This window comes from Oenanthe melanoleuca, chromosome Z, assembly GCF_029582105.1.
Source record: "Oenanthe melanoleuca isolate GR-GAL-2019-014 chromosome Z, OMel1.0, whole genome shotgun sequence".
NCBI lineage: Eukaryota > Metazoa > Chordata > Aves > Passeriformes > Muscicapidae > Oenanthe > Oenanthe melanoleuca.
This window is the reverse complement of record NC_079362.1, coordinates 52,690,991-52,975,687: the sequence shown is the minus strand read 5'-3', so window position 1 is coordinate 52,975,687 and position 284,697 is coordinate 52,690,991. Positions and strand designations below refer to the sequence as shown.

At 37.6% G+C, this 284,697-nt stretch overlaps 4 protein-coding genes across 16 annotated transcripts; 2 read left to right on the top strand and 2 right to left on the bottom strand.

The window, feature by feature from the left end:
• The first annotated feature begins 120,206 nt into the window (after positions 1-120,206).
• On the top strand, positions 120,207-146,313 carry POC5 (POC5 centriolar protein). Of its 9 annotated transcripts, none has more exons than XM_056514739.1 (13): positions 120,207-120,317; positions 124,936-125,031; positions 127,276-127,323; positions 129,249-129,399; positions 134,848-135,029; positions 135,392-135,568; positions 137,720-137,824; positions 138,510-138,689; positions 139,747-139,909; positions 142,804-142,922; positions 143,690-143,797; positions 144,290-144,466; positions 145,894-146,313. In XM_056514739.1, exons 2-13 carry the CDS (start codon positions 124,948-124,950, stop codon positions 146,041-146,043), a joined length of 1,644 nt encoding a protein of 547 aa, XP_056370714.1. In that variant the 5' UTR covers positions 120,207-120,317; positions 124,936-124,947; the 3' UTR covers positions 146,044-146,313. The 9 variants fall into 9 exon arrangements, with proteins under 9 accessions (XP_056370714.1, XP_056370716.1, XP_056370718.1 ...); XM_056514741.1 differs by having other exon boundaries at positions 120,223-120,317; positions 127,276-127,317; XM_056514742.1 differs by having other exon boundaries at positions 120,259-120,317; positions 127,276-127,317; positions 129,252-129,399.
• Positions 146,314-146,400: 87 nt separating this feature from the next.
• On the bottom strand, positions 146,401-173,393 carry ANKDD1B (ankyrin repeat and death domain containing 1B). The gene is made up of 15 exons (XM_056514749.1): positions 173,226-173,393; positions 170,352-170,455; positions 168,251-168,349; positions 166,448-166,546; positions 166,254-166,358; positions 164,379-164,477; positions 162,757-162,855; positions 160,892-160,990; positions 159,894-159,992; positions 158,317-158,415; positions 154,541-154,639; positions 152,314-152,409; positions 148,842-149,040; positions 148,014-148,145; positions 146,401-147,694 (listed from the first exon to the last, which is right to left on the bottom strand). The coding sequence occupies exons 1-15, from the start codon at positions 173,299-173,301 to the stop codon at positions 147,636-147,638; spliced, it is 1,563 nt and encodes a 520-aa protein (XP_056370724.1). The 5' UTR covers positions 173,302-173,393; the 3' UTR covers positions 146,401-147,635.
• Positions 173,394-176,630: 3,237 nt separating this feature from the next.
• On the bottom strand, positions 176,631-209,182 carry POLK (DNA polymerase kappa). Of its 4 annotated transcripts, none has more exons than XM_056513353.1 (15): positions 209,096-209,182; positions 199,727-199,905; positions 197,991-198,110; positions 193,443-193,595; positions 192,919-193,050; positions 191,115-191,268; positions 188,749-188,964; positions 186,950-187,074; positions 186,602-186,768; positions 184,616-184,648; positions 182,806-182,902; positions 181,410-181,581; positions 179,618-180,577; positions 178,354-178,405; positions 176,631-178,205 (listed from the first exon to the last, which is right to left on the bottom strand). In XM_056513353.1, exons 2-15 carry the CDS (start codon positions 199,862-199,864, stop codon positions 178,121-178,123), a joined length of 2,604 nt encoding a protein of 867 aa, XP_056369328.1. In that variant the 5' UTR covers positions 199,865-199,905; positions 209,096-209,182; the 3' UTR covers positions 176,631-178,120. The 4 variants fall into 4 exon arrangements, with proteins under 4 accessions (XP_056369328.1, XP_056369331.1, XP_056369329.1 ...); XM_056513356.1 differs by having other exon boundaries at positions 180,344-180,577; XM_056513354.1 differs by lacking the exon at positions 209,096-209,182 and adding an exon at positions 208,788-208,867.
• Positions 209,183-209,387: 205 nt separating this feature from the next.
• On the top strand, positions 209,388-283,857 carry CERT1 (ceramide transporter 1). 2 transcript variants are annotated; one of them, XM_056513357.1, is made up of 18 exons: positions 209,388-209,802; positions 213,149-213,283; positions 231,044-231,160; positions 254,048-254,155; positions 254,959-255,097; positions 256,055-256,138; positions 260,628-260,785; positions 266,537-266,629; positions 269,245-269,331; positions 270,097-270,189; positions 270,767-270,844; positions 275,082-275,177; positions 275,839-275,971; positions 276,098-276,168; positions 277,442-277,570; positions 278,319-278,448; positions 279,673-279,809; positions 280,928-283,857. In XM_056513357.1, the coding sequence occupies exons 1-17, from the start codon at positions 209,707-209,709 to the stop codon at positions 279,798-279,800; spliced, it is 1,875 nt and encodes a 624-aa protein (XP_056369332.1). In that variant the 5' UTR covers positions 209,388-209,706; the 3' UTR covers positions 279,801-279,809; positions 280,928-283,857. The 2 variants fall into 2 exon arrangements, with proteins under 2 accessions (XP_056369332.1, XP_056369334.1); XM_056513359.1 differs by lacking the exon at positions 270,767-270,844.
• The last annotated feature ends 840 nt before the right edge of the window (positions 283,858-284,697 follow it).

Here is a 284,697-nt window from a genome sequence, read left to right as displayed (position 1 = left end):
TTCAGGTGACAGAGAGAGAAAAAAATGTCTACACATTTTCTCAAAGAAAAGAAAAATAATTCAGTTTTCTTTAGTTATGCATGAGATATTGTCTGAATTTGACCCTAAAGATTGTGTATCATTATGTTTAGCAACAGCCAATTGAAAATATTACACAAATATGAAGAAGACTGCAATGAAAGGGGAAAATCTGATATTTCTTTGTCAAATGTTTAAATAGTCTCTGTGGAAGCAATTCATTCCCATGATAAACACCTTTCTTGTGTCCTGATAAAACAAACAAAGAACTGTGACAGGTTAAGGCTACCTCCCATTTATCAAAAGATTCTCTATTTCTTTTAAGATTAAAGGTGAAGAATCACTAAATAAATCTTCACATAATGGAGGAAGGAGCAACCTGATAGCTAAATACTCTACCAACAGGAGGACTATTAATATAAAAATCCTGTTGGTACTTATTCCCATAGCATTTGTTTTTGTTTTTTTCTAAATGTGCTTGTTTGCTGACTAAATTTCAGAATCTGATTTGCAGGAATGAGTGACTTTCTAGATAAGGAATATTAAATATGTGTTTCCTAAATCCTAGCTTAGGGTCTTCTGCTGATCCACTGCACTGTCCTTGAACAGATAATTTTCTCAAGCTTCTGTTTCCTTTCTTGTTCATTAGTGTCTTGTTTATTTAAAATTTTTTGTCTTTGCACAGAATAACATGATCTCACTGCTGTCACGACTGAGTAGTTTAGGTCGCTCAAAGTATCAGCATCAAAGCTATTACAGAAGTTTATATAAAATTGAGAAAGAACAACAAAACTTGATGGTGAGGTTCACTCTTACTACATGGATGAAACATACAAAGGAAAAATGGATTAGAATCAATTTAGAATAATTTACACAGAGTCTAGAACTGAAAAAGGATAAGGATGCAAGATAATCCTGCTGGTTAATGTGGTTCAGAGGGGACTCCCTTGGTTTCCAAACTCCTGGCAGAACTTAGGAGTGGCTGAGTTAATGCCTATTGCAGGCTTGGTCCATGGTTTATGTCTAAAGGATTTGGCAGCACCTAATTATTTGTTAATCTAATATTTACAGAGCAATCCAGTAGGATTTACTACCATCACAAGAGTGGCTTGAATACAGAGACCCAAGATGGCAACATTCATCCTATACATGTTACAGGTTCTCTGAATTAGTTTGTACACACACACACACAGACCTCCCTCGAGTGAAGGTTCAGACCACCACAACTGCATACAGAATTGTTGGCATAGTTGGTAATTTGTAATTCACTCACTGATCTCTCTCAAATGTAAAAGTCTTAGGCCATTATTTCTTAAAGATCATTGAATGATCCTAACTAAGTACTGTATTTTGGTGAACTCCTGGGGAATGCTCTTCATATAAAAGAGTTCTCTTCAGTGCTGTAGATATTTACTGTGTCAAGGCCTAAATTTGCAACAGGATAAATCCTGGTTTACTTCCTATATTGAACTTGAGGTGAGTTCTGAATCATATGTAGTATGCACTTCAAAATTTGTTTCTTTTTTGAACTTCATATGGCTTCTGTGTTTGATCATTCTTCTTAAAGCAATTTCTGATTCTTCCATGTATTGCTTGGAGAGGCTTATTCTTATGGTTTACAGAGCAGTAGAGGCTATATCATACCAAAGTATGTACTGGTATGTAGTGGTCCCAAAACTGGGGATGGTATGGCAGTACTGGTAAGAAAAGTTATTGATCAGAGAACAAAGATATGAGGTAAATCCAGAGAAGGGTGAGTTATTCAAAGTCATAAAAGTGAAAGAGGGATGAAAGGAATGCAAAGTATCTCATGATTTTCAGTTACTGTTTGATAAAAAGAGAGATGAATTTAAAAGTTGATGAATACAATTAAATGTGTGCAGCAAAACCAATGTCTTCTATGTGCAGAGAGGTATGATCCATAATGCCAAACCCTGCTACAGTAGGCTTTCCTTTTAGTATGTGTCATTGATTTTCTCATACTGGATAACTTCACTGGTTTGGGTTTTTAAAAATATATCTGGTTTTTAAAAACAAACAAATAAGAATCTGTTTCTATGGTGTGGCTGATCAATGCAAGCAGTTTTAAAGCTTTTTCACCTCTAACATGGCATATGGACTATGGCATGTTCCTTCTAAATAAAATCCATAAAGTGCATTTCCAGATTTCCAACAGGCAGTGCTGAAGTACCAGAGGTTGTGCAATGACCCCTTATTTTCATTTTTGCACCTGCATCCTCTGAGATATTATTCTCTGAGGCTAGATAAATGGCATGCAGTTACCATGAAATTATCCCAGGACTACCTTTCAAATGAAAAATATACTGAATAACATATATTATAATTTAAAATCTGTAAACAAATCATGTATATAATCTGTTTCTTCAATCACAAAGGTACAGTCTTCCTGAGGACATCTCAATGATGCATATGGTGCCTCTGAGTGTTGATTCTTGCATACGTGTTTAAGGAATAATAAAATCTGTGTAAATCACTACTTGACTTAGATTTCCCTGTAGCATCTGTGAGCATCTGAATAGACTTGGAAGCCTTGTTTGTAGCATGAAGCTGGAACATATCACATAGCTGAAACCTTAGTTGATATGTTAGGTTCAGATAGAATGTGGATATACAGCAAGTTTAATGGCCTACATTTGAGCAGCATTGTGTATTCATCATCTCCTTTTAGATTTTTTTTTTTTTTTCAAATAAGGAAGTGCAACAAGTGTGTTTGTCTTAATGAATTTCTAAGAAAAAAATAATAATCCTGTAACTAACAGAAATTCCACAGAAGATTTTAGGGGCTTGGGGGTTCTTTCCATTACGTATATTGCTCCATTCTTTGAAGGTATTTATAATCAAATTAGAGACCAGAATCAAGCCAGAAGAAACTTCAGTTCCAAAGACAAAACAGTAACAGGAATTATGAAATAGGTCTATATAAAATGCACAGCAGTGTAAATGGATGATTCACTGTGGACTACAACAGAGTTTTTTGTAAGAAGTGGAAGAAAAAAAACACAATTAGCACACATCAAGTGTGCTTTGCACAGGCATTGCTCATTCTGGATTAAGTTAATGAAAAGAATCTGATTTTCCTGGAACTGTTTTAATCAGCCCAGAAACTCCAGGAGTCTCCTTAATTCTTTAGCACCCTGAGTATTAAGCACTTCAAAACCTGTACCAGATTCTTTTCTATTATATCTTTAGAACTATCTTGAAAGAATTTGAAAGTTTAAAAGCACCTGTATATAATAGGTGCTTTTGTGGACCATATTTCAGGAAGTATTTTCATTTGGAAAGAATAATCTATATCTGAAGGCAAACTATTTGATGATTATTTGGTCCTTTAGGGACTCCTCTCCTCTCCTCTCCTCTCCTCTCCTCTCCTCTCCTCTCCTCTCCTCTCCTCTCCTCTCCTCTCCTCTCCTCTCCTCTCCTCTCCTCTCCTCTCCTCTCCTCTCCTCTCCTCTCCTCTCCTCTCCTCTCCTCTCCTCTCCTCTCCTCTCCTCTCCTCTCCTCTCCTCTCCTCTCCTCTCCTCTCCTCTCCTCTCCTCTCCTCTCCTCTCCTCTCCTCTCCTCTCCTCTCCTCTCCTCTCCTTCAGTGTCACTTGACTCCAGTGCATCCCAAGGGATCTACTAACACGAACCTGGATCCCTCCTGCCATTTTGGGATGGGTCACAACCCCAGACAATGAGTAGTGCAAGGCACAGCAACCCTTGGACTGTTTTATGCTTTAGGATCAGGAGTCAAATTTTTGTATTTTAAACTAGCAGAGATTTTGCATTTTGGCAAGAGTAGAGCTGAGCTGAGAATCTGCTTAGAGTACTTGTAGTTGTGTGCAAGTAATGTGTTCCAAGAGGCTGTCTCATTTCAAATATAATTCTATAAAACATTTCAAAAATAGAATGGAGTCTGTAGAGTCCATCCATAAAGCTACTTCTGAGTCAAGGAATAAGGAGAATTCTGAATTTTTAATCTAAATTTCTACCTGAATCACCAACATAAATCCAATCCTCTGGTTGCTGCCACAGCTGGAGAAGTAAGTCTGAAATTTGACCATTTTCCCTGCATCCCAGAGTAACATGAACCACATGCATATATATACATACACACACATACACACAGATATATATATATATATATATATATATATATCTACACACACATATCACACATATCCCTTCTCCCAGAGAAGTGGTCATGGTATCACTCCCAAATTGACAAACCTACAATTATCATGTCATCTTTGAAAGACAGGTTTGAAACATCTTGTTTCTTCCAGTGATCACTTTTTTATATAAGGGGAGGGTGGGAGATGTCTTAATAAATATTCACATGAGTAAAAACTCACAAAAATGACTAGGTTATTCTGAAGGATGTTTATTTTTGAGTCTTCCCCTCTTAATGATGTTTTGTCTTATCTATATTATAAAATCATGCCTGGTGAAATAATTCACAGAATAAATATAAAAATGCTCAGTAAATCTTTTCCAATGTTAGATAATTAATTTTATCATAATGTTCACAATACTTGTATTATGATTATTCTATTTCTGGTCAGTATAATTTATTCAACGTTTTCCTTGAACAATTTTTCTAGCTGTGTTTTGCAGGTTTTCAATTAGTTTTCTTTCTCTGATATTATTTTTGATATCAAGAATGCTTAGTTCCCGAGGAAACTTGTATAAAAAGCTCATCTGAAATCAAATTTATTTTACATCTAGGGAGTCATAACCAAAACTGATGAACTTTTAATGGAGCATTTGAATTTTACATAGGTCTGTACTTTTAAAGAGAATACCAAAATAGTAATGCAAATTAATAAATATTTGGACCAAAAGCACCAAATAGAAAATATTATCCTGAAAGATTTCTGTCTTACGCTGCTGTTTCATAAACAAGTCAAAGATTTTATTTAGATTAATCACTGTTTTTGCAGAGATGTGCAGCTGCAGTTGATCACATCTCCTACTTATCAACTTACAAATTATTGAGCTAATTTCATTTTTGGCTGAGATCACGTACATGAAATATAGTAGTACATAAAGGAGATGACAGGAAGAGAAAAGTCAGCTTTCTTCATCTAATGATATTTTTCTGAAAACACACATTCAAATTACAAATTTTGTTGCTAGGAGCAACACTATACAAAGTATTTTCCCAGCTGCCTTAGTTATTACAGCTCTGTCTACTTATCATCACATGTATTCTCTACATATAATGTACTCACTACTAATTTCATTTTCATACCCTTCCAAGTCAAACATTTCTTCCAGAAAGCCCACAGAGACAAATATCCAAAAGGCTGTTTTGTTCCAGTAAAACATCCGGAAACAGGATGATGTCAGAGGAGAAGCAAGCAGAAAATATCACAGTTAATAAAAATACTTTTTCTTTTTTTTCCCAGGACACTGAAAATAGCACCTCTATGCTCCTATTTGAAATTCTCTGGCTCTAAGATGGAGGAGCTTCTGAAATTGAGTCTGTTGGCAGATATGCTGAATGAATATACATCCAAGAGCTCATAGCCTGAACCAGCAGAGTCAACAAATCTAAGAAAATTCAGACCACTGAAACTGGAGAATTCTGGGGATGAAGTTGCTGACAGGTAAAATTATGTTAACCTCCATCTTTTGTACTTGAAAAATCAGTATAAATCTAATAATTTCTGCCTCTAATTACCTGATTTATGTTCTGCCATGAATTTACTACAAAAGTTCATGTACATGAAGTCATAAAATACTCTGAGTTGGAAGGACCATTGAGTCCAACTCCTGGCCCTGCACAGGAGATGCCAAAAAGTAACACAAGGTGCATGAGAGCATTGTCCAAATGCTTCTTGAATTCAGAAAGGTTTGGTACTGTGCCTACTTCCCTGGGGAGCCTGTTCCAATGACAAACCACTCCTTGGGTGGGTCCTAGGACCTGATATCCAGACTAAACCTTCCCTGATTCAGCTTCGTGGACTCAAGTCCTGTCACTGGTCATCACTGGTCATGAGAGTGAACAGATCAGTGCCTGCCCCTCCTCTCTGCTTCACAAGGAAGTTGGACCTGCAGTGAGGTCTCCCCTCAATGTCCTCCAGGTTGAACAGAACAAATGACTTTTGCTGCTCCTCCTAAGGCTTCCCCTCCAGACCCTGCAGCATTTTTATTGCCCTCCTTTGGACACTCTCTGACAGTTTTATGTCTCTCTCACACTGTGACACCCAGAGCTGCCCCCAGCACTGGAGGTGAGACTGCCCCAGTGCAGAGCAGAGCAGGACAATCCCCTCCCTTGCCTGGCTGGTGATGCTGCCCCTGATGTCCTCCAGGACAGGGGTGGCCCTCCTGGCTGCCGGGGCACTGCTGACTTGTGTGCAACTTGCCACAGACCAGGGCCTCCAGCTCCCATTCCATGTTGCTGCTCTCCAGCCTCTCATTCCCCAGTCTGTGCACACATCCAGGGTTACCCCATCCCAGGTGCAGAATCTGTTACTTGCCCTTGTTAAGCTTTACATGGTTGGTGATTGTCCATCTCTCTCATTTGGTGAGATCTCTCTGCAGGACCTCTCTTCTGTCAAGGGAGTCAACAGCTCCTCCCAGTTTAATATTGTCTGAAAATTTAATATTCTTTCGAGTCCTTCAGATACAATAACATATAGAACTTTGCCTAAACATGATTACCCATGTTTGGATGTTGAATCTGAAGTGCTTCTAGGAATCTGATCATCAAGTTGAGCACCCACAAAGACAAATGAAGGCAAATTATGTCAGTGATTAGGTCTGGATTGAAAAAAGTTGTGATAACAAATGTCAGGGAGTAGTAGAAGCAGGCTGCTCAGCAAGGGAAACAGGAAGATAAACATGACAGTAAGGCAGGCAGGAGCAGAGACAAGGAGCAGAGGCTCACAGCACCCCAATAAGGCAAGCAGGATGGGTCCAGTGACAGTAACAAGGTTCAGCTAAGAATCCCAATCCTCAGACAAGTTCAGAGCCACGAGGTAGGTCCAAGGTCAAGGCAGGAAGTTGAGTCAGCAAGTGAGTGACAGGATCAGATCTGAGGACAGTAAACAAGACCAGCCACAGCTCAGTGACAGACAAGTCCACAGAGATCAGATGGGTCTGGGATGAAGGCAGATTGGCAGGTCAGGGATGGAGTCACAGGGGCATATGGCCAGACAAGTGAAGACACAGTGGAGACTGGAGGCAAGGGTCGGAGCTTGAAAGGAGCTCCTGAGCGAGGGGGACAGGCTGTCACTTCCCTCAGCACTGTCTCACACAGCAGTTTCTCTGGGGCAAGGCTGGGCAGCTGCACTGCAAAGCCTGGCCCTGAGTCCCCGCAGCCATCTCGCCCAGAAGGGAGAACACGGTCAGGTCCCTGCCGCCTTATTTCCAGCCCTACCAGGAAAGTGGGTTTCAGCCGACCTACTGCATCCTATGAGCACACTTATCTTTTGTAACCTTTACTCATGATCTAGTTTTTGGGTTTTAGATATGTGTTTGAGGAAAAAAGGGCTTGTACTATAACAGAGCTTTTCTGGAGAAATTTCCAAAGCATGCTCATCTTTAGCAACACACGTTATTAATATACTTGCAGATTTTATGCATTTGATATACATAATACTTACGTTCATTATATTAAATGCCTAGAAATACATATATATCTCTTTATCTATATTGCTTACTGTACACACACATACATATATTAATGCATAACCTGACATATATCCAATTTGTGTTAAGGTTTATTCTCAGAATTTCAATTTCCATGTACAATGCGGAAGACAGCCCTTCTTTATACACAGAATCCAAAGCAGTATACTTACAGCAGAGAAAAGGTCAAAACAAGGTTAATAACATTTCTTGACATTTCACAGAAAATATGAGCTCTGTGCATGATAAAAGTTTAAAGGAGCAGCTGGCAATACTGGCAGAAAACTAGTTGAGAAAAATAATCAATATATCAACACAAAAGATAAAAGCTATATGTTAAGAGTAATTAGTAGGGCATTGTAAAGTAGTGGGAATGGTACAATTGCAAGTACAATATTAGCTCAATAATGATGAAAATAACCCAACTGTTTGTTTTGTGAAAGTGATCTTTTTTCCCCCCTAAACATACCGTATTTAGCAACTGGAGAGGAGAAACAAAAACAGAAAAAATGATCGTTAATGGCTTTCAAAGCTCTACAGAATTCAAAAGCTTAACAGACAGAAACACATGTAATTAAAATGAATAAGCACATTTAAAAGAGTTTCTCCTATTAAAAACCTAATTTTTGTTTCAACTTTTCTGCACTTTACAGAGTAAAGTTGAATTCAAAGAAAAAGAGCCAAAGGGTAAGACTTGGAAACAGCCATGAAATACCTTTTCCTAAGAAAAAGCCTCAAGCATGTTTTCTGGACTACAATATTTTTGACAATTTTATCTTGGAAAAAACTTTAGGAAAAAAACACAACTGGGCTTCTAACGTATCCTGTTTCATAAAGACCTGTCACTGAGGTCTCCTTTGTGCAACCTGTATTAAGCTGTGATGCTTCCAGATGCCTTTTGATACCATGCTTACCCAGCCTCAATGGCAGCTGACCCTCTGTTGCTTATTGCTTGCCAAATGACCATTTTTATGGTGTTCAAGGCACACTTCTTTCCTCTAACTCTGTAAGACTGTAATGTTAGCAGTCCTTAAACCGACCTCTGCAGCCACTGGGAATCTGGAACACCAAGAGTGGTGTGGCATCCCTTTGAGCAGGAGAAGGGAGAAGGGGCAGCTGGTGCTGGGTGGGTAGGCTGCAAGGACTTGATAACAGAATTGAAGGCTGTCATCCAGTTTCAGCAGTGTGGTACAGTTTACCCTGTCCACAAATTTTTCTGTCACACCTGAAAGTAAGTGTACCTCTGCTTTATATTTCCAAAATGGGGACACCAGCACTGTCCTGAGTGGGTTAAGGAAGTAGGGGCACCATAATGACTGATAAATCCAGACACCACAACGTGTGCTCTGTAAAAGAGAGAAGATTAAGCTCTTATTATTTTGTAGCACCCTAAAAACCTGCACTAGCCTAGTGGATGTGACCCCTGCATTTCTGCACCACAGATGACTAGTGCTACAGCACTGTGATGGGTTATGAAAGGGCTCTGTTCTCACTTCAGGACGTTTAGAGATGTCAAACTGTTACATATCCACTGAGAATTCAGTCTTACCCTTTTTAATCTTGGCAGATACAGTATTTCTTGTTATGGAATTTTTGAAGATTAGTCTGCCTTGCAAAAAGTCAAAACTAACAAAAAGGATCAAAAAATTTTGGGAAAAACTTAAAGCTAAGTGTAGATCATGACACTTTTTATTTTTTTTCTCTATTTTTAAGATCATGTACACCTCCCAGAAGACTAATGAACGCAGCTCCCAGTTTAAACTTTTTGCTGGAATAATGAACATACTTTTCTCCTAATTCTATTCAGTTTTAGTATATACAGCATATCTTTCATAGGTACTTTTTAAACAAATCTAATGCCACACTACAAGATTAATTGCTGAATGGGATTACAATGTTGTTTGTACAGTTATTGAAAAAAATTATTGAAATTAAGATAATTTATTTAATTCCTTATAGCAAAGCTGCAGTTTGTGGATGTGGAATAGGTGGTCCAAGGAAGAATGAGCAGCCAACTACAGGTAAAAATAGAAAATTCTGTTAAGTTTAAATTTATTTAAATTTGTATAACAGACTGCTTGTTATTCTATTACAAAAAACTCAGAATAGAATCTAAATCTAATTCTACCATAAACCAGGAAATTTATCTATAACCAGGCACAAGCTATATTAAAATATCTATTGTGATTTTACCTGCAGGATTACCCACATGGCCTAAGCATCATTAGTACACAAGGTATATGGTGTATTTATTTTGTCTAACTGCACTCAAAATGCTGTGTCGACAGCTAATTAGGTCAAAACAGCTGTGTTCATTAGCAGACAGTCAGGTCTTGGGTAACAGGACTCTAATTACAAGCATTATAGCTGTGTATAATTTATTAAGCTGATCTTAAGGTTTGAACTTTTTAATGGAAGAGATGAACAACTTATTAGACAGGTCTGAAAAGCAACTGACAGATATCTGAGATGACATTGAGAAAAAAAATTAATACATATTAATATACTTGGCTTTGACATTATGACCTTTTCATGACCTATACCTATCTTTTGCATAGTTTATTTCATATCAAGGCTCTTTTACACTTCATTATCTTTTAAACTCTGCTAGTCTAATGTGCTCTGTTGACATGAAGAATTTGGGTCTCAAACTACACAAAACATTCACCCTTTTGGGAAAAAAGTCTGGACCTAGATGTAGCACTGCGGTCTGCAAGATGCCATCCAAAGGATGTCCATAGAGTAAGCAGTGAGGTTTGATACCCTTGAAAATCAGAAATTGCTTTACTGCCCTTGCCCAACTCAAACTTCTTGTAAAGAGTTTGGATTAACATAAAATTTGTAGACAGCATAATACACCTTAAAATAATGTCAGTATAACATCAGAACACTGAATAATAATACTACCATGAAAATTAGAAGTATGGACCATATTTGCAAATTGGCTTAGCAGCACACTGGCATGTTTCTGTCTCAGATTTCCCAGTTTATCCATGCATTCCTCCTTAGCCTATGACAAGCAGCCTTTGAAAGCCCTGACTAAAATAAAATTTGTGTCTTTCTTCAGCACTCACTAAATGTAACCTGCTTTTGTTGATATGACTATATATAATATCAGGCTTTTTGTCCAGTCATAAAACATCTATATTAATCACAACAGAATTCAAAAAACAATCACCATTAAAATATTGACGCCACCAAACCATTAAACATTTCAAAGACCTTGCCTTACATGCTTAGAAACACAACTAGCTTTAGTATTAATTTTGGTAAGCATGTTCATTTCAAGGCAAGTGCTGGACAGTGGAAAGACACCAACATAACTTCTCCAACCAAACATTGAACCATATTGTTCTTAACATGAAAAACATGACCTTTTTTTAATTTGACAATGGGCACCATTATGGAAAGTATTTTGAGAGCTTAAATGCAGAGGCAAGCAAGGTCACATTCTTTTCATTTGGTTAATAGCTGGAAGTGCCAGAGCAGGCTGAAAATGAAGTAACATCATGTTCTTTCCCACTCCAGAGTCACTAGTAGTTTCTTTGATACAGTTTTGGTACACCAAGAAATGCTACAAGGATAAATTTTCATCATACATAATTTTCTTCTCAGTAAAAGTTATACGAATTGGATACTGTTCTGCAGAAGGCAAAAGTCAAAGCCATTCTTGATGAACTAATAATAAAAACTTACCTATTTTTTGCAGTAAATTAGACTTTCTGCAACTAAAAACTCCAACTTTTGCAATTTATGACTTTTTTTTTTTTTTTTTTTTTTTTCTGAATGAATAATTAAGTTACTTTATGCAAATGAAGATCTTACTCAAAGATAACACTGTTGAGCAGCTTCTGGAGAAGTAGTTTGTCATCCCATAAAAACTGGTCTGGAAGCAGCCTCAAGATGTTATCTGATCTTACCTACTACTGTGCAGGATCACAGAATTGTAGAATGGCTTGGGTTGGAAGGGGCATTAAAGATCATCAATTCTTTCCATCAAACCATCCCCCCTGCCATGGGCAGGGACAGTCCTTGCTAGACCAGGCTGCTCAGAGACCCATCCAGCCTGGCCTTATGTGCTGCAGGGATGGGGCATCCTCAGCTTCTCTGTGTCACCTGTGCCTCACCACTCTCACAGCAATGAATTCTTTAACAATATCTAGTCTAAAACTTCTCTTGTGCTGTCACTATCTTCTCTTGTAAAATGTTGCTCACCACCTTTTCTGTAGGCTCCCTTCAGGTACTGGGGGGCTACAACTAGGTCATCATTAAACCACCTCATTTCCAGGCTGCACAAACACCATTATCTCAGCCTTTCCTGACAGGAAAGCTTCTAATCCTGCTGATCATCTTGGTGGCCTCCTCTGGCCTCTCTCCAGCAGGTCCATGTTGTTCCTGTGCTGGGACCCCAGAGCTGGGTGCAGCACTGCAGGTGGGGTCTCAGCAGAGCAGAGCAGAGGGGCAGAATCCCCTCCCTGCCCTGCTGCCCACTCTGCTCTGGATGCACCCAGCACACGTTTGGCTCTCTGGGCTGGCAGTGCCCATGGCTGGGTCATGTCCAGCCTCTCACCCACCAGCACCCCCAAGTCCTTGTGGGCAGGGCTGCTCTGATCTGTCCATCCCCAGCCTGTGCTGGTACCAGGGTGCTCTGACCCTGGTGCAGCACCTTGCACTTGGTCTTGTTAAACCTCATGAGATTCCCATGGGCAAGATCAGTGGGATCTATCTCATTACAGAAATATGCAGGTGAGTCTATTACCAGCAGTAGGCAAGACTCCATGTCCTCCACACAAGCTCCTGGTGAGATTCACTATGATATGGTTAAACCACAAATTATTCCACAAAGGAGAAAAAAAGAACATAAGGTAAAAATAACTTAAAGGAAGACTGAGGATGAACAAGGCAAGAGGTACACGATTGCATCTTTTAACTTAACTATGATATGCTGGCTTATTTATTTACCATTTTTTGATGTTGTGTGTGCCTTGTATTCTTTGAGATTTTTTACAAAAAATTTCCCATGGATGGTATTTAAAATGCAAGTCAAAGTGCATGGAGGAACCTTCACAAACACTTTCCATTTCCTTTGACAGGAGGTTCTGAGGGTCATGTTTCTGTGAAGGTTATTTGAGTTTTACAATCAGGATTTACTTCTTGCCAGTAGTCTCGAATATTTACTTAGTATTTGCTGCTTCCATTAACATTTCAGTCAGCAAGTTTACTTGCTTTAACACTTGCAGAAGCAAATACAAAAAGAGTTTACACTTATTAGCACTTAATTCAACTTTAAAAATATTTGACAAAATTGTCAACATTTACTTACCTCTAACATCATATCACCTCTAAGTTCATATACTGAAAGAAAAACTAGTTCTAAATCAAAATAAAAACAAGGTATTGCAATATATAAACACCTGAATTATTATTATGCCAATGAGATAGATTTAGAAACATTTGCCTGATTTTTTAAACTTCCACATAATGAAGTCTGATGTACTGTGAAATATTTCAGAGAAATCCAAGATGTTACCAACATGGTACTTCTATTTAGAGTATAAACAACATTGATGGGCCCTGTGTTTAAACAACAATAATAGCCTAGTCTACTCAAAATAGACAAGACCTTCAAAAATAATGCAAAAATCAAGAATTAAATTGATCATTCTTGCACCTCTGTAGTAATTCTTAGGAAAGAGTCTTCAAATCGAACAAGACCTATGGAAATACATAAGTAAAGTCAGCCGTAGATAATTTGAAAGTCAGAAAGATATTGTAGTCTTCCCACCAGCACTATCACCAGCAGAAGTATTCAAAGCAATATAATACAACTTCTGTTCTTTTGCCCTTTGTTCACAATCTGGGTAGACCTAAACCTACACATAATCCAATGACTATTACTTTCAATGGGTTAAAAAAAACCCAAAAGAACAAAAATCACCACACTCTATCATATAAAGCCCTAAGATATAACCTGGAATATGCAGAAGCAGCAGATTAAATGAGTTAAGAACTACCAACTCAATATGGTTGCACTTCAACTGGGTTTCATGTTTCCAAGTTAGGCAGCATCAAATCACAATACATTAACCCAATATGCTACAAAAGTACTGTTTAAATGGGGCTGCTACCCACCACAGAGTGCTGCATCTGGTTACCATTAAACCTTAAGTAGTGATTAGAATAATGGAAACCAGAATGTTGGTGGGTTTTTACAGAGACAGAAGATAAAGAGTTGTTGATCTCTAACAGTCCTTTACTGGGAGGCTTGGTGCTGAACATCTGAGGATGAAAACTTGGTTACTGAACACTAAAATGTAGGTCACTCGAGATCTGCCAAACCTGTTACATGCATACATTTGTGTGGTTAAGACTCCAGTTTACTAAATAATTATACTAAATTTATATTCCAGTATCTGAGTTTTGCTGCAGCACAACACTTACTGAAAAAAATATTCTAGTAAGCTAAAAAATTTTAGTCTCTTTTATTAGTGTTTACTTTTGAAATTGTACTGCATAATTACTATATATACCATAACTCAATATTCCATATACGTATATCTTTTCATATAATTTATGCATGGAAGCTACAGTTTATTAATCTAGACCTATTAATCTAGATCTAATTTGTTTTCCCCAGTATCTGAGTATTGCAGTCTCAAACACTGTTTGGTATTGTTCCAAAAAGCTTCTCTAAAAAATTATTCCTGATAAGCTTATAGCTTGGAAAGAACAAAAGCTGAAGATAAACAGTAAAGCATTTAGTCTGAAAATCAGATGCAGGAGAGAGAAGACTAACATTGTAAATCACAGAGATGTTCAAGGTTAGGGGACAGCTTGATGGATGAGAAATGGAGGATGAGTTCTACTATTCTGGAGTGTTTTAATCTGTAGAGGAGATCTCTTGTCTTGGTGAACAACTTGCCTCCTCTTCGTGCTGCAAAGAAAGCCTCTGCAGTAAACCATAAAAAAACATATTGCATAACTCTTAGACCAAAAGTGCTTCTAGCCCACCAACTTGGGCAGTGCTCAGAAGGGAATGCTTAGGAATTTTAAAAGGCTTTTTGAGGTTTAATTCTTCTAAAGTATAAATGGTGAGGGTAACTGAGCACTGGCACAGATTGCCCAGAGTGGTTGTAGAGCTTCCATTCTGTGTGGAACTCAAAAGCTGTCTGCTGGGAGACGCTCAAATGCTGCCTTCAGTGCAACATAGTGTTCTTATCTTCTTTAAGACTTCTCATACTCCTGAATTTTGAGTAAAAAAAATGTAATGAAATTTCTAAACTGATTATTTTTAAGTGTGTTTTTCTGAAAAACCATGCAAAAAGTGAAGTTGAAATTAAATATGTCCTTTCTGAGTTGCTCCTTTGTATTGATCCTTGGTAATGAAAAAAAGTATTATATATGTAACTATATAATTTATGAAAAAACATTTAATCTTCTCAAAGCTATTTCTCAAGTTATTCAAGTGCTGTAAAAATCAAAAAGGTATTACTTCCAAATTCTCTTCCTACCAGCAATTTATTATATATGCTGGATAATCACTATGTCTAACTATGAATAGTGAAAATGATTCAATAATTCCTTGAAATAAAGGGCTTTTTTCCCCCTCTAACTTCACAGTTATCAAGAATATTTTATTTTTTTTAATGAGAATACATTTAGAGATGTAACTAAACATCAGCATTTTGAATTCTCTTTACCTTTACATTAACCCTTTCATTACTCTCTCTTAACTACATGCAGAAAACCTAGATTTTGCATATATTTGGTTTAATATATATGCCTTAGTCATGTATATGTATAATAATCATTCAAATCTAAAAAAAATCCTCATTCTTCCCATATATTGGAGACTAGAAAAAAACTAAGAACTTCAAAAATCATCCTGTTTATCACCATTTTGATAGGGGTATTTTTTGCTTTGACTGTAGCAAATCCCTGTGGAAACAGAGTTCATAGGCCATCCAAGACCAAAAGCCCTCTCAAAATCAGAGGACTGTAATCAGCAACATGTTGAGAAATAAGTGACTGCAGCAAATCTGAAGTGAAATGTGAAGTGTACCACTTCAGAAACTTAATTTTATCCCTATTGTGATTACAAAAGTTTGACATTAAATTTAGTAAATCTCTGAAAATTTAATAAGTTAGCCCAATGAAACATGAGCAGGCAGTCTGTGCCTGTGTAACTTGCTTTCTCCCAGTGGACTAACTCAAATTTCATGGAGCTCATATACATCTAAATGCATATATGTATTTAACAAAATCAAGTCAATTGGAGAAGCAATTTATGAGAATGTTTTTCCTTCTTCTTCTCCACTGTCACCTTGGTTTTTTGCTTTTTATGTCTGTTTGTTTATGAAAACCAACCTTTATAATGGCCTGACCTTGGTCTGAAAATATGAAAGCAGAAATTACTGACATGGTTTCATAAACAGTATGAAAGAAATAAATGTCAGGGATTAAAATTGCTGTGTTCATCACTGAACTGCTATTGCTTATCAGAGATCTGTACCTTGCTTTCAAATTTCCTACAGCACACTTCTGTCATTATCCTACAGCTGTCTCAGATAATACACATTAAAATTGTTCAGACACCAGGACAATTTCCACAAGCTATGGGTACCACAGGAATTAGGCCCCACAGAATTCCTTTCCTGGAGAAGGGAAGGAGCACCAACAATCTCAGTAAAAACTGGCTTGTTTTTTAAAGGGTCTGGGTCTTTTGTAGTGGAACTTACACTGTATTGCACCTGTGTATGTCCCAATAAACAAATAAAATTTCTCTAATGCTTCTTCAGGGTATTTTTTTCGAGCATCATATTATTCATATGCCATTTCAATATTATCCATTTGGAGAAGATATCTGGAAGATTTTTAAATTTCTTCTTACTGGAAAACTTGAAAATAATTGCTACTTTATAAGATAGAGAAGATATTTTCAGTTGTTGTCCTGATGTGTCACAAAGATCAGGTAACATCAAGGGTACAGGAAATTTTCTGAAGCTAAGCAGTCACAGTTTCTCCTGACTGTCCCATGGTTTTATGACAGCACACACTCTGAGGAAGAGCCAGTAAGGCTTTGTGGTCATTCTTACACTCTCACTGAGGAAATTCCAAATTTCCAAATGCATGCAGGGACGTTGTCTCTGCTAATGCCCACTACACTATTTCTAAGGAGAACAATTTCTGTCACTTTGCATCCCCAGCAATCTGGGTATCACAAAAGGGTAGATAAAAGAGAGTCTTAAGGATAAGGTTTCACTTAACAAAGAGTGTCTTAAGGATAAGGTTTCACTTAACATTCAGGTGATTTCTCAATACCTTGGGGAGAACCAGCATGGAGAACATAGGTTGGGCATGATGCATTTTAGCTGCCAAAATGAAACATTGTCCTGTGAGCCATGCATCCTGACAGCTTCACACAGTATTTCTGAAATGTAACTGGGAAATGGCAAACCTCAATGTACCATTGAACAGACATTGTTTTTCAAGACAGGAGGCAATCTACTCACCATTGTCAGGTCATGCTACAAGATCAACAAAAAAATATCTACCAGCAAGCCAGAAACCAAGGAGTTAAAATTAAGTTTCTTTTATCAAAAGGGAAAATATTGTGACCAAAGCAAAATCTGAGATCTTCCTTCTGCCAATCAGCATAATCTATCTTTTGTAGCTTCTGTTGTACCCAGCTGATCTGCTTTCTCCTCTGTTTCTTGGCAAAGTATTGTGCTATATTGGTGATGTTCTAGAATTATTCTGTGTTATAGAAGACAGAAAGAAGCATGCAAATTCACACTCAGTTTATTCACTTCCAAACCAGCACATTCTGTGTTTATGATTGTTTAAAAGGGTCATACAGAAAACTAATCTTTATGAATCTCCAGAGGTAAGAGAGGTACAGTGTCTCAGAATGACTAACACATCTCTTCTCTGCAGACAGCACTAGGAATTTCTCCATCTCTCTCAGACATGTTATTACTTGCTCAGGAATGACTGATTCAGAAAGGTTTGTATACTCTTTTTTTGGGAGAACACCCAACAGTGAGACAAGGTTGCTCCTGTCCTGTGTTTTGATCTTAATCCAGATTTTGCCAAGTCTAGGATATCTCCTGTACTTAGACTCTCAGAATCCTTCCTGTAAGTTTGCTTGGACAAAGGAAGATTTGGCAGTGGCCAGTAATTAACTGAGTCAGGATTCATCTAAATTGATAACTGTTGTTTGTCTGAATTTGATAGAGCCGTTTATTTTGGTGGGAAAGAGCATCATCACTACTTCAATCTCAGTAGAAGGGCAAGAGAGAAACAGCACCCTCCTCAAAAGTTATCCATGAAAGTTTAATGGCTTAGGAAATCGACTCCTTATGCTCCAAGCATCTTCCTAAACATGGGCGATCTCTTTGGCAGATGGATTTTTGATCTTTCCTGTGGATTGCCATATTTCAGTTTAATTAATTTACTTAAACCACTCTGCCAGAAATTATTAAAGAGCTACTTCAAAACCAGAGTAAAAAAATTTCAGTGAATGGGATCTTTTCATAGGCTTAGGCAATTTCTATATTGCAGTGTCTGCTTTTTCTTTAGTTTCACACTTCCATCCTTCTGCTTAGCTCTGGCACAGCACCTCAGAGAAATCCATATAATAACACTCTACATTTTCAACACTTTGATTTATGGATTTCATCTACACTGCAGTGTCTTTTTAAAATCCAATTTAAATCTTAAGCAAGATCAGGTACTAAAGTATTTTTTGATGGAGAAATACTACTAATTTAATTTTCCTCAAGAAAAAGACTGTGTAGAGATAATATCCTGTTGTATGTACAGATTATATAAAAAGACATGTCACAATTGGCACAATATACAAACATATGGGCAACAAGAAATCTATAAGAAGAAGTGAGAAAAGGAATATTTGGACATTTTCTTTGAATTGTTGCGACAAAGATGGTGAAGTCTTTTCAAATTATGAACCTCATTGTTATGACTAAAAACTTTGTGAAATCTTGTTAAGATAGGAATTAAAGTATTAGCTTAGTGAAGCCTCTGATTCAGGGATGTTTTTGATGTGAACTTCCAAAGTTCTGAAGTTAGAAATTCTGGGGATTTTTAGAAGAGTCTGAGTGAACCCAATAACCTACAAAGATTCAAGTTAAAACCACAGCTGTCATGTTTCCTCACCAATTTTGAAGTTTTCTCACTTTACCTGTTTTAAATGCATGGTCACCCACACAGTAAAGTTCTTCCTCATATTTAAACTGAGCTTCCTGTTCGTCAGTTTCTGCCCATTGCCTCTTATCCTATTGCTTGGCACCAGTGGGAAGAGCCTGGCTCCATCCTCTTGGCAGCCTCCCATTAGATACTCGCAGGCAGTGATGTGGTCCAGCCTGCTGCAGTCCTTCTGATGGGCTGCATGGCACTCTGGCCTGCAGGCTGCTCCTCCCAGCTTTCTGCTGTCAGCAAACTTGCTGAGGAGGCATCTGTTCCTTGACCCAAGTCATGAATAAGTTAAACAACATAAGTGACACCACTAGTGACAGTGAAGTGCTGGACGTGACCCAGTAAGGTGCCCAGAAAACCAATTGTTTCCCAGGCTGCATCAAAAGCAGCTGGTCACAGGAAGGGATTCTTCCCAGATACTTTGCACTGGTGTGACCCCACCTGCATCCAGCTCTGGAGTCCTCAGCCCAGGAAGCACATGAACTTGTTGGAGCAGAGGAAAGTCACAAGGATAATGGAAGGGCTGAAGAACCTCTCCCATGAGGACGGGCAGAAAGAGTTGAAGTTGCTCAGCCTGGAGAAGACAAGGCTTCAGGCAGACCTTGTAGCAGTCTTCCAATACTTAAAGGGGGACTATAAGCAGGATGAAAACAGATATTTTAACTGGGCCTGTTGTGACGGGACCAAGAGTGGTGATTTTAAAACAAAAGAGGATAGACTCAGTCTAGATATTAGGAAGATTATTGTGCTCTGACCGTGGTGAAACATGGGGACAGGTTGCCCAGAGAGGTGGTGGATGCCCCCTCTCTGGAAACATTTAAGGTCAGGTTTGATGCCCTGTTTGACAACTCTGAGCAACCTGATCTAGTTGAAGATGTCTCTGCTTAGTTAAAGGTCTGCTCCAGTCCAAACCATTCTGTGACTCTGTGGTTATTCTCTTGCTATAGTCCCCTGGACTTGATTAGATAGTTCACTTAGTATCAAACCATAACATTTAAATAGCAGAAGTCAAGAAGACATCTGGGCAAGTTATTGTTACATGTCAGTGGAAAGTCGTTTTACGATTAAACCCTAATTTTGTATTTGTAAATTAACAAATGCTCTTAGCATAAGGACATTTGGAAAATATTATTCACTGGGGGCATAGTTCAACCCTGGAAGAGGTTGCATGGAAAGGTTGTGTAATATCTATCTTTGGAAATATTTCAAAGCCCTGAGCAACCTGATCTAACTTTGAAGTTAACTCTGCTTTGAGCAACGCATTAAATTCCTGAGGTCCCTCTCAACCTAATTTCTCTCCTTCACTTATTTAAATGAGACATACACAAGCATCTGATTTCCACTTCTTGACCACAATCAAATGTTATTGTGATCAAATATTTTGGGAGGGATTTGCAATAAAGTCTTACAGAGTGCTTACAGGAATTACTTAATTTCTGTTGTTTCTGCTGTTGCTGGTAAAATTCCCAGGGAAATGTGTCCTTATCTTTCTTTGTTCAGCAGATATACTCCTCTAGATGTTAAAATAGGCTGCTACTGTAGTGTTTGCACATGGCAGATTTAGAGTATATAACAGTTGTCACCAAGGCAAGTCTTTGGTTCTTAGAGAAGGCTTATGTAGAAGAGCCTTGGATTCTAGTAGGAAACTGTTTTAGAAACAAGCTGTTTCACAGTAATTGCTGTCTGGTAAAATCGTTTTGCAGATCCATGAAACAGATTCCATTTATGTACTCCTTCTCAAATTCTCTTTGTTGCTGCATTGCTTTTGACAATACAACATAGTATAAACGAGGAAGGTGCAGGGATTGTTTGAGGGGTGAAATTACAATGAAAACTTAAATTGTGAAAAGACAAAGTAGTGCAAATGATGAAATATTCTTTTTTTTTTTTACTGCTTAGCTCATTTGGACTAGACAACTTGAAAGTGCCTCCATTTGTACATTCCACTATTTCACACCTTCTTTTTTTTTTAATTTCTAATCATGTTTTAAGCAAAAAATATCTTGTAAATTATTTTTATTAACTTGCCTTTAGCACAAAGAATTAAACATCACTTTCCAGAGAGTCATGTACATTGAGAGGTAAGGCACTTCCATTTACTTCAGAATACAGCTAAGCACAAACACATTTGTCAGACTGCAGCTGACACACTGCAGCATCGCTCCCAGCATCAATTTCCAGTAACTTTTCTGCAGTGCTCACACTCATATTGCCCAAGTGCAGGTCATACTGTATCTAACTGATGAAGAACAGCATGTACCCACTCAAAGTATGGGCTCAGTCAGCTCAAAGAGGCATTGTTATTCATGAATATGTATTCAATTATTTTGAGAAGTGTTGAATCATTTAACTTCAATTAGACACATTTTAACTATTTCAAAATAAAGCCAATGTGAGACATATTTAGCTTTAATGTTTAGTAAGAAGGGAATAACATTTCCAATAATAATGTAACTAAGTTAAGTTTTAGTGGCAGTTTTACTGGTTTAATGGGTCTTTGTATATAAAAAATATCCTCCTAATAGTGGCTGTTAATTCCTGTGTTTATTACTGGCCACTACTTCACTTGTACTTCCTCCTATAGGTCAGTCCAAGACTATATTGCAAGATTAGATGCCTCAAGTGTTACATAAATCCTGATTTTAACTCCAGTAGGTCTCAGGAAAATTCATACCTTTGCTTCACACTGTCAGAATGCCTCCATGATGTAAACTAAACAAGGAAAAAGGTTTGAATGACTCCTCTGCTCTTGCTGAATATTGCATCCCTCTTCCTGAAATGGAAGGACGTGCTTTGACATCTGATAATTTTCTTCCCAGTTTTTCAAGCTTTATAGGTTTTCAGCTCTGGATACAATAGGTAACTAAGAAGGTGGGCTCCTTTTGATCTTCTCATCCATCTCTCTCCAATTATCTTCTCATCCAACTCTCATGAGATGCATTATAGAACTGGAGATGATTATATTTCTCTATATTCCTGCAGTGGATAGATACCTTAATGCATGTGGGGTGCTTAAATGCTGAAATGCTGTGGGACACAAAATAATTGGTAGCTGGTGGATGACACAAGTCAGGCTCTGCACTGCACTGAATTACTTTCTGTAGTTGGATGAAGTTGTAGATATAAAGTGAATTCTGCATGTATTAGACACCATAGTTGCAACAGCAAGAATGACAGAGGTAAATAAACTAAAACAAGTGTAAAGCATACAAGTCAGAGTCAAAAGATGCCGGGAAGGGCAATAACTCTCAGCAAGGAAATAAAAATCTGCCTGGATAGCGTTTTGTGTACAGAAAGAGATGGTCTGTATAAAACCCTCCAACTATCCTGGTGCCTTGATGCTGAACTCAGTCAGTTTAGTGATGTTCTTTTAGGGAGTAGTCAAATTAGATGCAGTAGTCAGATGTAGTCTAGTAAGGGCCAAGCAGAGGCATAATCCCTTCCCTTGATATATGGGCTGTGCTTCTATGAGTACAGCCCAGGATTCCATTGGCATTCTTTGCTGCCAGGGCACACTGCTGGCTCATACTCATCTTGCTGCCCAAGACTTCCAGGGTGTCATGGTTTAACCCCAGGCAAGCCCCACACAGCCACTCACTCACTCCCCCACCAGAGAGATCAGGGAGAGAATCAGAAGGGTGAAAGCTCATGGGATGTTTAAGGACAGTTTAATAGGGAAAACAAAGGCTGTGCACACAAGCAAAACAAACACAGGAATTAATTCAGTGCCTCCCATGAGCAGGCAGGTGTTCAGCCATCTCCAGGAGAGCTGGGCCCCACCATGCCCAGCTTACTTGGTTACTTGGGAAGACAAATGACATCTCCACAAATGTCCCCCCAGCTTTCCTGCTTCTTTATGTACTGAGTGTGGTGCCACACGGTCTGGAACATCCCTTTGGTCAGTGTGGGTCACCTGTCCTGGCTCTGTCTTCTCCCAGCCTACCACTCCCCTCACCAGTGTGTACAAAAAGCAGAAAAGGCCTTGGCTCTGTGCAAGTCCTGCTCAACAATAAAACAACCATCTCTGTATTATCAACCCTGTGTTCAGCTCAAATCCAAAGCACAGCCCCATGCCAGCCACTGAGAAGAAAAATAACCCTACCCTAGCTAAAAGCAGCACACAAAGCATTTTCCACAGCTTCTCCCATATTAGTCAGCTCCCAGCCTGTCTTCCTAATCAAAATAGTTTGCATTTGCCCTTGCTGATATTAATTAAATACTCTGTCAGCCCATCCCTCCAACCTGTCTGGGTGTTTCTGAATGACAGCCGTGCCTTCAAGCATCTGAACAGGTCTCTTATTTCGGTGCCACCTGCAAACTTTACAAACTTTGCTCTCTGATCACCTTCAGAACATTGATGAGAGTGTAGAAGAGGACATGCTTCAGATAGATCCCCAAAATACATTTAAAGTAGAACTGAAGTAAAAACCATTACCCACCCACCTTAAGTCCTGGTCACTCAAACCTGTTTTTAACTCACTGAGTTCAATATCCATGTAGACTGCAACATTTGAATGCCAGAGTATGGGGAGAGAGTTTCAGAAGCATTCAACATAAAGGTCACCTACTGTTATCACCTCCACTCATGTCAATAATGGTTCATTATTGATTATTTATTCAATCATGTTAAAATAAATAAAAGTTTAGCCAATTTAATTATTAGTAATTTAACTAATAAATGGTTACAGGCACTTTTTTCCTAGGGTGGAGTTATGAGATATACTGCCAGATATAAGAAGCCTTTGCCCAAAGCGATTAATTTGCTTTCTTTACTTTTTTATTCTTCAGATTTCTAAGAGGTTCCTTAAAATTTGGTGCAAGCCAGGATGTAGCAAAATAAAACCCAAAAAGAAAGTATGAAAGGGTGACGCTGCAGTTGAAGTGGAAAAACTCAATTCCACTATGGTATTGAATTAGGTCAAAAGTCTTAAAAATGATGGACATTTTGTTGAGAATGCTGGGCACAATGGCAACAGAAGGTCAATTCTTAAAATGCCATGTTCCCCTCAGTTCATTTCATCATCTACTTTCTAGAAACCAGCAAAGCTTGAAATTAGAGATCCCTGGTAATATCTGCACTTCTGAAGAAGACAGATAACAAGAAATTCAAACACTTAAGGGTTCAAGACTTACCCAATAGAGTCCTTAATACAGCAGTACTTACTTGTTTGTACAACCCAAAACTTAGAGAAGTTGAGAGTGTAACACACCTGAACAACAGTAGTAATATGTGTTAGTAACACTAGAGTAAAAAATTCTCATAAAAATTACTGGCAAATGTGAGGTGACTCTTTGTACAGATGACCTATTGAATTTTGTTACCTGATTCTCTCTGAACACTATGGTACATACAACTTCCTGGAGGCAAAATAAATCTAACTATATCTGAAAGTCCAAACATCAAGTTTCTTTATTCTCCCAGACAAAATTAAATAATTCAGATTCAAAGATCCAAATAAATTAAAGTAGAGAAAACAGTCACAGTTATGAAACCAATCTGCCCATTGCTAGCCCTTATCAGCTGTTAAAAAAAGATGGTGGTGAGAGTGTTTCAACTTGCCATTGAACATATAATTTGAAGAACTGGTAAAAAAATTTACTATCATTCTCTGAAGTTTCTTTTCCCAAGCAGGCCAAGCATGATGCCCAATAATTATGGTGCCCTCTATACCTGGGCCACCACTTACTGTGAGCAGCTGGACACTGTACAAGTTGTCATTCCAGCTCAGGACTCAAATTACAGAACAGAGCAACTTTTAATTGGAAGCTGGATAATCTCCTAGGTTTCAGTGGGATAATGCCAAATTTCACTTCCAAATTCCTTGAAGTGAGACTAGTTTAGTTGGTACCTTGCATGTGTACATGACTGCTTGTGTGTCCACAAGCACATATATTTATGGTTCTGAGTGCCTCTATATAAACTTATTAAGGACCAAAATTAGTTTTCAGACATCATTTCAAAGAATTAGTGAAGTTCACCTCAAAAAAATGTCTAACACACCACATGCTCACCTCTGAAATAATTCTTATGTAAATAATTGCTAAAGTTTATCAAAAGAGATTTTTTCAGATTCGAGGTAGGTAATAAGGAAATCTCTCACTTCTCATATGGCCCTTAAAGATGGTTTATTTTTATAAGCAAACAGACACTGATGAATCTATGCTATGAAATAGAAATTCTACTTTAGCAAATTGGTGTGTAGAAAAGACCAGAGAAGAGCTTGTAAATAAGAAAGGAATAGATTTTTTAATGACCATATGGTTTGTTTCATCTTATCTATAAGTTAACAGATTTGCATTTCCTGTTTCTAAAGAAAGAAAGACAGAAGGGAAGAAGCCCTTAGTTACCTTCTCTTTTTCCAATTCCAGAGGGGTATATGACATTTCTAGAGAGAATATACCACACAACAGGAAACATATTCAAGCCAGATTAATTTGTATTTGCGCTTGTTAGATAATAATCCAAGAATAAACATCTACAAATGTTCATTAAGATGTCACTGATCAATGTTAGCCTTCCAAAATAAAAATTAGTATTTCAAACCAGGTAGGCTCCAAATTACATTAACGGAAGAGAAACTTGATTGCCTTAGAGCTATCTTGGAGTTTATTACTTTTCAAATTATACCTGGCATGATTATTGTGGACAGAGGGGTAAAAAATGAGTGCAAAATAAATTATTGAAAATGTTTCAATGAATAATGTATCTCTTGCTTTCTTATGAAAATTTCAAGATACACCCAGGTTCAAATCAATTCTAGTAATTGTGTGCATTTTCTGCACCCATGTAAGATAACAGCAGTTTTAAAATAGATTTTTGCCCTTTACAAGGCTGCAATGGAAGGATATATATTTAAGTTTTAAAAGTCCTCCCTTAATTTGTTTGCCTGCAACACTTCAGTCATTCTGAATTGCACAATAAAGGAAGAAAAAAGTTATAGATCATTCAGGTATGGAGAAGTTTCTGTGCCAGGATGCACCAGGCAGAAGGGAAAGCTCGTGAAATTTCCTCTCTCAGTTCTACATTTTTCTTGGATAATTCAATAAAAATCAAAATATTTTATAAGTTTTAGGAATAATTGTGGAGACTGGTTTTAGCTTAAAAGAGTTAAATATGAATCTGGACACACCTTTTACATGTCTTGGGCTTTCGTATTCAAGCACTTGCAGCAGTGAAAGGTGAGAAGGGTGAAAGAGGCCTTCTTTCATTTTTAATTAAATGTTCCTTTATTTCACGAAAAGCAGTGAGGAGGATGTAGAGATAGAATCATAGAACAGTTTGGGTTGGGAGGGTCATTAAAGATCATCAAGTTCCAAGCCCCCCTATCAAGGCCATTGGCACTTCTCCTAGTCCAGATCATTCAAAGCCCCATCCAACCTGGCCCTGAATACTCAAGAGCTGGGTAGTCCACATCCACAACTCCCCTGGGAAATCTCTTCTAGTGCCTCACCACCCTCACCAGAGAGAATTTCTTCCTCCTATCTCATCTAAACCAGACCACATTCAGCCTGAGGCCACTGCTCCTTGTCCTGCTGCTACATGCCCTTGTGAAACATCCCTCTCCAGCTCCCTTGTAGGATCCTGTAGGTACTGAAAGGGCTTCCCAGAGCCTTCTCTTCTCCAGGCCAAACAGCCTCAATTGTCTCCTCATAGGAGATGTCCCCCAGCCCTCTGATCAACTTAATGCCCTCCTCTGGGTTTGTCTTTCAGGTGTTGGGAACCACAGAGCTATTTACCTTCAAACATCCCACTAATCACACAGACAGTAAACTAAACTGAGAAGTAGAAAACAAACTTCAGTCTCTTTAGAGACAGATTGAATGGAAATTCAGCCTTAATCACCCACAAGTTTTAAGTAGTTCAATCATGGGTCTTGAGGAAAAATATGGTCACTTGTCCTAGTACAATGCTGCACCAGAGTAGAGTACTCTAAGACACAGATATTACAATCTTTAGTGAGCTTGGGTAGAAGCCAGACAACCAACTTCTTCCCACAGGCAAACTTTGACGTCCTTATGTGAATGCCCACTGACAACTGCCTAAATACTTTGGGAGTTTTCTAAGGAAAATATTAACAATCCAACCAGGTACTCATGAAGGAGATGAACTGAAGCTTGGAGAATCATGTTTTCTCCCTCAGCATTCAATTTTTATTTATACATCTAAGCATTGGTACATAAAATAGGGATAAACATATGGATATTATTAACATGGAGAGTTATGAAGGTACAAGAGGGAAAAATCCATCAGTCATTTTGATAGTAGTGAGTGGGTGATTCTAATACAGGAAAGTGCTCTCTCAATGCAGGAGAAACGGGTGCCAGTAGAAGGGAGACCAAAGGTCAAAGGCATAGTTTTCAGTGCACCAAATGAGAGAATTACGTATTTGGCTTCACTAATTAATACTAATTCAAAATTTCTGCAATAATTGCTGCATACCTCTGTCTTTTAAAATCATTGTTGCTCTTCCCCAGCATCTCTGATGTGCTGAGAAACCTAAATATTAAACTCTGATTTAGTTTTGAGCAGTTACTTTATTTCAAGTTAATTGTTAGGAAGTCGAGTTTGGCTTCCTTCTGAAAAACATTTAATTCCTTTCATGCTACAAACAGCTCCTAACTGAAGAACCACACTGGGGACTGACAAAAACAGTTATGATTTTTCTGGGCATTGCAGGCAAAATGAGGAAAGCATGCTATTCAGTGATGAGGAAAAGATGACTCCCTCTTACAGTTCCTAGCACAATTCCTAGGGCTTGGGGTGTTGGTTTGATATGGATAAAGGCAGCCTTCCCTGAGGATGGAAATGAGGCTTTTATGCTCTAAGGCACTTCTCTCAGTTAAAGGGAGAAGCAAAAGAAAAAAAAAACCTAACAATCAATTTCTGGGTATCAGCCAAGGAAAGATATGCCTGAATCCATTAGGCTAAGAAGGTTTCATTGTGTAGCTGTTCTAAAAGATTAAGTAGCATGGCTGACTTCAGACTAAAGAACCTGTATTAGAAACACAGCATTCATTGATGTAACTGACTGACAACAGGCTGCAGATTGTACTTTATTGGCCAGTATGATATCTGGTCATGATGTAAAGGTGACTCAACAGGCCAACAGCCAGAGAACACAATTTAAATATCACAGTTTGTACTGAGGAAGTAAAACTGAATAGAATTGAAAGTTTGATTAAAAATCAAAATATGAAAAAACTGACTTTCTTTTGCTTAGAGACAGGTCTAAATTTAAGGTGGCAGGGCACAAAAGTCATAAATATTACTGCATTTTTCCATAGCTTAGAGTGACAATGGAGAAAATATCCATAATCTCATCAGACACAACTAAAGATGAAATTTTGAAAATCAGCACTGTTTAACACGATTTTCTCTCTGTCCCCTGACTTTTACAAAAGTAAATAAAACCCTATAAATCTGAAGGCAAGACTTCCATATGTACTAAAATCTCCATCAGCTTCCACAGGAAGAGCAGAGCTTTGCTTTGGAATTCTTATGCACCCTTCCTCACTGTGCTGTGTAATCAAATGCAGTAAATGTGAGAGTAGCAAGAGAGAATACTTCGTATCTTCACTGTATGTCAGTCCAGGGAAGAAGTCACAGCTTGTAATTCCTATGCAGATAGCCAAGGTCAGATAGGACTGGGTCACCTCATCTGATTCAGTGTATCAGAGGATATTGCATTTGAGGTCTTTCAATTTAAGACACCCAACTCAGAAATAATTTCTGTGATGCTTCTCTTTAACTTGTGAAGGTCAGAACCACACTATTCCAGCATCAGTTTCACCAATAATGCATAAAGACAAATAGTCCTTAACTTTCTCCTTCATTTAAATGATGAAAAATTTCATTTGTATTTGATGACACACTGTTATCCCAGGAGTCCATATAAAGATATTTGTCTATGAAGTTCCTCAAATTTCACAGTTAGAGACTAAGCAAATATCAATCCTATTCCCTATCTCTGGATTCATGATATTGTGACTATATGCACGAAACCATATCTTGCTTCAAGATCTACTTTTCCAAGTGATACAGGTGAATACTACCACTATTTACTCTTCCAACGCTTTTAAATAATCCCAGAATGAGATTATTCCTGGTCACAGATAGAAATGTGATAAAGAAATACAACACTTTCAATGGTGACTCCCCCTTATACTTTTTGAGATCCACCAGTCAGTTTTTAATGGTCTCCTATATTTGATCTGTCAATACTAAAGAACAATAATATTTTAATCAGGATTCTATTTAAGAATGAATTAACCCTTATTGATACTTATTTTTCACAGTTATGTCCTTATTTTTATGAATTTAACCTATAGTCTCCTCAAAAAATTCATGCTTGACAAGATATATTTTTATGAAATTCAAATTATGGAAATGATTGCATTCTTTGTCATCTGAACATTGTAGCAGCTTTTCTGTTATTTTGCCTCAGACTGGGAGAACTTCAACTGGATTATAAAAATATTTATATTGTCAATGTATTTTCCTTGAACTGATATAAGGCCTTCTAACCTTCAGTAGTGATTCCTATGGTCAAAAATCAGACAAGTTTTTGGAATAGTAGTTTCCAGAGCTGGTGATATGTTGTTACAAATCAGTTTAAGCAGAAATCCTGCAGTCCCTGAGATATCACTCACTGCCTATACAGAGAACAGTGATTTTAATTTAAAGCAAAGGAATTTGGTATATATGATGTCTTTTATATAAGCTAATACGACATATAAAAATGAGCATCACTCGTCACTCAGCTTTCCTACCTAATGTAGAACTTTAGGGAAACAGAAGACTGGATTGCTAAGGATAAGCAATGAACTTCACTAAGCAGATACAAGTGAAGGTCTCCACTTTAATCCAGCAGTGCTCTTACTACCCCTGCTAGGAAAACAAGTATTCATCTTTCCCTTAGATCAGGTGGCCATGTGATGATGTTGCTGTGCTCCAAACAAGAGTTTAACCCCAACAGAAAAGAGACTCTGCTGAACAGCAGTTTGGGAAGGAGGTGCTAACACGTGGTGCTCTTTGGGGCTGTAATTGCACACATTTACAGAGACAATATTATGGGCAAACAGGGAAAAAATGAGCCTAAGAAGAAGACATTCCTACCATATATCTGTCCTAATGATTCCAATAAAAATAATTTTTTGAGCTAATGGAAGAGAATCTTCAACAATTAAGAATATTAGAGGGTGTCTCATAGACTTAATTAATTTTACAGCATTTTGTGGCAGGTATATGCAGATACCATATGCTGTGAACAAAAACAGGAAATAAAAGCCCAGTGATCAGTAGGCAAAAAATGCCAAAAATATCTCTCTTTGCTCTGAGAGAGTAAGTAACACAAAAGACAAAAAATAGTTATGAGTCATTGCTAACACATCACTACCTCTGTGAAAGCCAGATAGGGATAGAATACATGAAAGTCACTAGTCAGCATGTGTGAGGGAAGCCCACACCAAGATAAAACTATTCCAAAACACAAATTCTGTGAGATGCATAAGGAGAAGCTTGGGTCTTTTGCAATACTTGACAGAAATAATCCTACTTAGCTTATGAAATGTACAGTACTCAAGCTGCAAAAATTTATTTGCTTCTGTAAAGACACAAAGTAGATAAACTAAACAGAAACTCATTTCCATCCCTCTGCAAAAGTGGTGGCAGGTGTGCTACTCCCAGATTGTATGAAGGTGTAAATAAATTCTACATTTTATAGATATATTTTGCTTTTGATTAAAAAATTATAGCAAGCCTGTCTCTTAAGAGACAGAATGATGTTGGTTTGAACTTATAGTAGAATGGATGGAGTGACAGCATTTCACTGTTGTGCTAATATTTGCTTTCTTCTTCTTCTTTTTTTGAAACAATATTTCATAGAAGTAGTATTAGATGAAAAATTTATTGTCTTGCCAAAATGTAGCATGTTATCTGAATTTTTTTCTCTTACAGCAGTGTCCCTTGTACATGGCCTGACTGCCAGAAACTAGACCAACTACTAATAGGTTTTGATTTGATGGTCCTTAAAGATGAAGGGAGAAGTCTCTGGTTTTAGCCTTCATTTAGCTCCTCGCTGAGAAAGTATATCTTTCTCATTAATTCTGCGCTGTGAAAAAGGTAAAAACACACATAGAAGTGAGCTATGCATAACAAACACTGAAGATTCTTCTCCATCTGAAAATGTTTATTACTGCAAAATAGGTTCATAGCCATCTAAGGAACCTGAATGCACCACGTCCATGGAATCTGATGAGGTTCATCCACAGGCCCTGAGGGAGCTGGCAGACAAAGTAGGTAAGTCACTAACCAAACATTTTTAAAAATTGTGGCAGACAGGTGAAGTTCATGATGACTGGAAAAGGGGAATTATAATCCCCTCTAGACAAAAGTGGAAAACCCAGGGAACTGCAGACCAGTCAGTTTCACCTCTGTGCTCTGCCTGGAGCAGATTCTCATAGAAACTATGCTAAGGCATATGGAAAATAGAGAAGTGATTGGTAACAGCCAGCATGGCTTTACTAATGGCAAATCATGCCTGACAAATCTGGTGACCTTCTGTCTGGGGTGACAGCATCAGTGGGCAGGGCAGAGCTGCTGACATCCCCTACTGGACTCATCCAAAGTGTTTGACACTGCCCCACAGGACAGCCTTGTCTCTAAATTGGGGAGACATGGATTTGGGGGATGGACCACTGGGTGGATAAAGAGCTGGGTGGATGGCCAGCCACAAGGAGTTTTGATCAAGGGCTCAAGGTCCATGTCTCCCCAGTTTAGAGACAAGGCTGTCCTGTGTCAGGGACATGGACAGTGGGATCAAGGGCACCCTCAGCAAGGTCACAGGCAGCACCAGGCTGTGTGGGGCAGTTGACACTCTGGAGGGAAGGGATGGCATCCAGAGGGACCTGGACAGGCTGGAGAGCTGGGCCAGTGCAAACCTCATGGGGTCAACAAAGTGCAAGGTCCTACAGCTGGGTCATGGCAATCCCAGACACAGCAACAGCTTGGGCAGAGAAGTGATTGAGAGCAGCCCTGCAAAGAAGGACTTGGGGGTGATGGTTGAAGAAAAGCCCATCAAGAGCTGGCAGTGTGCGACTGCAAGCCAGAAAGCCAGCTGTGTCCTGGGCTGCAACCAAAGGACATCAGAGAACCTGAGCACTTCCCCTACGAACACAGGCTGAGCCTGAACAGTTGTATCTGTTCAGCTGGAGAAGAAAAGGTTCCATGGAGACCTCAGAGCAACCTTCTAGCATCTGAAGGGGCCCACAGGGCAGCCAGAGAGGGATCCTTCATCAGGAACTGTAATGGTAGGACAAAGAATAATAGGTACAAAATTGAAAGATGGAAATTTTAGGCTGGATTTTAGGAGGAAATTCTTAACTGCTCCAACCCTGGCAGTGTTCAGGACCAGTCTGAGTAAGGCCTCAAAAAAACCTGGGTTAGTGGGAGGTGTCCCTGCCCATGGCAGGAAGGGGTTGGGACTAGATGTTTCTAAGGTCTTTTCCAGCCCTTAGTAGTCTCTGATTCCCTGAAATGCAAACCCAAGTCAGACCTGTATGCTAGGTGGTTTATATGTAGTCATCCATGATTCTTTAAGCAAAGTCTAGTTTCAAAACTAGAACCTAACAGAGGAATAGTTGAAGAATTTTTAAAGAACCAGCTCCTATAAATTAAGAGAAAAGGATATTAAGGTAAGCCAATGACAAAATGTGTACAAATTGTAAGAAATTTACTATGTGAAAACATTCTCATACCAGGAAGGGGTTTGCTTCTAGAAAAAAATAAACGTAAATCATAAAAGGTTTCCATCTCATTAAGGAGCAAACTACAATGGTCATAGTGGAATGAATGAGCAGCCTGAATGATTGTCTCTTGTTTCCAGATTCTGAAATTAGGATTTTCTAGTTATTTGGCAATTGAGTCATATTTGATGACTAAGTATTTTGGAAAATTAAGGTCTAATGGCTCTATGTTTCTGAAGACTCAGCTGCAGACGTAACAAGCTGAAATTCCTCACACGTGATTCTGGATGATGCTGCTCTTGGAAGGAGATCTTGATGACCCTAGAAATCTCTGTACCCTTCAGTGAAGTTAGAGAGGAAAAGCTAACCAAAGAATACGTAGAGGAATCTGTCATTGATTTATTGCATTACAGAAATGATTTATTCATTCTGATTCCTTGCTGTGTCTCTTAGATTCTGTAACACAATGCAACAATTCAAACCAAAAACTTTGAAGGTTACTATTAGGGCAATTCTTAGTAGTTCCAAAAATACTCCTTTCACTCCCTAAATGAATTAATACCTAAAAAGGGGATTTTTGGGAGATCACCACACTCATCAACTTGAACCAAAGTGTTGCATAATAATAGGCATAGATATCTTGCCTAATTTTTTTTTTTTTTTTACAGTAGGCATAATTTTCTTATATAATCACTCTGAAGTGTTAGGAAGGTCTTTTCAATATGTAATAAAATAACCCTTTTTTACAGTTTGAGTTAATTACTTTTCATCCTGCTCCTAAAGACAAGTTCAGATTTCAGGAAGGGGTCACTGATTGTACTGTATTGTTTTAGATCACTGATTTGTATTAGGCCTGAAGTGAGAAATTACAACGGGGTCATTGGCACACCCTGAAAAAAAGGAACTTTGTCATGCTTTTCACATAAGCGCTAATACAGATTAAAGAGACAATAACAAAGCTGAAGTGTCCCAGACACTTACTGAGCTGATTTGACTCCAGACAGAGCAGCATGAAACTTCCATTGCTTTCCTGGCACTCTAATCCAATCACCATTTTATAGCGTCTGTAACACATACATCCCCAGGCACTCCACATAAAAACATAATTAAAACAAACATTGCACTGGATAAGCTTTTAGAAACAAAGTATCCTTTTACTGTCAGTTCCTTCTAGTGGAGAGACACACAATGATATCTATTTAAAGGATTTACTGTGAAAATGGAACCAGGGAACATTTAGAAGACATGAATCAAATGAGCATGATGTACTAAGTAATATGATGATACTCAACATTCACCATGGGGTAAAGACACTGAATCTGATATATTGACAATATTTGCATATTAATTCCTGAAGAAATTGTCAGCAAATGCAGCTGAAAACAAATAAGAACTACAGCATGTGGAATAAAATTAGCTTACCTTAACATGAATGCTGCACTACTCTTCATAACTTGGGAAAAAGAGCTAGGGCAAAATCTCAGCCAGACAAAGAGAGATGTTCATCCATTTAGGCCTTTATTTAATAGGTTTTAATGTTGGTGATATACCTTCTCCAAAATTGCATTAACCCATGTGAGGAAAAGTAGATTTGACACAAACAGCAGAACTCTATGCCCTTAACCAATATTCTGTGTAGTTACAGACCCATTTCTTTTAATCTAATCATTTTGGTGTTAGAAGCCCAGTGAGCACACTCTAAAGAGGCTGAGAAAACAGAATCATCTTGTAGTCTGGATGTTCTGTTTTAAACCTGTGCAGCTTCAAATTCTGTTAAAACAGAATTATAAAATGATCAAAGTTGCCATCCATAATAAAGGAATTCTGTATATATGAAAATCAAACAAATAAACAAATCTTAAGCAATTGCTGCATAAAATTTGCTGCATTAACTTGTGTAAGTAAAAACAGTCACTGTCAATCTCCATTATACAGTCAGAAAAACTCTTTGGATTTTCCCTAGATGTCTGAAGTGGCTAAACTATACCTGTAGAAACACAGGACATCAGTATAATTTTGTTGTCAAATGGTTGGATCCCTTGGAAGGTGCCCAATACATAAGAAAACAGTAAAAATGCAAGAATAAAGGAAAAGTGAGAATTACAGTATAAGAAACAGTCCATCAAAACACAATGGAAAAATTAATAATCTCATTGTGAACAGAGGACTCCAGCCTTTTCTGAACTTTAATTCAGTCTCTTTCTGAATATTGTCTTCCCTCACTTGCATCCCCATACCTTCAAAATATAAAACTTGTTGGCATATACAAGGGGCAGTCACACTTGGTCAAAAGCATTTAAATTATTACTTTTGCAAGACCAATAAACTCATGGCTTTCAGTTTGAACTGTGTGATTGCCTTGCAGTCTTCAATACAAAATAATTACCTTAATCAATTATGACAACTCCTTAGATCCTGAAACACTTCTAAAATTTATATAAAAGCGAATCTTAGAATCTAAGGAATACATCAGCACAGTGAAATTTTTAAAAAGTGGGTTATTCCCTTTCCAAACCTAGTAAAAGTCAGTTCAACTTTAACTAGTTGTACAGCAGCAAGAAAACTGGTGTATGATGGAATTTTTAACCTCAGACTTGGCAGACTTCCTGGAAAATATTGAATCATGAAAGGTCTAACATTTATTTAAAAGCTAAATTCAGAGTTGATCTCTAAGCTGATCCCTTCTATGCACAAAGTACTGGAAACAAAACAGTCCAGAGTCCAATTTTTTAAGGTCTGTTTCCCAGAGAAACACTATTTTTCTTGCTCTTAATAGGCAAGATCTTCACCTTCTCTCACAAATACTGCACAGTAATCATGGAAATAGGTACAAATGAGGAATAGCAAAGGTAACATTTCATTCAGGACAGCGACGGGCTTGTAAAGTGCAAGGTCTTCCAAGTGACATGGTAAACAAGGACAATAGTGTGATCACCTGTCTGGGAGCAGCAGAGGTTTAATGCAGAATATGCAGGAAGAAAATGTGGCTGCCCCAATTGTCAGGAAGTGTTTTCTTTCTCTGTGGCAGAATTAATGAAAAGTATTTGTGATATTGAAATAATCTAGGAATATTTCTCTCCAATTTCCCTTCGGGACTTATGTTTCAGGATTCCTCATTTCTATTACTTTGGTTTAGCTTGCCTGATGTTTGGTTAGTGACTGTGTTCTGCTGGTACTAGAATATAAATTTAAATACCACAGCCAGCAGACATCTTATAGTATGAGCCATAGCAGAGGCCATAAAACAATATTTCAAGTTCAAATGGCAAAATTAATAACTTTATATTGAAGCCTGCCTGGAGATCTACATCTGATAGAACAGAATGTTCAGACCAATGATTGTTTATTCCTTTACTAACATGGTCAGATAGGGCTATTAAGTCATTATGACTGTGGGAATGTTTCTTAATTGTTTTGTTCATTTCTGGTCTTCTTTTCAGTCCTAGGATCAATTAGAAGGAAGTAATTTATACTCTCTTTTTATGCCTACTGGAGACAATCAGTTGCCTGCATGTTCATGGATTTTGTAAACGTTATTGTACAGTCATTTCTTCTTCCATCACTGTTGAATCCAATTTGATTCAGACTGCCCATCTGTTTAAAAAAAAAAAAAAAAAAAAAAAAAAGGAAAAATTGTAAAATTGTAGTAATGAGAAACATATTCATAGGTAGGATTTAACTTATGATTTCTTTTACTGGAGAGAAGAACCAGAATAAATTAACTGGAGCTATTGGAATTTTTGGGGTGCTGATCTCCAGCTTGTCAAAATGCAACAACTGGAAAAGCACCTTTTTGAGGGCAGAAATATTTTTATAATATTTATTCTAATTATTCATATGAATGCAATCAAAATTATATATTTTAAATGAAGTTGTTTCAGACTTCTGGCAATTTTGCATCTTTTCTGGATTCCTGTCTAGAAGATTAGTCAGCATTAAGAATTTAATATAAAAAATTCCCAATCAGTATCTTTCTCAAGGAATAGTTGGATGGCCACCTGAAACTGTGTAACAAAATTAATTATTCTTGTTTTCCTTTCCCAGTGATAAGGGTAATTTTCCAGCACAGCAGTGGCTGCAGAGTTCTGCTCTTTCTTGTATCCTTAGCAACACATTCTGTTCCCTGTTTCAGACAGTTCTGTGTAATATAAATGTACCACATCCTTTCTGCAGGGGTATGTATCACCAATTCCTATCACTCAGTATGCAAATACAGGGAGCAGTTAAAGAGTTCATCAGGAACATATGTCATTTAGGAGGCCAGCAGGTGTCATAAGTTCAGTAGATGTTGTTTAGAGCTACAGTTCAACATGAAAACTTATCTCCGGGTCTTGTCTCTGATACAGACAGCTTCATTACAAACTGCAGTTTAGGACTGTATTTAAAATGTCAGACAGACTTTTAAATTACTGTTTTGCTGGGGTTTATTTTGACATTTTGAAAATTATAGGGGAAAGTAATTTACAAAACTCAGGATCAGTCACAAAAACACGAGCAAGACAGAGCTACCATTAGCTTCCAGGAAAATATGCAAGATTAGTATCTCATTCATATTAAATTTATATGAATATTCAGAATGCAAAAGGGGAGAAGTATTGATTTAAAAGATACTAAAAATATTACAGTTTTTCATTTCTTCATACAGAGCTATCATTTCTAGTAAGAAAATTCCATCATTATCACAAGTGAAGAAAAAGTAATTTATTTTTCATTTTATCTCAAGCAAAATCTGACTGATAGTCTTTGAAAAGTTAAAAAAAACAAATATGGAAACTTGCAGAGTACTTCTAGAGGTGTTACTGCTAGCACATGAAATCAAAATGAAAACCTGTGCATTACATTAAGAGGCAAGAGTTGAAAAGGTAAAGTTTTACTTTCTTGACATTGTTGGTTCCAAGCAAATCCTTTTCAGTTCATAACAGTAAGACCACAGCAAAACTTTCTTTCCTTCATTGATATATTTCTTGGTGTGTTTATGGTATTCAATTTTTGCCCTATCTTACAGGTCTTTATCAAGGCAACCCATGGTACGCCTCCTCAGAGCAAAATCACCTCTGAGCATCAGATACCATTGGCATTTAGAGATGTGTCCATTGGAAGGATGGGAAGGAAAGACTTGAAGGTTATTGCATTTTTCTTCCTACACAATTAATCTTCCATGAATCAGACCTATCTTTCTACACATGAGCAGAATAAAACCCTTGCATGATAGTTAATTGTATATCTCTGAAGCTGAAAACTATGGGGAACATTTCCCCATTGCAGAGCTTGTTCACATTTACTCCATTTCTGATAATAAACACAAGCTAGAAATCCTGTGTTTCAGATTACAAAGCCGTCTCACAAGCCTTGTTTTTTAGAAAACAAAATAGTCTGACTACCCAGTTTTTGTCAACTGATCTTACATAGTTATCCTGTCAAGGTTAATTTGTGTGTGGATCCCTGAAGATGTTGTCATGGCAAAAAGAAAAAACCACACATGAGTTTGAAAACAGTTGGTTTTAAGTAGGTTTTGTAGTTGATCAGCTCAGACCACCACATAGGTCAGAAATTCTTTGACTAGTGTTTAATCACCCTGAATCACAAAAAGCCGTATTTGAATAGACATCCTGGTCTTGTCACCTTTGGAAACCTATTTCCACTGGTTATCCCCAAGAAATCAAAAATGCCTATGCAAAACTAAACCAACACAAAACCACAAAAACAAACAAACAACAACAAAAAACCCCAAAAACAAAACAAAAAACCCACCAAAAAAACCCTCCCCACATAGATAAAGAAAATTAAAAGCCGTAGAACTGTATTTTGGATCTTAATTACATTTTTGAAACCTTTCCTGGCTGCTTCCAGAATCTCTTTCCCCTACACCTAAGTCCATCTATAGTTACCTGAAGCAGAATCAGACAGATCTAACATGGAATGTCTCCTGTCTGTGAGTCGAAGGCATTCTGTCAGATAGACTGATATTCTCTACAGTTGTCTGACCTGTTCTTTCAAAAATTTTCTACCTCCCTAGACCTGTAATAGGCTCCAATATCCCCATGAGCCCTGACAATAGTGACCTGTCCTATCCATGAAGAATCTGACAGACCACTTATTGTTACCATCATTGTTATCCGTAATCCTCAAAATTATATATGATACTTACAAAGTTAGTACTGATACTTCCTTATCAATAGGAATTTTAAAAGATCCCTCATAAAACACTGTTTCCTTTGAAAGACAGATTCTGATTATTTGGTATTTAAACACATATTCAAGTTCAGTAGGTAATTTAAACTTTCCTTTGTTGCATGCTTGAAGAATAATTTTTAAATATAGTTACAAATATATGAAAATTATTGGCATAAACAAAATGAATAAAGGAAATAGTCCAGAGAGCAAATATAATGGAGATATAGGACCTTTCTGTGAAATGGTGTTAAAATGCATTCATTCTTTGAATGATACCCTCTAATCACAATCCATTTTCACATGTAAGAATATACAAAAAAAGAGCATACAATAAAACACTTGCTAGATGAAGTACCTGTAACAGGAAGACAATTCTGCCATTGCACAGACTTAAATTAGCAGAAGAATAAACACATTAATTATCTCAATTCCATTACACCATGAAACTAGTTAACATAAATGCATATTTGATGAAACAGTAATGGAAAATGTACAGAAACATTTCCACAAAATGCAAAATCAGAAAATTAATACCTTAGTGAAAGAGTCAGACAGCTTCACAAGGCATCTTTAAAATGCCATTTAAGAAGTTCATTATATTCAAATGAAGCCTACTGATATGTCAGCTTTTCTCTCTTCTCTAGATAAAGTTGAAAAACATGCAAGATTGATTAAGTACAGCTAAGAAAGATGGTAGAAAGGAGCATCCATTTTAAAAAAGCAATGAAAGGATATGGATATATTTTCCAAATGCTCTTTGTTCACAGTGGATTAAATGCACCAGAATACAAAAGCCAGAATACAATATCACAGAAAATAAATGCTTTATGGTTTTTTTGGGGGGGTTGGGGGGTTGGGGGATGGCTCTACTGAAATGCTTTTTGTCATAAGGAACAGCCAAGCTATGAGCTCACAGTGGCTTTTCTGTGTAATTGCATTCAGGATAGTCTACTGACAATTATCCACTACAGACTAAATTTAAGGAAGAAGCATCTCTGACACACTATTCATTATGGCTGCTGGTGTAACAGTCTAAACTGGAGACAGAAGAGCATACTCCAGAGCCTTGTTTTATCCCATGTCATATTACAACAAATCTTGCCACCTTAGGATTCTGTGCTGCATGGGACAGTGACAGAGTACAACAAAAAGCTGACTACAATAAAAAAGCAAGCACAAGGTAGTGCATAACACTAGACTATTAACAATTTAAATAATGATAATTCTTACATATCTTTTGTATATTACAATTGCCAGACACTATTTATCTTCTTCAAAAGAATTCTCAGTACTCCAAAAATATTTAGGTTAGAACTAAAAGAATATTTGGCATCATATAAATTATTGTGTCCTCAGAGAACATTGTGTTTGAGCAGACCTTTTGCAGTGTACAAAACCAATGAATGTTCATTCAAGTCAAATATCAAAGGCTGAACTAACAAGTGATGCAGAACCTCCTGCTGATATAAGCTGTAAATATATTTTTTGTGGTAAATGCATATATGTGTTGATCTGGGGGAAAATGCCTCATTGTACTCATTACACCAATTTTCAAAAGCCTCAGAAATGTTTAAAACTTTGCATTGCATCTCTTTTTTGTTACTGCTTCGCATATGATAGCAGGTTGCTACTGGGACATTAGAGAGGATCAACTTACACCTGAAGAGTTAGATGTCTTACTGCACTGACTATTTGGAGAATAAATAAAATAAAATAAAATAAAATAAAATAAAATAAAATAAAATAAAATAAAATAAAATAAAATAAAATAAAATAAAATAAATAAAATAAAAGAAAAGAAAATAAAGATCCTACAGATAAGAGGGGAAAAGGTCTCACTGTTGTAATAATACAAAGAATAGCTGGCATGTTTGTATGATCATTGTGGAAGGGATAAACAGTAATAATATGAACAGTAGTTAGATCCATTATGTGTTTCTGGGTCATATAGAATGGTATTTCTACTGGGGATGAGTTCATTCTTCTGTAGAGTTCAATGGAGAATATTCTAAAGGAGAAAATTTTTCTGGTATTTCTCAAGGATTCAAATTTGCTGTCAATTATTTCAAAGAACCTGTTGATATTAAGGGAAAAAATCAGCCAATTTAGAGAACCAACAGAAAAGTAAGATGTTTGCTTAATGAAGACAGAAGAAAAAAAATCTGAAGAGGAGCAGCTCATTATGCATTTTCTGCTATGGTGGCAATCTTTCACAGGCAAGATTCTTGATATATATGATGTGCTATGGGCAGACTTCCTGAATGCCCTGTATTTTTTTGAGAATTCTAAGAAAAATGATGCTGTTTATTTAAAAAGCATGAAAGACAGCACATTCATCTTCCATCCATGTAGCATAAAATTTGCTGTATAGATATCTGAAGCAAGGATGTGAGGACCGGGTTCTGGAATTGATCTATCAAATTTATGGTATGGGTATGACTTCATTGTGATCACCACCAGTTTCTTATGAGCTACTTTTGTCTTTCTCTTATTTCAAGGGAGTTCCATGGCCTTGTTTTGAGCCAAATATGAAGCGAGAAGAAATTAGTATAACAAGCCCCAAAGAGCAGGAGCAGAGTGTAGGGAGCAGCAACTAATAGATGAAGTATATGCAAAGGTATGTAGAAAAATCATCAGGGACCATCTTTGTGGTGGTCTCTAGCAGATGTCCAACACCACATATGAAAAGTATAGCTGGAGAGAGGAATGGTAACACAGAGAAGCTGAGCTGCTGCCCAAGCTCAGACTGCTCAGAGGGAGGGTCACATTTCCTGAAGCTCCACTGCACCACCCAGTCAGAGTGGGAACTGGGGAAGGTTAATGATATATGCCTGTGTGTGAATATGAATGAGACAGGCTCCTTGACATCACCTTTCATCCACCCAATAAATTTCACCTAATAACTTATGAGTATCATATTTTTTGGTTTGCATCACCACTTTTTACACTATCTTTCCACATTACCACTAAAACTCAACCAAGTGAAAAGGTTCACAACTAGACCCAGGATGCTCTGAAGTTTTCCATTAAATAAAATTACAGGATCCTCAAGGTTGGAAGAGAACTTCAGTATAATCTAGTCTGACCATCAATCCAGCACCATTACAATCACCCCTGAACCATATCCCCAAGTATCACAACTAGACACCTTTTGAACATTACAGAGATGGTGACTCTACCACCTACCTACCTAAGCAACTTATTCCAGTGCCTGACCACTCTTTCAGTGATTTTTTTTTTTCTAATACCTAATCTGAACCTCCCCTAATGCACCTTAGGAGCATTTTTTTCTCATCTTCTGCTTGAGACATGGCAGCAGAGACTGACCCTCACCTTGTTACAACCTCCTTTCAGGTAGTTGTAGAGAGTGATAAGGTCCTTCTTGACCCTCTTCTCAAGACTCCACAAATCATGATCCCCAGGTGAGGATCCCAGAACTTTGAAGTGAGGGTCCCAAAACTGGACACAGAAGGTGTGTGAAGAGGTGTGGACGCGCCAGTGCCCAGGACAGGGGGACAATCCCTGCCCTGCTCCTGCTGCCCACACCATTGCTGATCCAGGCCAGGATGCCATTGGCCTTCTTGGCCCCCTGGGCACACCCTGGCTCATGTTCAGCTGCTGGCACCAGCACCCCCAGGTCCTTTCCAGCCACTCTGTCCCAGCCTGTGGCACTGCCTGGGGTTGTTGTGACCCAAGGGCAGGACCCATCACTGGGTCTTGTTGAGCCTCACACCACTGGCCTCAGCCATGATCCAGCCTATGCAGATCCCTCTGCAGAGCCTTCCTGCCCTCCAAGCTTGGTGTCATCTATGAATTGATTGAGCAGGCACTCAAATCCCATATCCATATCATTGATATAGTTGTTAAAAAGGACTGGTACCAGTACTGAGCCCTTGTGAACCCCTAAAGTGACTGACCACCAGCTGGACTTAGCTCCATTTGCCAACACAAACCTATCAACCTATGTTCATAAGGAAACTATTCAACCTCAAGTTTGCAGATTAAAAAAAAAACTGTCTAGACTCTACATATTTGCTTTCATTGTATAACTCTATACTATCATACTAGTCACACCTCAGTGACAAGACTGAAAGAAAAAAATGTCTATTTTATGTTACGTTAGCCTAACATAAGTAATAAAATTTCATCTCAATTTCCTCCACTTCTTATTCATAAAACATCTTGTGTTTATGCTGTTGCAGTGATTTTAGTATTCTTCAAAACATTCATGTGTTACAGAGAAAAGAAAATTTTGGTAATATCAAGATCCAAAGAGATGGAGAGCATTAATTGACTGCTATTCACAGCAATAAGTAAAAGTGACCATCAGCTCCTAGCAGCTTAAATGAGAAGTGAGAAAAGCGTTCTCAAACTTCCATGCATTCTCCACAGTCTATGTAAAATAAACTAAAGAGAGGATTTTGTTGAGTGAGAAGTCATCTCCTCCTTGGAAACCCAGAGTGCTTATATTGTGCAGATGTTTGCACAGCATACAAAATCCTGAATTAAACCTGAGAAAGGCATTTTACTCATTCTGGGAAGCACAATATCCATTAATATTTCCTGTGAAAACTATGATTGTTTCAATCGACTTTCTCACTGAAAAAATAGAAATTATAATTTAATTCTACTGAAAAAAGTCTCTCAAATTGGTATGCCATTAGTTGTTTGACTCCATACACATAGATATTGAAAAAGTAAAATACATTACAAGTTTCAGCCAGATGATCCAAAGTCAAAGATTGCACTTAGAAGTCCAAAATAAAAACTGACTTCTTTGTTTTTATTTGCTTATTATGTTCCTGAAGTTAGATTTACCCTTTCGTGATAATTTGGCCATATGGTATGAAGTATTGTTAGGCCCACTATGATATTTAGAAATATTCTGTTCTCAAGTATGACAGGGAACTCTTACTGCTGTTGATGATGTGAGGAGTGCATAGGAAATCAGATTCAGAACCTGAGATTTCTACTCCGGATATTCATTTAAAAAAGACCTTATTTTCTTCTGTGATTTGTGATGCTGCCTATGAGGGTGAGTTGCATCTCCCTAAAAGCTCTAAGACCATCAGAATCAATGAAAAACTAGAAACACAGTAATATCTGATGACTACATCCCCTAACACAAAGGCTGACAAGTAAAATGGGATTTATGGAAAAGAGGAGGCTTCAGGAGACCTTGCAGAGTTCCAGAACCTACAAGAGAGCTGGAGAAAGACTTTTTTGCAAGGTCACATAGTGATAGAATAAAGGAAAATGGCATTAAATTGAAAGACAGTAGGTTTATATTAGAGAGGTGAGGAGAAACTCTACTCTGTGAGGATGGCAAGGCACTGGCACAGATTTCCCAGAAAAGTTGTGGATGCCTCATCCAGGTATTTGTTCAAGGCCAGTTTGGATGGTACCCTGAGCAACCTGGTCTAGTGGAAAGTGTTCCTGCCTGTGGCAGGAGGGTTGGAACTAGATGGTCTTTAAGATGCCTTCCAACCCATACCATTCTATGATTTAACATCTCAATAAAAAACAACTGATCGAGGTCAGGACAGATGAGACTTGTCAACTAAAAAGTAGTAAAGCAAATGTATCTTTTGAGAGAAAGATACTACGTCTAAGTACTGGTTGATTGAAAAAAGATAGGAAAGGAAAAAAATCGCAGCTACAAAAACAGTGTATGTTGCTAACAGAGAAGTGTATGTAACTTACAGCAAACATACACAGAGGCCCAAATTAAGGAAGTCTGAATCAGAACAAAATCAATACATGTCAAAAATTGTTATCAAATGAAGAAAAAATAAACAAAAACAAAAGTTTAGAAAATCTAAAGGAATGTATGGAAAGTTCCATCTGCCCACAAAAATACTAAGGAAACTACTAAGGAAAGTGCTGTAAAGAATCAAAAATCTTCTCAAATATTTCCATATCCAAAGTAGATTTTAAATCATAGGTATGCCTAAGAAAAACAGAAATGCTTTAACTTTCTAAATCAGTGTGTCGCTACTTTATCCTAAGCCACTCATTTATTTTTTAAAATGTCTACTTACCCTTTTGACATAAAAAATTGAAAGTTTTATTTCTCATTGCTTGTTGAGATATTGTTTTAGTTCCAACTGGGAGATTCAGGTTAGGCATTGAGAAGAATTTCAATTTGAGGGTTTAGGTACTGGAATGGGCTGCCTTGGGAGTGGTGGAATCATCATCTTAGACTATTTAAGGAAAGACTGCACATGGCACTCAGGGCTGTGGTCTGGGTGACACAGTGGTGTTTGATCATTGGGTGGACTCAATGATCTCAGATGTCTTTTCCAATCTAATTGATTCTGTGACTCTGTCATTGGTGGATATTTCCTTTAACAAATAGACTAAGCGTCCTGAACTTGGAAGGACAACCTTCTATTTAAAAGGAAAATAACAAAGCTGGATTTACATTTGCCTGGGAAGGACTCTGAATTCTTCATCAGATTGTGAGGGTACAGTATTGTTTGGTTGGTCAATTTGCCAAATGAAGAGTGACCTGCTTGCTCCACATTTTATGGCGATACGGTAACTTCTGAAAATAGAAGAACTCAACAAAATGTAAGATTGCTTCTCACTGCTTTGTAGTGAAATAAACATTTGTTCTGGTCAAATATGAACCAAACAAATTCATTACCTCTGTTCACCCAAAAATGAATTCATGTTTTTACTTAAGACATAAAGGTCTGGATTCAGCAGATCATGTTCTGAACAATAATCTTTATATTAACTTTCTACCACAAGTCAATTAATCTTGCCTTATACTGGCATATACTTTTGCATTTTTACTGGTTGTATAAGTTTCCTTTAGTGTCAGCTAAGGAAAGGCAGGGACAACAGTAATGTGATTCCTCATATTTTTAATTGACACTTGTCCCAGGATGCAGTGATCCCATCCTAGACAAAACTGTCTCTCCCTCAATTAGGAATTGAAGGAACTCAGAAAACTTGATTAGACTGACTGAGGTCTGGTGAAATTGATAGCGTAGGGTTAAAATGTTTCTAAAACATGGGAATTGTATACAATAGATTCAGTGAGTGGAAAGTAAGGTTGGGTCTGGTAGGCCTGGGAAAGGGACTAGGCCCTGGAAACAAATGTTGAGCTTTGTCTGCACCTGTGTCATCATCATATGATAAATAATACGATTGTTAAATATAATGATTGTTTGATAATTGAATAGAATTATTGTTTAATCATAACAAGAATCAAGAATTTTTGGGGGGTCCTGATAAAAATTACAAGAGTACATGCTTGGGTAAGATCAATGCATACAATAGAACAATATGGGTTTATTAATTAATATACAGTTATATAACTAAAAGGATATAAAAACACGTCCATCTCTAATCCATGTAGGAGTCAGGTTTGGGTTTGTACCCCTGATTCCCAGAGCTCTTCAATAAAAGCACCTGCATATAATCATCCTGTGATTATGTGTTTCCATGCTAACAAAATCATCATCAGGCATGGATTACTGAATCAAGGACCACAAAAGTGAGTGTTTCTACAACTAATTGAAAAGCTGGAGACTATTTATCCCATGCTGTATTTTGTTGAAGATTCTAGCAGAAGCAGGAATCTCTAACAAATGACAGGAAGAGGTAAAATTGATAATAATATACTGCCATGCTTTGAATTCTGTGGTTTTAAATGCTTGGTTGCCAAACTACATGATTATTTTTGTGCCACATCCTCAGTACATCATTTTGCTTGGAGAAATCTGTCCATGAGAGCTAATATCTCCTTCTTCTTTGGTACAGATACAGCAAACCATGTTGCCTGCCATCTCAGAATTTTATTTTATTTTATTTTCTATTGAATCATGACTTCATATTACTAGTAAATACATCACAAACGGACACTTTACACATAAGAGATTGTGTACTTAAAAAGAATCATAGTTTTAGAAAATATGTAACAAGAAAACTAAAATTAAGTTTATAATCAATAAATTGATTCTTTCAATATGAAGATACAGAAAATATATTTTCTGTTCAGTTATGCATAATCACGTACTAGTAGTAATAGCTGTATGAACATTCTCTAATTTTAAGTAATGATTTTTTTTCTCTAAACCTCATTGTAAAATGTCATGAGTAAGTCATAAATAATAAAACTTAAAAGATGCTTCCAGTTATCAACTTTCCTGTTGTCTGGTTTTCATAATTACTGTATAGAATTTCACATGACAGCCCTGGAAAAAATTCTGAACCAATACTCTAGGAAAGCTGCTACACTTTCTGTATTTTCCAGTTAGTAAAATGAAGGATTTGAATCTTAAAATGACAGTGTACTGCATATCCTCATAAATATGCCCTCATACAAATGATTCTTGATTTTTTTTTTCTGAACTGAGAAGATACAACCATATCATTCACAAATAAAATTATATTTGGTGTTGGGTTTTTTTGGTTGTTTTGGGGTTTTTATGTATTTCTGTCACTTTTGTGTAATAGAGTTGAACAAATATGCAAATACGATTCATGACTTGCACAGCAAAGCAAGGCCTTAGTCAAAAGTCAAACAACAAATCCTAATGAAAAAATTACACAAGACTCTGATTATGCAAGACAGAATAGGAACAAAATTTTATTAGCTTATCTAAAACATAGTGTAAGGATAAATAAAGTCATTCTGAAGAATTATTCCTGCTGCTAAGCCACAGAGAATAAATGAACAGACCAACTAGTAGTGTGAGTGTTGTCTAATTTGCACCTTCGTGGTTTAACCCCAGCTGACAAATGTGTGCCACATATCACCACCTCACTCCTCCCCACACCCCACCCCCAGGAGGGATGGAGAGGAAAACTGGGAAAAGTAGCCTGAAGGTTAAGATAAGAATAGGTTAATAATTGAAATAAAATAGAAATTAATAACCACAACAACAACAGCAACAGCAACAGAAACAGCAACAACAACAACAACAATAATAATAATTAATAATGGTGGTGGTGGTGGTAGTAGTAGTAGTAGTAGAGAGATAGTGGAATGAGGCACAAGAAAACCAAGTGGTGCAAAATGCTGTTGCTCAATTCCTGCTGACCAATGCCCAGCCAGTCCCCAAAAAAACCTGGTCTCTTCCAACCAGCTATCCCCAGTTAGTTTGTATACTGAACAGGTTGTTCTGTGTTATGGAATATCCTTTTGGCCAGTTCAGGTCACTTGTTCTGATTATGGTCCTTCCCACCTTCTTGTCCACCTGCTCACTGGGAGAGCATGAGACACAAAAAAGTTCTTACCTCTGGATAAGAACTATTTAATAATATCTAAGTAAAACATCAGGGTGTTACCAAGACTATTCTCATACTGAATTGTAAACACAACACACTACTACATGCTGAGAAAAGAATTGACTCCATCCCAGTTGAGCCCAGGATACCTCAGAACCAGGATACCAGCAGTACCTCAAAACTACACTTGCACTTTAGATAAAAACACTTTTGTCATGTCTGCTATGGTAGGTTATAGAAATACTTTAACTAAATTACTTTATAAAGCCTTACATAAACTTGAACTGTGATGAAAAGAGGTTATTATTTCTGCTGTAATTGCCTACTATTTTCTTGAAATCAGTATGCTACTAAATAGCTTTAAACCATCCCTGGCAGCATTGAACATCAGGATGAGCAGAGATTTGAGCACACTGGTCTAGTGGAAGGTGTCCCTGCCCATGGCAGGGAAGTTGAAACTAAGTGATATTTACCATCCTTTCCAACCCAAATTGCTCTATGATTCTATAATACTGGATTTATAGAGAGGGTAAAAATCTTCTGATCATTTATCAGTCAGTGAAAATAATAATGTAAAACTGAAATTCAAGGTTTTATGGTCTTTGGGATTTCACATCCCACATTTAATGAAGCCTAACACACCCAATGGAATGCAGATTCTAATCCCCATCTATTATTTGGACAAAAAAGCCAATACTTACACAAAAATTGATACATAAACATTCAAAGTAAAAGAATTTTGGGTTCACAAATGTCTTGAAGTCATTAGAAGGAGCAGAAAATGTGAAAGAACATGCTTTTTCTGTTTTGCTTTCTAAAACTGCATTTGTAGCCAGCCAAATGAGCTTTTCATAATTGTTTGACAACATTTACTTGTTTTTATTTCATGATCGGTATACAACCTTCTATATTGCTGGTAGCTTTTTCAATAATTTTGAATATTGCATGTGAGTACATATTCTCAAAACCACTCGCTTGTTTTGTACAACTTAAAACTCAAAATTCTTCAGTTCTGATGTGCCATGGAACTAATATCTGATTTGCAAAGTTGTCCATTCATTCAAAATTGGTCCTGTGAGGACTTATGTAGATAATATGATGCACAACAAATTTATTTGTGCTTAAGATATATATATTTGTGTGTATGTGTGTGTGTGTGTGTGTGTGTGTGTATGTATGTATATATACATATATATGGATGCATAAATGTTTGCAAGTTCTGGGCCTTAGACGACAACACAAAATTATTTGCCTGTGGACTGTTCAAGGATTCTTCACAAAAATACAATATATTTCTTCACTCAGCTTGGAACTGGTTTGCAAATAGAAGGTTTGTCAGACGTATCAGCCTTTGACAAGTCAGGCCTGCAATTAAGCTGGAAAGTTATTGCTCCTTGTTAATGTTTTCAGGTAAAACAGCATATTCTAAGACATGACTCACCATAATTTTTCTACTCCATCAGAACAGAAATAATTGTGTAGTAAAAAATTGGGGGTAGGAAAAAAAAATAAGAAGCTAGTAAATGAAAAGGAGACATCACTCCTTTCTTTTTAGATCAAGGCCCTCAGGATACATAAGGGACATCATGTAGTAGGAGGCCAGAAATAGGTTTTCTGAAGCAGGCAGATTCCTCTCTTCCCTGACTCTTGCAATGTAGAATTGTCTCTTTTCAGACAATATAGTAATGACTGCTGTATGCATTTTGTCTTCTATCCATAATAGAGTTTCAACCAAGCTTGAAAGGTTAAAATAAGCCTCATGCCCATTTATATCTAAAGCCAAAATCAATTTCAAGGACAACTAATTTATCTTTTTTTCTTTTCTTTAGGCCTTGTCTCACTAAAATACCAAATGTTCTCACCATCAGTAAATATTTAGCAGCATATTTTTATACACCTATGTCATTCTTGATTGCAAAAATATACTGTTGGCATTCTGTAAGTAATCTAAATAAACTACATTTCACTCTGAAAGTTCATAGAATTTCAAGGGAATGGGAATAACTGTTCTTTTAAAATGTCAAAAGAACTAGTTATTCAGAAGAAAAAAAAAAAAACAAACAGACATTACATCCAAATATAAGAAATTAAGCCATAACAAGAAATCTCTCATTTTCTAAAGTAGTGAATCAGCACTGAAATCCCTGTCCAATCTTAGAAATCTTTCCAAGGCATTCTCTCCAAGGATATTAATTAGCCTTATAAAAGAATCTGTGTTTGATATTACTTCAGCGAGGAAAATGGTAAGAAAGCATTTTTTAAAGTATGACGTAGACAAAGCATTGTAGGCTCAAGCCAGCAGTGCAGAGTGAAGCCATGGATAGTGTATATCACTAGTGACCATAGCATAGGTCATAAGTGTTTAGGTTTTGTGTATCAGTAAGCACAACTGATAAACCAAGATTTCTAACTGACAAATTAATGAATTATAAACTACTGGACTGTCTTTTCATTTCTCATAGTTCCACAGATTGTTGTTTTTTTTTTTTTACTTCCTGAGTAAGTACTTCCTTTACTTCTCTGTTAACCAATATTTTATTGCAATTTCTTGCTATTGTTTGAAAATATCAGAGCAGTTTAAAGATGGTTAATGTTGCAGTTGTTGGCATTATTTCAAGTTCTTGAAAATTACAAATATTGAGGTTTGTGCATATGACTTGCCATGTCTGTGTTTAATGAGTAAGATCATTTTGAAGCAAGGCTTTACAAATTAGTGATTCAGCATCTCAGTTTTCTTCATATAAACTACAGAAGTTACTATTTTAAAAATTAATGTAACACTACATTTCATTAATGGTCTTGGACCTCATGAATTATGGAATACTACCTGAGGAAAGGAAGAATAAACTTACCCCATGTGGATATCTAAAACTAAATTTTAACAATGGATGTATGACTTTATGTGGTTCACACAATAAAAATTAGCAGTGTTTCATGATTTTGTACATGTTCTCTAATGCATCAGTAATTGCTCAGCATAAATTAATTCTGTCATTAACACAGTTAAGGTTGCAAACTAGACGTGTAATTTAGAAAATAAAAATAAGAGAAAATAAATTCTAACTGCGCCTTTTATCTTCAGATTCTTGGTTTTTCATTTTGTCATTTACTCTAAGTTATTTTTTGGTTCTGAGGCTTGATTAGTTAGTTATTGGTTTTTTTTTTTAAAAAAGCCATGGAGATCAGAAGAATCTTAACAATCATTTTTAAAAAATATTATCAGTTGAATAGTTCACACCAAATAATAGAGATCCTCTGTCGTCTGTAGAGGATCTCTAGAAGATATCTAGGGTAGCCTCTGGCTTATGTAGGACTGCTCTTATCAGGGCAGAGATTCCACAAATTCCCCATGGCAAACCATTCCAGTGTTTCATTACAATGAAAAAATTCTTCCTAATGCATAGCCTGAATCTCCCATGCTGCAACTTGTGTTCATTGCTCCATGTTACACAGGCTGCTGCTTCCAAGAAGAATTTGGCTTCATCTTTCACACTGCCCTTCATGGGGTTGAAAGCTGCCCCTTAGCTTCTTATTCAAGCTGAACAAACCCAGTCCCTCCATTTCCACACATAAATAACTCAGTATGTTCTAGGACACTGTCCATCCTTGCTGCACTCTGCTGAACCTTCCTCCATTTCCCTGCATCTGTTTTGAACAGGGCATCCAGAAACAGATGGAGTAATCCAGAGGGTCCAGTCTCACCAGCTGCAAAGGTACAGCAGTTTCTCTCAGTTCATTGACAACATGCCTCCTAATGTAGCTCGAGGTACAGCTTCAGACTTATTTTGACTGTGAGCATGCTAATGGCTTAAATTCAACTTACTTGGCATTAGTTGTGAAATTGATTTGGGCTATTACTTGTCTACTAGATATACAGCCTATATAAACTCTGCACTTTTTTTCTTGGAATTTTGTGAGATTTCTGTTAATCCAAGCTTCCTAAGGATTGTAGTTCTATCATTAGATATGTAGGCCACTCCCAGCTGGTATATGTTAAGCATTTATTTTACCTGATCATGCAGGTCAGTGGTGAAGAGCTGGCCTCAGCATTGGTTCCAGTATACTCTCCTTGATACTTACTGGCTGCCAGTCAGATTTCAAGCAATTATTCAAAATTGTTCAGACAATTTTCAATCCATCTGGCTGTCTATTCATCCAGATATACTTTCTCAACTTCCAGACAATAGTTCTGTGGATTTTGGTGCCACAAATCTTATTAAACCCAAATATTTTTGTAATTCTGGATGTCACTTGGAAATAGCAAAAGAAAGTCTATGTTTGTCCAAAAATTGACTTTCTTGAAATTTGAGGTTGTCTCAAGATACTAATCATATCATATGCATAAATGCTTATGAGTATGTGCTTGCTGGTCACCAAATATAAAGATACTTCAAAGCTGGTAGAAATCACTTATATATAAACACACAGTACATTGTACTGCAGTAAAATGCAGTGAGGTGATGTTTGGGATCATGAAAAGGCTATGTGTCTACCCTGGTACTGGATTTGGGGTATTGGTTTGGGGTACTAGGTGGGTGGAAGGGATGGGGGATGGAGCTGCAAGGGTAGCCCACAAAGACAGTGACAGCCAGCTTCAAAATGGATCTGCTGCTGCTCAAGGCCCAGTCCATCAGTGACAGCAGAAGCACCTGTGGGATAACATAAGTAAGAAAAGCAGGAAAAAACTATGCAGCAGCAACTGCAGCTCAAGGGGAGTGTGAGAATATGCAAGAGGAACAGTTCTGAAACACCAGGGCCAGTGGAGAAGGAGGGGCAGGAGATGCAGCAGGCACCAGAAATGAGATTCCTCTGCAGCCCATGGTGCAGATCATGGTGAGACAGGTCTGCCCCTACAGCCTATGGAGGATCATGGTGGAGCAGAGATCCACCCACAGCCCGTGGAGGATCATGGTGGAGCAGAGATCCACCTACAGCCTATGGAGGATCATGGTGGAGCAGAGATCCACCTACAGCCCACGGAGGATCATGGTGGAGCAGAGATCCACCTACAGCCCGTGGAGGATCATGGTGGAGCAGAGATCCACCTACAGCCGTGGAGTGACAGAGCAGATGGATGTCTTTGAAGGAGGTTGTGACCCCATGGAAAACATGAGTCCGGAGGAACCTGGCAGGATCTGTAGACCCCTGAAGAGAGGAGCCCACGCAGGAAGAGGTCTGCTGGCAGATCCTGTAGACCTGTGGAAAGAAGAGTCCATGCTGGAGCAAGTTTTCTGGCTGGAGTTGACTCCATGGGGTACCCAGGCTTGATAAGTGCATTTCTGAAGGACTGCATTCAGTGGGAGGGACACACACTGGAGCAGATTGTGGAGAACTGTAGCCCACAGGAGGGAGTCATATTGGAGAAGTTTGTGAAGGCTGTGTCCTGTGGGATGGTCTCCACAAAGGAGTTGGGAAAGAGTGTAAGGAGCCTTCTCTGTAAGGAGAAGTGAGCAGCAAAGCCAGCATGTGAGGAATTGTCACCAGCCCAATGCTCCACCAGTCCAATGTGCCACTGGTGGGGAGGAGGAACAGAAAATCAGGGATGAGGTTGATTAGGGGATGGTGGTTTTAATATTTTTCATTACCCTGCTCTTAAGTGAGCATCAAAGAAAATGATTTGCAATAAGTTGATAAGTTGAGTCTGTTTTTCCCGTTATGGTAATAGGTGAACAATCTCTCTTCATCTCAACCTGTGAACCTTTCGTGGTATTTTCTTTCCCCTGTCCATCTGAGGAGGGTAATCCTACAGCAGCTTTAGAAGGCATCTGGCAGCAGACATGGCCAAGTGTCACCCAACACAACTCCCCTCCAGGATAGCAGAAGGAATACAGTATGATATTTAGATGAACCATTTTATCTTAATGCACTTTTATAATGATTAAACAAGTATTTATCAGCTGAGGACAATAACAATATTACTTCTACTGGCTATACAAATCACTTTACCAGGTTCACATCGATAGCTAGCCTTGTAATTTCTTTGATTATTGCAACTTCATCTTGCATTTCACTGTTCCTTCAGATTAAATATATTTAAACCAAACGGTCTTAAATCTCTCCTGGCTGTATTACAGAAAATACTTCAATTGAGTTAATTCTGTTTGTACCTGCCTTGTTTGATGGACCTGACCTGAGTCTCTTGGTAAGGGATTTAGTGTTCTTTAAAGGTCAGGATCACCTTCTTTCTATTAGCCTGCAGGAGGAAAGCTGAATTTGGAGTTCATTAGGTTTTTCCTTGACAAAAGACTCAGTCAAACCACCTAACATAATGCACAGTTCATCATCTCGAACATACATTATTTTTTCTTCTTCATCAGGTAACAGGGACACAAACTCCCTTCTTCTCAGATGTTGACTTCTACTGAAAGGAAATGTGAATGTCTGCCAGCAAAGATACACAACTCATCTCAGGATTTCAAGGCATGATATAGCACATACCTATAATCCAGACAAAATAATTTTATTTTCATTTCCTTTTGCTGAAGGCCTAATATTTTCTTTTTCTTGCTTAAGAATATGCAATTTGCTCCAAAAAAGCCAGTGCACCACAAAATAAGTGTCTGAGAAAGGGCTCAGAGCTTACAAGGTTGCAGCATCCTACTGCAGGAGTAACCTTACTGAAATGTTCACTTAGTCCCATCCTTTTTCTTCCCTCTGTGCCACAACAGACAGTAATAAGTACGTGGGTGGAAGGAATCATTTGAAGCCTGACAATTTGTTGCAATTCCTTAGAGCTGCACAGAATTTGTCTTGATTACTGGTATCAGTACTTCATTTCTTTTTGCCAAAGAATTTCTCTCAGCACATTACAGCTTTTCCAATCCATGTACTTCAGGGGAAAGGAAAAAAAATTACACTCTAATTCCTGTAAGTGGCTCAAAAAAGAAGAGAGTAACATAAAGAAGCTGATACATTAAAATTACATTTTTCTTTCTAATCTCTTATTGTTCTAAGATCTTTTATGTTTCTTAGATTACAAGACTAGTCATTTCACATTAAAGTTTTAGAGAGGTTGAAGGTATATGTTCAAAATATGTCCCTTAAAAATCACTATCTAAGCCTAGAAGCCTACAAGTTTTCTCATTATAATTGTCAGGATTCTACATTTCTGCTACTGGGGAACTACTGAGCCACCTATGGACTGGGCATGATCAGTTTATCTCGTACTGAACTCAGTCAGGAGTCAGATAGAAAAATTTCCCCATGTAACTTACCTCTGGAATCTAAATTCTACTTGTAGGGCTTAAAATTTACAAACAGTTCAAAAAAACATTGTCAAAAGGGACAGTACTCTGCTTCTTAACTTCTACTGCCAAATAGAGCATGTATTCAGAAGCTGGAAGAAGCTGAAATTTCTTCTATGTGTATGTAAGTCTTTCTTAGAAATGCAGCCTCAGTGAGGTTTTCTAGACATCATTCCATATGAAAAGTTTGTGGAGAAAAATCGTTTAAATTGAACAAACCGTATGCAACTCTTATGGAGCACCGCCTGATCATCTTACATAGTCTGGTTCCTAGTGTTAGAAGGTATGACAGCCTCATAAACCAGGGAAATGCACCCTGTGGTTTCCTCAGAATTACAGCACTTCATTTCCACATTTCACCTTTTGACTTCTTCATTCATTCTTCTCAGTGACATTTCATTATGTAGTGTTTATATGATTTGGAACTAAAAAATTCATACCTGGAACTCATATCCCCTTTCCACACAGGGAATGAAATTATTTATTTTTAAATAAATATACAATGAAAGCAGGAAAATACTAGCTATACCAGCTAGTTATACCTGTATAGATACTAGCTGGGAAAAAACCCCTAAAAGGTAATAAATACATGAGTTTCAAAGAGGCTTTGTTTTTTGTAGTTATATTCAATTGTAAAAATGTGAGTGGAAATCTGAATCTAAAGCTTTAGTTCTATTTGTCAGTCCAATAAATTACACAAACACAACTAAACAGAAAGAATGACACCACAGAGAATTATGGCTTAGTACCAAGTTAAAACAATTAGACAGTAATCATGCTTCTGCTCTTCTCCATTCTGCTATTAGTCTTGTACAATAATCTCAGTATCTTAGGTTGTACCATTTCATGATGGCTGAAGCCAAGACTTCCATGAACTTTGCACTCCCAGACAGTTCTTTCTGAGAGGAGCAGGTCCAGGAGACCATCTTGTCTAGTCAGCTTATCCATGCAGAAATTTTATTAAATGTATTCCAGGAATCACCTGGGTTGTTTTGGCCTCAACATCCTTTAGTAGTTGTTAGAGTAGCTCATGTCTCTGACTAGAATCAGGGTCTGTGCCTATAAGACTTCTTCCATTTCTCTAAAGAAAGCCTTACCAATTTCCTGTTATTACGTGGTTTGTAGTCAAAGCCCTCATGAAGTCACTTTAGTTGACCGATGCTCCCTTACCCACAAAATCAATTAAGTCTTTGTGCATTTGGCCTTTTGGCCTTTGTGCCTTTGTGTGTAATGCAATCCTCCTTCCTGCCTTCCTGCTCTGTTCTGCCTGAGGGCTCACTATCCATTCTTGACAACGCTCTGTTCAAGCAAACAGTGTCTGTGATCCCAAGGAGACTGAAGCTCTGCCTGGACTTCTGCCACTGTGATTCCCATGCTGTGTGAACTGATTTGCAGGTGTCTGGGATAAGCCTCCAGTAACATTGATTGCTCGTTGCAAATCTGGCAGCCTCCTTCATGTTGGGTGCCCAGGCTCTTCCTTACCTTATCATGCCCCCCTGCACCTGCTTTGGTCACCATTCCCTAACCTAGATGAAAGTCTTCCTCTCTTGTTGGCAAAGGTATTCCTGCCCCCATCTCTCCCCATCATCCTTATTCTTCAAAGTAAACTAAGGAGCCGTGTGGTATGAGCTGTTAACCTGCCATTGCCAGATGCCTTGCTACTCCACTCACAATCAAGAATGTGAAATGTAGGAATAAATAAAAGTAAAGAAAAAAGTTTTCATTACAACGTGCTTTTCCCCCCCGGGTAGTGTATTTGTCACAAGCCACCTAGCTTGTCACGGTTTGTTTTCCATTGTGCTTTCTGCTTTCTGTGCATCTTCAAAACTAACTTCTTAATTTTTCCCAGTCTGTAAATTTTTATGGCAACCACTCTAGTGGTCTGTATTGAAGGTCTGTGAAACAGAGGACCAAACAGAGGAAAATGAGACTCTTTCAAGAAGACCTACTGTAAGTCTTCCAAAAATTCTGAGGACACTCAGTGTGCACCCACACTTAAGGACCATGGGATTCCCTAAGTCATGTCTCCCAGTTTGTGGATATTTACCTTTTCTTTTGCCTCTTTCTTATTCTTTTATCTCTACTGTGACTTACCCATCATTTTCTACATCAATCAAGACATTAGTCTTTGCTCCACTCTCTAAAGATAAAATATAAGAAATGCTTTTGATCACATTATCAGTGTGAACATTATTTAATAATACAATCAGAAATAAACCTTTCAGCATTTTTCTCCATGTCTGCCAATGGTTAGTCAGATCACACTTTAGAGATAAAAACCACCCTGCCTGCTATAAACTGTATTTGTTTAGGATTCCTCTGGTCTCTGGAGATGTTAGAAAAAATCAAGATACTCCTTTAAACCTTTTTATAGATAATGTACTAAAAAAAAGACTTAATTAGATAAGACATTCACTCTAAACAATTCACTGAGCAACACTATTAGTTTTGGTTTCTTGCATACTTCAGTTTAATTATTCAATGTTTGCAGATAAATCTTTGCTTCGTGATCGGACCTTGAGGACTGATTAAGGCAATTGCACTGATTATATTGCTCTCCATTTAAAGCTCTTTTCTATATTTGTAAATAGCTAAATAACTGTTTCCTCTTAGTCTTCTTCAATCTAGGGAACACCAGTGTTTGCAAACTTCTCTTGTCGTTCTTACTTGGTGTTTAAATCCTTAATGCTCTATTTAAACGCAGCAGAAAGTTTTACATTCAGCATTGAAGAGGCCTAAGCATGACTCAGTTTAGCCATCAGCCTCCCATTACAACCTGTCCATGAGAGATCATTTGTCTCCAGACTTTCTGAAGTCCAAACACCCTGTGAATATCAGTACCTTACATTTGTTGAGTTCAAATCTATATGACTCATAAGCCATATATCAGAGATGGGAAAGCCTCAAAATGCTTTTACACAGCATGAGAGGCATCCTGCATACACGATTGTTTGATTATTTTATTTTTCTATTTCCCACTGCTGATCTTAAATTAAATCTAAACTCACATGCACGAATAGCATATGAAATGCATGCACACAAAGCAGCATAAACCAATGTGCAGGACAGGTGAAAAAAACCTCTATTTATTACCAGTGAGGCTTCAGTTGTAGTACCATGTTGCATGCTGTATAGTACCTCAAGAAGGACACAACTCTCTCAGAAAATAAAGCACACAGAAGAATATCTTGGATAATCAGAGGCTTAGGAAAAATTATATAGGAAGGATGACTGAGAACTGTATTGGTACTGTTGAGAGAAGACTGACAGAATTGAGACAAGAGTCTTAAAACACATAAAAATATTTTTCAGAATGGAATCATAATCTCTCCATGGTCCTATAAAATATACAAGAAGTACTGGTCTAGCCACACTAAGTGATATTACCTTAAGTACCAGGAAAAGTCTTTCAAGGTGAGATAGTTAAATACTGGGACAGTTTAACTGGGACTGTGAAATTTTCACGATTGGAAGATTTTTGAAAAAGATTTTGTTTACACAAATACCTATGAGGGTTTATTTATGTAGAAATAATCTTGCTTTGAATTCAGAAGGTGTAGAAATTAGTATTCTAAGGTCTTTTCCAGTTCTACCTCACAAGATAAGGGATTTTTATCAGTACCACTAAGAAAACAAAGAGAGACAAGCATAAGACATTCAATTTAAATCTTTAAAATATATTTTTTAAAAGTAGGCAAGTCCACTACATTTTGTACTGTGAGTGTTGTCAAACTCTGCAACCCAAGGAGTCTGTGGGGTCTCTGTCCTTGGAGATATTTTGAACTGAACTGGATACAGCCCTGACCATCCTGCTCTTGATGGCCCTATTTTGAACAGGGCCTTGGACTCAATATCTCCACAGACCCCTTCCAACATCATCCATCAGCTGTATGACATGAAATCAAATATTTTTAACATATTTAAACTAGTGATTCCCATCTTTCACTCCACCAGTGACCAAGGTCTTGAACCAGCTTTTCAGCTGTAAGTAGTCTTACAACTGAATTATTCTAGCCTTTGTTACAACCAACCTGTTTTGTAGAAAAGCTGCACTAAATGAAGGGTTTGACAAAGGCCTGGAGTATTTATAATTACAGTCACTCACAAATGCTTCTCATCATGAACAGCAGGGAAGCAACCTCAGCATCTGGGCATTCAACCACAAATTTGAGAACTGAGTGTTTATTAGAAGTTGGCAAATATTCATCTGACCAGCTATCAGGTATAACAAATCAGGTATGTGCTACAGAAGAATTTTCCCAAAAAAATAACATATTTGCATCTTGTCATATATATATTTTTATTATCGGTGCACCTGTCTTCATGATTCTTTTAAATAAACAGATAAATCTGAACAGAGATTGTCATAACTGCTTAATTAAAAGCATACATTAAAGTAAGTATTTGTCTTTAAACATTAGTGAAAAGAAAAGCATAAATATATCAGTTTGTTAAATTGTACAAGCAAAAAAAAAACTTCAGAAATATTTTAGGTTTTTTTAGTTTTAGTTTTCTTAAGATATATTGAATATCAAGACTGATATTTGAAACTTATAGAATACATTTATGGTTTTTGTGAACCATTACAATAACTCATAATAATACAGAAACTGGAAAACATTTAAATTCAAGCTGGGACTTACCTACATTTCATTAAAATATGAAAAAAATTTTTCTTCTTTTTTTTTTTTTTTTTTTTTTAGTGATAGTGCTACTTGATGATAGACATATTCAAATAACCATACTAAAAAACTGCTGATCATCAGCCTTTTAACCACCACACTTTTCGTGCTCTAAACTAGAGTATTTAATAGTAGACTATATGAGAATAGGATTCTTTCTAACAGTGGCATACCTAGCACAATTCTAGAGTTCTGAATGAGAATTAAAACAATTGCTGTTTTTGAAATTGAAGCTTTTTCACTATCCATGGAAAAGTCATAAGTTTCTGAAAAGACATGAATATTGTGTCTCTCGCATACACTAGTAACTAAAATTTGAGAGAAAAACCCATAGAAGTCCTTAAAATGGCAAAAAAAATTCCATATCTTCTCATGAAATCAACCTTCCATCAGAAAAGAAAAGCAACAGCTACAACACAAAACCTGATTAATTTCAATATATATGGAGACAACATGGACCAAAGCTTAAAACCTCAAAGGAGATAACACAAGGCAATAGCATTTTAACAGTAAAAATAATTAACAGTTGGAGCAACTTCAAAAACCTAGGCTGGGTTTTTCATCCTCGACGTGTTAGGGTTAAGCTTAGACATTGTTCTGAAGTTTGCACAGCAATTAATCAAAGGAAGACTCATAACCTACAATCTGTAAATATAACTACAAAGATACTGTCTGGCTTCATAACCAAGGAACATGGGAACTCTTACGCCTTTTACTGGAAGTTTTCACTGGAAGATCAGCCCTAATTGGTTTGTCAGCAAGAATCCACCCAAGGTGAAAGGATGGGCTTGACAGAGTAAGTGGCAAATCTGCCATGGAACTTGAGAAAATCAGAATTTCTTTGGGACAGTAGCTTTAAAAGTACTGACAAAAAAATGTGTATACCTTTGATTGCTTCCCTTAGCCCCTAAAAGGGGCTACTAAATGTTGCATGTTATATCAAGATACCGCAGTAACAAGGCAAGGCAGCTTTTTTCAAAAGCAGGATGCTGTCTGCAAGAAACCAGAATTAGCACTGAGAGTCCAGTCATGCTTATTACAATTTTTTGTACCTCATAATTTTTATTAATTTTTCATACCTGACTCAGAAATTGGAAATATTCCACAAAACCCATACAAGCAACTTGAAAGAACACATAAATTAAAATAAATAAAGAAAGATAAAGAAGAATTTTAACTAGTTCTAGGGTTATGAAAGATTTTCAGGGATAATAAGTAAACTATTTATTAGATGGACTATTCCTAGTACTATCTCTCTGCTGCCAGGTTTATTCCTCAACATGAAGGCCCTTTCATTCAGACCTATCTACATATTCCTCTAATTATGTAAAGGTGTAACTACCATTTTTAAATCATATCCAAGATACTTCCATCTTCTTTCACAAATAACAAGAAATATAGAAATGCTGACATTTCTGACATAACAGATAGGAGTCTGTTATGAATTTATTACACTTATTACTAATTGGTTTTCTCAGGCACTTCCTTTCTAAGGCATCTACATCCTTCTCTACTGCTATAGCAGATTTGGAAATTTCCATAATTTAATCAAAAACTTATGTGGTTCTTAATTTTTTTATAAACTCTTGGGTTATACTTAATAAAACCCCAGTTTTAATGTCCGGTTATGATCTGCTCTTTTTCTGGGTATCCGTATGTTACTACCAGATTTATGACTTGACTCTTTTTGTGTTCTTTTGTCATCTTTTTGATAGGATCTTTTGTGGGATTTTACTGAAGGCAATCTTTTTCATAATTTCTTATTTCTTCTATCATTAGAGGGTTGAGAAGAATTTGTGGTCTTTATTAGTGTCGGAACTGAACCAAAGTGCAAAAGAGCTGCAATTTGCAAGTGACATGCAATTTTTCTTTTCTTCTTAATTTCTATTTTTTTTTTTCTTCAGAAGAGCAGTAAGAGAATGCATTAATATTTGACTATAATATCCATCTTAAACTTTTTATTTAAGGCTACAATTTTTTGAACTCTGAATATTGAGCCTTGAAGAAAATATCCATAGTGAAAAAATACGTTTTTCAAAGCACTCCAGCTTAAAAAAAAGTTTAACTTGTTTTTAAAGCAGAAGAAGTTTATTTTATCCTGCTCAAAAATGAGATGAAAGTATCCCCTTTAAATTTTCCTATTAAAAATTATCACTTTTGATGAAGAACATGGAGGAAAATACCGGGCAAAACAGTAATTTTGGGAGGTCATAAATCACTGGAAAAACTTTTGCCTGAGCCATAATTACATCCCTCTGAGAGCAATGTGGTGCTAAAATAAATCTCACTGCCAAATTGTGAGACAAACTTTTTGTTACACTACAGCTGAAAACATTCTTTGCTCACTGCCAGCAAGCATAACATTTTGTTTTCAGCACCCACCCACAGCTACTCAGAAGAGAAAGCATGTGTACTGCAATTGAACCATTAGCCAGTCAGATAGACTGTGAAAGACTGTTCTGCTCTGCCAGCCAGGCAGAATGGCATTATAAAAATTCCTGTTAAGGTATAAATATAACTTTCTTTTCTCTCCATTTGCGTGAATATTCACCAGTCTTCTAACGCAACAGAATCAAAAGTCAAAAGTGAAGTTACATTGCAGATTTCTTGCCCTTTAAAGGGCAAGGGATAGTACCTGGCATTAAACAGACTACCTGCAAGGATGGTGATTTGAAGTGGAAATTAACTCAGACGGGGAATTTACAGTGAGAGTTCACTGCTGTTATTTTCCGACCATTCATGTAAAGATCTAATGCCATTAATGAAACCAAGCATCTTAAGAAACACTAATTTCTGGTAAAGGGACAAATTTTGGTGTCACATACAGGCACAAGACTCTAGAAGATACGTTGTAATGCCAAATACAGGAAATATCTTTAAATAAACTATGAACTGGGAGGAGAAATTCAACATTAATGACCAGTCTACTCTAAATAGCTGTGGAAAAGCCACTTCAAGATCTAGTTTTTTCTGTGTCCCAAAAAGAATGAAAAATTTATCCTTCAAAATACTAAGATTTCCACCTTCCTTTTTCCTCATCCTGCTGCAACACAGCCCTATCCTGTGCAGGGTGGTATAAACAAAAGAGCACACTTAGAACAAATTACCCTGGACAGCCAATGCTGTTTCAGGTCTCGTAATCTGACAGTGCAATGAAGAATTTGTTTCTCATACCAACAGCCATTCAGTGCTGCCAGGTTCTGGGTGCTCTGATTTACATCCTAGAGGGCAGCATCTTACTCAAGGAACAGCATAAGTTCTCTTAAAATTTGACATCATAATGAAAACAGATGATAAATCTGTATTAAATGCTGCTGTATAGACACACAATGAAGTTACAGCAGGTGTTTGTTGACCTAGCTCCATGGCTGTGTTACTTCCTGTGGTGGATACACTAAACAGGAACAATTATTTTACAGCCAATTTAATTTACACTGCTGTTCTTTTCACTGTCACCCATATGAACATACCTGCAGTTAAAATTTTGTCAGCAGAGCTGGATATTTGACTGACCACAGCCAGTCTCCTCACAAGAGTATAATAACAAAGAGCAGAAATCCTGTCTTGTGTAATAAATTCTGCCTTATGATATTACCTTAGAGGAAGTATTTCTGTACTTGTAGGTCTAAGTTCAAGTTTCTCTACAATATATTTGATAACAAATCAATACACATAGAGGACATTCATTATATTCCATCAGTAGTGCCTCCTATCCCAAATGAAGAGAATAAAAGAAACCAGTGCTGTGTTTATATACAGGAAATGCTGTAATATTTGCTAAATATTTGCAGGGAAATCAAATAAATTCTTCCTGATGAGTGTTTTCATGACTTCAAAACTGTGGGTTATTTTAAAGCAGTAAGTAATTATTTAGCAAAACTGGATAGAAATTCTCATTATGTTTCAATGTTCAAGGTCCATGTTGATGTACCTTACTGGCATGAGTAAGGTCTGGTTCACATTGCTTACTGCTCAGTGAATGCTGTACAACCTGCTTCTTGCCAATTAGGAGTTCAATTCTCCCAACTTTCAGTTACCCTCCATCCCTTTTTCCTAATCAGATTTGAGTTTCACTGTTACTGAAGTTGAATGTGAAGAATTGAATACTGAAAAATATGGAAAAACATATTCCTGATCAGATTCTTCCTTCCTTGAAAAGGCCTCCACCCCCTGGAGCATGTTTTGAGGTTTTTATGGGCATTTTTGTGAAGAACTGTATCCAACCTACCTCATTCAATATATGTCCTTTGACTTCATTTTTGAAAGATGGGACTGTCTGCATGAGCAGAGATTGACAGGATCAAATCCCTGGTATGTAAATTCTTCACACTTTTGAAGCCAGCAATGCTGAACGTATGCATAAGTGTTCAATGTCAAGGGAGAGAGCTGACAGACTAACCCAAAGTTTTCTAAACATCTCAGAGGAAAAAAAAAATAAAGGCTCCTTGATGCAGCCTTTAAAAATATAAGGACTACAATGTAACTAGCTAAGTACAGCTATGATAGGAAAGAGCAGAAAAGGGCCAGAAAGCAAGAAGCAGATCAGAAATTGCACATTGAAAAAAAAAAAAATAAAAAAGCTGCATCTAAATATTATTCCAGACCAAATAAAAAAACTGATAAAATAGAAGGCAAAACATCAGACATGGTTGGGCACTGATGGTCTCAGTTATATCTAACTTCATGTCAGAGGTGAAGTAGTAGGTCTCAGGGCAAGTCACTGAATATACTGAAGGGCAGGTAGTCCAAAAAAATTACAATGATTGGTAGAATGTGCCAAGAGGGATTGTGTTAATTTCAGCTAGGATGAATACAAACCTCACCAAGGAAGGAGAACCCCCTTGAACCTATGGAGACGTATGGCTGCATCATATGTAAAGGTTTCTTGGGGAAACAAATGCCAAGACTACAAAGACACCCTTCTTCCTTCTTCCCCCAGCTTTATGTGCCAAGCCTGATGTCATGTGGTCTGGAATATCACTTGGGTCAGCTGGGGTCAGCCATGCCAGCTGTGTCACCTCCCAGCTCTTTGTGCACCCCCAGCCTCCTCACTGATGGGTAACGGGAGGAGCAGAAACACTTCGATGCTGCTCCATAAAAACAAACACCCCTGTGTTATCAGCACTTGTGCACCACAAATCCAGAACACAGCACTGTACTCTAAAGAAAAGTGACTCTGTCTCATCCAAAATAAATCTGGAGATACTCAAAACCTGAAGGGACATGTCCCTGAGCAACATACTCAGCTTTGAGCTCCTGTGGGGGGTGGACTGTGCAATCTCTCTAAGGTCCTTCAAACCCCAGCTCATTTGTGGCTGTGTGCAGTTCTGCTGGATGTTGTGTAGTTATGGCTTGACTGTATAAATTACTGAACAAGCTAGTCTAACCTCACAGCTAATCCTGTTTTGAGCAGGAAATGAACTAAGATCTGCTCAGGTCCCTTCCAAGTTTATTATCTTTTGATGCTCTGCTTGGCAGCAGAGCTGGGTACTGCAGTGACAAACACTAAAGATGAGCCAGATAAACAATTTAAGAAACAACAAGATAGAATGTAAACACCTCTCAGAATAGAATGGTTCTTTATTGTACCTCTCAAATAATTCTCTAATGCTCAGCTATAGAAACTCCACAAGTCACTGCAACACTGCAAATAATTTAATGGCACAGTCATGTCTAAACTTTCCTTTAGGTCTACTATTGTCAAAACATAGCAAACCTCAAATATAAAGCATTTTACTTGGACCCACGAAAATCAACTGAGACAAATACATGTAGTATCGGCAGCCTTCACAGCAAATTTCACAGCAATATTGTTTGATGAAATCATATCTGAAATAATGAAAAAAATAAATAATGAGGCACACATCTTACTTACTTATCCCATACGCAAGACACGGTTGACAGGAGATGGAAAGATTATAGTAATATGTAGTAATACATCTATTTATATTACTATATCAATAGTAATATAGAAATTACTACAAGCAAATTATGAGGTGTACCTTTGCAGGAGTTTTTTATTCTGAGAAATGGCTTTTTGGCAGACATAAAAATAAATGTCAGTAAAACATTTGTCACGGATTCAAAAAAGAAAAACTCTGCAATTTCTGTATACATCCTTTGTGCAAAGAGGTATAAGTGGGCTAAGTCTTGCTCAGTTGTATACACCCAAATACCAGATTTTATGTCAAATTTGATTATAAAAATCATCCTGTAAAAGGAAGAACAGAAAAATGCCCAACATCATTATCCAGTTAAAATGAGAGAGACAGACAAATGTGCCCATCAAGTCTAGATGATTGTTTTAAGGAAAGCAACTGAAAAATTATAAACAAGTCATAAAGTTTCCCCAATGATGGGACATTGACTGGCAAACAGCTTGGCACCCAAAGAGAAATCCCAGTAACAGCTGCCTTTACACCAAAGTGGTAAGTCTATACATATTAAACATAAGCTTGGAGAAAAACAAAGTCTGCTTACCCATCTGAACATATCCTACATGAAAAAGGCTTTGGCAAATAGCTTCTAAATTCTTGGTTCATCCTTGCTAGAGAGAAAATAGGTTTGCACAAGCTACAGGGGACAATAAACACCAAATGGTACTGGGGGGGAAAAAAGTCACCAAAACTGGTTGATCCAGAAGGGTACATAGAGACCAAAACAGACTTCAGTGGGCTTCATGTGTCTGTATTTTCTGTGAAGAAAAAATATTTAAAAATATAGCCAAAAAATCCAAAAAACAAATAAACAGAAAACCCAGCAGCAACAACAAAATAACTGAAAATTGGATGATATAGCTTAGCATCAAAAAGATGGAACAGCTGAGAGAAATTGAAAATGAGAAGGAAAACATATCCAAAGTATTCCTGCAAAGGTCAAGGAAAATATTACTGTCATTAAGGAAATTACTCACTGGAAATGTCATTAAGTTCAAAATCCTAAGAGTAGTGGTAAGCAGGAGGATCTGCACAATATGCATGGTTCAAAACATACCCTGACTGATTCTACCACTACATCTAAATGATGTATTACAAATAATACTTAATCAAAAACAAAAATATAAAAAAGTTGCCTGCCATCAACATTGTTTCATGTTAAAATAGAGATAAGATATCCTTTGAGAGCACGATAAACTATACATATCAAAAGCAAGAATATGGTTTCAATGAATACATATCTATTTGAGATGTAAATTGTTAAAAAATAACCAGAAATCAAGTTTATTTCAACTTTTGAAGTTTAGACAGAAAGTTCAGATCCATCTTACTGGACAAACATCAGCTTGTCCTACTAAATGTACTTTTACTGGGTATGGTTTTTTATCTCCTCTTATACAATTACCATAGTCTCCTTTGGACAATTCAGAAATACTTTTGGTTTCTACTAATCCACTTCTTCTTTTTGAATCCTCATGATAATCTTTAACAGCTGTTCATCCAAATGAATTTTCAGTTTCTGAATAGAGGAAAAACATTGGCTAAAATCTGCCCACATATTTATCTCAAATTGGAATAGGTACTCTGTCTCATTCAGTGCAGATGAGCAGTGAAAGAATATTTATAAGTACAACTACTGTCTACAAATATATCAGACAGCATAAACTGCAGCTTCTTCGTGGATTTTGAAATCCAGATTCATTTAATTTAAATTTAAAAGCCCCAACAACATAAACAAAAAACCAAGCTATTTTGAATGTATTGAAGTAAACTAAAGCTGTAAGGCCAATGATTTACTTTGTGAGAACTTATTAAAAAAAAAATAAATCAGTTGACTGCAATACTGTTTTATTTACAAAATAGTAGCAATATGTGTAACCCTTATAATAATGTAATTCTAGCAATTTGTGCCTTCCTGACTTCAAGAAATTAATGTTTAAAAGTAACAAAAAGGAGAACAGAAAAAAAAAAAAGCATTCTGTGTGCCATCCTAAGTGTTTTGGGTGTCACAATCACCAGATCTAGGGGTCTCATGGTCTAGACAAATCTGAGGATGATCATGTGTTAAAACATAATAGAATTATCTTATTAATAAAAGATGTCAAAACAGAATAGAATTATCACACTGAACTTCAATTGAATAAATGTTTCACCTACACAGAAAATTTTCAGTGAAACAATTCCCTGAAGTGAAGCTACAAACTATGACAAACTTATCTTCTAACAGATTACAAAGCCAGAGTACATGTACAATTTACTTTTGTGTAGCACTTGAAACTTCCTTTTTTATCTTCTGCAGAATTGCAGCATCCTCCCTTCCATTTTTCTTTGAAGTTCCACTGTCTTTCACACAGAAGAATGAATTTTCCAGAGGGGCTGTCTGACTTGTCACTGCTGCTATACAGGTTGCTTTGGTTGGTATTGTTTGAATGAGAATGGTAACTTGAAAAGGGCTTGGAAAGTCAGGGCATTCTATGAAAAAATGTCCCAATCTACCTGATAGGTAGAAATAATATAAACCTAAGAGTCTGAAGGAATGAAGTAAAATTAGTATGGGTCTTTTTTCATCCGTGCTCCCTGCCATATACCTTTTGACTTTACATTTAGAAAACCAGAGCCATACTCATATTTTTACATCAGAAAATAATCTATCCCCCATTTTTAAACTGGATTATGTTGTCCCAGTGAAGATTGCTCCTCTACCTCTGGTCCCTTCTTTTTTACTTGGATGGCTTTGAAAAAAATATACAAGCATATAGCAGAAGAAACAGTTTGCATTGTTCCCTGCTTTATTGACATTGTGGGTCAAGTGCCCAGAGAGTTTAAGCTGCTCCCCAGAGGTGAAAACCTGGCATTTGCCAGAGCAAAAGATCAAAAGTGATTTTTTTTTTTTTAAGTTCTCTGCAAACATTCATTCTACAGTAGTACTAAATCAATGTCCTACCCTTACTTTGAGGAGACTGTAAGTTATAATCTACTCTAAAATAGGAATCAGGGATTTTAATAAGCAGAATCAAAGCCTTCATAAAGAGTCAAAACCTGGCAATTTTTCTTCTGAGCCCATAGCTACAGTTGAATTGTATTTCTCCTATTAAAACATACTTTATTTTTTATTTTTTATTGTTAAATAAGCAATTTTCTCTCTGTTGCAAAGAAAAGCAATCACCCTAAATTTCTCCTCACAACAGTTTGTCTCCAAACTAAGAGTCATTCTTTGAGCTTGATATAAGTCATAAAAGTTATGATATTTCCAAAATGTTTCCGTCACTGGCACTTTAGTTGACATTAGCAATTCACGTAGAATGACTTGGTCTAAAAAAATCTGTATTTAGTTCTGCTTCTTTATGACATCATTCAAACACAAAATGGGAGCATTAGAAACTTACATGCAACTAAAAGGAGTGAAAGAGAGAACTGTTCTCAAAAGCACCATTAGAGACATTTAAAGGAAGTAGAGTGCACAGCAGCATAAAAGCAATTATATTTGTATATAAACTACAACAACAAGAATTTATCCTTTTCTCCAATTGTTTTATTTTTGATTGGACACCACAAACAAGTACTATTTATGAGGATATGGCTTTTCTTGTTCTTTAACATTTGCCAGCTTCTGTCACTCTTTTTCTATAGGTAATGATCCTCACAAAAGCAATAATCTCTGCCAATGCATTTCTCATTTGGAGAACATGCAGTTTTGATCTTCTGATTTTGGTCTTCTCTTAAACTGATTCTCCTCTGTCACAGATCTGTAAGACATAAAGATACATGAAATGTTGATGCATCATTCAGTATATTGTTAATTTGTAGACAAAGGAGAGAGGCTGAACAATACAACCAAATGTCTGTGTCTATTCTGCTGGGCACAAAGATCTAGCCTGGGCCTCAAAGCTAAACCAAGAAAGCCAATGCAACACAGATCTGCCCAGAGTGGCAGAACCCTGTCAGCCATAAGGTCAGGGCTGTGCACTAGCATGGGGGTCAGTCAAGGGTTGCAAGTTCCCCCCATTTTTGACTAGTCCTAAAGCTGAAGACTCTTCTAAATTCAGCTAGCTGATTATGAGGATAGAAAATTAGATGCAGCTAGCAAGTAGGAGCTCCTTGTTCTGTCTCTAAACCCATCAGAAATTTCTCAGAGATATGAAAATTGTTAGATATCTGTGCATAGGTTTAACATATACCTGCAGTCTATAGCTGGAATAGAAGTGAAAGATTTTCACATGTTCTCACTATACACTGTCTTAATTTTCAGATCTGCTGGAGATGGATGGGCATTCATTCTCCTTTTAAGTATTGTCATAATATTCAACACACAGTGAATACATTTGTGCTCAGAAATACTGTGCTCTTCCATTGTCACAACTCAACATGGAAGTATTTAACCATTATATTTTTTTCACTTTTTCGGACAAGGATTGTGCTATGTGCTATCTTTGTGTCCTATACCATCTTCTATGCATGTGTACATAGGCATGCAACAGTAATCACTACAGGTTTGTAAGTAAGACAGCAGTTCAATAGCATTAACCTACCTGAAGAGAAGATAGCCAGTGCACAACCCTCAAAAGTGATTGCTAATGGTGTGGCTGATTTTAGAAACAAGGTTATAAGTAAAAGTCATGATTGGCATCCTTAAAATGAAAATACTCCCTATATCTAATGGGGATTTCTAGATTTTTTTTCTTGCAAATGTCACACAAAAAATTTAATAAAACATTTTTGCACAGGCACAACAATTTTTCTATTTTTCTCTATCTCCTATCTGACAGGTAAAAGAGGAAGCAAATAGCAGAACAGGGGAAGAGAAGAAATAATAAAAATTCCCCATGTTTAGAAAGATGGAGACATAGATTATGCACTTTATAAAGTCAAAATTCCGTGCTTTGCTATATAGTTAAGGACTTTTAGCTTTCTCATGATAAGGTCTATTTAGAAGTCAATTTTCTATTCTCTGCAAAGGAATTTTTAAAGCTACTGATTATGGTGTAGAAGCACTGCTTTTGTAGAAATTGAGAGGACATTGCAATAATAAAACCCTGTTGGAAGCTGATTATATTTGTGATTAGAAGAAAAATTGCCCTAGAGATTGTTGTAGGCGGAATTAGCCACCATAAAGGCAGGAAGGTTTAATTATAGCTACTATTCTTCTCTTCTGCACAATGTAATCTTGACAGGCAGTGCTGATTATAGGTAACATTTCTCTACCTTTATTTTCTGTTTTTTTAATATATTTTCAGTATACGTATATCATCTGCCAGGAACAAAACTCCAAAAATCTCCAAAGCTAAACTCCAGCTAAAGATAAGGGGCAAGAAGGGGTGCTAGGCCAATACTGAAGTGATCCTCTTTCTTGTGTGGTTAAATATAGGAGAGCTGTTGAATGCTCAGGGTGTTTATACCTCAAAGAACACAATTACTACATAAAATCGTGGCCATTTTCTTTTCTCTCCTCAAAGAGAAACAGTTTATCAGGGAAGCACATAATTCACATCAGAGGTGTGATTTTGAGAAGGTATTTCCATTGTAACCAGAAGTTTAATTCCTTTGCTAGGCATCCCTTCAATAAGAGTTGAGAGCCAGAGAATAGTCCAGAGCATCTGCTTGAGAAAAAAATCTCGATGTCTTCAAAATGAGAATGCATAAAGATAGAAATAATTTCAACCATTCTATTTTCATTGCTTTCTCAACAAAAACAAAAGCACAGGATACAACACTTGTCCTCCACATCACAGTGAAGCATGAACACAAAAAACCACAACACGAAGTAACAGCTCACAAAACAAGGACCTGTTTCAAAAGTTATTAATGATCTCTACTGAATCTCCAATAGGCACCCTAAGAATCAGATTCTTTCATGCTGCAAAATAGATTCTGACCATCCCTCATGAGTTCCTAGTCCATCACATCACCATTTTCACAGTCAACACTCTGTTTTTCTAAAATGGCAAAGTCCACTCTGGAGGTCTCTGGGAGGAGAGCTGGAAAATATCCCAGAGATCAGACAAAATTATTGAAATATTGAAGTACATTCTGCAGAGGTCACATATACGTTTTGGCATGACTTTTCAATTCAGAGGTACTGAATCTTCAGAACTAAACCATGTGGTTTGAAATAATCCTTCCCACCAAGAATACACACTGTGTCAGGGATAGCTGACTGATGCCTTTTTGCAGTACAAAGTTCTGAATTGCCTGGGAACATTTTTACAAAACCCCATGATTTGGTAGCACACAATCAGGCATTATCTTTTTCAGAAAGCACTCCTAACTTTACTCTCTATGTTGCACAAACACACACAGCCATTTCAAGTCAACCCTTTTTTGTCTTCTAATCACAGTTCTTAATTTATCCCTAGAAGAAAATTGCAATTTTAAAAATAATTATTCTCTGTGACAGTCTGTAGAAATCTTTTGAAAGCTGGACATTTATTGATGTGTCATGACCAATACTAAAATATTAGAAATAGCTGCCACTTTCTTTCAAAATACCCATTTTTGCAGTCCTTAATGTTAACGCTTGGGCACAACAGTAATAAAAGTAGTTTAAAATTGTCTGCAAATGTGTCTCACAGTTCATATATAACATGAAATTCCATCTTCTTTTTGTCTTTTAAGATTTCATATCAGGAAGGTAATAGAATCACAACAACAGAAATATTGAAGTATTAAAACAAAAAGCAGCCAAAAGTAGAGGGCAGAAAAATAATTTATCATCTCTGACAAAGGCTTAATTTTATTCACAATATTGATATCTGAAATGTTATAAATTCTATGGTCCACTAAAATGTAACTATTTAATAAAAAATAATAGAACTCTTCCTGTTAAATGTGTGATCCCTCAAATGAGCCTTTGGAAGAGATGTCAGCATGAGGCAATTCTCTGGGCTTTTGCAAGGGTAAAATGTTTACATTTTAGCATTTTACTTCTAGCTTCTTTTACTTAGCATAATTCTATGTAGAAAGTTTCTTTTACTTATATAAATAAAAATAATGAATTTTAAAAATTTTCAACTGATTTCCACATCACCAAGAGTACTCTTGAAATATCCTAAGTTTAGTCCTCTGCTGACAGAAACAGGTAGAGTTTGACTGAAGTCTGCTTTTCACATCCTATTAAAATTATTGTGCTTCATATCCCAGAGTTTACTCACCTGGATTTTGCATGCAGGACAAAATTAGTTTTATAATCAAAAGAATTTATAGATTTATATAATATCAGGTTGGAAGGGGACCTGAATGATCACCTAGTCAGACTTTACTTCGCAAAAGCATGGCCTCAACCAGATGGCCCAGCACCCTGTCTAGCTCAATCTTAAAAGTGCTCAGCTTTGGGAAAATCCACTACTTCCCTGGGGAGTTTATTCCATGGCTGACTGCTCTTATTTTGAAAAATATTCCTCTTGTGTTCAATCAGAACCTTTTCAGGGGTAACTTGTACCCATCATATTTTTCCATGTGACTCCTTGTAGAAAGGGAGACTGTCTTCTCTGCAGCCACTTTTTAAATACTGGGACACAGTGATAAGGTCTCCCCAAAGTCTCCCTTGTCTCAAGGCTGAACAAACCCAATTCTCTCACACATCAGGATTCCCAGGCCTTTGATCATCCTTGTGGTCCTCTCTGGACCCTCTGCAGCCTGCCCACATGTATTTTGTACAACAGGGACCAAAACTGAACACCAGATTCCAGGAGAAGCACAGAACAGAGCGGGATAACGGCGTGGTCATCTCTGTGGGGATGCCCTTGATGCCACCCAGCCTCCTGTCACCTTTCTGTGCCACAGCAGCCACTGGTCACTCACTCTGAACTTGGTCCACCAGGACCCCAGCTCCCTTCCCACAGAGCTGCTCCCCAGACAGGTAGATCCCAGCTCATGCTGCACTCCTGGAGTATGCTTTTCCAGGGGAAAGCCTTACATTTCTTCTTGTTGAGCTTCATAAAGTCCTTGTTAGCCCACTCTTCCAGCCTGTCCAATTATTCCTGCAGGATGGGTCTCTCATCCCAAGTGTCCTCTTTCCCACACAGTTTGGTGTCATCAGCAAATTTCATTGGGTCACACTTGATCCCATCTTCCAGATCACTTATGGAGATCCTAAACAGCACTGGGCCCACTCAATATCATCCCTGAGGAACCACAACTGTTGCCAGTTTGAAAAGGAGTGATTTACCAACATCCCCTGGGTACTACCTGCCAGCCAGTTGCTTACATGCCTCTTGTCTAAACCATAACACAACAATTTCTCTAGGAAAAGGCTGTGGGAAACCATATTGAAACCCTTTAAGAAAACCAGATAGAACATGTCCAGCCCCCATCAACCATCAGGTTACTTTGGCATAGAAGGCAATCATGTGTGACAAATGTGATTTGCCTTTGGTGAATCCATCTGGGCTTTTTCTTCTCATCTGCCTTGTGACAGCCTTCAGGAGGGTTTGTTCCACAACAGCTGCAGAGACTGCAGTAAGAGTGGTGGGTCTATAATTTCCTGGACCCTTCTTTAAAAGCTTGTTGAAGGGGATGACATCTTCCAGTTTTCTGAGGCATCCTCCAACCTCCACAACCTCTCAAAGGCCATGAAGAGTACGCTCACAATGATATTAACCACCTTGTAATGCTCTAGGGGAGGTATCTTTGGGGCTCATCAGTGTGTAGGAACCAGGCTCTTGCAATGTCTCATCAACCCTTTCACCTGTGATGGCAGGTTTGGTTTTGTACCAACCTGGACAGCTTGGTTCCAAAGGGGCCCAGGGGCCCAGCAGGGCTTGTAAAGACATAGGAGCAGGAAGTTTTGAAAAACTAATTGTGTTCAGTATTGCTGGTGAAAGAGTCACTCTCCTGTTCAACAACAGGCCAGGATATTTTCCTTCTGTTTCTCCTCATTACTTATGTACTTGAAGAATATTTGCTTGTGGTTTTCCCTGGCCAATTTTAACTTGAGGTCAGCTTTTGCTTTTCTAACTGCATCTCTGCACAACCTGGAAATATCCACTTTTCCATATTTCTTATATTTTCTTCCAGCTTTGAGTAGGCTCAGGAGCTCACAGTTAAGCCAAAGGGTCTCTGTCTTCACTTACCATTCTTAACCATCAGATGTGATGAGCTGCCTTTGTGCTTGTAGGAGAGCATTCTTTAAAAACTTTTAAAAGTACTTCATCTTCCCACAGCTTTTAAAATATTAATTTAAGCAATTATTTCCCACAGTTTTCAGACTTTCCTTGCGATTTTTTAAACATGGTGTTTTCCTTAACATTTACAGTAAAGTGCAAATCTGTCTGTGCATCCATAATAATACCCCTGCAGTTAATGGTGAACAAACTTCATCTTGAATAGAAGACCAAATAGAAGACCAAATTTGCAAATGGTTCACTCCAGTATCAGATTTGAAAACATTTCACTCCTGTACCACAAAAATGATCTGGTGTGCAATAATTTCAAAGTTTAATCTATACTATATATAAAATCTCCTTGAGTGAAAAAAGTCTGATTACTATGATGACCACATCAACTTTTGTTAGATGGCTTGCCTTAGAAAGTCCAAGCAAATTAATAGTTTAAGGTTTCAAATAGTCTCCCCTTCTATTTATTGAGATACTCGAGTTAAAGGCAAATTTATTTCTTAAAAATTGAAAGAAGTTAAACTAATTGACGTTTTTCTGAATAGAGGCCATTGCATTTAAGAAAGTGAAGAAGACAGTTACCAAGCAACTATGTTCAGCCTACATACATTGTCTATTCATAATCCCTAACACAGCACAGGAAATGACAGGCTGTCACTACAGAGGAGAGATGTGCTGAATTATGCCATTTCTTTCCTGTGCTACCTCCTACAGGAGAGAAAGCAATTATATCCTACATACATTGATTAGGTCAAATAACTAAATAACTGCAGTAAGTTTGAAATATTTGGATGTCTCAGAGCAGTCACATAATGCACCGTGAATGCTTCCAAAAATAAAGCAAATTACCTCTAAAGTATTAGTACCAGATAGGTTGGACAAACATCTCTTGCACAGCTGTCTGGGTAAAGACAAGACTGAATTCCCCCAGAGTTTCAGAGGTAGAATTAGCATTTCAGTTTTGCCCATCAGTGTTGTAATTTACAAGTCATTGTCCTGATCCTGCAATTATAGAAGGTGGGCAGATTGTTGAGACAGCATGAAACACTGTTAACTTCACTGAGACTCTGCATGTATGTAACCTTCAGCACATGCACAGTAAAATAAGGTACCAGGTCCTATGATGACCTTTTCTAGGCTTCTAATAAATGAAAACATAGCACTTTCCTGAATACATGACAGAACTGAAGCCTAAATGAAGTCAGTAAGAATTCCACCATTAGCTTCTATGACAACTTCTTAAATTTCTTCACAACCTTTATGCCTTAAAGAACCACGAGAATAGGGGACATTTTACTTTCAAAATCAAGATGGAAAAAAATACAGAAGAAAAATCTTAAAGCTGGTGTTGCTGCAATTATATCAGCATGGCTGGGATAAAAAGAACTGATTCCTCTGCTGCAATGATGGCACATACTCAGGCAGGATGTTTCTCACTGTCAGCATCAAATAGACACTCTGAAATGGAATTTTAAATTTTGTAAAAATATTTCATTTAATTATATCATATTTTTTCTCTGTTTTCCCAAATAGATTTTTCTTGTCTAGACCAAAAGTCAATAAGAAATACAAAATAGCTTGTTGGTTAGTAATTGAAGGAAAAGAAGACACACACCCTCTTCTGTATAAGAGAAAACCCACAAAAATCCCATGATTAAATAATTAGCAAGATAATGAAATGAGAATATCAGTGTTTGCTCATCTTTAGATCACAGACTTCACTCTTGGTTTTCATTCACTTTTTCTTCCTCTGACTGTAGAAAAATATCTTTAGAGCTTATTTACTTCAATCCCCATATGGGCTACTTACTTTAGAGCTGGACTTGATGATCTTTGTGAGTCCCTTCCAAACCAGAGTAGTCTGTGATTCTGTGACTCTTATTACTGCATTCATGCATGTTTGTGCAGACAGAAAAAATCTAAAAGGTTCCTTTCCCTGCTTACAAATAAAAAAAAAATTAAAAAATTGAAAATAAAATAAAATAAAATTAAATAAACCAGCACATTTGACTCTAGGAACAGAGGTATTACTATCTTTTGCACTGAGATCTACAGATCCAGAATACAGGTTGTATAAACATCACTATTCAAGGGGTTAGAGAAAGGCCAGCAGTATGGGATCTGTTTAGAAAAATGTTTAGAACATTTACTCCAACACAAAATGCTGTTTGCACAGACAATCTTTTTTATTCCCATAAATAAAAGCTGCTTTACAGAACTCCACAAAATGCTGATCAGTTGCTTAGGTCAGGCATAAGGAAAAGGCATTTTCTTGGGCCCACAGTTTTTTCCAAATTATATGACCTGAAATCCACTTGCCATGAATGTTGGGAATATTAAATAAATCTTCTGAGGCTAACAGATCAAACTAGGAGGATTTGGGGAGAGGAGAAGTTCAACTGTATAAGGAAGCATTGCTTTTTGTGGGGCTTCTGAATTAATTGCTAACAGCAAAGTGTTTAATTTTACCTGTTTACTATAATTACGTTTTTCTGGAACTAGCAGAATTCATCATTTACACATACAACAATATCTACTATATGCTTCATTTAACACACTAAAAATCTAAAAGTAGTCTAGAGAAGATTAATCCCTAAAAGTAGATCTGATAATACCTGGTTTGATTGCAAGTTTTTAACTGAATCAACATAAATCATGAAAGTGAACAACTACAGCAGTCTTAATCACCCTTGTCATCAAAACCAGAGGTATCCCAAATTTTTGCTTGAGCCATTGAAAAATCACAGAAAGTGACAATAAATGACAATAAATGAATGACAGTGTGCTTTTTCTCGCAAGGAACAGGGCTAGGTCCTAGGGAGGGAAGAATATAAATGAAAGGTAGTAGAAATAACAGAGGCTGATTGTTCAAAGGATGCAAATAAATGATAAAGGATAGTCAGTTGACCAGAAGACTAGAAATGGATTAACAAAGAAACCACCAGTTCCTCAGGCACAAAAGTTCTTTTTCTACTGTATCTACTTTTTTGTACTATTTTTGAGATTGAGTCCACTTCAGAAATTCTAAAAGAAAATAAACCTATTTTAAAATCTTTCATGTAGCGTTTTCATTTTTTCACTTTAGTGGCACTGCTTCATGGTCAGCTCCTTATTACAGGCATTAAATAGATATGATGTGTATATTACACAAAATGGGACACAGTCCATGCCCTGGAATGTCTCATCAGCACAATTCAAGTTCAGCTTCATTAACTGATTGTACAGATAAGGCTGGCTATCCTGAAGAAGCCAAAATTATGCTTCTCTGAAATACTTAAAACAGAGAGGGTATGAAAAGTGTTGCCTTTAACCTAGACATTTACAATTTTTTGCTAGTTAGGATTGTGAGAAGTACTCGAGGAGACTGTTCTGAGTCAGTTGAGCTAAAATACATAAAGTTCCATTATGATAAGCACATGGCTACTGTGTTTGTTGTTCTTCTATCACCCATAAGTTGTCAATTCAAACATAACAGAAAGACTTTCTCTTAAGTATCAAAATATCTTTAAAACTAGTCTGAGTTCTTTTACAGACAAATTGCATAAAATCAAATTTCTTAGATTCACAGAGTGAGGCAGATATCTACCCCAATAGAAAACATCTGGATAACAGCTGTACCATGAAATGACCTTCAGAATAAATTTTTTCAAGCATTTCTTTAAATAGTGGAAAAATTCAGAAGGTGTACAAAGAGCTGTGGAAAAAAAAAAAGGCCATAGCAAGAGCAAACAGCAGGAAATGTCTTCATTCTCTCTTTTCATTATTGTTTTTTAAGTTATTACAGATTTACTGCTGCTGAGAAAGTATTTTTTTCTAATTAGAGATGAGCTAGCAGAGTGAATCAATAGCAGCTGTTGCAGTTAGTCTTATGCTGTCTTCCCAAGCTGGGAACTGGAGAAAAAAAAAAATAAAATGGAACATCTTGGAAAGTGTCTTCCCTGCTTTTCTTTTTTAGGTTTCTGAACACCATTTTTGTAGGGAAAAAAATGCATTACTAGGGTTCAATATTAAGCTCTGTATATAGGGCTGAAGACAAATTGAGCATTCAGACTTTTCAGAGCATTAGGTCTCCAGCTTAGAGTTTATTTCACTTGACTTGCAGGGAATCCATTTTATCGACAGACTCCTGAAGGCTAATGGTCCCAGATGGAGCTTGGGATTTCTCCAACATGCAATGCAGACTAAAAGATTCCTAGAATTAATTTGTCCCTCATTCCCCTTCTCCAGCTTGTTTTGCAAATCTTGGAACTCTGCAGAAGCAGAGCTCGAAAGCAGACTGTATGACTAGATTAATCTAAGAATGAGGGACCTCACACATGAGTGAAAGAAATAGATCATACAATTAACACCTTATAGCTTCATAGATTCTATATGAATAATAAGTACATATGATAAGTATGAATAATGTTTTAATATGGCAGTTTCCTAACAATTTTATTTTTAGTATCCGGGCAATGCTTTAAAAGAGTGAAAGGCAATCTAACAATTAGATGTGCTGCAAAAATCTACATAGTTCTTTTAGTACAGTGAATGCTGTCCTAGTATAAAACCCAAGAGAACATCAAACTCTCCAAAACCTGAAAAAAGTTTCTACTACCTTCAATACTCAGGAAAACCTTTAGAGAAAGTTCAGTAAAATATAGTAGCAGTTACATTTACCAAAAACTATTTTCTGAGTGAAAATGCTGAATCTCTCACAATCATGCAAACTAGGGGAGTGGAGAGATTTTTTTACAGGACCATTACAAAACAAGCAAACAAACAAACAAACATACATGCATACATACATACATACATTTTCCAATTTCTTCTCTAATATGAACTGGTTTTGTTCCACTTCATATGGAAGTGGATACATAATCAGGTCTGTGATCTGCTTTTTGTCTAAAAGCACATGCTGAAGGTAGCCTTCAGTTCCTTCTCCATCCAAGCCAGGCTCCAGCCAAGCTTAATACACCATTAAAACTAGAAGCACAAAACTGGGCCCACACAGGGTCTTCCAGAGAGATACAAAACTTTTCAAATAATTTGCAGGACTGAAATGTAAATGGCAAGAAGGGATTCACAAGAAGATAAAAGCATTCCTTACAAGTGTCAGGATACACTTTCTCTACTAGATTTACAATAATCCTTTAATAAGAATCCCTGATTATCAGATGTGCCTCTTCCCTTCTATTGGTTTGTTAATGTCATGCTATTTAAAGGTCAATCAGTCATCTAGAATGAAAAATAATACAAAGGAACAAGGCTGCAAAGTGTCTCTTTGGAAGGTATACACTTTTTTGTTCATAGAAATTAGCTGTAAGGTCTGCCACCTTTTAAAGTACAAAACATTTTCCCAGCCAGTTTAACCATAGGATATTATTCATTTGCTCAACAGCATGGAAAAGAATACTACTTTCAAAATAATGAATAACAAAATGTGGAACTATGACAAAAAACCCTTGAAATATCCAGCTTGTGGGATGGACTAGGAATAATGCAAAAGAAGGCCACACCAAATGTGGAGAACGTGTGCATTCCTGAGTGATGCTTGTCTACACAAAGAGTTTTGCAGTTTCAATCCACATTGGGGAAATACTCAGACAATATCTCTTGTCAGGTTCTTCCTGCTTCATTCCCTTGAGCTGAAAGGAGACCTACATGCAAGGGCTGGCTGGAAGAGAACTGGACCATTTACTGTCTTGTGAGCAGAAAATTGGGACCTTTGCCATCACAGAAGATTCAGGCACAGGTCATAATGCCAGAATGTCAGGGACAGAACACAGTGTCATCTTTAAATGTACAGTTTAATAATGCTTTTCTCCAAAGAGTACTACAAAACCATAAATGTTGAAGAAATCTAAATTTTTAATCAAATCTGATCTTCCTCTAGATGTTTCATTAACAGATAATAACTTGAATAACATGATGGAGAAGAGTAGTATATCATTGGTGCTTTACCGTAAAATCTCCAGTATTGACATGGGCTAAATGAATAACTTATTTGCAATGGCATTTCACAGTTCTTAATACATATGAACATTTCTGAAATGAGAGGGGGTAGGAGGGAGTCCTGTAACTTTTGTGACAAGCTGGTTCAAATTATTTTGTGGTGGAACTTTGTTTATGTCATAGGAAGGACAAATTTGTTTTGCTGCACTCTTTTCTTTGAGTAAAGGGTTTCACTTGGAATATTAAAATGCATTTTCCCAGTTTGTGTCTTCCTGAAAGCCTGAGCCTCAGGCTCAATCAGGTTAGCTTGTTTTACCTCTATGGACTATATAAACACACTTAAAACCAGCTCAAGTAGCATGACAATTAAATGAACAATACATTTGCACTGTAGAAAGAAAAGCAAAATACAATCTGTGATACTGCTTGTAAAACTCTAGGCATTGTGCAGAGGGATATAGCACAGACAGAAGTACGTACTACTAGAAGGTCTGAAAAACCTTACACCATTTTATAGGTCATATTGAGGTTTTTTCCTGTAGATTTGCCAACAGATTCTGATGTGGGTTTTTTTTTTCTGCAGGATTGCAAACCTTCAGCAGCTTTGCCCAAGTTTTCTTTGTGATCCAGAAATATTAAATCCTAAACATATTATTATTTTATTATTATTGAGATTAGATAAGGAAGAGCTATGGGAAAGAAAGGCAGCCCAAATTTTACTTGGACTCAATATGCAATGGTCAAAAAATTTCAGGAGAAGAAATCTGGATGAAAAAATGTGAACCTGTTAAAAAAAGAGCATGTCACACAATGTAATTTCCTCCTCTGCTAGAGGAATCTTATGTCATTACTCAGCACAAGGATGATAGTTATAATACATTTTCTAATCCTCCAAAAAGAATATAATTTACAGTGATGGCCTTTTACATGTGACTTTGAAAGACAGTCAAAATTTTCCAAAGGGGCAAGAAAGAATTTAACTATGCAGTAGGTAAATATTTTGGTTCTTGTCAGTAAGATACTGTATTAACCAAATTTCCATGGAAACACTAATTATTCTGAATATTTCAAATTTTGAGTCTGTGTAAAACAATTTTTATTTTAGATATATCCTGACTAATGAGGTCAAACCAGCATATCTGAAAAATGGCTCATAAAAATTTAGAAATCAGCAAAAAAGTGAAAGAAGAGCCTGATTTTTAAAATCTGGACACACCAAAGAATTATCAATCCAAAAACCAAATTTTGAGCCTAATCCTACCAAACCTACACTAAGAACACAAGGTATTTCTGAAAATTAATACATACTAAGGGATCTGACCAGTCCAATATTACTGCACGTTAACAGAACACAAAAAGAAGAATACTGGGAATTGGAGAACAGATATCAGTATCACAAAAGAGAGACATTTTTGAAAAGGACAGAAGCAGGATCAGATAGCAGCAGAGAAATGGATGACAGCAGCAGTACTTTCACACACTGGTTTTGCCATAGGTGCATCATTACATGGATGTTTTTGGACCATCATTTTTTACCTTTGTTATACTGCAGGTCTTGGGGCAAAATAAATCCTCTGAAAGACAGTCTGAAAACAATTAGCTGAACAGGTAATGACACTTTTTAAGTAAGAGACAGTTTTTATATGTCCAGGTGTATACTTCACAAGCCACAACAAATGGTTAGGTTAAAAATGAGATAAAACCCACTCAAAACATATAGTAACTAACCAACCTAACAAAATAAGGTGCTAGACATAAATGCAGGGTTTATGCTAGTCATAAACAAAATTTCAGGCTGACAAGAAAAGGCAGTAAAACTGTCATAGTTGATCTGAGTGCTAAAAAATCTTTAATATTGCTATGACCATTCATGAGATCAATCATCAACTACCACTAGAGGAAAGACAGGAAGGATAATTATCCCTTCCAGAAGCCTTTTGAATCTTTCTTTCTTTTGAGGATTGACTCTCCAGAACTCCCACTTCAATCTGCAGCCCAGGTCTCATCTTTTTCTTTCACTAAACATACCAGAAACTGCTGAGTCCTAATTTATTTTCTTCTACCATTTTCATGGCAAACTGTACTACAGGTGCACCACGAAAAAATTTTGAGTGGGCATTTCTAAACCTAAACTACAGTGGAAAAATATAAACCTGAAAAAGCTCTTCAGGATAGAGTCAAAAATACTCAGAATGTTTAATATATTTAAATTAAAGCACTACATACGAATTTGTTCAAGTTCTTTCTAAAGTTAGTGATACAAATAATCTGCATTATGATAGTTTTCACAAATTTCCACCTAGGCAAGTGATAACAATGGAGGTAGAGGTTAACTTGGTAGACAATATGAGATGTACTTTTATAGGTCCAGAACTGCTGTCTGTTCTCCTTTTAATTTTTCTCATTAGCACATTCAAATTCTCATCAGATGGAAGACTGGTGACAAACAGGCATATGTGAGTGTGCTAGAAGACATAAAAGCCCTTCCTAAACACTCATTTTACAATTCATTAATTGCTTTAGCCAAGCCATCATCACTTGGTTGGCTTTATACACTGCAGAACCTGACTAAGCCAATTTTGGGAAGACATTTTGGCATCAACAAAAAATATTTTTTTCAACAGCTGTTTGTATGAAAAACATTAGACAGTTGGAATGCTAATTTGAGCAAAAAGTGTTGGACAGCTTCATCCAAAACCCAAGAAACAAACAAGTTAATTCCTACACAACCTCACCACAAAGCTTTATTTCTCAGCCCTAATATTAGTTATCTTCAGTTAATATTCTGTTTTCATGTCTCTTATATCAGAGAAAGGAAAAAAAAACTGTGTTATAGGAATTAATTTCACAGAGTAAAATCAGTTTATGGATGGATTCCAAACACCAATAATACCCCATTGAAAGTTGAAAGCAGCAGCACCTTGAATACTGTTTTTTCACTATACCAGTTCATCTGTCATTTGAAGCAAAAAGAATCTCTTGGTGACCTACTACTTTTTTTTTTTTTTTCCTTCTTACCTCTTTCTCCACATCAGGAACATCAGTTTCAGTAAGAAAAGAAATCTGTAAGAAATACTGCCTACTACAGTTCAGCACTTTAAGAAATCTCTTTCAGATGCCTTTGTGAAAGTAGAAATGCTGCCTAAGAGTTTCATAAAAGGTTGAGGTATTAAGAAGGAAAAACTAAACCAGTATAATATTATCCTACCCAAAATTTGGATGAAAAAGTCCTTCATTTATTACTGACTATATTTTTTCAATTCTTGCCCATCATTTTTGTATTTTAACTAATCCTGTAACTATAAATGAAGAATTATTTGTTACTCTTCTCCAGTATCAGCTGTAAACATAGTTTTCCACCCAAAGTATAGAACAAGACTTCAAATAAAAAAGTATGTTGGACTTGAATGCCTATGAAATGAACAATCAGTTCCTTATCTTAACATCCATAAATATTAAATGTTTTTTACTAGTGTAAGATTCTCCACCAATATATTAAGTGAAGACAGACAAAGTCAAAAGTTTTTTTCAAATGTCAGTATAGCTGTAGTTTCATTGGCAAAACTGCCATGCCTATAATTTTTAATATATAGCCTTTGAAGCTATCATATTTGACACTGTCATTTGATTTTTCACACTGCCATGTAATAGAATTCACATCTCTAAAGTCTGATTTTGATGTTCCTTTCCAATTTTCCCCTGATAACTGAAGAGCTGACTCATGCCATTTCTATATCCATTTTCTCATTCTGGGCCATCAAGCAGAAAACTTCATCAAAAAAGAAAGGAAGAATATATACAGCTCCTTCTCTCTGAAAAGAACTGATGATTTGCTGCATTAGAATAAATAATGTTCTAGGTAAAAAAAACCTCAACATTTCATAGGTTTCCAAAAACATAAAATCAACAGATTATTAAAAATAGAGCTTTTTGGAGTAAAAAAGATTGATGATTATCTCTCACAGTTATGGGGAACACATTTATGAAGAAAATTCCAGGCTCCATTATGTTTCAAAGTGCGAATATGTGAGTGTACATGCACACATGTAAGATTAATTCCTGAACAGCAAATGGCAGGGAAAGAAAACAGCTTTTGTTCCCTGAAGCTGGCTCCTGCTGTTGCAATCAGCACAGGCTTTCATAACACACATAAGTATATAAACACACTGCTGGAGAAAACCTTTTAGCACTCTGGTCTCTTCTTTAGATTTTCAACGAAAAATAAGTGAGAACTGAGGGGGGAATAGGGACAAAATGAAAGGAAAGACTGGAGGCCCAAATTAACATTTTATTTGCAAATTTTCCCAAATAATGTTTCTCCAAGTTGAAAATAAATAGTTTATTGCCAATAGAAACTGAACTGCTGCTTCTGACACATTTTATGGATCTGACCTCAGGTATTAGCCCACAAGAGAAACAACAATGACCCTGAATAATTAAGTAGTAGTTTTTTTGGAAAATTCGTGTTTTAAGGGAAATCCTAGCTTACTGTAAAGCTGGCTTAATTTCTTTTATGGCTGTTCCCACAATGTAGGGGAACATAAGGGGGCATTTTACAGTGTGGATGTCACAAGTATATGGCTGGGAAGCTCAAGTCCCTTAGTACCACACTATATTCCAGCTGTCAACAGCAAATTCACAGGAGTTGCTCTAGCTAGACTCAACATGGAATGGCACAGAACTTCCTCAGGTAGATCACAAGGTGAGTGAGGAATTGGGTGTCCTGAGAGTAGGACAGAAAGAGTAAGGGTCACACAGTCACCTTTCAGCCAGCTGCTCAGAATACAAACAGGAGGGCTGACTACCTGGTTCAGTCTTCATGAAGTAAAATGTAACTGTGTATGCAGGAATTTCTTGACAATACAGCAAGTGCAATTGTTCTGTACCTCCTGTATTTCCTGATATTAAATGGCTTTATGTGGTTATTTGTGTGGTTTACATTGCTTAATATTAGGGGAATTGTCAGAGGGTTTGTGATGATGACTGAGATATTTAGATATGTACTCTTTTGAAGGCTATATTTGGGGCTCACCACACAGACTTCAATCAGCAGCATCACTTTACATGGCACCAAAAGTGAGGTGCCTAACCCTGTAGTTAATTTCACTGAGCATAGAGACAAATCAAAATTTTCTATTTTCTGTGTTCATGCTTCCACAGAAGCACATAGTAAAAGGCTCTAAAGCAAAGAACAAAGAATGGAGGTCCGTGGTGATTATGCAAACTTCACCCCAGCATTTGTATGAAAATAATCAATTACGTTCCTATTCTCCAGTTTCTTAAATGGAGTTACTACCCCAATTCACACTAAATTGCTTATATACATTTAGTGATTGTCTACTTGGTTTAATCTACGTTGTCTGATGCAAAACACATAATTTAGTATACACCATTCCACTCTAGCATTTTTTGATATCCAGACTAGTATCAGTTATCTGTGTTTTTTTGTATTTCAGTTCAGTCACTAGTTTAAAACCTAAGTGCTTCACACCAATTAGGGCCTCAATTCAGGTGCCTAAACATTAATATCTAGTGCTATGCTATAGAACATGTAGGAGACCTGCACAATGCAGTCATGTAACCTATTACCTATTTGACTTGCTTGATTGCAGCAAGTTATTCACAGTTGTAAATAACCCAGTGTAAGGCCCCAAAATTTGCTCCATGAGATTCATGAGAGAGTTTATGTACTCTGAGTTAGAGGCAGGGGACAAATACCAACAAGATGTTCCCAAGGGGTCAAGAAAACAAAAAGCTTTACTGACTACTTCAAAAATCAGGGAACTTGAGCAAAATTTTAAAGCAGCATTCAATCAACATAGGACATTTCACAAATCTTTAACTTAACCCCTTCAACTCAGCAAACTCCAAGCCCATCTGATTTTATACTACGGAAAACTCCAAAAAGAGGGACTTAGAAGTAAAAGAATGAATAGAAGGAAAAAAAGAGAAGAGATACAGAAAAGAACAAATGCTGTTTGTTCCAACAAGTGTTGGAGTCAGTGAGTTGGGGGATTCTCTGAATCCTTCAAGAAGGAATTAAAGTGCAGGAATTGAATAAAGCCTTTGGATGGCTTGAAGTATATTAAGCCACTTACACATAAAGTAGACGTTTAAATAGAAGTCAGTAGTTTTAATGTGAGCTCTAATGCTTTTAGTAAGTAAAAGCTTTAGATTCCAGAGTAGCAGTGTGAGTTCTAGTGAAGGTTAAAAACATGCTAATGTTTTCAGTAGCGGCTCCAGGACCACAGTACTTGGCATAATAGATCTACAGTAAGAATATTGATTACATTTTTCAGATAGAACAAGCTGGGTTGTATGTGTATTTTATATGTAACCTGGTGTGCTAAGAAACTAGAATTCTAATAGGTTAAGGACTGGTGGTCTGAGTTTGTGTCTTAGCTTGTTGGAAAGATCCTATATAAGTGTTGGTATTGGGGAGAATTAGTGCCTTTTCTGCCTTTTCTGCTTTTTCTGCCTTTGCTTTTGTTTGCTGTCAACACTCAAGAAGAAGATAGGAGCTGCCACAGCAACATCAGCCCTACTGGGACCTCCAGGAACAGCTTCTGCTTCTATTTGAGACTTTAAACTAAAACCTAGCATGGGCTTTGATATCTGCAGCTGTGCTTTTTGAGACTGATGTGCTTCTGCAATAAATCACCTTTTAGCAACTATTGGCTGCTTCGCTCATTTTAGAAGATAACCCGACAAAGTTGGTGCCTAGAGCACCAGAGGTTGTAACCTCACACTTTAGCATTCCCGGATCTGTCCCACCTGAGGGAAGATGATCTGACCACTGTGGGGCTAGACTGGATCTCCCAGGGCAGGTGGAGCAATGCCTCCAGTGTGCCATAGAATGGCAGCCACTGCAGGGGCTGGGGTGTGAGGAGCAGGGCATCATCTCACCAAGCATGGCCCAACCTGCCCCTTCTCCCCAAACATACATGAAATGTTTCAAGCCAGGAGTCATTCCAGCCTCTCACACCTGGAATATAGCGTCCATGGTTGTCTACCCTTCAACTACAACAGCATCTGTATGGTACATCCCTTCCCTGATGACCACCTTGATCCACGTGTCCATTGTGGTGATGCTCTTCAGCAACCAGACTCTTGGGTACATGTGCTCTACATGATGTGCTTTTACAACCAACTTCTCTACTCGTGCAGCAGTACCTTGCCACAACTCAGCATCCCTGATGGATTTACTTCTGTGCCGCCAATTGGTCTTTTTCCATTGCTCCAGCCACCCCTGCAGAGTGTTTGCCACCATCCACGAGTCACTGTAGAGGCACTTGATCCACCTGGTCCCTTGGTAGCTCGTATGACTTGTGGAGTAGGACTGCATACTGCAGCTTTCCATTTTCAATGTATCATTTACAATGTGGCAGGAACCGTGAGTGAAGAGAGGGTGTTTGTCACTTTTCATTTTCTGGTAGCAGATTATACAGAGGCCCTGTCATCTTTTTCTCCTCCTTTTCTCGTAATCTGAAATTTTCACCATCACATCAATTTGTAGTGATGTCCAAGATCCAAGAGAAATTTGGATTTTCTATCAGACTCCATTTTGTGATCAGTGAAACACACTTACTCCATGTAGCCTTGGTGGCACGACGTGTGGAAAAAATGTGGAAAATACTTCCTTTTGAATCTCTAGCCCAGCACTGGTAGTTCGGGATGCCAAGAAGAGCTGTGTTTTGGTATCAATCACATCTGAAGGAGCCCAAACCCTTTCATAAGCTGCCAGTATCTCTTTTTCAGTTGGCCTTTTTTTCCAGAAGAAATTAAGACTGTCAGTCTGCACTCTCCATTAGATTTACACAATAGGACTATTAAAGGCTGAGCAAGTCTTGCTGACCACTTCCTGGCTCTCTTCACAAATGGTCTCATGGACAGGGGTCACAGAATCTAGGTCAGTGCAGGATTGCCAACAGTGCCCTGTGATAGCAATCAGTTTCTGTCGTTCTTTACCCACAGCAGTCCGACAGCAGAAAAGGTCTCTGAGAGACCAAGCAAAGTATTCAGCTGTCCAGTTTTTTCTGTCTCCACACCAGTTATCCCAAAAGCTGACAAATGCCCTTTCGGGTCTTTGAAATGCTCTCTGCTGAAGCAATCTATGTCAAGGATGCACAGGAACTTTGGGTCAGTCCAAATGGCATGGTTTTGCTGTTCTTTCCTGGTCAGGCTCACTTCAGCTTCCAGTACAGTCAGCTGTTGGAATCCCCCTGTCACCCCAGAAATACAGACGGATTCTGCTCCTACATAGGGAACATTGTGCCATCAGATCCACATACTCCAACTGATCAAATTGCCACTTTTCCTCCACCTGGCGGGAGGCAGAGGTCTTCTATTCTGCTCCTAGAACTGGCTGCTCACATCTCTTAAATATGACTTGGAGGTCCCTTCAAGACTATCAGAAGTAACATTAGCCCTCTATTCTGTCTGAGAACTTGAGGAATTGACTGTGGTGGTTGTTCTTCCCTTCAGCTCATGTACCTGAGCTACTGGGGCACAGGTGGGTTTTCCATCCCACTTCATCATATCCACTTCACAGCCATGCTGCTAAAACCACAGTGTGCGCCTTATCTCTTGAGCAGGGGAGAACTTGATCCCAATAGCATTCTGGTCTGTACTAGCAGGACACAGGAAATTTCCTCTCTGGTTTGCTCAAGCCTTTCAACTCCCTCTGTAGTCTCAACAGTCTCAACAGCTGAGGCATAGGGTGACAGGGAGAAAGATGATCTTCATATCACCAGAATTGCATAGTCATCTGCCCCATGGGCTGTGTGTGCGCCTCTGCATTCCCCATGGATCCCATGGGCTGTGGGTGGATCTCTGCATTCCCTGTGGATCTGCATGGGCCATGGGTGGATCTTTGCATTCCCCATGGATCCCCATGGGCTGTGGGTGGATCTCTACATTCCCCATGGATCCCCATGGCTGTGGGTTGATCTCTGCATTCCCCATGGATCTCCTTGGCTGCAGGGCACAGCTGCTTCACCATGGTCTCACCATGGCCTGCAGAGGAATCTCAGCTCCAGTGCCTGGAGCAGCTCCTCCCCTCCTGCACTGACCTCGGTGTCCCCACCTTGTTTCCCTCACACGCTCTCACTTCCTCCTCTTCTCTGGGTAGGAAAAACTGTGCCTACTTTGTTTTGATTTTCTTCTTAAATATTTTCACAGAGGTGTTACCAACATCTCTAATTGACCCAGGCTTGGCCAGCAGTGTGTCCAATCTTAGAGCCGTCAGGGTGCCAGACATGGTGGAAGCTTCCAGCAGCTTCTCACAAGAGTCATCTTTGTGACCCCCCTGCTACCAAAAACCAGGCTGTGCAAAACCAATACAATGACCATGTTCAATTCCCTATTCATTCAATCTCCTATTTACAGCTATCTGAATCATATTTTCTAAGATATAAACCCCTATGTCCCTTGGCTTTCATAAAGTACTACCCTAGAGCAAATAAATGAACAGAAGAGAGTGCTACTGTCCACTGTAAGGCATACATTTGTTTTCTTTCTAGCTTTTTTCTGTTTCACCCAAACACACCAAGTATTGCTGGTTTCAAGCTGCTATCCAATTTTCAATTAAACAAATTTGTTATACAAAATAGGAAGAACAGGCCAAATAATTACTATGTCTATTTCACAGTCAAATAATGCTGGAAAACAAATGCCTTGAAATCAAAGCTTACATTTTAAAGGAGACAGTCTAAATATTTTTATAAAATAGACTTTTCTTTTTCATAATACAATAAAGAATTGAATACCAACAATGAAAATTTATTCCTTCACCAAGTTTCTGTGTTCCCTCCATGCATATAAACTGTATGTTTCTGTATGGCTCCTCAGGAATAATAAATTGCCAGAAGATATTCAGTGTTTTTAGAAAACACCATTTATTTATGGAAGAAAAGAAGACATAAATACTGTAGTTTTGATTATGCTTGTTTTTATAAAAAGAGAAACACCTATGGCAACTCGCAATACATTATCTTCAGAAGCTCCTTTCTGTTCTGTAATAGCCAATACTCCTCAAAAAGGACTACAGTATTCATTCCAGGCACTCCTAGCTGGCTTGTAAGGTACCCATTACATTTCCATGAATACCAGCAGAATAAGGCAGGAAAAGGACACACAGAGAATTTTCTTGACCAGTATTTTGCAATTCATCATCAGAGCTCTCCCTTGAAACTCAATGCAATTATTTTTCCATCAAGACATATTTTCTTTTGATTTTGAGAAGAAATTAAGGCTGGATGTAACAACATTGAATGGATTTAATGTCTGGCAGATTGAGGAAAAAGCAGCCTACAGGAAAGACCAGACCTCAAGCCACACTTTGCAAGTTTTGGCCCTACCCATATTACTGAGACTGTAAGGCTTAAGGCTATTAACTACAGAACACATTAATATCATTACAGCAAAATAACTAAAGATTTTAATTGTGTGTGACCAGCCCATCGAAACCAAACAGAACTTGCTTATTTCAAGTCAAACACAGGAATGAGCTGGGGCTAAAATGCTAACTAAATCAACCTTTCTATTGAAACTAATTTTTCAGTATGCATCATTTGAATGGATTTATCTTATAGAGCTAAATAAAGAGCTTCTTCAAAGCTCTCCACGTGGAAAAATATTGAAAATCTTACATGTACACAGGTATACATGGAAAAATACTGGAAATCTTCTGCAGCTCTAAACTTCTGTGATCAGTTTGCTCACATGACATTAATTTTTGAGGTGCATCATTCCTCTACACTGAAAACACATCAAAAGCCACATAGGGCTGCAACTTAATCTAGCATCCTTTATTACTGTATTTTTTATTTAACTTTGATCTGTCAATAAGCTTATGATCCTACACCAGATTTATTACCTCCCTTGCAAAACTCGGTGGAGTTAGAGTAGACCAAAATAGGTTTGATCTGGCAGAAAAATAGCAGGCTTTCAATCTCCAGAGACAACCTTTTAAATCATGAACTCCATTATCTCTGAAGTGACCATGAAATGCTTTTCTGTCTTCTCTTCACGGCATGCAGATTAGGTTGGTGATCAAGAACACTAAAGAGTTAATACAGGAATAAGTTTTTTTCTTCAGATACAGTTTTATGAAAATCTACTCCTAGAGATTGGGGTTTGTTTGGATGGGGGAGCTGGCTGTACTTTTCTGTTTTTTTGACTGGGCAAATGAAACACTTGCTAATTTTTCAGGGAAATTATAATCATTCTAATGGAAAGACAAGCATATGTTTTGCCTGGACTGGTAAATCTTTGTGTCTGTTTTGCAAGGCACTTGAATATCTTTCTTTCTCTTTCTCTTTCTCTCTCTCTCTCACACACACACACATACACAATTACAGTATCACATGTAACTGGGAACAAAGACTACAGGGAACAGAGTTTAATGGACTGTGATTACTGTTCTGGAACAGATTGAGTCTCTTTATAGCCTATGAGAAGATGATGTGAACTGAATTCAAACAAAGAACTGATAATGGATTTTACTGAAAGCTACACAGTTAAAAAGGACACTCATAATTCATAGCCATAGAAGGTACCCCAAATAAAAAAGGGATTTTAAAATCTAAGAGATGGATTACATGTAAAACAACAAATTTAAACATTTTACCTCTATATAGTACTTTGCTTTCAAGAAAGGAAATTCAAGAATTAATTTATTTTAAATATTTTAATTAGTAACTAGTGTTATGTTTTGACTATTTTGCACTAATACAGTAACTGACCCCTTCTTGAGGTTCAGGCAGTTCTGTTCATCTTTCTATCTAACATAAGCCTCTGTTATTACCAAATCAAATCAACTGTACTTCAACCAATGCTTTAAAAACAAAGCATATTTCATGTCAGCCATTCTGTTTCCCTATACTTCCTATTCCAAATCAGCTACCCAGACATTTTCTTCTTCTCCCAAGATGAGGGAAGAGGTGATTTTTCAGCTATTTGTAATGATTGTTCTTGACTTGTTCACAGCATGGGGGAGGGAAGCACCTCATCCCTGCATAAATACCTCCCTTTGTGTAATTTCTGATGTGCTATCCTAGGTGTCTGTTTTCTTTAATCTGATATCTCTCCAAGCAGTGGAGGCTGCCTGTTTCTGAGTAAACAGCTTATGAATTTTAGACAGTAGATGAGAAAATCAATTTAAAATATATTAACTATAGTGCTATCTGCTTCAAATTCTACCTATTACTCAAGAAGGAAAACACTGCCTGTAAATCAGAATATGCCTTATTAAAATTCTTACCAAATGAGATTGAAAGATCAAAACAATGCACAGATATTGCTGTGTTGTTACTAGTAAAACTGATCAGATAAGTAATTAAAATCACCAAACATCGCACTTTCTGATTTCTGAGACACATTTTCAAATGCCATTTCAATAATGTCTGTCTTAAGAACAGATCCAGTATTAAAACGGGACACCAAATCTAGTCCAAATAGATTAATCTTCATGGTATTTTTTTACTATATTAGAGAGGATTAGTTCTGCATATGAACAATCATTTCCATACCTCTAATTACATTGTACAAATATTTTAAAATTGAAATACTGTCAAGTTTGTAATAAGCAAGCTCAAGCTGAAGTTTTTCTAATAAGGCAATTTTCTTCTGATTTTGAATCCTCCCACCATACACCCACATTGTCCTCGTCTTTTTGTACTGCCTGTGCTACAGACATCTCCACTAGAAAAGACTCAAACAATTACCTAATGGTGCAGAACTAGCATGACATCGCTTGCTGCTGTGCACCCCATTTCAATGAGAATGTGTTTTGTATGACTCAGAATGAATCAGACTGAGGAAAGAGAACTGCAGTTCCAGAAATAATAAACAGCAGCATACAGTTTGGAAGAAAGATCCTATGCTGCTTAATCATCACTGCCTCAGAATTAAATGCATTACACATTATATATTGCATGCTTAAATAAGACACATTTATGGATATATGACTGTGTTTATGAGTTGCACAAATAATAATCAAGTCCCTTTGTTGAAAATATCAAGCCCTAATTCCTCATAAACAGGTACTGATACAATTCTAGATGCCTTAGCAAAAGACACCAAGACATTAAGAAGTCCATTGCCATACCCATGCTTCTGTCCCCACAAATCAGACCAGTGTTGTGAAAGGACCTGTGAAAGGGGTGCAAATCACTTAGGAGGCCCAAAACCCCTTCTTCCAAATATCCAACACAAGACAAATTGTGTACTGAAGATCCTCCAAAGTGGAGAATACTTATTCACACAGTCAGACTCAAAGCTAACAGAATGCTGAATGTTTATAGAGGATCACCTGAGCTGTCTACGCAAGTCCTCCAAAGGAACAGGGAGATTGCTACTTATTTAAAGCCCAGCTGCCAGGTCTTCACAGCAAAGCTACACACATATTATGAGACACCTCACATCTTCCATCCTTAGCCACCCACATGTGTGTAGCTGGGGCACAGCATAGATGGCAGACCCCTACCTCTGCTGTGACCTCACATGAATCCTCCCTTGGAGGTACACAACTTACAGACAGTGCTACACCAGAACTTGGCTCTAAACTGTAATCAGAGGTTTGTAACTTCCAACATGGTCCCCAAGCTGGGTCAGATACTGGGTCTAGAATGGTGATGTTAAATCCCATGTGAGATACACACCCTGAAGATATGCCTTAGCCTACCCAAAGCTTCTACTGAGTCCTCCAGCTGAGTGCTGCTCTCTCACTCTTCATCACGTTAGTCAGAACCCCACTACCACCTCTTGGGCACAGAGCTGTAACAGCTGTTTTTGATACTGAAAATCATACTCTCTCTCTTCATTAAAACAAAAAGGAAGAAACCCTCTATTAAAATACTATCAGCATAGAGTACTTTCAGTAGAAAATTAAAAATTCTCTTAAAGAATATAACCAACAGTAAAATTACTGCACTTCCTTATCATCTTTCCTTTTTTTGCTCCCTAATCCTCCATTATTTACTTTCTGGTAAATAAGTTTGGTTTGCCTAGATTTCTCCTTCATATATTGATGCTTCTAAGATCAATGGCTATTTAGTCTGCTTCCTCCTACATTTATGTAGAAGCCTTCTTTTCTTCCAGTATTTACATAATGTCTCTTGTTTTCATGTATTTTTAGACAAATAGTTTTTTTAGATCAAATTTTAACAATCCACCGTGAAGAGCAATTACCCTCAGTGAAGTCACCAAGTCCAATTCTTTCACTTTTAGGAAGAAATCCAGTATTTAAAATTACTGCACACAATCAAAAATCCTTGAGATGTCCTGTACTGCACCATCTTATGGTCAACTGCATTTGCTTAAAAGACCTTAAAGTACTGCAGTACTCCTTAACTTTTCAAAGGAGGATTGTGTTTCCTGAGGTAGTGTCTCAGGGGTGTCACAGCTGCATAGCTTTCCTGAAAAACATTTATTTGTGTTTTCAGTTCATTACCTTTGGCCATGAACAGAGTGACTATTTCTTAAATCCCTAGGGCTGTAATCTCAGGAAGGGCTTCCCCAAAGGATTTCAGCTTTCTCCACAGGATAAAAAAGAAGCCAGGAGCATGTTTCTTTGCCAATTTTACTCCAACATTTATTTAATGTTAGCAATTTAAATGTCAGCACTTCTTTACTTTCAAAGGTGGAAATACTGAATATACAGGATAAATTATCTCAGCAGTCAGCAACTATGACTGCTTTTCTTTTATACTCTCTTCAGCAACTTTCTCTTCCATCAGACAGGACTGCCTACTGGTTTTGCTTTTCTATCTAGCTACTATTCTGTACTTCTTTACAAGATAAAAGGGCTCTAGGATCATCCCAGATAGATTGATAATGGCTTAAAGGGCCCACTCAGATGGCCCCATTCAGAGGTTGTATCACTAATCTCCAAGACACTCTCTCCCCATGGAAATCAAAAGACAGAGGATATTGGAAGAACTTTAATTAGTATACAGGTATCTTGATTTCATTTGTTCTTTTTCTCGTCCTTTGTCTTTCTGTCAGGCAATCTCTGGAATATCCAAGAACCAGCTTCAGAGAGTGGTTTGGCGAGTGCAGATATGTTTTGGCCTTTTCTGCAGACCTTGACTGAGAGCACACCACAGCCTGCCTTGCATTAGCCTGCTTTCAGGGAGGCTTTCAGCTTTCTCAGCAGCTCACTTAGGGAGAGAATTAGCAGCAGGGAGGAAATGCAGACCTGGAATGGCAGTGCATTAATCCACTGGAGTGTCTGAACACACAGATCCCCTTGGGCACTCAAAACTGAAGTAATATTTATAGTCTGATTCCTGCATCGCCTGTGAGCATGGCCTTGAGGACAATGCTGAAAATTGTTCTGAGAAAAGAGGCTAGACATACACAAAACAAAAAAAAAATATTTATTGGTATGTTTTCTACTTAAAATGAGCCAATAAATTTAAATCTAAGTAATCCAAATTATTATTATATTATATTATATTATATTATATTATATTATATTATATCATATTATATCATATTATATTATATTATATTATATTATATTATATTATATTATATTATATTATATTATATTATATTATATTATATTATATTATATTATATTATATTATATTATATTATATCTATTATAAGACTATTTTGATCCATAAACCCTGTCAAATCAACACTTCTTGTGTGACGAGACCAAGAATTTCACAATAACTAATACCAAGACAAAAAAGTATATATTTATTCTGTGATAAATAAAAGACAAGTTTCATGCCTGAAGGAGACAATTATCATCAGATCTATTGCTTAAGGCAGTTCACTGAACTTCTATAGTGAACTTCCCCAGCTGAGTTGAGCATAGAACTTCTGTTTGAATCTTAGAAAGATATCCAAGTAACAAGGGAAATGGAAATACTATCTACCATGCAGATAGTCATTAAAAAAACACAGCTAGACAGATGCAAAACTTAAAAACTACTTTCTGGTTTGAAATTTCTAATGGAATACTGCAGTGGGAATTTGTGGACAGGTTTTGGTAATAGTAGGGAATACAGAGGTAGCTTCTATAGAAGAAGGAGAGGCTGCCAGAAGCCTCCCCAATGTCCAACAGAGTCAGTACCAGCTGGCTCCAGAACAGAGCCAAGGCTAGGCCAATCAGAGATAATAACCTGTGATAACAGATTTTAAAAGGAAAAAAAGCTATTGTGCAGATGTAATTGCAACCCAAGAAGAGTGGACTGGGAATATGTGAGAGGACCAACTGTGCACACACCAAGGTCAGAAGAAAAGGATGAGGACAAGATGATCCAGGCACTGGACTCAGGATTGCCCTGCAGCCCCTGATACAGACCATGGTTAAACAGCTGAGCCCCTGCAGCCCCTGCAAGAGTCCCACACCAACAGGTGGATGTCTAAGAGGAGGCTGTGAATCTGTGGGGAGCCCATGCTGCAGCTGGCTCCTGGCAGGGGCCTGTGAATTCATCAAAGAGGAGCTCATGCTGGAGCAGGTTTTCTGGCAGGACTTGTGACCCTTTGAAAAACCATGTTGGAGCAGGCTGCACCTGAAGGACTGCACTCCATGAAAATGGACCCATGCTGGAGCAACTCTTGGAGAACTGCTGCCCATGGGATGGATTTACACTGGAAAAGCTGGTGTAAAACTACCTCCCACAGGAGCAACCCCACACTGGAGCAGGGGAAGGACTCCTCTCCCTGAGCAGAGGCATAAACAACATGTGAACACAAACAGAACACAAACAACATGAACAACATGTGTCAGTTAGGGACTGACCCTAACTCCTATTCCCTGTCTCCCTGTGCCACTGGGGGGAAGCAGGTAGAGCTGGGAAGAAAGGAGGCATGGGGAGAATGTCGTTTTTAAGATTTGTTTTAACTCTTATTATCCTGATCTAGTTTTGATTAGCAATAAATTCAGTTAATATCCCAAATTCAAGTCTGTTTTGTCCTTCACAGTACTTGGTGAGTGATCTATCTCAGTCCTTATCTTAACACAAGAACCTTCGCGGTATTTTCTCTCCCTTCAAAAAGGACTGATTGAGAAGCTCTGGTGAGTGCCTGATATCCAGCCATGGTCAACACACCACAAATACTGAGGAGCATTCCCAGGCTCTGGGGTACAGATACTACAAACTTATGCAAAAATATTGTCATCCACATCTTAATTTCATGTGTCATTGTATCAGATTATAACTGCTAGTTCACTTTTTTTAAAGAGTTTGTTTATTTAATAGATTAAGTATAGTTTATATTGAAATACTGTGCCATTATCTACACACAATAATGGGGAAAAGATTTATTTGTACTTGAGTAAGTAGACCAGCATTAAGAGTGTTGAAATTTGAAGAACTACACTTGGAAAAAAAATATTAACCATGGACTAAAGATACTGTCACTCAGTAGAATCAATTCAAAGGCAAAACTGCTGTGAAGTTAATGACTAAAGAATGGGTTTGAAAATGCACATACTGAAAATGACAAAAAAATATAATTCAGAAAGCCACAGTACTCAAAAAAATTTTAACATCATCTTTATAAGCCTGCAAGACACTGGTCTGTTAATGGTTAATGACTCAAACAATCAATGTTTAACCTCTCAAATCCACTGGGTTAAAAAATCTTCAAATTTTAGATAATCAGTTCTGGAAATACTTTCATCAAGTTAGGAATAAGCTTCTGAGCTTAACAATATCACAGATTTTAAAAACCTCTATCTCAATTTCCATTGTCCATAAAGAGACCTCCGAAATTTTAGATAACTCCAGTTTCTCATCCAATATATTATATCAGCTGATAGGTCAGAAAGAGTCCCTTCAGCTGTGCTTTCTGAATAGTGGAAAATCCTTTCAAGTCATTGTCATGTTTGGAAGTGTTTTTATTCATCAGTTTGAGAGGCAAATATGCAGTTTGTAGGGATGTTAGTCTGCTTTTATAGACCAAAATGGCAACACAGAAAATAGGAATATACTTCTCTCTGCTTGATTGTGGACACATACCACCTTTACTGAAGCTGGAGCTTTTTGGTCTCTGGTACAAATGTCTGCAAGTTATACCTTTAAAGAACATTTGGGAGTTCCATGGGTTGAACTCCAGAGTTCCATGCATCCTTTGCCTCCTATGAGTCTCCCTTTGTAAAGAACATTTAACTTGTAATATGTATTTAAGCTTTACAGACAGAAAGTACTACAATTATTGTTCATTCTCACATACATATAGTGGCTATAGAACTGTACTTTGTAAAGTAGCATCAAACCTCACCCTTTTGTGATATTAATTATTGTTTTCCTGCCAAGAATCACCCCTTAACTCAATACCTATTAAAGGTTAAAGAACATAATAATGATTCAAAATTTGCATACTGAAATATTTTTTTCTTCTGATTTCCAGTACATGGTCACACCATGTATAACAAGGGAAATTGTTTGTCACCCTTTTATTTCTTCCAAGTATTGTGATTTTTGGAATCTGCTGAATATTATGTCTTAACAACAACCAGAAATCCCCTTGAACACTAGAATATACTTGTCTGTATAAACTCCTAAAATATTCCCTAAAAGATCTTTGTCCTGTACCTCTTCCAAATAGGTGCATGAACATGATTTGGTAAGCAGATTGTTTCAGGAACTCTTGAAAGGCAGCTTGTATCATTCATCTTTTGGAGGATAAGAGAGCTTGCTGAAGTATGTCACAGTGTTACCTGCCAGTTAGTCCAGTGCCTGGGAATGGTTTTAATCTATTAGTCCAGAAATTGTCTTAACTTAGCTAAAGAATTCTTATAATGAAGGCAGAGTTAGCAACTGCCATTGTTAATTTCAAGGCAAACATTATTTGGGCAGTTGCTGAAAACATTAGTAATGAGTTGGGTCAAGTGAAGATCCTATGCTCATGAGAAGCACTGAGTATTCTCAAATCCAACTTCAAGGAAAACCAGAAGTTCCCTGCAGCATCAAAGAAGAGAAGATACATAGGATTAGGTATGAATGTTATGATAATATTCAATAAACATTCAAATGTGGTTAGAGGGTTCACTATAGAGTAAATCCTGTACCAGTGAATAACACTTTATAACACTTTATAACACATGTTAAAAAAGCACTATCAGCAAAAAACTTAATTGCAAATAGTCACACTAGAGAAACATTCTCAAGGAAGGAGCTGAAGAGGTCAATGGGAGAAATAAAGAAAAAAGTAGTAAGGACTCATCACAACTTTGTTTCTCTTCCTCCTCATGTTTTGTAACATGTAAAAACCACCTGTAACAATGATTAAGAAATTTGCATTTATTCATGACATCGCAGGCTATACTATATTTTTTTTTAATTACCATTTAGAGAGTTTTAAAAGTGAATGTATTTTACAGCATATTTTTCCCTCCTTCCTACTTTTCAATTTCCAGATGTTCCTGCTAGAAAACACACATGTTTTCTACCAAAAATATCTCTTCAGCAAATTGTCTTTACATAAGAAATTTGCATTTCTTTGGAAGCCAAATAGTTGAAATAATTTTTCATTTACTGTTATAAGAAAACTATAAAATCCTCTTTTGACTAAATATTCCACTGAGAAAAAAAAAATAAAAAAAGTTAAGACCAGAGCATCTTTTTTCATCATTCTTGTGTTCAAGGTTTAGACTGAAACAATTAAAAAGTACTGAGCAATTACATAGGTTCAGAAGGAAAAATAATCCCAAGTCTGAGTCTTGTAATAGTCAGTTGCTATACATTGTCACAGCCAGATGCCTCACTCGAGATATTCATGTCAGCAGAGCTCTGGCTCACTGTCAGAGAAGCTAACAGGAACCAAGGAAATGACCAGGCTGAACTTGGGCTAGCTAAACTTACTTCTGAAGAAAAGCATTGGGAACCTTAAGAATCCTACTAGACAAGCTCTGAAAGTTATGACCCCTTCACACAAGAGTTTAAGACTATCTAGAGTGCCTGTACTATGTGAGTGAAGGAAAGGGATGGGTTGTGGCATGTAAACATTTCCAAACATGATACTAGCTGACAAAGCAAGTTCACATGTTCTGTTCAGCTCTACATGCAGAGAACACTTGCAGCTCCTCCTGCTTTTGAAAGCATCTGAGTACTCAGCAGGAAAACCAACATGAAGTCCTACCCTCAATGCAGAACCTTTCTATCAAACACTTTCTTGTTTATCTTCTAGTCAGCACATAGAAATGGAAACATGCAAAATTAGCACCAGATTTGAAAACTGTGAGATTGCAACTCCTTATATTTCAATTTCTTATACTCTTAAAGCCCAGGAACAATACTGATGAATGATATTTAGCTACATATTATTTAATAATATTTGAATATCAAATTATGATTAAGACCCATCAGTTGAAGGAATACAAAGCTTATTTAAAATTTCCTCTTGACAAGGCCTGTATTTTTTTCACTGAATTTTTCCTTGTGGACATCATAATTTCATTTTTTTCATTTACTTCTCTCCATTTTCAAACTCTGATACAAGTTTGCTGGAAGAATTTGTTTTGAGATTTTACATACCATCTCAAGAAAAGCCACCTTTCTCTAAATATATCCCAAAAGTATCTAGAGAAATACTATATCACAAATCTTCAGAAAAACTTTTGTGTGTTGGTATGCAAGATTATGTGAAATGAATTAGTAAACAGATAAATAATTACACAGGCTATCAAAGAAAATAAAAGATACAACCCCCAAACTTTATTCCTCTCAGCACTACACTTTCAGGAGCTTAATCATAAGCTATTTTTGGAAGGGAGACAACACAAAGCAAACTACACAAATACTCAGAAAATCTGTATTTGTGTGTACATTCTGAAATCCAAAGGAGACCTTGCAGTCCTACGAAGTTATGCTGACAGGGAAGGACTATGACCCTGTAAAAGTGCACAACATAACTGACATATCCATGACCAAATTTAAAGAGCTCCTAATAATAAATATTGTGTAATGGAAAGATAAGATAAAGGATAAGAAAGATAAAAGGATAAATGCAGTTGTCACCCCATATGAAGTATTGTCTACTGCGAGAAACAGGATCAGAATATTCTGGACATGCTTTGGCACTACATAAGGTTTTCCTAAATACAAAATTATTTTCATAAGTACTGCTCTGTTCAGGTAAGATACCACCAAATATTAGTAAAACCAGAAAAAATATAGCTTTTGGAAGATGTATTATAGCAATAAATCAACTATTTAATCAAACAAATTATAGCCCTGGACCTTTAATAACACTTAGAAATATAGGATAGGTTGCAAACGAACAGAAGAGTTAATGCCTCTCAAAGACACTAATTAAGAATCCATACACCTTGTAGTTTTCCCAGCCATGAGCAGTGTCGGTCATTTGCTTGGCTTCCCTAAGCTGTCCTTTCAAATTTACCATTTCCCATTCTGTTTAGCTGCTGGTCTCAATGAATGGTGTTCATGTTCTGCATATAGGAGTAAATAAAAAGACAACTGATGAAAAAGTGTGCTGGATCCGATTATTTCTTAGGAATAGAGATTCTTTAACAAACAGGGATACTTTGTTGCTGTCCTGGGTTGGTGTTATGTCTACTCCTCTCCCGCCCCCACACCTCTCTGTCTGCATGGAGCTGCCGCCGGTGCCCTTTTCCCCCCCTGGGGGGGTGGTGCCCCGGGGCTGTGCTGCTTGGCTTGCCCTGCTGCCCCGGCTGCTGCTGCTGCTGCTGCTGCTTGCTGCGCTAGCTACCCCGGCTGCTGCTTCTGCCCCGCTGCTTTTGCCCTATTGCTTCTGCCCCGCTGCTGCTGCTGCTGCCCTGGCTCTGCCCCGGCTCTGCCCTGGCTGCTGCTGCCTTCCCCTCCCCCTTTCTCTCCTTCAGCTCCCAGATCTGTACCGGCTCCGGACGGGACCTGAGCATCAGAGACTGCCTCTGGAGCCTGCCCAAGAAGCTTCTCGCCCTTTCCAGCAGCGACCGTCTCTCACTTTGGTGAAAACAGTTCTTTTGTCATCTGGGATTGTACTTTCCTGTTGCTGGGAAGTGTTTTTCTTGTGTTTGTCAATAAACAAGTTTTTTCCACTTTTCCCCCCAAGTAAAATTCTCTCCGAGCCCAGTGCAGGGGAGGAATTGTGAGGGGGGTTTATTTTGGGGGGCTCCTTTGGAGGCTTTCCCCCAGTTTTGTCCTAAACTTGGACAAATAATTTGGTGGCCCATACGGGGAACCGAAGAAAGTGGAAAAAACTGTGTAACTGTATATAATGCTGTTTGGAATGGATTTCAGTATGTGGTTCTGGATACTGGGGTTTTTTGAGGTTTTAATGCCTCTTTGGTCTCTGGGGTTATTTTCCTGCCTGGAAATAGCTCCAGTACTGTCCCTTATTTGTAGTTTTTATACTAGAGGGATAATGACCAAAATATTGATTGGACTGGGCTTGGTTGCAATGGCTTGTAAGAGGTTTATGAAAATGCTGGAATCGGTTCCAGGGATATCTTCTGGATCCTGGTTATGGATATGCATCCAGTTTATTAGAGGAGAAGCAGGGGAGGAGGCTTTTCAGCCTTTGCTTCCCTTTGTCTCCTCTGAATTTTTTACCTCGTTATTAGGATATGTGCAGTTCTCCTTTAGTATTAAAGAGATCATCTTTCTGATGTTTAATGTTGTAAGCTTCCTCTACACAGTTTACAGTTTATATAAAATCAGGGCTGAGATTTCTAGAGGTGCTGGTGCGACTCCTGATTTAGCAGCAGGACAAAGTGTGAGGAGTCCTGAGTGGTGTGGAAAATGGCAGGACCTGGGCCAGATGTTAAAGGAATTTTCTGATCCTATGGTTTGGGATTTTTCACATGAGCAAATTCAGAACCCGGCTGAGGTGGTAAAATATGTGAAAGAGAAATGCCACAATAGCTCCAGGGAAAAAAAGATTACTGCAGTGAGCTGGGCTCTGGTGTATGCTTATCGTACCCTGTTAGATAGTGGAGAACAACAAACAAAGGAAAGGGAACAGGGAGATAACATAGCTACTATGCCAGCTACTCAGGCTGTAGTTAGTACCCCAGGATGAAATTAGAAAGCAAGCTTCAACCAATGGCTGTGGCTACCAGTACAAGGAGTGGGAAGTGCACCAAGAAGACCGATCAGCCAGTGGAGGATGATGATGAGGATGCAGGAGAAGGACCTTCAATGCCTCCTGATATAAAATCAAGAGTTAAAACCACTGGTGTGAGATCAGAAACTAATAATGAGTCCCTGTCCTTAAAAGATCTTCGTGGTTTAAGAAAGGATTATACAAGACAGCCCGATGAATCCATAATTAGCTGGCTGGTCCAGCTTTGGGATGCGGCAGGCGAGGCTACCATCTTAGATGGCACTGAAGTGAGACACCTGGGATCCCTGTCTCATGATCCGGTCATCGATCAAGGAATGATGAGGGAGGCTAACCCTCAAAGACTCTGGGCACGTGTTTTAGACAGCGTAGCACAAAGATATCTGTGTGCCGATGATCTGTATATGCAACAGACCAAGTGGAAAACCATAGAACAAGGGATCCAACGTCTGAGGGAGATGGCAGTGGCGGAGATTATTTTTTCAGATGATATAACAACTAGGAACCCAGACCTGGTACCATGCACACCTGTAATGTGGAGGAAGCTGGTGCGACTCGGGCCATCTGAATATGCGTCTGCTTTGGCCATAATGAAGCGGGAAGAGGTATATGAAACGGTGCTGGACATGGCAAAGAAGCTCCGGGCATACGCGGATGCTGTGCATGGCCCAACCCATGCCAGAATCGCCGCCGTGGAAACACGATTACAAAATTTAGAGGACAAGATAGAGGAACATCATAAGAGGCTCAGGGAGGAAATTAAGGAGGACCTCCTCCAAATTTCAGCTGTGCAAATTAGATGTCCTGGCAACCAATGTAGACATCCTCCCGATGGGGAGAGGAGGTACACTCCCCGGGCCGAGCTATGGTTTTTCCTGCAGGATTCTGGAGAGAACATGAGGAGATGGGATGGAAAGCCTACGGCTGCTCTGGCACGACGGGTGAGGGATTTGAAGGAAGGCAAGATTGAAAGAAGAAGTTCCATCTGAAGGAGAGCCGCTCCTGTTGCCCGTACCCAAAGTGCCAAATATGATAGTGATAATGACATGTCTGACCCTCTCGAAGGAACTTCTAAGACGTATGCCCCAGGGAAGAAAGATAAACAGGCTTAGAGGGGCCCTGCCTCTAGCCAGGGTGAGGCGAGGGAGAATCGTGTCTTTTGGACTGTGTGGATTCGGTGGCCTGGCACATCAAAACCACAGAAGTACAGAGCTTTAGTTGATACAGGTGCCCAATGTACGATAATTTCATCAAGATATGTGGGGGAAGAATCTGTTTCCATCGCGGGTGTAACAGGTGGCTCGCAGGACTTCACCCTGGTGGAAGCTGAAGTGAGTTTAACTGGAAGGGAATGGAAGAAACATCTTGTTGTGACTGGTCCAGAGGCCCCATGCATTTTGGGCATAGATTACCTTCGGAGCGGGTATTTTAATGATCCAAAAGGCCTTAAGTGGGCATTCAGGATAGCAGCTGTGATGGCAGAACACATCCGGCAATTGAACACCCTGCCTGGACTAGCTGAGAATCCCATTACAGTAGGACTTCTGAAAGGAGAAGAGCAACAAGTGCCAATTGCCACTTCAATAGTACATCGCCGGCAATATAGAACAACTCGAGATGCTGTGATCCCCATTCACAAGATGATCCATGAGCTGGGGAGCCAAGGGGTGGTTAGCAAAGCCCACTCACCCTTCAACAGCCCCATCTGGCCTGTGCAAAAATCTAATGGAGAATGGAGATTGACTGTGGACTATCGTGCCTTGAATGAAGTGACTCCATTGCTGAGCGCTGCCGTGCCGGACATGCTGGAGCTGCAGTACGAGCTGGAGTCCAAGGCAGCAAGGTGGTATGCCACCATTGACATCGCCAATGCGTTTTTCTCCATTCCTCTGGCCGCAGAGTGCAGACCTCAGTTTGCTTTCACCTGGAGGGGCGTGCAGTACACCTGGAACCGACTGCCCCAGGGGTGGAAACACAGTCCCACCATCTGTCATGGACTGATCCAGGCTGCACTGGAAAAGGGTGAGGCTCCGGAACATCTACAATATATTGATGACATCATCGTATGGGGGAACACAGCAGCAGAAGCGTTTGAGAAAGGAGAGAAAATTATCCAAATTCTCCTGGAAGCCGGCTTCGCCATCAAGAAGAGTAAGGTTAAGGGACCTGCACGTGAGATCCAGTTCCTGGGAGTGAAGTGGCAAGATGGACGGCGTCAGATTCCTACTGATGTCATTAACAAAATTACAGCTATGTCCCCACCTACCAACAAGAAAGAGACCCAAGCTTTCCTAGGTGCCATAGGCTTTTGGAGAATGCACATCCCTGAGTACAGCCAAATTGTAAGCCCTCTTTACCAGGTCACTCGTGAGAAGAACGATTTCCACTGGGGCCCTGAGCAGCAGCAAGCTTTTGCCCAGATCAAGCAGGAGATCGCCCATGCAGTGGCCCTTGGCCCAGTCAGGACGGGACCAGAGGTAAAGAATGTGCTCTACTCTGCAGCTGGGAACCATGGTCTGTCCTGGAGCCTGTGGCAGAAGGTGCCTGGTGAGACCCGAGGCCGACCCCTGGGATTTTGGAGCAGAAGTTACAGAGGGTCTAAAGGCAATTACACCCCAACGGAGAAGGAAATTTTGGCCGCCTATGAGGGAGTCCAAGCCGCCTCAGAAGTCATTGGTATGGAAGCACAGCTTCTCCTGGCACTCCGACTACCGGTGCTGGGGTGGATGTTCAGCGGAAAGGTTTCCTCAACCCACCATGCCACCAGTGCCACATGGAGCAAATGGATAGCCCTCATCACTCAGCGTGCAAGAATCGGGAAACTAAATCGTCCTGGGATTCTGGAAATAATTACAAACTGGCCCGAAGGTGAAAGTTTCGGTGTCGCGGATGAAGAACAAGAACCAGTGACACGGGCTGAAGAAGCTCCACCGTACAACGAGCTAACGGCAGAGGAAACACGCTATGCTCTATTCACTGATGGTTCCTGTCACATTGTGGGGATGAATCGGAGATGGAAAGCAGCTGTATGGAGCCCCACACGACGGGTTGCAGAGGCCACTGAAGGAGAGGGTGGATCCAGTCAATTCGCCGAACTCAAAGCCGTCCAACTGGCCCTTAACATCGCAGAGAGAGAGAAATGGCCGAAACTCTATTTATACACTGATTCCTGGGTGGTAGCCAATGCTCTGTGGGGATGGTTGAAGAAATGGAAAGAGGCGAACTGGCAGCGCAGAGGAAAACCAATTTGGGCTGCTGAAGAGTGGAAAGACATCGCTACTCGATTAGAGAGACTACCTGTGAAAGTTCGCCATGTAGATGCCCATGTCCCCAGAAAGAGAGCCAATGAGGAGCAGCAACATAATCAGCAAGTAGATCAAGCTGCAAGGATAGGGGTGTCGAAGATAGACTTAGATTGGGAACACAAGGGAGATTTGTTCCTAGCTCGATAGGCCCATGATGCCTCGGGTCATCAGGGCAGAGATGCCACCTACAAGTGGGCACGAGACCGAGGGGTGGATCTAACCATGGACAGCATCTCCCAGGTTATCCACGACTGTGACACGTGCACTGCCATCAAGCAAGCCAAGCGGGTGAAGCCCCTCTGGTATGGGGGGCGGTGGTCCAAGTACAAGTACGGAGAGGCCTGGCAGATTGACTACATCACACTGCCTCAGACCCGCCAAGGCAAGCGCTACGTGCTGACCATGGTGGAAGCCACAACTGGATTTAGAGACGTACCCAGTGTCTCATGCTACAGCCCACAACACCATCCTGGGCCTGGAAAAGCAGGTCCTGTGGAGGCATGGCTCCCCTGAGAGAATTGAGTCAGACAATGGGACTCATTTTAAGAACAATCTCATTAACACCTGGGCTAGAGAACACGGTATTGAGTGGGTGTACCACATCCCTTACCATGCACCAGCTGCAGGTAAAGTGGAAATGTACAATGGATTACTGAAAACCACCTTGGAGGCATTAGGTGGGGGGTCTTTTAAGAACTGGGAACAACATCTAGCAAAGGCTACTTGGTTAGTTAACACCAGAGGTTCCATCAACCAAGCAGGCCCTGCCCAGTCTGACTCCCTTAATATAGTGGATGGAGATAAAGTCCCAGTGGCCCATGTCAGAGGTCTGTTAGGAAAGGCAGTATGGGTTAATCCTGCCTCGAGTACAGGCAAACCCATTCGTGGGATTGTCTTTGCTCAAGGACCAGGATGCACGTGGTGGATAATGCAGGAAGATGGAACAACACGGTGTGTACCACAGGAAGAACTGATTGTAGGATGAGACAGAAAGACATATGTAAGTGTTGAAGGTCTGAGTAAGTGAAATGAGAGGAAATGTGTAAGTGATGAAGGTTTGAGCAAGTCGGATGAAAGCTTTACATTGTAGTTAGTGGGCGTATATCCCAATCGTGTGTAACGTTCACGATGTGGGATAAGGGGTGGAATGTCCTGGGTTGGTGTTATGTCTACTCCTCTCCCCCCCACACGTCTCTGTCTGCATGGAGCTGCTGCCGGTGCCCTTTTCCCCCCCCAGGGGGGGGTGGTGCCCCGGGGCTGTGCTGCTTGGCTTGCCCTGCTGCCCCGGCTGCTGCTGCTGCTTGCTGCGCTAGCTACCCCGGCTGCTGCTTCTGCCCCGCTGCTTTTGCCCTATTGCTTCTGCCCCGCTGCTGCTGCTGCTGCCCCGGCTCTGCCCCGGCTCTGCCCTGGCTGCTGCTGCCTTCCCCTCCCCCTTTCTCTCCTTCAGCTCCAAGATCTGTACCGGCTCCGGACGGGACCTGAGCATCAGAGACTGCCTCCGGAGCCTGCCCAAGAAGCTTCTCGCCCTTCCCAGCAGCGACCGTCTCTCACTTTGGTGAAAACAGTTCTTTTGTCATCTGGGATTGTACTTTCCTGTTGCTGGGAAGTGTTTTTCTTGTGTTTGTTAATAAACAAGTTTTTTCCACTTTTCCCCCCGAGTAAAATTCTCTCCGAGCCCGGGGGGGGGAGGAATTGTGAGGGGAGTTTATTTTGGGGGGCTCCTTTGGAGGCTTTCCCCCAGTTTTGTCCTAAACTTGGACAGTTGCACATATTAGTATGTTCTCTAGCAAGGTTTCAAAGCCCTTAGCAAACACATTACAAGGTCAAAGAGCAATCAAAGTTCCTTAATTATGTTCCAAGTCAGGAACATTAGATCCTTCCTTTTATCAATTATTGGTAAGGATAGGCAGAAGTATCTCAGGAAATCATGATTTTCTGTATATTAAAAAAAAAGAAAACTATGCTTGTCTAAACAGACATAGTTATGAAGTAAATTGTAGAGTCTGTATCACTGAGAGGCTGACCCAAACCTTCATCTCTGATCAAATATAAAATAACATACAAGCACTTTAATATTTAAAATTGTCCCTTCAGTACCAGAAATAGAATGAGATACAGAGTTGACAGTGTGATGTCTCACCTGCATTCAGTATACAGAAATTCAAAAAGAACTCTAACAGTATTTAGATGTTATACATTCTTGCCATATAATGTAAGTGATGATAATACCTAACTGTTCTGCACTGACAAAATCAGTGACAAATCAGAGAAAAAAAGAGATGCAAATACTATTTTTTTATATAACATTGAGTTTTCTTAAGGATTGCCAAGGTCACTAGCTAGTTAGTTTTTATGTAATTTACTCAATATTGCATTTCAATAATTCCTTTTAAAAATTAAAAAAAAAAATCTTCAAGATATATCAGTATCTTGAAAAAATAAAACTGAAATGATAAAACTGTAGCATGAGGCAACATGAAGTAAAAAAAATAACATGCAGTCTTGCAAACAGTGTCTTAATAACTAAAAATGTATGGATTGCAGAACCATGCTTCACAGTTAGAGCTAAGACAATGTCTCATTTCCTCAAAGTAAGCTAAAAGTCAAAACTGATCACTGTCTCTGCTTACTGTACACATAAGTTCCTAAATGAGGAAGTTTAAATCTTTTAGTCAATTAAAATTGAAAATTTTAGAATTTACAATAGTAACATTTTAACAACTAAATCCTATGAACTAACAATACTGAAACATATCTTAACTATGTCATCTAACTGGAGAAAAATTTATTCCAGTAATTACTCAAATACTTCTTTTATTTCCAGGGTTCTAACTGAGACTATGTTCTGTGAACACAGAATCTGTTCACCATAAAACTAGAATGCAGCACTTTGCATAACATCTCACAGGAAATGTTCTTGGTGCATTAATAATTTCTATCACCAATGCTTATTCTACTTCCCCTTTCACTCAAGTCCTAATGAAGGGACTATGACTTCTCCTTCCAGAATTATGTCTCTTAATCCAGCTCCCAGCTTTAGAAGGATTCCCCTCTGTCCCTCAAGAGCTATTGTAAGTTTACTGATACAAAACTGACTCTTACTTAACTTTTCATTGTATCTATAGACACAACTTTAGAAGTTTCAAGTAGGCATTTCAGAGACAGGCAAGATTTCTCCATATATCAAAACTTACTTATCACTTAGCTATTAATTTTGCTATTATTTAACAGCTAAATAAAACTCCTTTCCTTTCTGTAATGCTGTATTTCACAGCCGTGTTTATTACAGTAACAGTATACGCAGCTCAGAGATATTTTGCTAAACGTGATACATTATCAGAGGGAAAATCAGAATTGAAGCAATTTATTAACAGCATGTAATTAACCAGCAATCAGTGATCTCTATATTTAACGTTCAGCAATACAAATAAACCACAATATTAGATGCAAGCAAAATGCTAATAAACCACAATATTAGATGCATATGAAATGCTTATAATACACACAAACAAAAACTGCCTCCTGCAACAACCCCCACCCAAAATGTTCTAATGGCAGACATATAAACACAATTACATGTGCACATCTTTCTCACAGGACCTCTGAGTAGCTCCAAATGCACACACCTAATCTGGGTGTGCTTGTTCCCCTCTTTACACATCTGCTCCTAGAGGTGTGGGTGGTCTAGCTTTCTGTTCAGCTGAATCACACACACACTATTGTGAAAGAACCCCATGACTTCACATATGCACGTCACAGGTGTGGGTATGTGTTGTTGCAGCCTGAACTTCACTGGCTGGATGCAGACACCTCATGGCATCCAACAGGGAGGATGCTTCTCCCTTAGATGGAGGTTTTCATTCCAGCAAAGCAGTTCCCCATCAAGTCAAATGTCATTCTGAGTACTGCTGTTTCCAGTCCAGTATCTCTCCTCATCACAAATTTTCATGCTGCTTTTATATTTCTTCTCAGGCTGCCGTCTTTTTAGAAGGGCCAATACACATAACTATCTTTCTGTTAAGCTAAAGAAACTGCAGTGCTCTATCTCCCAATGTAACTTTCCATGAAAACATGAACATTGTATCTTTCAACTTGAATCTGAAAAAGAAACTTGTTTTCTCCACATTCATCTTTCTCTTCTTGCATCACAGCACAGTAAGGGCACCCTTACTTCAACAAATAATGGACTACTTCTCATTTAGCTTTAGACGTCACCTGCGTCCTCTAACAGGCTTAAGATTTCCGCTTTAGGACAAAACAAATCACATATTTTGGCTTCCAGCTCAGATTTAAGTGATCTTTATAACATTTATAAATTTATGAAAGAAAAATCTCATCCCAAATGTTTATAATATCTTCTAAATTAATGTTTTATAAATCAGCATGAAGCATTTTTTTCCTGAGTGAGAATTTGTTGGTTGCATTTGCATTGGCTTCTGCCTTTGTCCAGAGTGGGGAATGTTATAATTTTTAAGGTTTCTGCATGTTCTTCTCCATTTTTTCTTCCTGCTCCTAACTACAATCCATCAAAGTCAGTTTATAATCCAAAAGGAGACCAGCACTAACACATATCAGTACTCTGTGGGTCACATACACTACTGGAAGTAATTCCAGTTTCTCAGTTTCTGTATTTCAATAGCATAGATCATCCACTTGAGGCATTCTTTAGTCTGCTTCTTACTACAATCTTTCAATCACTAAAGACTATGCACACTTCCAAAAAATTCTCTTCATATGTTACTTTTGCAGGTTGTCTCCTGAAAAGGTTTTTTTCAGATGATTTTTGAATATTGTTTGATTATGCAAAGAAAGGAAAAGCTGAGAGAGCTGTAATACCTTCCTACAGATGGGTGGCATGTTTCCAAGTAATGCAAAAAGAAATTCCCACATAGACTTCAGTGTGTAAGCTTGATGGTAAAGAAATTTAATACCTTTAAAGTTGTTCTAAATGATTGTATTCATATTAATAGATATATGTAATGGAATATAAGCACTTTGTCTTCATTTGAATACCAGTTTCATTAAATTAGTTCTGACTTTCTGCATCCAAACAGATCCAAGACTGTTGGACAGGTAATACTAACTACTTTTATGCTCCCACGTTCAATAATTTTGTTAAATAATAATCATTCTGTTGAAATGAACACTACATTGAAAGGATGGATACCTTTCCCCCTCAAGTCTCACATATGCAGCCACAATACGCGTAAACATTATTTTCTTCCTCCATGTACAAAGATCCATCTGCATTCACATCACATGCTGGAAGGTATAACGTGAAGTCCTGAAGGAAGAAAGCAGTAAAATGTGAATTACTGCAGCACTTACCACAGATTTGGCACTACTAGGTAGATATGCTCTTCTACAAAAGAAACACACTGATAACAGTGTTCAAAATAGGAAGTCAGTGTTCTTGGTTTTGGCACAAATTCACTTATTGCTCACTAAAGTAAGTGGGAGATAGAAAATTAAACAGGATCTAGCAAACTAAACCAAAAAGAGAAACAAAACAGATGCTTTTAAGGAAGAAAACATCAGAGTTGAAAACTAGAAATCAGCAGAGTTAAAGATAATATGTCACCACTTATTCTCCTATTTATAATCTTTACCAGATTTGCCACAGGACTGACATAGTCAAAAATTTTCAACCTTTTTAACCATGATCGTGAAACTACAACAAGGAAAACTGTACTTTACACACAGAATAAGAAGGAATCACTCTACCTTAAATGCAATCTGATCATTTTTATATATTTACCTGAAAAATATCTCAACGTAAATTGCATGCTTTTGTTGAAATTCTATTTTAACACTACCAGGCAAGTTTATTATTATTTAAAATCAGCTTTGTTTCTAACATATGGTTGATTCTTGGTCAGAGCAAAGGCTACTGATTCATCAAGCTTAGTAAACACTCTCCAAAAACTCACCCAAAATAAAAAGGGAACAATATGGCACATAATGGAACTTCGTCAAATAATCTGACCTCAAAAAATTTGCAAAATTTGGAATTCCTCAGCCAAGGATAATGTCTTTTTCTGTTCAATAGGTATTGGTGGATGTTCCTTCTCTAGATTATCCACTATTCTGAAGGCACATAAAATGTTTAGAGTGAACTTGTGTAGTTTCTTGAAAAAGATATTATAGATGATAAAACAAGATGAAGAACCAAGCCTTCTTATCTGCTTTGAAAGAGATATTACAGATGAAAATTATATTTCAGATGCTAAAACAAGATGAAGAGTCAAGCTTTCTTGCTTGCTTTGAATGAGACTTCTGTCAGCTTCAACTGATACTAAACATTTTTTAATTGGAAATGAGGCTAAGCAAGAAATCCTTAATGCACAACCTTCACACCATTTGCGGTTCTTTAGCCCTCCTTAACATTTCCACAGAACAATCTTTTCTCCAGGGTAAAGAACTCTGGTTTGCCTAATTACTATTCCCATTGTAACATTACAATTTAGATCATCCTTTTCACCTTTCTTTGATTTTTTTCCAGTTTAATTACAGCATTTTAAAGAGGAAGGGATAACCACCATTAAAACCAAACTCATGCTCTTATTGCAACCAAAGACCTTGTTCCCAAGTAAAGATGGGCAACTCAAAATCCAGCATGTTATTGGCAGAGTTTGGGATGTTTTTATGTACATAACAACACAACTATATTCAGTTACATTTGCCACCTCAACCTTCAATCACTGATACAAAGTCTTCCTGTACGGATAATCAGAGATGGCCTGTGACTGTTAGCATTGCTAGTCACCTTGAAATAAGAAAACTTTTTTGTGTGGTAACTGATGAATTCAAAAAATTAATAAGTAAACCACAGTTTTTCTTGTGGGATTTCCAGAACAGTAGACTCTGACTTTGCTGATTAATCAACTCATTCTAAAGTAGCCCCATACTCACATTTCACCCTGTCACTGGTTCCGCTGGGCTTCACTCCAATGTCAAAGCTTTTGACATTCTGCCCAAAACACTGTCACTTATCTACATGTACACACCTTCGCATCCCTTCCTCTCCTTCTTTCATTTAAGGCTGCAAAAATTTCCATAAACACTTTTATTCCCTTAATTTCAGTTCACACTCAAGGATTTGGTTTTGTCTGTATAATTCCTTTCATATACACCATTTCTTCCCATTCTCTTTCATAATACTGTCTTGCATGAAAGTTCCATTTGTCAGTTCACTTATCTGCATATTAAATACTTCACAAACTTTTATATAAAAACAGCTATGTTTTGCTTTTTACATTTGTTTTACAAATCTTAAACAATAACACATTCAAGCCTTTAACAAAGTCTCTTCCCTTATATTGTTTTTACTATGTTTTTCTAATGTTAATACAGTGAGCTGGAATGGAACAGGCACTACCAGACTTATCTCTCACCTGATGTAATGGGAGTTGTGTCTACTTACTCCAAAATATGGCTGGAATGACTCAGATCAATGTCAAAGCCAGGCTTGTAGAGTTTGGATGCCAAACTGAAAAAATTTGTGGCTTAATAATCAAATTATTTGAGAGCCTGTAGCTCCGTTGGACGTACAATTATATTCAAAAGATTGGAATCATCTGAGCAAGTGCAAATGTCTAAAATGTAGGTATCTCAACTAGTTTTCTAGACTCTATAGTCACAACAGAGTAATAAGCATTTTTGTGGTATGATTCATCTCACCTTTTAGAAATGTATGAAATAAACTGAACCCTGCAGGCACTTGTTTCTCTGCTAGGAGTACAAAAGACTAGAAGTCTTTCCAGATGAAGCTACCTCTGATGTCCCTTAAGCAACTATAAGGGGAATCCACAATGAATAGCCCAGAAGATGTCTACAATAAAAAGGTTTGAAGTCAGCAGCCAGAACAACACAGGAAACATTTCAGCCTGAATGTCATAGACAACTAAATGCTTGCTTGAAAAGCCTTTTAATAGCAACAAAAGTATTTACTACAGTCTAAATATAAGGTGCTAGTCCTTCAAATACTATGAATCTTTCTTTATTAGCAGAGAGAATTTTTTAGCAATTAGGTTCCAGAAAATTTGAAAAAAAAACCAAAACTGTTGCAACACATAGCATTTTGCACCCTAAAATGAATGCCAAGAGCACTACCTAAAACTTAAAACCTTAGTGCATACTCTTAAACGACTCAGACCATCTCATTGAATTCTTTTTTTCCTTATAGTTAAGAGCATTTAACTAGTCTTTGTGTACATTAATATAATAAGACATAAATGTAATAACAATACTTAATTTTATTTTTTAAAAAAAGCAAGGGGTAGCAGATCAGATCTGTACTGACTGAATTCTGCAGAATATTGCATAAGACAAGCGTTTGTGCCTTTAAAACCCGATCACGAGCAGAGCAGCGTGATATGTTGCCACCTGGTGTAGAGGTGATGTAAAACTCCTTGGTGACTCCTGCGTCACTGCAGAGGCACATCTCAGCGCGAACCATCCCGGCACTGCCGCCAGCTACCTCGCCTGCTGACTCACGCCTGGGGAAGAAACCTGCTCGGAGGACAGTGTCCTTCAGCCCGCGACGAGGAGCAGGCCAGCGCAGGGGCTGCAGCCCTTGCAGGAGATCGGGAGAGAGAAAGTGATCGCTGCAGGCAAAAGAGCTGAAAGCATTCAAACCAGAATACATGTTTACAGCTGCCAACAGCCAACATGCTGATCCTGCCATAAGATGCTGAAGAGATGCTAAAACATTTTGACTGCTATACAAAAGCCTGACTGTCTGCTGCACATTAAGAATTTCAAACTTTTCCTGTACTTTATTTGCCAAAAGGGTCTGTGTTTTATGATGGAAACGTCATTCAAATGCCTAGTATTCCTTTGTGCACAATTGTTATATATAAAGATTTCATTTTCCTTAGGAACAGATCATTAATCTTTTACTTATTTTCAACAAGAACAAATTAATTGCTGCCAACTCCTACAAGAAATACAGTTCTACCTTTCTGTAGAATCCTGTATGCTGCTGCAAGGAACAGTTACAAGCCTAGCATTCATTCTTCAGATATGTTTTTCAATAGCATGTTCCAGGTGGAAGTCCTACTAGTCTTGGAAGAAGCTGATGCTTTGCCTTTCACAGTCGTTCAATACTCTAGATCACAGTGGTGTTCTAATGCCCCTGCAGCCAAATATGTCATCACAAATATGTAGTACATGTGCACCCTGTCACTGAAAGATCTCTAGGGATGTGGATCATTTAATATCTTATGAGAAGACATTTCACCTGTTCTCTACAGTTTAAAAGGAGAAAAAAATACAAAAATATTCCCAGTGCTTTTTGGCAAAAATATTGACAGATCTGTTTTGGTATCATACTGGAAAAAAGACAGAAGCTTGAAAAACAGGTTAATGTATAGTTACCTAAGGTAGTGTAAGAGAAGCACTTTTTTCTGTGTAACTAATTTTTTTATCTAACATGTCAATAAGTAATTATAGCAGAAAAGCCATCCTTGCTATTCATGAAAAATCTCTTCATCAATTCTGTCATGATAGATTGTCACTGATGGGGAAAAGCTGATGACTGACTGGTGTCAAAGCACTTACTTGAGTGAGAAACACTCAAATGCCCAGGGAGAAACTTTTAAATACATATAAACATGCTTACTGGGCTTCTCGTATTTACAGGCTCTTCAACATTGTCTTGTGTCTGTCAAGATACGAGCTGATCCACCTGTAAAAGAAAAAATAATGAAAATATACTTTAAGATTACAGCAAGTACTAGATTCCAGACTATTTTCAATCTCTAAATACTGGTTACAATTCCCATTCCCTGGGATTTTTTTCTGAAAAAGAATATATACTTGATATATGCACTAACGATTCTATAAGAGATAGCATAGACAGAAGAGTATTTTTACAAGGGAAGTGGGGGATAATAGATAGAGGAGCCCTTTAACACTGGGGTGTTCAATATTCACAATATTCAATGCTACTATCAGCATTACCAGAAGAAAAAAATGCCAGTAATTTCCAAAATTCACACAGCAAACATTCAAATAGATAATCTGGTAGAGTCAAACAATAACTACTCCAGTATCCACTCTTAAGGTATAATATATATATATATATATATATATATACACCTGTTTTTCCATCACACAATCATAATACATACAGAGGGGAAATAGAAAACACTGGAAAGGTGTTTCAGCAACTACAGAAAACACTAAAAATTCACTATGGTTTCATATAACAGGTTATGTTTATTTTTAACTTTGAATTCCTCAAACACTGTTTCAAAGAAAGATGACTTTTTGACATTAGATATGCTAATGCCATTAAATCAGTTCAGCCTCCTGCCTCCCTTCTACCTGTTTCCTTCAAAAGCTCAGAACAACACCTGCTTCAAAACTAATTCTTAGTCTACACAGATGGCCATACTTTCCCTGATTTCAATCACTGCTGCAGCACTTACTTGGCTAGAGCAGCAGATATGTGGTCATAAAAGCACAGAAAAATCTCCTTCCTTCTGTGAAAAAAATTGTACATTCTATTGTAGAACAGAACCCAACATGAAAGATGGAAGGTATTTCTTAAATACAATTCAAAATCAGAAAGTTTCAACAGAAGGTTTCATCAGATACACCATAAAATCCCCAGTATGGGAATAGGGTAATTATAATAATTTGATTGGTCTCTAACTACCTACAATTACCCCTTTATACTAGTAATCAGCTTGATACCATTTGATCTCCTTTGCTTTTTATCCATCTAATTACAAAGTAGCAGTAGATGTTTGCATCACAAAGACTGGTTTGAATACCCATTGCAAACTCTTTCCATTTTCAAATGGCTGCATTTTCCCACAGATGTAAGACTGAAAGCTAAACATATTTAAAGGCCATGTTTTATGTGCCAATGTTAGTCATGTATTTAAAAACTATTTTATGAAGAAAGATTTATCATGTTTTTTACACCAGCAGCATGCAAAACAAATTAACGTAAAAAGCATGATAGAAGCATATGTCATCTCTCCATTTTGATAAATAAACTTAAATTATTTGGTCTGAGACAAGAAAAGCGCTCTTTTTCACTAGCATGCACCAGACAAGCATTGCAATGTTCTGCTTTCTTGTGACCTTATGTGAAGCACATCCAAAAAAAAAGGTAGATTTGGAGGCTGCTTTAGTAGTTAGAAGGCTCAGGAGGGCTTGTCTGGATTCCATGATCTAAGTTGGTCTTTGGAAGATATTCTCTGTCACTCTTAGCTGAGTGCAACCTCTTAAAACACCAGATATGTGTAGAGGAGATCTTTGACCAGACGTCTTGCCATGTTTCACAGCTACAAATGGCACTGTACCTCCAGCCCTTTGCTATGGAGGCCAACTCAGTTCAGTCACTAACAATAGTTAGTCTCATGTAGCTTATTCTAGAGTTGAGGGATGATCCAATCCTACAAATTCATTGCTGCTAGGGTACAGTAACAACTCTACTCCCCTTTGTCCAGAAATACTTTGGCTGTCTGCTTTATTGGAATATCCTCCCTCAGCTATGACGTTTTGGAAAAGCCAGTTGTGTCAAGAGAAAATAAGCTATGCTTTGGTGTGGACATTGGTCATCAATATGTGATTACAGCTGAATGTCGGGTCCAGTTCAGCACTCTAAAAAGGGAATGGGACAAGGTCTGAGGCCAGTGCTCCTGCAGACCTTACAAAACACAGTTCCTTTTTACCCCAGATTTAACCTTAACTGGAACTGAAGATCCTACCATAGATACTTGTAACCAAATTTATTAAAAAAATATGTATTTTTGAAACCATACACTCCTTCATGCTTATTAAAATTGATTTCCAAATGCAGCCCTTCCATTATGCTTTTCTGGAAACTAACATCAGCCAATGTCATTGCAGGCCTTAATGAGACACAATGACTGCACAGTCAGTGACTCCTCAGGCTGGAATTTTGCTCATCAAATCATGCTGACCTTACCAGATGCCGCATTTAAAACAACCCTTCATTGCCACATTGTCTAAATGAGAACTTAATCGAATGTTGAAGTAGGCTTCTACTATGTGAAAAGGCTCACCTTAGGAGGACTTGAATGCCTCTAAGAGAGGTGAAATTTTCTAGTGGTTTCCTTACTTACTCAACTGTTTCACAGGGGCAAAAGAGCCAAGACCTCCTTCTGCGGCATTACTGCACGTATTATTTAAAGCTCGGGGATGGTTTAGAGCTTTATTATTAGCATAGATGGAAGTGTTTAAGAATGAAGGAATTCCACCAAGGAACTCTCTCTCTTAGTTTCCTCTCTTTTTTGGTGTTTTTTTTTGTTGTTTTGTTTTTTGTTTTGGTTTTTTGTTGTTGTTGTTGTTTTGGGTTTTTTTTTGTTGTTTGTTTGTTTTTTGTTTTTTTTTTTTTTTGGGGGGGGGCCTATTTTGTGGGGTATTTTTTGTTGTTTTTGCTTGTTTTTTGTTTTTGTTTTGTTTTTAATCTTCATTCCCCACAGGAATACCCGTCAGTAGCTGCCCTCCAACATGGAGTCCCAGGCCTCCGCGCCAAGTTTTTAATCTGGCACAGTCCCCTCACCGACACCGCCAGGGCCACCACACACGGCTCTGGGGCCCAGCGCGGGGCGGGAAAGTGGGAATGCGGCCCGCGGGGCCCGAGCCCGCCATATCCCCGTGTCCCCGATATTCCCGTGCCCGCCCTATCCCCGCCATATCCCCGTGTCCCCGATATTCCCGTGCCCGCCCTATCCCCGCCATATTCCCGAGCCCGCCCGTCGGCACCACAGGCCGGGCCCGCCCCGCGCGCCCCCGCCGCCGGCCGGCCGCGCCCCCCTGTCAGCGCCGCCAATCAGCTCGCGGCAGGACCCGCCGGCGGGCGGGGCGGGGCTGGCGGCGTGCGCGCCCCCGGCCTGGCGTCGCGATTGGCTGTTTCGCCGCCAAGCCGCCCAATCGGAGGGTGCTTTGCGAAGGACCCCGAGCCTATCGCAGAGGTGGTTCCTCTTCCGCTCCGGCAGTTTGAAACCGTCGGTGCCGGCGGCCGGCGCGGCCGCAGCCGCAGGTGAGCGGGGGGGCCGGGGCCGCGCCGTCCTTCCCACAGCACCCCTGCTCCTGCCCGTGGGTGGGAGCACTGCCGCCCGCAATCCCACCCCGAGTCTCCTGGGGGTGCCGTGCACTCCCTGCCCACTGGTTGGGCTGGTTGCCTTAAAAGCCCTGTATAAGGAAAGAAAAGGAGAATCTCCTACTCATAATCTATCGTATTCTCCGCTGCCTGACCACGCCTGTGCCTCCCTGGTTTCTCTGGGACACAGCGGTTTGTCGCTGTTGTCCCCGGCTGCCATGGCAGCCGCGGTGTCGGCGCTGCCGGCGTCGGGGGCGGCTGCGGAGCTGCTGTAGTGAGTGAGGAGTTAAAAGCGTGAGAAGCGCTGCTTTGCAAGGGAATACAGCTAAAGGGAAGGAATATGTCCTGCCTCTGCTGGCAGGAGGTGTATTTCTATCCCTGGCAATGTTCCCCAAGGTTCAGTACTGGGCCCAGAGCTGTTTAACTTGTTCATCTGTGACGTGGATAAGGGGGCAGAGGCCTGCTCAGCAAATTCGCTGAGAAATGGCCAACACCCCAGAGTGCTGTGCATCCCTTCAGAAGGACCTCGGCAGGCTGGAGAGATGGACAAAGAGCCCTGTGATATTCAGCAAAGGCAAGAGCAGGGTCCTGCACCTGGGGAGGAACAAGCCCAGGCACCAGCACAGCCTGGGGCTGACCTGCTGGGGAGCAGCTCTGCAGAGAAGGACCTGGGGGTCCTGCTGGACAACAAGCTGCCCATGAGCCAGCAGCGTGTCCTGGTGGCCAAGAAATCCAATGGGATCCTGGGGGACATTGGGAGGAGCATTGCCAGCAGGTGAAGGGAGGTGATCCTGCCCCTGCACTCAGCTCTGTGAGGCCTCACCTGGAGTGCTGTGTCCAGTTCTGGGCTCCTCAGGACAGGAGAGACATGGAGCTCCTGGGGTGGGGCTGCAGAGATGATGAGGAGTCTGGAGCATCTCTCTTATGAGGAAAGGCTGAGGGAGCTGGGGCTGTTCAGCCTCAAGAAGAGACAACTGAGAGGAGACCTTATCAGTGTCTATAATTTTCTGAAAGAAGGTTGTCAAGGCAATGGAGCCGGGCTCTTCCTAGTAGTGCCAAGCAATATGACAAGAGGTAGGGGGCAGAAACTGACACACAGGAAGTTCCATCTGAACATCAGGAGGATCTATATTATGCAGGTGACCACACACACTGGAACTGATTGCCCAGAGAGTCTCCCTCATTGGAGATATTCAAGAACCACCTGGATGCAGTGCTGTACCATGTGCTCTAGGATAACCTTGCTTAAGCAGGATGGTTGGACTAGATGACCCACTGTGGTCTGGTCTGACCTTACCCACTACATGACTGTCTTTCCTAGCTGTTGAGTCCTCTGATCCCAACAAAGCACTAAATTATTTGGAAAAATCACCTTTCGTTAAAAACAAAGCCAAACCCACAAAAACCTGAGCACAGCTTAATTAATTCAAAATTAAGGAGGAGAGCAAGGATGGTGAGTCAGACCAAGGTCTTTATAATTGTGTCCTGTTTCTTAAAAGTACCAGTGTTGCTATTGCAGTTGTATGTATATGATTTGGAAGAAACTGCTGCTGTTAGCAGGAATCTTTCTTTAATGGAGTCAGAAATTTCTTCATTAAAAAAAAGTCAGTTTAGCAGAGTCTGGTAAGCTGGAGGAGGTTCTTCTCGCTTGTCTTTCACCATGTAATTATTTGCAGCTTAGCAAATTAGCTTGTTGACCCAGAGGTGGTCTCTTAATATCCCTTGATTTCTCTTTTAGAAACTTATCCGGTATTTTGCGGTACTTAGTGCTTCTTCACTGAGATCAAAGCTGACAAGTTATTCTTAGGCCGGCTTGACTGAGCAGGGATCTTCTTCTGAAGCTAAGGCCAAAAAAGGAAAGCGTGTACTTTCCAGTGGAAGCAAAGTCAGATTACATGGGAGAAATAGAGAGATTCAGCTCTCCATCAGCTCTCAGACAGGAAATTCTTGTGGCCAGAGCTCAGTTAGACTTGAAGCTGGCCAGTACTGTGGGGAACAGAAAAAGTAGTTTTTTTAAAATATGTCAACAATAAAAGGCAGTCCAGAAATAACTTGAGCCTGTTACATGATGACACAGACAGGGACATAGACAAGGCAGAGATGAGTTCTTTGCTTCAGTCTGGCAGGAGGGCCACCTGTGTCCTGGGAGGCACCAGGCACAGCATCACCAGCCAGGCAAGGGAGGGGATTGTCCTGCTCTGCTCTGCTCTGCACTGGGGCAGCCTCACCTCCAGTGCTAGAGGCAGCTCTGGATGCCACAATATGAGAAGAACAATCTGCTATTTAAGAGCATCCAAAGGAGGACAATGAAGATGATGAAAGGCTTTGAGGGGAAGCTGTGAGAAGAGTGACTAAGGTCACTTTGGTTTGTCACTTCTGATGAAGGAACCTTTTAAGTTTTGGAAGACCAGAGAGTAGTTCCAGTGATAAGTAGAGAACTAGATCCACTAGACTGAGTGTCAGGGGCATGATCTTAGAGAACTAAAAAGAGAAGTCCGGACAGTAGTTATTGAACAAGCTTTTCAGTAAAAACCTTTCTTTTCTACTTCCTTGGACTTGTCTGCATTCACATGGAGCTCCATTTGCCATCCTGTTTCTCAGAAAAATCAATAGTTTAGTTCTTTTGATGTATACTGAGAAGGGAAGATATAATAATATTTCCATCTTCTGGCTTCTAATACACATATGATTCCTGTAAATGCTAGATAGTTTGTTCTTTGTGATCTTCACTAATGCACACTCATCTTTTAATAGATCCAGGGCTTTTAGAGTAGTAAGGATGCACAATTTTAGAAACTATGTAGGAAAGATATGAAGTTGAAATTTACTTTTTAGGATTGCATAAGTATTTTTTGGTATTGAAAGAATTTATCATCTAAAAAAAGGTGGAGTGCTAGTATAGAGCTATTTGATTATGTGGAGAGGCTAAAACCAAGGGTGTATGTATATGGATTAATTCATGTGAAAGAGGAAAGAAGAAAATGATCAGACCAGGAGGCAATGAAAAAGGCAGAGCTGACAAAGGTAGTATTTCTTGTCATCTACACACAGATATACAGGAATAAAAAGTGCAATGTAAACCTTCATTAGACTCCATTTTTTTTTTTTTTTTACTTTAAAACTGTGGTATATGAGGATGCAGCAGGAAGTAGATAGAAAGTAGATGATAATCAGGTCTTTTGAACCTTGAGCTACTGGAGATCTCAGCCTCTGAAATTGCTTTGTACAATTTTTTAAACATCCATCATCAGCACAGAAATGAGCTTGCCATTCTGAAAGGTGTAAAAATATCTGTGGCAGAGAGAGCTTTTGTGATATGGGAAGAATCAGTGTTTAGAATAGCTCAGAGAGCAAAAAGATAAATAATTGCTATTTGTATTCCTATATAGAGAGCTGTGAGGGTTTTGATACTTTGAGAAACGTTGATGGCATTTAAGTAGGATGTTCCTACTTTATGACAGTACAACTAGCAATTTAAAATTTACATTTCTGTCAGTAAATGCATCTGTTTAAAAAACAAGAATATTGTAATTGACAGTTGTAAAGATCTCTCTAAAAACAAATTTTCCTTGCAAGTTTTTGCTACATTGTACAGTCAGTCACTTCCTTTGCTTTACTTATGGTGATATGCCTTCTCTCCTGACAACTCCATGTTCCATGTGTCTGATTGTCTTTCATGTACATCAGGCACCTATATCACTCTGCCATTCATTCGTTTAGAAATTCACTTTGCTTTTACTGTTTCCTCTCATTTTGTAATATCTTTCATCTTTCCCTCCCTTACCAAATCCTTTAGAGTCCTTTTCCCTTTATTATGTTAAATCTTATCACAAGAGTTTCAGTTCTTCACTGAAGGACCTATTCAAGGCTGTAGTAAATGAAAAGATACATATATCTTTCGCAAGGTCTTCAAGCTTCTTATCAATTCTTCAGCATCACCCACTTCCTAAATATTCAAAGAATCCCTCACTGTCTTGCTAAGAAATTGCTGGAATGATTGATATTTATTGAACCTAAGATATTACTTGTCCTTCCATATCTATTCATTTTCCTGGGCCTGTAACTCAAAAAAACTTATGGGAGACTGATGTTGACCAATAAGCTTCAGGGTATTGAAAGGAGTGTTCAGGGCACTGCCTTATCTTGGGCCATGTTTGAGGCCATGTAGTGGGTGGGCACAGTGTAGTTTGTGCATTCTTATGTTGCTCTGAAGGAATTTGGTACTGAAACAGGCTAGTAAACTCAAACATGATACAGTGTGAATAAGAATAAGAGAATGACACAGGGGTGTATTTGTAACTGCTTTGAGGTCTTTCCTTTTTTTCTTATAAGTTAGTGGAAGTATTTCCATGGTTTTGAGTGTAGTTTAGATCAAACCGTTTCCAGCCTAGCATTATATAGTGACACTATTCAATCAGTTTAGTGTACTCATAGAATAGGCATTTAGAATAGGCATTGGTTCAGTTTTTACAGCAGAATCTGTTTCTGGGGAAAATGTTGGTGAGTATGTTTACATACTGAATCTGAAAAATGAAGTTTAGCTTCTGCTGTTTTATAGACTTTGTGCAAAATGTCATCGGATGAGGAGAGAAGCACAAGTCCAGTTTTGCCAAAAGACTTTATTCAGGAAAGTTCTATTTCTACAGATCCTCAGGTAGGACAGAAGCAATATAATTTGATTTACTGTCATGGAATTTTATTTGGCAAAGGATAACTACAAGGGAATCTAACTAAATGTGCATCTTTTTATATTTTGCATACACTGGAAAAATAATAAAAATGTTAATGAAAAGAAACAAAGTAGACTGCCGAAAAAAAATGGTACTAAAATGTGTTCAATTAGATTCCTCTTTTGTGCGTTTCACAAAAAAGGAAATTGTAAAATTTGTAAAATTATTTATCTAAACTTTAGTTTGATCAGCTGCAAGTAAAATAGGCAATTTTCGTACCTTTTTTCCCTGGTGTTATTCTTTATTTGTGTTAAGTCTTATCAAGAAGACATAATTTGACACTGTAGCATAGAAACCCATTATTTTTGAGAGATGAAGAGTAACTATATCTTAGGCTTTCCCTCATGGTGTTGTAAAAACTGAATTTTTTTTTCATGGATTTATTTCCCTTGGAGCAGTATTATGGCCAAGTTAATCACAGACAGGAAATGATTGCTTTTTGTTTTGTTTTTTTTTACTTTTTTCATCAAATATGCCAGGATGTGCTGTAACTATAATACTGGAGGGTTTTATTTTCTGTGCTCATCATTATTTCAAGAGGATGCAATGGTACTGGATAAAGTCTTTGTACCATTCTTTTGAAAGAGTCAGATTTTCATCATTTAATAATTGGCTATTCCTATTTGAGTAGTAGATTGTGTGTTTTATCCTTTGTTAGGATACCATCCAAACCAGTTTTGACAATAATATGTTTTGTTAGTTGCCCTATAGAAGTGCATCTCCATTTTTGTCACCTGGTGAAATGGTGAAATACAGCAGCAGCTCTCCTTAATTAAGGGGTTTTCTTCTTTCTTTTTTTTACCTTTTGGATTGACTTGAACCTTTTAAACATTTTAAGAGGCAGTTAATTTCTGCAGCTCGTGTACTTCTCTATTTGTGATTGTATCTCATGGAGAAGTTTTCGTAATCTTGTTTAGGAATAGTAATGCATCTGTGTTTCCAGTGCTTTTTGTAGTCAGAGCACAAGATAAAAGCATCATGCTACAAATTTTGAAGGACCAGAATTTTCTGTTATGACTTGGTTGATTATCAAAGATGCTCTAAGGCCACATTGTAGAGAATGATAAACTTATACTAAAGAGTGACTGTTTTGTCAATGAGAACATGTCTAGAGAAGAATAGTTCCAGTCGGAAGTGACCTACATCAATCATTGGCCAAACTGCCTGATCATTTTGTGGCTGACCAAAAGTTAAAGCATGTTTTTTAGAGGGCATTGTCCAAATGCCTCTTAAACAGTGACAGGCTCGTGGCATCAAATATGCTTCTTAGGGAAGCCTATTTGATTGCCTTCTCAGTAAAGAAATGCTTCCTAGTGTCAAATCTGATCCTCCTTGACGCAATTTTGAGCCATTCCCACCCATTCCATCACTGGGTCCCAGGGAGAAGAGATAGACATCTCCTCTCACTCCCCATGCTCAGGAAGCTGTACAGGGCAAAGGGGTCACCTCTCAGCTTCCCTTTCTCTGAACTAGAGAAACCCAAAGCTACCCCTGGTAGGAGTTTGTTACTGTTGAAAAAGAACCCTGAGGTCACAGCTGATCAATAGTAATGTTAACAATGGGTTATATGAGGCTTTATCCATTCAATCTGTTGTTGTCATATTGTGTAGTAAACTTGACTACAATCCTTAGTCGTGTCGGTAGATTTTTATTTAGAAAATAGAAAAAAAAATCTCAAAAGAATCTGATTTTTTTGGTGCCACTTGTTCATTGCATCACTAGATTTGCTTCTAAAAAAACAAGGCATTAAATAGTCAAAGCTTCACTGACCTTCAAGTCATAGAACTATATTCCTCTAGTTTTATACATGAATAGAATTGTTTGCAGTTGACAAAACAGCTGGAAAATTTTGTTTAAAGGAGAACCAAGATAGTAAACCAAAGATATATTGTCAATTTTATTTTATTATGGTTTTATTTTAAATGTACTGGTCAATATTGCATTCCAGTTGCAGCGTACTTGTTATGGAGTATTTAAGATTGAGGTAGTACACTTAATCACTCAATGTTTCCATACATATTCCCACACTGTCTCCAGGATATTTTTTTTTTTGTGAGTGTGTCTAAGTTTCTGATTACAACTGGGATACTGTGCTTTCTTTAAGATTTACCTTTCAACTTCATTTCAACAGTGTTGTAATATTGTAATTTATAAACATTTATTTCCAGATTTGTCACTGGATGCTGTCTTTTGACACTTTCTGTTGGCGCGTAAGCGTGCGTATTCCTGTTCAGAGTGGATTCTGAGTTTTAATAAAAGAGTTAGAAATTGAAAGAAATTTCCTGCCATAACTTGATATATGTATTTTGAATGCTAGACGTGTCTATAGTAGGACAGATAGTGTGATAATGAATAAATTGGGTGATTCAAGAGACACCCACTTGCATCTGAAATCTAACCCACTAGGTCCTTTGAATTGACTAAGATAATCATGGAGGCAGCTGGAGCAGCTCTGTCTGAGAACTAACTTGTTTGTGGGGAAGAATTAGCTTTAAGTTGCTATTTGGCTACATGATCTCTTAGAAGAAGACAGAGTTGTGATCTAACATCTTCTGCAAAATCATTAAATTTCTATTAGTTAAGGCTAATGTTTTTTTTACTCAGCTGAAATTTTGCTACAGGGAGTTTTATATGGTGTGTAGTTCCTGATTGAGTAACAGATCTGAAGATAGCTGTTTTCTTCATTTGATACCTTATAAAATCTAAACTGTATACGTTTAGGAAGATGTGGCTTTGGAAAAAATGGTAACTTTTTGATTTGCACCTAACTGTACCTTTTACATGGAATGTGACACACTTATCCAAAAGATACATCATGTATTTGTAATTCTGTAGCTTTGTATACATTTATTTACACTTTTACTCTGAACATGATAGATTAAAAGATGGGAAATGAGCATTTAAATGGAAACTAGAATTCAGATCAAATGTATCAAACCTAGCATCTTAAATTCTCTAATTAGTTGGAACACACAAATATATGAAAATTACTTTTGAGAGTTTTGAAGTGTTATCCTTTTCTGTTGTTAGATACAGAAACATATTGCATGTAATTGGTACCTTTCATTGATTTTTTTTCACTCTAACTTTCGCCAGATTGAAGAGGAAATTAATTTTTGAATTTACACTTGGTTTCTGAGGTTTGACCTCATTAGGATACTGAATAGAACCAATGTGATAATGCTAAGTGAAGAAAAAATAACTGCTAGTGGCCTGGTTTAGTATTTTCCAATGGGCATTGTTTTCCAAATCTTTAATTTGTAGATTTGATTCGTTTTAGTATGTAACTGGTACTGGAACTTGTTTAATTAATTACAAGATTGTCTGTTTAAGCTATAATACATTCATTGTTTACAGTTTCACAATGAACACTAAATACCTTCATCCTGAAAATCTGTTTCACTATGAGGTTTCAAAAAAATATTAATTGGCTTACTTTGGTGCATAGCATAATGCCACATACCGGTTAGATGGTTTTCTAGGTTCTTAGCAGGAAAGTTTTTCTAAGTTATATATATATACACATTCCATATACCTGTGTAATTTTAAAAAAATAATAATATAAGGTGAGAATAATTATACCCACTCTAAACAAATTTGTGTGTAATCAAATCTCTTTAATGGTTGGCTTTGCAACTTCCACCAAAGAAATTATAATGTTACAGAGTGTGAAGTGTGACTGTGTTCAGTAGCATCTTTGTCATGGCTATAAAATACATGTTTTTCTTTGAAGCACTAGTGATAGTGCTTCTAGGTAGTACCGACTAGTGAAGTGGTAGTGATTAGAAATAATAATGGTCAATTAATAATTTGCATGTTCTGGGACTGAAGTTTTTTTTCTAGTTCCTGTTTTAGATGCCTATTGTAGTATCCAATGCTGGCAGAGTCTTTCTGTGCGACTATTACAGCGCATATAGTTGTAATCAGAAGGAATGTGAATATTAAACAAGAGAAAGTTAAATTATTATAGTAGGAAAACAGCTCACTTTTGCAACCTAAAGGGAAATCCTCTTAGTTATCACCATAATGATAAAAAAGAATTATAGAAAGTAATTTGCACATATGCCTAATTTTTAAAATTTTTTTAAAAAAATTTAAAAATGTAATTGTAGTTTTATAATTCTTTGTCACTACTTTGCAGCAGGATGAATATGAAGAGCTGTTTCGTTATACTATAGTGACTCCGAAGTTTGAGCAGTGTGTCTCAAAGTTGCCAGAACTTGCCCCAGAACAGAGAGCACCTGACAGAATTGCAAGGGTTACAGATGATGCCAGTCACCATAAGATTCCAGGTAGTATGCCCAAGACTATGTGTTGAGCTTACAAGAACAATGGTACAACTTTTATGACTTATATTTTTAAATAGCTTCAATTTGAAAAATACATGTACCTCATTTTGTACGTGTACATTTGCATTTTGCACAAGAAATTTAGGGAAGCATATTCCCTTAAGGGTTGGTTATCTCTGGCATCGGTTTCAGATGACAGTATTGATGTACTGACATTTCTTTGTGTTTTCTGGTGCAGGTGTTTAAAGATGGTTGGTTTAATAACAGAAAAAGGGATACCCTTACTTAGAGTATACTTCGTTGAAATTTGACGGGTCATATTGAAACAATGATTATTTGGAAGAGAGGATTACCTTAAAAGGGCTTTGTGTAATGACTAATCATGTCACTACATGAATGTCATTCTTGCTCTTTTTAGTTCAATCCTGTATTCTGGTTTTATTTTATTGCTTGATATTTAAGACTCTAAACATAGTGTCTTGTGATGCATTAGTAACATGGATATTTTTGATCGTGTTGTTTGCTTGTCACTAGCATTTAGGTTAGGAATTTTGCTTTGAGAATTTTGCTTTGCTGTTAATTTTGCTTCAGAAGAAATAGTAAACAATCACACCTGCATTATTTATGGAAAAACTGACTTTAGCTTCTATTCTTTTTAATTTTTAATTTTAATTTTTTTTTATTTTCTATTCTATTTAATTATAAAAATATTTAACTACCTTTCTGTCTTCTCTTTGGAAACCTTTGGGTATGGCTTTATGTCTGCTGTTTAGAGGACCAAGTGATGTATTTATACCTTCCAACTTGGAAGCGTGGTCAGTGCTATTTCTTTAAGTTTTTAGGTTCTGGAGCAGTTGCTAGACAATCTGTATGGAAGGATTAAGGCTGCAGGAGATAGCAAGTGGTAGTGATGACAGCTGTGTAATGACCTTTAGCCCTTCTGTCCATCATGTCCTGTCTACCTTCTGCTCTCACCTTGACCTCATGGCACCATTCCCAGGATACACAAGGCCTTAGCACGAATTGTGTGTTAGCCAAAATCTGAGCGGGACATACATGAACAGTTAGGGCATGAGCAGAATGTCTGCAGTACACAGATCACAGTGCAGCTGTGACTCCTGTTGCCAGTCTCTGCATGTGAACTATCATGACACAAGCTGTTCCCAGTTCTGCAACACTCTGAGTGGGTTAAAGCCAGCTCAAGTCCATTGCTATGTTGCAAGTTCATTTTGCTGGTTAGTTTTTATACTGTGCTGACTCAAGCCGTGCTTATCTGGCTAGCACAGAAATGCCTTCAGAGTTCTCAGTTAACTAGGGCCACTTACACAAGCAGTTGATCCAATCAACTGGTGCAGCCTTTTATTAAAAACAAAGGCCACTCAGAGCATTTTCCTGTGCTGTGATAACTTCAGCTTTCTTTAAAAGGTCTGTGATCACTCCCTGTATTCTTCCCATAAGCAGAGTGCTTATCTCCTCTGAATGTTTTTCCACTGTTGATCAGTCACATTCTAAGTCAGAGATTGCCAGGATTCAAGTATACTTGCAAGACTCTTGATTTGTAGAGTAAATGTCAGCTATTGGAACTGTTTCTCAACCTGGGCTGGTGTTCCTAAAAGAGCAGTAAAAAATTTCAAACCCAGGTATGTGGAACTATATAATGGAGCAAATTCTAGTTTTGGTATTGACTTCAGTGCTCTCTCTGCTTAAAGTTTTGTCTCCCAGTTTGAATGAAATATTGTTTTGTAAGGGAATTTTTGTGATATTCTGCTGAAAATATCAGAATCAAAGCACTAGACTCTTGTGCTTTTTTTGGTACATGACTATATACTTTACTTTCTATCATATTTGTCTGAAGAGAAAATTGTAGTCAGTCATCCAGTCTCCTGTCTCTCTTTAACTCTTTCAGATGGGTTGTACTTTTTAATTTTTTTTCTGGGGTGTATTGGGTTTGCATGGCCAAACTTTAGTAGTGGGGGTGCTACAGGGATGGCTTCTGTGAGAAGCTGCTAGAAGCTTCCCTGTGTCCAACAGAGCCAGTCCCTGGCAGCTGCAAAGGATGGGAGTAAAGCTGGCCAAGGCTGAGCCAATTTGAAATGCTGGTAACACCTCTGTGATAAGAGATTTGAGAGGAAAAAGAAGTTTTGCACAGTTGTAATTGTGGCCAATGTGTGAGAATATGAGAGGAACTGTACACACCAAGGTCAGTGGAAAAGCAGGGGCAGAGGGTGCTCCACGCACTGGAACTGGGATTCTCCTGCAGCCCATGGTGAGACAGCTGTGCCCCTGCAGCCCATGGAGGAGACCCACACTGGAGCAGGGGGATGTCTGAGAGGGGGCTGTGACCTCTTGGGGAGCCCACACTGGCACAGGGAGCTGCATACTCGTGGAGAGGGGAGCCCACACTGGAGTAGGGACCTGCAGGCATTCAGAAAACTTCTAAATTTAAGTTTAATACTATACCTCTAATGCTGATCAGGTGGGATTGTTTACCAGGTTGTTTCTGAAGGACAATTAATTTTTTTGTTAAATTTCATTTTTTTGGCAGTGCTTGCTTATTCATATTAAAAATCAGGCTTTTTGACATTTGGTTATAATGATGCTGCTGTGTTAAAATAACAAAATCATAAATTATTAGGTTAATGTTCTAGAACTGTAAACCAAAATGAATGAATATGCATGGAGTTGAAGTTTGCCCTTCTGCAGAGCTTCTCAGGTTTACAATGTATTTACCCCTTCTCCATGTGACGGTATTGGGACCAACAGAGTTTCCAATGCTGTGTAATGACTTCTGAAATGAAGTTCTGGTTATGAAGTATTCTTTGGTCTGGATGCTAGCATTATGACGGTAGAAGTCTGATTACTTGGAATCTTTATTTTTTGCAGAAAATTAAAGTATGCATAGTATCTTCCCTAACAGCTTTCAGTCAAATAAGAAAAGTAATTGGAATAAACATACTGTACTGTTCAATTCAGTTCAATGTCCAAATGCTTTTAAAATTTGAAACATAAAATTTAATTTCCTGTTCATGTTACCAGTTTAGTTGATTAAATTTGAAAATTACTAAGACTGGAGCAGTAAATTATTTCTTGCAGAAATGTGCAATGATGACTCATACCCAAAGAGTGGAAAAATTCCTTCTCTTCAGGCCTGCCAGACATCAGTATATATCCATTAGACTTCTTAGAACATTTTAGCAAATTGCTGTGCTCAGCTTGGGCAACTAATAGCATGTCATGTGTGAGAACAGTCTGTCAGAGTTTATTTACTTAATAAAAGCAGAAAAAGTCAGATACTAGAACAACACAGAAAAACCCAACAGTAGTAACAGACATCTGGATAAACAGTTAATTTCATTGCCTCTGTCTAGAGATTTGTTGCAGTAAGTGTGTGTGGAGATTATTTAATGCAGTACATTACTATACTTATCATATCCAAATGGTTTCAATATCCTTGATACCTTAGCACACTGTAACTGAATGACATAATTCTATGGAAGGAATAGAGGCAGCAGAAGGAGAGCCTTAGAAATAAGAATTAAATTAGTATGTGTACAACTAGAAAATTATGGCAGTGCTGGAAAGCCAGGATGAATTTCATAAGATGGTGTTAGGAAGATTGGTGGAGTCAATGAAGATATGATACATCCTGTGGTAAATGAGAGAAATGAAAGCTATGTTAGGATAATCTGTTCATAGGGAGAATTAAGGGGAAGGGAATGATGAACTAGTAATACCAGTGGCAGTTGTCAGTCTCTTTTAATATCCTGTTTTGATTGGTTACATTTTGTTCTGTTGGGGTTTTTGGGGTTTTTTTGGGATTTGTTTTGGTTTTTTTTAAGATGTCAAACAAACTGTGCTGTGTAGGTTGGATATCTTCATAATCTAACCAAGTAGTAGAAGTTTAAATATAAAAACATGGCTTCATGCATTTCATGTCACAACTGAAGGAAAGAGTGGCATGCAGGAATGGGGAAAAGTGGTGAAAGACAGAACTATGAAAATTTGACACTGTCAGGTAATTTTATTGTCAGATGCCAGCCAGGCTCTTCATCACAGAAATTAAGTGTTTCAAGCAATCTGGATCATCTGTCTGGCATGTCACATATTTTGGAGATTTTTACAAGCATCAAGTATTCAAATTCTGCCACTATCTTAACAATACCTCTGTCATTTTCAAGAAATAATGGCAAAAAGCTAATAAAGCCTGATTTTAATATACTCTGTGATGGGGAATAATCTCTTTATGTTTTTTTGTTTCTGTAAAGTCTATAGAAATGATGTGTTAGATGTCACTCTTTTAGCTCAAACTGGTGTTAATTTTATGATATCTGGTTGTATATTACCTTCTGTATTATTGTGAAAGAAATATCAAAAAGCAGTTGCTTCTGTTTCACAGTTCTTCCTTATTTGCTTTTTGTGTTGGAATATGAGTGTAGTAGTTTTGTGGCAGGGAGTATCAGCCAGACAGCTCTTCTCATTTCCCTCTCATTAGGAGAGGGGGCCTAACAGTAAAAACAACTGTAAAAGAATATCAAGGCTCTGCCTTACCATCAAGGCTCTGCCATAAATAAATTAGAAACGCACTTTTCTAGTGTCCACTGAAGATACTGCTTTGTGACAGACAAGCTTATCTCTTCTAGGTGGAACCAAAAAGTAGGTCCTAATCAGATTTTTTTTTTCAGAAGTGAAGACTAAAATGTTGTAGATTTCCTCTGTTTATGAAAGAGTATTTATTTTTGAAGTTGCCATATTTGTTGTTAGCTGGAATCTGCTAATACCTCTTTCTAATTTTCTTTTATTCAGTTGTCAACTCGAGTACCACATTTTCTGTAAGAAATAACTAAATATAAAACAATATTTTATTTTCAAAGTTTACTTAAATATTAATTTTTTTCTCAACTCAAAAGCATGCAAACTAGATTTTGGGGAGGGATTAACTTTTGTTGCAGTGGTACCTAGCCACAACTCCTGAAAGTGAGGATTTATTGTGTAAGGTGTTATATAAATTCCTGGTAGATACTTCCTTTCTCAAATTGCTTGAACTCTAATTAGATGAACAAATTTAAAGCTTTAAGGAAAATGGATACAGTTACATATTAATATGGAAATATATTCCTAGGATACTTTGTAAATTCCTAAAGGAACACTACAGATCTGCTTACAGGCTCATTGAGGAAAAAGGCAAAAATTAGTAGATTGTTGGCCTGAGATGTTAATTGTGAAGCAGCCTTTACTTAGAGATGTTATTTCGGCTGTATTTTTGGTGCTTGCTGTGATCATTCTCTTTCAAATTAACTTATATTAAGATACTATATTTTAATGGAGCAGTACTTTTAAATTTATTAATGTTACAGTAAGATTGTCAGTTTAAATATATATGTCCAGGAAGCATGTGTTAGAATTGGATTGGTTTTTCTTATGTCAGTTCTTATTCTCTTGTTTCATTTTCAGTCTCAACATCAGTGAAGCAAGCTGTTATGGATCAACCTGCTGTTTCGGAGGCAACTTCTTCTCAGGAGTCCACACATGGCCCAAGAGAAGTCATCAACACCACAGTGATCGAATTAACTGCACCAGATGAAAAAGTTACTCAGATAGAAAATATACTTGATCTCTGGAGTGGAAGTCTTAAGGTATTTATATTGTATGAAATCCTTAAAAATCATTCACGGTTATCATTGTGTTGTAGAGTGAGTGCAGGAGAAGCTGTAGTGTCATTGCTGGGAGAATGGTGTTTGCATATTGTACATAAACATATGTAGCATAGAATATCTTGTTTCCAAAACTTTGGCATAACTGTCTCCATTAGGGATGTTCAGATATCATGATTCAATAGTTCATTGCGTCTGGTAACAGCTGTACACAGCCTGTGTAATGAAGCTGTCACTGTAAATATTCATGTCTCCTTAATTGCTAAGTGCTTTAAGATTAAAATAATAGAGAGGAAGGAATAGTTTAGACTCATTGCAGTACCGTCATCCTTCTACCTTTTCAGACAAATATTCTGACTGAACTGAAAAATTGGAAACTTAATTTGGTTCAACATCACAAGCTTCAAATGAGACAAGAGAAAGAGAAACATGATGCACAAGTGAAACAACTGCAAAATGAGATGGAAAACCTGAAGGAGTTACTTCATACTTATGAAATCTCTATTACCAGGAAAGATGAGGTAATAAGCCAATTTCATATTTTAATAGTTCTTCTCTGTTTAAAAATTTTCATACTAAATTTTTTGGTCCATCTCTTTGAACAGCATCTTTTTTGAAGCAAGTAACACAGAGAAGTAAATAATACATTCAGACTGTATAGTAGAAAAATAATCATTGTTGCTAATAGGGTTGTCTATACTAACAATGAAAACACATTATATGTGCATACTTTGCATTGTTTGCTTCTTAAATTTGGAGTCTGCTCATTTCTTATTTATTTAATGAATATCGCAGAGGTTTAGGTGAGTCTATTGGCTCTACACTTTAAAAACCTCTAAATTTTCAATTATTAGATCGGTTTTCCTCAATTTTAAATGGGCAGCATCTCATAAATTTTGAAGAGGATAGATTTTATGATTCTTAGGAATGCTACATTTGCACATATACTTAAGATTGCCCTGCTGTCAACAGTGTAAACAACTTCAAAATTAACTAGAACTGTGAACATGGATATAAAATCTTGGCAGTTTTAAAATCACATAACATAATTGAGTCTTCTTACTGCTGCCCTGAACTTTTAACCTAATACTTGAGAACATTTAATGGAGTTTGGGTTTCTAATTCTTACATTTTAAAAAAGCATAGATTGCAGGAGTTAAAATATGAATGAAGATGGTATTCTGTGTCCATCTGGAAAACAGTCTACAGACCAAGCAAACATAAATGTTGTAACAATAACAGGATTTGTCTTGTACAATGTGAACTAGTACCTATGTGCATGGTTATTTCAGCTTATGCCTTTCAAACATCTAATTCAATTTGATATCATTGTATGTCAGTCATATTTAATGTGCCATAATTCTCAATGATACCTTGAAAGCTCTATTTTGTTTTCTGCTGCCAAAGACATTATTTCTTCAGCCAATTTTATAATTCTGTTTCAGAGAAAATAATAATTTTAATAGAAAATTACTATTGCTTAACGGAAGGCAGCAGTGCTTCCATGCTTCCGTATATCACTCCATAATATGAAAACTGCTGTATCCTGATATGGGCATAAACCATGGTCCATTAGCCTCACAAACATTACAAGTATTGTAGATTCTTATTTCACACTGTGAATCTCAAATGCTTTTTATTTGCAAAAATGTCCTAATTAACAAAAGTAGACTTAGGCTAAGACTTGTAAGACTTTAAGATGCAACATTGAAAATTGATTTTTATGACACTTTTTCAATAAAAGTAATTAATATATCAATTTAATTTGCTTTCTATTTTAATTTTAGGTATCATTCTTTTCATTGTTGTACTTGTAGCAAATTCAATATAATGTTAACATATGCTAGCATGTATTATCATAAAATGTTGTTCTCAACAATATTTATGCAGTAGTTAAAATAACTTTACATTATTTCCCAAAGTCCCAAGATAGGTCACTGTTGACCATTGGAGTTGCTCATATGTGGCTAATGGCAGAATCTAGCTTAAGAAGTTAGGCAGAAATATGGAGCAATATTCAGATTTAGTGTGCCAAATTTGCATCATACCTGGCTTAATTTATAATTGGAGAACCTCAGCTGTTTGTGTACTCATTAAATTTAGAGATTGCTGGTAAAAATCCCCAATTGCAGTCTCTGTCCAGTACGACATCTTGCCTCTCAGATGTTTTAATTGCTATAAGCCTATGTAATATCTTTCATGAGAATTTCTAATGAGAGTAACAATCCTTAATAAGATTTTTCTGATTCGTAGCAATGACTTAGCTTGTTTATTCCATTCAGACAAGTGAAACGAACTTCTAATATAAATGTTTCTGATTTACCAAATTCTCTTGAAATAAGAGGTTCTTCTGATGTTATGCTACAGTAACATTTAATTATAAGAAAGTAGCTAAGAAACCACCAAATGTAGGAGGAAATAAAAGTTCAGTTGAACTTCTAAAACTACACAATGGAAGTGCCACAATCTGAGTGTTGAAGCCACTGAAATTTTAGTTCTGATTTGAACTCTGATTATTGTTTCTTACTTGATCAGAGTAAGGGGAAGTTTCAGTAGAAAGCATCTGTTAAAAGCAAGTGCTGTAAGTGAAAAATAACTGAGACATAAAGTACATTCTCTTTGATCTTACAATGACCATAGCTATTGAAATAGTTTAATAAATATTTTTGCAGGTAATTACTAACTTGACTCAAGCATTAGAAAAGCAAAAGGAGAGAGTAGAGGTGATGAAAATGTTTGCGCTGTGGCGGATTCAGCATGTTAAAGCCAAACAAGAGGTATGTGCATAAAATCAAAATGCAGTGAACATTAAAGCTCTGGTCTCAAAAGGGTCAGAGCTGCTGCAGTTCCTGTTACAGTTTGAAGATATTACCGTGTCTCTGTTTTGATGTGTTTGGCAGTGTCAAATAACAGTTTGAAATGATGAGTTCTAAAAGGAATGTTGCTGTCAGAATACTCTCTGGAATGGGAAAAAAAACTGTTGTTTTAAAGTAGCTTTTAAACAATCCTGAAGTCAAAATTTATTCAAAAGATGTTTTACACTAACTATCTGCAATCTTTGTGACTTCAGGTTTTATGATTCCCACAGTGAATCCAAATGTGCCACATACCCAACAAATGGCTTCACATGTCTCTTTACACCACGTGTGTGAGGTTGTTGTTTGTGTGTCACTAGACTAAGAGTAAGACCACTGTTGTGTGTTCACAACACACAACACAAGCAGTTCACAAATGTGTTTTCTTGTGCTGGGGACAGTAATGTGCCATGGCACATGTGCAGAGGCAACACTGAGCTGCTGACTCAGCTGCTTATGTAAGACTTCACTGCAGGAACTGTAACTCAGTTAAGGGGTTCCTACTGTGATCTGTGTAATAAGCTGTAAAACAATCATCCACAGTAGAGTACCAAACTTTTTATCAACCCTGAACTTTCATATGATGTGCTTGTATTTACTTTCTAAGGAATATGCAATTAGAATGGCAGATAAACATTTCCAGACAGCTTTGATGAAGAAAGTTTGGGCAGCGTGGCGATCTGTTAGTGAAGAAAGATGGAAAGAAAAAGTAACAAGAGCCTGTCAGTTAAGGGCAGAAGATATCTGTGTCCAGCTTACCAATGATTTTGAAGCCAAAATTGCAGAGGTAAATTTTCTTTTTCCTTCTTTTACTCCTTGACTCCCAATCCATTTCTCTCCGAAGTATCTTCTTTTCAGCAAAGCTAACAAACATGAGCATTTTCCAGCAGAACAGAGCTCCCAAGTATGCAAGAAGACCTGAATAGATCTAAGATCTCTGTGTTTTTAGACATGACTTTCTTTCCTTGCATCTGAGATAAAATGTTGTCGATCTGCACAGATGAAGTAAATTGGATTTTCCTGAAACAAAGCAAGTCTCTGTTTGCCTATCGATGGGAATGCCATTTGTTTTCTAGCAGCATCCTGTTAGTATGGGCTATGCATTTTATGGTTTTAATGATGAAGACAATGGAAATAGAAGAGCATTATTACTTTGAATTATCATGATGAGTACAATTTCTTTCTGTAATAGCTATGCTTTTAAAGGGTGAAATTAAGTTGGATTTTTCTTTAGCTTTCCAATTAAACTTTTTAAAAAATTTTCAGAGCTTAAGGTAAAATTGTCAGCCTGTGCTTGCTAAGTAATCAGTTTTAAAAAATACAACTTTTAAGAGCTTTGTATTTCAGCAAGAAATTAAGCCTAGAATTTTAAGAACAGGCTTACCAAATGTGTTTTAGCAGCCCAAAAAAGCAACTTTCTCTGTTCTTTTCTCAGCATTTTTAGTTTTTTAGCAGTATCTAGAGAAGAGCGACTGGTGACGAGGATTTATCCTTATACTTAAATAATTCTCTGAGAACATTTGGTCTTCTGTTGGATGAACCCATGTTTCTGCAGAGATCTGGGTTGTGCCACATGCCAACTTCTAAAAGACAAAGGCGTGCAAGATAAATCTCTGCTTAGGTAGAATCTGGTGGTCCTTTTGAATAGTTTTGTCCTTGCTAATGCTCTATTATTAATATTGTACTGTACTACAAAGAAACTACAATGCACTGTTCATCTCATTTTCAAGTGAAAACCTCTATCTTTGTGAATATAGTAAGTTATTTTTAAAGTTAATTGATGAACATGTTTGTAGTTGTCATTCAGAAGTAAGAGCAACCTGTTTCTTTATTCTGTTTTGTAGTTAACTGCTAGTTTGGAACAGACAAAAGCTGAGGTTCTGCGACTGCATAGTGAACGAGATCAGTATGAAGACACCATGAAGAAAGCCTTTATGCGTGGTGTATGTGCTTTGAATCTGGAAGCAATGACCATGTTTCAAACCAAGGACAGTAGGCCAGATCCTGGTTAGTATGAATAGCAGGTTTAATCTGATAGTGTGTGCACATTTTGGTTGGATTTGAAATTGTTTGTTTTAATGAAATTCCTTTTTCTTTTTTTAATTTGAGAATTTTTGGGAATACAGAGTTTATTAAACTTTTATTGCTTTAAAATGTCCTGTTAAATATGTTGAGAAATACTCTGATGCTGGATTTCGTACTGCTGTAGCTGAAAAGAGGAACATGTTCTCTTCATCCCATATTGCTGGGAGAGTGGAACCTGCAGCTGAACAGGGAGTCAGAGGTGGCAAAGTTGTTAAAACACCAGGTTATGGAGCAGTGAACATGAAATCCTGAAAATTCCTTTATGTTCTGGAATCTCATTGTGCAATGAAACAGCTTTACCCAGAGAGCTCTCTCTTCTTTCTTAATCTTGCTTTTGAATGTAGAAAGGGCAAGCAAATCTCTCAGGTTCTGTATTTAGTTTTAACTCTGTGCCAGAACAGGAAACACCAGTCTATTTTTATCAGCAGCATACCTGTAAAACCTGTGCAGCTACACAGGGAAGAGCTGCACATGCTTACAGATGTAATGAAATCACTCCCTCAGAGTGAGGCAATTTGTAGCAGTGGGAACATAATTGTGCTGGTGCAACAACCTACATTAAAGAGAAAATAGCTGTGCCAGCAGGAGTGCCACAGCTAGAGATGTGGCTCACAACCAGCTGTACTGGCAGCAGTGGTTAATAGCCTTAGACAAGTAACTTCACTTGCTAAATTTAACAATCTTACACGGAAGTTTCTGAACTACTTTAGAGAAATTCTTCACCGAAAAAGGTAGATAGGAAGAGGAGATAAAAACCTGAAGAAGATATAAGAGGATACTTACCTGAGCAGCAGTCTAATCCTGTTAAACAGAAGTGGTATTTGTGCAGTTGCTTAGGAAATTAATAAGACAAAAGCTAAATGTAGTAGGTGTGTGCTAGTAAAAATTTAGGATAGGTATTTGTAGAAGGTTAAGAATGAATGATTTCTTGAAGATACTGAGTTTGGGAATAAAATTGCAGAGCATTTCCCAAGTACTTTATTTTTTCACAGTGTTACTAATTAAGAATTATTCTATCTTGAAGAATTGTCTTTTATTTGTTTGTTTATTGTTTTCAAAAAAATGTACAACAGACAACAGGTCTCCCTGAGGTGAATGACTGGTATGAAAGCATTGTTTCTGTAGACCTATAAAAATGAGAGTAAGTAGTAAGGAAATTTAGAAAACCGAGCTCTAGAACAGTTGTGACCAGCCCCTGGGTTTCATGGAACCAAACATTTTTCTTGATTTTTACTGAGAAGCTGGAACTGATACTCTATACCAGCACAACACCTAGAGATTTTGCTGTGCTGGATGTTAGACTACCTCTAACTCATCTTTTTGTGTGTCCACTACTATGCTTTTTAATCAGACTTCATAACATCTCACAGACTCTGTTGTCCTCAGTCCCAAACAGGTCATCAGCAACCATCACATCTGGTACCACCTTCTCCCCTGGCCTAGGCATTTTCTCTTTTTCTTACAGCCAGATGGTGGTTTTAATGAAGTTGATTACATAATTATTTGATATGGTTGAACAACTGTTGATCTTCATTCTTAATCAGATAGAACAGTGGTCAGTACACTGGAGGACTGCAAACATCAGAGAAGATGACTGTGATTTGTTTCTATTAGTCTATTAATCTGTGGACATCAAAACTTCCATGTGCCAGAATCAGTCGGCAATTATAAATTTATATGAGCACTGCAGTGCTTCCTACTGTCATTGGATATAAAAAGCAGAATTTCACCCCTTTACAAATTTATTAGGTTATTTTAATATACACACAATCTACAGGTAAAATACATATCCTATATCATTATAATGTATTTATTAATAGTGTGTATCACAATCTTAATGGTTTAATAATATTTAGTGTCAGTGTTGATGGTGTTAAAGTTATCTGCCTAATTTGCTGGCTTTTTTTAATTAGTAGTATATTAAGATTATTTTAACCTCTTTAAGTATTTAAAGGAACACTGAAGCCACAGGAACTCAACTTTTTGCTTATAAAAATCCTAACACTGTTTTTCTTTGGTAACATAAATCAGATCTGACTGGTCTGTAACTGTCCTGTCTGTGCTTAAGTTTAATGTGTGTGTATGCACATAGATTTGTAAAAAATTCACATTCTGACATTCTTTTACTCTTGGCATCTACAAACATTGCACAGTTTTGAAGCACTTTCCTTTTATTTTTCCTGCTTATTTTAGCAAATAAAAAAACCAAACGCAGCTACCACACGGTGTCACTCTAGTTCCTGGAATGAGCAAATTTCTCTCATCCTGGAACTCCTGCTAGCATCAGCTTCTCAGAAATAGGAGAGTAAATAAGAATACCTCTCTCTCCTTCCTTTAAAAAAATCTGTATTCTAAAAGGAATAGGCTGGAACTGTAAAGTTTTGTTTTACTGTGAGTAAGCCCCCTTCAGGATCTTGTGCCCTCACAGATCTGGTATGATCTTTGTGCTTTCCTATCTAAACTGGATTTTGTGTCTCAGGATAAGAGTACCTCTTGCACACTGGTTTTGGCAAGCAGTAGGAACAATCTCAGCTCTTTGCACTACAAGTAGGTGACATGTGTCATGGGTATGTTGAGACATAAGAAAGAAAGAAGCCCCTTGAAAAATATTATAAGCATCTCAGAAGAGGATAAAATACAGGAATGTTTCTTTATATTTGTCTACCTATCTTTATAAAGAACAGCCTGCTCTTTTTTATTAGAAATCCCAAAGAAATACTACAATTTTTATTGTAACTTAACTTGCTCCATATCCCCATCCCTTAGGGTTAACTAGATTATGTGCTTATCCCATTACTTTGTTTTTCTAATAATAGATATAGGAAGCAGGAGAAATGATAATGCTACCACCAGTGCAGGAAGGCCACCTCCTTCACAATATAATCAAACCTCACCACCACCTCCACCAGCGGCTGTTCTTCAGATGGAAAACATGGTAAGCAAGTAGCTGGAACAGAATTGTATTTCCTAGTGACAAAAAATAAATTCTTTGACTGGGGCTTTCTTGAAGAGAGCCCAGGTCTAAAAGAAAAACCTGCAGGTGTGTTCAGACTGCACTGTGAAAATAAAGTGACTGGAGCACAGCTGCTGTGGCTTGCTGTACTTTCATTAGCTCTTTATTTTCGTGAAAATGCATTAAACTAATGAAGACGAGGTCGCTACAATAAGTGTAATTTGCTCTCTAAGATTCTGTCTGGAAAAAAGCGGTTAAGAGGGTTTTTTTTACAATCTTGAATTTAATATACTCTGGCAAGATGAAAAGCTGGCTTGACTTCAAACTTCTTTTTAAGGAGGGGTAACAGATACAGATGTTGAGAGAACTCAGCTTATTGTCCTGTCATATCAACTCAGACAGATCATCATCTAGTAGCATGGTTGCTTTGGACCTGCCCTTGAGTCATCCTGAAAACTTTGCCACTGTAAAACATTATCATGCTAGAGAGTAGATTAGAACAGAGATGATGTGCATGTCTCTCTCCTGACTTTTCATTCTAATAGTGATGTTATTCACACCATTTCTACAATTTGTAGACAAATCTTTTTAAATTAGACAATGAATAGTAACACTAGGATAAAATACCTGCAAAGACTTTACAATTAAAAGGGTAATTTGGCTAGTCAAAAAAACTGACTGTCTAAGGAGTAAAATTGTATTTTCTAGAAGGTAATACTCATTCTGGGTAAACTCTGGTTTCATTTCAGTTTTCTAGCCACCTGGCTCATGCAAGCACTCCTGAGACCAGGCTAGATTCTGATTCTCCAGTAATCATCACTAGCACAACATCTGGTGTGACATCAACTCAAAAACTGGTAACATGCTAAAGTTATCCTGCTCTTTGAAATTTCTCCCTCATTCCCTTTGCAGTGCTTCATGCTAAACTGCCCTCCTTTCTTTTCTGCTTTTGACACAGTTTGCTATCAGCTGTTAGAGAAAGATGCATTATTGTATGCATGGAAGCTTTTTTATTCTGCTCTGTCATTGCTAGAAAAGATTTCCACAGTGATAGAAGTACCTTCAGCTGTCACTCAAACATGCAGTCAGGAAGCAAAGCTTGATTTTTTTCAAATTAGTCTTTCCTTGGGACAGAAATCATTGAAATGCTGTGTCACAAGTGGAAAAAATTGAGTAATCCTGGTTGCGGCCAGATGGAGCAAATTCAGTCCTGTGTAATGTAACTGGATTACCTGCAACATCACATGTTCCATTTAGGCATGTGGCAGATAAAACTGAGCAGAAACACTAGCGCATTGTAAATATTATGTTTAGAATTTTTTACCAATTAATATTTAATTTATTTATAGCCCATGGCAAAAGTAATAACATCTGCACAACAGAAAGCAGGAAGAACAATCACTGCTCGAATCACAGGCCGAGCTGATATGGGACAAAAATCCAGAGCTTGTGGCAGTTTAGCAGTGATGGGAGTTTCTCCACCCGTGAGTACAGTCGTTGTTGAGAAACATCATCCAGTCACTCAGGTAAATCAGATTATGCTTCTTAAAGTATTTTTATTACAACACATGTGGTAATAGTGTGAAGAAAAATTATCTTAAGAGGTATTAGACAAAGCTCAGACTTGAGACCTGTTGAAAACAGTAAACAGTGCTTACTATATTTGTCTAGAAGGCACTGGTGAGATGTCATGGTTTAACCCCAGGCAGCAGCCAAGCCCCACAGAGCTACTCACTCACTCCCCCACCAGAGAGATCAGGGAGAGAATCAGAAGGGTGAAAGCTGGAGAACTCATGGGCTTTTTAAGGACAGTTTAATAGGGAAAACAAAGGCTGTGCACACAAGCAAAACAAACAGGAATTAATTCAGTGCTTCCCATGAGCAGGCAGGTGTTCAGCCATCTCCAGGAGAGCTGGGCCCCACCATGCCCAGCTTACTTGGTTACTTGGGAAGACAAATGACAGCTGCACAAATGTCCCCCCAGCTTTCCTGCTTCTTTCCCCCACTTTACACACTGAGCTTGGTGCCACATGGTCTGGAACATTCCCTTGGTCAGTTTGGGTCACTGTCCTGGCTCTGTCTCCTCCCAACCTCCCAAGCAGCCCCAGTCCCCTCACCAGTTTGGCTGTACCAAAGCAGAAAAGGCCCCCAATTCCTGCCATGACTCACAGCTGTGTGGCTTGCTGCACATAGCTTCAAAAATTTGGGCTCCTAAACAGAAATTAATATTTAAATTGTATGTTCTTAGGAGTTTAGAGATTCAATGTGGTAATTATTTCACTAAGCACAACTTCTGGATTCAGATTTTGTGACTAGTGTGACAAGGAAAGCACCTGAACTGCTGTAACGAAAACTGACTTCTGAAAATGTAATAAATTTGACAGCCCTAGAGCTATATTCTGTATACCCATTCTGCAAGTAAAAATCTAAGTTAAGTATTTGCCTTGAGTTAATCTGAGAGCAAAGAAAATTTTAACTTGATTAAAAGGAGAATGACTACTGTTTACTACACTGGTGGCTAGTTTTATGGGCAGAAAATTAATTCTTGGTAAAATTGCAAACCTTTTATTTCCAAAGATCTTTCAAAGATCTTTCAGATACTTTAAAAGGAAAGTTGGCATGATTAAATTAGCACTACAGGAGAAAATTGTGACCAGTATAGTAAAAAATTAAACCAAACCAACTTTGAAATAATATTGAGGTGATAAAAGCTCAAGATACTTACTTAACTGGAAGTCTAGCACTTTGTATTCTAAAAATGTGTTACAGATAAGAAAGGAAAAAAAAAATCTTACTCTTTCTGTTAAATGACCATGTATTTTTTCCTTCTTGATAAGTGTATTTCAGTTTGCTGGATTGCAGGTCTGTCTTTTTAAACTACAGCTCACCTAGAGCTATTTTAATGTGGATTTTTTGTGCATTAAGTGTTTTGATATATCTGATTACTTTTCAGCAAACCATATCACAAGCCACTGCTGCTAAATATCCTCGAACTGTGCTTCATTCTTCTGGCTCCACCACTGTGAGATCTGCAGGACAAGCTGGGCGAGTGCTTCAGGGCCAAAGCCATACCAGTGTTCAGTCAATAAAAGTTGTTGACTGAGTGACTATCTTTCTCACTGGTAGGGGTTTTTAATCAAGGTACCTCTTCCCAGTCTTTTCAGATTTGATGCATAAGGCCTAAAGTACATATCATGTTTTTATCTTTTTCTAAAAAAGGAAGGTTTTGTTAAGTAAAAGTGCTTTTATAATAAAACCTGGAGGGGAAAACAGAACTTGAACTATTGTTCTACCTCCCAACTTTTATTTTTAAGACAAACACTTTTTATTTAAGGAATCTTTTGCACACTTTTAAATAAAGGATACCGTGTGATTTTTTTTGTCTGAATCTCATTTAATCCCAATGACATTAACATCTATGTTCAAGAGAAAATGAAATTTACTTTTGTTACAAATACTTTTAGTTGCTTATGCAAGTATACTTGACATGCACTTTAATTATATCCTACAACAGTGTATTTAAATGGAAAACAGCAGGGTTGCATCATCCACACTGAGGGTCCAGTTTAGTCTAGGTGAGTTACCCAGTCCATCAGATTCTTAAACATTTTCATTTTCCAAGTTTATGTTGCAGAACTCGATGAATATGTAAGGGTTCCAAGCGTCTGTACTTTAGATCTCTAATTCCAAAACCTTAGGATTAATGGTCTATTCTTCATATTCCTGGGATGCTCTGCAACCGAGTCAAATAAGGTTGCACACAAGAGGGCAGTTTGGAATAGGACTTCAAATGAAGATACAGATCATCTTTTTAGTACAAATAGTAGGGTAGGATTCAGCATAAAATAATGCTAGCTATATTCAAACAGAAAAGGCAATTCAGTTCCTCCATTACATGATGAAACTACTGCTGTGTTATAAAGAAGATCACAAAGATAGACATTTACATAATTTTTCAGATATTAAATATATTCAGCAATAGGAAAACCTTTGAATATATTCAGCAGGACACTGCCAAGTATTAATTCAAGGTATGAACAAGAAATAGGTAAATAATTGCTAGATGTGTTGAGTATTAAATATTGAATGCTCTTTTGGGAGGTATGTATACAGTCTTATGCCATGATAGAAAATTCTGCAGCCAGCCACATGTGGTGTTTTCATGTGACATTTTTGTATTTTTTCACTACATAAATCAAATGCTGCAGTAGCAAGATCTGTCATAATCATAGCAAGAATTTGTAAAAACCTGAATCCCAAATGAGGCCAGATGCCAGCTTATTTCTGCTAGTGGTAATAGATTTATACACATAATTTTCACTTGATAGATTTAATTTTTTCATGTAGAAAACATCTTATTTGCATTTCACATCAAACACAAACTAGATTAATTTGCAGTTCCAATACAGAATTACTTTAACAATGTAAGGTCAGATATAGAAACTGTAAGTGGTGAGTCTTGCTTAGCAGTTATAAACTGCCAGTCAGCCATTTGCTCTTAAATTTTTTACATTTCTATATAGCAAGCATTTGAGAAAAAAAAATAAACATTTCAGCAGTGCAAGTTCTTCTAGGGTGGAAAAAGTTGTACAACTTCAAAATAGGTTTTTTGTTTCCCAAAAAGATATTTGAAAACCACTTTCCATGTGGCATGTAATTCCATCATATATGCCATGTTTTGCTGATGAAGTGAGCTCATGAAGTGACACATTTCCTGGAGTCCATGCCAATGGAAATTGAAGCTCGGATCTTCTCTGTAAAGTAAGAGGAAACACTTGATTGGTGTACTCTGCTTTGCACAAGGTCAGACTAACTGAAGGGTAGCCAGTCACAATTTAACCATGGGTGCAAAACATGAGGGGAAATAAAGTTTGCATGTCTTCCTCTAGAAATCTTAAGTCTGACATAAATGCTTTACCTCAAGCAGCCTGACCCCTCAGGAAGGGCAGTCCCAGAAAAGAAGAAAGTGTCCTCAATCCCTGCCCTGGCCACAGCTTCCCAGCATTAGCTGGGACCTCAGCACAGCACTGCAGTCTCACAGAGGACACTGTAACGTGCTCTTTATCAACTTACCAGCTAAAGGCTGGAGTCCTGCTTCCACCAGATCTTCATACAGATGTTTAACAGGATTCTGATGAACCAGCAATGTACCATGTAACCAGATGAGCAACATTCTGTTTCCATGTTCCTTGTAACTTTTTTTTCCTTGCAATACACAAAGTATTTGTTCAACATGCTGGAAACAGTGTATTTTGTGCTTCTGCACTTTAAAAGTTCCCAGAGATTTTAAATTTACTCTCTGCTACCTTTCTCATTTAGCAAAAAAATGAAGACTAAAGCTTACAAGTTTTTTAGGGAGTTCTAAAAAGTTTTTAAAAAAACATTGTTTTATCCTAACACTACTGTTAAAACATGAAAAACACCTAACATCTAATTTTAACACCAAAGTCTTAAAATTATTTTTTCCTTTAATTTTTCCTCCAGCTGTGGAAATACACCCTGGAGTAGTAGTAACAAGTACAATATGTTCTGTAGAAGTACTGTTTATCAGCACTTGAGAGGCCTGAAACCAGAAACTCCTGTTTCATGGCAGCTGTGCAGACAGAGCATGAGTAAAATCACTCTGTGTCATGAGGCTTCCCTCATCCTCACTTGCAGGATGACCCCCCATGACTTCTGTGATGCTCATGGCTTCTAGTTTTGATCTCCAAAGAAGAAGGTTGCTTCAGGCCAAGAGAGAGAGCAGAAGTGTCCTGTACTGCTACAGCACTGCTTTCCAGGAACCAGGGACAAGACTTGTACCCCTCCACTATGGGATACTCACATAGTTTAAAAAGCAACACTGCCTTGTAGGGTTTTTTTATCCTATATATTTATGTCTGGCCATTCAGATGTTGTTACCTGTCCACTGTTCCTCAATAGCTTTAATTTGTTCATCAGTGAATTTCCAGAACACAGCCAGTTTTTTCCATTCACGGGGTTTTAACAGGTTATATGCTAGATTCCAAAGGGAGGAACGGATTTGCTTGGTCTGTGTACTGTGATCTTGTTTGAAGGACACGCTGAAGTCTGGCCCATTACCACTATGGGCTAGATGTGTCTGAAAAAGAAAGTAGATGGTAAATTTTATAACAGAGCTGGGAAACTTTGCTCAGTGAGCAGTGTCCTGTTCAGGTATAGCTGCTGACAGATGATTTGCTCAATGCCTGTAAAGGAACTTTGTATGGTTCATAGAAACAGAACTGAAACAAACAGTTCCAGTATCTGTTGCTATGAATTACTAAGTTAGAAAATAAGCTACTTTCTCTGGTACTTCATACACAAAAGCAAAGTAACAGCAACTGTTGTGCCAGCACTGTTGTGCTGCTTGGCTTTGTGTGTCATGTTTTGAACACATTCTGGGATTCAGGCACAGCTCTTACTCTTTTCTCTTGCTTCTCAAAACACTAATCTCTCTCTAGGTAGAGGGTAGGCCATGGGCACAGCTTGCCAGCTCAACCTGTTCCTGCCTTTGCCCTGCCAGCTTCACTTGGCTGAAGTGGGGACTTCCACATCCTTTGCTGACATAGGTTTATCATGGGGAATCCATTCAGCAAAGCGTCTAAACACCAATGTGCACATATGTGTTGAACATGGATCTAGTTCCATTCCTGCATAAGTAAAATCATAGAAACCAAAATCACATGGATTTTACCCTCCAGATTAAAAGTGATGTTGCTACTGTATGCACTGCTCACCAGAAACAGGAGTGATGGGGTTACCTCTTGTTTGGGCACCTTGAGAAAAACCATGTCAATCACTGATTTCAGTCCTAGCTAAACTGTGTCCAGGACCATTCCTAAGTAGGTAAGCTCCAGCTATTTCTGTGTTTCATTAGGTTTATGTACTAGTCCTGTTTCAAATCTTCAAAGGGAAAATATTTCTTTACGAATTTGATAGAGGATGACAAAGCAGATAGTAAGCAAAAAAGTAAATGGCAGCAGGCCACATTTTAAAAATGCTAAGCATAAAGTGCTTAATTCCAAATTAAATTCAGAAAAATACAGCAGGGTTATTTCCTACCCTAACAAGAAGCTTACAGAGAAAAAAGAGTCACAGTTCAGTAACTAAGCACTGTCATGTATGTTTGATTCCATTCATCTGATGCAGACTTTATTTCATGCTTCCTGACAAATGCAAAGTAAAGTTTAGGACATTCTACAGGACAGTTTCAGGGTCTCTCTGATTTGATCCTTTACTTATGACGTTTAATTAAAAAAAAAATCAAAACTTCAAGCAAACAAAAGAAATCCTTTTGCAGCAGCACAGCTTCTCTTTGCTGCTAAGCATGTTTTGAGGCAATGGCAAGGTGGGAAAGTAACAGCTGCCCTCAAATTCACTTGACTCAGACTGGACAATGATAGGGAAGGGTTGGGTGGTGCACAGTCTGAGGTCTCTTTATGCTTGAGATCACCTCAGAAGGACATGCAGGTGGTCTGGAATTCAGGTTTTTCCCGATGCCCGCCGATGAGAGACTGCAGGAGGCTGTTCTTAGAGGTTTTCATGGTTGCTTATTATTTCTTATCTCGGGAATTCTTTGTCCAGCGAACAGCGATCTGTTCAGCCAGACGTCCAGGGCAGAATCTGCCTGGCAGAGGCAGGACTTATCTTTTATAGTCTAAACTACTTATTTGATATTTACAATTAATTCCCAATACACCACAACCTATTGTAATGTCTAGTTTTGTCCCCATCCAATCGAAGGATGCCAAGGTGGCACTTCAACATGGATGGCATGGATAAGAAGGAGGAAGAAGCATACCATGCCCCAAATCCTCCATCTTGACCACGAGCCCCTTAATATAAACATTCTAGAAATCTACTTTTTCTACATTCTAACAACATAATTTACACTCTATTTATTTTTGCACCTTGCATTTCTTCTCTCAATGTTGGTAAATTGTTCCAAGGAGCTAAACCCAGTCCCTGAGACACTTGGGTTTCATTTGAGGATCTTTGGGGACCCCACCAGGGGGGTTTTGAGGTTCCCAAGGAAGCCAGAGGAATACTCTGGGCTCCCACAGAGTGGAAGTGATAAATAGAAAAAAGTGATAAATAGAAAAACAGAGAGATGACACTCACACTTCAGTATCATGTGCCCTTCCTCTCAGCTATGTGACCTTTTGTAACTAATGCTTTGTCATAGATGATAAGTCAGCTGAATGTAACAAAAAGACAGTCTTCAAAATAATGTTTCAAAATGCTGTAGTTCCTGTAGGGTAACACCACCTGAATAGCTGTATCATATTCCATAGATTTAAGTTGTTCCAATGGCTGAACTCTCAGCTTCAGGCAATGGAATGCAAACAGTTATGTTTGTATTTCCCAGCATCTCTGGTGCTTCTGCAGAAAAGCATTGCTTAGCATTTTTCAGAAAATTCAGTGAACAATGCCAAGAGGTTGAGAACATTACAGGCTTACTGTTGTCAAACTTGTCATGGCTTCTGTTGCAACAGACTACTACTTTTAAGCAGAAAGAAACAATAACGTACTTGACAATTCCAGCTGAACTAGTGCAAATCAAATGCACAATATACAGTGTTCTTGGGGGCATTTTTTGCAATAATTAATCCAGATTTGTGATTTGCCAGCCCTGTAACATTAAGTGTCATGTATTTGGCCACTCAGGGCAGGAGTAGGGTGATAAAACTGGTAATTCCTGTACCTGCTCTGGAACAGGATCAGTATGCTTATACACGTGTTTAACTCAGCAGGAAGCAGGAGTGAGAAGGAAGTCACAAGCTGATATGGCAGTTACTTCTAGCCCTTTAGAGAAGCCCATCACTATGCAAGTGTACATTTAAGTAACAACTAGAGAAAGAAGGTGAGAAATTCAGATCACCTAAGCCATGTCCTTCACACTTGTTGCAAAGTTCTTTTCCATCTCATTGATTTAATTTTATAGTTAACACACAAAGAACAGAAGAGGGAGCTCCTGTTGAAGAAGCTGTGCTCTTGCTAGCAAAGGAGTCACAGACATCTTCACTGTTATTTTTCAACACAGATTTTATATACCAAAGGATCCAGGAATCAATGTGGATCCATGTTATCTCAGCCATGATGCTGATGACACAGTTCAGATTTGGCTTAGAATCTCTCTCCATCCCTTCATGAATAGAGCACAAGGCAGGAAAATAATAAGATCTGCTTACAGTTTTATAGCTAGTCAGGAATAAAACCTGGATGGGCTGGAGACTTTCCCATTCCCAATCCTAACTTTAGTTCAAGGCCAGTCTTGCTGCTGCCAAAAGGAACCATCTCAGCCAAAAGGCACTTAGAAATCAGAATCGGCTTTTCCCTTAGGTATCTTGTGTTTAATGAAAGATCCTCTTACCTGTTTCATGGCAAAATATCTTTCTGCTTTAATGATCATATCTACAATGAGGGCATGATGGCTCCTTGATGCTGTGGCCAGTGCAGTTTTTCCATGCTGAAAGCAGAGACAGTGAATCAAAACATTATCTTGAGTAAGTGTGCCACAGAAGAAACACAGGGATTGCTCACAGAGCCCCATCCATCTTTCCTTTTTTTTTTTTTTTTTTTTTAAGGCAAAGATATTTACTACAATTTTATGGCTTTTGGGTAGCTACAATCAAAATTCTATGCTCTGTGTAAGCTGTATTCCCTCAACCCAGAGGTGGTCAATTTTCTCCCACACTAAACTCCCCAGTAAAAAATTCTGGTGAGGTACAGCTGCTTTCAGGAACCTGCACTCAGACTGCTGCATACTTCATACCAGCTTTCACACTCCAGTCACTGCATCCATGTTCAAATTACCACAACCACAGTCCATTCTCATGCTATGGTTAAACTGGCATTTCTGATGGATAGGTTGGCAAAGTTGGAAATCTCCACTTAAAGGGCAAACCTGTGCCTTGTTTTAGATGGTAAGAAAAGGTGGCTCACAGAATGAAAAGAAAATTAATTTCACATTACAGCTGAAAGGAACACAGCTTTAGGACAATGGTTCATGAGTATAGAAGGAGTCACAGTTATTAAAAGCCATTGCTGTAATTCCAGCTGCAGAGGTTTTCTCAGTCTACCTGAACTCATCTCTCCTATCAGCACTTTGATGCACAGACATCACGGTAGCTCTAAAGGGGTTTCTCAGCAATTGTCTATTTTCAGCATATCTGCACTGAGTGCCTTGGATTTAAATATTCAATATCAGTTAACAAGTGACAGCATGGCATCCTCTGGAGACTGAGTACTCCTGATGCCAGGGCAGGGAGGCCAGAAAAATACTGTGCAATCAAAGCAGGCTCCCCTTCTTCCTATCTACTATTCAGTAAGGACAGTAACATTTTTGGCATCTCAGCACCAATTCAGTTCAAAGGGCACTGTACTTGCTTATGTTCCCAGCAGTGGCATGGTCTCAGATGTCATCCAGCAAATAGGCAAGGAAAAAGCTACTCCAAGAAATAAAACCAATGCAGAAAGGTGACTTGTACCAGAACTTGTACTGGCTCAGAGCCAAATTTTCATAACAAGTCCTGAGTTCTACCAGTGTTGCTGTAATAACAGGCACTACCTTGCCCAATGACTTGCAGGTGCTTAAGGTCATAGATATTAAGTAATTTTTTGTGTCTGTCTTTGGAATACAAATAGGTTGAAAAAATTTCCCAGTGCCTGAGGTGCTGTTTAAAGTGGACAAGATTTCTTTCTGAGTTAATGTCAATGAGAACTGCAACTGTTTGGCAAGTGCAGATGATTCTAAATGGAAAGGCTTAACTACAATGCAGCATCTTACTTCAGCATCCCAAAAACATACTAACCATGCAATCCACACTCAGAGCCCCAGGCCTCATATCAGCATAGGGCAAAACATGACAATCCTAATCCGTAAATCTTCACTTCCCATCAGAACAGTTTTGTGCAGGAAAGTTACTTTTTAAAGGGTGAGTTTTTGCTCATAATAAACATCAAATCCATCAACTCAGTTATACAGAATATCAAGAAAAGTGGTAACAATGTAAAAGGCAACACTCAATCTTGCAGTAATTCAGCAAAATTTGTAAACATTTGGTCTGTCCTTTCAGTAGCACTTCCCCAGCAACTTTGCTGGTACTTCTTCCAGCCATTGCCATTTTTGTCTCTTATCTTTCCAAGCAGAGCATCATGCCAGGGGTTAAGTATCCACCTGAATGGATCTGGAATGTCACCATGATTCTCAGATGACCTGGAGTGCTAAAGAGCAAACTGTCCATCACTGCACCTGGTGAAGCTGCACCTCTCCTGGCAATGAGCCTGGCTGCAGGTGCACAGTACAAGCAGCCTCAGGCCATTTTCCCCTCTGCAAGCCTAGACCTTTTCTCCATGAAAGGTCTCCGGAAGCAGTGTTTATCCTTCAAACCATGGAGCTTGGGGGATTTACAGCTCTTTATCAAAACCATTTCAGATCTCTTCAAGCTGCAGATATAGCAATATTAAAGGAAGATTTCCTTTGTAGGTAGCTTTACTTAGCAAACAAAACTGGCAACATATGCTTTATGCACCTCTGTAAGGAAGATTATAAAACAAAAAATCATGTAATTCTTACACGTGTAAGGAATGCAATTTACCTTATCTGTGGCCTTGAGATTGCAGCCTGACTTCAGCAGTAGTTCCACCAACTCCACATTGCCAAGATCAGCTGCCAGATGTAGAGGGGTTTCCTGCCTCTTCAATTAAAGACACCAAATAAATGCATTAAGTCAAACTTACTCCTAGAAGCAGCATGCTCACAGGCTGAATCTAAAATAGATTCACAAGAGGCAGCCTTGGTGAGAAAATACTGAACAGAGAGGGAAATTATTTAACTTTTGAGTGATCTGCTGGTTTAGCTTCAGGCAGACAAGAGAGCATATGGGATCTCTGCAGGAAAACCAGGCAGAAGTTCCAGCTGGCTCAGGAAAGAGCTCCAGTTATGCAACTCTAATGTACTGTAAACTAAAAAGCTTGCTCTCTCTCTTTCCTCTTAAAGCAAGGTGCTTTGGAGAGAGAGCTTCATATGTCTGGCAACCTACATCCATATCATCTTCTCAAGTAACCTTTACCCTGCAGGAATTTATGCCAAGACAACTGGATATCCACAATTTTCAACACTACACTATACCACATCCATAGCAAAGCTTTTTAGTCATCCCTGCCACAAAGTGATGATACATTGCAGAAATCTACCTGCTCCATAATGGGTTCAGTGAACCTGAAACAACACACAAAACTAAGCCATTAAACCAGGCCAAACCATTAACAAGAAATAAAGCTAAAATGGCATTCAGCTTCAAGTAAATCTCTGAGTCTGAAAGGAGCGTTGTATAATCTCTACACAGCTACATATACCCAAATATGAATTTATTTATTCTTTTACAGAAATTAGAGTAAGAAAATCCAGACATCTATGCATAAAATTCAGCAGCAAATAATGGAGTAATTGTGGAAGCCCTGCATATGTGGGAATGTTCCTTATATGTTTCTTGGGGCACATTATCCTTCTAAGTTGAGTGGTTTGTGCCTGTGCCTCTCTGATGTTGCAAGTTTGCATTCTGTAAGTCTGGTTAGAGAACTTTGGCCTTTAGATCTTAATTAAAGGTTTGTACACTAAGAAACACCAAGCTCAGGGTTCCACATTAAAAGTCTCATCAGTTAATTCTACAGTTTACACTATGATCACACAGTCTTATGTATTTACCTTACTTTTTTATTCCCATAAATAAATTTATTTTTTTATTCATACACCCTACCCTCTTTCCTGCAGAAATTTAGGGATACATAAGTACCTGCTGCAGGCAACTTCAGGCAAGCTAGAGACAAAGTGCAAAATATTTCTAAAAGATACGTTGAAGGAATTTACAGAAATCTCTATTTTATGTGACTAGAAAGTCTTGTCATTATACTTTACTCCAAGCACAAATGACAGCCTCTGTCTTCCACAAAAATGTGTATAAATTCATCTCTAGCAATAAAATGAACAATGGGAAAGGTTGAGCCACAGATTTCTCAAAGACTTATCCTTCTTGCTATCATGGGGAGCACCTCTACATGTCATGAGGGAGACCAGGCTGGATGTCCCCAGCAGGGAGCCACAGTGCCCTGAATGGGACTGCTGGGACAGTCCTTCCACAGATGAGATGTAGGGCTGATGGGGAGGGGGAAGAGAGATTCTCCTTGAAGTGCCACAGATGGCAGGCCAGTCTGTCTATGGTGGACCACTGGAGTCTGTCATGGTCAGGGGCTCTCCTGTATGTGAGTACAATATTATGTCATGTGCACCATGAGCACTGGGTGTCACTGAGATTTTTGAAGGCCTAGTTGTTGGCCAGGTCACTGTAGTCCACCTCTACCAACCACTCCCTCAGATATTGGATAGCTTCTGTGGTAGTTTACTTGCCTTGCTGGTTTGCAGTATCTTTGTGGAGACACTTTGCACTCATACTCCGTAAGAGCCATCTCCAGAGACTATGAGTGGCTGCTTCTGTTATGATCCCTTTGTCAATCCCTTAGTCCCTAGAGGTGGACTGCAGCAGCTGGGCTTCCCTACCTTCCCAACACTGGAGCAGTCAGGTAGTAGTGTTTTGCCTTGGGTGAATACTTGCTGCTTACCTAAGAGGTCATTCAGAGATTGGCACCAGGTAGTTTTGCCTCTGTTGTCATTCTTGTTTTTTCTTTTTCCTGTCATGCTACAGGCCAGGCTGTCTCTTTTGAATCTTCCTCCTTTTGCCCCTCAGCAGGATCTGTTTCTCTTTATAACCAAATCAAAATCTACTTCCATCATCTCTCCTTGAGTTCAGGCACAATTATTATATTTGAGGACTGAGTCTCTGGGTAAACAAAGCTGTTACACCTCCAACTTAGGGAGTTTTTAGTCCATATGGTGGTTTCAGAGTTTCTCAGTGTCCGTTTGTGTGCTCCTTGATCAGGAAACTCTCATTCTCTTTTGAGGGCACTGAATGGCAGCTCAGTAGGCAAGGGCCAGACCCTACACAACATTGGAAATCCCTGTGTTTCATCAGGGTGGGCAAGGCTCCCCTCTTTCAGATGGTGTATTAATTACTTAGGATATATTCCTGCTAAGGCATGAAATCCCAAACCACTGGAGGCAGTAAAAGCCTCAGGCAGGTGTCCAATTCCTTCCACACATGATGCCCCCTGAGAATTGACTGCCTCCAGGAATCCCTGTGTGGCATTCCCAATTAGTTGTTAATTGTTACTCACAATAACCAAAACCTTGCTCACAACCCACGCTAGTATGGACAGTGTGAATATGAAAGGATATTCAAGGAACTAAGCAGTGTTACAAGAAGGTGGGTGAGACCTGTCCTGGTGGAGAAGAAGAGGCAAATGCCATTCATTCCATGCATTCAACAAAGCATCACTCCAAGGAGGGAAAGGAAAAAGATGTAACTGTTGATTCTCTACATGAGATGGTCACCTGACTACACAGAGAGTGGCACAGTACGTGGCTAAAACACCAGATCAGGCAAAAGTCAGTGCTTTTATCATTGCTCTGCCAGGCAAAGCAACACAAAGTGATACACAACACAGCGAAAGCAGAAATGGATATCAACAATTATAGGAGGTTTCGTACAGCAAAAAAGGGATCAAGCATGGCAACACCAAAGTAAGTATGACACACGTCAATGGTGGATATGATCTACAGTGAACTGATAACTGGCCAACAACTAGCCAGGCCTCCAAAGACCACTGACACCAAGCAGGGTGAAAGAATCCTGGTTAAGGCACGGAAGACAGCTGTAGCTGCGTGTGGATGGGCTCGAACAGCCCTTCAGTTAACAGCTGAGCACGCTCACTGATTGCATCACAGAGACCTGTGACCTTATCATGGAAGTGTTGCTGTGCTGCTCAGCTCTGCCCGCCAGCTCCCTGAGACAATAGACGTGGGGGCACAGAGTGTGAGACAGAGAAGGCCTTGATGCTGTGCAAGGATTGTTCAGTAACAGCTTTAACAGCCTTGTCTTAGCAGCACTGTTACCACCACTGCACGTGGTGGGTTGCTTTAAGGAAAAATTAACTTCTTTCCAGCCAAACATTCTGCACTGGGCTTCCCTCTGAAGCCAATACCATTGAGACATTTCTGTGATTTATTACACATGAACCATAACACTTGAACAACACATTACCCAATCATTTTCTGAGTGTACAGCATTGTGCTATCCTTTTCTTGCTCAAACAATATTAGCACGGCATGTACCAGTGACTAATACATAAGTATACACACAAAAAGATTAGGAGGGAACTGCCTCTTCCTTCCTATTTTTCTGTACCCCGTGCTCATAAGGAAAAGAAGATTCAAGCAAAACCCACAGAATCTCTCATTTACCAATAAAGCTTTTCTTACGTGATTTAAGGAGTTTATGTCATGATTGGCATCCAAAAGGCTTTTTACTACTGGTAGATTATTGCTGATTATGGCTAAATGGAGAGGGGAATTCTTCTGCTGTGGAGGGAAAATAATAAATTGTTATACTTGGGTATATTATTATAAGCTCATGCAAACAAGAAAGAGGTGCTTATTGAAGCCCACCAGCTTGCAAAGGTGACATGCTCCAGCAGAGGTTCAAGACTGCAGAAAACACACCTGGATGTGTGGAGTTACACCAGAGGTGGCAGCCTGCTCCTGCAACACCCACACAAACAGGTAAACAAACACAGCTGGGGAAATCCTGCGTGCATGGGGTGTGCAGCAGTGTGCCACAACATAGGAGTGCAGCAAGGCACTCCTCTTAAGTCTTCCTACCTGGGATGTGCTGCTATCCTGACAACAGAGAGATTAGGGTACTGTTCCTGCTCCCTCAGAAAAGTGGCTTTGCCCTCTGTTGAACAGCCTGGAGACAGACTCATTCTGTATTCGGGAAACTGATGTCGAAATCTACTTTCCAGGAGCAAACCCTTGTCACATGCTGCTACTGGAAATGCTCTTTATACTAAACTGACTTGCTGTCATATGTATAAAATATGACAAATTACAGCTACTAAGACAGAGGTTTTATTTGAGTGATTATTTGTTACTATACCCAGTGCACAGATGCAACACCAGTCAAAATCCACACTAGGCTGGTAAGATCTCTTTGTATGTTGAACCTGTGACTGATGAGTTTCTTGTGAAATACAGCTAAAGAACAACTCCATACCACTGTCATTCATAGTGCCAGGCACCAGTTTAGTGTCTTTATAAAACACAGCCATTTTTTCATGGCTACAGAAAAATAAAGCAAGCTCTTATGCAACATTGTGATGGAAATGTTTGCAAAATGTAAGTCACAATTTTTTTAGTTGCTTCTGCTACAGAAAGCTAAGGAGAACAAGCAGCACAACAACTGCCTGACCTTTAAATCATTTCAAGCAGGTCATAAATTGTTATTCCTTGATAGGTTTCTGTAAGAGGCCAGTCATCATGGCATAAGTCATGAGGTCCACATTCTATTTTCATCCTGTACTGTAGAAGTGGAAAATAATTTCCTATTCACAGAAAATCTCAAATATGTGTAATGTCTAAACAGAGAGAAAAATTGGATAATATAAATACCTTTTTATTTTAAAACTGAAATTAATGATGGCATGCAGATTTTGAAGGCACTGAGGGTGCCTGCACTGAGGGTGAAAGCACTGAAGTGTTTATCTCCATTTTAGTTATCTTTATGCAAAATCATGTTGACTCTTTGCCCACAGCATTACTACTGCTAAGTTCAAATGCCTGGCCTTGTCTACTCTGCACTGCACCAGCCTGCTCAGGCACTCACTGGGTTGGCAACAGGACCTTGTCTCTATTGGTGTGTGTTGCTAATCAGCATCTAGAAACAAAGTGTGTAAGAAAAAATTCAAGGAGCTACTCAATCTCACTCAGCTGTCTGAACTCCCATGGAAAGATAGGACAGGCTGAGCAGCAGCAGAAGAGTTATTCTGAGAAATACTCACCTCAGGTTTAGCAACCAGGTCAATATTCTTATCAATAAGAAAAGTAACCAAGGATAGATGTCCATTCTGAATTGCAACCTGCAAAGCACTGCTATTGTTCTGAAAGAGATTTGACAGACAGTAAAACTTACATTTTTATTGCTGGAAAAACAGTATTAAAGAGAGGTATAAATACAGGATAATCTTGCCTTTAAATTTGTCTTAGTATCCCCTCCACCAAAAAAACATTTTGATAAAATGATACAAAATTATGCCAATCAGCAGTTAGCATGATGTTTTTGTCAACAGTGAAGGAAATGCCCATTTTTACTATATCACAACAAGCACACTGAAGAACACCTATCCTATAGCCCCATCCAACTTCTCTTAAAATACAGATCAGCATCATCATCTATACTGTGCCATGGACAACAACAATGCCAAGATATCTCCTCCTCTGTTAGTTAGTCCGTTAGACTTACCAAGCATATACAGTCACATTAACCAGTAAATCCACAGAATAGTTAATAAAGCAATAGAAAAATAAATTTCAATAAATTAATAGATATAAATTTTAAAATCAATTTTCACAAAATAATTCTGCTTAAACAAACAAGTTCTCATTCTGCTGGAGTCATAAACTTCTTGCAGCAGGCTAGGCAAGGCCACTCAGCAGATACAAGTCGGACTGCAGTTCAGGAATCAGATGTAAAGAAAAAGTTTGTCATCACATCAGTCACATACACTGCCAAAAATGAAGATTTTCAGTTATCCTAGTTGGTTACATTTTCTAGTCATATACTAGTGGGCATACAGGAAATAAAAAGCTCCACCACAGTACTCCATCAAATAAAGCTAACACTACTCCTCTCCTACATTGGTTTTATTCTGTTAGTACTCTCTGCATTCTCCATTCTATTTTTCCCATTTCACAAAATAAAGCAGAGCAAATATCCTTTATTAGTAAGGTCCTTTCCACAGTCTAGTATGTCCCAGTAAGAGGGATACTGTGTACATACCTGAGTTGAAACATTGATGTCACTCCCTGACTCCAGTAAGAGTTCAGCACATTTCTCATGACCTCCTTCAACAGCCAAGTAAAATGGAGTTTCTCCATTCTAGACCAAGAGACAAAATGTCTGTTCCAATTTAAGACATGTGACTAAAATACTGAGACACAAAACACTTATAGTAGGCTCCATCAGGCTCATCCAACTCTTGAGTGACATGGCTACTCATCAGCAGTTAAGTCACAGATGATGCTTATCTGGACAGATGTATAGTAAGGTTTACAATACAGAAAACTATTTCATTAGTATTAATCATGCTCTTTTTGGTGGGCAGCAATTGTTGCAAATCAATACCAGGCAACATAACTACCATGCTAATACATACAGTTATTCCAATTTCTGTTGAATACAATGCCATGCATTTCTGACAAATTCATGGCCCCAAGTGCTAAGAAAAGTGATAAGGAAAACTTTTAGCAGACTTAATACTGTTTCATACTTATTTCAAATCTTTTCACACTGGAGGAGTCTCCATGTCTCTACAGCAAGTCTATAAAATGGGATACATCAGCTACTCAATGACCTAATTCCAGCTTCTCAACATCTAAAGTACACAAAGGTTTAATGGAAGTTACTCTGGTGTTTCAACAATCACAAAAGAATCAATAAATCATAATTTTTCTTTGCTTGAAATTCTGACATTATTCTGGTGAACTTAATACATTTTAGTACTTTGCTCATGCTATGGGAAGAGATCTGTTCACACCCAGGTCACAACATCTCCAGCTGGATGGGAAGGTCACACTATTAGCCATGCCAAGAAAGGGGCACAAACAGCCCAAGTTTTGTGTGTGCAGAAGCAACATTCTTAGACGAACCCTGGAAACATGAGGGCTCCACATTTGAAAGAGGTTTGTGTGCCTCACAGCAGGCACAGCTGAAAATAGCAGACAAGTTGATTAAGAGGGAACTTCTTAACTCATCAGTATGCCACTGATAAAGGAAGAGGAGAGCCTTGGGTAGGAGTTACTAAATTTGCTCACTGGCCAAGCAGAACAAACCCTCAGCCACATGGCAGGTTCCCACAGTGGGCATGCCAGCCTACAACAAAGGAAATTACCTTGCCCAGGTTGTTCCAGCTGCCCTATAGAAGAAACGACAGAGACACGAACCCTTTGCAAAGCAATACTGAAATGAGCAGTTAGTGTGCATTTCCTTCCTCCACTCCTTGTTTAAGCCTTAAAATGAAGCTCGAGTGCATTACCTCAGGGATACAACCTTCCCAGCTAACACGCAGTTGATGAATAAGCTGGCTGAGGTCACCAACACTAACCCAGGAAAGCAAACTGGGTAGGAAGAGTCTGCAGCTAGTTTTGTGCCACTGAGTGCAGATGGACCAGGTACAAATCTGAGACCCCCTCTGCTGAGGTGCCTGTGGTGGTATGTGCTTGGTAAGCAAGTCGAGCTGGCTCAATGAACAGGCTGAAAAGCACCAGAAGTGCTTAAAAGTGAGATATTAAAAGGAATGGGATCACATGGCTAAAAATGCTGCGTGACAGAAAGCAAGGGAGGTTAAGGTCTTCCTCTGTTCTTTTCTGCCAGTAGTTATGCAAGGGCTTGCCAAATGCAGGGGAGGATGTATGTAAGGATAGAGGACAGAGGAAGACACTGAGGGAGTTACTCAAGGTTAACTTATTAGACAAGGAACAAGGAAACAGGATGCTTCCTTCTTAAAAGAAAAAGTTAAAGTTACTAGGAAACCAGCAAGACTAATGAAATTTCCTCAGTGACACATCTCTTCCTTTGAAATTTGATTTTTTAGAAAAATATTGAAAGAAATAAAATTAGAGGTTTGAAAAGTTTAGTATACTTACCTGATTGAGGTCATTTATTTCCTCCCACTGTTCAAGCAGAATTTCTACAACTCCACTGTGACCATTTTTGGCTGCTAAGTGCAATGCTGTGTTTCCCTCCTTGAAATTAAAATATTGAAAAATACATTTTAAAACCCAGAATAAAGACATTAACTAAAACCAACACAAGGCCTTTGGTCTTTTACATACAAGGAGAGGGAGGCAGCTACACACAGCATGTGCCAAGATTCAGTCTAATGCTGCTGATCTAGTTGGTTGTCTGAAAACTTCAGTGTATACCAGCAAAAAGATCTGAAATTCTAGCTCCTAACAAATTAATCAGAAGAAAACTTCAGGTACTGGTTCCCACAAGGTTGGGTACTACTGAGCCCCCAAGATCACTCATTTAAAAAGTAAAAAAGCCTAGGTTAGTGCATAGAAATTTGTCATGGCTTTGATATTAACATTACAATCTTTGATCTCTGTCATGGTCAGTGCTATTTCTTTCCAGGAAATTAAGAAACACAAAACAGAAACAAAACCAAAACCAAAAAACGCACACCACCAAGCAAATAAAAGCAAAGAACAACTTCAGGCAGAGCACTGGCTTTGGAACTAAAAGAAAATGCAAGTGTATAAAATAGTATAAAAATGGCTAAAAAAATTACAAGAATTCTAGCTCTCAGAAAAAATGAGAGTCCAGAGCAGTTTTTCATTCACAGCACTAAGTGAGAAGCTGTGAGAATCCTTTTTACCATTGACGGTTACAGTGTGATTTGGTTTGGTGACCCAGGAAATAAGTTTCTTCCTGGCTTCTTACCTAATTTTGCAGGACCACAGCGTTTACCTCCTGGTGTTGTTGACACCTTTAACCTGCTAGTTGTCTGGGACAACGCTATCTTTCAACCTCTGCTAATAAACTGCTTAGCACAGCAGAGCTCTGGGTGGCACTGCAGCTTTTAAACTATTACCAGAATACCAAAAAAAAAACCAACATCACTTCCTGAGTGCTTACTTATGTGGTTCTGTAAATGCAATATCTGACAATTTCACAATTTTTAATGTATTTGTCCTTGCAATGTCTCAGATGCAGAGAAATATTAACTTGCTTGTTCCAGAAGTGGTCAAGTAAGGAAAAATAAATTTAAGAGCAGACTTTGAAAATTACTAAGATACCTTAAAATACAGTGTCAAAGCAAACTCAATCAGACCAAAGTGTTACAGTACTGCTGAAAAAGAGTTTATAGGCGTTTATTTGCATCCTGAAACTTTTAAACACCTTTGAAAAACCGGTGACACAGTGACACACAGATACAGACAGTGAAACACTGGGAAATATGATCTCCCAGAACAGAGACTGGCACCATCATCAACAGGTTTCCCCACTTCTCTCAACAGAAAACATGTGCTAGTCTTGCTTTGCACAAATTATGAGTGTGTATGGAAAAGTCTCCAGGCAATCATTCCACTGCCTTCCCTTTATCACTAAAAAACCATCATCCTTTACGTTTGTTGGTCTCATATATCACTGTAACATCTGTCCAGCACACTCAGATATTAGATTGTATAATAAACACAGTGAAACAAAATAATCTTTCATAATCACATTTGTAGTTGGATTTTTGTGGAAAATAAACATTTACCTCATCTTTTTCAGATGTAAACAGCTTCAGAGAAATCAATTTTTTTATCATGTCAACATGGCCTTTTTCAGAGGCCAGAAGAAACGGCTTTTTACCCTTCTAGAAAAAAAATTACAGACAGAAACATAGTGTTACAGAAAGTAGAAACACTTTACTTCTAGTTACTAGATATATGGCATGCATCTGTGTATGTGTATGCTACATTAAAATTTATGTATCACATGACTAAGGAGATTAACACAATAGTAGATACATAGAAGAGCAGTAATTTAAAAATATACTTAGTGCATATAAACTGATTATACATCTCGCAAATCCTGAATAAAATATATAGAAGCTGTTTAGAAATGGTAAAGAAGTGGAAAATACACTCACAATATTTTAATCCTATTTTTTCTCAGTATGAAAATATTAATCAAAATAACTGTGTCATTAAAAGTCTGAAGATGCTCAGAAACAGACAGCAAAGAAACTACAATATTTATTTCGGTGGGTTGTTTGATTCAAATTCTGGAAACAGAGACCAGAACTGGCATATCTCAGAAGGCATCCAGGAGGCCTGAATTTAGCATTGTACATTATAGGGGGTTTTGGTGGATTGAAACTAACAAAAACTTTTCAAACCATTTACAAACTCCACTGCAGAAAGTTATCTAGACACAAAACTACACCCCTGTTCAGACAGTAAGGCATATAACCAGCTAGGTAAAACGGCTTCATATCATGCTGGATAGTGCCTATAGAAATGTCTAGGAAAAAAATGGACACACCTAGTAGAGAATTATGATGCAACCTCAACAGGTGGTCGAGAAGGTGCCTCCTCACCTTTCCTTTCCCACAGCTAAACCTTCAAATGTATGCTCTGTTAAATTAACTCTGCTTAATCAGACTTGTCATTTGTAAAAAGGATTCAGAATTTTGCACACTTAGGTCAATAAAATTCCAGAAATTCAGAATAAACAAATATGGGAGATTTGTTCTTCAGGTGCCAGATCTCACAGAAATAAGTTTTCCTCATGCAAAGATAAAATATCTGACTTAGCTACACAGCATTTCAAAACAAGATCCCAACATTGTGGAAATTAAAATAAAAACACAGAAAACCTGATGAGGACGAGGCACTGTTGGAGAGTCAGTGCACCTCTGTAGGATGGCTGCACACAGTTCTGTGTTCTACTTTGATGAAACATGGCCACATTGGCTATAGCTGGCATGTTTTGGTAAGGGCATGGGTCTCTGAAGATGAGCTGTGTGGGAAATGTCAAAGGCTGCCCTGTGCTGGTCACAGACATTTCCAGCTGGCTCCACAGTGGACCAAACTGTCCCACAATGTGCCAACACTTAACCCACCACAGAACCAAATGATGCTTCTGTGAAAATGTATTTAGAATGGCTGGGCACTGCTGTGAGGAGAATGCACAAGGGGAGATACAGGAGAAGATACAAGAAGATGCACGGGAGGAGACACAGGGGAAGGTACACCCACAGGGTGACTGCAGCCCATGCAAGAAGCTTTCTGGAGCAGAGGAAAATAGTAAGAAGTAAAGAGCAGGAAAAGAGGAATCCACTGGGAACTGAACCCAACCTCCTCTGCCTCCCATTACCTTACCACTAGTGAGCATCACATGCAGCAAAAGCAAGGACAGCAGAGGGTGTCTGCAGTCCAACTGAAATGGGCAAAGACAGAAAAAAGATGCTGCCCCTAAGTGCTTGTCTGGTTGTTTCTTTTACCTGTTTCTAAATAACCAAGTCAGTAATTAAAAGCATATGTAACTGTCAATAAATTAAAATTCATTGAAATTCCTCAAGCTGAGACTGTTTCCCCTAAAACAAAAGCCTCATGGCATCAAATAAATAAAGAGAAATGCACTGTACCCCATCAGGATGGTTCAAGTCATTCAGATGAAGATCTTGCAGGAAATAATCAACTATTTTAATGCTGTTGCTCTGAGCTGCAAAATGCAGTACATTCATTCCTTCCTGAAAAATGGTAAATCAGTCTGTAAGAGCGTTTGATTTTTTCCAACATAAACATGTTCAGGGTTAGTAAAAACTTGTCATCAACAAACCTCATTCTTAGCCTTTTGATCAGCACCTGCTTTAACTAATTTTCGCATTATATCCAGATTTCCAGTCCAAGCTGCGAGATGAATTACTGTCAGGCCATGCTTGAAATAAAATGACAAAGGCAGAAATTACCACCAAAATACCTCAGTCCAAATTTCTTTAAAGTTTTTTATTGATTCAGGGTATTAGTAGGTTCCAATCTGCAGGCTTTTAGAAAAGCAATATGAACACTTCACAGTGTGGGTGGGATTCATCTCACTTAAATTAAGCTAAATGCAATCAGTAAGACCTAGACTAAGAGAAATGTTTCACCTCTTCTTGATAGAAGATCTGGCATCTCTTGAGAACGACTCATCCCATTTTAAGACAGAGGGATTAAGTCCTTCCTGGAAATTATTTTCTGTCTCCAGAAACCACGCAGATAGTAGACAGTCCTGGGTGCAGTGGATGACATTTCAAGTGATAATATGCAATGACTGTATTTCCATGAGTCACCATTATTTTTTATTTAGGCCTCTTTCTAGTGTTCTCACCTCTCAAATTCTCTTAAAACCTTTTATCTTATAGGAGAAAAAGAACCCTGTTTTTAACATCTTAAAAACAAAAGGACTAGCTCAACTCTATGCTGGTGCAGCCTCACCTTGAGCACTGGGCACAGTTTTGGCTGCAACAACAGAAGGATAAAAAGCTATTAGAGAATGTCCAAAGGAGTAACACAAAGATGGTAAAGGACATTGAGGGGAAATCATATGAAAAGCAATAGAGGTCACTTGGTCTGTTCAGCCTGGAGGAGACTGAGGGGAGACCTCACTGCAGTTACAGCTTCCTTGTGAGGGGAAGGGGAGGGGCAGGCACTGACCTAGCAGGACCACAGGGAATGACATGGAGCTGTGTAAGAGGAGGTTTAGGGTGGATATTAGGACACCTCCTCATATACCATGTGCTGCACTTCTAATCATTCTGCATGGCTCTGCATGGGACTCGCTCCACTTTATCAGTCTTTCCTGTATTTCCAGAAATTGCAGTGAAAAACAGTGCAGGGCAATATGGAATATATACATGGTATGCAGGCAATAAAATAAATCTGGGCTTCAACAAAATTTGTGGCTGTGGCCCAAAAGTCTGCCCCAAAAAAGTATTCCAAGCTATGAATAGCCAGAGGGCAGTCACAAGCAATGCTCACTAGGCATCCATCCTGGGAATGCTATTTAACATCTGCATTAATGACTTAATGATGGGCAGAATGTACCTGCAGCAAATTTATAGATTATATTAAACTGGGAGGAATGGCTGATAGACCATACTGGTGTGCTGCCATCCAGAGAAACCTTGACAAGCTGGAGAAATCGCCTGGCAAGAACATAATGAAAGTCAGCAGGGGGAAATGCAAAGTCCTGCCCCTGAGGAGGAGGAAATCTAGGCTAGGGACAACTTGTCTGGAAAGCAGTTTGGCAGAGGAAGACCTGGGGGTCCTGGTGCACACTAAGTTGAACATGAGTCAGCAGCATGCTCGTGAAGCACACAAGACAAATAATATCCTTATCTGTATTAGGTAAACACTGTGACCTGGCCAAGGGAGGTGCCTTGTGTTCACTCGGGTATTCAAATTATCCAGTATTTTAGGTAATGTCTTTTTCCTCTAAAAATGCTTTTTTCATATAAATATATGCAGGTCTAAGACAAACCAGATTTTTTACCACAAGCTCTTAAATTTGCACAATTGGGAGCACAAGAAAGATACCTACTTTTACTGTTCCTCAAAGGTGTTCCTATGCATGTGAATCAAAACAAGTAAGCCAGCTTACCTGATCTGCCATGTCAAGTCTAGCTTTGTGATGAAGAAGAAAATCCACCACAGACACATGGCCTCCCGCAACAGCAAAATGGAATGCTGTGCGCTTCAGCTGGAACAAGCAAAGTTTTGTCTGTCAGGTCTGTAATACATTCTTTTCCCTGTGTAGGTGGTCAGGATTTTGGAATTCTCTGGTTGTTACCAAATGTATCTGTTAATACATACTATTTCATACTTCTCTTTCAACAGTCACACTTGATCTTTACCTACATATTTTGTTTTGTTTCCTTGGATAGAATTTAGATATTGGTATTAGAGAATTCTTGTAAAAGCAGACTTATTTTGTTAGTCTACATAGTATTGCCACGTCAATGAAATGTCACAATGGGATTAAGCAGCCAAACATTGCACAGGGGAGGTGCATGCAGTACAGGAAACATCCTTGTTTACTATTTTATTGCACGGTGTAGTTTGAATAGCTGAGGACTACATGTACACAGCTAAGATTTGCTTTCGGTATCCTCCTTGCTTTTGACTAAACCTCTGCAATGCAAGCCAAGATTTCTCCCTCACTCAGTCACCTTCCCAAACTGAGTCATCACGTAAATGAAAGCTACTACCTTGCAAACAGTGAGTAACTTTACAGAGGAATGGGCTCAGTGCTTCCCAATATGACTTCCATAAAGTGATTAGTGGTAAAAGGGATTTCTTAAATTTAAACAAATTCTACTGGAGAGAGTTTTGCTTTCAGTTAAAGTGGACATAACTGGATTTAACATAAGTCACTGATAGTCTCCATACAAAGATATCTAAGAGATTTAATCAATTAATTTTAGAAGTCAGTTTGGATTTGTTTTCTTAGCTTCTCTGAAGATGACCTGACTTCTCTGTGTATAAATTTAAATTTACAACTGCATGTATCAAAAGGAATAAAAAGGAGGGATGTATGACATGTATTTATGTCAGGAAAAAAGCCTCTTGTACTACAGAAATTGTACTATCAAAAAGCTCATCTTTTCACAGCCTTTCTTATTATTTGAGAGTACAAGGGCAGAAATGATCAACACTAACAAAACAAATGCTTTGCCAGCACAAGCTACATCCCTACTAGGACAATCAATCAAAGCACAACTCCTCTCCAGCTATGCTAGTAACTCTCATACTATAGGTCTAATTTAAGGATGACAAAGTAAAGTTTCAAACTACTGGATTGAAAAATGCATTTAGTTTAACTTCCTGAATTCTAGAAAACAAGAAGGAAGAACTAACTATTTTTAAGTGACCTTTTAGAGTATAATGCAATTGATACTCTCAGTATTCAAGAGAAGTGTGCTCAGAGGAAATGTTTGTCTTCTTGTCTGTTTCATAAGCAAATCAAGGAATGCACTATACTAGCTTCTAAATTCCCCAGTGGGTGAAAATGCATGTGGGCATGGGAAGCAAATTTTTTCAGAACCCAGAATAAGTAACATTGGATATTTATGGGTAGATGATTTGTATGTAGCCATTGAGAGGACACTGTTATGCAAAACTCCCAGGTGTTGGGAGGGGAACATGTGAAATACATTGATATATTTAGCTGCTGTGAAGTATACATTCTTAGATTTTAGGCCTAGTGTTGAATACAGCATAAGAAATGCATTTTTGTGTATCTAGGGTAAATCTGAACTCCGAGTTCAGGCTGGAGCCAGAGGATGCTGTAAAATGCTCCCGCAGTTCCCTGCAGACCAAAGAGTAATACTTCTTTCTAGAAATTTGTAATGCTAGCAGCATTAATCCACTCTTAAAGTGACTGTGAGGTAAAATCATCCCACTCAGAAAGGTAGAGAACTTGAGAAATTAGTCACCAAAGAGCTCTCAGGAAACACTAGGGCAGGGGCAAATTGAGAAGCCCTTAGCTCCCAATGCGATTCACTGACTACTGGAAAACCTGAGAGTTATGCTGCACAAATATTAATGTCCATAATGGCCATATGAAATGATTCTTCATCAAGTCCTAGAGGGCACTTCTGCAGCCTCACCACCTCGAAACTGAGGGGGCATGCTGGCACGCCCCCATGAAACCCCAAAGAGTCACCCTTATATCAGTGATCTGTCAGGCACTTCATACTCACAGTATCTACAGCATTTATATTAACATTCTTTTTAAACAGCTTTTCCATGGTATCCAAATTGTTCATTTTAGCAGCATATTGAAATTCTCTCTCATCTGGCAGTACTGTGGGAAAATATGATATGAAAACCCCGTATTATTAAAAAAGTAGCCATAACCAACATAAGGGATGATAATACTGTTTATTCTTTCTGTTATTTGTACTGATTTAATGTTATGAGAGAATCACTTACTTCTCATCATCAAAGCATTTCATGACTATGTTTTTCTCCTTTAGAGACATCTGGCTGATATTTCTAGTTTCAACTTTTAAGTGCAACTAAAGGGAGACTTTTCACAACATGGATTACCAGAGTTTGGACTCACAGGAACAGTTTTTTTATGAAGCTCTTACTATCTAACAGCATGCCAAATTACTGCATAGGCATAACAGTGAATGCTACAAACTGCAGCCTTTATATCCTATACTCTGAGAAACTGTTCTGTTTTAAAACACACCACTAACACACAATATGTGTAAAGTGGTAACCAAACAGTGTGACATGACTGGAAAAAAACAACCGAAACAAACAAAACCCATTTCTGAACTGACACCTTTCTTTAATGTCTCCATTCAAAAATTAGCATTTGTTTGGTCAGCTAAAGAAGCTACAAGGCATATTCAGTAACTCTGTAAAGTAAAATTCCAGTGTCTGATAACTAGTTTAGCTGAAGGTCAGAATATTTTTCATGTTTCTACCATAACATTTAATTAATCACTTAGAAGAAAATCATATAGCAGCTTCACCAGTTACAAAAGTGTTAGTAGATATTTTTAATCCAATAGTACATCATGCTTAAAATATAACTAGTTAGATGTTTTCTGTCTACAATATTCTAGGCTGAAGGCCATTTATCCAATGATATCACCAAGGAGGTGCCACTCTGTCGGACCAGAAATTACAGGAATTATCTATTCCTTAGAGCCCTCTCTAAGTTCATCCTATCACATTATCTCTAAGTTTATTATTGCCTAATACAGACACAGCTTGAGGCAGTATGACAGCAGAGCAAGGTAAGGAAAAACAGGATAGTTCACTTAATTGCATTTTATATGTTACCCATGGCTATAATCTCAGGGAGAGTAATCACATTTTTACTGTACAAAATGAATCAGAAATTCAACTGGATACTTGCAAAAGTGTTTCTAGTTTTCCTATGAAATTATCCAAGTGCCTCAAATAAGAATCATCCTTCCAAACTTCTCTGGGAAACATAGTACATGTGTTATATGTATTACAACTTGCATGCACAAGGAAGAAAAAAAAAAAAAGAAAATAAGCGTCTGCAAATAAAAATGCACTCCTGGCACCTGTGATAAGGAGCTTGAATGACAGCAAAATCATCATTATGAACAGTGATCTTTGAAGAATAAATGCCTCAGTCCCAGTTTTCATAGTCATTACCCTAGGAAGCTTCCAACAGAGCTGTCTACTAACTTGATTTCAAACTGATGTAAACAATGGTCAAAGGATATCTTGCTCAAGGCAAATTCATGGCATATGTAGAGAAAAGGTACAGCACTAATTAGCGGCAATTAATTACAATCAGGCCACATTCATTCTTGCTGACTGCTATATCTTACATGAGGATGCAGATACAAATGTATCTCAGGACAAACAGGAACACCTCCAAGACTTTACTCAACACTACCTTCAAAAACAAGATAAAATTATGTTTCTTTACTGTATAAGCATCAGCAAGGGCTTTTGTAGTTCTGTACAAGTTTTGTAGTTCTAACAAAAATAGTGTTCTTTTCTCTCTTGTTCAGAAGCCATGAATTGGCCATGTGCTGCTAAAAAGACCTTTTGCTCTATGCATTGTATTTCTTAATAATCTCTCTCTTCATACTTCTTAGTGATTCAGGAGTTAATAACCATGACAATGCAGACACACCATGTGCCATTTGAATTAGCTGAAAAGGTCCAAGGAGGTTAAATTAAAAAAAAAAAAAATCAACAATACTTGGATTCACGTGGCAATGAAAGTACTTTTACCCTATTGTTTCTAAAAATGAAATAATATATTTAAGGATCTGACAACATTTTCAAAGTTTTCTCTGGGTTTTCTTTTTCTTAGAAATAAAATTACTAGAGCAAAGTAGAGATCTTGTTAAGTCATTAAGATTTTCTTCAAAAATAGCAATTTTCCATTTCAAAGAAGTAATGGGAAAAACTACTTATTGAGTCCAATGGTGATATTTCATTAGTTATTTTCTTTATCTGCCCTCTTTGCCAGCCCGGGAGCAAGAACCACAGTCCCAGATAATGGCTCCTGGCTGTCACGCTGTGATCGCAGGGCTGGTGTGAAGCAGGGCTTGTCAACTACCACTTAGCTTCCACAAATCACCTGTTTTCACTAACTGCAGCTCACACCAGAGCAGTCTGCTCTTTCTCAGACTGGTACGCAGGCTGGAGGCTGGAGACCCCACCACTGGGTTGTGTTTCTGAGGCAACATCCTCTGATCCCTGTGCGCCTCCCAAAATGGGGGCCCAGACTGGCTGTGAAACTGGTGGTGGATGCTCAGCTCCAGGGACGCGGCGCATCGCAGCGAACCCTCTCAGAGCAGTTCGAAGGGAAGGTAAAGCAGGGCAGTGGGCAGTTGGCAGGACCTCCCCTGGAAACACCACACGCCAAAGCCCAGCTCCCAATGCCACATCCACACATTTGCTGGTCTTTTACCACAACAGCTAGTGAGTAACGCTGTCCTTTCCAACCCCCACCGGCCATTTTGCTCTGGGTGGGCCCAGCCGCGCTAACGCGGCCTGGCCCGCTGTCCCCGGGAAAGGCCCCGCGGCTGTGCCCCGGCGGCCTCGCCTCCTCCCCGCGGACTCACGGCCCTCGTGGCTCACTGCCACGGCTCCCTGCGCGGCATCCTCCCCGGCGCGGAGCAGGCGGCTCAGGCCCTTCATTGCTGCCCGGCTCCTCTTCCTCCTCAGCCAAGGGAAACGGCCCCAGGCCGCCGTGCCGAGGGAGGTGTCCTGCGCTGGCCCCGACAAACCGGTTCCCCGGGCGGCAGTGCACGCCGCCGGGCCAAGCACGCCCCTGCGGGCACACCTGCACAGCACCCCGCTGGTGCCCGGACACCGCCGCGGGAAGGGGCAGAGTTCTGGAGCAGCTTTAGGGGGTTGTTCTAAGAGAAACCAAGCGCTAAATACACCGCTAGGCACTGAACAGGATCACCCTTGCCCCATCCAATCCCCCCAGGTCTTCCCTAGCGGCTAACCTTATGTGCCAGGAACAATCAGCACCCCCAAGTACACACGAGACAGTCAAAAGGCAGTCCCGTTGCACCAGAAAACCTTTAAAAAACCATGCCATAAACACATGAGTACAGACCCACAGCTTGCATGGGATGCCTGGAGCATTACCAACTACTCAGTAGCAATGGAGCTCGCTATGCAGGTTGAAGTTATTTTGGGGAATTATTCTTATCATTGTCAACCAGTGCTCACTGGGCAGGAGAGGGTTACCATCCCTGCACTGCTGCATGCTTCACACAGCCTTAGGGTGTGAAAGACTGAGGTGCTTCTGATATAAATATGTGGTAACTACGCACATGTGGTAGCAGTATTGATCCAATTACAAGACCCTTCAATTTCACATAGAAAATGTTTGTGTTTGTTTTGTCAAAATCCCATCAAAATCGAAACACACATCCCCAAAAGTTCAGGTTTTGTGACGTGACATACTGAGATCCATCTACCCTACCTATTTCTCAACTTATATCGAAATCCTCTATGACTTTGGTCTACTTAAGCCAGTATTTCCTTTCACATAGGCAATGATTTTTTCCACAACACGGCATAATTTTTTTAAAATCGAATTTTGAACTTTAAAAACAGCCTTTGATATTGCTATTTCAAAATAAATATAGGAAAAAGTAGTTCCAAGAAAGCAGAACCAGTATTCAGTCTCACACAATTGTAGACACATTTGAGTTCCTTCACTGTAAATTTTTGTTAAATTAAATTACACAACCATATTAATTTCCAAGATGATTAACACCATACTTGTCCACAATAAAATTAATCTAAAAGACTCAGGAGTTTGTAAATGTAACAAATTTAGATATAAAAACTATTTGATCAGATTCTGCTTGCCGTAGATGAAGAGGTTTCACAGTTCTTATCTCCTTTAAATATTTTTGGTATAGGCAGGCTGTGATGTGTAAAAATCTTTACAATTGATACACTTCAGTCTGATAAGACAATTTCACCAACTGTACTTCCCGCAGGTGAATGCAACTCAGCTGAAAGAAAAAACAACCCTATGAAAGTAAGCTCAGTGAGAACAAGCAACTGATGTAGCCATAACGGAATCATGGAGGTTTCACTTTTACTTGCGTCCTACAAGTCAAATGTTCCAGCAATTTCTTAAAAGGAAGAAAAAAAATACAGACCATTTTCACTGTTAATGCTCTTCGCCAAAATGAGTGACAACAGACAACTATGGAATGATTAGGCTTGTCTACAAAGCTGGCACCAAAAGAGGGGTAGATTTGCAGTCTCATATAGAGCATCAGTTACAGTAAAATCATAATTTTCAGTCATGAAATACCAGCTGCTAATTTCCAGTTCTAACTGCTAATGCATAATACTATTTCACAGCATATCCTGTGCTTATATGTTAGATGTAGTAATTTCAGCACATTCTCTAACCACTTTGTACAGTCTTGACCTTTTGAAATGGCCTCCATAGACTGAACAAAAACTTTGACACAAAAACTTATAGAAGTGAAGAATCTAAACCAAAATGAAGAGCAAGGAAATACTGTAACATATTCCTGACTTGCCTTCACAGAGTTCTCACTCTTACAGGAAATCTGAGCACTTTCTTTAATACTTAAGATAATAGTAGTAATAAATACAGAAATGAGTAGAGCCAATATAAAAATAAAGGGTAAGGTAAAACCCAAGCATGTTGAATGTGTAGACTGTCTAAATTCCTTTCTTTAGAACTGGCAGAGAGAATGACATTAAGATCACATAATTGTTATGCTTTTTCTCTGTTATTCATAACTAAAAGAGGAATTAAAGTACTTATATTCATATCTTAAATAAGGAGATACCCTACACAAGAAGTCGCATCTGCTGCTAACCTATCATTCACATGCTTCAGAACTATGGATATAGTAAGTGTGGAATGGCCCACATACAGTAAATAATTTACAATTAAGTAGCTACATAGAAACTGTCAGATATTAATAAAAACAGATTTTAATTTAAGATCAATTGAATAACATACAGAGTCACTGAGGAAAAACGCAAAACAAAACCATTGCTTATACAGTCTTCTCCACAAGAAACATGAAAAATTGCATCACAGAAACTGTCAACAATGCTTAATAATGAACTGAAAGCCTTCTTCAGATAAAAAGAGTAATAAATATGGTAATAAAAAACTCTAAGAAGTCGGGGCGGAAAAGGACTTGTTAATCAGTAAACACACACAATTTTGTACTGGGTTTGATGGACAAATGTCCTTGGAGGACTGCACCCCATGCAAGAGTGACCCACACTACAGCAGTTCATAGAGAGCTGTTGCCCATGGCATGGACTCGCGCTGAAGTTGATTGCGAACTGTCTCCTATGGGAGGAATCCCGTATGTTGGAGAAGGGGAAATACCGTGTGAGCAGGAAAAGCTTGTGAGGACATAACCCTTGTTCCTTGTCTCTGTGTCCCACTGGGCGAAGAGGTAGAGGTGGGAAGGAGGGAAGGATGAGGGGGAAGATTTTTTAGTCTTTTACTTCTTATCCTGTTGTCATTTATTTTAGTAATAAATTCATTTAATATCTCTAATTAGAGTCTGCTTAGCCCATGGTGGTATTTGATGAGTGATTTCTCCTGGTCCTTATCTCAACTCATGAACCCTTCATTATATTTTCTCTCCCCTGTCCACCTGCAGAGGTGAGTGGGTGTGGCTCTGGTGGCTGCCTGGCATCCAGCCCAGGTCAACCCACTATGGAATTGTACTAAAAAATTTACAGTCACACAATGAGTTTTATTTTCATATTAATATTGACACATCTACAACCTTTTCGTAACACTAGGATAATTCAATGACACTTCCTTTTTAAATAGATGGCAAGGCAAATTTTGGGGCTACTCAAAAGTTAAGCTAGTTAGTTAAGCCAACTAATTGATTTTTTTTCAAGCACTTAAGAGAAGCTTACTTCTTGCTATGTAATGCTTATGTAAAAATAGATGTTTTAAAGATATATACACAATGACAAGGTAATACTTAGATTCTGCACTTTATTGAATCAGAGATACAAACTAAAAAAGGGATAGGTGTTCACCTTCTAAACAGCAGTGGCAGTCTTATGTTTCCTCAGTTGCTTTTATGTCTTTCACACCAAAAGTTCCCATGTCTGTCAACAGAACAGCTCATGCTGAGTAGTCACTGACTCAGTTTAGAAAAAGTTGATTGAATCAATTTACAGTCTGAACTAGTCCAGCAGATAAGGGAGCACTGACATGAATTCAAATGAGAGAGCAGCATCTGACAAATAAAGCAGGTAGAAATGGTGTAATCATTCCAGAAATTCTGGAAACAGGAGGGCATATTCTGAACTGAGCTCAGGCATCTAAGACATACCATGTATACATTTGTTTGCTTAAAAAGGAAGCAAATCCCAATAATACAGTTGAACAACAGAATAGATGCTTCTACAAGTCACTTCTTTAAAAGACTTTGCAGTTAAAAAGCAAGTTGTATTTCATACAGGGCTTGGCTGTTCATATAATTTCTAAGAAATATGCTGTTATAATAAATTACTTGTCAGATAAATATTTAATTATATTAAAATATCTTTAAACAATTTGATGTGAACAGAAAAAAATCTAAACAGAGCATTTTAAATATTTGCACTTAATTTCCTCTTTTCATTTATGCACTCACAGAATACACTTTATTCAGAAATACAAAATAGTTTTAAAGAGAAAGATAGATAAACAATAAAAAAGTTCATTATCTTCTCTTTGCATATAATTCATTTTTATTGCACCATGAAACCTTTATTTAGAGTAATTTTAGTGCTACTCACTGGTAACAACTTCAAAATGTAAAGAAGTTTTCAGCCTCTTTGGAAAGGCCAAAGATCAAACAGTATTGTCTGTAGGAATCCTTCTCTTAATAGATTTTTAAGCATATTTTTAATTAAGTGAAGTCGTTGTGTATCTCACCATGAGTCCTTAAGATCAACTCTTACTGAAGTAATTTTCAGTAGCAACAATGAAAGCTTGATAGTGCTCTAAGTTCTTGTTCCTATCCTGTGTAACTGCAAGACTAATACATTTCTGTGTTACTACAAAGACAGATATTTGTTACCTGAAATCAAGCAACTCAACTCTTCTTTGTTACCACACAGTTAATTTCATAATTTTACTTTTACAATAAAATCAACAGAGAAGACAAATTCAGGTGTGAGAAGAGGGCCTTCAAGTACAAATGGGGCACCCTAGCTAATGATTACTGTGTTCTAGGGGGCTAAATCAAAGTGCTAGCAAATTTTGATTCTTGAAAGAAATATTATTCTCCAAAGGAAAGAAAAGGAAAAAAGCCTTTATTTTACCTCTTCTTCTATCTCAGACATCATGTCCTTGTTATACAGATATATAATGGCTCCAAAATGACTGGCACCTGAATCCAGCCTACTGCCAATGCTAAATTACCTTGCAGTTATAAAACTCTATGAAATGCTTCATATAGAACATGTTGATACACAGTCATTTAAAAAACATTTTGATTGTGTTTTTGGAATTGCTTGACTTGGCCTTTTTTGATACTGACTGTGAAGCTGTTAGTCCAGACCTACAGTTAAACAAAGAACAAAAAAAAAAAACAGCAAGAGGTTAAAATACACAACGCATACCAATAAAAGTCTTACAACACTGAATATCTTTCTAGACTTCATTATTTTAAAACAAGTGGTGTACTCAAACTTCCAGAAAACACTTACCTTTTTGCTCCTTGTGATGGATTTGTACATTGCTGTCCTTTGCTTAAATCTCCTTAAAAGTAATTGAAAACAACCAAAATTAATTACTCCAATAATGAAAGAATGCTTCAGAAATTATATACATGGAAGAACTTTTTAAAAATTTAATCTATTTCAAGAAGCAGATAGCATTTTATTATCTGCAGCTTGAATGCTGCAGTTTATATTACCATTTTTAAAAGAGAAAACCAAAAAGCCTTTAGGCTATTGAATTTTAAGGGATTACTTGAACCTTGTAATAGCTTTTATATTTTTGTAATATATATATTACAGCTTGTAATAGCTGTAATATATATATATATATATTATATATATTATATATATATATATCATATATATATATATTATATATATATATATCATATATATATATAATATAATTGATTTTCAAGGTGGTAGTTGAAAATTACACTTTTAATTTTTTTATCCTGCAGGGGGGAAATAAAGAACCTTCACCTAAAGTAAGTCTTCAATTTCAAGTAAAGCCTGTTTACACATGTAATAGCAGTATCACTTTGAAAATTTTAAAATATTCTTATTGTGAGTCTTAATTGTATTCTGAAAATTCTAACACACTAGCATTTGAATTTCTTTTTATAATGTTCCCAAAATAGATTAGGGATTACTTTAGGCCCATACTTTGCTACCTGCACATGCACTCTAATCTGGTTGAAGATGAACTCTTTGTCAAAAACACAAACTTCTTCAGAAAACAAGAATTATACTGCTGCGGCACATTACAGGTGCAGTTATGTGATATATTTTATTAGCTATAAAACAGACTTGGAAGTTTCTTCCTTTAAACTCAAGTTCTCATCTCCCTCTTTTTGCTAGTACACGACATAATGAAGTCTTTTTGTTAACTGAATTTATAACAATCTAGGTTGAAGATATTTTCATTTCAGCCTTACAAACACCTTTCTGAATATGGTTAGGTATAACTAACATACAATTTCCAGAAATGAGCACTAATTCCTATGTCACCTTTGTGGCAACTGGGAGGGCACTGACAAACTAAAATAATATAAACATAAATTTAGTTTGTCATGAAAATCAATTTGATAATTTTAAAAAAAAATCACTCCTATATAGGCCTTACTTAAATTACCTTGTTGAGAAAAAAATTCTAAGTCCCAAAAAGTTCAAAGTATACCATTGTCAAAATATCTTAATTGCAAATGCAGACAATTTTAATAATCAAATATATACTAATGCATATACTCACCAGAGAAAGCTCTGTTAAAGTTTTCCATATTATAAGTCTTTGTAAGTCTTTCTTTTTCTGTTAGCTCCTGGATAAGGCCTTTATTTAAGCAGACATCTACATGTCTGTTAAATGACACAAGATTGGTGGTTTTCTGTTCTGAATTACAAACTGGACAAACAAGAACAGTGTCTTCTTTGGCTTCAAAGGAACAGGATGAACTAGCTCCTTCTGTATGTTCAGTCTTGCCAAAATCATCTTCATTGTCTTGTGATATTCTTTTGGGGAAGAGGCACTGTTTCAGACAGACATTTCTAGCAATGTCACTGAGATTGCTAGGCTGTCGTTCTCTGGAAGATTTATCAGGTATTATCTGACCAAATTTTTCTGTGTTGCTGTTAGTAGAGTTCTCAGATACACTTGCAGACTGGTCTGTTCCTGCTAATTGATCTGTTTTATTTTTTTGACATTTATCAACATACTCATTTTTTAATTGTGGAAGAAAATTAGGTGTATTTTCTCTTGAACTGTAATTCTTGGATATCTCCACAGTATCTTTAACACACATCCTATTGAGGCACTCGTCAATGTGTCTATTAAGTTCTTCCAAATTATTGCTGCTTTGCTTCTCAAAGCAAACAGGACAAGTGAAGATCTTACAAACATTAGAATTCTGTAAATCTGTGACTTTCTTTGTTTCTTCCACAAAATTTTCTGGTGATTTGTCATCATGAAAAAGCTGCTTACCTCTGCTTTTATTTGGAGAAATATTCTCTCTGTTTAATTGTCTTGCTGCTCGCTTTTGATCAAAAAAACTCCCTCTATGAGGTGCTTGTGAATTTTTTGTGAAATACTCTTGGTTGGACTTCTCTGTCTGAAGCCTAAGAGAACCAATTTCTTTTCCTGATTTTAAGAAACTTGTAATGCTTTTTTGTTGGTATTTCTTTTCTTCTTCAGTTAGAAAGCCTGATACTCGTACACCTAATGATGGAAAACAAATTTATAATAACAGTTTTATGAAAGCTTGATGCTAACTCCTAGTTAACACCTTTTGAGGTATACATTCACTCAATAAAGGCACAATTAATCTCTAAAAAGATGGTAAACTACCTCCAAATGCATCACAATGTCAATACAATTTTATCAGACCCAAGCACTAGCCCAACCATATTATTTAATAACCTGAATTTTAGTAACCTGAAGTTTTAACTGATAGCATTATAACATGAAGCTATAAATACAATTACACAGAATTCAGTCTGAAAGTTTTACATGAACTTTACCCATCAAAATATATTTTTCTTCAGAACTTTCGAATACCTTGGACAAGAAATTTTATATATCACTAAATGTTTCAAGCAGAATAAGCACCTGAAACACACATCTGAGGGTCAAAACAAAGTTTACTGTTCCCAGAAATATTCACATCTCCTGCAGAACACTGCGGTTTCAGATCTGTAGGCATTTCTGGTTTTGTGGTGCAAAGCAGATTTAAAGGCTCTTCTAAAGCATCAGAATTAAGGCTGCTATGAGTCAAGATTCTATTGTCATGACGACGTGACTGCTGTTGCATAAAAAAAGTACCTCAATTAGCAAAACTTCCTACGTCACCTTCACCATTCAGCACTCATTAGTAAAACTTTACTTATTACTCCTTCAGCACAGATCTGTTTCACTTTGCAAAAACTACCATGGTAATAGAAAAAGGATAAATGCAATTATACCAGTTTTACTTTAAAGTTTGGTGTTTTATTTCAAAACACTATAAGCTTTCCTAATTCTGAAAAGGAAGAATGAATTTGAAATATCTTACCCATAAGTCTTATCCGTAGAGGGTGAGGAGCAACACTATCTATTTCAGTTCCTAACAAATCTTTAGCAACAGTAAATATTTCCTCCTCAGTAGCAACAGAAGACAGAACAGTTGAAGCTCTTGTTTTAACTTCGAAGTTGACATTCTTAAGCTTCAATGTAACAGTTTTACCCTAGAAAAAACCCCACAGTTTAAAGAAAATGTTAAAAATGTATGTCATATATGGCATGGAAACAATTATTATGTAGCATGTATATAAGGGCCCTTAAGCCATAGTGAAGACTGTGTGGTTATCTGTGCACAGCAAGAGGCACTCCCAAGAATTTGTCTGCAAGATTCTGTACTTGCCCCTAAATTTCTGCCAAAGTCGAATTTTCTGAATTGGGTCATTTGACTGTGGTTCTTAGCAGACCATCTGCCACCAGTGCATGTTCAGTTGAATTCATGTTTTGGCTACAGGCACAACTTCTATTCCATCTAAAAAAAATTATTTCCTTATCTAGAAATTTTCAGTGCAGATATCCTAACTCTTTATGAACACAGAAGTGATACCCCATTACAGATTCATAGAAAACTTACTTCCTTCTGTGTAGTGCTATCAGAGCCACACACAGTATATGCTGGCACAGCAGCACCCAAACCATTTGTGTGATTTATCACGTCCATCCAAATGTAAATAACTAGCAATCTCTTTGTTCTGGTGCTTTTGTAAGCTTATCCCTTTGTCCTTCTTAGCTGATCATCTCCCTTTCAACCTGTCCTCTTTTGAGACAATCATTTATGGCTGAAGAAGATTAACAACAATTCTTTTAGGTCTTAAATATTATTCCCTGCTTTACCATAAGACCAAAGAAAATATGAACTGTTCTTTCCAAGTGAAAAACAGGTATCGGGGGAGAAGAAATAAAGGGACTGTTTCTACTATTGATATCACCAAATTGTGTGAATACGTGTCAGCAAGTTTGGCACACATCAAATTCTTAAAATATAAAACTGGCTATTGACTGGATCATGTATGTACAAGGGAAAGAAACAGTGTTTTAAATATATTAGTATTACAGGATTGAGCAAAGCATGGCTTATAGACAATCAGCTCTACTCTTCCTTTATAAACATTGCTTTTAGAATAAAATGTTCACATGCCAAATAATTCAATTAATTTTTCAAGTTTCAAAACTCTGTTTAATTTTTATCCTACATGTATTGTTAGATAGCCACCCACACAACAACAAAATGCTGCCTAAGTCATTCTAAATATCTGCAAATTAAAGAATGCAGACTTCTGAAGATAGGTTGCATGGTATGATGATGCTGCTGAAAGCATTTATACTAAAGCTGCATGGAATTGTTGGAGTGCAAAGCATTCTTTTGCAAGTAACCTGAATAATATAAATACCTTAAGTCCCTCTTTCTGTAACTCTTGAGCAAGATCTCTGCAGAGTTCTCGACACAAGCTGTACTGGTCTTCTGCTGTGTTTATTTCACTGAATGTTCTAAGACAAAAATACAATGAAAATTTTTCAGTTTGAATCCTATAGTATGTTCAGTGTCTGCAATCTAAAAGTATTTTTTATGCAGTTAAACAATACTGTGATCAGAAGAATGTTATGTAGGTTCAAGTTCTTACTTCAAGGAACAATGATTATTAATAGCAATATTTTATTTGCAAAATATTTGAAAGGCCCTTCAAATAATAAAATATTTTTTCATTTTTCATGCACTACCTGAAAATTATTCAGATTTAATGTCATTAATGCTTAAGTATTTGCAAGACAGAATACTAACAGTAAGTGAATTCATAGAGCCAGCCAAGTTATTTGTATTTAATCTCCTTTGTATGCACTATATAACATCAGAAGAAAGCCAGGAACTGGAAGTCAACATCAGAGCCAAGAATCAGAAATAAATAATGCAGATGCTAAGAAAAAGATGCCAACTAGGATAATTATGTCTAGCCTCAGAGGAGGAAAAGCTATCTTTCTGCCAAAAATGTTGCCAACTGCCTTTGCTAGAGTGCCTTAGGAGGGAAATTACAGTGTTATCTTTTGGTTGTACATTTGCTTTTCAGTAGTAACATCACAGGAAAAGCAACCTTCAGTTAGTCAAGGTTTTAAGAGAAATTAAAAGCAAAACTTACAGACAGCACATGCTTTGGAAAGGTCTCACAAATATATTCTTTCATGTCAACCTTTATATTTACAAATGTAAGGTCAATAAAATTAGAATTGATTTCAAATCTCTAAGTTATAATCAGGTTTACCTGATTGTACTCAAAAGACATCCTCTATTATGATTCACATTCCTGTAAGAATGTTTGCATGCTGCCCAACTAATTGGATGAGGATTTTACTGTGGGTCCCACACTGCTATCCAAGGAGCACCTCAATGCTATTCAGATAATGCTGCAGTGATTTAGAAGTTGTAAAAGTTCAAGGCTTGGAAGGGACAGGATAGAGAGAATGCTATTTCAGGGTTGTCTCTTTCTCCATATAAACTAGTTTCATGATCTCAGAAGCCTGTAGACATTTCTGGTCTAAAATTGTCCCTTTGAGGAAAAAAATGAAGAAAAAAAGCGACACAGAAACGTACTATACAGATTTGCTGTCTAATTGCAAGCACAAGACTAAAGCCATCAATTTTTCAGCTATGATGGTGTCAAAATTGCATTGGGCTTACTTAAGCTGCTCACAGCTATTAAGTCACAAAATGACAGGACTAAGAATCTTTACTTATCACCTTTTCTAAGAAAACACACAATAGGGATAATTATTACAGGGCTTTACAGATCCTCTTGGCAGAACTAATTTTAAAAACATTAACTACCTTCCTAAGGAACTTTACACTGGTAAAAACTTTAGTTAGGAAATACATATGACTGCAGGCTACTACACTGACATTAAGCTTAAACAGATACAAAAATTCAAGCCTTATCTTATGACTTAAAGATCAATTTGATGCATTAAGGGCACTAGCAGAATTGGATAATAAGAGAACACACACAAACTGACAAAAATACCTCCATGGAGTTCTGGAGCCAAGGACAAAAAATAATGCAAGCTTGAATCTTGTTTAGTGAGCTTGTTGTATATGTGGATTTAAAAATAAATATAGAATTAAATTATATGACTGATAATAGTATACATTGATATTTAGTATTTAGTGATTCCAATGGTTGATGTAAATTTTTCAATATTAAAGACACATACCTTTCAGTGCTCATACTTTTTCTTTCTCCATCCCTTTAAAGAGAAAAAAAGTTAACTATACTTTCTTGAGGTAGAAACATTATTATTTCAATAAACTCAGAGTCAACCAATTATGCTCAAATAACTAACAGAAGTCTTTTCAATAAAGTCTGGATGTTAATTTTTTCTACAAATCTTGTACATCAAGTTTAAGCAAGTGCAAAAAGGAGAGCTAATAGATTAAGTAAAGACATAGATCAGTCATAGATGTCTGCATAAATAAAAAAAGTTTAAAAAAGCAAACAAAAAAATTCCTCAAAATTCACTTCTTATATCAGAGGGAGTCTGATTTAAAATGAAAACAAACTACAAATCTTGTGCTGTCTCAGCTATAACTGTGAAGCACAGCTATTGGAATCCTGTACATACATGTATATTTGAATATTTCCTTTATCTGAGGATTTGGAGAAATAGTTTGCTTTCAGTCTAAATAATTATTCAGCATAAAGGTGATGTGTTAAAGCTTTTTTTGTTTTCTTTCTTTTCAGTGTTAATTGAGTATCCTTTAATAAGTCTTCTGCATATAAGGAGATCCCTCAGAGCAATTTCATTTTAGGTCACTCTTCTGTTTGTAAGTATTGGAAATAACAAATTTGGTACTGTCAGATTTTCTTAAGATGATAGTCTGACACAAAAACTATAAAATGAACTATTTACTGAAGATACAGGTGTTAATATGTTAAGCGCTTGTTTTCTCTACACTAAAATCACTGAAATCAAGTTGGTGCTGACAAAAAAAATATTTTAGACATCAAAACCATTAAAACCCTGACCTCTGAAATGCTCCTTTTTTTTTCAAAATGTACTGGGAGATATCCCAGGCTGTAAAATACCAAACTGGGGTGAATAAGAAGAAAGAGCACACAATTATAAATAAAATAAAAGGTCTGTTTATCCTAATTATCCAAGGTCTGTTTATATATTAACAGAAAAACTTTGAAAACTGTGTTTTATCTTTTATCAAGTCACCTTCACCACATCAGTCTTACCACATATTTTTAAAATATTTTTTATACTCTGAATAGAAAAAAACCAGCACCAAAATTTGTGCTAGCACATTACTGTGATTCAAACTGCTAACTACATATATTATTTTGTAGTCAAATGGAAAAAGGGAAGATTATTGTCAGAGAAGTTACAGATATAATACAGAATAGGTCTTTCAAAAGTGCATAAGATTCTGGAATTTAATTAAGTTAATAAGACATGCAGTACTTAATTAAGGCTCTTAGTTGCACAAACAGTAAAATGCTTTGTTTCGAGTTTTTTTGAAGAACATGTTTGTCTCCAGGACAGGCTTAGAAATAACAAATATTGTTGAAAAGGTATATGCACTACTAAGACTGACTTCCCCCATCCTAAAAAGGAGGCTAAAAACCATTAAAGTACAGGGAGCCATAAAAAACGATTCTTATTAAGAAGGACATAATAATCTTCAGTTCTATTCCACCAAATTCACATGTTCATAATACCCAAATATATAATCCTGATAAGAGACACAGAAGCTTCCCTGGCAATTTACCACCAGAGAAGATCAAATACCTTTGTGATTTTCATTTTAATACAAAAATCATAAACACCAATAAATGTGTACTGTTTTTGAAGAAAGGGGAGTGTACAACTCTGCTCAGGACACCTCAGTTATGTTCAGCTATTTTGATAATTATAAGGTTATCCTATCTTGCACACACTTATGTACAACTTCCCTGACAAAACTTTTTGGATTTCATATATAGACATGGCTGTATAAACCTTTTTTTTTTCATGTTTGACTACTGCATCTTTAACATAAGTATAACAATAACAGACACCAAACATCTTAAAAAATATATTAAACAAGAGTATTTCCAAAATATTTGCCAATTAAATAATATTTCAGTATGTAACAGAGACAAGGAAACATTCAGAAAAACGTCAACACAGAAAGAAAAAAAACACATGGCTTACTTCTCCAAGTGTGTTGAGCCCAAACCAAGGGAAATATCCAAGAAATTACGCCAAGATACTTCTGAAAAAAGAAGGGAAAGCAGTGCCCTCTGGTGGTAAAGTTCTGAGCAAGTCACAATTCCAAGGGCTTTTAACATCTTCTCTGTTACTTTTCCAATACCTGGCACCTAGAAAAGAGAATGTAACATCATAGTGGAAAATTTCCATTTGTAGATCCATTACCAAGAACAATTTGAATCAAACACAACATGGAAGATTACCTAGAAAACTATCTTTTCAGCAGAAATCTTGCTTCTAAAACATATAAACATTACATGACAGAAAAGTAAATGCCATTGTCTCTCTCACCTTTCTAATGGGCAAATCTTTTAGGAAGTCTAGCACTGCTAGTCTCTCAGGAGAAATTCTGTATTGGCCGTTAGGTTTATTACGATCACTGCACATTTTTGCTAGCATTGTATTTGGTGCTATTCCTTAAAAACAAACAAAAAACACAAGGAAATTAAAAAAAAACAAACCATAAGACAAAGTTTAATTTCAACTATCCAATATTTAAAAGCCAAAGAGTAGCCTATACACTTGGCAAAGACTAAAATAAGGAAAAGAATTACGATTATTAACAAACAGATTTGACACAATTCTACAAAAAGATTTTGTGACCATCCTGAAAGAACATAAATACATGTAATAGATAAAATATAACTTAAATAAAGTGTACTTCTTATTTTAAGATAAGCAGGGTAATACAACAAGCACTAGTAAGTCAAGAGGGGTTAAATACCAAGTCCTTAAAAATAACATCAGTTACATGAGTCAATATTTTTATGATGGTGATTACAGTAAGAAAATGCTTACAGTGGTAGTTACAATGAACTTCTAGTAAGAAGGAGGCCTTTCTTCCTTGTATTTCAGCAAAAAGACTTTTTTTGACAAAACAGAATAAATTTTATTATTTTGTGGGCTACCATTGGCTTGTAGTAATTTATAAAAATTTCACAGACATTAGAGGAATTAGGAGGGATGGGTCTTTTTTATCAAAGTAACTGTTTTTACAAATTAACACTGGAATTTGTTTAGCAAAAGAAAGAATAACTTTGTCCTACAGCCCTAGAGGTCTAAATTTTCATTTGCTCACTGACACAACATATTATTCAAGATGGTAGAAATAACTCTATTTGTTATTGATTATCAGTATTTTTTCAGTTACCCTTTTAATTATTTTTAATTTTTGGTTTTAAGATCCCTGTTTGCACTTTTAAAAGCTATGCCTGTTTTCTACACACTAACTTATCCTTGAGAAGACAAAACTTCAGTAAACAAAACTGTTTTTCTGTCATCATTCAGGAGATAACGTACACGGGAGGTGGTTTCATCCTGCTTCTTCTTACTAGCTGTTTCTTTGCCTCTGCTTACATTCCACACTTTCCTGACCTTCTGCGGCTGTTTCATAAAGCTCACCAGTGCCTGACACCTCACTGACTTGGTTCATAAAGCATTTTGGATGGCATCCAAACTAAGTGGCTAGAGATATACACTAGTTTTAGTCAATCAAAATAGCTGAGACTTAAAGGTGGGCTGTCTGAAGTCAAGACATAGAATTTGATTAGTAAATATTAAAAAGCTATTAAAGAGTTCATTAACTTCAGCATATATTTACTTCTCTATGACTAACATTTTAATGAATTTTGATATCATTTTAAGAAAGGAACAGTGTGAAGGTAGAAACACATAACAGCACAGATCTCCTATTCAAACTAAAAGCAGTTTAGAAATCAGTGACAGGTTCCATTATGACCCACAGTCTGACAAAAACAATTTACATGATGCCCTAGAATAACCATCCATGCTAAGATTAGATCAAGTGTACTTGTCATTCTTCCTTACTCATATTTCAAGTAGAAAGAAGCAAAAAAATGATGTAACTGTTTCAATGATTAAAAGAAGAGTAGAAAAGAAAATAGTCATGACATCTCTTGAAATAATTGGAAGTCACATTCTTTGCAGACCTTCAAAGACATTTTTTTTGTATTTTTTTGTAGCAGAAGAAGGCTGTGGCAAGGCTAAATTCTTAATTAATGCCCTCTGAGATGAAAGTAGAAGACAATATGGAAATACAAAGATTAATTATTATTCATGTATCTGAATACCTGCACTAGCAGTCAGTTGAGTTTTCTGCTCAATCCTAAAGCGAATTTCCTTCACAACTTCCTCTGCAGAAGTTCCAAAGACAACTGAGTTTTCCACTGATGGACCTCTTTGTTCAAGGTTGTCATCCATCAGAGATGTCTCGTCTTCAAACAGTACTGGTGAAGAAGAGACTTCAGCTTTGTTAAATTTGGCAGACATATTCATACCATCTTTATCTAAGTTAGACAGAAACACAAACAATTAGTACATCCATATAGACTGATTTCCTTCTTCAGTGGCTTCAGCATTCATAAGCAGTTTTATTTCTTTCTATTTTTGTTTCGAAAAAGCAATTGCATTGTTTTTGTTTGAAAAATGGAGAGATGTAACTGCTTCATTTTTGCTGTGATTTGAGCTTGGCTGAGATTGGAGCAGTTGGCCAGTAGGCTGGACATACCATACAGAAAAGTGAAAGGTTGAATGGCCTGTTGCTGTAGAAAACCATCAAGATTTTATCATTAATTTTGTTTTATATCAGACTGAAGGCCATATGCTCTCTTCCACAGATTTTTTTTCAATATTCTCCAAATAAAATTAGGGTTCTGGAATATCTAGTTCTAGAATGATCAACCTGGTGAGCTTCTCATTATCAACTGCAGTCATAGTAGAACAAGTAATGTCAGCAGTCCTTTGTCTGACTCTACAAACATTACTATTACAGTTTCACATTCTGAGCACTTGTTTGTGTTTCAGATGAACAAAAGTATCAGGCAAGTTTGAAGAAGCACATGACTACATATCAGTGATATTGATTTTGTAAAGAGTATGCCAGTTTGTTGTTTTCTATTTTATTAATACTTTCCTATAGTAGTGCACTCTCGATTGAATACAGAGAGTATAAATATACCAGTTTGTGTACCATTCAACCACTTGTATGACTACTTCTTTTCTATTATTCCCAAGTGGATATAGAATTGTGGATGTGGTTACACCTCCATCTTCCAGAGCAAAGTGAAACCCAGTAACATTTGAATATTACCAAAATCCTGCAGTACTCCTTCTACTTATTTCCAAAACAAGCTGAGTTGTAATACAGACCTAAACCACACCATTTGTTTCAGAAAACCTAGCACCACTTTTCAAACATTTTACCAGTGTACATTTCATTCATAAGTGTGCAGTAGAGAAAGTTAACCTGTGCACTAATTAAATTGGAGGAATATATGGGAGGACTTAAGTATCTACACTTTCAGTGGATGCAGCTTTTCTGAAGCTTGTAAGCACATGACAGGCAACTCCTGCTGCCAATCTCATGCAATACGGTCACAGTGTCTTACGCCATTTCACAAGCCGAGCAGCCAATCTCTGCTGCAGTGTTCACTCCGCTCCTTGCCTGCCTGCATGTCCCAACACCCGGCCAGCCCAGTGCTGTGGATCAACCCTGTTGCAATACTGGGAAGCTGCAGCTCCCAGAGCAGTGCCTGCCTGCAGCCCCACAGCAGAGTCTGCCTGCTGCCCCAGAGCAGTGCCTGCCCACAGCCCCACAGGGCAGTGTCTGCCCGCAGCCCCACAGCAGTGCCTGCCCACAGCCCCACAGAGCAGTGTCTGCCCCGCAGCCCCACAGAGCAGTGCCTGCCCGCAGCCCCACAGGGCAGTGTCTGCCCGCAGCCCCACAGCAGTGCCTGCCTGCAGCCCCACAGGGCAGTGCCTGCCCGCAGCCCCACAGGGCAGTGTCTGCCCGCAGCCCCACAGGGCAGTGTCTGCCCACAGCCCCACAGCAGTGCCTGCCTGCAGCCCCACAGAGCAGTGCCTGCCCGCAGCCCCACAGGGCAGTGTCTGCCCGCAGCCCCACAGGGCAGTGTCTGCCCACAGCCCCACAGCAGTGCCTGCCCGCAGCCCCACAGTGGTGTCTGTCTGCAGCCCTAGAGCTTTTTATCTAATTCTGGGATGAGCCCTGAGGAGGATCTTGGACCAGTGGTCAGTGAGACCTGGGACATCCTAATGGCCATGGACACCTCTGCCTTCATCCGCATCCTCTGGGGATTGAAAGAGTGACTCATGTTCTGTGATTTTTGAGCGTAGGTTATGATTTTTATATTGATACAGCAAACTGTGTGCACTATCCACCCAAGTCCAGGCTGTATTGTATTATAAATTCTTTATATTGCTACTTATAGATTGCTCTGCACTGATTCTGCTTGTAGAAGCTCTGTGTCATTTGAATTATAAATTCTGTACTATTGTAATAATGAAATCCTACTAAGGGAAATAAAGCCTGAATTAAAGGGCTATAATTCAGCTTAGGCATGGTTCTGCCTGAGATTCCTAAAAGAAACACTCTGTCTCAGTGACAGGTGACCTCACAAAAAGCGAGTGATTTGCTTACCTATTCCTGTAGTGCTTTCTCTATTAAAAAAGAACCTTCTCCTATCTTCAGGCCAGTTCAGCCTTTCCTCCAAGTGCTCTGTTATGTTCAGGTAGGCTTCGTCTAGGCCCATAGGCATAAAATTGGGATCATATTCAACCAGTATTTCTCTAACCTTGATAAACACAGAGTGAAAGTTTAATGCCTTGTTAGTGTAAGAGCAGATCTTGACACAAACTAGGACATGAACAAATGTACTCTGAAACTTCCAGAAGATCAGTAAATTTTAAAGATACTGACAGTACAAATTATTTCTTGATACTGTAAAATTACAGTAATGCTTCCCCAAGTAGCGAGATATTAATAGTAAATGAGAACTAAACAGATTTCGAGCAGTGTATTTGACAAAGGCAACTAAAGTAAATGGATAAGAACTTCACAGCCACTAGGTTCACTGACACTACAGTAACAATCTGAATAAAACTCTAAGGACAAAAAACAGCAAAAACAAAGTGGATAAAGTGATGCCGTTTTCTGTGCTCAATGTGTCAGATATCACATATACAAAGGTTAAAAAACACCAGCAAACAAAATCCTAAGTTTTACATTACATTAAAATGAAGTTATAGAAAATATTTTAGAGCAATGGTTAATGCCACAGGCAAAACCTTGTTGGGAAATCCTTAGTGATAAATCCATCTTTCTGGAAAGAATCATAATAAAATAAATCATCAAAACAGAAGCTCTACCTTCTCTCCTCTCTCTCTTTTTTTTTTTTTAAACCTGGAAGAAGATCTGACTGTATCATGTTTTTTCCTACCAGTCTGAGTCAAGTTCTTAGGTATTATAACATTTGTCCATATGCACTTCATCTTTCTGAAACTGAATAAAGATAGGATTCACTACTGAACTCTAAAAGACAAAATAAATTTAAATATTTTCAATCCAAATCCCAAGAGAAAAACATAACTAAAAATCCAGAAGTAAAAAAAAAAAATCTAAGTCAAATCTCTAACACTTTAATACTTTACCCTATCAAACAACAAATGAAATACACATTGTTAAATATGCATCATGAAATCCAAGATCCTGAAGTTCAAACACATGCTGAAATATGGCATGTTTATATATGCCTTTTTTTTTTCAGAAAAGAAAAAAAACAAGTAAGATCTTACTTTGTATTTGTGAAGGGACTGAGGCTTCATAAAAATAAAGAAGAGTTGACATAATTTTATTAAAGTCAGGAGACTTGTGTCATGCAATAATTTGATTTAAAATGTACAAAAGACTTCTTTTCCTTTTTTTCTTTAAACAGGCTTTTAGGTATAATAACTAACATTCATTAAAGCAAAATTATTTCTTTTCTCCCTATTTCTTTTGCTCTATCAAATCCCTTATTTTTAAAAAAATTAATTTGCATTTATAGGTCAGTAATGTTCTGTTTTTCTCTCCCGTAATTAGTATTCAAAAATATGATTATGCATTGCATGAAATGATCATCTCCATGTTTCCATGTACTTGCAACTTCCTAGTAATCAGATTATGTTCCATGATTTTAAGAATAATAAAGCTCAAGAGATTTTCAAAACTTTTATCAGCATCACTACTAACTTCAATAGAATTGTCAGACTGGGTAAGTGCAAGCCTTTTTCTTTCCCTTGCCCAAAAGCCATTTGCCAATATTTGGTAGACTTTTGTTTAAAGGTGCATTACTGAAGATTTTAATATTTAAATTATCACTTTTCATAATATCTAGAACTGATATTATTGACACAGTCTAAAAATAAGTACACTCACTTTTGGTGAAGACCACTTTCAGACTTACCTCTTTACTCACTTTGCCGTATTTCTCAAAGTTTAGTGGTACTATAGTTAGATGGGGACACAGCCTTTTAGCAATAAATCCAGGCATGGCTGCACGCACACCGAATCTCCTAGCATGGTAATTTGAGGTAGACTTAAGAGAGATTAAGTAAGTTTAGTGTTCAGTAATCAAACTTTTCTTTAAGTTTAGTATTACATAATAAAGCTCTCATATAGCTCCATACAGAAAAGACTGACAAAGCCAAGAGTTTATATGCATTTTTATTTCATGTCCTCCCCTTTCAACCTGCTTACATGCTTTAAGTTTTCATTAATATACTTTTCACTGAAAAATCCAGCTTACATGGTCAAGTCTAAGAGCTGCTGTTTCCTTTAATATTTTTGGGTTTTCCATATTTAATATATATTTCATATAAAACACTGTCATTATATTTATGCTATTATTTATATTTATGCTATTATTTTATGGCTTATTAGGCTTATTCATGCAATTGATTTCTGTATTAGCTTAACATTCAGCCTTACCAACATACTCATTGATCCCACTGCTATAGGTTTTTCCTTCAGCTCTGGATTGTCTCTCATTTCCACAGCTGCATAGAAGGCATCCATGTCAATGTGTACAATTGTATTGCTAAGGTTACGGTTCTGTTCCAGTTCCATTACAAGTTTGTCCACCTGAACAGAATAAACCAGTAACTTAAACACTACTAACCTGGCAGAAGTGCTTCAGTATAGATGATCCTAAAACTCAGATGCATCTTGCATATAGTTAAATTAAAAAAACTCATGAATCCAATTCCCACCAAACCAACACCAACATAAAAACCCCAACAAAGCTTTGGAGGAAACTTGCTCTTGGAGAGAATGCTGCTGCAGCAATTGGTACAAAACCACCCCAAAAACCAGTGGAAAAAAACACAGCTGTTTTGGTTTAGCCCTGGCTGGCAACAAAGCTCCTGCAGCCACTTACTCCCTCATGGTGGAAGAGTTAAAAGAATAAAAGTGAGAAAACTCATGGGTTGAAATACTGACAATTTATCACAGAAAAGCTGTGCATGCAAGCAAATCGAAATAAGGAATTCATTCACTGCTTCCCATGGGCAGGTGGTGTTCAGCCATCTCCAGGAAAAACAGCTGAATCATGTATAGGGGTTACTTGGGCAGACAAATGCCATAGCTGCAAAAGTCCGTTCTTCATTCATCTGCACCCTACTTTGTAGGCTGAGCACGATGCTATGTGGTCTGGAATATCCCTATGGTCAGCTGGGGTCAGCTGTCCTGGCTGTGTCCCCTCCCAGCCCTTGTGCACTCCCAGCCTCCTCATTGGTGCGGTGGTGAGAAGAGTAGAAAAGACTTTGGTTCTGTGCAAGTGTTGCTTGGCTATTGCCAAGCATCTCTTCATTATCAACACTGCTTTCAGCAGAAAACCAAAACACTGCCCCATGCCAGTTGCTGTGAAGAAAATTAACTCTATCACAGCCAAAACCAGCAGAAAACCCCACCCATCAAACAACAGAACTCCACATAAAATGACAAAAAAACCAGAAGTACCTGATTCAGACAGAAACTCTGTAAGATCTTTGAGTATGAAGGTTTACTTAAAGCACTTAGCTTTAGAAATATCAGTTATTTTTAAAAATCCTGAAAACATGCTATTAAAGAATTTCCAACATTCCTAAATAAAGTTATCACACTTCAAAAAAATCTGCATAGAATGGTGAAGAGAAGACCAGCAGCTCACCGGATACATAATCTGTTTTGTCTCGACAGAAATAAGGTCTCAAAAATGTTCAGTTACTACAAAGTAAGCTACTATCAGCCCCTCAATAAAAGCCCTCAACTTTTGTTACAGGAACTCATACCATATAAGGTTAGATTGCTAGGAAAACTGCAAGTTATTTACAGAATAACCTTTACACAAAGTGTATTTCACTCCAAATGTTAAAGATGCATGTCTACTACTAGACTGTGAGCAGTACTGCTTCATCAGCTCATCATGCTTTGAGGCAGAGGCCAAGCAGGTAGATTGCTCTATGAAGTACTTTGTGCTTAATTTGCTTGTGTTTTTACCAAAAGTCATGCAGATCTTGTGCTTGTTCCTGAAATACTATTGACCTGTGAATGAGGTATGAGCTGTGCTGCCATGAAAAAATGTAAGTGAAATATCTGACAAAGGATTTTTAAGGCCTGCTGATTTTTGACGACTCTGTTGGCAGCAGCATCACACATCATTCTAGAAGTAATAGAAAATACTGGAAAAAAACTGAAAGAATGTTCTATCAAAGTAAGATTACCTAACCACACTGATGACTATGGCAACCTCAATCTACACAACAAAAGGCTGCTACTGTTAGTAAGAAGTCTCGATAGGTGTGAAACAGCAAGAAATGGAATTAGCAAAAAGGAACCAAAGTTTCACTTCACTTGCAGGCACAAGGATAGGCACTCTTGTGACATCAGGGTACCAGTACAGAAATGTCTCGGAACTGACTATAATGCATTTATGGTCCTGGAGAGGAATGTTTACAGGCAATTTGCATAGTTCTTCTCTTTTTTATTTCCCTTAACAGAACTGCTTAATAAAAAACCATAAAAACCTTATACACAAGAACTGTCTTTGAGCTAAAAATGCTTGAACCAAAGCAAGTAAGTTTGAAATGTTCCATTTAAATTGCTTATTAATGATTTACAAAGTCTTTGTTTTTTTCCAAGTTGCTTTGAGAATGAAATGCTAGACGAGAGCCTTAAACTAGGCTGCTCAACACCGAAGAGCACAGTATGTTCTCAGAGGCTGAGAAAACTAGTTCAGACAAATTAAAAGCACTAGGGGAAGCCATTCAAAGAAACAAACAAAAAAAGTGGGGTATTTATATTATTTCCATTATATTACCAATTCAAAAGGATTCATGTCACACTTTAATCATCAAAAGCATCCTTGTTTTAAATTCTACTTTACAGAATTTTCAGGTTGCTCTCAAATTCAAATTGTTTAATTAATACTATCAATTGCTGCTCTAGTAGTATAACTTCTGTATTTCAATTTATCAATTTGTAAAAAACTTCTGTTTTATTTTTTCCCCTAAATATATTGCTAACATCATATTTACTGATCAGCTAACATACACATCTAAAGAATGAAGCAAAATTACATTAAACTAATAAGAAATGCAAGAAGATTACTCTTCATCAAAAAGCAACAATTAATATGCCAATACAAAACACAACCAGATCTACTCAGAGAATTCTTGGCGACTACAAAACCTCTCCCTAAAATTTGTGGAGTAATTCCTTACATGCAAGCCAGACTGACAAGTTTTTAAAAGCTGCTTTCAATTAACCTTTGTAAAACAGAGATAACTTTCATACATATATATATATTAAAAAAATAGCATATATATATATATATTATATATATATTTCTAAGCTAGAAAATCACCAAACAATTAAAAAGTACAAATTGTAATTAGAAGTTAATTTTCCTGACAGCAACTTTTAGACAATTTGAAGAGTAACTTCTCCTTTTTTCTTATCGAACAGTAGAATATGCAAGTCTTCAAAGCAAGACAGAAAAGTCAATAAAAGCAAGACAATGTTAACTATTTATAGAATAAACATCCTGGATAAACTAAACATGGATGAAAGAGACCAGCAAATATCAGTACAGCAGTACTGGTAGCAGCCGCATGCTTTTTAATTTATTACTAATTAGTGCTGAATCTCAAGAAGTTGCACACATTCTAATGGGAAAAAAAAACAATATTATGTTGCAGACTCTATATTTTATTTATATTACTGTTTCCACCTTGTAATCAGGATTTTGTCCAGAAGTCCAGTAAGTGGACACATTTTTGTTTGGTTTTACCTTACAGGACTTAAAACAACTGCCAGCTTAGGAAACCATACCTGAGCCTCTAACCACCCTACAAACAAGGCTTCATCTGCAGATGAGAACATGCACTGTTCATAGAGGTAGATATAAAGATAACATTCTAATTCCAGAATACTTCCCACTTAAAATTTTAAGAGAACAGGTTCTTTTATCAGAGGGTAGTACTAAAAAGAAGAGTTAAAAACTCAATAGGTAAGAATAATAGAGAAGATAATAATAAGAACTGACTATACCCATAATGGAGCTGATTAAACAATACATAGCAATTATTAAGATAACCAAACAAGACAAAGATTTGCAAAGGGAAAAGTGGAGGCCTGGGGAGATGTAGCTGGCAGGTAGGAAACAGGAAAAGGGCAAGGTATTTTGAATATCAGAGCGAGAGAGAAGACTGGTTTCCGTTCCACAAATTTCAACATCGAGGACAATCGAGTAAATATTGAATAATTTCTGTCTTAGCGAACACAGTCCACTATGCACACTGAATAAAATAGCAGTCCTCTCAAGGAAAACTATCAAGCAATCATTCAAAGACTGAATTATAGAACAAATGAAAATGGAAAGGAATTCAACTCCTACAAACAATTTTAATTCTGTCATGCCTAGTAATGTTTGGTGTGCAAACCAAACTTTCTTTTAACATTTCACACATTGTAATACTTTGGAGACAATTATCTGCCGTTAGCATTTGAAAAGAAAAATAGCCTCTTTATCTGTCTAGTTCAGGAAACTTGCATTTCTTGTGACTGCTAGCCATGATGATTTTTCATTAATTAGCTCTAAAAAGGCATCAATTATACCCAGAATTAACTTTCTCATTCCATCGCAGGCTACTGAACACAAATATAAGTAAATTCTAAACCCAATAGTGATCTGATACTTATTAGCAAAGTATTTAATAAACCTTTACATAAATCATAACAACATCACTTTAAACTCATCAGACTTGGAAAAACACAAATTTATTTGTTTCATTCTACTCATTTAGAGTAGAATTATTCTTCTAGCAAGTTTATTTTAAGATTACACCATCAAAACAATGTGCACTTTTCCTTGTATGTCTAACATCAAATGGCAGTTTAACATAGTCCCTATCAGCAGAATTAAATACAATAAACTAGAACACACCAAAATGTTAATGATTCAGCATTTACCCCAATAAGTCTTTAGAAGATTAGTACCTGCAGCTGTGCTTTCAAGAGCTGTTGTGCTGTAATTTTCTCTTTTAGCTGCATCATTTTTTCAATTCGTTGGTTAACTTGTTGATCTTTCTTAAGTTCATTTTCATAAAATTTAGAACCCTGAAAGAAAAAAAATTACAAAAACACTATATTTTTATTTTTGTCTTTACCTTATCTTGAAGCAACCACATTTGATCCTTAAATACAGAATACATTTAAACATGTAAAAAGCAAAAAATATATATTTTACAATAATCACAAAAAAGATGATAGAAGGGCTGTAATATGTCATGTTTCATTATAACAAATATCCAATTAGAAAAAAATAGGGTCGGTTTTCTTTGAGTATCAGATATGCCTTTTATCTTTTCTCCATCAATATGACTAATGCCATCAAATATGATTTGTTGAGGCTCATTGAAAGAAATAAGTACCAAAATGTAGGTGTGGAAAGCAATCAAATACTTAAGATTATTAGTAAGTTTTAATTTTTTTTTTCCATCTCTTGCAGTATTTCACAGTTAAAATGCCATAAAGCTTCTTGCAATACAGCTGTAGGTAGTGTCTATAGGTCTCATTTTAGAGATTATAGAAAATCTTAAGGAAAAGAATCAATGATTCTTTCCAGATTTCTTGATATGTATCTGGCAATTACAAAGTCATGCACTTTTTTTTGACATAAATATATTCTATTAGTTAGATGCCTATATGTCAGTTTTGAAAGCTGACAGGAAATGAAACAGTAATTTCTATAACAAAATCATTTATGCAAATATCATTATCTGGGATATGTCTGACAAAGCACTTTTTAAAAAAGAAAATATAGCACTTCCAATATGTCGAAGAAACAACTTATCAATAACAAGCCTGATAACATACAAAGTATCATCAATGTGAAACTGCGAACAAAAAAAGGAAAAAGCTTGCTATGCAAGAACTCTTTGCAGCATGTTTTCTCTCTCTCTCCTCCTTTCTCCCTCTGCCCCACCTCTGCAGATCACTGCAGAGCAATAGTGGTCAACACAGAATGCATGAGGAAAACATCAAAGTACATAATCTCGGGCCATGGTGACACCAAATAAAATACACAGTTGTGCAAGGAAAAGTAAGAAAACCCTCCGTTTCTCAGATAAAGTGTTATCCCTATATTGTTCTATGTAAACTTTCCAGTAATTACTAGGATGACAAATATTTAAATGGTTTGTTGAGTTGTGAGGGTGTCCACAGATCCTAAGTACAAAGCTGCACACTACTGTCCACCTCTCTTAAATACTTAAAGAAGACAGTCACAAAGACAAGCAGTAAAAACTTGATTCTAGAAAAACTTGATTACATCAAATTCATCAGTTACAGGAAGGTGACCAAAAAAAGTAAATCTGCTTGGCTGATTAATGATGGGGTGGACAAAAGGAATGGAAAGGGGGAGAAAAAGAGGAAACTGCAGCCTTCACAATTATCTCTGGAAAATGCTGTAGTATTTATGTGCTGCTTTGGACAAAAATGGAGAACTTAAGCACATACTTAGTTGTCCTCCTTCACGTCCTTGGGGATGAATCCAACAATACTCTAAAGTACACTAAACTAATACCCCTCCCCTTCCTCCCCACAAATAAATTTCTTCTAAAAAGATGCCATCCATGTACACACGTGAGGGATAAAAACTGGGGAAGGAAGGAAGAGGGCCTTATAATATTGGACCACAAATAAAGCATCAGGAAAAAAGTAATCAAAACAACCTTGGTAGCTTCCATGATGATTTTATTGATTTTCTCCTTATCCAAACCCTCCATTCCAGCTTTGTTATCATTAAGGCCCATTCTAAGTAGAACTCCATCATTGCAAGAGCTGTTAGCAACCTTTTTCATGTCGTCCATTGTACCTCCTCAAAACAAGTACCCGTTTTATGACTTAATACCTGGAAAAAAAAAGAAATCAAATATTCATGTTCCAACCAAACAATAAAAATAATTAGATTTTGGAACTGATTTGCATTATTTAGTGAATAAGTATTTTATATGTATTCAGAAAACAACATACTTATTGCAAATATGAAGACTTGTACTCCTGCAAAATGGCTCATCTACCGTACACACCACATCAAACTACCTGTAACTCTATCAATGTTTGGAGACAGTAAGACCCTATTTTCTTATTAAATTAAAACCATTTTCCTTTAAAACCTCCCTTACAAAAGTAACTGAACACAAACAAACCTGAGGTAAAGGCCAGTACCTTACATATGAATATGACATCTGTGCCTGTACATTATCCTGTCAAAGGAAAGATTACTGCCTTAAACACAAAATACTGCTCATTATTACATTGAAAAAAAAAAAAAAAAAGAAAAAAAAGCAATACTTAAATTGAAGAAAACCACCGGTCATCATCGCTGCTGAGACAAGCAGTAGAATCCTTCCCAGTAATTTCTAGCTGAAATTCAGAACCTTTGTGTCAAAATTACTATTTAAAAAAAATATGGCCTCAATTAAGTTTTGATTAAAATCCTAATTCAGGGTAAAATTCATGCACTTTTTTTATTCCTCCCATTAATGTGTTGAACCATGATACTGAAGTAGTGGAACTTACCAAGCTCTTACTACAGCTTGACTACAGCAATCATTAATTTCTTATACACGCAGATACTTCCAATACATGAACTGCTGACATCTTCCCTTGCTCTCCATGAAAGTAAATTGCTCAATCCTCAATAGGCTCTAATCATAGAGTAAACTGCTTAGTTATTAAACTGATGTTAAAAAAAATAAAGGAAGAAAATTTCACCTTCTGTAGCATGAACCAGTGGTCTTATTTTTGCCAGATTCAAACAAGCAGACTCACAGAATAGTCCGAGTTGGAAGGGACGTTTTACAAGTCACCAAGTCCAACCTCCTGCCACGACCAGGGATACTTTCAACTTCATCAGGTTGTTCAGAGCCCTGTCCAACTTGCCATCAGATGTTTCTAGCAATGGGGCATCCACTACTTCTCTGGGCAACCTGTCCCAGTGTTCTACCAACCTCACTGTAAAAAAGCATCTAATCTATACCTATCCTCCTCAGTTTAAAACAGTTATCCCTTGTCAAATTGCAACAGGCCCTGCTAAAAAGTCCAAGTGGGATAATGACATAAATTATTTAACATGTATTTATTACTGGAAAAGCATACAGAAACTATTTCTTTCTACCCCACGTCACTGACTCATAAAACACTCCAGTCTTACTGTAATGTAGAATGGACACGCACTCCTCAACTTTCACTGCTTCCTGTGACAGGAACCCTTCCTACTTGGAGAAGCCCCACCCATTTAGGTAAATACACTAGCTTTCTTATTCACAAAATACACAAATCTAATAGTGTGTCATTTTTCCTTTAAATGCCACTTTTCCATGCCAGGACTTCAGCGGTCTCATTAGCAACCAAACACAAGAAGGTTATTATGTATTTTTGCATTTAGAGATGAATTTTTGTTACAAAGAACCATGTGAATAACTTTTAAAAATTAATGACGGCAATGTTCATATTTTCCTGAAGTTCTTCTACTGAAATGTACTAGCCAACTGAAGTAAAGAAATTAAAGAAAGCCACGTTTACAAAAAAGTTCAGTCAAAATTATCCAAATTTTAATCACATGCTATTAATCCACATTATTATTTATGGTTAACTGCTGAAAAATGCAAGATCAGTTACATAATGCTGTTTTTATGTACAGTGAGTTGTATTACAAAGAACAAAAGTTGACATAGAGATCAGAAGTCTTCTCTTAATCCTTTAGGAGCACTTGAGCTTCTAGGAATAGGAGTAGCATCATAGTTCTTACGTGTGTTTATCAAATAAAAGACTACAGTGCTGAACATCTTCATAAATTTTTCAGCTACACTACAACAATCTCTTACAGTTAACACACACATTTATCAGAACAGGTTTGCTAGACTTCAATCAGAGGAAAAAGCACTGCATCCCAAACAACATTCCAAATTTCATCTCATGCTCATAAGCACCCTTGTATGAATTAGCTCCCAGTAATTCCATTGTTAGCTTCCCAGTAATTCTATGGCAATCTTTGGTATGTAATGGGCAACATTTCCAAGGAATACTTTCATCAATATCCCTTCACTATTCTCCCTAGTTCTTTTATCACACATTGCCTTCAAGAAACAGGAGTGAACACAAGCTTGCTTCCATTTCTTATAGTGGTATTTTCAAAATGTTTTCAGCTGTTCCTCATTCCTGGAAATGTCTCTCCCTAGCACGTACTAGTCTTTCCCTTTCCTCATTCAGAACACTCTTAAAGGCTCAGCTTATAGCAGAGGCTTTAAAATCTAATTTATGTTAGTCAAGAGAAAGTCTTCTCTATCTTGTTCCGTATCTAACAATAAGAAAATGCCACAATAATCAAAGTGATCGAAAAAATAATTGTCTTTATAAAGTCTCATAAATGGTGATCACCTGGTGTATTTTACCTTTTGAGCTTATTGTGTGGAACAAAATATATTGCCAGTCTCAGATGAGAAAAGGTATAAATACCTTAGCAGAAATTAAGAAGAAAATATTTATCTGAGGACAGCATTAACTCTACACCAGAGCTTACAGGTGTACAGAAGGGAAAACATGAACAATAGGTGATACAATTTCCAGCTGCTTAATATTAAGAGAACCTGAACATTATCTTAGTTTCAAATAAACAGTTCTGAAAAAAAGAATCCATAAAATATTTCACATATTGAAAATTATCACAAGGGCTACAATAAGACAACTGATACAGTACAGACAGATAAAACCAGTGCTCATTTGCTATAAGTGAAAAAGAAAATATTTAAATGTAACAGAGAAGCTGCAGAGTCTTAAACTGTGCAAAACGTGAACAAAATGTCAGTGTAGAAATATAGTAATTATTTCAATTCGACTAGAGAAAACACTGAACTTGTGGTCACAATTGTTTTGCTAAAAAATCTGGAAAAAGTGGGTAAGGGGCTAGAATCTAATGAAACAGTCTACACAGTGACATACTTTTGGCATGCTGTTACCTCAAGAAGCTGTTGTGAGACCAAACTGCTTCCTCTAATCTCTCTCAGTATCATACTGAGCAAGCAGTGTGTGAAACCAGAGGAAGGCAGTCTACAATAATATAACCCTCTATTATTCCTGTGATTGGGCAACGAGGGGAAGCAGGAAAATCATATGTAAGTGGAAGGAGATAACTTTCCAAGTGCTAGGGAAGGACTTCTAAAGGTGAAGACTTTGGCAGTGAATATCAACAGTTAATGTAAACCAAATCAACGAACAAACAAAAAATTGAGAAGAACCACAAAATACCATCACTGTGTAGAACGTTTCATGAGTAAGCTGGGATTCCTACAGGTGGGAAAAAATCACAAATTAAACCATAATCAAGCTCAAGAATCAGGCACAGAAACTAAACTGAACTAGTAATACAGAGTTATATAGTAATTGAAAGTGTCAAGAGATTTGAAACAGCAATAAAATTAGAGCAACAATTTAATTTGAAGTGTCCCTACCTTCATTCAAATTTAGCTTTTTTAACAGTTCATTGAACCAACCTAAAGGAAATGGTTTGTATTTGATCCTGTACCACTCCTCCAACTTGCCCTCATAAAAAAATCCTCCAATTCCAGCAACAGAAATTCTGTATACTGTATGAAAAGTTAAATGCCTTTATATTAAAGTTTTCTATCTAATAAAATAATGCAAAAGATACAAACTGTTTCTAAGAATATTCAGTTCAGTGAGTGTAATGTTAATATGTACATAATTAGCACTTGCAAAGTATGTTAAGAGTTCATCTTTAGTTGACCATGCTAAGAACATGGGAAGAATTATTAAGACTGGAAAATGAAACCAGGATGGAAAAGCTTGAAGAATAATTAATTTGCAGACTGAGTTATTATTTAATGCATGCAGCTGTGTACCTGTCCTCATAAATAAAACAAATTCTGGTATCTTTGCTATCACAGATGCTCACGACAATGTGAGGTGCAAAGAAGTTACTAAGAGACACAGTTGTCTACTTAGTCCAGAGCTCAAAAATTAAACAAAGGAATCAAAACATATAGTATAGACCTCAACAATACCCTAATTGTCCTAAGTCCTATACCCTAATCGTCCTAAGTAAGTCTTCATGGTATGTAAAAAAAATTGAAATAAATGTGGCAAATAGCAACACAAATATTAGACATGAGTGATCTTTTAATTATTGTCTTCAGGATGGCTAAAACAAGGATCTAAATGAAATATTTTTCTTAATTTCTGTAAAATACATAAAGCCTCCAATAGCATTGCATCAAAATCTGAAACATAATTTACTATACCGAGAGCCCAAAATAAACTTCCTATTTTCCCTCAATTAAAATATTTCAGAATTCATTTATTTAAACCCTGCTATTATAACTTCAGCAGGAACAAAGCAAAATTATAAAATGTAACCTGATTTACAAATGTAGAGAATGGATAAAGCAATAGCTACTGGAATCCTGTCATTACATAGGCTACATCAGAAGACCAACATCATTCATTGAACTCGTAGTCAGGTAGCTATGCTTCTTATTCTACTCACTGCAGAGAAGTATCTTCATCCATGCCGAGCACACAACACATCTATTGTTATATAATTAAAACCCATCTAACCCACCTTAGTAAAAAAAATAATGTAGCTGTAGTTAGGCCCTTTGAACAATAGTTTCCCACATTCCCACAAAATGCATTGCTTTATTTCTTGAACTTCTAACTTATTAACAAACAAACTTTCAACAAACTTGGAAAATTCAACCCTGCTAGAGTATTCTCAACATCTCTGCTATTTCAAAGGTCACACAGCAAACTCCAGCCATGATTTTATTCCATATTACTTGATTTATTCATTACTTGGCTAAGCGTGTTATTCCAAAACAGTAACATTATATTAACCCCAAAATATCCTGAGTTGGAAGGGACCCACAATGAGCATTGAAGTCTAGCTCCTGGACTTGCACAGGACAGCCCCAAGAATCACACCATGTGCCTGAGAGAATAATATGTATATAATGTATGCATATTGCATACTTCAAAAAAAAAAAAAATGCACCTGTCTTCTGTAAACATTCATTTGGCAAGGAAACATTCTGGCTGACTGGATAAAATTTAGCAAACTCTTTAGCTCTCATTTCCTATGAAAACATTTTCCTCTGATAATGATTTAAGTATCAGTTGCGCTGAAGTCTCTCTCTCAGCAGGCAAATCTTCACCAAAGACATGTTCAAGAAAGCACACCAGATTGTCCTTCTAACTAGCTGCTCAATTCCTCCTAGCCACAGGGGGTTTGACTTTCACTAGATGTTTGGTTTCTGAATGGCCCTGAGAAGACTACCATCAATTCTAATCCTGTAGTGATTTACAAAAAAAGAACTGGCAGAAGGAACTGCACAACAGTATTGCCAGCATTTAATATGTATACCTTTAACACACATGGTGTTAACCATATAGATTCCCAGCAAGAGTGTTCAAAACTATTGTTTCACTATTCTCTCTCTCTCAAAATATAACACAAACAAGCTCCTTAGAAAAAATAATCTTCCAGTAAAGATGTAGTATCTTTACAAATGTAATAAGCCAGAGCACATGACAAATTAATACTGAACAGAAAACAGGGCCAGAATTTATGGAAGTGAAAATTTCAAGTGCCCAAGCTGACACATACAAAATGAGACTACTTTTAAAATAGCAGCTGACTCAGCATTTTATAAAAACATAGATCCCATACAAGCATGTGGAATTAGCCCTGAAAAAAGCAATGTCCTAGCATTATATCTTCTGTATACTCACTGACTTTAGGATGTAACAAATTACAGATCCATCCTTTTAAATATGAAACAATTCACACTGAAATTAAACAGTTAATAGAGACTGCTTCTGACAATGTTTAAAAACAAATATGAAAATATTTTATGCCACTTACCGAACTCTCTGAATAATTCTTTGCTTATGTGAAGAGTGACAGAAGTAAATGGAATACTCATTCCCTATCAATTTTCTGTAGTCAAGATGCAATCAATTCTGTTCTAAATTCTGCTTTCAGTTTCTCTGAAAAAAGTCCTCATGACTCTAGAACATCTAAGTTACTCAAAGGACAAAGAACAATGGTATCTTCTTCTCCCTCTGTTCAGTATTTTAAAGGACCTTTACAAAGATTAATCTCAAGTCCCCAACTAATATTTCCTGGCACTTCTAGATTACTGAAAACAAAGGCTTTACCAGTTTAATCCATAAAGAAAATAACAAAGGAACTGAAGACTCATCAGTAAAACCTACACTAGAGGTAGTGTAGTTATCTGTAACCCGTGGCTTCTAGAGATATCTTTAGTGCCAACAGATTCATATATAGTTTGTTTTTTTTTTTTTTTTAACTTTGAAATAAAAGCCTAATACACTGATTCACAGAGAGCAAAATTGTTTTAGAATAAAATGTCTGAATTATTAATATTTCTGATCCTGTGCTATTAGGCAATACACTGTGGTGTAACAGAGCTCCTTTAAAGATCCTCCTAAGGAAAATAGTCTTAAATTTCAGAACAAACATAATGGTAAGCATGAACACACTGGAAAGTGATGGAGATTCTGCTTTAATTAACTAACTAAATAAACTAACTGTAAAATAGAAGTTGTGGCAGTGGAAAAAAGATATATAAAAGGGGAGAAGAAAAAAATAAAGGTATTTATAGTTACCCACTTGGCAGTGCTTATTATGATAGATATCCCAGGAGGTAAAACTCAATGCTCCCCATTTTTGTACTACAAGTAGTATATCAGCAATACCAAACACTACCTGTTCTGCTGTTCTAAAACAGGTGATGACTATTTCCACTTAAAAAAGTAATCTGCAAACTTCTTGCAATCCCTACAACACTAGAAGGGATACAGACCGAGTACAGGGGAACCTGCTATGAAAGAACAAACACAGCAATGAAACACAAAATAAAGGTTCAGTATAAAAGGCATAGAAGGAGCTAGAGAGGAGCGAGTGCATCTGGATACCGGTATGATTTTCTACATTTCCTAAACTTTGGTTTGCATCCTAAATTGGTCTTGGCTCAGGAAAACCTGATTCTTTTTAAATTATCCGTGACTGAAAGACTGCTCTTCCAGAACACACCTGCTAAACAACAATTGTTAATGTGGGTACCCTCTAAACGATCAAACTGCTGTACTCTGAAAAAAACACCTCTCAAAACACGTGTAAGAAGAACTTCAAGTCCTCAGCACTAAATCTTTCTCTTAAAAATCTTCTCCCACTGCACCCCATGCTTGCTGGTAAAGGTATGGTCTTATCTCATTAAGAGTAACAGACAGTATGTTACATTTTAAAAACGATCAGAACATTGGAAAGAGGAGGTAATTTATATAAGGTACTCCCAATTACAATACAGCTTTTGGAAGAACATAAGCTGGTGAAACCATGTTGAAAAACAAGACGCATTAGGAGAATGTGGCAGATGTAAATAAAAAGCTATTACCTAGCACAGCCAATGCATTATATGAAAAGCTGAAAAGACAAACCTTTTAGCATTCAATATTTTTTAATTTAAAGTTTGTAAAATGCTAGCCACAATTAATAAACAAAACACTCTCTCTAAAAAGGATGGATATGTTTATTGAAAAACCTGAAAAAACATCTACCCAATGCATCTTTAGTTTGTAACACCTGATTGATTCAATGTTCTGCAAGAGTAAAAGAAGAAGCAAGCTTCCTCTGTGAATAGCTGCAGACCAAAAGCTCAACAGGGAATATCGGCATACATGCCACTGCCACTGCTACTGCTAAAAGGACTTGCTCAGACATGTCTCTTGCTCCTGAGAAGAGGTTCATCCAGAATTTGACTGGGAAAACACAACTGGATTTACAGGTAATGCCAACTAACTTAAGAAACATACTGCAAAGAAGAACTATAAATTATCCTCATACATATAAATACCTACAAAGCTTGACAAACACAGTACATTGAAACTGACACTAAGGAGAAAAAGATGCACTTGGTTTCTTCCCAAACACGTAGTGAATCAAAGAATATTGGCTTTTGGCAACATTTTATATATTAGTAAATTATCTAAAGTAGACTTATGTAAAAGTATTTTCCTGTACATTGCAGTTATTACACAAATACTAACATGTTGATGACTCTTTTTTATTTCTCATAGTTAAGGACAATGATGCTGCCTTTTGAATAATCCTCAGTTCTGCATTCATTGTAAATATCTCTATATCTAAGGCTTGGAGCAGGTATGAATATTATTTAACTGTTAACTGCTATATATAGAATGCATATACGTACATGTGTCAATGCTGTTTCAAAAAAATAATAAACCCTCAATGGAAACTTTCAAACAGCTTAGCACGGGAAAATTACACAATGATTTGTCATAAGGAAGAAGTCAGAGAAAACAGAATCGTGCAGCATTGCTCTTGCAACAATAACAGAAATGTATCTTCCCAATACGAAATTTCCTCAAACAACATCCTTTAACATACTTTTCACCCGCCCAAAAAATCGAGAGAAAGGAGACCTGAGAAACTCATCTGAGTTAGTACAAACCTTAAGTCTTTCCCAAACCATATATCCGCTGTTCACAAACCGTTAAATGACAGGTGCAACAGGGTGGATTTTTTTTTTCCATTCCACGAATATATTTCTGCCCATAAATATCGATGAAAACACGTATTTCAGACTAAGTCTGAAGAAAAAAGTCACTGTTTCGTTTCCTAAACTACGAAAGCAGTTTAATAAATGGAAGGCAGAACATCCGCAGTACCTGGATCCATCACTCCGCCTGCCCTGCCCACGCCGCGCCTTCGGGAACGCCGGGGAAGCAGAACCCGGACGGCTCCGGACGGCCAGCCCTCCCCTCTCGTTTCACCCGGAGCCGGCAGCATCTCCCGCCCCTTTCCGCCGCTCCACCATCTTGGATTAGGGAAAAGTTTGGCACTCACCCCCCTCAACCTTTCCCCCTTTCCTCGAGTCCCGCCGGTTTGAGGCGAGGAAGAGAGACTACATCTCCTCGCCCTTGAAAGCAAGCAGAGCCAGAGAGACGGTTCGCCTTGCTAAAGATAAAGCAAATACCTCTGCACAAAAGATAAAGCAAACATTTCCTCGGGCAGCACCGTCGCTCTTGGTAGCGGAGTTCCCCTCACACGGGGGCACTGAGGCGAAACCGGCTGGGGCTGCCACAGGAAGGACGAAACCAAGATGGCGGCAGTGCGCAACTGAAGAGAGACTACATCTCCCAGCACGTTCTGCGGCACGAGCGAGGGATAAATGGCGCCCGAACTGACGGTCGTACAGGGAAGGACTACAACTCCCGTGGGGCGCCGCGGCGGGGCGGAGTGCTCGCGGAGGGGGGCATAGATCGCCCGCCTCACCTAAAATGGCCGCTGCGGCGGGAGCGCGCTGAGCGGGTGCCTGGCAGGCGGACGCGCGCTCGCCCCTCCTCCCCTCCCTGTCCCGGTGTTGTGGCTCTGGCCGCGGGCGGGGTCTGCGGGGCCGCGGCGAGGGGATCCCGGGGCTGCGAGCCTGGTTGCCGGCCGGTCACTGGCAGGGGCGGGCGGCGCTGAGTGGCGGCAACCGCTCGAGTAGAGCCCGGCGCTCCGGTCCCTTCGGCAGAAGAAGGCTGCTGTGGGCGGGGGCCGCTCCGGCTCTTTCCCAGCTCGGCGGTGGCTGCTGCTTCGATCTCCATGTCGGACAATCAGAGCTGGAATTCCTCCGGCTCCGAGGAGGACCCTGAGACCGAGCTCGGACTGCCTGTTGAGCTCTGCGGGGTGCTCAGCAAGGTAAGCCGCCTCTACCCTATTCCTGCGCCCTGCCGCCCCCCATCCTCCTCGCTGTCAGCCCCGACCGCCCCGGGGGCTCGGGCCGAGGGGCCCGGTGGCGGGGGGGCCGGGCGGTTCCGCGGGCTGCGCTGGCACGGCCGGGGCACCGCCACCTGACGGCGGAGCGGCTGCCAGGCAGAGCGCGGCGGCGCCGGGCGCCCCCTCCCTCAGCCCCGCCGCCCCCCGCGGCCGGGGGGAGCCTTTCCTCGGGCAGAGCCGCGGGCCCCGCCGCCCCCCGAGCCGCCCGCCGCGGGGCTCCGGCGGCCGCGCCGGGAGGGCGTCTCCCCGCGCCTCGGGCTCCGGCCGGAGCGGCGCCGGGCCTCGGTGTCGCGGCTACCGGGAGCTCCCGGAGGCACCCGCAGCCGGTCGTGTCGCCTCGGGAGCAGGCACGGCTTTGAGTGCAAGTATCAAAACAGGGCACTGAAATACTCCTGCGGCAAGAGAAAACGGGAGGAGCGGAAAAGGCAAATGGCTATTGAAAAAAATGGCCCTTTTTGAAAATAAACTTAGTCATTTTCTCTTTTATCGCTGCAAATAAGGTGACTTGCGAACATGTGTTGGTTTATACCGGGAAATTTTATTCTCAAAAGTACTTTGGAGTAGATTATTGAATTACTTGGTTTTTATATGGATATTTTATTTTTTTATTACAGAAAATATATTCAGAATAGCGTTGAAATATCTGTAAGATTAAAGCGCTATGTTTTGAATTTTTTTTCCTGTCCTGTTCGATAAGGCTAGGCACAAGCCAACATAGGAGGCCCGGGATACAGAGATCTTACGCTGCCCTGAATGCGCAGAAGACAGCCGTAACTGAGTTCACGCTGTTGTGAGGAACTTCGTGAACTCCTTCTAGCCTGAAAATGTTTCTAACCCCAGAAATAGCAGGAACAGTTAGGAGAGGAGAAGGATCTCTGCTTTCATTTTTAAGATCTTACTTAATAGTGGATGGGGGAAGGAGAGGATGAGATGGATGTGAGATGGTGTTAGAGCAGTTACAATGAGAGATTTTTGTTTGGTGTAGTTTTGCTGTTTTGTTTGCAGTTTTTCACAGCAAAGTTTTCCTTGGGTAAGATGCTTCTGTTATTAGAAGGGAAGTAATTTGCGGGATGTAATTAATTTTTGTGTTAGCAAATTAAATACAAAGTCCAGGTGCTCTTTCTCAGTGGTGTAGCAGGTGAAGCCATAGCTTCAGACATTCTAGCTGAGGTATGTGCAAACATTTTACTTTTCTGGGTGATTATGCTGAGTGTAGCAGAGACTGTCTTTCCCATGAGAACCCGGAATTTAATCTGAATAGTCAAGTATGGTGAAACCTGTCACAATGAATATGTTTGAGGGGTAAGGTTACCTTTTGTTAGTTGATACCTCAGTAATTATTGAGGTAAACTAATTAAAATGGAATGGTAACATACGGAACTTTCTACTAAGGAAATATCTATTTTTAATAACTTACTGTGTATAAGTTAAGTTCTGAAATCATAGAAGTAGGCTGGAGTTCACTCTGTGCATGTTAGTTTTATTAGTTCTGCCCTTCAGTAAAGAGAAAAGCTGTGAAGGAAATGGAGTAATTTGGTAAGAGAAAATTGTTAGAAGTATATCTTGCTGGTCTTTTGAAAAGTTTTGAAACTATAGGCTTTTTTCCATTGTATTTCCTGCTAATGATTTTAAGGTGGATACAAAGAAAGAGGCTTCTTCAATGGAAGAGGCTTTCAGGAAGCACGAGAATCTAGATGCTTGGAAAAACACTGGTCTTTTCTCTAGCAAAACCTCGTGCCTACCCGAGTATACTTTAAGAAGCCTCTTAATTCACGGGACATTTGAATTGCAACAGCAAGCTTTGATTGCAACAGCATATGCAAGATTTGCTGCATTCACTTTGTGTCTGTTAACTTTTTCAGAGACGGAAAGTACTTTTCCATGGTTTTTTCCCCCCTCCCCCCGCAAGATAACTTTGGACTCTGCCTTTCACATCCTGGGAGGAGTTGGGAACATGAGAGATAGGAAGAGAGGAAGGCAGGAAATAATACACCTCTATGACCGCTTGTGCTACTACTTCATGCACTAAGCACACTCAAGGCTTTCTTTAAGTAATGCTGTATTTAGCAATTAGTTGTATTAAGAGATGAAAAAGGACTTCATATTCCAAATGGAAATCAAGGTCTCTTGCCTACATTTGAAAATTGTTAAAAATTTCTCAGTTACAATTTTTTTCCTTAGGCATCATCATCTTAGTACTAAAGTTAACATGTGATTATGGAAAATGTATTAACTAATGTATGTAGTATGAAGTGGGAATGAGACTGTTAGTTGACTTTTCCCCCTCATTTTTAGATGACAAAATGATGAATGATGGATAGACTTAAATGTTAACCAGAGTTTTTAATAAAAGAAATTTTTTTTTCATTTGTCAAAATCAAAGAAATGCTTGCATGATAAGATTGGTTTCAATGCTCCTGTTTCTATTTTTATCAAATTTATAACATTTCCACCTTGATTGATTAATAGGTATTAGTGTATTGTCAGAATCATAGGATAGTCCTGATTTTCTGTTAGTGTGAGATGATTCTATGAAGTTCATATGATTCTACTAAGTACAGTCAGAAAGGTGTTGCAAATTAATTATCTAGAATTAATCCAGTCTTTGTTCCCAGAGTATTGGTTTTATTCAGTGTGTGAATGTGGAATCCCTAGAAAAATCTGAATGGCAAAAAATATGATTGGATATGTGCTGTAACCAAGTATCTTAGTGAATGTAGTTAGAAATAAAACCTGAAGCAGTATCTCTGGACAATTTTAAATGAATAAAGCACTGAGTCCTCTAGGCATATTTACTGTGCTGTGGGATAATGGCATTTGTATTTATATGAAGAGAACTTGATATAATATTTTATATCAAATAAATTATTCTATGTTCCACCTAAGTCTTTTGGCCTAGCTCCAGATTTTAAATCAGGTGCCTAAACTCACCTTAGTCATTAGTGTTTAATTTTTTTTTATTTTCCTCTTTCCTGCTTTCTTCAATTTATGTTACCAATATGTTTATTGCCTTTACTGTAACTGGCCTTGACAGTGCAGTTGAAGTCCAGACATCTGTTGTCTTATTTACCCTTCAAAACAACTGCTTTTTTTTTTTTTTTTTTTGCTTTAGGAGTTTGTAAAATTTTTCTGGGAGCTGTGAGCAGAAAAAAATTCACATTTGGGAAGAACTTGTAAAAAGAAGTTGCCTTTTTCTTTAGGAAAATATCCATTGTTCTTCTTTTATATTGTCTTCCCATTGGCTAATCTCTGGAAAATTTTTTTACAGTGGACCAACTACATTCATGGGTGGCAGGATCGATGGGTAGTTCTGAAAAGCAGCACACTCAGTTATTACAAGTCTGAAGATGAAACAGAGTATGGCTGCAGAGGCTCTATCTGTCTGAGCAAGGCTGAGATTACAGTAAGTACAATTTTATTATTGCCATCATTCTTGTTTTGAGGTGCTATATATTTGTGTGTGGTGAAAGCAAACGTGAAGTATGGCAAATTCTTTTAGATCATCTACTTATGACAATGGTGTCAGTGGAACACTGTGGAGCAGGGCAAAGAATTTCTAATGCGAAAAAAAACTCTTCTACTTTGCAAGCTACTTTTCTTTTCTTACATTAGAGGATTTTGTGGGTGGATAGACTGTCTGCCTCTGAAAGCTGCAAAGCTTTTTCTGTGGGTCTGCTTAAGACCCCAGACCAGCTTCCCAGGGGAGGTACCCATCCTTCACAATCTGTTCTCTAGAAGGACAGTGGTGGTTGACTGTGGTTCTTGACTTTCTGAACACAACTCTGTAGATTTCCAAAAGAAAATGTTCTCCGGGCTTCTTTCTCTGAACAAGTTAGTGTGTTGCTGTTTTCGTCAAATGCTAAAAGAAGGTCTAGAATAGACTGGTTAAGAATAAAGAGCCTATATATAACTGAGTGTAAGTGTTATGAGGAGTGGCTGGGGTTACTTATCCTAGAGGAGGCTGAGGAGGGACCTTATTGCCCCCTACAACTACCTGAAAGGAGGTTGTAGCAAGTTGTATTTCAGTCTCGTCGAGGTTGTCTAAAGGGAGGTTTAGATTACACAGTTAAGCAGCTTCATAGAAGGGGCTGTAAAACATTGAAACAGGATGCCCAGGATAGTGGTGGAGTTACCATCCCTGCAAGTGTCAAAGTGTGGATATGGCATTTGATGACATGGTTTAATGGTTAACAGGGTGGTGCTGGTTGATGGTTGGACTTGATTAACATTAGAGTTTTTTCCCAACCTTTATGACTCTGTGAAATCTTAAAAAGATGAATTGGCCGTAGAAGATAAAGAAAAAAAATCTGCTTTTTTGGCTTCCAAGATTACAATACACATTATGACTAATGGTTGTCAAAAAGCATGCTGTAGTCTTTCTGCAATACCGTTAAATAGTCTGTCCAGTTATGTGATTTAGAGTAAAAATAGCTGGACTTTCATATAGCAAATTCCTAAAGTAGTAGTGTTAAATCTTAGCACGTATGTTCTTATTCCACCAAATATGTGGAGTTTTTTCAGTCTGAATTAAGGACAATAAATGAAATGTATTCTTTCTTGCTAATAATCAGCTTGCAAATAGAATTTTGTTAAGCACCTCTTGGTTTGGGGAAAAAAAAAAAAAAAAAAAAGGACTGGATAGATTATATCAAATGGATATATTTTAGAGAAAAGCTTTTGAAGAAAAGGAAGTTTTACTTTTAAATGTCTGGAAAGTATTGTCGCCATCTAAAAATTTAAACAGATCATGTAATGTATTTAAACTATTTTTTAAACTGTTCCCCCTTCAAAAATTTCTTCAAGGTGCAGCTTAATCAGTAATTTATTGTACACTACAATCTCTAGGAGTACTCACTGAGGTGTATCTATGGCTGTCTGTTGAGCCTATGATCAGAACTTCCAAAAATCTCTCAAGAGGTAAGAGCTTAGCATTCCGATCAGGCAGAGACAAGAAGGTGCTGGCAAGGATGTAGCCAAAGAACATCTGCATACATGCTGTAGAGCACATCTCAGCAGCCTGAATTCCAGTTGTGTGGTGGAGTGAGATGTTATAGTGATACTGCCATTGCTGCTGGAATGTTTTGGTACATGGCAGTTTACTAAGGGAAACTTCAGACTATGATGTGGATAACACTAGAACTTCTTACAGGTAATGTTTTTCTTTTTCTCTCTGACATTTGTTAGATCTTGTAACTTGGAGTTGAATTGATGCATCTGTTTTTAAGTTCTTGAATACATGGAGAAAGAAAAGCATCCACAGTTCTAAAGGTTAATCAGATATTTTAGTTCAGTTTAGTTCAGGCTCCTGCTTTGTGAGTGGGATTTGACAGTTCAGTTGATAGTATCCCTGAAAGCTAATAAGTTCCAGTTAGTTATATCTAGCTGCAACTAAAATTATTGTTGTGGAAATTTTAGAAGTTGAGGAATACTATTGGATCATTTTATGTGTCTAGGATATAGAGATATACTTTTAAAACTGTCTTGTAATTATTCTCTCTTTGTTTTTCAGAGGTTATACTTTTAAGCCAGAGTTTTAGCATCAATTCTTCTGGTTTGATAGTTGTTTAGTAGCAAATTGAATATTTTATTTTTTTTAACTGACGTTTTCAATCGAAAATAGATTATGCTCAAAGATAAATGTTTAAGATATTCTTCCTGAGATACACAGTTCATCTTTGCTTCTGTACCTTTGTAATGTCTTCAGTAACTATAAGCTTTCCAGCATGTATTTAAAGCATAAGAAAATATCAATAGCTGATAAAAGAAGTGTTGAAATGATAATGTGTGCAAACTGTCAGTGCCACTTTGCTGTCAGTGGAACTTAACTATTTGCTGAATGATTTGTAATTAATTTGGTAAGAAGGGGATGTCAGGTTTCCTATTGGCATAATGCTCAATTGCACTGTTTTGATGTAGTTGAGATCTTAATCTTTAGTATTTTTCAACAAACTCACTCTAAATTCAGTTTCCCTTGATCTTGCTGATCTAGAGTCAGATGTATTAACTATTTCTATCTTAATCTGTTGTATTTCAGTAAAGTTTTCTGTAATATGAGGTGTTGATGACTGCAAGGTTCCTTTATAAGAAAGGGTGCTTGATTTTTCATAAAGCTTTCTTTTAGGCACTTAGATTAGGTATGCATTTTTTAATCCAATGGGGAATGTAATGATTTTCTGTGCATAATGAATTCTATTGTTATTATAGGATGATCACGTTTTGTTAAAATTTTGGAAGTTGCTGTTTCTGAGTAGTCTTACTGTACTTTCAGCAATGAAGATGAGTCTGTAAGTCGTAGTACTAATTGAGACATGAATGTTATATACAGAAGCCCACAGTTGCTTCTGCTCTTGTTTTATCATTTGAATTGCACTAGGTAGGGATTGATAGATAATTTTAGAGGGATATTTTGTAAGACACTCCTCTCTTCTTTTTATTTGATGAAAGAATACTAGTTAAATTCATATTTTTTAGCATAGTTTTTTTATGTTTCAAGTGCAGAATTATATTGTCATATGTCCAGAACAGGTATGGCTGTGTGACAGTAGCCTTTCATTGAATGAAAAATATGGGATGTGGGTGGACCACTGGTACTGAAAAGAGCTGATTTCTCTGGATAGAGGAACAAAGGATGAATATTGATTGTATACTCACTGGGTTACATCAAATAATGAACTGGCCATATGAATTAAGTTTGGGGAAAGATGATGAAAGTCAATATATGATGCTGACTGACTTGTTTTTGTCCACATAAGACATCTCAAAGGCGTTTAATTGTTTTATAACAAGTTGGAGGCTGAAGATGAAAGTTCTGCTGTGTGTTCAGTGGATGAGATGAAATTATGAATATTATAAAAAGTTCATATATGCACAAACTTAAGCTTTGTTGTATTAATCTAGCCTGGGCATACTGCTGTTGATAGTATTCAGTGCCAGCTGGTCTTTATTAAGGATACCCTTCTTTATTTTAAACCTTTGTAGTTCTTTCATTCTTGAAGTCAAACTTCCAGTGGGGCATTCTGTGTGCGAGGGTAAGAGTGGATGTTCATGGCAGTCCTGTAAGTGTGGATCCTTGAGGCAAAGGTTTTGGAGTTGGAAGTTCTAAAGTGTGTTATTAAAAGAAAAACAAAATGCCCTGTAGATCTAGAAGTCCAACTTTCAGGCAACCTGGTCCATAAGCTTTGACTGTCTTTGCTTTGGTTGCTTTATATGTTCTTATAGTGCCATCACCTCCATTTTACAGAGTGATACAGAGTGACTTTCACTAATTCATGTAGTCACAGCATGATAAATCAAGAATATGGTATGCTGTGCCCCCACTTCAGGCAATCTAAGAGGAAGGCCAGCACTAATTTAATCATGGTAGGAATTTATGTTAATAGATTTTTCAAATCTCTTTATAGACTTCTTAATAGCCAGGTGTTTATCTGATGAATTCTAGGGGGTTTTGCTCCTAGATACATGCTTGTATCCAGTAATCAACCACTAAAAGTAAAAAAACCTCCACTTTTAAAAAATATGGATAGTTGAACAGCCACCTTTCCTCACTCTAGTAGTATTCTTGTTTTATGTATAGAGTGATACTGACCACCATTGAAGACTTATGAGAGGAAGTACAGATTGACATTTTTAAAAAGAGATTGGCAAGTTAACAGAAAATGCTTAATGCATTCAGCAATTAAAACACAAGTAGAACCTTCCTATGAGGTTTTTTCATGAAAATGTCGAACATTACAAATCTAAGTTTTAAAACAAAGATTGTATTTTTGGTTAAAGGAGATGTCAGTGCTAGAGAAATGTTTTTAGTAGCATAAAGAACCATGTCTTGCGAAACAGACTGAAAAATTCCTCTTGACATTAACAGTATATTGATGTTTCTTTTACTCTTTATGCAGTGTGAAATCAGTTGATGTGGTAGTTTCATAGAAGTGGTATAGAAGAAATAAAGTTTGGATTTACTTTTTTTCCTAGCTGCTGTGTCCAAATCAATCTTGCTAATATCCATGCTTATGATAAAAGAGTGCTGTAATTGCACTTTGTATCTACTGTTAGGTTTGCTTGAGTTTGTTGTTAATTAAGGTGAATGGGAACTAAAACTAAGGTTTTAGTTTTTGGAAGTTTTTATTTTAAAAGCTAAGCCGTAAGTCCGTGCCCTGGGCAGAAACACTTGCAGTAAATTCGTAGTAATTGCTATTTGCTTGGGAAAATATCGTTTCCAACTATCTGAAGCTGGAAAACAATCCGGTGTAGCATGACGTGATGGGCATTTAATTGAATAATTAATTTTCTGTAATTTAATAGAGTTAGTAAGCCTTCTCAGCCTTCGTTGCTACTAAAAAAATCACATGAGTAAACTAAGACTTATAATACAAGCCCTAAATAGGTCAGGGTTTATTTAGGACATGTGTCAATTAGTACCGTTAGGCTTTGGTGTGTGTCTCAATCAAGTAGTTAAATCTAGACTAGTGGGAGATTTTTGGCTAAATGGGAAATGGATATTCTAAATAGAGGCAAATGTGGTTAGGAATACATACTCATGTGAAAGGCCTGAGGTGATTTTTTTTCTGGAGAGGAAAATACCAAAGAGCAACGTGATAAGGAAGAGAAATGGAGTAAATGCCTAGGAGATAATGACACTGGCTGCTGCTGGTGTGGCATGTGGAAGTTGCCTCTGAGTTATCTTGATGGGCTGATGTGAAGTGAAAGTGTATGTAAATATCAAAGTTTTGTAAAGTGCTAATATCCTTCAAGCAAAAATATCCATCAAGCAAAAAATAATTATTTGGCATGGTAGAGAAATAGATGATTTCTTCTGTAGTGTATATTAGAGAAATTAAGTCAGAAATGAAAGAATACACATCCTGATGAACTCAGTGAGGCCGTTCTTTGTACTGTGGTGCAAGTTCTAAAATGATTAGAATTTTAAAAATCTTAACCAAATATTTTACCTTTACTTAATATTGCTGAAGAATTAGTCTTTAGTATTTGAACATAATCATGTGTTACTACATAAACACATGTTACTACACATGTGTTACTACATTACTGCTGTAATCCAGCAGTATTTCTGTTGTCTTGTTATCAGTGAGAGTATAATTCCCCAACATGACTTATAAATTAAGATAATTAAATTCTAACACTAGTCATTACTTGACATACACTTCAGGGTCATAATTCATGCCTGTGGAGCAGTTTCATACTGTAGAGTATTTCTCACAGATGTATACCAAGTTTTAAATAATTTCATTGTTTTAGGTATTAAAGCTGTGATTTTATAGCTTAGCAAATTTTTATGTGCTACTTGCAATCCTCAATCTGAATTTCTGTGCATTTTCATAAGATTGATTTATAGTTGATTTCTTGTTCCTTAGTATGGTTGGTTCTTATGTCACCCCGTCCAGGGTGTAGTGTTGCTCAACAGTCCTCCTTGGCAACTTGCTATTAATTATCTGATATGTCTTGTGATAGCTATTAATGACATTTTCAACAGCTCTATTGAAGATTTGTACAATATTAGACCTCACTTTTGGATACGCATTCATAGAATATTAAGTCAAAAGTTAGAATACATTTCATCTACTAATGGCAGCTGGCCATCTCTTTTTTGATACTTCCTGAAGTCACTTCCTTAACCACCCTTTTTGTTCATACATTCAAAATAGTTTGTCACAGATGACTGCTTGAGTGTTGTTTTCTTCTTCTCCCAATTCATCTTCTTGCCTCCTTCTTTACTTTAGTTGCTATTTTCCTATGTTCTTCTTGAATTCTAGTTATGGTGAATTCAGTCAAATAGTGTGGCCAGCTTCACTTCGCTACTTTTTACATCTGTTTGAGATACCTTTCCTCTCAAGTCCATCATTCCTTAGTTAACAGGACTAGCTGGAACAGAATTTACTATTCCAGATCTCCAGGTACTTAAATGAGGTTGTATTGTAACTGGTGTCTAATATAAACTTAACAAAGCTTTTTAAGTTGGTCCGTAAAAGACAAGCATTGTTCTTTCTTAAGTTCTCTTTTTCAGCTCTTTCAGAACTAATTATGTGTGCCTATATAGATCTATATATATCTTTTATATATATATGAAAGGATTAGAAGTAGTTGTGATGGCAGTTTAGACTGACAATTCAGGTCAATTTTAAACTTTAGAATGACAGCTTTTAGGCTGACATTCATTAGCAACCTGCCTTGTCCTTTTAATTAGTTCTTACACATTGTTAATTATTGCTGTACATTAGTTATTACACAGTAACCATTATCATTTTGTATTCAAAGCCACTTATATCTGACTTGCATCCTAAATTGCCTGTAACTATACAGTACCATGGAGGCAGTACCATATTTCTAACCTGATGTCTTTGTTCTTGGTGGTCCTAGTTGCTGAGCTGAAGGTAGCCTAATTGAAGAGCTCTTTTCTTTGGTCAGGGATGGGGAAGGTAGGATGAGAGGACAGGTATAGAACTGAAGTATGCATCTTTTGCCAAAACACACACACACAGGCCCAGATTAGGATCTTTTGTAAACATCTTTTAATATATGATTGGAGCACCTGTTGGTAGACTGCATGTGGTGTGATGCTGGAGAGGTGTTCCTTTCCCAGGCTGCAGCCTTGTTGCTTCATTGCCCTGTTGCTCAGCTGTTTGTGTTTTTTCTTTTAGGTAGCCACTGCTACCAAGAGCAAAAACAACCTTCCCAGCTGTGGAGGTTGCATGCTTTCACTGACCAGCATTTGACCATTAAGGAATTGTTCATGGTTCTGGGGCTGTGGTTTTTCATCTATGTCCATAATTTCAAGGTCTTTCATATCTCATGCTTATATTTTGTGTCATAACAAGAGACACTGGTTCCAAGGTCTGGTTCATTGAGCCAGTTTTCATAACAAGTTAATGAGATTAGCTTAGAACTGGTAATTGCATAGTTAGCATAAGTCCTGTTGCTAATAAAGTTAATACTGTGTTTATAGAAATGCTTATACAGTTGTACTGTGTTAAGTTGCTTATGTTTGGATTCAAACCAAGCTAATCTTAAGTATTAGTGTGTTGCTTTTGCAGGTACATTAGACCTCTGTTCTAGCTGGAATGACACCGATTTCCTAAAACCAGAATTTCTGTTCCCATCATCATGAATCTAAGTCCAGAATGTTCTCTATCTACAATTTAGTGCCATGAAGCATGGCTTTTCTCTTAGGGTAGAGTACCTTCTCTGGATATTCACTCATGATTTTCTTGTGAAATCCATATTCTTCTGTTGCCACTGGTGTATGTGAGAGTGTTGTGCCACCCTGTAGTCTATTGTGTGAGCTGCAACTAAATTAATCAATATACAAATAGTTACTTTAGGAGTACAAGTGTGATTCCTGCTCCTGCATTTGACTGTCCAATAAAAATAAACTTTAGAAAATGTCTCAGACAGTGCTTCTATATTCTCCAAAGTTGATAAAAAATTATTTGGCTCCCTTCCTGATTAATAGCTCTAGCTTCTTGCTGTATATTATGTGCTTCCTAAGAAGTTTAACATGGTGATTTTTAATCAGTTCTAGCTTGATGTTTTTCTATAGTATAATTCTCTTGGGGTTTTTTTTTTTTTTTTCCTGTGGCTGATGCATCTCGTTGTTAGATAATGCACATTTTATTCCAGCTGGAAACCTGAGAGGTATCCTATAGCATGTATGCTTCCATTTCCATTAGAGTTAGCTCTAAAGGTAAGTTTTATGAGTTAGACCAAGTTTCAAGTTCTTCATTCTGTGTTTAAACAGGACAGGCCCATTAGTTATATCCTGATTTCTCTCTGTGCGTATCTAAATCTGTTAATACCAATTTATTAATCTGTGGAGCTTTTACATGTATCTGTACTCACTAGCAGATCACTTAAGGTGACAACTGCAAGCACATGCTGGTTTACAACTATTTCAGCCTTGCCCTCTTCTAGTAACACAGTGCCATTCCATGTCTTTGACTAATGTTTAACTGACATTTCAAGTGCACATTTGTTATACTCTAAGTCTTTCTATTACAAGTAATTGCTTCTTCAGTAGGCACTTGAGAATAGCAGTGTCCGGGGTATGTTTGCGAATAAACCAGTACAGTACCTGGGGGTAGTGGTCGACAGCTGACTGAACATGAAGGCCAATGGCCCCTGGCCTGTGTCAGGAACAGTGTGACCAGCAGGAGCAGGGAGGTCATTCCTCCCCTGTACCCAGCACTGGTGAGGTCACACCTCGAGTTCAGTGTCCAGTTCTGTCCCCTCAGTTTAGGAGGGACATTGAGACCCTTGAGCACATCCAGAGGAGGGAACAAGGCTGGTGAGGGACTGGAACACAGTCCTGTGAGGGACGGCTGAGGGAGCTGGGGATGTTCAGCCTGGAGAAAAGGAGACTCAGGGGTGACCTCAGCACTCTCTACAGCTCCCTGAAAGGTGGCTGTAGTCTGGGGCGGGGGAGGTGAGGGTTGGTCTCTTTGTTGGCAGCAACTGACAGAAACACAGTCTTAAGCTGTGTCAGTGAAAATTAGGTTGGATATTAGAAAAGAGTGATAAAGTACTGGAATGATCTGCCTGGAGAGGTGGTGGAGTCACCATCCCTGGATGTGTTTAAAAAAAGATTGGGTGTGGCACTCGGTGGCGAGGTTTAGTTGAGGTGTTAGGGCATGGATTGCACTCGATCTTGAAGGACTCTTACAACCTAGTCATTCTGTGATTCTCTGTGAGGAGATTCCAGGTTGTCCTGCAGAGAACATGGTCAGCTTCAGTGGTGCAGAGCACAACTAAGCCCCACAGCCACTCAGTGACATCTCAAGGTAAACAGAGTTAAACGCCAAAAATGCTGCTCAGCAGTGTGTGGGAAAGAGAAGAGCAAGGAAAAGGTGTGAGAAACAGCTGTCTGGACTAGAAGAGGTGCTACAGCCAAAGAGCAAAATCCCCTGCAGCCTGTAGAGGAGAGCATTGTGCAGGCATTTTTGGTATAACCCGTTCAGAGAATCACACCAAGCTAGACAACCGCACTGCAGCCTGTTTAGAGCCCAACTGTGGCAGCTGGATATGTCTTGACTGAGGCTGCAGCCTCGAAAGAGCCCATGCTGTAACAGGTTTACCATGAAGAATTGCAGTGATGAATGCTGTCCTTGCTGGGGCATGTGAAACATAAGGAAGAAGTGGCAGACCATAGGCCTCGTTCTCAATCCCCCCGTGACTCTTGTTTCTCACCATCCAACTCTACTTTGCAATAAATTTAAGTCAGTTTTCTCCAAGTCAAATATGTTTGACTGTGCTGGCAGTAGGTAAGTGATGTCTCTGTCTTTATCTTGACCCATGAGGTTTTCAGTGACTGGTGAGAAATACACTAGCTTGGAAAATACTACTATTTAAGGTACAAATGACAATGTTTTGACTGGTCTTGGCTGCTAAAATTCTAAACATGCATAATATTATTTGGTAAAACACATTGTGATTCAGCTGATAGGATTTTTCCATTGATTTTTTTAAGTATTATTCACCATGTAGGGTGCAACTTTAAGATCGTGTCAGTGGTACTTCATTTCAGCCATTTTACATTTTGGAAGCAGGGGACAATTTCTTCACAGTTTGGTTCTCTCAGGAATTAAATGTTTTTGAAAAATTATTTTAAGATGTGTACTTTTTCAAACTTGTCCAAGATTTTTTTAATTTACTTTTTTCTAGTTAAATGATCACAGCCTTTGTCTATTCCAAGCTGGCTTTATGTGGGAGCTGAAATCAAGTTTTGCTTTGTGATTTTAGAACTAATTCCTTCAGTCACACAGCACAAATCCTAAAGTAAACTTCTTGTTTTTAGGGTTTGAGTGATTTTTTTGTTTTCTTTATTTAATGTTGTAACCTACTACACTGCATTGCTTTCCCTTTTTCTATTCCATCAGGTTAACTGATTTTTAAGGTTCTCATTATCGTATTTCTATAGCTCATCATATATTGTGCCCTCACTTTTGCTAATGTAGGGTACCGGTTTTCCATTGCATCCTAAATTATCATTTGCCCATCTCTCCCTCTGTCCATGTTACTGCATTCTGTTGTGGGTTTTACTTCTTATGGGTGAATACAGTGCTCTTTTGAACTTCTGTTTCCAAAGTACTACCGTGTTACAGATGCAATTTATTTTATTCTGGTCATTGCTTTTACCTCTCTGTCCTTTCTTATCCTATCCATATTATCCTGGAATGATCTTTTGCATTCCCTGTTGAAAAATTGAGAGAATAGAGGTGGTTTTGGCTTTTGAGTGAATGTATCCAGGTCCAGAACCTCTTGAATGATATGTGAAAACAAATAAGCAAATGTGTAGGTTTGTGGTAACTGTTCTAAACATGTGGGTTCAGGTACTTTGTAACTGGAGGATTTCAGGAAGCTGAAGAACAGTGCAAAAAAGGATGTTTTTTCCTGAATTCCCTGGGAATGGTAAAAAAACTGATCAGTAGATAAATTCTACTTTGTAGAACAGTGGCACTGATGACCTGGGAAAAGGTCTGCATTCAGCTCTCTTGAGCTGGAAACATTATTTATGAATAGTTATAGTCTGGCTTGTATCTAATTTTCCAGGGCATAACTTTTCATGTCTACTTTTATATGAAGTATTTAAGTTGAAACTGGTAAAGTTTTCTATCTTAAAAAGATTTACAGGCCTATTAACATAAAGATTCTTGCAGATAGATGTCAGAGTTGCAGAGTACTTTTCAATATTTCCTCAGCAGATGAAGCAAAGGGCAGAATGCACCAAGTTGTATTCCAAGTGGAAAAGAATTGATTGCAGGGTGGTTTGCCCATATACACATGCTACATGCAAAACAACAAAAAAAAAAACCAACTAAAAAACAAACAAACAAACAAACAAAAAAAACAACAACAACAACAAAAAAAAACCAAAAAAAAAACACCAAAAAACTGCAGGCATGAGTTACAGCATTTGCATCAATGAAATATATGCAAACTGTTTAAGTCAGTTTACTTGATAAGGCTTTTTTTGTTTCTTATGAGCTGAGTATTAGCATTTTTAATAGCTTTAGGTACTCTGATATAAGACATATATGTGTAGGCCATCTTTTAAATAAGAAAAACTGAAGCTTAATTACCAAAACTTGAATTTTTCTTAACTTTCAGTTAAGTAACTTCTGATTGACACCATACTCAAACCCACCCAGAGTTGCCCTAAGAGAAGCAAAGGAGGACCATCAGATTTCATGTTTTAGCTAGATAACAGCCTCTGTTGAATTTATGCTAGTGGCATTCATGTCTGAGATCTAAGAAATTGTAGTTTTCATTTTCTGTAGGCTTCTATTGTTTGTGTCCTACTTCACAGCTGAGGATTTTCTTAGTATGAAAAACCTTTAAAATTTTAAAATAATTTCAGCTTAGAGAAGTTCTAGTTCTGCAATGAGAAGAGTGACTGAAGCACAGTTTAATAATTGTAATATACAGACTTGAATTATATCTGCTGTGAACCACCTTGGCTTTCCTATGTAAGTAAAGGACAAAATGCCATTAACGCAGTTTGGAGTAGTGAGAGAGATCATGCAGAAGTTCCTTCATTCATGGTTTTGTTTTGGGTTTTTTTTCCTCACATGGATTACTTACTCCTGATGGTTATAAAGTATATAAAAACACTTAATCTTTCCTGTGTGATTTGCCTTAAGCACCTGAACCAGTATTTTTCAAGCAGACACTGGTCTGAAGCTTCTTTACGAATACCTCATGCTTGACAGCTGTATAGCAGGAAGGATTTTGTGGCTATGCAATCAGCTATGACTCATGAGACCTGAGTTGGCTGCAGACTTCCTCAGTAACTGTAGCCAAGTGAGTGTTTATTCATGTAAACTGTTCTTGCTTAGAAATGCTTAGAATTTAAGAGCTAGTATCCATTGGTTTTGAAAAGATCTAGGATGCTTGAATACTTGGAATTGCCTTTGTTTCTGCAGGATTCTCTGCAGGTGCTTTGGGAAAAAAGCTTAGGAGTCGTACAGAAAGACTGTTTCTGGATGGTGGAGGCCTATTTCTTGCAGCATGTTATTGAATGGAATTATGGTTTAGCTGTGGGGATTTTTTGTTGGCTTTGTTGGTTTTTTTTTTTTTTTTTAATCTGGGCTCTCAAAGGAGCCTTTGGCGTACACTGAAGTTACCTCTGCCTCAGACACTTAAGTCTGTGCAACTCTGCTTTGAAAATGCTGTAAATGTTTTCAGGTTCCCCCATTCAAAGTGTCTTGATCTGGGTTTTATTCCTCAGTGTCCTTTCTATTTAGGTATGTTGCTTGAGACTGCTATGGGCTGGGAAAAAGCAGCTGAAGTTCTCTAACGTGCTTTAAATCCTGAGGATAGATAGTGAGCTCCTGCTTGGCTACCTGCTTCCCTGCATAACTAAAACATTGCTGTGTCTTGCCTTATCTTGGTTGTGGAAGGTCATTAGGACATATCCTGGCCTTAGCACGTCCTTAGCTTGTTACAGATGAAAATCCCTATTTATCCTCCAAGGTCATGTCATGTGACTGGCTAAGAACTGTACCATTTTACAACAGCTTGTGAGTGTAAAGCGGAAAGGCAACTCTAGGCTAGAAACAGCAAACCTCAAATAGAGATGAGATCTAAATGAAATGAATTGCAGTCTACAGGAAAAAAATGAAGAGAACTGTAAAACTTCCAGGAAGCATGAAGGAGTCAAACTAGTCTGATGAGAATTTTAGAAGAATAAGGGACAGATCTGAGAAGTTTTGAATAACAATGCTTCTTGCTAGATGCAGCTAAAGAAAACAATAAAAACACTTATAGCCAGAGGTAAACCAAGGAAGTTTGTCTGTAGCTTGAGGGGAGAAGAATGTAGCAGATGCTTCCAAAAAGTTACATACCGAAGTCTGTCAAGTTATCAGTGAAATGAAATGTAAACTCTGTACTGATGGGGAAGGGGGTTAATTGACAACAACCTGATTTGTTCTGTGTTAAGAAAAGAACATATCATGTGATTCAGGTGATTTATGTCTTTTTTATTCAGTTAATTCAAGGTTCTTCCAGTGAAGCATGTTTTAAAAAATGAAAGGAGAAGGATAATAAACAATTATTTCAGTTTCCAAAAATATGGAAAATAGGCAATTAATGCATACTGGAGGACAATAGGTAAACAGCAAATCATGTATCATCTGCCTAGCTTCTTTTGAAGCATATTTATCCTCATTAGTGGTTATTTCTTTTCTTTAAGCAACTTGATTTATCAGGATCACCTGATAAGCTCCTTTTTTTTTTTTTTTTTTGTAACATGGAACTGCATGGTGAGCTGAGTATAACTCTAAACCTGATTTATAGAATCACAGAATGCGCTGAGTTGGAAGGGATGCATCAGGGTTACTGAGTCCAACTCCTGGTTCTGTTCAGGAGAGCCTCAGAAGTCCCACAATGTGCCTGAGAGCATCGTCCAAACACTTCCTGAACTCTGTCAGGCTTGTTGCTGTGACCACTTCCCTGGGGAGCCTTTTCCAGTGCTCAGCGACTCTATGGGTGAAAAACTTACTCTCCATATCCAGCCTAAACCTCCCCTGATTCAGGTTCATGCCACTTTCTCAGGTCCTATCAATGGTCACGAGAGTGAAGTGATCAGTGCCTGCCCCACTGCTTCTTGTAAGGATGTTGAAGACCACAGTGAGGTTTCCCCTCTGTCTCCTCCAGACAGAACAAACTGAGTATCCTCAGCCTCTCTTCATAAGGCTTCACATCCAGACCCTTCACAGTCTTCGTGGCTCTCCTTTGGGTGCTCTCTAATAGCTTTATCTCTTTCTTATATTTCCGTGTTTTAAAGTGTACACAGTCCTCAAGGTGAGGCCGTCCCAGTGCAGAGCAGAGTTGGACTGGATTGGGCTGGTAAATTTTATAAAAACATATTAAATATATATGTGTGTGTATGAGTTTGTGTGTATATAGCTATATATATATATATATAGATACATATATATGGCTTAGTCTCTTAACTATGTGTAATGCAGTTGTGTGTATGCAGTATATGGTGGAGAAACGTGTTTAAAGTTTTCTCTAGACCTCAGAGAAAACATCTTTCTGTGTCTTAGCAAAAAGGCATGAATTTTAAATATGTTAGAAGCTGTTCTGGAAAGAAGGGGAGTTACAAAAGCCTGTCTTTGAAACAAAGAGGTGATAGTCTTAAGTTACATTAATGACACTTAGTTTAGAATGAGATTAAGGGGAAATCAGGGATGATGGTGAACTGAAGTAAGTGCACCGTATGGAACTGTGGGATCAGTGGTGCTGCAGGCTTTTGATTAATTTTGGCAAGTCTTTCTATTCAATGCAATGTAATTGCTTGTAAATCTTCCCAGAAGACTTCAGCAATGAGAGATGAAGCTGAGGAATGCTGTCATGTCAGGAAAAATCTTAATAGCTAATCTTTCTAGACATTCTGTTTGAGTGATTTTTTGGAACACCCCTGGTTGTTGTAGGCATATGTCCCCCATCACATGACTGTGAGTTCCCGTCAGAGGAGTGGCTGGGAGCAAGCATATAAGCATGACACATTGCCTTGGCAAGTTTGCTATTCTAAAGCAGATGAACTTCATTTACCAATATAGTAATAATGATAACAGAAAATGCAGCTTGAAGAAGAGGGACCTAGACTCGAAGACTTGTATTGTCCTGCATTTTATCTATGTGGCATGTTTTGGTAGTGTGGGGGCTACACATGTGGCTTTTGTGTGCAAATGCAGAAGTTGCCACCATATCTCACAGACCCTGCTCTGTCTGGATCCAAGATGGACCTGATGGCCAAAACTGAGTTAATCAGAGATAATGTTATATTGCCTCTGTGATAACATACCTAAGAAAGTGTGAAAACTGCTGTTCAGCATGGATTGGGAGAGAGGGCTGAGAATATTTGAGAGCAACAGCTCTGCAAACACAGAGGTCCGTGAGGAATGAAGGGGAACATATGGTCAAGTGTTGGAGCATAGATTCCCCTGCAGCCTCTAGGGGAGACCATGGTAAATCAGATTGTCTTCCTGCACTGCTGAGCATCCATGGGATGTGGGAAACCCAAGCTGGAGCAGCTTCCTAGCCGGACTTGTGGCCCCCTGGGAGACCCATGCTGGAGCAGGCTGTGTCTGAAGGACTGCACTGTGGAAATGACCCATACTGGAGCAGTTAAGGAACAGCTGCAGCCCTTGAGAAGGACCCGTGTTGAAGATCACAGAGGTCTCTGTCCCATGAGAAAGTTCTTCTGCTGAACAGGGAAAGAGCATGAGGAAGGAGTGACAGAAAGTGTTTGGACTGACTGCAACTCCCATTCCCTGTTGCCCTGCAATGCTTGGAGGGATGAAGTAGAGGAAATAGGTAGTGAAGTTGAGCCTGGTAAGGAGGAGTGGGGTGCTTTTAACTTTTTTATTATCCTACTCTGATTTGACTGGTAATAAATTATAACTATTTTCCCTGAATCAGATCTGTTTCACCTGCGGCAGTAACTCGTGAGTGATCTCACAGATAAGTGTCCTTATCTCAGTTCATGGGTCTTTCACCATATTCTGTCTCCCCTATCTGGCTGAGGAGGGTAGTTACTAAAACTTTGGTGAGCACCTGGCATCCAGCCAGAGTCAAACAACTTCATGTCCTTTTTTACACCCCTTTGATTCAGTGAAGGCAAAGGAGTGTATAGAACCAGTTTTGAAAGTTGGTTGAATTTAATTAACTTGAGATGATTAGGTAATTAGTAGCTATAGTTGTTTGACTTCATTTTCAATTCTTACACTTGCTGGAGATTTTTCCTCTGGAAAGTTTAAATTCTTTAAAATTGAACACTCTGTTGCCTGACCAAGTAAATGAAGCTTTAAGCTTACACTTAGGCTCTTGAATGCACTTTTGTTAAACTCTTTTCTAGCTCATTTTTTTAATTTGGTAATTTGAATTCTGTTATACTTTTCTTCCTTAGTATATTAAAAACAGAAAAAGAGAGGTGGGGTTTTTATGGGGGTTTTTTTTATGCGTAAGTCGCTTCTGGTTTCTAAATTTTTTGAAAAAAATTCTCTCTTAACACCGGAATGGTGTGCATGACAACAAATGAGACTTGACTTCTAGGTTTTCTTTCGTGGAGCGTTAAGTGAGTGATTCTTGCTGTTTTAGTTTGCAAGATGAATGTATTGGTAGAGTTGTCCTTGTGTTGTAAAGAATATTCCTAACATTCATAGACTTGTCTTCAGCATCTGGTACCAATGTTTGCAGTTCTTCAGACTGTGTCAAAAGCCTTTATCCTGGAGCCTGTTAGCCTTCTGCAATTATTTTCATGTATATTTGTTCTTTGTATTCAATTTCAAAAAGGTGTTCAGCTTTTCATATATGTATTTTTATGTAATACATCTGTATTACATGTCTTTAAGAATGACTTTCAAAGATGAAGGGTATGGGGAATAATTGGGCTCAGTTGGATGTTTGGTAATGAGTAACTTTGAATTGACAGGGTCAGGGTACAAGGCAGATTAGATAATTGTTTTTTTCCCTATACTTTCCTTAACAGCTACATTGTTACATTAGTAAAAGCTTTCTAGTATTTAAAGCGTGTAGACTGAAAGTTAGATTCAGTTGAGTGGAGATGTGGGAAAGGATTGCATGTGGCTTCCAATTATCTGTGAAATATTCATAGTGAAAATAGTTGAGGCAGAGCATGTCACAGCTTGTGTAAGTTCCTGCTCTGGATTGTCATTTAGATATAGTCTGCTTTTATGGCTCTATCCTGGTATTTTTTTGCTATGATGTGTGTATTTCATCTAAAATTAGTACTGGTAGCAGTAATGTTATGGAGTTCTTGTCCTGTTTTGAAATGAAAATTTGTATATATAGGAATATTTTCTGGCATAGTAGATATTTTGCTAAAGGATTTGTTTCAAAGTATTTAGAAACATGGAACTTGCTATGTGTGAAATTTATTTATGAAAATTTTATTTGATAAGAATGTATTACACAGGCTTTTTTGTTTCAGAAGACTAAGCATATTTCGTCATGAGAATATAAGTTCATTATTTGAGACAGCTACACAACACAAAATTTAGAATCTAGGATGAATTTGAGACAATATAGACCAGATTTTCTAATTAGTGTTTGAATGTCAAAATAATCTGTGAGGTAACATTGATCATGTTGCTAATTTTAGCTACTCTTATGCTCTCTTCTGTCACAGCCCCATGACTTTGATGAATGCAGATTTGATATCAGCGTGAATGATAGTGTTTGGTACCTCCGGGCTCAGGACCCAGACCACAGACAGCAATGGGTAGATGCAATAGAACAACACAAGGTATGTAATTTTCTGTTTTCTAATTTCCTTTCTCATTCCCTCATTAGATCAAGCATAGTGTTTGCAAAGAATTTAAGTTTCCCTGTACAGTCATTACAATACTCACAGTATTTATGACGGGTGAAACCTCAAAACTGAAGCTCTCTGTTAAACGTGTTTCAAAGGAATTGAGTTGCTCATCATAGATAAGACTTTACTGGGGGCTAACAACTGCGAGCCTTTCTTGAGCCCTCTAGCTTGAAACAAAAAAAACCTTTTAATTATGTTTGAATGATGTTTTCAGGGTTTTGTCCATCCTCTTCCTGGTTATTGAATTACTTCTTACCTGTCCTAGATGTTAACTTGTTAGTCTTAGAGTCGATTGTCTAGGTTATCATTCTGGTTTTAGACTCCTCTTTTTCTTCATTTGACCGCTTTTACTGTATCTAATTACTGGCTTTTGTCTCTGTCTTTTAAGGCAACTCTGCATTTTGGTTTGGCTTTCTTGATCTGTTCTGTATGTCTTCCAATGAACTCAGTTGAATTTTAAAAATAGCTGACCTTCAAGCCCTTTAGGTCAGGTAGAAAGTATGCAAAACTTTCATTATGTTTTCAGGTTCAAGATCAGCACTGTCCCAAGGTGTACCATTAAACTACTGTACCTAGCACAATGCACCCTCTCAATCTGGGTTATTACAGGAATACAAATTGAAATAGATATCCAAGTAGGTATGGATTTTTACCTTGAGCTTCTTGAAGTATTGTCTGTATAGGTATTATGTATAATTAAGAGATTTCACCTTTTATTGGCCATTCCTTGCAATAAACAGTGCATGTTCTTAAATTTAAAGTGCTGCCTTTTGATAATGGTTCTCTAAAAAAATCATCTCTATTGGACTATTCATCCCTTTATAGCTTGGCTTTTTGCCTTCATTTCGATACGGAGGTAAAATTAAAACATAAGAAATTAAGTTGCAGAGCCAGGGTTCTTTCCTGTAGTATAATGAAAAAATTTAGAGGACAGTGGGTTAACAATGGAGTGTTCTTGAGACAGCAACACTGCAATTTATTCTTAGTGCAATATTTGAGAGAAATTTCTCATGAGGATACACTGAAGAAGTTACTGGAATGCACATCCATAGAACTGGCATTTCAAAAACTGGTTTATAGGCTTGGGGGTCTTCAAGTATGGTTTAGTGTAGTCATGGAACAACATGATAGCCCTAGGCTAAAATTTAGACTAGGTTCCATGAATGATTTAGCTGGGGAAGTGCAGAACTTTAACCTGAAGCTGCATAAGCAGAAGTGCAGTCCATGTCATTGCATGTTGCCCTGTAGGACTGACTCATGAAAAAACCCAGATCCTGTCTTAAACTCTGCTCATCACAACTTTTTTCATGATATTTTTCTATTCCATTTTGTAAGGCTCATCTTAAATGTTGCTGAGTTCTGAGACACAACATTTTGGTATCACCAGCTCATCATACAAGATTATTAACTGGTGGTAGTTTAGAGTTTGCCATTTGAAGCGTTAATTTGGAATTGTTTCTCTCTACTGCTTTTTAAAAAAATCATGTGTTTTTCAACACTGATTTTTTTTTTTTTTTTTTTTTTTTTTTGTAACCTGCATTAGTGCTCAACACCTATTATGAGATACCTGATTGTTTTCCTTTGTCTGTCTGGTGTTACTGATAAGCTTTTATTGGTGAGCTTAAATTGTCTTATTGAATGTCCTTTTCAGATCATGAATGAATATTGAGGAGTACAAATTCTAGCATTTGAAAAGTGATCTCCCTTTATAAAGAAGCCTGATTAATTATACAGTTTTTTCACTTTAAAAAATAATCTTTTAATATTGATCTAGGTTTCGACAGTTTAAACTTCCACGCTTTGCAAGAATTTGGTAGTTATTTAAATAAATAAATTGTGCCAGATCTTTGCCTTTATGCCTAAAGAAGAATAATGAAGGGTTGGTTATTTCCATAATCTATTTTTTTTCTTAGTATTTAGAATTTATATAGGGATAGGGATAATGAGAGCATTTTTCATTATTTTAATAAAATTACTTTTCAGCTAATTTTTTAAAGATGTTCTGGAATGTTGTAAAAACAGAGGAAAAGTATGTCTACAAGTAGGAAGTGGTAATAAGTCCTTCTGTATATGCTGAACTGACAAGAAACAGTTCAATCAGGTCTTGCTGTCCTAAGGTAATAACACTGGGCTTGACTGTTCTGAGTCTTACAGCTTTTCCAGTTTGTGTAGTTTGCAGTTTCATGGGTATTTGACATTTTTCAGTTTCTTTCATATTCCTTTTTACTCTCTAGTGTTAACATGATTTAAGGCAAATAGCAGTTGTTTTCATTCTTAGAGTAGAAAATAGTATGGCACACCACTTCTAAATAAGCTATCAAAACATTTAATTTGCTAAAGTAATACATTATTTAAAAACATCCTTTTTGTATTATGCAACTAAATATCAAGAATATCATAATCAAGACAAAACAAGGAAAACAGCAGAAGTTACTGCAGTCTTGTAATAGCTTAGACTCAAGTTGTAAGTATATAATGAAATCTCAGAGTTACTAACATCATCTTTCCAGTGCAATATTTTTTTTGTCTTCATAATACAGCAGGAGTTTTGTGTGATATATGTTGTAGATGTAGAGTTGCATCTGTTGTTTCTAATGATTTTAGAAAAATACACAATAATCTTATGGCCAGAAACTCTGGAAAAGTACTGTATTTAGATAAATAGGTGTTTGGTAAAAGTAAACACAGCACAGAAGTGTCAAAATCCAGTCGTTTGTCTGATTATTATTATTAGTGGTTCTTAAAGAATGTCTCCAAATGTTTCTATACTTTCATTGAGGGGTTATACTAGTAACCCCTATGTAACTATGTAATTTTAAAATAGGTTTGTATGGAAAATATTCAAGAAACAGTACATTTTTCTAATATAACTTTAAAAGGATCTGAAAATAAATGGAATCTGGAAGTCAATCCCATTTTTCATTCAGATTTGTGTGAGCAACACTTTAGTGAACCTTAAAGTAACTCTTCATTCATCCTTAAATTCACTTCAGCTCATGCAAGTTTTATATCCAAAAGCTTGATTGAGAGTAGGGGAGGATGGGCAAAATATCTCATTGCACTCAAAAGTTCAGATTTCTGTCAGCTTACTCTGGCATTTTCTCAAGGAACTTTCTGGTCAGGTTACCAAACCTCATGCAAAAGTTCCTTCTGGGTAAAAATTGTTTTTGTTTAAGAAGTTCTTCGAATGGCACATAATAATTTTAATAAAGTAAGAGAACAAGGAAATAATTTCCTGCACTGAACTCTGAGTTTTCTTAACATTAGTCTACTGCTGCATAAAATACTTTTTTGTTTGTTTTTGAAGTTCTTTGTTGCTTACTGAGTGGGTCTGTAGCTCTGGTAGGCTGCTTAAGCTATTTGCTAACAAAAGTGTGTTTGTGAGACTTAATGTAGCATGTCACAAGGTTGTTGATCTTCAGAGAAAAATAGACAGAAACTTTGACTGTATTCCATTGTGCTTCAGACAAAGAGAACACTGATTTAAAATTAATTTTATATTGAATATGAGTATAAGCAGACATAGAAAAACTTCATGCTTAGCAGAACCAATGAGTAGCTGATGGGTGAGAAGTGTAAAAGAGCCTATGCTCAGTCATAAAAAACATTAGAATTTGTGGGGGTGTATTATTGTACTATTTCTTGTATTGAGGTTCCTGAATCCTTACCACATTAAGTGTTTCAAGTATAGCTCAAAATATTTATTCCTTGCCCTGGACTGGAGGAGGGATATATCTAAAACTACTATAAAGCCATCAATGAGGCATATGAGGAAGTAGTTTGTGTGTAACCAGAAGGCCATTCTTCTACTTAAATACATCTGCTTCGTTAGATGTATTGCTCAGACATTTCTCTGGTGTCAAAACATTGATGGTACTTGAGTACTGTAGTGCTGATGTATTTGGAAAGTTACTCTTTTCTTAATAATAATTTGAAAGACTGCCTCCTCCAGGTCTCTCCCATGGTTTCAAAATGGAATTTGGAATTTCTAACCTAATATTAGATAAGCTGGCCTAAGTGTTGTTACTTCAGTGCTGCGAGAAAATGAGGAGAGTGAACTGCTGTTTGTTGAGAGAAACATCTGTATAAGTAACCTTATTTTGAGCAAATGAACTTGAGCTCCTGAGATCAAGATAATGATTTCTTGTGATGTTAATCTACCACTCAAGTTGAGAACTTGATGAGAGTTTATTTAGAAATGAATACTTGATGAGAAATTTTGTTTCAGTTTAGATTTGTCCCATTTTTTTCCATCTTAGTTTTTATTTTCTGCACACAGACTCTTAATGTCTTCATTATTGACTTTGTTGCTCTTCAGCAATGTAAATTGATAGTTTGGTCTTGTATTTGCAAAATCTTTTGTTTGTCAAACCGCAATAAGTCTTCCTGAACTTCTTACAATATCTGATTTTGCTGTTTCAAACTGGAAAAGGTAATTTTTTCATAAGAATATCTAGATATCCAACAAGTTGGCCTGTAGAGAGTAGGTAAATTTTCTTCTTCATTTTGAAGTGATGATGTACACGGTGTTTGTATCTAGAGTAAGAGGCGTTGAGAGGAATCTCAAAGTTTGACTGTGAAAGGCATCAAGTGGCTATTTTCCAGACCTGATTGACATGCATCCCTTTTGTGGGGATGAAGGGACTTGTCCCCCTTAAATGAAAGTGGCTGTCTCCCTAAGTAAAATCTTTCCTTGAAGGAGTGGCTACTGCTTTGTTGTTTTCACTCTTGATTTGACTCTGTGGAAGGAGTTAGCTAGTCAGAATAGCATTATACAGAAACATCCAGAAGAGTAAAACCAGTATCTCCTTTTTTAGCATTTTTTCCCCAAATGGAGGCAGGAGACATGGGGTCCTTGGGGTCAAAGATAGTTTAGCTTTTAAGTAATTCTAATTTTGTTCAATTCTTTGTGTACTGTGACTTGTTTCTTGAAATACCAATTGTCAAACCAAGTAAGATGCTTTAGATAGCATTTCTGCATTGTTTAAATGCAGATGTAGTTTAAGTGGTGGGAAAAACCCAAAACACTGGATTTGACAGTCTGCTAGATTCAAATTTAAGAAGCTAAGTAATAATAAAAGCAATTGAATAATTTTGTTTAACACTGATACATTTTTAAACAAGTAATCTAGAATTGAGATATTTAGCTGTGAGGTGGTTATTTTTTGGCTGTTGATCTTAACTAATAGGTCAATTTAGAAAACTGCAGAGTAAACTTTAGGCAGCATAATTTTGATTGCAGTCAATAAGGGCACTTCAGAACATTGTTGTGAGAAAATTCAAAACCCAAAACCATCATCAGCCTGAAATTTTCAGAAAATTCTTGTTAACCACATAAAATGGAGTTTCTTTTTTCCAAGTAACCTAAAAAGAGCTAGCAATTACCTTATCTATAAAGCCTTAAGAATCATTAATTTCACTGTTACGGTAATCTGCCTGTTTTGTTTTCCTTTGTCAATGTACTGTTCTGAAAAAATTACTGAGTGTGATGTTACACATTGAAAAATATTGCTAGTAACAGTAACTGTGATGTTGAAGCAGGAAGGGCAGCCAAGTGGAGGGGACAAGAGATAGGGGTGGGCTTTTGCTGCTCTAAAATGACTGCTAAATCAGTCAAAAGCAAAAAGTCCCAATGGATGAAACCAGAGCACCACAAGGTTGTGTACTTGAGAAGCATCTTAATACCAAATAACCAAGTAATCCTCAGAGTATCTACCCAGAGCTAACAGAGTCCCCCTCTACCTGCTCTTCCTGTTCTGAATGGTTGAATTAATGTCAGATTGTTTAAATCTGTTGATAATACAAATCAGCTTCTGGATAAAGAGGGTGAAGGACTTCAGGTAAAATACTGCAGTATTCATGAATTAGAATTGCTTTCTATCTTTGTGTTATTTCTCTTATGAACCTAAGAGGCTATGCATGAGCATAATGCATATATTAACTCAGTGGAAACCTTAAATTTCACTTCGGATTTGATTGTAAGCACACAGAGTTTCTCAGTTCCTAGTTTTTTTTCTGTAATTGGCATGTGTCACCTTCCGACTGAGATCCAAGTGCGTCTGCCTGTTCCTTCAACCTATAAATGCCTCAAGAAATTTCACATTAACCATACTTGAAATCAAGCTTTTGTTTGAATACTGTGTGTAAATATTGATCGATGAGATTATTTTTATTTAGCTGTTCTAAGAAAACATTGAAAAATGCAAATAGAGGTAACTTTCTCACAGTAATATTTTACTAGCAGTGGATGCCAGAGCAAAAAGTTTTGACCCATTAATCAGGTTAGAAACCAATATGAGAGTTTCAGTTAGTGAAATAATGAGCTTGGATTATCAACAAGAAGGAGAGAACAGGAAGGTAGTACATGTTTAACTTGTCCGCAGGCTTTCAGCAATATTAAGTAGGGCTGTAACATTCTGTGAAGTCAGGGTAGTTTCCTCCTTTTTTTATACATCTCTAATCCTGCCCTATAAAGGATTTGGTATACCAATAATGGCAATAAAGACATGCAAATAAATCACTCCAAATCTATTGCCAGTCTGGACTAAAATTAGTAAGATAATTTTAAATTAATAGTATATGCAGAGAAATTATACAGAAACATTTTGACTCCCCATACTATTGTAACAAACTTTTAAAATAGATACTAAATGAGAAGTATAAACTTCTGCCATCAGTAAATAGTTTTATACATTAAATGTAGTGTTCCTATTTTCTGGCACACCATAGAAGAGCTGTTGGACCAAGTAGAGATGTTTGTGTAGACTGTACTTAAGTGCATACTGAATTGCTGTAAATAATATTCAGAGGTCTATTTTGATACTACAACCTCTATACATTTTTAAAATCAGCTTACTGTATTATTGACAACTAGTCACTGTCAATTTCTAGCAATGTTTCACCCAAATATTCTAATATGGGTGAGGGCATGTTAATTATAAATACAGTCTTGTTAATTATTTTAAAATAAAAGCTTTACAGTAGTGTAACTTCAGATACATCATATAGGAGGTAGCAACAGGAAGAGTGTCTGTTGCCATTTCTCCCTCTACTTCCTCTCCTGGAGTTTCAATCATATGTGGTTTTTAAAGTATTTGTTCCTCAGCAGGTATTGCTGAGTTCTGAAAAGAGCTATGACTCCCTAATATTTTAATTTTTTGGCATTTCATATTAATACAAATTCCTCTGGCCATACTTCCTCCTGTACCCATTCATCAGTAAGACTGACATAAGTGGAAGCAACAGTCAGATGAAAGAAAGCACAGGATATATGGGAGTAGATACATATTGTTCAACTTTGGTTTTATTTATTAGTAAACCGAAGTAGGAGTGTGATGATGAAACCTCCTTTTGCCTGTGTTGATATCCATGTCCTAAGTGTTGGAACAGGTTTAAGTAATCTTGGTGTCAACTATTGTTTCCTATTAACCTGATTTGGATTTTCTTGTTCTTTTGTCTGGTGCTCTGCAGCATGCAGCAAACTCTAAATATTTCTATGTGTCCCTGATATGGATTCCATAGCATACACTCTTATTGTTTTTGTGGTAATGCGTTTTGCTTTGGAAGCTAGTGACCCACTCTCACTGCAGCATTGTGGGGCTCTGGCTTGCAGCAGTAGTGCAGTTGGCCTAAGGAGGCTGGAGGACAGCATTCAGATACCTATGTTAACCTGTAAAAAGCTATTTTAAAAGCCTGTTTACCTGTTTAAAAGACTGAAATGTATAGGCAAGTCACTGATGAGTAGCAGAGACACGCTTAAAGGTGTTACAAAAACACCCTGTACTAGTTTGAAACTAAAAAGTCATGAATTGTTGCTCAAGCTTATGCAGGAACTTAAATGTGTTTTTGTTTCTATCTCTGTCACTGTCATGTGTTGATGTTAAATATCTAAGTCAAGTTCTTGTGTATTTACATTTGACATCTCCCAGCAAAGCTGAATTTGAAGTATTTGCAAAACTGGTTCTTATAACTAAATAACAAAATATGTTCAAGCACAGGCTTCTGAACTCGGCAGTAATAAGCTTACTTTTTTTGGATTTTGACCAGAACTTTGAGTGGGAAACACTTATGCAAATGATGTAGCTGTCTCAAGTCTGAGCACCCTGTCTAACTTTTCAAGTTCATTTGTCCTTCAGTTGTGGATACTGTCTTTTTTGTTTTGCTTCTCAGTGATATCTGAGTGGCATAGAGATCAGCAAAGAAATAAACTGAAGCACCATCCTGAAGGAAGAGTCATAAAGTTAACTGTAATTCTTCCCCTAATATGAACTAAAGTCATCCTTACTAGGTGCTATGTTTCACTATAAGCTAGGTTGGGAAGTGTTGTAACAGTAAGGGCTTGTGGAATCATTTTAGCCTGTTTCTGCCGTCGAAGGAATTTCTTGCCATTGTCATTAAATAGGAGTTCTCCTTTATTAAGTAGTCTTAGAGTAAATCTAGAGAGATTATTCCATTCATTTTTGAAACACTTAACATTTCTTGTCTTTTACTGTTAGAACAGTTCCCCATTCTGCAGTTGTTGTTCATATGGATATCTTTTACGGCTTTCTGATACTTTGCATGGCTGTCTTCCAAATTCAGTCCTCATCTTTCTGTCAAGAAGAGCACCAAAATAGAGCTCAGCATTCCCACTGGACTCCTTTATGTGTTGTATAGAACACAGAATTTTTTTTTGTGGATCTTGTATGCTACCAAAACCACAAGTTTTTTTACTTATTCAGCTTGCAAGCCACTAAATCTGATTCATCTCTAGAACTATCTGCAGATCATTACCTGTCTTGTAGGTATACAGTATTTCTTATAACCAAGTCAACTTTGGACTCCCATTTTTTTCATATGTAAGCCTTAAGTTTGTGCTGCTCTTCTGTCAACTTCAGTCTTTCCATCTCAGCTGCTTTGGGTAATTTTGTGCTGTGTGGGTTGGCTTCAGTTTCTCAAGTAGTTGTGCATCTTGTAGTACTTTCTAAAGTACGGGGACTGTCCACATGAAAAAGTGCTAAGTAATCTAACCTATCTCAATTCACAACTGAGCTTGCTTGTTACTCTGTTGGAAGTGGCTTGTCTGAATCTGAAGCTGTACATACATGTACACTTAAGATAATTTTAAATCTTTGTGTCCATGAAAGCTGTGATCACCTCTATGTTCCTAATTAAAAAGTGTTCTCTCCTCTCTCTACTCAGAGCTAGGTGATCTTCAACAGTCTTAAGGAGAGGTCTTGAGATCTCCTCCCATGTCCCTGCCCCCAAGGTAGTGAACTTACTTGAGATCGCTTACTCCTATCTTTCCCTCAGATTACCTAAATGTAGTAATTGATTCAAGATTCAAATGCACAGAAAGGTTAAAGTAAATTTTTGATCACTGGTGAGCCATTGTTCTTGGAATAGCTAATGGATGCCTGCAAAAATGTTCAAATTGCAAATTAGAAGGGCGTTGCCTTTTGGGTGTAATACTGTGTGAAAGAAAACACTTGCAAAAGTGCTAACTCAGTATCCAATAATGTGAAAGACTTGTGACAATATTGCTCCACGAAGCTGTTGAGTACATCAGCTAATATTTTTGTAGTGCTGTTTAATAAAGAATGATGTACATGGCTGAAGTAAACTCAGTCTCAAGAGTAATGCTCGGTCTTGAGATGACCAGAAATCTAGAAGAGTCAACTTGTGGTTGTCATGCAGTGAATAGCCAGACTCACTGCTATAAACAAGTGGGATTCCAGTAGTAAACTCAGAAATGTTATTAATTCACTTTGTAAAACTATGGTAGAGCATTTTGGTAGTGTATGCTTTCATTTAATAGAAATAGGGGAAACATCAAGGTTTGTCACCAGGAGAATGACATGCAGTTATCTCTAGGAGTCCTGAGTTTTCCGTGGCAGAGTGGTAGCATGTTCTACAAGGTCTCCATGAAAATAGTATTGTGCATTGAAAAGACCTATGTCTAGTTTGATTTCGGTTATAAATACCCCTTAAGGTTAGGATAAACTCTTGGTATCAAGAACAGAAAGTAGAGAGCTGCAATGTAAAAGCAGTGAGTGGTTAAACGGTTGAAAGTTGGCACTTGCCAAATACTGTATGCTGCTCACTCAGAATTATTACTCATCACCTAAAAAAAAATACTGTGCATTAACAGCTTAATAGAAAGGTCTTGGGTGCCTCAGTATGCCTCAGAGACCAAAGGTGGTCTTTGCTGTCTGAAAGAACTTTTTAGGAGGTGGCTTCTTCAGTGAGCTTTCATTACAGTGAAACTCAATGAGGTGATATTAATAGATCATAGTTAATCTCCCTGCTGTAGGGGAGGAGTGCTCAACCGCGTGGGTGGAGTGCACAAGTGCTGATGAGACATAGTAACATTGAACAGAGATATCTTTTTGCCTCTTTTGAGACGCACACACACCCTGCTATCCTGTGAAACTCCTGAAAAGGAGAGTAACTCCAGAACCCAATGTGACTGTAAAGAGCTGGTGGAATTCTTTTGGAAGCACATCATTGTTTGGGGCACCTGCTCATTTAATTGCTATTTATAAGAAACTCTTAAGGTAATTATTCCACTATAATCTGCACTGTAGGTCAGCAAAAAGATCCTTTTTTTTTCCTCTGAAAACAGATCAAGTATGAAAATATGCATTTCCTTTTATTTTAATGTTGTCAATGTATAGTCTGACTGCAGAGGAAAAAGTTGTGCTCTTGAGCTTTAAATAGTAGGTGAGAAGGAAGGGGTTTAATATTTAACTGCTACTGTTCAAATATACTGTATTGCTTGGTATGAATATAGGCATCAGAAAACTGGGGGAATGGAGGGTCAAATAGAGAAAGGTGTCTGTGTTTCTACCCCCTTGGTAATCTGGAATAATTTGTGAGGATTTGTGTATGGTGGTAAAATTGCTTGTTTAGTCAAACAAATACACTTGAGGATGCTCAGCTGAGAAGAATTACTTGCCCTGGTGTACAGTCAATGTACACTGACTGAAACTTGTCAATTTTGGAAGAGGCTACACTTTCAGGGAAAGGTTAGATTATTCAAGTTATTATTCTTTTGCTGTTAATAACAGCGTTCCTTCTTTAAAATTGAATTAGATATTAATTAAATTTTAATGAGGGAAAATAAGCTTGGGTATGTCTTGTACATTATTTTAGCACTGATATCAGCAGGAACTCTATCATAATACATATGATAGTGCATGTCATTTGATGTTGCTAAATTTGCTAAGTGCACTTACTGTTGAAAATTGTGTGTTTCCTGAAAGAAGTCTAGGGGAATGCCAGTGAATCAGCAGTTTCAGTTGACTACACAATCATGTTTGCTGTAGCAAACCTGAATGTTGTCACTTCCAAATTGTTGAAACTTTCCTTTCAGGACTGAAAACAATAGTTCTTTGTCTGTCTTGGCACCCTTTGCCATTCTTGGGCCCATGATCGAACAGTAGCTGTTAAGTTGCAGCTTTATTAATAAGTAGTTACAGTTAGTACTGTTTAGAGCTGGACTAAAGCTTTGTCCATTCCAGCCCAACACACTTGATTAATTATAAACAAAGCAGATTGTTTCACTTTGACCAACCCAGTCTTTCTTTGCCTGTATGTTCTGGTTATGTTTCGTAACAATTGCTTTGGCTTTGAAAATAGAATTTATAATTCTCTGAAAAATGCATCCTTGTTGAGTGTAGGCCTAAGTGTGTAATTGGACATGCTCTGGAGCAGGAGGTCTTACTAGAGATCTTGCATCCTGGTCACTCTGATTCTACAGTAAAAAGCACACTCCTTACATAGCAGTTAACTCTTCCTTGCATGTGTTATATTTTCTGCTTGCCAGCAAAAGAATTCTTCTATCTTGAAACAGTTTTTTTTTTAAACAAGATGAAGGGGTTTTTGCCTCAATTTGCTGGTTCTCAGATTTTCTGATGTAAATAAAAGGTCTGATTAAATTTTGTCTCCTTCAAGTTTTGCTTTATTCTTGTGCAGTTCAAAAAGTGCAGCATCTACTTATTTTCATTCTTGTTTCTACCTGTCTCCTAATATGTTAGGATAAGCACATTTGGAGACAGATAAGGTTAAGCAGAAAATATATAATTCATGTGCTTATTGATATTTAGTGGGTTTGAGGAAATCTGTTAGGTAAGCCTGCTAATTTTGCAAAGTACAAAGAAAGGGCAAAGATAACAGTTACCTACACTATTGCTCCCATAATCTAATCAAAATATGTAGGACTTAAGGTTTGTGCAGGTATATCTAATTGATCTTCAGAGAGTTACTGGACTGGTTTGTGTTTTAATTCTTTAGAAGAGGCCATCATGCTGGCTAGACCCAGCAACAAGATGGAGAGTGTTCAGCTGTCAGTACTAGTCATACATAGTCTTTCTTGGATATTCACCTGAGTAGACAGAACCTGGAGTAAAAATCATACTCCATTTTAAATTTGGTCCTATGGGAAGAAAGTCTGAAGTATGTGAATCTGAGGCAGCATTTAGGAGAAAAACTTGTCTTACATTTGAGTGGAAAAGTTCTCTGCCCTCCTTGTTGATTTATTTACATAAGAGCCCTGTGTTCCACAGTAAATCTCCTGTTTTTCTTTAGTGTTCTCAACTGTGAAGCAGATTTGAGTGTGGAGTTCTTTTGGATGTAGATACAAAAGCTTCACTTTCATAATTTTTATGGCTACTGCTTTCTCAGTGCCTGAACTGGCCTATAAGCAGATCTGTCAGAATATGAAGATCTGGTAACAGAATATGCATTTTGTCACTTCCATGCAGAATAGTCAGGAAACCACACCTTACCTACCATCAGGTGGGAGTTTCCCTCCCCTCACTACATAAGGGAGTTAAGTCAGCTTTTAGTGTGTTGCAGTCAACAGTAAGAATATGGCCATTCTCCTGAAGTCTTAATGTCACACCCCCATATGCACACTGGGATCTCTGCAGGCAATAGCATCAGTTTCAGTTTGTCAGTTCTTAACACGTGTAACTTTCTCACGATGAATTATTCAGGGATACATTTCTGTGAGGGAACCAATGGGCTTGGACTTCTGCAGTAGGTAGAAAATATGAGTCTGCAAAATAATTGACTACGTGCATACTGAATGTATTTCTGCAGTTGCCTAGGTTTTTCATAGTACAGTGTGCAATTAAGGCACAAGTTCTCACAGAAAGGTCTACAGCTTGTACAAAACAGACATGCTGACATGAAATCAGGTAATTTACTTACTGTAGAAGACTTAAATTAAAATAGGCACTAAACTGCTTGTTTATTATACTATTCTCAAGCTAATGCTTATCATGGGGAGGTGTTGGTGGTTTTTTTATTGGTACCATCTCTGTACTGGCACCCTTTATCTTGTTTATACTTTTTACGCCTCTGGAAAGCAAAGTAAGACCAAAATGGTGTCCCAAAGCTTAGTGCACAGCCTAATAAGGACTAACAGTATTACAGTTCTGTGTAGAACTCGTGATAACATTTGCCTTCAAAGTCCTGAACACTTTAGGGCCTAGATCCTTTGATATGCTTTCATCTAATGTACTGGAAGCAGCCTTTTGTGAGCTGTTTTGCAAACAGTTTCCAGATTTTCCTTCAAGGGCAGGGTAGGTCAGTTTATTGTAGAGACCTGTGCTGTGCTTGAAGTTGTTTTTGCTATTACACCGAGGGTGTTTGCTTTCAGCAAATAAAAGCAGTCTGTTTCTTTTTACATCAATGAACAATGATAGTGTGGAGGTTTGTTTTTGTATTGGCAAGTGTGTTTAATGTGTTTACTGACATGTTTGTTAATATTGTGTGTAATATCAGTTAATATTTTAATTTTCAAAGATGAGTTTTGTGAAAGTTGCATTTGATAAAACAGTTCTACAAACTCCTTACAAATAAGCCTGTATAAACTTAAGTGTTATGAATAGATAACTTATTTTAGATGTCTGTATCATTACGTCATGACATTAAATGGCTTTAACTAAAACTTTGTTTCTTCTGATGCTTACCAAAATAAGTGTACATACAGGGAAAACTAGTTTGATGAGGGCTTACTTAATGTGGTGGCCTACTTCAACCTGTATATGAAGAAATCCTATGCCTATTCATCTGGGCTGGTTTATAAAAGTATTTTTGATGATGAGCTGTGTGTTTGCAGAATAATAACGGAGGAGACGAATGTAAAGACAAGTCTTCTACTTGGACATGGTGCTTGAGACACACATGCTAAATTTTCTCTGTATCGAGTATTAAACTTTTTTTAAAGCTACTTCTTGTCAGATGAAGTTGTAAAAATTCTGAGCCAGAACATTTGTGAGATTGATTTGAGCAATCTTAACTGAAAATGAGTTGGTTTACTGTTTTGAACTGGCTGAGAAGTCTGGTTTCAGAATAATTTCTTTAATCTCTATTACAATTTCTAATTCACTGTCATCCATTCAGCACTAAATGTCATTGTTGATACTTGCATGCTGTGTGGAAAACTTTATCCTCACTAAGAAATGTGTCTCAAATGTAATTATAAAGGCTAAAGGTAAAACTGCTCTGGTTTTAATTGTCTACCAGGAAAAGGAGGTTTCTGTGCCCAGGGACTGGAGCAGGAACAGGGTAAGGGTTACTGTTGGTCTTTGACCATTAGTAACCTCCAGCCGTGTCTGTTTCCTTTTCGCTATTTCCCTCTAGTGGTCACACACGATTCTGACTAGGTGAGATTAAACAGATAAGCGGGTACTAACAAGAAAGTAATATGAGTCTATGACAACTTAATTTTCCCAATCCTGACCTGTTAGACCACAGAGTACTGTGAAACCTTGTGGCAGAAGGACATACTCTCGTGTCTTGAATTGGTGATTCATGAGGGTTTTGGAAATTAACTGAATTTTTATCCTTTCATGTTCCCAAATATGTCTTTTACTTGAAATGTAGAAAGCATTTAAATTAGATAAACTCATAAGATGAGTTTTTTGATGTGGGATCTGCTTTATATTTGCCCTTCTGTATCTGTGACTAGGTTTTACATCTAAACATTGCAAGTATTCAGGTAATTTATTCCTTTAGCGTTTTTATGTCACGTTAGACTTGTTCTTAACTCATAAATTAAAATGATAATTAAAGAATCATGTGGTGTTATTCTTTGTAAAGCAATTTATGTTTTCATGTAACTTTATTTAGATCTTGGTAAGCCATCATGTATCAACTATTTCATAGAATTGCCAAGATTGAAGAATACCTTTAGTCTTTCCACATTCAGTTGTCAACCCAGCACCACCACCATGTTTACTACTAAACCATGTTATCAAATGCCATATCCACACATTTTTTTAACACTTTCGGTTATGGTGACTCCACCACTTCCCTGAGCACTATATTCAAGAGCTTTATAACCCTTCCCATGAAACAAAAATTCAGAGTCTAAACTGAACGTCCCTGTCTGCAACCTGAGGCCATTTCCGCTTGTCCTGAATAATTTGGAATAATGAGACTGACACCCATCTCACTACATATTCCTTTCAGGTAACTGTAAAGAGTGATAATGTCTCCTCTGAGGCTGCTTTTTCCCAGGCTGAGCTACTCCAACTCTCTTAGCTATTCCTCATCAGACTTGTCTTCCAGGTCCTTTAGCAGCTTCATTTGACTTAAGATCTTTCTAATATTGCTTCATATGTTGGCTGGGGCAGGCATCTCCGGAAGAGTACAAGGATGTTGGTAAGTAATGTAGAGAAAAAATTAGAAAGGGGAAACCTTAGCTAGAGCTCAGTCTGGTCGCTGTTGTATAAGATTATTTGGTGTTTTTACAAATACATTAAAAACAAAAGGGGGACCCAAGGAAAATCTTTGTCCTTTAATGGACGTGTGGATGGAGAGCACTGTCACCAAGGATGAGGAAAAGGCTGAGGTACTTTATGTTTTTTTTGTCTCAGTCTTTAAGAGAGAGCAAATATCCTCAGAGCTGCTAAACAGGAATGGGATCAGAACAGATTTCCTGTAACTCAGGAGGAGGTGGTCTCCCATGCCAGTTAGCCTCTCAAAAGTCTGTGGAGCCAAATGAGAAGGACTGAGGGAGCTGATGAAATACCTTTCCAAGCCACTCTGCATCACTTATGGTCAATCCTAGTTTAACCAGGAGCATCTCAGATAACTGGAGATTTGCAAGTGTGGTGCCCACCTACAAGAAAGGTCAGAAGGAGGATCTGGGGAAGAATGACCTGTCAGCCTGACATTGGTGAGCCTTAGTGCTGGGGAAGGTTATGGAACAAGGTATCTAGAGTGTAATGACTGGCACATACAGGGCAGCCAGGAGATCAGGCCCAGTCAGCACTGATTTTTGAAGGACAGGTCCTGCTTGACTGACCTGATCTCCTTTTATGATCGGGTGACCTGCTTAGTGGATGAGGGAAAGGCTGCAGATGTTTCCTATCTAGACTTCAGTAAAGCCTTTGACACCATTTCTCATAGCATTATCCTGGAGAAACTGGCATCCCTTGCCTTGGACAGGTGCACTGTTCACTGGGTAAAAAATCAGCTGGATAGTTGAGACCAGAGAGTGGTGATGGATGGAGTTGCATCTGGATAGTGGCTAGTGACCAGTGCAGTTCCCCAGGGCTCAGCATCGGCTCCGGTTTTGTGTCGTATCCTTACAGACCATCTGGATGAGGGGATCAACAGCACCTTCACTCGGTTTGCAGGTGACAAGTTGGGTGGGAGTGTTGATCTGCTGGAGGGTAGAAAGGTTCTGCAGGATGGACATTGCCCTACTGAAAGGGCAGTATTGGAACAGGTTGCCTAGAAAGTAATGGAGCTGCTGGAGGCCTGCAGTAAATGCCTGTACATGCTCTAAGTGTCATGGTCTAGTTGGCGTGGTGGTGCTGGGTTGGACTCAGTGGTCTGGGAAGTCTTTTCAATGTTAACGATTATGTTTATTTTCTGCCTGTCATGCAGAATGATTGAGTTTCTCCTTAGATAATTATACCTTCAGAAGTCTAATACTTTATATCTAATATGTTATCTTTTGTTTGAAAGTTTGGACAGAATTATTGCCTAGATAGTTTGAGCTTAATATGTGGGATCTTTATGTTGTCAAATTAATTTATGATTAGAAATGCATGTAAAGCTTCTACTAATGGCAGAATGCTGTTGCATAAAGAGCTTTTAAACCAAGGCTTAGTTTTTAAACAAACATGGTTTTGACTCAATAGAACAGTTGGTTTCTGAGTCTTCAGCCTTGGACAACTTGAGGAATCTGAAGCTATATGAGGAACACAGCAAAAGGTTGCATGTGTTGGAGTCCCTTATTTCATATAACTTTTTTGGTCCAAATGTGTAATAGGTCAGTGAGGCTTCGTTGTTTTTGAGGGAAGTAGATGTTTAGAGCTGACAGTGGCCACCTCAAGAAGGAAATAAGAGTAGGTAATAGGTTTTGAAAGTGAAAAATAATATGTGTTAGTTTTAATAGGGTGTGAGGTGCAAAGTAAGAAATGTATTAAAAGTAAACCCTTCTTTTTCCCCACTTTTCCCAAGTTACTGTTAGGAGATTGCAATTCAAACAGCATGTGTTACGTATTTCCTTAGGGTGTAAAATAGTTTCCCTTAAATAATTTGTCAAATATATTATGGAATTTGACAATTCCAACTTTATCCTTCTGTGCTTCCTATATATTACAAACTCAGGGGTATGCCAGCAATTTGGTAGAGATTTTTCTTCTGATTGCTAAATGTCTAAAGATTGAGCGAAGGGGAAAAAACAATCTGTTTCTGAATTTAGCAGTGACAAGATAGCTTCTATTTGCAGTATGTGAATAAGGGACTTTACCTTGCCTGCACCTGTACTTTGAATCCTAGCTTTTCTTGTTAGGAAGATGTTTGTTGTGATTAAGCAAAGTGTAGGCCTCTCAAGTCCATATGCAAACCAGCTCAGGCTTGCAACAAGTACCTTTTCACAAAGGCGAGTAAACCCTCATTGCTGTTTAACTATGCTCTTTTGAAATCTCATTATGGTCTCTAGCCCAGGATTCTTCAACATAATACTGATGGTTGATGTGTTTTCTGGTTCTACAGAGGTGATATTAATGTAATACTTAACTGTCTTTGGGTAAGAAATAGAAGTAAATCAACAATTGGAGTAAGAGGCAATCATTCCTTCCCTGCCATTCTGAGGGATAAATAAGATTGCTTAAATGCCTGTTAACTGTAAATATGGTGTGTGCCTTAGTCTCCTTGCTCTGTCCCGCTGTTGAGACAGGCTGGGTAATCCCTACGTGCTCAGTCCCTGCAAGGCCACAAGCTTTCCCTCCACCTAGTGGTGCTCGATGGGAGAGCCGGTTCTCGGACTCCTGCAGCAGCTTTTCCTGCTGCCTTCAGGCTTAGCTGCCTTAGTTACCACTTGCACATTAGCCCTGGCAACACTCCCTTTTGAATTGTACGCATTGTGACGACGCAATAGTATTTAATATAACTATTATGGAATTTTTAATAACTACTGAAAAGGCCAATGTGACTAGTGCTTTCTCTTGGGATCAGAACTGTTCTTATTTTTAAAGGCATAGTTGTGAAAGTGCTGGCCTTAAACCAAGATCAGGCAATATGTAATGGAATTAATTCATTCTTTAAAATCTGTAGCTATTTCCACTAGCTTTCAAAGCACAAAAAGCAAGTAACAACACTTTCTTTAGTGCATTGGGAACTAACACCAAAACATCAGTGCTTTTTCTGCCAGTGTCTAATAGAATGGAATGGAATTTATTAGTTCTTGTATTAAGGTACCTTACCTGTCCCTTTCTTGACAGGCCAGATTCATGGAAGGGATAAATATAGCCTCTCCCAATCTTGCTTATAGTACTATGACCCAGGAGGACAAGTTTCTTCAGTTTTATTACTAGGTAAAATAAGTTACTGTCAGCACAGGTTTTGGTACTTTTGCTCAGTGGAGAGTTTTATTTTTATACGTGTTTTTCAACTTGGAATTCCTGGGGATTCCTTCTGTGCGCATGATGTGCATATTTACCATGGAATTGTAACGTATATAACTGCTGGAGGAAAATTAGGTCTACATGTCTTTCCTTATTTTTGCAGTTGCAAAAAACATCAGATTAGAAGCTCTTCCCTTTCAAATAGTCATCTGTACTGTGCTTGAGAAGGCTGTGGGTAGGGAATCATCATCCAGCTGCTCTGACCTGGACTGTGGAATTTCTGCCTTCCTGCTAACTACCACCTTGATTTTGGAACCTTAAATTTCCATTGTCAGCAGCTTCAGAACAATTGAAAAATCAGACCTACAGTCACATGATAATATCTATAATTTCAGTCCTCAGAAATGCATCCTGAACTGCCCAACCTGTAGTATCTGTTGTGTTTTTATGTTCGATGATTTCCTAGGGTAGTCCTGCATTGGGTCATCCTAACACTAACTCATCTTTCTGAAGCATTTGTAGCAAATCTAAAAATTGCCTTTGGATTATAGTTGTTTCCCAGAGCTTATCTGCTTATTTTCCACCAAGCCTTTCATAGGACATTCCAGCTCTTTGGTGTTACTACTTTTTTTCTATATTCTGTGTTTTTTAATAAGATATTATGTCTTGATCTCTTGGATGTTTGAGTGGGATTTTTCATAAATACTGTAAAGAATGAGATCAGAGTCACTGTGTTCTAGTATCTGTTCCATCACCTTCTGGGTAAGCTGTATGCCTTAAAGGGTGGAGCTGCCTGCTGGTTGTGTTATGTAAAATAATAAATAATTTATAATGCTGACTGAATATATCTGCCTTGGTGAACAAACGTACATTGAAGTGCTTCACAGGCGCTAAATTGGGACATAATCAAAATCATTCCTTGAAGACACGTGAGAATAATTTGCTTTATTTGATTTTTTAAGTGGGAGAACTTTGCTGTGATTCTGTGTTTTATTCGAGGGTATTTTTTCCTCTTAATGATGCGTGTGAGCAGTAACAGAGATCTGCAATATGATTCTGCAAATACTTAGCTTGTTTTATTGAAAGCAGCTTTTCTGACGTACTGCCTTGTTGCTGATACTAGCATCTGCTCCAGTTAAAGGATCACATGAAGCTTTGGATCATGTGGCTCTTTCCTCTTGTCTGTTGTAACAAAAGGATTAATGGAATTAATGCATTGCCTTGGAAAGCTGAAGGTGTTGCAATTACTATCAAATGCCAAATGTTTTAATGTAGCTTTGAAGCTGTGACGTATGCATGGAATTTCAAAGAACTGCATCTTTTTACCGAGCATGGCAATTTGGCATTAGTGCTTGATGGTATGAATTGATACGACTTCTACAAGTCATTTTGTTTTCAAGCAGAGACTGTTGGTTTCTTTCATGTGAACTTTACCGGCTTTTTTTTTTTTTTTTTTTGGTTGGTTGGTTTTTTTGTTTTCATCTTGGGAAATTAAAATTTGTGTAAGCAGAAGAAACTTTGTCTACGTTCCTCTTCTCAATGTAAATGATTATTTCTGCAGTGATCAGTTAAGGATGATCTGCTTTGCAAGACATAAATGCGGCAGTGACCTGCTCTCGTTTAGATGTTGCGGTAGTAGAATGGTGGGGCTTTGCATGATTCATGCTTTCTTTCTTTGTGTTCATCTGCCTGCATGTGTCTGCTGTGAGCGGGATGGCTTGTTCTGTGCATCAGTTAGAAATGAGTACTTATTTTCTGGTTCTTCTGAAAAATAAGTATTCTTAATGTAATTTTATTTCTTCCTCATGGCTATTCGAAAATAATTGTCTGACACAGTTTTGCGAACATGGTCTGAAAATGTACATGCTTTTGATTCATGATGTGTGCTGTTCAGTCTGCTCTTAATGCCTGCTGAATTTGCTTCTTGGTAACAGATAGTCAATTATATTGCACCTTTTTATTGTTGAACTTCGCAAGGTGATAGCTGTATCCATATAACTGTTATATATATGATTCTGTATTGTGGGTAAATTATTTAGTGGAATTCATTATCACAAGCATAAGTGACAGAGAAATAAATATTCTGCTGAAAAGGCACCTTAAAAAAACTTAATACATGTTGATGTGGAAGGAGGTGTTGGGTTTTTTTCTTTCACCTTCAGTTTTTATTTTGTGAACTAAATTAGCTGAGCATTGACTGTAAGCATAATGTTGGAAGAAAAGGATTTAATTCAGATGTAGAATATAAGGCATCAGATTATCTACTTACAAGTTTACAACTATTCTTGGAAGTTCTAAAGTAGGACTATAAAGGTGTGCCTTTGACTAAATCTCAAGTAAAGAAATCCAGAAATTTCACTTCCTAAGCTTAAAGCAAGGTCTTGTATAGGTGTGTCTTTCTCACTTTTAGGAGAAAATGAGAAAATGTTTGCTATCCTTGGTTAAAATACTCTTACCTCAATGTATTTTGGCTACATTTTAAAATTGATTTGTTCTTTAAGTCATATCCTATTAAAATGAAGTTTTATCATCTTTCCTGGTATGTACAACTTACAGAGAAAATTAAATGAATTTTCACTCTCAAACTGACTGTAATAAGAGCATTGGATCATCTTAAGATTTGTGGCATATGCTTAAATAAATATTGAAGATACTGATTAAACAGTGAAATCTTTTTATATTTGTATGTAAAGGAAATTTTAAAAAGAATATTTGGAAGTATTGGGTGACTCTTCAGGTTTATGGTTACTAAATGCTTTTGAAACAAAGCAGTTGTACGCCCAAACTCCTACTTGTAGCTCAGACGTGTATAACTTTGCCCAAATTCTTAACCAACACTTCAAAGAACTCTTTACCTTTCTATGCTTTTTAACTTTTCTATACTCTCCTGCCTTCTCAAAGCCTATCCAGCTTCCAAAGTTTCCATTAAATGTACAACAATTGGAATTTCATCATTGCTTATTGTTTATTCTATACCATTTGTTTTGTCTCTCCTCTCTCTCCCCCTCTGAGTTTTGGTGCTACTGCAAAATTATTTCTGTCAGAAGTCCTTCACTGTTGTCTCCGGCTATTTGATCAAACTCATCTATTAATAGTATTTCATATATTATTCGCAACCATTGGTTTATTGCTTACGTTGTCTGTCAGGATTTTTCATCTCCTTTGCATTGCACATCATTTACATTAACATTTAGAGAAATTTCTTTTTATTCAGTTCCTCAGCATCTTCTTTTCTTCAGCTTGTGAGGAAGTTTAAGACTCCGTTTTGGATATTTTAAATGTTATTCTAATCAAGAGATGTTTTTCTTTTTTCATTGTTTAGTTAGTTGCCATTACTGTATCCTCTTTCTTAATTGTAGTGCCTTACCTTGTTTTATGTAGACTTTTGTTCTCATGAAAAATTAATTTCAGGCTACTATAAATAATTTTTCCAAAGAAGCCTGAAACAGGAAAAAAACTTTATGGAAGTGATTTTCTGATTTTCTTTCTATTTTGTTGCTTTAAAAAAAAAAAATTCAACTATTTGTATGATTGGACAAAATGACTGAAGCTGATTGTTTTGAGACTGAACCATGTTTAAGCCCCCAATTAATTTTAGAGTAATACAAGTTTATTAATAGACTGTGTGAAAGTTACTTCTTACGTATTACATAAACTAAAATAATGAAACACTGTCCCTTTTTTTGAACCATTAAATATATATTGCTGTGTCTCTTTGGGGACATATAATTCATTGTAGGTAACAAATTATTTTGCATATGATTTGATTATAAAAATCAAGTTCATAGTAACTTCACAGATACTGCATCAACATCTTAGATGCAGGCACAAGTTTGAGTTACTTAAACCTCTGTTGCAAAAATCAAATGTGTAGTTTTCAGAGAATTACATTAATCTTGTTTTCATGATTTCTGTTTTATCAGAAGCCTTAGCTCTCTAGTTTTTTGTGTGGTTTGCTTTTTAGACTGAATCCGGCTATGGATCAGAGTCGAGTTTGCGACGCCATGGCTCCATGGTGTCTCTTGTCTCTGGAGCGAGTGGATACTCAGCAACATCCACCTCTTCATTCAAGGTTGGTGCAAGAAGTTTTCCTAGCATTTGCACATAAGTAATGTACAACCAGAGAAGAAGCAATGTATGAAGACTCATTCGCAGAATTATAGAAAAAATGCAAAATACTTAGTTTAAATTTCAGTAGTGCATCATATAATAGTGAACAGATGAAAAGCTCTCTCATGCAATGTCTGTTTTAAAGTGTGGTGTCATCTTCTGTGGCAAGAAAATCGAACTTGTGAGTGTGTTCATTAACTTCGTCTAGTTTACTCATCAGAATATCCTGGGCTCCAAATGGAAATAACACTAATTTCAATAGCGTAATAAGTGTGATATAGTACTGGCTGGCAGATTAAGGCTTTCCTTTTTTTCATGCATATGAATATTTAATATATGAACTGCTTTACTTCTGGGAGAGCAGAAGAGGAGCAGCACAAGAAAAGAGAATAAGAATTGCAAAGAGTAAGGAGTGGAACAAAGAACTTAAACTGGAACCGACTGCTTTCAGGCAAATATGTATAAAGCTGGTAGTATGCAAGTTCATATTTTTATAAGCTTTTGTGGAGTAATCTGATGTATCAGGTGCAGCCGAAAGAAAACGTTGAGACCAGTGACAAAATGAGTAAGGAATACTCTGACATGATTTCTTCTGACATTAACAGTATTTCATAATGGCTGATATCTAAAATGCCCTCATTGAAATGTGTACTTCAATTTCTTCTTTATAGCTGCAGAAATATATTTTTTAAAATTAAATTGTAATTATACTGCATCAAGCTATTGTCCAGTATGTAGAAAGGCTTTTTTCCTTTGTGTTTTCAGAAGGGCCACAGCTTACGTGAGAAGCTTGCAGAAATGGAAACCTTTAGAGACATCTTGTGTAGACAAGTTGATACTTTACAGAAATACTTTGATGCTTGTGCAGATGCAGTTTCCAAAGACGAACTCCAGCGGGATAAAGGTAACACTGTAACTGAAAACTATTCCCTCCGTAGAATGTAGCTTTTTACAAAGGAAACCTCTTGATACTGTTATAATACAACTTAATATATAAATAAAATATGCACCTTAAACTTAGTTTAGTAAAGGATCATTAATATGCATAAATGCATAAACATGTTTATTACTTTTACTTTAGGATTCAGATTTGCTTTAAAATCTGCTTGATGTTAACCTGTAGTTGTCAACTGTACAAAAGCAATGCTCTTTTTAAGTGTTTTGTTACAGAATACTAACTGCTAACCCTCATGAGTTCGATTTAGTGCTCTCTCTTACCTGTTATTTTGAAAAACAAATGGGATATTAGTTGTGGTAGAAACAATAAACTGTTTTAAAAAAAAGTCAAAAGTTTTGCCTTAAGTAATGCTTCTGAGATGTGTTGGCTGGAAATAGAGCATTGAATGCACACTTGACTATACTAGACTATGATGTGGATGTATACATATCTCTGAATAGCTTGTATCAGAGCACAGCTTGTCACTGTATCTGCACACTCTAATGAGGCATTTTTATTCACGCCTGTGTTCTGGCAGCGTGAAGCCTTCCATGGCAATAAAACACCAGAGAAGTGCAATTCCACTTTTTTTTAACTTTCTAATGTTGAAGATGGGATAGATACTGAATCATGGCTCCTACTTAAACCATTTGTAACACCAAAGTATGTTGCTCTCACCAGAGAATTGAATGTTAAACTTCAATGCTGAGCAATATTAGATTCTTCTGTTAAATGACACTTACTGGTAGTAGTCTTGGGTCAAAAAAACAGCAAACCAAACCCAAAAGGGAAGGGGGAGGGGTCAGGGCAGTCTTTATAGAGAAAAGTACTGGCTGACCATGAAGACAGTCTTAATTTTCTCTTGCACACCAAAGAACTAGAAAAGCTTTCTCACTCCCATAATACACTCTCTCTCAAATCTAGTGGTAGAAGATGATGAAGACGATTTCCCTACAGTACGTCCTGATGGAGATTTTGTACATAACAGTAACAGCAGTAAAGAAAAATGTAAGTGTGTCCCAGTTTTTTGAGTGATGAAAATCAGAATGAATGGTATGGTGATAAGTCTGGTACAAGACAGATGTTTTATGCTCTTTTCTAAGCAAAAAAATGGCAAGAATAGTTATTTAAGTGTATGTGAATACAAGTTCTTAGTCATGTTATAATTCTTTAGCAGCTTTTGTGATTCTGTGAATTATTCCTAATTCACACAAATACTAATGCAATCTTGTTAAGTGGAAATTTCCTATTCTGTGTCTAAAGTCATTATCTCTACAAAATTCTGTTGAAAGGGCTGCATTATTCAAATATTGGGGGCTGAGATTTTGTAACAAGTTATTGCAAATGTTTAGGAGTTTGGAGTTCTGTGCTGTTTTGCTTAGGGATGTCCCCCTATGGTTTTCCCAGCTATTATGGCTATGGAATGGTTAAGCTAACACTGTTACTGATTCTCACTTATCATAATTTTAGTGCTTTTTTGCTGTCCTTTTCATTGCTATAATGTTCAAATTCCAATTTTTATTGTAATCATAAATGAACTAATTATTGTACTCACTGTACCCATGCAGCAAATGTGAAGAACTCATGCAAGTATTGCTGTTTGAGAAATCTGATAGTTCTGGCCTGAAGAAAGTTGTGTATGCATTTAAATTTTATTTGCATTCTTCTTAAACCTTCTCATGTTTTCTGACTGAAATATTGTAGTGTTTACACTTCTACTTGTTGGCAATTCAGTTAATCCTAAGCTATTTCTTAGACTTGATTCACAAAGGTTGGAAGTTGCACTTCCAGTTTCAAGTGTGATGGAATCTCCCAAACTACTCATCAGAAATGTTTTTTAAAATGAAAATATTTCCATGAAGAGTCTCGAAAATACAGGGCAAAACAAGCCTTTTCTGTGTATTCTGTTTCTTTTTAATTGGCTGTTGTTACCATATATTATATATTTCCTTCTTGTATTTAAGTGCTTTTTCTAGAGCATATCCATAACTGTTGTGATGTAAGAGGAAAGGAAAGGGAGTGGAAGGAGCTTTTCAGGTTACTTCCATAATTCATCACATAAGTAGATTTTTCTACTGAGGTTTAATTTTAATGCTGATTTCAGAGATTAAGTAGCATAAAATTGAAGTTTTGAAGCAAGTGTAAGCAGATGTATGGTACCACTGACCCTATAGTCTGTATGAAATTGTACTTTTGGGGTTTTTTTAGTACTGTTAAGTTAGATGTCAGAAAACTGAAAAAGCCTTCCTTAATGAATGTTAAGTAAGAGTTTAATTTTACTGCATGATTCATTATGAAAGTGATGTCTTTGTCAATCTCAAATTTTGTACAATCATGTAGGAGTTTCAGCTTAATTCACCTGTAGAAAATTTTTTCATATCTATGTTGTTCTAGCACATCTGCAATATATATGCATATACTATGGGGAATGTCATTAGGAAAGTGTATTTTTAATGCAGGTCATCAAGCTTTTGGGAACTTATATGCTAAGAAATTGGTACTTGGTGTTATGGATGCCTGGATAAACTTACTCATTATAGCTTCTACAGGAAATAATTCTGCAACCCCTTGTCTTTTGCAGAACTTCTAATTCCAGTTGTTATGAGTCCTATAGTCCATTAATTTTGCTTTCCATCAATTATTTCTATGAAAATATTTATCACCATTTCAGTATTTCTGTGCCTCACTTTGATTTCTAATGGCTAAATTCATTAAATATTTAGTAGCTGAATGCTCACGCAAAGCTTGATTAGAAATGAAAAATTACTCTGTCTTAAAGTGGAATTGTAAGTGATAGAGTGGGAGAGGTAGATGTTTCAGGTTGAGACAGGCATGCTCATATATTGGGCAGGAAAAAAGGTCAGACTAACTGGCAATGAAAGATTTATCTTCAACTTCACCATTTTTAAAGCTTAGCCTCAGAACAACTGTTCAAGTTTGATTTCTCAAATTTCAGGTTCTCTTCCTGAAATTTCTGGAAGTCTGGAAGGACTCTTTAACAATCTTCTCAACTGTAGCTTGTGGTTGCCTGTTTATTCTGAGACCGTTCTCCTTTCAGTGCTTCAGGAAGTGAGGCATAGGTTCAACCTCTTAATTTAGCTTACTGTGATATGGAGGACTGTTTAAGCCTACTGTTCAAATTACTAGCTTGAACCAATCCAAAACTCAAATCATTAGATTTAAGACCGACTTAAGGGACCATATTCACATTGACTTTTGCAGTTTGTTCTCTGGGTGGGAGGAGAAAGTTAATGCAATTATGGACATTTGTGTACTGTTCTGAAGGTGATTTGGATAAGGGAGGCTTTTTGTTTTCTGTGTTCTATGTATCTTTAAGTGAAGAGGTAAGTAGAGTATTATGAGGTTGTTTAAATACATTGGTCACTTTCCAATTAGAAGATCTGGTTACTGGAACCATGATCATTTATGTAAAACACCAAGGTCTGGTGTCTGGCCGATGCATATTTGCCCACTGGGGTCTTATATTCAGGAATGTAGAATCTTCATCTCTAAGTGTTCCCATTCATCCCCTCCAGAAAGAGAACATATTTGGATATAAATTTTCTAAGAATAGGAAGAGCAGGTGTAACCTACTTAAGGAACCACCTGGAAGATGTTTTTTGTACTGGAATTATAAAGATGAAAATGGTACAAAGGCTGAAGGAGAGAAATTTGATGTAAATTACAGCAGAGATTTATGTTTGATTTTTGTGCTTTGAATGGAGGAAAAATATTTTCCAAAATATTGCTGAAAAATTTGGGTTCTTAGAGGAAACCTAATCGTATTGATCCTATTGCAATTCAAAGAAGATAGCAACAGTAGGCATCAAGAAATGGATTATGGACACAAATGTTTGTTTTTCATTTTGAATTAGTTTAGTGACATAAAATGTTAAGGGGGTATAAAATGGAAAAGATGGGAGAACATCTTACTACTTACTGTCTTTAGAGTACTTTTCTGTTTCTCTGGAAAACAGATTTGATCAAGCAGTGGAAAGGTGTTACCAGCAGAATTTTGGGAACAAGAAGAGGGAACACCTGTCCTAACAGACACAAAGGTCTAGGAGAGAAAAGCTAAGGAGCTATTGAAAGTTAAAGAATGGCATGAAGAATTTCTTGTATGAAACACTAGAGAAAAAAAATCAGAAATAGGGCATAGATGGGATAATGAAAAATGAACTGCCTGGGAGATGTTGAAATTGAAATTAGGGCGGGAGACAAATTATCCTGCTTTTTTCAATTGATGGCATGCAATTTGATAACCAAAGAGCAGTTGCAACAATAAGAACCCTTTCCTATTATTCTTTACCTTGAAACATAGAGCTCCAGATGCCTGATTTAATTTTGGAATAATTGTTCTGTAGCTGACATGAAAAAAAAGTATGAAAAAGGAAAGTTCTTGATCAGCATGAAAAAAGTTATGTTCTACCGTAGTATATGTGCTTCTTGAGGTATTTGAAGTCATTTATAATCTGTAATCACTTCTTTGAAAACGAGTTTGATTCCTTCTAAAAGGGGGGCATATAAAACCTCTAGAGACTTAAACCACTGCTGAAGACCATGTGATGACTGCTTTCTGTTCCCAAAGTGCAGACGCTGTACTGTATTGTTACAGAATGAAGTTCTGCTCTGCTCTTGCAGACGAATAAACTTATATTAATTTGTACTTTTTAAACTGTAAAAGTGGTATGTTGACAGACTGGACAAAAAAATATCAAGCCAGGTGATAAGTCATAAGCTTGGTCTCTGGTAGTAGCAGGAGTTTCTTTAACTTGCTGGGTTCAGTCAGCTTCAATTTGAGTGTTACTTCTGCTTTGTAGTATTTTTTGACATTCATGTGCAGTGCTTGGTATGTTATTATGTCAACCTACGTACCAGTGTGACATATAATAGGTACTTTTTTTTGTCACACATTTTAAACAACTTGTTTAAATAGCCTTAGCAACAGATGGTCTCGTTGACAGCATGAAGCAGTTCTTGGAACTGTAAAACTCACAGTACTTGGAAAATTCAGCACATTTGATGCTTTTATCTTATACCTTTTTACTTTGAGGTTTTAAAATCTGTAATTACATGCTTAAAACAACCTTGAATTATACATTTTGGGTTTGATGACATTTTGAAATTGTTCCTTTCTTAGTGCTGAGTCTGATATGTTTTAAGGTTGCTCTGTGTTAATTAGGCCTCATTTCAAGCTGTCAAACTGCTATTGTTACAAACTATTACCACTCCCTCCACCCACATGATTTGCAGAGTGCAGAGTAATACAGCATTACAAGCAGGCTTGAAATACAGTATAGCAAGATGAACCTGCAAAGATCTGTTTCTCCTTTTGAATCTTTTTCTTTATCCTGTGGATAGTTGTGGACTTTATTACCACTTGAGATTTTTATTTTTGAATTAATTTTCTAATCTGTTGTCTTCAAATATTACATATACATGTGAAGTGCTAGTTTGATTCAGACAGCTATCAATGATCTCATATATGTGTTTTTAGTGTTTCCACTTGTGACACCCAAAGGAATTAATGGCATAGACTTTAAAGGAGAAGCTATAACTTTCAAAGCAACTACTGCTGGAATCCTTGCTACACTTTCTCATTGTATTGAACTAATGGTAAAACGTGAAGAAAGCTGGCAAAAAAGGCTTGATAAGGTAAGATAATTTTCCTTTTACTTTTGTTGAAAAAACAAGTTTCTGTAGCTTGAAATTTGAAATTTCAAATAAGCTGTTACTAACTTTTGTACTCAAACGAATGCTTTTATTTTTATGTACAGCAGTTCTTGATTTCAGGTGCTTTAATTATTAACCCTTTAAAATGTTAAGGAGTCTTATTCTGACTGGTGATAGTCCTGTTTTCTTTATATCTATATAGAACCTGAAATTATCTCTTAGTAGTAAGTCTATTGCTTACAGTCTTCTGACATAGACCTAATTTGTGCTTGCAAAATGATGTGAAATGTCTTAGTATGATGAGTGGTGGTGTCAATACTGGGGAGACCAACCAGTTTGATCTTTATATGTCTCCTCAAGATAAAATTGTTTCACTTTCCTTTAGGAAATTGGGGAGATTAAGTTATGCTTTATTCTAATTGGTTAAATCTTCTGTGTGCTGTTAGAGTATCTGTTAATTAGGCAGTGATAATTCATTCTGAACCTACTTAACTACTCTAAAAGCTCTAAAGGAGCAGTGTCTTCTTGTCTGAGATGAGTTGTTGGAGGCATGGCAGATTGGAGTTCAGACTTTAATTTCTAGAATCTTGAATCTAGAATCTTGCTGGTGTGCAGTGCAGTTGTCATTCTGTTCTCATTCCACGTGTTTCCATGTGGTGTATATCATGTCAAATCTTTGTGGTACACTGTTCAAAGAATGAACATATCCAGACAAAATACATCCATGTTTGAATACTTGACCCTGTCTTCTGTACTGTTTGTGCATATGTCAAAGGCCCTGTGTCACTGTATTGTGACTTCTGTCAACAGTTCTTTACAGGTTCAGCTGAGCAATTGGTGGAATTACAGTAGATCCAGGACTTGAAGCCTGTTTGTAGGATCATAGTGGAGTTCAGGTTGGGTGGAGACCTCAAAGGGTCTGTCTTGCTCTAACCTTCATCTTAAAGACAGTTTGAATGAGACCAGGGCTTTATGAAGGCTGTAGACAACACAGCTCTTCTGAGCAGGTCTGCTGCTCACCCCCTGTTAGAGTGAAAAAAAATTGCCTTGTCCGTTGGAGTAACTTTTATTCCAGTATCTGGTGCTTATTTTTCAGCCTTCTCCTGTAGACTGTGAAGAGTCCGGTTCAGTTTCTTTATTAGTTTTTTGAACATATTAGAAGGCTACTGTAAGGCCCCCAGCAAAAACCTTCCCGTGCTGGACAAACACTCCTCATTTGTGGTGAGGAGACTTTCCAAACCTAGAGCATGTTTTCCTTGCCTGAAGTTCAGTATATTTTAATAAAGAATAAATAATATATTAAAACAGAATTTCAATTTATTTAGATTTGGATTATGTCACTTTTTTTTATTGTCTTGTAGGCTAACTTTAAAGCACTTGTGTAAGATGCAAGTGGTTAAAAAATCAAACCTAAATTTCACTTGGGGTCTTGTGGGATTAATATCTCATACAGCATGAGTAAGCGCATTTTAAAAGGGCTCACAAACTTCTTTCAATTTCTTTTCCCAGGAATTAAAAGGAGCAAAAGCTCCTGAAACCTCAGAGTTTTCAACTTGCTCTGCTTTGGCAGACTTGCAAATTTCAAAAAGGCCCGTTAGTCAATGACATTTTCTAGGTTTTAAAGGACTGTCATGATATTAAGTACCTGAATTAGTACAAAAAGTCATTACTTTGTATTCCTCTCTTTGCTTGCCATTTGGAGATTTCTTAGTGAATGAAATAGACTTGTGATGGGATAGCCTTGGCAAAAAGTGAAATACTGACCACCTCTTCAGCAGGATTAAGGAGAAAAGTAGAATGAGAAAGCTCATGGATCAGGAGAAAGACAGGAAGATTGCTTTCTGGTTTTTGTCACAGCAGAACATTCTTGACATGTGGAAAATCAATTTGTTGCTGATTTAAAGTAATGTGAACTTAATGAGAGACAGAAGAGCAAACACTAGGATAGATTTCTTGCTGCTTGGCCTGAGCTCGACTGCATTCCTTCCCTGTAGGCTCTTCTACCTAGAATCATAAAATCACTAAGGTTGGAAAAGACCATCAAACCTCATCAAATCCAATGGTTAAGGTAACCCTTCCAGGTCCACCTCTAAACCATGTCCCTGGTGCCACATCTGCACCTTTTTTAACATTGCCAGGGTCAGTGATACCACCACTTGCCAGTGCAGGGCAGTCTGTTCCAATGCTTGTCTGCCCTTTCAGTGAAGAGTTTTTTCCCAATACCCAATCTAGCCCTCCCTTGGTGCAATTTGAGACCATTCCCTCTTCTCATGCTTGTTACCTGGGAGAAAAGACCAACCCCACCTGGCAACAGCCTCCTTTCAGGCAGTTGTAGAGAGCAATGAGATCTTCCTGAGCCTCCTTTTTTCCAGACTGGGCACCCCAGCTCCCACAGGCACTCCTCATAGGACTTGTGCTCCAGACCCTTCATCAGCTCCATTGTTCTTCTCTGGACATCATCTCCACGTCCTTCATGAATTGAGGATCCCAGAACTAGACACAGGATTTGAGGTGTGGCCTCAGCAGTGCCCAGGACAGGGGGACAATCCCTGCCCTGCTCCTGCTGCCCACATCATTGCTGATCCAAGCCAGGATGCCATTGGCCTTCTTGGCCACCTGGGCACACCCTGGCTCATGTTCAGCTGCTGTCGCCAGCACCCCCAGGTCCTTTCCAGCCTGTGGCACTGCCTGGGGTTGTTGTGACCCAAGGGCAGGACCCAGCACTGGCCTTGTTGAACCTCACACCACTGGCCTCAGCCATGATCCAGCCTGTTCAGATCCCTCTGCAGAGCCTTCCTGCCCTCCAGCAGATCAACAACCCACACAGCTTGGTGTCACCTGTGAACTGACTGAGGCTGCACTCAATCCCTCTGTCTAGGTCATCCATAAATATACAGACCTGGACTTGCCCAAATACTGAGCCATGCCAACCAACACCACTAGCCACTGGCCACCAGTTGAATGTAACTCTGTTCACCACTATCTGGGCCTAGCCATCCAGACAGATGTTTCTTAACCAGCAAAGAGTATACCCATCCAAACCATGGGCTGCCAGTTTCTCCAAGATGATGCTGTGGGAAATGGTATAAAAGGCTTTAGGGAAGTCTAGACTGGTGACATCCATAGACTTTCCCTCATCCGCTAAGCAGGTCTCCCTGTCGTAGGAGCTGAGGTTGGTCAGGCAGGGTGTGCCTTTCATGAACCCCTGCTGGCTGGGCTCCGTGCCCTGATTGTTCAGTACGTGCTGTATGCTCTCACTTGAGGTAGTATGTGCCATAACCTTACTGCCTGCTAGCAGCCAATGCTAGAGTGAGGAATGGAGGGTTTGCAGTTAGTCCAAAACACTTCATCATTGCCATTCCTTCCTCCTCATACTTTCTCCCAGTTCTCGTGCAGGTAGCCTCCATCAGTGACAGCCCTCTCGGAAAAATCTGTTGTAGTGTGGATGCTTCATGGGACATGGTTCCTTCAGGAAATATCCCTGCAGTGTGGACATACATGTTCTCTGCCCTGGAGCTGCATCTCCTCATCTTCTTGGTCTTATCTCCTCTGCTGTTTCTCATTTTTTCTTCAGTCTTCTCTGAGTGTTCAGAGTGTTTTTTACTCCTTTTTTTATCCCCTCAGAGAAATGTCACATAGATGGTGAATGGGCTCAGCTGTGTGTTGCAGTGAGTCTGTTTTGGAGCTGGCAAGAGCCACCTTTGTCTGCCACAAGGCAACCCCAGTCTTCTCCCACTAATGCTACCCATGTGAGCAGTACCTTGATGCCTACACCCTTAAAGACAGCAATTTAATGAATTTAGACCTCTGACAGCAGTATTCCACAGTGGTAGAGCTGCTTTTTTTTAGTTTTTATCTTTTTGTTGTAGTGCTTAAACATCACTTTGTAAGAGCAGCTTTTATAGCTATGTGCCTGATCAAAAGACATTGCTTTCCATGTGATAGATAAATGTGGGATGAGAATGGTGTAGATCTCTTTACTCTCGATTTTCTTGAATCTGTGTGTAAACTTCTCTGAGAAGGAAATAAGTATTATGAGATGATAGAAGTATGGATTCTATGGTTAGTTTGCTTTCATTACCAAAATAGTAAATGTCCAGAATGAAATTGATATGAAGCATTATCTAAAGTATTAGCTGAAGTAATTGTAGTTACAGCTTTTCTTTCCACCTTTTACACGTGGCTCTTAAGATCTTGAGCTTGACTTTTTGTTTCCAGTGCAGTATATAATACATTGAATGTATTTTAAAATAGACTTTTCTGAAAATGTATGCACATTGTATACACAAAGTATTTTGTCATTAGTATTTGATCCACTGTTTTACTTGAATCAGTCTTTGTGATAATGCTTTTCATGTTGTCTTGACTGCAGCAGCATTCTTCTGTTCTTGTTTCTGCCTTCCTTAATATTATTGCCAAGAGAAGCTGGCAAATTTGGAGAGTCATATTTTGACACGTGTGAATTGTAACTAATTTGCAGATTGAATTACAGAAAGTGTGAGGATTTGGGGTGAGTGGAGAAGAAGTTGTGTTTTAGGTGGGGTCTGTTTTGTTTTTCCTTCCAAGTCTGGTAAAATTTTTTCTCAGTGTTTTTCTCAGTGACTTATATTCAAGTCATGCTTTATATATCTTCAGGACTTCCAAGTTCCTTTTAAAAAATATAAACATGAAGTTTTGTGAAATCTCTTAGCAGGTACTGTCTCTTTGGTACTTCAGAAGGGAGAAGCCTACAGTCACAGTTAAAGACAATATTGTCTACATCAAAGTGGGGTTTTTTTGTGTATATGTGTAAACTTGTACTACCTTGTTCTACATCAAAAGTATTGCTTAACTGGAAAATGTGTTCGAGGGAATGTTTCCACCAAATTCCCAGTTAGTAAACTCAGCCTTTCAATACTACTTCGGGGTTTTCCACTAAATCTGTTTCAGTTCGGGTTGCTAAATAATTATATCCTTATCTGCAAGAAGTAGTATGTGATGTCCACCTTGAAACTTAACTTGCTTTCACCTGAAGTGATTTTGAAAGGGGACAGAGAAACATCTTGTGAAAAAAAGCTGATTCTTGCAAAAATGTCAGAAGTGTTTAAAACTTTTTAATGGAAACTGTCTGGCAGTATGCAGAATTTGTAGAGGCAGTATTAGTCTGATTTTGGCATTATTATTATTTTATTCAAAATATACAATGATATAGTCACCATCAGGTGCCTACATAGACTGGCTGCTAGTACAGTCACAGCCTGTTATGGGAGAAGGATGTCAAGTTGCACTCTCTGCATGGAGTCCACAAAATTGTTCTAATTGCCCTAATTATACATACAAACTTACAGGGTATGACTTATCAATTTATAACTACATTCTTCAAGTTAGCTTTTTGCCAGTTTTAGTTTTTACCATTTGTTATCCCCACCCAAGCATCTGTGTCAAGGAGGTTTATATGAAGTATCAGATAGAAAGTATCACCCCAAATGAAACATGAACAACTATGCATAAACATGGAAACCAGTTTTTCCTTGCTAATCTGGTTTCTTCCACTTGACTTATAAGGTATCCTCAAGGTAACTAGTTCCTCAAGTTTTCTATTATATATTCACATATATTGCATACATGCAAATAAATTCAGAAACTCATCAGCTTTGCAGTTGCTGCTTGGAAAAAATACCACCCTGGTCATTCCATTTATTAGCATGTTGACAGTTCATTTTCACTGCATCAAGTGGTCATGTGATTTTACAGGAGACAGAGAAAAGGAGAAGAATTGAAGAAGCATACAAAAATGCTGTGACAGAACTGAAGAAAAAGTCCCACTTTGGAGGGCCAGACTATGAGGTACGAATTCTAGTTTTGCAATTTTTTTAAAACACCATGACTTTTTCTGATGGATTGACCCTGGCTGGATACCAGCTGCCCACTAAGCCATTCTACTGCTCCCTTCAAGTGGACAGGGGAGAGAGAATATAATGAAAGTCTTTTGGGTTGGGATAAGGACAGGGAAAAGTCACTCACCAGCTGCTGGCAGAGGCAAAACAAACTCAACTGGGGAAATATAGCTTAATTACTAATCATATCTCAAAAACCCCTTTCCCCTACTCCTCTCTTTTTCCTGGGTTTAACTTTGCTTCCAAGTTTTCTGCCTTCTACCCCTCAGCTGTGCCAAGAGAAAAGGAACAGGGGTTGTGGTCAGTTCATTTCACATTGACTCTGCCAGTCTTTCCTCCTCACAGGGAGCACTTCTTACAGTCTTACCTTCTCTAGTGTGCGATTCCTCTCACAGGAGACAGTTCTGCATGAACTCCTCCAACATGAGTCCTTTCCATGGACTGCAGTTCTTCATTAACTGCTCCACGTGACTCCTTCCAGGATGCAGTCCTTCAGGAGCGGGCTGTTCCAGCATGGAATCACAGTCCTGCCAGTCAACTTGCTCCAGCATGAGCTTCTTTCCATGAGGCCACAGGTCCTGCCAGAAGCTCCTGTGTGGACTTCCCACAGGATCACATCATTCTTTGCGCATCCACCTGCTCCAGCGTGGGCTCCTCAGTGGGTTGCAGGTGTATCTCTGCTTCTCCATGGATCCTCCATGGGCTGCAGGGGCCCAGCTGCTTTGCTGTGGTCTGAACCAGGAGCTGCAGAGAAATCTCAGCTCCAGCATGTGGAGCACCTCCTGCCCCTCCTTCTTAACTGAGGTCTTTCTCTCACATACTCTTACTCCACTCTTCTCCAGCTGCAATTGCAATGGGGTTTTTTTTCCCCTTTGTTAAATACATTATCCCAGAGATGCTGCTCTAGTTGCTGATGGCATGGCCTTGGGCAATGGCAACAGCAGGTCCATGCTGGAGCCAGCTAGACTGTCTCAGTTGGACATGGGGGAAGCTTCTTTCAGCTTCTCACAGAAGCTCCCCCTGTAGCCACTTCAGCTACCAAAACCTTACCACACTAACCCAATAATCTTTTAAGATTGAGTTGTTTCAGTGAAAGCATAATTTACAAGTGTGCTTATGCCACACTTTTTCACCTTGCAAATTGAAACTGTATGAAGAATCTCAGTCCTTCATTTCTTGAGTGGAAGTATATCTTTGCCTTCAATGTTTTGCTTTTGTCTGAAGTATGTTTCTTACAGATATTCCTGTTGATTTTTTTGTTATTTTCTTGTACATTTGACACCACTTACATGTAATTGTACTTTCCTCGTTACTTGTTCGGCTGTAGAAACAAAGCAAAAATATGGAAACTGACAGCAGAGGCAGTCCTAGAAGATGAAGTTTAACTTGAACTGATTTTTAATTTGTCACTACCGCTTAAAATATTGTGTTTTGAAATGCAGATTTTAGGTTCCTTTCTTCTGTTTAAATGCATTTCATCAGCATTCTCCTCAGTGGGGTATACTAGTTCTATCCTGAGATGCATAAATCAGCTATTGAAGTGTAATCATAGAATGGTCTAGGTTGGAAGGGACATTAAAGATTATCTATCTCCCTGCCATGGGCAGGGATTCCTTCCACTAGACCAGGTTGCTCAATGCCCCATCCAGCCTGGCCTTGAACACTTCCACAGATGAGTCATCCACACCCATGTAAGCTAATGCACCTGTAATAAAGTACATTTGACCCTTTCATGTACATTAATCAAACACATTTCTACTTTCAAGCCATAGCCTGACAAATAGTACTCTACAGATATTTAAGATACTTGGCATTAGATTAATTGTTGTCACTGAGACGTGCACTGTAAAAAAATAAAATTAATACGAAGTTGGACTTTGTTTATTTGGTTATGAACCCAGCTGCTTTTTTTCAGGTGTCACTGCTGATACACAGTTTCGGGGTTTTTTTAAGCTTACAGGAATAAGTTGTTATACAATACAGTAAAAGCAGTCAACCTAATTTTATTACATTTCTGCTTTAATTATTAGACTAGAGTTTTCAATCCTTTACTTAACTGTGCCTGCTGTTTAGTGCTAAAGTGTTGTTTCCAAGAAGTTTCAAGAGATCCCCAAAATTATGTCTTCCCTCGTATTTTTGAACACATACCTGAATATCAGTGCCTTAAGGCACTGAAATACTTGTCATGAGTCTAACTGCAGAGTTATGTTAATAGATGTACTTTACTGACACTGTAAACATTTTTTTCAAGAGAAGGCATTTAGTAATTGAACACTAAATTTGGTGTCAAGGCGTACTGATACTATTATTCTGTTTCCTGGTTTTTTTTCTTTATGGAACTATCATTAAATTGTTGTTAGAGGGAGACACTTCATTTACAAGTAAAGGTATTCAGAGAACTTGTAATCTAAGGATATTGGTGAAAATACTTGATCTGTAGAAGAAATTTGATTCCATCAGTTATATATAAAATATATATATGCATTCGAAGTGGAAATATGAAATTGAAGTGGAACTTCTATGTCTCAAGAACTTTTAACTAATTTTTTTTTTCTTATGCTCTAGGAGGGTCCTAATAGTCTGATTAATGAAGAAGAATTCTTTGATGCTGTTGAAGCTGCTCTCGATAGACAGGATAAAATGGAAGAACAGGTATTAAAACTTCAGAAATATTTTAATGATGAGCACTTCCTGAGAGACTTCTGTGACTTATAGTCTGTCCTGAGGTATATCTCCTGAAGCTCTAGTTATTTTGTTCTGACACTGATCAGGGAACTTCCCTTGCTATTTTACAATAAAATATCTGTCTCTCAAAATCTAATAATTGATCTGAAGTTTCTTTTTACTTTAGTGATATATGGAATAGGAAAGATATAGTGCTGCCTGACTACTTCATTAACTAATTTCTTGAATACACTTCAGTGACAAGTATCAAAAAGGGATAAGATGATTCTAGAAAATATAGAGTATGAGAAAGCAGAGCAGCATATAAAATGAGAGGGAATAGCAAAGTCATGCATCATTTGTCATAAAAGAGTTTATGCTTAGGAATATAGTGAATAACAATGACTTTTGAATTAATTAAAAGACTTTCTGGTGGACCTGTAGTACCCAACAGAGTTTACCCTATGTTGGGATCTCGTAGCAAAGAGTAAAGGTTTTGAGTGGCTGTGATAGTACTACATGGATCCTTAGTGCTGCCAGTGTGTTTTCCTTAACTTAGAAATATACCTTGAAGTTTAGATTAATTCAGTCTTCAGGCCCACTCACTGAGAATTCTAGTAGGATGACAACTTAATGCCTGTCATGGACTGCATTAGTTGTTGTAGTCACTATGTAGATTGAGCATGACTCACTTTGTTTCACAGTCCACCCCGTAGCAGCTGACTAATGATAATTAAACCTATGTTTTTGCAGTCCCAGAGTGAAAAGGTTAGATTACACTGGCCAACATCCTTACCTTCTGGAGATGCATATTCTGCTGTGGGGACTCACCGATTTGTGCAAACGGTAAGATACATATCCTGATCTCAGAATAATGGGCTAGTCTGTGCTATTTCTATGTAATATTTTGTATGGGTAGGTGAGTTTTTTCAGTGTTTCTAGTAACTTCCAGTGGCCTACTCATTTTTTGAAAAAAGTAGCTGGAACTGAAGAAAGACTGCTTTTTTTCTTGGCTCAAAAATAGTGATTTGAGAATACTCTTTACTTGTCAAGCAGAAAAAAAGGAAAAATCCCAACTTGATACCTCCAGGGTTTTCAAGATACCTTCACCCAGATTCATTGAATTGATTTTTATTTAAGAAAAAAAAAAAAAAAAAGAAAAATAAAATAAAAATCTGATTGGTTGTATCAGAATCGGTTGACTTGTTTTTTAATGTTACTGGAAACACTATGCTCCTGTCAGGGCTACGCTGGGAGCATAATATATAATAGGTGCATGAAATCAGCATTTGCTGCTGTGCTTGCTGCTTATGGTGCTTTTGTTTTCCTTTTCTTCATTATCTTGTGCTTGCAAGTTGGTACTGAACGCTCTGTTGTGCCTTTGTTCTGATTACTTGGTTTTTTCTTTGTCTGTCTCTGGTAGCCCTATAGTCGCTCTTCCTCCATGTCTTCCATTGATCTAGTCAGTGCCTCTGATGATGTTCACAGATTCAGCGCCCAGGTACTGTATTGATGTGTCAAGTGGGGATTGCATATCTTTTCTCTATTTCATCCTCTTCTCTAGAACCTGGGTTTGGTTTTTTTTGTTGTTTTTTTTTTTTGTTTTTTTTTTTTTTTGTTTTGTTTTTTTGTTTTTGTTTGGTGGTTGTTTTTTTTTATGTCAATCACTGCTTGCTTTAAACTAGTACATTGAGACAAACAAAGGAGTTTTCTATTCCTGTACTAAATGGTTGTCTGTCTTTTCATCCAGCTTGCATGCATACCACTTGTGCAGAGGCCCAAATCTTGTGAAATTATTTGGTTTACATCAGTAGCTTTAATAAAAATGCCTATAGTTTGAAAATTTTGTATCTCTAGGTATAATGAAAACAGAATAACCAGTTTTAGAGATGGTCTTTGCTTCAGATTGAAGAATTTTTCATGCTATTAAATCAAAGGTTTCATTTTTGTCTCAAGTATTTATTTGTAATGACATTAATACATTGAATCTTATGTTTCACTCTTACCATTTTTTACCTCTGTGACTGGTTTGATTACCAAAAGGTCATCATGTTGACCAAGAAGACTGGGTATGACAAATCATGTTGAAGAGTTTGTGTATTCACTTGTCTTTCAGAAATTTAGTCTGACATCCTGAATATGTCAATATCACCATAATGACATGTTCCAGTAATGTACAAAATTACTTTAGGTGCTTGTTAGGAAATTGATAGTTTGGAGTAGAATTAGGTAGGTGTTTGCTTTTTAATCTCCAAAACAGTGGTTTAGATATGATATTCATGCTATTTCTTTCCTGCTGTGAAATCATATATGATTGTGAATATGGAGCTTCCTTCTGGGATTTGCTCTTTTGGAGAGTTTTTAAACTATTAAAAACAAATTTTAAAGTATTTAAAGTATTACAAAAGCTCCAACCAATATTTCTTTTTTTTTTTCAAACAGGAATGGTTGGTTTGTTTGTTTGTTTGTTTAACAGAGCCTGGAATTTTATTACCTCCAGAGCTTACTACCAGCTTCATGAGCATGACCAACATTTAAGGACTAGCCTAGTAGACTAAAATTCCAAGACCTTTTGCAGTCAGTTTATTTCTGAAATCTGAACCTAATGCAAGAGAAGAAGTATGCAGGTCCTATTGCACAACAGTGTTAGGCTCATCCATGGGTACTCCAGTAGCTGAGTTAATTTTCCAAGTGTTTTTTTCTTTGAGAGGAGAGATAATAAAGCGAGGGCCTAATAAAGTAAGGGAATAATATGTAATAGAAATCAAGTTTGATTGCCATGATGGAAACTAGTACTCTGTCAGGTTGTGGGTGCAGAGATCGTTCAGCATAAGGAAAACTCATATTTGCTAAGATATGCAGGTGTTCTCATTTTCACCTCTTTTATGCCTGTGATAACATTTCTGTATTCATATGATAAACCTGTGTTGTAGAGCACCACTTTGACTGCAGAACTGATGACTTATAAACAAACATGAGGTGGACCAGGTCCTTATCACAATAATGCAAATTGTGGTTAAGTATCAGGATCAAATGGACTGGAGTAAAGTTGCTCTTTTCACCTGCTGCATGGGTTATACTACATGAAAGTTACTGTGGAGTGCCTCCTAATCCAGTTTCAAGTTAACTTTCATTACAGAAAGTATGAATATCCCCACATGCAGTTCCACCCTCCTTAAAACAAATTTTGCCAGACTAACAGGTCATGCTCTGGAGTTTCAGTTCTACTGAACAAGAGAACAGAGAGCCTGATGAGAATAGCAGACCTTTTAATTCTACCTGCTATGGACATCATTAAAAAATATATTAAAAACTGGCCTCCATTTCCAAGCTGACAGTTTGGCTTTAAGAAGGCAAGCTAATATCTTGATTCTTAATAAATGACTTTTTTCCTAGACTTCATGTGAGTGAAGGGAATTGAATATCAGTAAAAGTCAAGTAGCAACTGGCAACCCAGTTTTTAAGAAGAGTATATTTTTTGAAGAGTATAAACATGTATTCTGATGAGAGTTGTTTCTTCAGGGTGCCTCTAGAAAGGCATTGTTGTCTCTGCCAGTTGTGTGGGAGTTCAGATCACTTTCTTTTAAAGATCCATCAGCTTTATAATAGGTTCTGAGTAGTTCTTAGGCCTTTAAAGGGAAGAACTTGCCACTCAAAATGCAGGTCAGGGCTGTGTGGCATGCAGGTTGCCAGTGTTTTTGCAGATCTTTCTTGTAGCCAGCTAGGAGCCCAGAGGTAATAGTGAGCTTCTCAGGTGGGAGAGAATCTTTAGATTTTAACTGTGCCTCTGAAATAGGTGCAGGTTGAGATGGTGACCAGTGCGTAGACTAAAGTCAGTTTGTACAGACAGTGTGCACAAGCAGGTTGTGTAAATACTGCATTTCCTTGTGTAGCAGGAGAATTAGATTGAATTCCTGTGGATGCCTCCTTCTCTTCTTCCCTTGAGATCTTCCTCATCCCTTTGCATTTAGCACATAAAGCAAAAAGTATCAAAAGACATAAGTAAATGTATAAAGCATAGCTTTGTCCTTAATAAATTAAGTGGTGGGATAGAAAATACATAAGGGCCTGAAGGTATGGGAAGTTAGTGTTGAGAGCATGGCAAGGATTCCTTTCTTGAAGTGTGTCCTAGAGCTAATAAATTGAATATTTAAATAGCCCAGATTCTTACCTCGTTTCTATTGTACTGTCATTGTTTCACTGGGGAAAAAAAAAGGAAGAAACTTGAAGGAAACCTGTTAGTAACTGGCAGCAAAAGTTGGCTTGTCTAGAAGCTGAAAGGTAAATCTTGGTGGTGCTTTTTGTTCACTGAAACTCAAAACCAAAACACCCAAAACTTGGATTGATAACTTTTCCTTGTCTAGAGAAGTCTATGGTTAGTTAAACTAAGACAAACTAGGATATCCATCCAATGGATTTTTTTTTTCCTTGTGCTTCTGGAGTTTTATTTATTCAAATACCTTTTTTCTTTCTGATCTTACGTGTATTGCCTGTTGAGTACATAGCAAAATTACTGCCTTAAATTAAAAGTAAATAACGTCTTTCAATTCTGCACCATATATAAAAAGAGATTAATTATTATTTATTTTGCTTTTTACTTGTTTTCATACTTGCTTAAATATGTTTTACATATTTTACTGTACACTAGGCTTCATATTTTTGTAAGTTGTCCAAAAGCATCCAGACTGTTAATTTTGTGATTGTGATTCAACTAATCCTTGTGTTGGTCAATTAACTAATTTTGTTTGTAGTGTTTTTCCTTTTTTTTTTTTTAAAAGGTATTTTCAGTAGTTCAGGAAAATGCTGTGAATCATCTGGATTTGCTTGCTGTGACAAGTTTTAGTAATTATCTTCATTTCATGTGGAAAAAAATTATTAAAGTGTTTCAAATACTTGAAGCATTACACAGCAGTGGATACCCTATGATTTTCCTTCAGTTTTTATTTGGGGCATTTGGAAAAGGGTAGGGAACCAAAAAAACAGAATAATAGGTCTAAAATAAGCATCGTTTTCATGTTCCAATACCCATTTTCAAGCATATTCTATGGAATAAAAAATGAGATAGTCACATAGCCTGATAAAAATATAGCAAATATTTGGCTGTAAAAAAAAAGGCACAGCTGCTAGCAAAATAAGTTTTAAATGAGCATTTTATAATTATAGAATCTCTGTACTGTCACAATCCTTTGAGTGTAGGCATTTCTGGTTTTTTCCTAGCTGTCAACTGTGCAAAGATGTCACTGAAACAGACCAGGCATGCTTTGCTTGTGACTTTTTTCTTCACTGTTCTTCCCATACAACTTTTGATACTCATTTGCTTTTTAGAGCTTGTCATTCTTCCTCCCTAACCCTCTGTCTTTGTTGAGCTTTTTAAATGCTCTTCAGTGAGTATCTTACAGTGCGTTGCAATTCCATTTAGAGATACTTACAGATCCTATCACCTGAAATAAAGAACTGTTTTAGGTAGAAGTGATGAGGTTTCACAGTTTAAAGGCACAAAGGCAGGGTAGGAAGTCCCCACAGAGAACAAAGTTGAAATTTGAATCAAGATTTTGGCTTTTTTTTTTCTGAAGGCCACTATTATTTGTTTGTTCCTAACCTAACAGAGAGCTCTCTCGTTCAAATTCAGCTCCTGCACAGGAATTGAAGTATTAAATTGTGACTCCCAGTGCTGTACAGTATCTCGCCAAAAATACGGAAGGAAAGAGTTAAAAGTGCCTATCTTTTTTCTTTTACAGGTGGAAGAGATGGTACAAAACCACATGACGTATTCCTTGCAAGATGTAGGAGGAGATGCCAATTGGCAGCTAGTGGTAGAAGAAGGGGAAATGAAGGTAAATGTTTCAGATTTGGTGAATTTGTATAAGGTGATACACTGTGAAGACAGATACTTCTGGTATACATTTGGCAGTGTTATCTTTACTGCTGGACTCCATGATCATAAGGGTATTTTCCAACCTAAATCATCCTATGATTTCTGGAAATATTATGGAATACTGGAATTCTGGAAAGTTATGCTGTTGAAACTTCTCTCTGGGAATAGCATTGTTTAGTTTGGGACTGGGGTCCATGACAGCTGTGGCTCCCTATATATTTATTCATACAAAATTCTGTGTTGCAATAGTTTCATCTTTGTGGGTTTCTTTCTCATTCCTTCCTACTTAAAGCTAGGTATCAAAGTAATGTGCAACTTCTATGTACAAAAGTAGCAGGAGTAAAAAGTTAGTGTCAGCTGCTCCACTGTGCTTAGGAAAGCATGTCGATGGTGATAAATAAGCTAGCTTAATAATTTTTGGAGTAGAAACCTTAAAGCACTGGTATTTTAATATTAATTGCCACATGAGAATGTCTTCTATGGGTGTTACCAGAGAACATTCTCATGGCAAATTATTAATGTAGTGATCTTCTAGGTAAGTGGTTCATTGGTTTAGGTTATTTTGAACTGGACAGTTTTGACAGTTTCTGTTCCACATTTTTCTTTCTGTTTGGCTGTAGGTATACAGACGAGAAGTGGAAGAGAATGGAATAGTTCTAGATCCTTTGAAAGCAACCCATGCTGTTAAGGGGGTAACAGGACATGAAGTTTGCCACTACTTCTGGAACGTTGATGTTCGTAATGACTGGGAAAGTAAGGCATTGGTTCTTCAGCTTTGCAAGTTTTTCAGCAAGAACAGTGTTTATAGCATTGCCCTATTGTCTGTGATTGTGCACTGATGGATTTTTTTCTTTTCCTTCTATCCCCCACCCCTTTTAGCAACAATTGAAAATTTCCATGTTGTGGAAAATTTAGCTGATAACGCAATCATCGTTTACCAGACACATAAGGTAATAACAATCTGCATACTTTACTGAGATGTCTGAAGCATGCATATTCTAGTATTATTCTGAATATTTTACAGTCTTAATGATTTAAAATACTGTTCTGGACAATATTCCAGAACAAATTCTCTTTTAAACTTCAGCTTTCATCAATTTCTCAAACTTTTCATGAGAGCGTAATTGGTTGTGCATGTGTCTGATAGAGCTAGGCCAGTGAGGCCTGCTTTTGATCTTGTGATTATATCACTGCCAGCAAGAGTCATTCAGAGTAAACAGAAACAGTAAATCACCACTGACTACAAGGAGGAAATCTACACCACCGTATCAGATATTTTTTTGCAAAAACAATTATTTGACGTACCAAGTATTGCAAGTGTTTTTAATTGTTGGTGAGCATTTGTTCTTGTACCTTAATTGTTTTTCCCCCAAAATTGTTCTGGTGTCAATTTATAAAAATGTTCATTTGAATTACAACCCAACAATTAAAATGTAACGATCTAAAAAATTTACAGGGGTGAAATATCTGTACTCATCCTTAGTATTGCATGTTTCTAAGTATTAGTATATTCAAACATTAAAATTTTTTTTCCTGACAATTTTACCAGTAGTGCAGTTATAGTAAAACTTCTTTTACAGAGGATTCATAATTTTGAATAAGACAGTTGTGTTGTCTGTATTGGTTGTGGTAAAAGCCAGAACTTTTTTCTCCTGTTAAATATCAAGAAAATAACTTCTGTTTATTTTCTTATTTTGTCACATTTTTCACTTCTAAAGCTTTCACTTGGATAATATCAGTTTGCTGTATCTGTCTTACTGAAGTAGTAGTTTTTTTAAGTAATAATTGTTTTGAATACATCCTTCCTCTCTCTTTTTCTCTGGAGGCATAAATAACTGTAGATGCATCCCTATACACCAAACCATTTGTTCCGTTTGTAGCTTACAAGTGTTAACTAAAATGCAAACTTGAGGTTGAGGGTAGGTAGGGTAGCTGCCTCTTCCTATTTTTTTAACTGAAAAATTCATTGCAGTTTGGCACTCTGCATTTTGAAGGCCTTAAAGTTTTGCCCTAATTTTCCTTCGTATGAAATGTAGCCAACCTGATATTTCTGCTGCCTGTTTACAACTATGTTATCTTTCAGTTTTCAGAATGAAATTACTAACTTGAAGCTACTTGAGCATTAGTAATATAACTGACCTGGTTTGCCTTGCTTGGTTTTTAATTTTAACTAAGGATAGTAGTTAAACCTGGAAAAGCTTATGTTCAGGTGTTTCTCTGCAGAGAGTGTGGCCAGCCTCTCAAAGGGATGTGCTGTATTTGTCTGCCATCAGAAAGATACCAGCATTCAGCGAAAATGATCCGGAAACATGGATTGTGTGCAATTTCTCTGTAGAACATGACAGTGCTCCTGTAAGTAATATTTTGATTCTGTGAAGTTCTGTCTTTAAGGTTGTTTTTCTCTTCCATGGTAATGCATTTGCAGTGCTAGTGGGAGGGAGATGGAGGGTTTTTACAAAAATACTGTTGATTTAAACCAAGTAATAAAATGACTTAAATGCGTTCTTAGCCAAAAGCTTTCTTGTCTTATCTCTCAGTTGTCAGATCTAAGGTGTTACAGCAGAACGGAAGCAAAGTTTCTGGAGATGTAAAAACATTTTAAAGAGTTGAGGTTTATTTTGTATGTAATCAAATCAATATCTTCAGTATTGTCAAATATAAGAGTAGATTTATATAATTAGAGATAGGGCTAAGTCTCCATTTTACAGTTTTGCCTTGGTTCTACTAGACAATAGCAATGATTGTTTTCCTTGGATTACTGTTCTATAGCCTGCTTTCAAGGGAAAAGTTAATTGATATTTGCAAATGCAGACATTATTCTTTAAATCTTTCTTTACTGATTTGTCACAACAGTTGAAGTAATTCACTTTTAATTGTTAAGCAAGAAACTTCAGATTCAGACATTTTAGATCCTTTCCCTATCCACCATTTATCTGTCATTTTACTCCCTTACGTGTTACATCCATCTAGGTGCTAGAATGTAGACTCCCACAAACACAGCTTCTAGAGTGTCTCAGACTTAATGATGGAAAAATGTTCATGCTCAAGTATGCTGAAACAAATTTAGTTTAAAGCTTACAGTGTTTCATATTTTTGGCAGCTGAACAATCGCTGTGTCCGTGCCAAAATAAATATTGCTATGATTTGTCAGACATTGGTAAGCCCACCAGAGGGCAACAAGGAAATAAGCAGGGACAACATTCTGTGCAAGATTACATATGTAGCTAATGGTGAGTATAAAATTTTTCAGTATGAATTCATGATAGATGTTAATTTTGGGGAGTTGAAAAATAAAAAAAAGGCATGATGCCTTTTCCATTTTCTGTTAAATAAATAAATATGTATATAGTGTTCATCACATTCAAAAGGTTTCAAATTAAGGTGCTACATGAACTGGTGAATGGGATCATTCGTTATGTGGTACTCTGGGAGGAATAAATGGAAGAGCTATGTAGGTCATTCCTATGTACATAACCTTGGGGTGGAGGAAGGTGGGCAGAAATGTCTGCAACTGGAATGAGCTGGCATAGCTTTTAGTTTCAGTAATGGTATGCTGTGTTTTTTCCATGTACAACCGTAATTTTTTTTTTCTCCCAATTCATCTCATTAGGCTGAAAAACTGCTGATAGTAAGGATACAGTTCGTATCCCCTGATGCAAAGAAGGAGTAAATATGTTTTATATGAAGATGCTTGCAAGCTGTATAATCTAGTCTACATATCTTAATTTTTTTTAAATGATATAATCTTTGATATTGACTGAAAAATTGTCAAAGCTGAATGGTACTGTAGCTGTACCTAGTATTTAGCAATGTATTGTAGTATTGGAGATGCATACTTACTATCTCCTCTCCTAGAGCTACAAAACGCTTCAAGAGTAGCTCACCCTGCTTTTTACTTTCTTTTAAGTTTCTGAATTACTTTAAAAGTATATTTTCACTGCTAAATTCTGAACTGATTATATGCCAAATGATAGCTTTTTCAGCAACATACTTCCCCTGTGAATGAAAATGTAGTTAAAAGTCTGTTCAAATTTTGTTTAAAGGCTTTATAATCATTTGCAGGGTGTTGCCTATGTGGCAGTTCTGCAGTCAAATGCAGTAATTATTGAAAAGACTGACTGCTTTCTTTGAAATAGGAAGTCGCTCAAGCCTCTTTCTCTTTTGTTTCTTGGTAGCCCACAGAGAATATAATCTTCTATCTGGGCATTTTCCCAAGACTCCCTGTATAATGTATTTGATGTTTTCTAAATAATGGCATTGTAGATCTGGACTGAGCTTGAGTATTACGAATAGAAAGTGCTACAATACAAGCCTTGGGGCATAAAAAAATCTGCTGATGGTTATTCTTTCCTGTTACTTCAGGAAGAGTTGCAGGAGTAATGAACTAAAATTTACTTTTTCAGCATTTAGTGGAGTTGCTCTGTTTCAGTGTCCTTCTTTCTGTTTACTCCTAGTGAACCCGGGAGGATGGGCACCAGCATCAGTGTTACGGGCAGTGGCTAAACGAGAATATCCAAAGTTCTTAAAGCGTTTTACATCGTACGTACAAGAGAAGACAGCAGGAAAGCCTATTTTATTCTAGTATTGGCAGGTATACATACTTTGTAATTCTTGATTCACCATTTTCAAGGCCAGATGGAAGTACGCAATCTATAAATGTCTTACATGATTAGCATGGCTTCTTCAGTGCTTGATTTAGTATTTGTTATGCTTTTTTAAAACCGTTTGTAATTTGTGTGTACAGGCTGCACAAGATAGCAGGTATTAGTTTTCATAGACTTTTATGGGTTCATCTTGCAAGTTTTTGCATGCATGTCCAATTTGCATAGAAATAAAATAGGATGAAGTACTGGTTTTTTCCAACTATCTCAGGCATTTTGCTCTTGTTCTGTAAAGATACATACTGAAGTTACTCTAGAGCCTCATGAGGTTTTTATAACTTAAATTCGACTTTAAATTGCATATTTCATAGACTGTTAGTACATTTCAGTTTTACTTTATATTGACAGAATAGTTTTGACCTAGGATTTTCATTAATGGAACTTGACTGACGGACCAGCATGAATTACTTGAGTATTTAGAAGATTGTGACTGAAGTTTTTAGCCTTTCTGATGAACCTAGGAAAGAAAAGGGGTTTTCAGATGCTTTCTGAAGTCAGTGGATATATTTTTAATGTTATAGGTTATTGGCAAATCTAAAGTTTTTTTAACTGTTATATGATGATTTGAAGAAGAGGAAGAGGATTTTGATGCTATCTGAGCCCCTTAGTGGTAAATAAGGCTTAACTAATTTTTGTTAGACTCCTGCTATATATTTTATTTACTGTAACTGTCATGTCAAACCACAGAATTCTGTTTAGTTGTGCTGATGTTACAGCATTATTCATTCACGTCTGAAGATGAGTCTTTTAACACTTCTAGGTGTGACATAGGTTACTTCTATGTTTGGGTTCTATTTACTGTGTCAGACTCCAAAAGTCTTAGTTGTTTCATTCTTCTATGACTGATATCCCTGTAATGATTCATAATTTTAAATGTAAACTCTTAAGAGACCTAGTGTAGGTAAAGCATTAAAAACACAGCATCACAAGCCAACAGTTAACACATGTTCATAGCAGTCCTGGTTATACTTAAGGTGCTTAACAAGTTCATTTTAATAGTAGTATACAAACTTCTCAGTTCTGTATTCTTTTCTTTGCTTACCTGCAGCAATCAGAACAAGACTGGGTGAGCATTCCACATTGGAGAAGTGATCATGCATAGAGCACTCCATGCTGGAACGAAGGATCTACAGTCTTTTTATGGGCCAGGTTCTAGGCTTTGTATACTGAAGTGAAGAAGTGTTGCAACACCATGGGGTTATATTTAACAATCGCTCTCTCCTGCTACCTTTCTTGCTGAATCAGTGTGTAATTATAAATACATGTATTGATAACATGTATATGGCTCTATTTTTATTTGCTTGCTTTGGAAGAAGAGTGCATACAACTTTGAATCACCAACATGGGCTACTGTGTTAATTTTAAACAAGTTGTAGAATTTCATTGTCAACCTTCCTAAGATACTTGTGCAGTTTTTGTGCATGTTTAAAAAGCACAAGAGACAAATGCACATATGGCATACTGTATGTGCTTTATGTGCACAAAAATCTGTGTGGTATTTTGGGGATGTTGAGAGGAGTGGCTTCAGTAAAACCTAGGTAACTTGTTGGTAGGTTTTGTTTTGCTTTGTATAATCACAGTTCATTGCTGCTGGTTTCTATAATGAATCATCTTGTTACATAAAATGCCAGTTAATATCTGAGGGCTGTCAATATCCTTATGACTTTGCCTTTTCTATTGTCTTACTCTTATGACGATCTTTAGTTCTGAAGGAGTAAGAGTGTGAAAAGCTTTATTTTTTCCAGATATCTTTATATTTCTATTGTATTTTTTAGTTATGTAATATGTGCTGCAGAATTTTTGTTATTAAACATGATCCAGAAATATCTAGAAAGATTCTGTATGAGAGGGCAAGAGACTGCCTAAAACTTAGGAGACATCTGTCCATGCTATCTGTGGACTGCTTTCTTGGATGATATCCCGGGCTTTCACAAAGCTGTGAGAAGGTACACTATAATATTTATTGAAGTAATTTGGATTATATAAAACAACATTCCCAGTCTAGATTGAGGATGAGTACATTATTTTCAAATCCTGCATGTGTTTTCCTCATCTTAATAAAGCTGTGCTGTGAGGTTCATGTAGAAAATTATTTTCCTCTTGATCAAAAACCCATCAGAGCTGTAAGAATGCGTAGTTCTTACTGGAAAGTTCCCTTTAGCTGCTGTGAAAACATAAATGTCAGATGTTTGCCTGCCTTTGATTCTGGAGATACTTGTTAGGAGAGAACTGTGTTGAGCTAGTACTGACTGTGAGGTCTTTTATCCATGTCCTGTAGTTGGAAACTACGGAGACTGCTTGGTGTTTTACTAAACTGTGTATCTTGAGGAAAAAAGTTTCGGATGTATTTTCTTCAAAAGAAAGCTGAAAGTGAAATTTATTGCATATAGTGTGCTAGGTGCCTGAAAAGAGATATAATACAGTAACTTAGTGAAGATTTGGTAAATGATTCAATGTGATCTGCACAGTGTTGAAAAACTTCTGTTCATCTTCTCTGTAGAGATGAAACCGTACCTAACACATGAATACACACGCATGCGGATTTCATGCTCCATAACTCTTCCCTTTTTATTTGCCTTTCTCTAATGATGTGCATGGAATATGCCTTATTACAGAGTTATTCTGTTCATTTGAATATGTAGAAAAGTGCCTATATGGTAATGTTAGTAAGGCAAATAAGATGAAAATTTGTACATCTTTACTATATCACCAGTGAGCATTTTATATACCAACGTTTAAAAACAAAATCTTATACCTCAAATGTACTTCATCTTTTTACAATCAACCAAGAAGTGGTACATTCCACCATACAAGCCACTGATGGGAACTTAAAAAAGAAAGTCCAAAATATAAAGTTTAACTCCTTATTTGCCGTTTCTGGTAATTGTTGGAACATGGGGAAGTTTATTAATTTAATAGGATAGCTTTATTTTACAAAGGTATGGAAAGTTTACAAAGCAGTATATAAACTTATATCATTAGTTGCATTTGCACTAAATGTGATGTACTTTTGCAATTTATTCTGTAAATAAAATGACACTACAGATACTATTTGTAAAGAGTATGTTTTACTTTTAGATAAAGGCACTGGTACTTCACTTTAGCTAGCCCTGCCCAATGAGATTTGTAAGAGGTTTTTTTTTTTTTGAAGACTATGGAAGGAGTTACATTACTGAGAAATCATTATTAAGGGACCTCTGAAAAAATATTTCAAGAGGCAGTAGGCCTCTCAGATTGTCCTTGTGTGAGTAGCCATTAGATCTTTTCTTCTGGAAGGGATGTTGCTTTCATGGTTTTATACAGTTTCTTGAGTCCCTCCCTCTTGTCAGTCACTGCCAGGTCTGTGTGCTCTTGAGTTCATTTCTTCCTGTTAACAGATCAAGAGCATTAATGCAGCTGTGGTCTTTCCAGAAGCAACTTCTGACTCTAGAATGGTTGTTTTATAAGCTGGACCAGTTCAAAAAGCTGAAAATGCAGCAGTCATCAGATATTGTTCTCTGGATAGCTGCATCTGTTTGGAGAATTTGGATGTTACCAAACTAGATCTGAAGGACATGACTTGATAGAACTTGTACTGGGCTTGAAGATGAGATGGTTGTTGTTATTCTGTCTAACAGCCTGAAAATCTTTGACAAATACCTGTGAAGAATGTGATGCACTTTGAAAAAACCTTACCTTTTACTTAATTGGGCTGAGCTGGCTTATCTGAAGTTGTGCAGATTCTCTTTAATCAGATTGTCCACCTGTATTTTTGTCAAGTTGTACAGATAATGCTGTATTTGAATTGCCACTGTTCATTTACAGACTTAAAACATGAATCATATTTTTGAGTACCTTGAGTGTGTAGAGTTGTAACTGTTCTATAATAGCTTTATGATCCTAATGATAAGTTTTAAAAATTAAAAGAAGTTGGCTCTTACATGTTACAATCACAAATTTAAAACCAGTATTTAAAAGTATTAAAAATTATGAAGAAAAGTCTTGGCTTCTTGTTATTTTTTAAGTTTCTCCAAACATTGGAAAGTTAAATATTTTACCTTTTAACCAACTCTTAAATCATTAATAAAGTTATATACAATATTCTAGTGCATGGAAAACTTCTAACAGGAAAGCAGTTTACTTGTGTTACTGAGGTTACTGAGATGAAAACGTGAATGCCACGTTAGGTTATACATTGAGAAGTTCATTTTGTGCAAGCAATCAGAGGGGTGTTAAAAGGTGCTCCTTGTACCGTGTAGTCATAATACAGAGCACTTCATGGGAAGAATAGCAGTCCAAGACTAAGATGTGCCAGAGTAAACTTTGGCTTTTCCAAAGTAAGAATAACTTTTAGTAACTGAGATGAGCTCCCATGAGCAAGTTTTCTTAATGGTAGAAATAGGTGGTGCCTAATGGATCAATTACAATCCTACCTTTATTTGTTACACAGTTACTTCTTTATATAACAATCAGTAAAACTGTAGAAACCTTACAGGTATGCAGGACTGGAGGAACAGTTTGAGGTAACAGAAGGCATTACTTGAACAGAAACAAAACTTACCTGTAGTTCAGCTGTATCAGGTCTCTTGTAATATATTGCAAAAAAGAAAGAGTCCTGAGGTAACCTCTGACTTTAGAGAATGCAGCTATTGCAGGTATTTTACCTAGCAAAAATAAATCCCCCAAATTAAAAAAAAAAAAAAGAGGTCACATTTCACAGTCATGGTCCCATAACTTGAGATTGAGCATTTCTGTGTAACTACCATATAATTTGACCCTGCATGATGAATGATAATTAGGGCTATGCCACACAATTAACTGGTGTGTATTACTAAAATC

Bases quoted from the DNA above. Each gene is read 5' to 3' on its own strand.
- POLK (XM_056513353.1), bottom strand. From the start codon at position 199,864: ATGGACGACATGAAAAAGGTTGCTAACAGCTCTTGCAATGATGGAGTT. The intron at 191,269-192,918 runs GTAAGTCTGAAA...GTGTTTATCAAG, and splicing joins ACGGCAAAGTGAGTAAAGAG to GTTAGAGAAATACTGGTTGA. The intron at 187,075-188,748 runs GTATTCAGATAC...TTTGTTTTTAAG, and splicing joins TCAACTGACTGCTAGTGCAG to GAATAGCACCAAATACAATG.
- POC5 (XM_056514739.1), top strand. From the start codon at position 124,948: ATGTCATCGGATGAGGAGAGAAGCACAAGTCCAGTTTTGCCAAAAGAC. The intron at 135,569-137,719 runs GTAATAAGCCAA...ATATTTTTGCAG, and splicing joins CTATTACCAGGAAAGATGAG to GTAATTACTAACTTGACTCA. The intron at 143,798-144,289 runs GTAACATGCTAA...ATTTATTTATAG, and splicing joins TGACATCAACTCAAAAACTG to CCCATGGCAAAAGTAATAAC.
- ANKDD1B (XM_056514749.1), bottom strand. From the start codon at position 173,301: ATGAAGGGCCTGAGCCGCCTGCTCCGCGCCGGGGAGGATGCCGCGCAG. The intron at 158,416-159,893 runs GTGAGTATTTCT...TTCCCTCCACAG, and splicing joins ACCTGGTTGCTAAACCTGAG to CAGAAGAATTCCCCTCTCCA. The intron at 154,640-158,316 runs GTAAGAAAAGCT...CTTTAATTGAAG, and splicing joins ACATAAACTCCTTAAATCAC to AGGCAGGAAACCCCTCTACA.
- CERT1 (XM_056513357.1), top strand. From the start codon at position 209,707: ATGTCGGACAATCAGAGCTGGAATTCCTCCGGCTCCGAGGAGGACCCT. The intron at 231,161-254,047 runs GTATGTAATTTT...TTTGCTTTTTAG, and splicing joins ATGCAATAGAACAACACAAG to ACTGAATCCGGCTATGGATC. The intron at 255,098-256,054 runs GTAACACTGTAA...TCTCAAATCTAG, and splicing joins CGAACTCCAGCGGGATAAAG to TGGTAGAAGATGATGAAGAC.